This window comes from Schistocerca piceifrons, chromosome 1, assembly GCF_021461385.2.
Source record: "Schistocerca piceifrons isolate TAMUIC-IGC-003096 chromosome 1, iqSchPice1.1, whole genome shotgun sequence".
NCBI classification, from domain to species: domain Eukaryota; kingdom Metazoa; phylum Arthropoda; class Insecta; order Orthoptera; family Acrididae; genus Schistocerca; species Schistocerca piceifrons.
Window position 1 is genome coordinate 809978230 of NC_060138.1, and position 288358 is coordinate 810266587.

Sequence of the window (288358 nt, forward strand, 5' to 3'; positions counted from 1 at the left end):
CGCAGGTTCGAATCCCGCCTCGGGCATGGATGTGTGTGATGTCCTTAGGTTAGTTAGGTTTAAGTAGTTCTAAGTTCTAGGGGACTGATGACCACAGATGTTAAGTCCCATAGTGCTCAGAGCCATTTGAACCATTGGAACATGTTGGTAAGTATCTGTCAAATGCAAACCGATAACATAAACCGGTTACGATATTTTTTCATAGGAAATATAGTATGCTGAGACATGGTTAAAAAAAAAAAAAACCTATGAGATTGCAAATCTGATTTTTACAAACTTTTATTTTTCTGTCCGTGCTGTGGGCCCTTATGGTCCTCTGTGTCTCGAGCCACTCCTAAAGCATACAAACCTTCTCGGCTCATCAGGGATGTGGGTCGATGAGATTAAGCTCGGTATCATGTACGACTTACCTCGTTATCAAGAGTAATTTGAGGGCTGTGTAACTTCAAGACATGCCCCTCCTCCTCCTTCCGCTGCCATTCTTTCTAGCTGTCTGTTGGTTGGCCCTATTGCAGCCGAACGCGACCGTGTCAGAGATATCACTGGATCAGATGCCCTCCTCGACATGTAACCTGAAGAGTGTGGAGTAACGGACAGGCAAGGAACGTAAGTGGACGTTCAGTTTTACACGCCTCTTATATGGAAATGTTTCTGAGATAAGCCTGTTAGCTCTCGGGAAATGACACATGGCTTATGCAGAGTTTAACAGCACCATGTTTAGCCACAATGTGGCAACGGCCTCCTGGCTAATGTTTGTTGGCGTTTCATTGAAATCTGAGTGCTTCCCTGGCCGAAGAAGTTTTTTCCAGATTCGTATTACGGCGTACGGCTGAGTATGCCTTTATATACAGGGTGGCGCACGAAATGTGTTACCATTTCGTTTTTGAATATAAACTTTATTGTCAATACAACTGAAAGGAACATATACTACAATGAAGAGCCGTCCATGGAGATTTGTTCTAAGTCAGCACATGCTCAATATGTCCACCATTTCGTTTCCTAACTTTATTCAAACGAACACTGAAGTTAGTGATTACGCTACGGCACATGTCTTCCGTAATTTCACTGCAAGCTTGAAGAATAAGTCTTCTGAGCTCCATTAAATCACGTGGACGTTTCGGGAAAATTTTTTCCTTTAGGTACCCCCAAAGAAAAAAGTCACATGGATTGAGGTCTGGACTATTGGGGGTGCCATTTTTGTCCGTCATTGAAGCGACCTGGAAACCTGAGTGAAATGATCCGCATGTCGAAATGCTCGTGTAAAATCTCCAACACAGTGTTTACAGTATGTGGCCTTGCTCCATCTTGCATGAACCACTGCGTGTTGAAGGACAAGGCAGTAGCAAGAAGCTGTGGAATGAAGCTATTGCGAAGCATGCTCAAACAACGCTCGCTGTTCACAGTTTCTTCAAAGAAAAAGGGCCCAATAAGTCCGTGACTGGAAATTGCTGCCCACGCTGTAATCCTCGGAGCATAATGTTGTCGTTCATGAAGCACTTTTGGATTTTCAGTGGCCCAAAAGCGAACATTTTGTTCGTTAACAACGCCGTCTAAATTAAAATGCGCCTCGTCTGAAAACCAAACGTTGTTGAGAGTTTCTTCCCTATCCTCCGCCCACTGAGCAAACAGTAGTCTCTGCTGCTTGTGTTCTTCAGTAAGCTTCTGTGCACAGGTCATCTTGTATGGGTACATATGGAGGTCACTTTTAAGAATGCGTTGAACGGAGCGTCTGGATATTCCCAGTTGCACTGCTGCCTTTCTACACGATTTCCCGGCACTTCTCTGTACAGCAACTCTTACCGCTTCAATATTCTCCGGCGAACAAACAGGCTTAGGCCGAGGTCGCTTCGCTTCCATTGCTGTTTCTTCCTGTACAAATTTATCGTACAACCTGTGGATGGTCTTCTTGCAAGGGACCCATCGTTTGTTAAACTGTTGTCGAAAACGCCTCTGAGTCACAACAAGGCTTTTCGTTTCATGATAAAGTGACACAATTGTTGCTGTGTCGTCAGTCTTCCATTGTCAGCCATTGCTACTTACTAGTCTCCTAGCGGCAGTATCGTGAATTACACGTCATTTCGTAACTCATTTGTTTTTCCAAGCTCTGCTGGTACTGCTGTAGAGATCCCAGCGGGATATCTAATGTGCGTCGTAAATTGTGAAAGAAACAATTGGTAACACATTTCGTGCGCCACCCTGTTAGAACTGTGGTTTATTATTCGTATTGCTGCGACAAATCTAGAGCTGTTCAAGTACACTTTAGGGTCGTGGTTAAGGCTGATGTTTCCACTACATTTTCTGAAGCGAGATTAGAAGTGCTTTGCAAGTCTCACTGGACTTTATGAATATTTGTTGGAACTATTGCACCACACTTTAAGGGGCTGATATTTTCACTCCGGTTTTCGGGCAAAATCTGGAAAGTTACTGCTGCGGAGCAAGCGCTAATGTCAATCTCTTTCTTTGTTGCTGATGTATCGTTAGCCTAGGTCTAAAACATGTACGTTTGAGGAAACGCACTGCATTAAGAGAAAGGCCGTTTCTATGGAGTAGAATCACTTTGTAGTGAAAGCGGACGTCAGAGTCCCCACTGGGCAGTAAGAGATGGGCGGCGTATGTGGAATGTATGACTTAAAACTGATGTGATTCGACAGACCTAACTGTCCTACAGCCAGCCTGTCGTTATTGTAAGCTTTGTAATTTGTTCCACTGAATTGGTTTTAATTTATTAACATGGTTGAAGAGGCCTTACCTAACGGTTCTACGCAACGTGTTTAAAACTTGTTTGGTATTCTACTGTAACCAGCATTTGGGGAACTTCATTTAGTGTTGAGCATTATGGGAGTTTTAATGAGTTTTGATAAGGTATTCATTGTTACAGATATTGGCCAGTATCGGTGAAATATGTTGTATGTCCGGGTACACTGACACTGAGAACCTCTTGACTTGATATTTTTGACAAACGATTTTCAATATTTTGAGGAATGTATATAAGTGTGTAAAATTTTAGACTGGCGTTATTATGGAATATATTTCAATGGACGTTTTAAATAAAATGGATCCTGTGAACGAATGTCAAATACCTTTGGTTATACTCCTTTTCTAGCGCCTTAGTCATCCACGGCAATTTGGGAAGAGTGCTTAAGTTAAACTGTACATTTTGGCGACGGGTTAGTCAATCAGGACGGCCTGCTCAAGTACATCGCGCCTACGGGTGAATACCTTACACCAGGAGCCATAAATTAACCGAATGGGGTGGTCAGCGGTATCTGCTGACACTCACCCGATTAATGAAGTTCGGTACAACTGAAACTTGCAGTGCGTCGTCACATCTTTACACAGTGGATGGCCTCAGAATGACCGCCGATGAATTCGAGAACAGCTTTAACAGCAACTTCTGAAAGACTTTATATACTGAAGAGCCAAAGAAACTGGTACACCTACCTAATAACGTGTAGGGCCCGCGAGCACGCAGAAGCGCTGCAACACGACGTGGCATGGACTCCACAAATGTATGAAGTAGTGCTGCAGGGAACTGACACCATGAATCCTGCAGGGCTGTCCATAAATTCGTAAGAGGGGCCGAGATCTCGTCTGAACAGCACGCTGCAAGGCATCCCAGATACAGTCAATAATGTTCATGTCTGGGGATTCAGGTGGCCAGCGGAAGAATTTAAACTCAGAAGAGTGTTCCTGGAGCCGCTCTGTAGCAATTCTGGACGATTGGGGTGTCGCACTGTCCTGCTGGAATTGCCAAAGTCCGCCGGAATGCAAAATGGGCATGAATGGATGCAGGTGATCCGACAGGATGCTTACATACGTGTCACGTGTCAGAATCGTATGTAACCGTACCAGGGGTCACATATCACTCCAATTGCACATGCCCCACACCATTACAGAGCCTTCACCAGCTTGAAAAGTCCCCCTGCTGACATGCAGGGTCAATGAATTCATGAGGTTGTCTCCATACCCGTACACGTCCATCCGCTCGATATAATTTGAAACAAGACTCGCCCGACCAGGCAACATGTTACCAGTCATCAACAGTCGAATGTAGGTGTTGACGGCCCCAGGCGAGATGCAAAGCTTTGTGTCGACCAGTCATCAAGGGTACACGAGTGGGCCTTCAGCTCCGAAAGCCCAGATCGAAGATGTTTCGTTGAATGGTTATCACACTGACACTTGTTGATGGCCCAGCTCTGATGTCTGCCGCAATCTGCGGAAGAGTTGCACTTCTGTCAAGTTAAACGATTTCCTTTCTGTCGTCATTGATCCCGCTCTTGCAGGATCTTTTTCCGGCCGCAGTGATATCGGAGGTTTGATATTTCGCCTGATTCCTGATATTCGCGGTACCCTCGTGAAATGACCGTACGGGAATATTCCCACATCATCGCTACCTAGGAGATGACGTGTCCCATTGCTCTAGTGCCGACTTGAACATCACGTTCAAACTCACTTAAGCTTGATAACCTGCAATTGTAACAGCTTCCAACCGATCTAACAACTGCGCTAGACACTTGTCGTATATAGGCGTTGCCGACCGCAGCGCCATATTCTGCCTGTGTACATATCTCTGTAGGTGAATACGTGTGCCTGCACCAGTTTGTTTGGCGCTTCAGTGTACTACAATCATCTTCAGAAAAATTATATTTTTATAAGTGATACTACTCTGCCAAGTGATCAGTTACTGAAAGTGGTAAAAGAGTGGTAAACTTATACCCTCTGAGTGCAAGCCATGTGAACAGAAAACTACTTATTCTTGTCTGAATAATGAAACCAACAAACCGAAACTAATAAAGAAAAACAAATTCCACAGAAACTTTTCGTTTTTCAACCACATCAAAGTTAAACGCAAGCAAGCAATGCAGAAACAGTTTACCTCAAAACAATCTTCCCTTATCCAGTTAATCTTTACAAAATCATGTTTCACAATTCATCATTCTTTGCCATTTTCTCTGTGTGCTCTGCAAGCTGTTTACGTATGTTCAGTACCATAGTCAACACCCCACTCTCTCACTAGCTGCTACTATAATGCTTACTGTTACGGCAATCCTGCTAGCAACCGATGGGCGCTCTGCTTGCACTCATAACATCTGTGGCGTAACATATCGATTATTGCACAATACTGTTTAAAAAGTGTTTATCGTACAAATATAACATCCAATGAAAATATAAAGCTCACATCACTCTCATTTACTACCAAAAAATAAAACAGACCTCTTACATAATGCTGCGCCGGTCTCGAATGTCCGCCTCTGAAAATACGATACACAAATTGTTAAAATAAGACCGCACGGCACGGCCGATTTCCTTCCCTAATCCGATGGGACCGATGACCCCACTGTTTGGTCCTCCGCTCCAAACCAGCCAACCAACTAACCATGCACACATCTGTTTGATCACAATACTGAGCATTGTGCCATACGCTTACACGATATCGTGATTATCAAATCGAGCTTCATGCTATGATTTATAAATTCTATTTAGTCTTAACCCTAATGCTATGTGAATCAATGTTGTTGTATTTACGGAACTGTCATTATCCTTTAATTTACTAAAATGTTCAGTGCTTTTACTATCTCTTCACAGCTATCGCCATTGATAAACTTCATAAACGGGCTCTCGTCCATTTTGAACACCTAAAAATTAATCATCAATTGGTTTTATGTCATTTACGAGCTAACGCCAAAGCAAAAGTGGAGATGTACGTTCTCTGCTTCCCATAGCACTAAACTTCTGTGAGAAGTACGGTTTTAATGTAATTAAAATGCAAGTCATACCAGGAAAGACAGTAATAGAGTCCCACTATGTACACCTGATTACACCGATCTAGGAAGACCGCGTTGGTCTGATGCACTCAATCAAGGAATGATCTAACACAATACCATACATTCTTGTCGTATTCTACAAAATGTAAAAAATAAGCACTGATAACTGTGGTGTCACCGCCAGACACCACACTTGCTAGGTGGTAGCCTTTAAATCGGCCGCGGTCCGTTAGTATACGTCGGACCCGCGTGTCGCCACTATCAGTGATTGCAAACCGAGCGCCGCCACACGGCAGGTCTAGAGAGACTTCCTAGCACTCGCCCCAGTTGTACAGCCGACTTTGCTAGCGATGGTTCACTGACAAATTACCCTCTCATTTGCCGAGACGATAGTTAGCATAGCCTGCAGCTACGTCATTTGCTACGACCTAGCAAGGTGCCATTATCATTTGCTATTTATCTTGTGATGCATGTACCGTCAGACCGATGTTCACCAATTATGGATTAAAGTTAAGTATTCCAGAAGCTACGTACCTTTTTTGCTAGTATAATTACTTTACCTGTTCCAGACCTCACACCAGCCTGCGTGAGCTTAAACGCGTGCCTTTCGGCTACCTCCTAGTGGCTTGGCTGTCTTGCCAAGTCACAACAATAACATTTCGCAAATTTTCTTAGGTCCCTTTCGTCGTCAACTTTCAAAATGAAGCTAACTCGGAATGGCTTAATGAACATGGCCAGAAGCAGCTGAGACTGGTTGACAGTCAAGAACTGGAAGGTGGAGGATGTAGGTAGCTCGGAGTGGCAGAAGTAATACGGTAGGAAATAGTTTCAACTGCTGGCATATTCAATGGACGTTTTCCTATAGATGCGCCAGCTGCAAACCAAGCTGCTGTTGTAATAATTTTCAACCTCTCAAGCGATGTAATTTCTTCATTAATTAATACTGTCATGCTTAATGAAAAATTTTAATACTATCGAACCGTAAAGAGGTGATTCAGCCTTTCTTGGGAGCTTCTAATTAACTTCGTAGGAACGAAATCCACTGTTGTTCCATGCTGCTGTGTCACACAGCAATTAAAAAATAAAGACTGTTTCTTTCCTGATTATTTAACGGTATAAACAGCCATGTTGTTGAAGGTGCTTTAGTAGTTACAAAGGTTTCACAAAAATACAAAGCATCTTTAAATAATACGTTTTCAATAACACAAAAAGATACCACCAAGTTATTTATTAAAAAATACCATTTAATCTAATTCTCAAGGCTATCGACAATCACGTTTTTAACATTGGTAATACTTGAACACGTATCACATGAATACAGAAACATCGAAATACATAACATATATCTGCACGAGTATATGGCACATTTAAATCTCATTCAGCCAATAGTGCACACCAAATACAGGAAAACAGTACAGAAAATATACATTCAAGTTGTGTTCTGAATGTGATAGGTGGTTTTTTCTACTGTTAAGACCCCTAAATGAAGGCTATTAGTCCACACAATTTTTGGAGTTTAAGTGTTTACGTGTGACACCTCTTTCAGACTCTTCAATATTTATTGTTTCTACGCAACAGTATGCGACTAGTTTCAGTTTCTCAATTTTTTTAAACTTTGAATTGGATTTAAACAACATTTACGCTTTTTCTGGATGTCATCTCTCACACCTTTCACGTAACAGTTACTCTCCTTTCTATAATTATAAAGGGCAGTTGATCTAACACCAAAAGCTATTATATTTAGTGTTCCATGCAACAATAAATCACAAACTGTATAATTTCAGGTTTATCTTAAACCGATAAAATATTTCTAGACGCTTCGTCAGGAGAAAAAAGTAATAAAGCGAGTGAATTGTTTTACCCAGGGGAACACACAACAACAAATGCCAGATTATATGATTACAATAATAAGAGCAGTCGAACGATAACAAGTCGGTCGACAAACAGTATTTTTTCACACGATTTTCATTGTCTAACGAAAGTCTTGGATCTGTCAAGATATCCGTCCATTTTGGAGAATAATAGCGAATCAAATCACATTCTCCAGGAAGCAAGAGGAAATTGTTACGCGAAGTAACATGCTACCTCATTTCTTGTAGTGGATGTCATCGAAGAGTTTTTCCTCAGGGAACCCAGAAATGCGTACCCACGTTGTGAAATACCCGATGTTCGCATGCTATTTGTATATGGAAGTAAGTTTCCATACTTCTGAGAGAGGATCTATGAGTTCTCATCTGAAAATCGCTTTAATATCGCAGTATTTTTCCGAAGATCTTTTGCCCTCTACCGAAAAATTTTCAGTAACATTACCGGGACAATCACCGTTAACTCACCAGTGAAGTAAATGTAGCAAACAGTATGAAAATTAATTTTGAAATAATAAATGTTCAAAATATCTACTCCGATACATTTTCTTTCACGTCATGAGCAGAAGGAAATATCTAATAGTAAATAGTGTTACTTTAATTTTAAAAAATCTCTGTCCTGTAAGTCATCTCCTCGTTACTAATCTCCTGTTCTGTAAATATAATATTGTCATTATTTCAATACAGTAAATAATCGGCGAGTAAACTTTTTCGTAGATTTTCTTCAGCTTTCGTCTCTAACATACTTGGCATTACATAGTTTCTTTACATCACACAGACAAAAATAAAAACACAAATATTAGTTAAAAATTCGCATTAATAGTGGAATGCGAATCAATACATAAAATACGAATATATGAAGAGACACAACACACTTATTAATTAAACGGTACAGTGATTGGTGATGCTGTAGCTAATTACAAGCGGGCATTATGTTCTGCGCTACTGTCCTCTATGAATCACATTCGGGATAGGGTATAAAAATAAATATATGGTAAATCACATTTGTTACATTCACACACACACACAGAATTATTTACAAATCAGTCACACAAAGTTACCATGTTTTGAAGCAAGCTGCTTCTGGGTGTCTTAAAGTTACAGGTATCAGGGAAACATCAACAAAAAACAATCAGATAGTACGAAGAACAATGGTCTGCATGTCGTCGTAATGACTGCACTGAGCAATGTTTGTTCTGCACAAAAAACGACACGAAAGATCACTGTGGTGCACAAATACTTTGAAATTTCGCAGTGACACCATAACGTGCATGGGTTTGTTGTAATAAATCCCCAGTGTGGTACTGAAGCCTGCCGGCACCTCTCGGTAACCAAAAAATGAGTCTTTAACGACAAAGCCGCTCCGATGTCTCTTACAAAGAATTAGCGTCGTTTTTATATAACAGTCAGTGATTTACTACGGTGCAGAACATTTTGTATGCTTGATAACTGAATGATGTTCATTGAATTGTTTGTTGACTGGCATGTACATATGTCAGCAAAAATTGGCTTAGCCACAGTTTCGGTAAACATTATGAACTACGTATCTTCCCAAGTTTCGAGTCGTTCCCTGGTATCCTGCACGTATCTCAAAAAGGATGGGATTGGGCAAGACCGAGAAAACAGTTTCTTTCCTCTGATACGGTACTCGGGACATATACTGCAAAGCAACAAGCTCATCTTTATAGAACCAAAGCTGGATATTCTTTGACATACTTTGAATCCGCCAGAGATCAAATAGTGTGTTAGTTGGTTTCTGATGTAATATTTTGAAATTTGAGTTGTATGGGAAATTACATACTTTCAAGAAATTTTTCTACGGCTTTCTGTTAAAGTCATATTTTCTAGTAATTCTTATAACGGATGTCTCTCCTAAGAGTCATTAGGCTCATTGTCCCTGGTGTTTCAGCAGATATTTGCAATTGCGCTTTTGCATTGTGTTATTGTAGGTCGCATCTTTCATGTGACCCCCAGTGTCAACAGGAATAGTCGGCTTGTGCCCCATTGCTAACAAAATTATTTTTAAAGAATTTTACGTGTCCATCCGACAGAGCGCCCCTTAATTCTAGACGATATTCTCTTTGTCGATGCGTATTAACAGGGTCAGTAAAACAATAAGAATAAAAAGTATCCAAATGCTTGGCGGTGGCCGTCAGCGCGGACCAAAGCAGTGCTGTCGCTACCGTAATGCTGGATATTCTTCGTGTTGTACCGTTCTTGTTAATGCATATCGAAAAAACAAATATCAAACTAGACAAATTTGGGGCTATCGAATGGGTGTGTAAAATACCGCTTTAAAAGTCATTTTGTTTGTAACCGGAAACAAAACGGCGCTTTCGCTCGACACTGGATATCGCATTAAAGATGTTGGTTTGGGTTGGGTTGTTTATGGGAGGAGACCAAACAGCTAGGTCATCGGTCTCATTGGATTAGGGAAGGAAGTCGGCCCTGCCCTTTCGAAGGAACCATCCTGGCATTTGCCTGGAGTGATTTAGGGGAATCACGGAGAACCTAAATCAGGGAGACCGGACGTGGGATTGAACCGTCGTCCTCCAGAATGCGAGTCCGGTGTGCTAAATGAAAGACATGATGAGCACTTTTTGTTTGGGCTGACGTCAGTTACACAATGCGAAAACTAAATTGCATATATCTGCTGGAATACCAGGGAAAACGCGTCTGACAAATCTTAGGTGATACACCCCGTATACTTAGTGATGAATCAGTAATCGAGGAACCCGTAAGTACCATAGCTGTATATAAATGTAATGTTCTGCTTCCAATCTTTGGAAACAAAAGTTTTTCAAAAGTCTGAACCCATTTTACTTCCTTTACGAACAAGTGGTTAGTTTTCGTCGTCTTCTCCTCAAAACAGACATTACTCATGTAGCTGCAGAGTTGATTTGAAATAGACTTAAGATTGCTAACATAATACGATTACGTCATAAGTTGATATTAGCACTGGACCAGTGAATCTGGATGGCATCTGATTACGTCAAAGTCTCACTGACAATCATTCGAAATAAGCAAACTGGAAGATTTCGAAAACAGATTGTTCGTGAATTGGTTAACAAAGGTAAAACATGACGGATAAACGGTAACTACAGTGGAAACGACGCCTGTATTGATTCTGGCAACATGTGTGTAGAGTATTATTTGAAATTATAGGTAAGGAGTTAGTTACATTCTCAGACTTTGTGAAACTTTTACAGTAGGTTAAAGATGATTTGATACCTCTTTCGTGGATATCTTTCCGTTTGACTGATGGGTAAATAGGTGTATTCACCCGGGGCCAAAAGTATTTCTTGTTTTCTTAGTAAATCACGATTATACATCTAGCCAGAGATGTAGAAAAATCTATTTACTTTGAGCGAGTATCCTATAACAAAAGATGAGGTTGACTCTTATGTTTCTGAATTTTATCCAGCACCTATTGTGATTCCAATTAAAAGGACAGACACAAGTGATAGAACGCATGAAGTGTATTATTAACGGGCAAGAATACTGACTTGCAAAAATCGTATTAATTTTCCTGTTCATTGACTTGATTGCCCCTGTGTTAAAAGAAGGGTTCATAAGACGTTCCGCCTCTTGACAAAATGTTCCGACTCTTACCGGCTTTCAAAAATGTAACAAAAATACGCTTTTACGACAGTATCAGACTTCCTGCCAGAGTGATGGGACAGTAAGGTTGTTGGAGTTAGGTAGGTTGTTGGGGTGCTGGGTGTAGGAGCCGTCGATCGCAGGCGCCGGTGAGGGCTGCCACAGTGAGCAGCAGGAGGGTGCGCGGCGCCGGGTACACCGTGTGGCGCAGAGAGACGCCGCAGCCAGCAGTGAGGGGTGAGGGGTGGGGGGGGGGAGCCCCCGCTGTGCGCCGCGCGGCCCTCAGCAGCAGCCGCGGCCGGCGGGGGCGGGCACCTCTCGCGGCGCCGGCGCCAGCGCGCCGCCCCACGGCTGCCACGCATGCGAGTGCCGCCTGTCGCCCGCCGACTGGTGCCGGATGCGGCGCTCTGCAACACACACCGTGCCTACATTCTACTTGGTAAACAGAACTGTATGTCCAGCTGTAGTGACAACCTGCTCGATCACGTGACTGGCCACAACAACGCTCCAGCTAATGTGAAACCACAATGCTTATATTCATCACTGAATTATAACATACACAAACACGAAAGCTTAGAGTGAAGAAATGATAAGAAGTTTGGAAGTTAAGAAGCAGGTATCAAATACCTACGAAAATATAGAAAACTAACAAAAACAACATGGAAATGACGACTGGTATTGTGACTATTGTCGCACATCCTATCTAAATACATGATTGCGAAAATAGGCCGAAAAACCAGATTTTCGGGATCTCTGGGAAAAGAAATCAAAAGCAAAGTAGATTAGAGACATTAAAGAAAAATAAAAACACACAACTTAAAAGCGGAAGAAGCAGCAAAATGTAATATTTTTTAAGAAAAATTATAACTGTCGAACGATTCCAAGACAGTAGCAGTAAGAGAAAATGTGTGAAGTAGCGTGAAGAAAGATAGAGTCATGGTCCAATCATGAAAGAATCATGGAGGGAAAAGAAGACAGTAAACGATAAGGAACTGAAAAGCGTATGTGATTCCCAGCTGGCCAAAGAATAAGGGAAACAAAACACGCTAACTTAACGACGGAGACAGTGTGGCTCTCCTAAGAGTCGTTAGACCAATTTTCTGTAGCATTTCAGCACAGAATTGTCGTTTCACTTGTGCGGCGTGCAGGTGCAGTCACCCCAAATAAATACTGCCCACAGAGTGCTTCATGCGATGCCGAGTATTCACATTAGAAACAAAATTATTTTTGTGTGGAATTTCAAGTGTCGATTAAACACAGGATTACCCAATAAGTCTTGTGTGATAGTCCAAAGAAGTTTCCCGTGATTCATTCCATATTGCAACATGGCTGCTTTCGGCTGCGTTTTTGAACATATTCCAAATGGTGACTATGATACTGTTTGATACTGAATGGCAAGTTCCACGTACCTATAATTCATGGAACTAGTACCAATCTGAAGTGTATATGCATAGCTTCGTATCGTATTTGTTTTGCATGTTGCTATTCGAGTTGTTATGTAATTATTCACCTATTCTCGTTTTTTATTTGTAGTTCACTGCTGCTAACTGAATTTACATATTGCTATTTTGCAATATAGGGACCGTGAGTGGAGCCTTGGACGCTAGAAAATGGAGTGCCAAGTGGAGAAACCGGTACATTTCCGACATATTCTTCTGTTTTAGTTCAATAACGTGGTGACAGCAGCGGAGGCAGTCAGAAACGTTTGCGCCATGTATGAGGATAATGCCATTGGACACAGCACGGCAAGCCGGCCGGAGTGGCCGAGCGGTTCTAGGCTCTACAGTCTGGAACCGCGCGACCGCTACGGTCGCAGGTTCGAATCCTGCCTCGGGCATGGATGTGTGTGGTGTCCTAAGGTTAGTTAGGTTTAAGTAGTTCTAAGTTCTAGGGGACTAATGACCTCAGACGTTAAGTCCCATAGTGCTCAGAACCATTTGCACCATTTGAACAGCACGGCAAAAAAACGGATTTCTCGTTTTAAGGACGAACGTTTTGACGTCAGTGACTTTCCACGTTCAGGAAGACCTTCGGGGTCTGACGAAGATCGTTTAAACACATTAATTCACAATTCTCAACGTCAGTGTACTCAAGAGCTGGCAAATGTGATCAACTATGCTCATTCCACCGTCGTGGGGCATTTCCATGCAATGGGGAAGGTTCAAAAATCGGCGTACTGCATCATCACGTGGTCTAAGCCAAAAGTACAAAAATGAGCAGATGGCCATATGTGCAACTCTGCTTGCCCGACGTCCAGTAGCTGCTGAACAATATCGACCACTCCTATCCTACATCGTTACTGGTTTCGAGAAATGGGGTGTTTATACTAAAGAAAAGAAAAAGAAAAGAATGGTTGAGCCCAAACAAAGCAGCAGTTCCCCATACAATGATCTGCACTTCTCCACAAAAGATAATGTTATGTATTTCGTGGAACAGTGACGGTTTGGTGTACTACGAATTGCTTCCCAGAGGTGTAATCATCACAGCGGAAATGTATTGACAACAACTGAAACGTCTTGCAGTCAAGATCCAAGAACACCGGCCACAAAGATGGCTACTCAACAATAACACCCGCCCGCATTGTGCTAGACTGTCAAGAAGCGCTAGGCAGGAATTGGCCTGACAACTCATTCCGCACCCACTTTACTGACCTGATCGTGCACCCTCATATTTTCACCTTCTTCGGCTCTATCGAACAACATCCAAGGAACCCCCTTTCCTGATGAAGATGCGCTCCGAAAACGGCTCGACGCGTTCTTCGCCTCAAAACCACGTGATTTATTATCCCAGCGTTGGCAAACTGTTGCAAATTGTGAAGGAGATTATATTATTGATGAGCAACGTGTCTGTTATGTGTACAATTATTAAACTTACGGCAAAATGCTGCGAACTTTTGCACCAACCCAATAGTTACAGCCATGTCTGTTAGACGATATCGCCCTTCACGTTTCCTTTAAATTTGTTATAACTTAACAGGAGATAAGCCTTTGGTTTTCCTACCACGCCTCTGTTGTATTGTGCGTACTTGTTGAAGGCATTCATGCCGACAGAGGAAAGGATTATCATTGCCTCTTCTCTTTAAATAATTTTTAATGATGGTCAAGATCTCTATGTCCTTAAAATAACTGATAATTCTGTGCAACAAATTTTGCAATATTTTTATTTATGGTATCTTTTTCTCTTTCGTTACAATTACTGAAGCATCCTTTAGTTTTTTTAAGTACTTTTCATTTCCTGTCAAATAACCGTTCTGTAGGTACCTCACCTCATGCTCTCATTCCACATTGCTTACCATGTAACGAACTCTTGAGGTACAGAGGAGTTTTTCACTGCATGAGTAGCATGGCGGCTAACGAAGTCAAAAGAACCACTAACGCTTTGAAGATACACAGAAAGTCGTGCAAGTTAGTTAAGAAAAAAAAACTGCGCAGAGCTGGAAGGGGCCGTTTCATCTAAGCCAATGACACCCGGTAAAAAGAGTAACAAACTTGGACTCATTTCAACAAGACGCTATTGTCGCCACGTATATGGATATTACAAAAGAGAAGAATAACCAACCACAAAAAAACACAGTGTTTTACCCTTCGTTAGGCAGAATTATTAATTGGCAGCAAGACTTCTTAGTTTGAGGGTGTCCAGAGCCCTCGGTTTTCGGTACAAAAAAAATAATGAGTGTAAAATTATAATGGAGAGAATTGATGTCGTTGAGTCACGTTGCCGATTTTTAAGAGATATTGTTAAAGTGCCGATTAAAGACTTTGTGTCGTTCGACGATACATCGATAAACGCCGGTCATTCCTTCAGGAAAGGCAGAACTGATGATTGAATGTGTGGAAGGTGTGCTGTTCCCGCCGGAAAGGGCGCAGGAATTATTGTCTCATATCCCCAGCTTCATATGGTTTCGAATCGAACTGCCTCCTTGTTCAGAAATCGACGAAATCAAGCGTCTACCACGTGGAGATGAACCACGATAGTTTTCTACAGTGGTCCAAGGAGCGACTACCGGAAAACTTTTCAGTCGGCCCTCTGTCATTGTGTAGCACGTCTGCATGTCGCTAAAACTCTATTTTGTGTTTTGGTCACATTGAAAATCAGTACGAACGAACATGTGGCTTTTGAGTAATACTGTATTTCGATTAATTACATGCCTTCGCATTCAACATAAAAACATGGAAATGAGTCGAGCTCATTAACGGAAACGAATAAACCAAGAATAATAAAAAATCACTGACAAAATTAACGTCACGGAATTCAGCGCTGCAGCTAGAAGAGGGCACTTCACAGCGCTCCTGACAGCCTGTGTGTCAACCCCGCTAACGTCTGCGAAACGACCAGCTGATCCTCTGACGCTTACACGAATGCGTGATGTCTGTTCTGTCGGACGCATTCATACAACTGATTCGCCAATGGGTAATGGCTCTCCCTTCTTCAGTACGGATGCACAAGTAGGTCCGATCTTCTGCGGGAATGTTAGAGCAGCGAGCATGGAGGAAATGGACAGGTCTGCGGATACATGACGCTGGGTGGAAATGTGGGTTGGCCACGAGGCATGTCGAGATAATCCGGGCAATTGCTCCAACACTGTCCTGGATGGCGCAGTGCTTAAAGCAACTGCCTAGTAAGCATGAGATCACAGTTTCGAATCCCGGTCCGCGTCGCCGCTGATTTCGAGTAATGTCCCGATGCAGCCGACCTCAGTAAACCCTTCCATTTCCTTTCCTTTCTCCCCCCCCCCTCCTCACACTCCTTCAACCTACGCACGTGACGAGTGTCATGGTTCTCTCTTCGTCATCGCTACACAGCCCCCTTTGGGAAAGCGGAGCATCCTCCTCGAATGATTCACAAAGCACCGTCCATGAATCGTAACGGGAAGTCTATCCGTCGTCCATAACTAGTATGGCGTTGTATCAGAGTCGGCGAAGCTTCCGGTGGAAGCTGATTGGTGACGGGTGGAAGTTTCGTCTGGTTGTGTGGAAGATGCGTATGCAAAGATAGTTGTATAACGAACACTGGTTTCACTATCAATTGAGGCAGTTTCTTCTTGCCTTTTACGAGAATTTCACATGTTTTCTCACCAGAATAAGGCAGTGTCAGTGGCAGTTTGCATGCGCACGGTATTGCAACTCTTAATGTACGAAGGGTTACTGAGTACTATGGCGTGATGCTTGTCGCGACCAGATCTGCGTCATCCTCTCTCTGAGGTGGGCGATGAATTCTGGCGTATTAGTGTCGCCCATCGAAAACGCGCTTGAATGGACGAACCCATCGGGAAGCCGTAGGACTTCCCCATATACTTGCTCTGCTGGCGAGGCGTTCAGCTCAGGTTTGCGCATGTTGCGTAGGCTGAGCAAAACCAATGGTAAGGCAGATGTCCATTGTCGTATTGGCGCATCTTTAAGCGACCGGTCCAGCGCTCAACCATTCCATTACTGTCAGGGTGGTAATTCACTCTCCTGGGCAATTAGGTCGGTTTCGAACTGCTGCCCTCTGCTATTTACAGTGGACAGCCAAAGCGCGATATCCAGTGCGACAGAAACGCAATGGTTATCGTCTCAGGTTGAATGTTATCCACCGTAATGGCTTCTGGTCAGCGCGTGAAACAATCTATTACCACCGGAAGGAAACTTTATCCTATTGAGGGAGGCAGATGACCTATTACATCAGTTCGAACATGCACGAATCATGGTATCATGCATGGAAAATTATCTATCAGTACATGAACATGGCAAGAAATCTTGCTGTGCTAGCACTGTATGAATGCGTGAACCCCACGTTCGGCAGTTCTTTTGTATCCCAGGCCGCACAAAAAGGCTAGCTATTAGTTTAATTGTTGCCTTCACGCCTTATGCCTGAGATGTGTAAGCCTTGAAAGACTTACTTGTGTAGCGCCGAAGGGAGGACCCGACTAGTTTTCCCGTTCGAAATCTCAGTGTATTACTTGGCACCTGTTGCTGGAACGTCGACAGGCTAAAGTTGAAGACCATGTGTAGAATTTGAAATAAAATCCTGGTCATTGGAGCACAGGTTAGAATTTATGTGTGGCTACTTGGAGAATGAACCAGCTGTAAGAATGCGATCGGTCATTCACGATTGTCACAGTGAAGGAGATTTTTATCATGCCTTCCTCGCAGCATATTGGTCTCAAGCTACACAAGATCGAGTAAAGCATAGCATCATAATGCTGAATCATTTCGAACAATCTGAATTTTCCAGTCTTGTGAAATATTTTGAAGACATGTTGCACAAGAATCAGTACCTGTCAAACCCATACAGCCCCTCAGAACTCATCCGCATTTGCTTAATCAAACTGCCTGAACATTTACGACATATTATTTTAGCAGGACGTTGCAAAGAAGACATTGAAGCTTTTCAGGGACTGTTACAAGAACTGTAAATTGACACTGACAATCGGGGAACGCGAAAACGGGAGCACAACAATTACAGATCACATCCGTCACAATTCCGTGATGACAGAAATAATATACGACAAGGCTATTCTTTCAACGTAAATCGTGACCGAAACAGACACCACCCGTATGACAACCGTTGGCAGAGTAGTAATAATTACAGGGAAAGATCACCTCTCCACGGTAATGACTATCACAGAGACAATCAGAGAAACAGACAATATGGGAACCAAAATAATTATTATCAAGGGAGACAGAATAACTTCAGATGCAATGGTCCAGCGCGCAGTTACGATTCAGGGAGAAATTCTCCTCCACGTGACCGACAAGAAAGAAACTATGGAATCTACCGACATGACGACAGACGATATGATCGTAACGACAGACCTGAATTGCATCAGAACTGGCGGGATTCAAACAGAGCAGAACCCTCTCGACAAGGTGAATTTGTAGAAGTTAGGTCTCCAAATTCCAATAACGACGCGCGCCAACAAAGACACAATAGGCAATGACTCATACCGCTGGCAGCCACAAAACGTACTTATGAAACTGACGACGCAGCTGCCGTAGCTAGTAATTACGTAAAAATGGAAGACATTAGGGACATCTTACTCCAGGAACACGACGTAAAAAATAACAACATTGCATATCCTGTGATTCACATTACTGTAAATGACGTAAAATTTACGGCAGTACTTGACTCTGGCAGTCCCATTTCAGTAATTAGTGAAACAGCTTTTAGAAAATGCAACATATCGAACGATTGCCCCACACTTCCGTTACGTAAGATTAAATTACAAGGTGAAATCTTTGGAAAAAGTGTAGATGTACGCCAACAAACCAATTTAGAATTCTTTTGCCAAAGCCACAGCTTCTCTATGAACTTTCTTCTTGTTGCATTATTGTCGACGGAAATTATATTGGGAGTAGACTTTTTGAATGAATACAAAGCAATCTTAAACTTTCACGATGCTGAAATAAGTTTAGAGAAGGAGGGTAAGTGAATAGCTTTGAAATTTGAAGATTGGCTCTCAAACCATGACGAGGAAATTAATCGGCTTTACCTTCTGTTAGACAACAGTTCGGAATTTTCTACGGAACTAGACACTAACAATCACTCTGCAAGTACTGACAGGGCTGATATCGACGGCATATTTGAAAATAATGAGTTAATTCAGAATAAAATTCAAACAATTGAGAATTGTAATGACACTGATAGGCAGGACCTTTTTGAGATTTTACAAGCACATTCCACAGTTTTTACTCACAAAACAGGAACAATCAAGGGATTTCAATACCAATTTCGTGTTCGTCAGCATACTAAATTTTGTGTTAGACCATACGTAATTCCAGCACATTATAGGGACCGTGTTAGAACAGAAATACAATCTATGCTTGACGAGGGCATTATTGAGCCTGCAGTAAGCTCATACAACAATCCATTACATGTTGTTGAGAAGAAAAATGGATCGATCAGGCTTGTCTTAGATTCGAGACAAATCAATACTATCATTATTCCTGAAACAGACATGCCGTAAACGTTGGAAGAACTTCTTCAAAATTTTAATGGTGTAAAAGTGTTGTCTTCCATTGATCTCAGATTCAGCTTTTATCACATCGAACTTCATCCAGACTGTAGAAAATACACAGCTTTCCTTTGTTTCGGCGTTTGTTATCAGTTTCGGAAACTTCCTTTTGGTTTGAACATTTCTTCGGCAGCATTCATTCGTGGGCTAAATTCCATATTACCTGAGTTCTTAAAACGTCACATCACCTTATATGTGGATGATATTCTAATAGCAGAAGCTTCATGGGAACAACATAATCGCATCCTCAACAGTTTGTTACGTATTTTTGCAGAATCTGGAATTACAGTTAACTTGGCAAAGTCTGAATTCGGTAGGTGAAAGGTGAGGTTTTTGGGACATATTATTTCTTCTGAAGGCATTCAGCCGGATCCTGAAAAGTTAGAAGCAATCAGAGCCATTCCAGTTCCATCCACAAAAAAACAAGTCCGCAGTTTTCTAGGTCTCGTAAATTTTTCCCGTCGTTTTCTGAATATGCAAATTCTTGTTACACCAAAACTTTGTTCTCTCACTGGAAAAAATACTATTTGGAACTGGGACGAACAAGCACAGTTGGAATTCAATTCTTTGAAAGAATCGCTACTTAACGCGCCAATACCAGCTCATCCAGATCTGTCACAAGATTTCTGCCTTAGCACGGATTCTTCTAAAGTCGGTCTTGGTGCCCATTTATTTCAAGAAGCCATAGAAAATGACACTACCATTCAGAAAACCATTGCTTTTGCTAGCCGAGTGCTAACAAAATCTGAAAAAAATTATTCCGTTACTGAGTTAGAAGCTTTAGCTATCGTTTGGGCATTTAACAAATTCCGTTTCTTTCTTTCTGGTAAGCACGTAAAAGTACACAGTGATCATCGTGCATTACAATTTCTTATGTCTTCAAAATTAAATCATGACAGGTTAAAACGTTGGGCGTTGTTTCTGCAAGAATTCCACTTCACAATAGTCTACATTCCCGGCAAGGAGAACATTGTTGCGGACGCACTGTCACGCGCACCACATCTTTAAAGGACATTGCTCATGAACAAAATAAAGATCCGATTTGGAAAGACATCAAGAGCAAATGGCATGAAAAGACACACACACAGATTCGGCATTATTATCTGGTTAGAAACAACATACTGTTCGAACGCTGCACTGTTGATGACAAGCTATGGGTACTTTGCATTCCTGACGATTTTGTTAATAAGCTCATTTGGTACATTCATTTCAGCTATGCACATTTTGGCCCACGAAAATGTTATCATATTCTTCGAACGACTTGTTATTTTAACAATATGGAAAAGAGAATTCGAAGAGCCTTGTCTATTTGTAAACTTTGTCAAAAGGCGAAACCAACTACTATCTCCTATCGTGCTCCGCTGTTTCCTATCATTCCTTCCAAATTAAAAGAATTTGCTGCTGTTGATCTCTCGGGACTGCTTGTCAGAACATCTAATGGATTTTCGTACGTTCTAGTCGCTGTTGAACTTACTTCAAAATTTGTTTCTTTCACACCGTTACGTAAAGCCACTGGACGGTCTGTATCCAACGCCTTTGTTAAAAATTTCTTACGTGAAGTTGGACACGTTAGTAAAGTCATTTCAGATAACGGACCGCAATTCAGATCTGCTGTTTGGTCACGCATGCTTCGGAATCATAAAATCAAACCTGTTTTTATTTCATTGTACTCACCACATTGTAACCCCTCCGAACGGATTATGAAAGAAATCAATAAGCTTTGCAGACTTTATTGTCACAGAAAGCATCAGCATTGGGACAGATATTTACACTTATTTCAAAATGTGCTGAATGAAATGCCTCATGACTCCGCTGCTTTACCACCTACTCTTGTACTGAAGAATGAAGAACCACTGAACAGAATCAGAGTGCTTGTACCTTTCCCGAATACACGTAAACTTGGACACAAAGACATAATAGATCTGGCTATTAAAAATATAAAATCTGCAGCAGACAAAAGGAGAAAACTACACGGTAAAGCAAATGCAAAGAAATTATATACTGGTCAGAAAGTTCTCAGTAAAGCTCATTCATTGTCACACTAGAAGAAACACTTGAGTCACAAATTCTTTCAAGTTTACAATGGACCTTACAGAATCCGACGTATACCACATGATAATTGCGTTGAAGTTGAAACGCTGCGTACTAGGAAGAGTAAAGGTTTACACCACATTTCACATGTAAAACCGTTTATTGAAAGATAATCTGCTTTTTAACTTTGTCTTTGCCATATAACTTTTCACTTTACATTGCTAGTAGGCTTTGTCAGACTTAGAATCTGTTAATATGCAACAATGTTTGAAGTTAAATATCCAGTCAAGAACCAAGAGAACTTATTTCAACAGAAATTATGAATGCATTGTTATAGTGAACAGATGACACAATGTTGTCATTTGTACATTCTTGCTTGTTAGTTGCATGATTATGTAACAACTATAAGACTCACATACTTAGAACATTTACCAGTACTGCTAATGAGATTTTAATACAACATTTTGGTTTACTTGAAATTTGGTGTATCATGAGGTAAGTACATTGGCTTCAGCAGAACTTTGCTTACAGAGGACGATAACTACGACATTTCCACAGAGACTATCTTACACCAAGACGCACATTCAGCGCTACAGGACACGTATTTGAGTGATTAATTTTGTACTTAAATCATTTATTTTTAAAGATATTTGAAGTACAATGATACAAAGGTTTTCTGTGATACATTTCATTTCATTGCTGTAATCTGTAACACCTGAGGGTATAATTACATTAATCCTCAGGGGGGGTACAAGCCTACTTTGTGTACCATGTGTTTGGCAAGCACAAGGAGCCCTAGCTAATATGGTATTTGCCTATACAACTTTACACATCGGTACCATATTTCTCTAACACAGAATTACACAGCTATCTGATCATTTAACAGAGAAAGAAACTTTTTTTACTACATCAGTGACAGATGTTTACGTAATTACACAGTTGGATAACTTCACACTTATGAAATTGTATTTTGTCTGTACTTTGTGAAATGCTCATATTTTTCCGGAACCATTGTGATACCATGAGAGCTTTGAATGATGTATTTGGTAAGGGAGCATGATTTTTAAAGTAAGTTTGAGGTAAATGACACCACTGACATGAGCAGAGAATTTTTTTTTACGTTTTGACATTATTGCAGAAAGCTACGACGTTTTCGAGATTTGACTGAGGTGTTATGATGTTATATTTACGATGACGATGTGTATTATGCTGTTGAGGTATGTTTATGATCAATAAGCTGATGCTATATAAGGAATGTGATTACATGTTTATATGTATATGAATAATGAATAGAAGTTAGGGACTCTGGTTTGTGAAAAAGGATGTTGGAAACCGAGAATCGTACTTTAAGAGTTATGAAATGTATGTAAATGCGTGAGTGTATTACAATGCCGACGAAAATTTCTTGGACACTGTTATATCAATAGGATTTTGTTTCTACACATTTGTAACGCAAATTCTCAACCTGTGATTTTTTTTCAGTAAGAAAGGTAAGCGACCTTGACGTAATGCGTTTTGGACGCCCAGCTGAGAGGTAGTCGTCTGACAAAAGAAAGCCATTAGGTGCAAAAAAAAAAAAGAGGCCATTATCCTCGCTTTTGTCATTTCTTTGTCGAAAGCATCGCAAATACGACACGCTCAAACTTGAAAACATATGATAACACTGTGGCGCTCTTAATTTATTATATTTACTGAAATGTCTAATGAAATGACGAGAAATATTTTATGTCTATACACCTGATTATGACTACTGTCTTTCTAGTTGAGAGATTTTCTGTACTGCCTTATGAAATGCCATATGGCTAATGAATGATGTTTCATGCCTTCCTTTGTACATATTTGCTCATTTTCTTTAATATCTAGTTTCTAGCTGCACTGCTGCATTGGTTATTATAAAATTTTATAGATGTGCTAATATAAATAATTTCTGTCTACAGATCGAGTAAATAATAATTTTTTTTAAAAAATGAGGGAGCACAAAAAGACATTTACCTTCACAGGAACTGCATTCATAATTTTCTTTTCAAGTACTTGGTAATTTATTTTGTTGAATAAGTTGTGGTGCACCACTTTAATTACATAGACATTAAGATGTGATTATACATTTCCCTTATCAGCATTGTTGTCTTTACTGTAATATTTTTCTGCTTGAGCGTTGTCATGTTTAGATATAATTTATTGCTTTTGCTTCTGCTGTTTGCCAGGCATAGTGCTACTAAATTTCACTTTACATTACTCCGTTAAGCCAGTTTTACTACTGATTTATTTTTCTTGTTTGCTGCTCATTGTGTAATATTAGTTGTAATATTGCTGATTGCTTGGCCAATTTGAATATTTTGTCATTGCTGTTTGTGTTAATTGTTTTGTACTGCTGCATTGCCTTGTCCCTTAGTTTAGCATCTGAGCTCAGTAGATTTAAGTTAGCTTAAAATGGGGTAGGCTATATAAGAGAATGAGTTATGACGAATTGGAAGAAATGCATTGAGAAGCTATAAGAAAATGGTTTGGCCAAAAAAGTAGTGTACAGTGGGGAAAAACTATTTTTGAAAGAGGATATGAACAAAAAAGTAGGGTTTAGAGACAACAAGTTTAGGTCGGATTTTCTTGGAAATAAATGATGTAAGATAATGGAAAATAAATAATGAGGTAAAAAATATGTGAACATATAAATACAGAAAGCATGCTTGGATAGGATGTTTTGGTGGAAACAAATGTTGAAATAAGACGAAAGTTCTATGGAATGAAGTTTTAGGTTGGACTGCAGTACCAAATGTTACACTGAAAACAAACCCTGTCCTTTCCATTGTTTATCCCCCTATGTGTTTGTGTACTCTTGTATATTTCTGTTTTTCCTGTCTTTATGTGTTTAGCTAATAAGAGTTATGTTGTAGAATTTTTCTAATAATATGTTATTTTCTTTGTAAAGATGTTTAGACATTATTTATTCTGTTTTGTTTTAATGCTCACATGTGAAGTTGATGTTTCGAAAGTTATTCAGACCTTTTATGTATGTACTTAAAAGTCCTGTAACACTGATGTATATGTTATTTCGATTCTTTTGTAAAGTTTGTTACTACAAATGTTATCTGTATTGTTACGTTCTTTAATGATGTATTTTGTACCTTTCTTATTGTATTCTTATGTTATAAAATTTTAATTGACACCAGTTCATCAAATTAAGTAACTTGTAAGTTACATTTCACTGCACACGTTTCTGTGGTCATAGTATATGGACAATATGTGAGAAGTAGGGACTGATAGTGTTTGCACGTGTGTTAATAATTCAGCAAGGGACTGGATAACAGCATTGCTGGTTCTAAGGACAATTCCAGAAACTTTGTGAGTGCACAAGTTGTGGTTTATGGACTTGCTATATTCTCCACAAGACTCTTCGATGGTGATTGTGCACCTGCACAGTCGCAACAGATGGCTGCTAGCTATCTCTACGAGGACTACAGTGGGTCTACACCTTTGATGACTCACCAACACCATTATTTCTACAAGGACTGCGGTGGGTCTGCACCTCTGGTGGCCCACCAATACCGTAATCTCTAACAAGACTGCAGTGGTCTGTTCTGTGATGACCTACCTACCAATATTCCTCAAAACTTCGACTGACTCTGCGGTGGGTTTGCTCTGTTGTGGCCCATTACCTGTCTGCATGTCAAGAGTCAGCACTGTCTTTCCATTGGAAGGACAACACTACTTCTTCAAGACAGCATAGAAATCCACTACTTCTGTGTGTATTTTCTTTTACTGGCCAGACTTTGAGAAAAACACTGCTATTTTACTGTGATGAACGATCAGGACTGTCTTTATGGACTGTGAGAAAATTTTAGCTTTTGACCAACAATGTATCAATAAGTGTGTGCATTTGATATCTTTGTTATTGTAATTATGAAAAATTTTATCAAATCATTATTGGCCACTGCCCAAAACAATTTGTAAAATTTTTTGTGGGTAGCATGGGGGCTATGTAAGTAGGCTGTTTAGGTTTTCTTTTGGTAACGCCACGTAGCGCTCTGTGTGAGAATCACTGGCTGTGCTGTGTGCAATCTGTGGCTGGTTTGCATTGTTGTCTGCCATTGTAGTGTTGGGCAGCTGGGCTGTTAACAGCGCGTAGCGTTGCGCAGTTGGAGGTGAGCCGCCAGCAGTGGTGGATGTGGGGAGAGAGATGGCGGAGTTTGGAAATTTGTAAGACTGGATGTCATGATCTGTTATGTATATTATGATTTTCCAACACTATTAAGGTAAATACATTGTTTGTTCTCTACTAAAATCTTTAATTTCCTAACTATGCCTATCAGTAGTTAGTGCCTTCCGTAGTTTGAATCTTTTATTTAGCTGGCAGTAGTGGCGCTCGCTGTTTTGCAGTAGTTCGAGTAACGAAGATTTTTGGTGAGGTAAGTGATTTGTCAAAGGTATAGGTTAATGTTAGTCAGGGCCATTCTTTTGTAGGGATTTTTGAAAGTCAGATTGCGTTGCGCTAAAAATATTGTGTGTCAGGTTAAGCACAGTCCTGTATAATTTTTCTAAGGGGACGTTTCAATCCTCAAGTTCCCGGACAGAATCTTGCACTTGGGCTTGCTGTGAAAACTCAGCTGTCTTCATGATATCTCAACCGGGACAGGCAGTTTCAACTACATCGTCAATTCTTGATATATGCCTTACATCAGTGGTGAATTGCGCCACGTATTGCAATTGACTGTATTGTGTCAGGGAACATTTCCTATTACTTCATCGAAAGGCATAGGTTACGAGTTTATGGTATGTTTCAATTACGAAATCTCTCGCTTTCAGTTGTGTACGAAAATATTTAATGCAGTTATAAAACGCCAACAACTCGCTACCATATGCACTCCATTGTTGCCGAGCCAGAGTGAGTTTTCGTGAAAAGAATGCCAGTCTACATACTGTTACAATGCAACACCTATTGCCATTTGGTTAAAATCAGCCGTATGTACTACACTTTTCTTAGCTGCTATGAAAGCGTTTTCCACTGACGTTGTCCATTGCACTGGAGCTTAGCTTTTAACCTTAGGACCAGGTAAAGCTGTGGTAAGAACCACTTGAAATTTGCCATGTGAGGTAGATGAAGTGGGTAAAACTTAAGAACTCCCAGGAATCTTCACACTTCTTAAAACAGCTTCGATTTTCTGCAGTAATGGCAGTGATCTGGCTGATGTTATGAAGTGGCCTTTGGCAACTCTTCAGATCTCTAAAGAAATGAATATATCTTCAAGATACGCAGAGCAATACTGCAAGCCATGTAAAACTAAATCTATAAACTTTGACTTGCATGGGTAGCAATTTTCAACCCAAACATTGCAAAAAGGCTTTCGAATACGCCAAACCTCATTATGATAGCCATTTTGTGAATATCTCTTTCGGCTACAGCAGTCTGTATGTATGCATGTGTGCAATCTACACTCCTGGAAATGGAAAAAAGAACACATTGACACCGGTGTGTAAGACCCACCATACTTGCTCCGGACACTGCGAGAGGGCTGTACAAGCAATGATCACACGCACGGCACAGCGGACACACCAGGAACCGCGGTGTTGGCCGTCGAATGGCGCTAGCTGCGCAGCATTTGTGCACCACCGCCGTCAGTGTCAGCCAGTTTGCCGTGGCATACGGAGCTCCATCGCAGTCTTTAACACTAGTAGCATGCCGCGACAGCGTGGACGTGAACCGTATGTGCAGTTGACGGACTTCGAGCGAGGGCGTATAGTGGGCATGCGGGAGGCCAGGTGGACGTACCGCCGAATTGCTCAACACGTGGGGCGTGAAGTCTCCACAGTACATCGATGTTGTCGCCAGTGGTCGGCGGAAGGTGCACGTGCCCGTCGACCTGGGACCGGACCGCAGCGACGCACGGATGCATGCCAAGACCGTAGGATGCTACGCTGTGCCGTAGGGGATCCGCACCGTCACTTCCCAGCAAATTAGGGACACTGTTGCTCCTGGGGTATCGGCGAGGACCATTCGCAACCGTCTCCATGAAGCTGGGCTACGGTCCCGCACACCGTTAGGCCGTCTTCCGCTCACGCCCCAACATCGTGCAGCCCGCCTCCACTGGTGTCGCGACAGGCGTGAATGGAGGGACGAATGGAGACGTGTCGTCTTCAGCGATGAGAGTCGCTTCTGCCTTGGTGCCAATGATGGTCGTATGCGTGTTTGGCGCCGTGCAGGTGAGCGCCACAATCAGGACTGCATACGACCGAGGCACACAGGGCCAACACCCGGCATCATGGTGTGGGGAGCGATCTCCTACACTGGCCGTACACCACTGGTGATCGTCGAGGGGACACTGAATAGTGCACGGTACATCCAAACCGTCATCGAACCCATCGTTCTACCACTCCTAGACCGGCATGGGAACTTGCTGTTCTAACAGGACAATAGACGTCCGCATGTATCCCGTGCCACCAAACGTGCTCTAGAAGGTGTAAGTCAACTACCCTGGCCAGCAAGATCTCCGGATCTGTCCCCCATTGAGCATGTTTGGGACTGGATGTAGCATCGTCTCACGCGGTCTGCACGTCCAGCACGAACGCTGGTCCAACTGAGGCGCCAGGTGGAAATGGCATAGCAAGCCGTTCCACAGGACTACATCCAGCATCTCTACGATCGTCTCCATGGGAGAATAGCAGCCAGCATTGCTGCGAAAGGTGGATATACACTGTACTAGTGCCGACATTGTGCATGCTTTGTTGCCTGTGTCTATGTGCCTGTGGTTCTGTCAGTGTGATCATGTGATGTATCTGACCCCAGGAATGTGTCAATAAAGTTTCCCCTTCCTGGGACAATGAATTCACGGTGTTCTTATTTCAATTTCCAGGAGTGTAGTACGCTAAACACTGTTTTTCCAGATAACACATACACTACTGGCCATTAAAATTGCTACACCAAGAAGAAATGCAGATGATAAACGGGTATTCATTGGACAAATATATTATACTAAAACTGACATGTGATTACATTTTCACGCAATTTGGGTGCATAGATCCTGAGAAATCAGTACCCAGAACAACCACCTCTGGTCGAAATAACGGCCTTGATACGCCTGGGCATTGAGTCAAACACAGCTTGGATGGCGTGTACAGGTACAGCTGCTCATACAGCTTCAACACAATACCACAGTTCATCAAGAGTAGTGACTGGCGTATTGTCACGTCCAGTTGCTCGGCAACTATTGACCAGATGTTTTCAATTGGTGAGAGATCTGGAGAATGTGCTGGCCAGGGCAGCAGTCGAACATTTTCTGTATCCAGAAAGGCCCGTACAGGACCTGCAACATGCGGTCGTGCATTATCCTGCTGAAAAGTAGGGTTTCGCAGGGATCGAATGAAGGGTAGAGCCACAGGTCGTAACACATCTGAAATGTAACGTCCACTGTTCAAAGTGCCGTCAGTGCGAACAGGAGGTGACCGAGACGTGTAACCAATGGCACCCCATACCATCACGCCGTGTGATACGCGTTCACCGCGATGTCGCCAAACACGAATGCGACCATAATGATGCTGTAAACAGAACCTGAATTCATCAGAAAAAGTGAAGTTTTGCCATTCGTGCACCCAGGTTCGTCGTAGAGTACACTATCGCAGGCGCTCCTGTCAGTGATGCAGCGTCAAGGGCCACCGCAGCCATGTCTCCGAGCTGATAGTCCATGCTGCCGCAAACGTCGTCGAACTGTTCGTGCAGGTGGTTGTTGTCATGCAATCGTCCCCATCTGTTGACTCAGGGATCGAGACGTAGCTGCACGATCCGTTACAGCCATGCGGATAAGATGCCTGTCACCTCGACTACTAGTGATACGAGGCTTTGGGATCCAGCACGGCGTTCCGTATTACCCTCCTGAACCCTCCGAGTCCATATTCTGCTAACAGTCATTGGATCTCGACCAACGTGAGCAGCAATGTCGCGATACGATAAAGCGCAATCGGGATATGCTACAATCCGACCTTTATCAAAGTCGGAAGCGTGATGGTACGCATTTCTCCTCCTTGCACGAGGCATCACAACAACGTTTCACCAGGCAACTCCGGTCAATTGCTGTTTATGTATGAGAAATCGGTTGGAAACTTTCCTCATGTCAGCACGTTGTAGGTGTCGCCACCGGTGCCAGCCTTGTGCGAATGCTCTGAAAAGCTAATCATTTGCGTATCACACCATATTCTTCCTGTCGGTTACATTTCGCGTCTGTAGCACGTCATCTTCGTAGTGTAGCAATATTAATGGCCAGTAGTGTAATTATAATCCCTCAATAGACGAACATGGTAGAGATCCGGTATTGTCCTAGCATTCAGGGCTTATGGTCGCCATGCATCGTTCTTCATTGGTATTAAATTTAGGGATGACGCCCATGTTCCAGTAGATAGGCGAATGACGCCTCCCTTCAACATGGTATCAAATTCCATCGTGGCAACACAGTATCGACTACGGGCGAGACGTCTGGGCCTACAGGAATTCGATATGCCTGTGGTAGTGTTGATATAATGTACCGTGTTGTCACATACATTTTGTGGGGACCCAGGTAGCCTCATGACACCAGGAAACTGTTCTAGAGAATTTTTGTGTCCATCACCCTCCGACTAGATCAGTTTGGAGTCGTGTACTGTTGCGTTATGATAGAATCTATTGGCAGACTGTCTCGTGATGTCGTCTGTTACACGAGCATTGGCGACGCCCGGTACCGAACGATAATGTGCTGACGACTGGCTCGGATTATAGGTTCAGTTAAATCCGCTACGGTGAAATTCCAAGCAAAGCGCGTCATAGTCCCAGGTCCAAATCGGTGTCCTGTGTTCCACACTAGCGATCGTTGAATTATTAGCTACAGAAAGACAGAACGAGGTGGCTGGTAGGTATTTGTGTAACAGTGTCCGCGGCAAAACTCTTAGGTCGGAACCTGAGCCCACCAAAAAACTGCGTCTTTCGGTCTAGGATGAAGAGGCGCAAGTGCTCCACTGACTATCCGGGGCGATTACTTCTGCCTGTTGTTTACCACCTGAGGAAGGTACACGGCGAGACACACTTGTGTGCCTGGGCTCCAAATTTCTGTGGTATCAACTAAGGTCTGTCCAGGCTGAATCGTTGGCTGATGGAAAGTTTGTTGTGGTACGACATTTTGGTCTTCTGCGGAACTTTCCTCTAGCTCTCTGGTCAGAGACAAGTTCGTCCATGTGCTTACTCAGCACATAGACCTTATTCATGAGACTATCATAATGCGATCGTGTTATCACCGAGGTGCTATTACACACGGTCCGATCACGTCCTGAATCCGTTCCGCCGGAACCGCTGAGGCCTCGAGTGACATGTCCGTTTGCGATGTCTTCACCTGTGGTGCCAGAGGCAGACGGCTGCTCCACAATGTGTACAGTAATGCATCAGGCACTGTGCACGCTTGAAGCTTGTTTCTTAAGTGAACCTCGAGAGCCTGCCCCACTCGTTTCTGTTGTGAACACACTACAAATTTACTCGACTTTTAGCTCAGTGCAAGAGTTTCTTACCCAGAGGTGAAGTCATAATGTCTTGAACCTCAGCTTCGTAGCGGTGGTCCAACTGACTAATCACCAGCGCGACGTTACTGGATTCGGTGTTCACCTCATCGCAGAGGAAAAATCCTCGACTGGCGCGAACAACAATTGCCTGGCCGTTTGGCCCAAACGGGGGTAGCCGCACTGCAAGTGTTCATATTGCTGGTGTGTTCATAATTTCACTAATCTAAGATTCTCGAAGGCTTTCCGCGATTTTCCTGTGTTGCTGATTTATTTTCTCTCGCTGTAATCACGTCGGAGTCACGACTGTCGCAAGTCTGCTGGTTGCTGGGCTTGCGAACTCGATATTTTGTTCTGGTCACTGCGAGAATCGGATACCAACGAATGTGTGTTTCTAGAGTTACACTTTATTCCGTTAAATCGCATGCTTCACATTCAGCATAATAACAAGAGAATACGATGTACTCACTGACACAATGCGTATGCAATCACAAATCCTGGTCGGTAACGAAGCAAACGAATAAACAAGGCAAAGCAAGAGACACCGACGAAATTAAGCTCAGGGAATTCCGCGCTGCAGCAAGGAGAAGGCATTCCACAGCGCTCCAGGCAGCCAGTACGTGAACCCTGTTGACGTCTGCCAAACGTTCAGTTGATCATCTGACGTCCGCCGTGGCTGTCGCTTGTCGACACTGAAACTGTAATGTATAATGCCCACTATCTTTCAGTTATTAAAGATAAAGCCCCGACGATGGCAACGGCAAAGGCTGACATTGTTGAGTGGTGGGAACGCCAAAATGTGAAAGTTCAGATTCATCCGTGCAAGTCTGAGCTCAAGGAACTAGCTAAAGAAAAATAGCTGTAATTTCAACAGTATGCCGTTGACGAGGTGGTTAAGCAAAATGGTAACCGGGTTCTTAGTCTTCCACTATACCTCTGAAGCTTCGACACCATCGAAATTATTTAGGTGTAGATAAGACATTAGCGACAAATAACAGAAGCTTCACTACGGCAGAATGTCAAAAACTATTTGAGGAAGCAGTGGTACTAATAACGCCGGAGAACTGGCGTAATGTTGTACGCCACACAGAAACGGTCGTTAAACAACCATGGAAGAGTGAAATGAGTGTAGAGAGTAGTGTCGAAAATATAATTTATCCTTCGGTAATACCAGTGGCTCTTCCATGGACGAGAACACACGTAACGACAGTCTCGAGGAAGAAAGTGATTCCGAACCATGTGGCCGTATTTCGTCTATCCTTTAGTGTATGTATTTCATATGTTTGAACGAAATATGTCTACCGCATTTCCACGGTAAATCTCATCCTGTTATCAAGTACAGTGCACTCCCTGTTGCTTTTGTTAAGATACACAGGTAATAGCAGCACGTGCAGAACCTGTAAGTGGTGAAGATCAAAATATACAGCAAATAGATATGTACGCTGAGTCTGATGTTTCCCCGTTTCAAGTCTTTATTGAAAGCAAGTATATCCTATATCCTATGTCTTTCGGGGCACTACTACATATTGAATGAAGAGACGTACGCTACGGTCACAGGGTTGAATCCTGCCTCGGGCATGGATGTGTGTGATGTCCTTAGGTTAGTTAGGTTTAAGTAGTTCTAAGTTCTAGGGGACTGATGACCTCAGCAGTTAAGTCCCATAGTGCTCAGAGCCATTTTGTTTTGAAAAGACATAAATAAAAACATTACAAAGAAAAATTTGCGCTGGTGAAGGTGCAAACGGTTTATTTCGGAGTAAAGTTTTTAGAATAATAACATACAGTCCTACATTGCTCCAGACATTTTACAGTAGGAGGAAATATTTCAAAAAGGTCAACTCCTGTAAGTTCAATAACAAGAAAACCAGATTATATTTCTATTCGTTGAGCAAGATGCTGAGTGAATCCCTTTCTACCATGTCTGGACTGTTTGACGTTTAAAACAGAAATAATGTGTGTCGTAGTAAGACTAAATTTTTCACTGTGGGGGTACTGAATGTGACTACTATCAAAATTCCCCTCCGACAAGCATTTACTGTCGAATTCATCCCAAAAGTACATACAGGATCTGCCCAGAATCCGCAGAACAAATGGAAAGAAACAGAAAAAGAGCAGAGTTGAGTCTAGCCTATAAATAAATTACATATGAAATAACACTGTTTCAGAGACTTTATTGGTCTCATACAGACATGAGCTTATGTATACGTGAGGCTGAGAGTGAAAATTTATACCAAGGCCAGGCAATACTGTTCACGTCTAAGGGTGAATTTGAAGCAGAATGGGACGGCAAGGAGCATCTTGATCGAGGAGGGAGGCGTGGCAGTTCCACACTCCCAACATTTTTCGCACCTGTCCCAGCGCCCGCTTCGTTGTGTACACAACGGACAGCAAACACATCGTCGGCCCCTGTCGTACTGGTATCGCCTGCTGCTCGCTACCCAACTACACCCAAGGTGCGACCCAAGCCGATAAAGAGCAGCAAGAGGCCACCGGTCACAAGTGACACTATAGTTCCCAGTTAAGACAGCAAGTTCACCAATACTTCACAATTCGTATACACCTCAGTACTATCAAATGCCACACCCAACTTAGGCCCATGAGTATCTGGTGGACAGTGCATTATCATGACTGTCCTGTGAAATGTGTAAAGCACAGCACAAAGCCGCGACTGATGCAAAGTAATAAATAGAAAGCTGTTGTATATAACGACTACTGACAAATAAGAAGTAAAGGGCTATTTTACCTTAGAGTGTGATGCTGTGGGATGTACATTGTATAAGGAATAATAAAAAAGTTTACTTTCATTTATGGATCAGACGCATATAGCAATTTGTGCAGCAAGTGAGACATGAGACATCTCCACATACGGTTTTCACATCGTGCGAGGTGACAGGAGGAATGGCGCATTTAATTCAACACGGTATTCAGTGTAAAATTTTAAATTTAGAGCTTACTCGATCAGAATTTCAATAGGCTGGTGCCTTCATTCTCTCAGTTACTAGAGACATTGACATAACCTCTGTGTACAGAGCGCCAAATAGGCCTAATGATACAACGAAAGATTATCAGTGTACTCTCGTCAGTTCCTGTACTATGTCAAAATTAATAATAGGGTAACTTTACTTCATTCTGCATGGAACCCGGGTCGAGAGGACAGAGTTTGGAACTCAATCGCAGAGACTCGTTGACGAAACTAACTTAATGATACTCGGCGACGGAAGATCAATGGCAATCAGTCATTCAAACCAACGGAGAAGTGCAGCCGAGCTGCGTTTCGTGGCTCCACCCATGGCTACAACTACCGCATAGAAGATTGTGGAGGGTTCACTAGACTCGAACCATTTACCAGTCATCTCAGACGCATACGAAATTTTCTGGTAGACTTATCATTAATGGGAATAGCATCCTTAACGAACAGATTCGCAACTGCAGGAGTCCCAGTAGCGAATTACGACCAAGAACCAGCGAATATCTCCATTTCTCAGAATAACCATTCATCCAGTAGAAAAGAAGCCAACAGAGTGGTGGGAGAAGAATGTAAAATCGCTGTGGAGAACCACTGGAAAGCACTGATACTAGCCCGGCGGAGGTTCGAGTCCTCCCTCGGGGCCGGCCGGGGTGGCCGAGCGGTTCTAGGAGCTACAGTCTGGAACCGCGCGACTCCTATGGTCGCAGGTACGAATCCTGCCTCGGGCATGGATGTATGTGATGTCCTTAGGTTAGTTATGTTTAAGTAGTTCTAACTTATAGGGGACTGATGACCTCAGAAGTTAAGTCCCGTAGTGCTCAGAACCATTTGGACCATTTGAACCTTCCTCGGGCATGGGTGTGTGTGTTTGTCCTGAGGAAATTAAGTAGTGTATAAGCTTAGGGACTGATGACCTTAGCAGTCCTGTCCCATAAAATCTCACACACATTTCAACATTTCAAATGGTACTCGTATTACAAGCGACAGTCTAAAAATACATTAATTTCAAGAGAGTTTAGGCAAAACTGGAATTTTCCTTAGATGAAAAGAAAAGGAGTAACTAGAAGGACTTATACGCGAATTTAAATGCAAGGACACATATTTCCTGTGTATATCGGGGGGGGGGGGGGGGCGAAGGGGTAGGGGAGGGAATCGGACGCATCAGAAGGGTTCCGCTATAGACGTCCAGTCCAATGACTTTGCAAATTAATATGATGGAATTGTTTCTACAACGTCTTACTGTTAATAAATCTGATGGAGGTGTACAACGTTTCTTGGGCAAGCCCATAAAAGGAGGCGATCTGAATCGAGTGCTGTCTGTTGGCACAAATGGGCAAGGTGTCCTGCCAAAATGCTGTATGAGTTGACAGGAAAAGGCAAAAAAATCACGTGTGTAATATTTTAAGTAGTTATTGGTCAAGCAGGAATTAAGTGACTGAACTGAAGACAGACATGTTATCCATTTTTAAAGCATGAAAATCTCGAATTATATGTCGTCCTATTCATCTGTCACGTTCCTTGAAAGTATTAGACTAATAAAACACGGTGTTCCTTGTAGGTATTAGAAAGACTAATAATACATGGAATGATGGTTTTTCTAGACGGCAAAAATAGGTTTCCGCAGAGGATACGGAACCGATGATAAATTAGCACAACTTCTTACAGTGCTTTGCCTCAGCAAAAAGTTCCGAATAATGTTCGTCTCGAAACTTCCTGGCAGATTAAAACTGTGTTCCGGACCGAGATTCGAACTCGGGACCTTTGCCTTCCGCGGGCAAGTGCTCTACCAACTGAGCTACCCAAGCACGAATCACACCACGTCCTCACAGCTTTACTTCTGCCAGTACCTCGTCTCCTACCTTCCAAACTTTACAGAAGCTCTCCTGGGAACCTTGCAGAACTATCACTCCTGAAAGAAAGTATGTTGCGGAGACATGGCTTAGCCACAGCCTGGGGGATGTTTCCAGAACGAGATTCTCATTCTGGAGTGTTCGTCTTGGTTACTATTCAAGACGGTGTAGCAGCACACTTCCCTCCTACCTTCATTGGCAGTCCTATTTCAATACCTAACGGCATAGAACTTTGTATGAAGCTTGGCAGCAATAGCGTGGAAAAAGGAGGACGTGTAAGGGAATCCCACAAGGGTCAGTTCTCTCACCTGTACTGTGTAATATCAACATCGAAGATACGCACATCATTTTGGACAGCAACATCAACATACTGCAATACGCTGATGCTGTGTTCATTTACAAGGTGTCTATCTTAAGAGCCGGCAGGCGCCTTTTCTCTGGTGTTTCAGCAAATGTTTCCAGTTTTGGTTTTGTATTGAGTATCTGGAATCAGCCCGAAGAAATACTGCTCACTACGTCTTTCATGGGATGCCCGGTGCCGACGGAACGCGTCGGTCTGTTTCCCATTACTAACTAAATTATTCACATAATTGGAATTTTATGTGTCCATTCCATAGAGTGGTCCCAGAATAGCATAATACGATATTCGTTTTATTGGTAGGGTGTAACAGGGACAGTAAAACACGTAGAATGAACAGCAATACAGCAGCAACTCAGAAGCGCTGCATGCTTAGCGTTAGCAGTCAGTTCGGGCCAGGGCGGTGATGTCGCTGCAGGAATACTGGTTATTCTTCTAGTTTTACTGTCCCTATCAATACATACAGATAAAACAGATATCTCACTTCACTAATCTGAGATCGCTCTATCGAATGGCCTCGTAAAATTGCGCTTTAAAAATCTGCATCGCTTGAAACACGTGATGAATACTAATAACTTGGGCTGATTCTAGCTACTGAATCCACAAACTAAATTGTAAATATCTGATGAAACAGCAGAGAAAATGCGCCTGACGATTCTTTAAAGAGACACCCGGTACACAACAAGCGACACCATCAAATGAATACAGCGATGACGGCTCTCGGCTACAGGCTGAAGGAAAGTGCGTTAACTGTACATAAGAACAAATCTGCTGTGAGCATCTGTACCAGACACAAGATGCAAGAGATCGAGTCTATTACACTAGGAGGATATCTTTTCCCTTGGCTTACACGTCGAATGTGAACTTCGACACCATATGTAAATCAAGCAGTTGCAAAATCGTGTTAAGAACAGTGGCAGGCGGCACATGGTTGGCAGACTGTCACAGTTGCTTGAACGTGTATCGTGGCCTAGTGTGGTCAGATTTGGACTATGGAATAATGGTCGGTGACGGATACCACAGTACAACAATTTAAACAGGTACAACAGAAAGCGCTTAGAGTATGTCCTGGCGCCAACGTCAACAAACGCATTTGTTGTGAATTGGGAGAAGAGCCAACCCACGAAGTTTAGAGGAAGCCGAAAGGCACGCGTTTAAGCTCACGCAGGCTGGCGTGAGGTCTGGAACAGGACAAGGAAATTAGAACTTAGAAAAAGATGGTGGAATACTTAACTTTAATCCATTAATGTTGAACGTAGCTCTTGTCTGTACATTATTTACAATATCAATAGCAACTGATAATGGCGCCTTGCTAGGTCGTAGCAAATGACGTAGCTGAAGGCTATGCTAACTATCGTCTCGGCAAATGAGAGCGTATTTTGTCAGTGAACCATCGCTAGCAAAGTCGGTTGTACAACTGGGGCGAGTGCTAGGAAGTCTCTCTAGACCTGCCGTGTGGCGGCGCCCGGTCTGCAATCACTAATAGTGGCGACACGCTGGTCCGACGTATACTAACGGACCGCGGCCGATTTAAAGGCTACCACCTAGCAAGTGTGGTGTCTGGCGGTGACACCACAGCATTACTTGTGTACAGTATCGAACCACTCCTACGTTTGCGCCACTAACATTTAAGCATAAAATTCGTTAGGGGGCTCAGCTTTTTTCAAGATGCCTTGTTATACTGCATCTACAAATTTTCTGCGGATGGTACACGTTTGATTACTGGTTGCGCAAGAATCCGCCTCCACTTGCAAAGAAATGTATTAGAGGCAGCACCGAATGTTGAATTATCCATCTCTGCACAGGACTGTTTAAAGAAAGTTACTTCCGTAATATCATTGAAGCTGACCAGAGATTTTATCTGACACTGACATCAACCATTTCAAAGCTCCGATTCAATTATGCACAGTCAATGATACTCTTAGAAGGGAAGGAAACGACAAGGTTCGCGATTCGCATGGAGCTCGTGCTTCAGTGAGTGCGGCTCTTGAAATAAAGTATACAAACAGTTAAAGTGTACAAACATTATAATAATATGAAGTAAAAAAAATTAAACACACTTATATAACACCGCGTTCATCTCGGACGCGCCGCGCCGCGCTGAACGGCGCAGAGCAGTGCAGATTGCAGCACAGTGTTCGTAGGTACGCAGCAGTGTTCCAGTGAGCGCGCGCAAGCACCATTAAAAATGGAAAACGAGAAACAGCGCGCAAACAGTGCCGCACACGGACGAACCATTTCCTTTGACGTATCCACGCTGCGAGGAACTCACCCGTTGTTGCGCTAAGTCGCGCAGTTTGTACCGTACATGACGCGCGGCGCGCCTCTTTTGTCGGTTTTGCGCAATGCGGCGATGCCGCTGTTGACGCGACTTAATTCAAAAGGAGGTGCCATTTCAAAGTCACAACTGTGTAAGCTTCTTGTCGATCTGGCAATGCTACTACGCCACGCCGTGCCGAGCATGTAGCAGCACGGATCAAGGTGCGGCAGTCACATTTGCACCTAATAACGTGGTTCCTTTATGCTGGTGTCCCGATAGCTACAATAATATCTAAGAAGCGTGAATAAGAATAAAACAACAGCGTGTTTAATAAAGGTAGAGAGAGGGCTGATAGGGGGGGGGGGGGCGGGGTAGGAACGGTAAACAAATGCTTGCATCAAGTTGCATTGCCACAGTAATCTCAAATTCCATCATGACACTTACCATCGTTTCACGAAAGACTTTCCTATTGATTCTAGTTAAGGAAAGCAAATTGCCTTCATTAAAGGAAGAATTTTAAGGTCGGAGCAGGGTTGCGACAATGTTTACCCGGAAAGCAGCTGGCTTCGTCTCAGCTTTAATAGTGCAAAATCAAAGTAATCTTAAAAAAAAGCTTAATATTTGACAAGTTGTTTCTATTTTACACGCCAAAAATAAGAAACTTCAAAAACTGGTTGATCAAATGTCCCCATCTAGACATACAACAGAGGCGACTTTCTGCTGTTAGTGATGATACTGTGTCACTTGCAAAAAAATATGTGACTGGCAAGTAACGAATCTGGCTTTTGACGAGTGCAGATATCCAAGATAAACTGCACCTTGCCAGATTTTTAAGATATGTACTGACTGACTTGCAAGTGGTGGAGGAACACTCAGATTCCGTGACATTGACGTAAATCGAGGTTATGACATTAAAGAAGCCCTTGATGGTGTTTTAGTTATATAATCAGTGCCTACTGTGAAGACTGCCAGTATTGCCACCGAGGTGCCACGTCGTTACAGGTAAAATCCAAGGCCTTGCCGCCCGGTGTGGCCGAGCGGTTATAGGCGCTTCAGTCTGGAAGCGGCCGAGCGCTTATAGGCGCTTCAGTCTGGAAGCGCGCGACCTCTACGGTCGCAGGTTAGAATCCTGCCTCGGGCATGGGTGTGTGTGATGTCCTTAGGTTAGTTAGGTTTAAGTAATTCTAAGTTCTAGGGGACTGATGACCTCAGATGTTAAGTCCCATAGTGCTCACAAGGGAACCTCCCCATCACACCCCCCTCAGATTTAGTTATAAGTTGCCACAGTGGATAGTCCTTGAAAAACTGAACACAGATCAATCTAGAAAACAGGAAGAAGTTGTGTGGAACTATTAAAAAAATAAGCAAAACGTACAAACTGAGTAGTCCAAGCGCAAGATAAGCAACGTCGACAGCCAGACTTGAGGAGCGCCGTGGTCCCGTGGTTAGCGTGAGCAGCTGCGGGGCGAGAGGTCTCTAGTTCAAGTCTTCCTTCGAGCAAAAAGTTTAATTTTTTATTTTCAGACAATTATCAAAGTTCAGGCACTCACACATAATCAACTTCGCTCTCCAAAATTCCAGGCCATGTTCAGATTTGTTTGGACATATGCAGGATTTGAAGGTCTATACACGAAAATTTGAAAAAGTTAAAAACATATGTTTTGACAGAGCATAGGGAAAAGTGTGCGACTGTGAGACTTTTGGATTCATGTGTTGCAGTTTATGTGACAAACTCTTACGTTTTCATCAGTTTTTTGGGAGTAATTATCACATCCACAAGAAAACCTAAATCGCGCAAGGTAGAAGAATCTTTTTACCCATTCGCCAAGTGTACAAGTTAGGTGGGTCGACAACATATTCCTGTCATGTGACGCACATGCCGTCACCAGTGTCGTATAAAATATATCAGACGCGTTTTCCTGTGGAGGAATCGGTTGAGCTATGACCTTGCGGTCAAATGTTTTCGGTTCCCATTGGAGAGGCACGTCCTTTCGTCTACTAATCGCACGGTTTTGCGGTGCGGTCGCAAAACACAGACACTAAACTTATTACAGTGAACAGAGACGTCAATGAACGAATGGACAGATCATAACTTTGCCAAAATAAAGAAAAATTCTTTGTTCGAGGGGAGACTTGAACCAAGGACCTTTCGTTCCGCAGCTGCTCACGCTAATCACGGGACCACGGCGCTCCCAAGCTTACATTGTCCTTGTTGTTGAATATGTTTGCGTAGACTACTCAGTTTGTATATTTTGCTTATTTTTTTATAGTTCCACATAACTTCTTCCTGTTTTCTCGATTGATCTGTGTTCAGTTTTTCAAGGCCTATCCACTGTGCCGACTTATAACTAAATCTGAGGGGGGTGCGATGGGGAGGTTCCCTTGTCAGAGCCATTTGAACCAAGGCCTTATGACGGTTTTAAATGTTGACACTTCACACCTTGGACTCCTTACTATCTGTCCACTGTATTGGTCACAGATAATGTTTAGAATCTAAATAATTTCAGTACCCATTTGTTATGCATGTGGTGCTAAAATTGTAAGTTACTTGCAGCCAAATGCCAAAACACACTGGTAGTTCAAATTTTTCATAGAAGAAATCAGTAATGATGGCCTTCTTGATGATGTGTCTTGGTATTGTTTAGTGAGATGGCTAACAATAGGTAGATTTTTCCTGTTAGTGGGTCCAATAAATAGATTTCTGCAAGAGAAAGGAAAATCCTTCCCCCAGCTTGATGAGCCATAGCAATTCTTAATTATTTTATTCAGTATTCGGTAACACTAAACAAATCATTACAAGAAAGAGACAAACGTGTTTCTGTTTTAGTGCAGTCAGTGTTTAGCTTTCATATCAAATTAAGAGTCTTTCGGAAAAACCTTGAGACTAAAACATTTGCTCATTTCTTATCTTTGAAGAAAATTATTGAAAGCCTTCCTTCAGCTCACGCGGTAAATACAAGATTATTTAAGTATACTCTCTACCCTTGCTGAAGAAATAAATGTCAGGTTTACTGATTTGAAGGCACTTAAATTTGAAGCCACTTAAAACTTCATTTTCATTCTTCGATAATCCTTTCCTTGTTTATGTTGCGAAAGATGACTGTTCTGCTTCACCACCAATAATTAAGGATTCAGCAGTCACGTTATAATAATGACAGCAGAGTTAGGGCGATCTTGGAAGACCTTAAGAAGTTTTAAATGGCACCAAAGGAGAACACTTTCATCTTCTCGGACTCTTACATCTACCCTCACTCTCTTTAAATGATTTCATTGAGGGAATAAAATCACGCGACAGCCCGTGAGCTAATATCCGCAGTGTCCACACGTATTGGATTAAACAAGATCGCTGACACTCTTATTAAGGAAGTGGTGACCTCTGGTACAGCAGACTATACACATGTCCCAGCGGAGGATATATTTACAGAATATGATTCGGAATAAGTGGGACAATGAGTGGCAAGGTTCTCAGACGATTAAAGTAAATACTACATATAAATAACATCAGTGGTACCAACCAGACCTACTATGATCAAAGATGCACACGGAAATCTGCAGCTAAAAATATCGCGGTTGAAGTTTAGCCACTTAGATCTTGCACAGCACCTACACCGCATGATGTAGCACTATCCTCCATTTGTGACTGTCACGAAGTGGGAGACATAAGTCACAAACTTTTTCGATGCATCAACCGGTAGAACCCAACTTAAAAGTTGCTAAGGAAGCAAGCACAGACTTACCACTGCATAAAGAACTTAAATCCTTTACAGCGGAAGCGAAAAGAGATACACGGACTAACTTACTTAAGTTAAATAATATGGTGTAATCTAAGTCGGTTGTTTCAAATTTTTCTGTCTTTGTTTATTCTTCATCACCAATGGCGTCTGTGTCACGAACTTGGTTTCTTAACTCTACCAGATTTATGTAATTCCGATTGATTTATGGGGTAATCAGGGAATTCGGTGCCAAAGGCAAATTTGCGTACGTAATCAAAGATGCCTTAGCAGGCACAAACTCCCAGTTGAAGCTCATGTGAGAACTGTCCTGGCCCTTTCAAATCAATACAGTTGTGACACATGTCTATCATTCAACAGCATTCTAGAAAAGATTGTGGGAATCGGGAAATCAGAACTTGTTAAATAAAAGAATAAGCCCGATCAGCGTAGGGGAAAAAATCGGTAGGAACTAAAGAGTCGCTCGCCGGAGTGGCCGTGCGGTTCTGGGCTCTACAGTCTGGAGCCGAGCGACCGCTACGGTCGCAGATTCGAATCCTGCCTCGGGCATGGATGTGTGTGATGTCCTTAGGTTAGTTAGGTTTAATTAGTTCTAAGTTCTAGACGACTGATGACCTCAGAAGTTAAGTTGCATAGTGCTCAGAGCCATTAGAGCCATTTGAACTAAAGAATCACATGCCTGCGTTTGCGGATGACTTTGCGGTACTATTGGGAAGCCCAGAGAGAACGACCACCCGGATTAACCTCTTAGAAAGGATCGCCAGGAAATTCGTGATGAATGAGTGGTATAGAATGAAATTGCTTGGAAAAGTGGTGGATACGATCACGAGGGTAAAGGAAATACAATTAACTCCGAGAGACCACACACGAGAAAATTGACAAGAAAAACCGGAGATAGATGATCGAATCTTAACAATTGTAAGAGCATATGGCCTGATTAAAGTCTTTCACAACAAAAAATGCATGTACTGGAATGCCAAATTAAGGCACTATAATGCTGTTGTAAAAACAGAATGCCTGTACGCCAGTGAATGTCTGTCGAAGAACTACAAACTAGAAGGAGTTGGAGATCCTGGAAGAGAGAATCCAGCGAAGTCCTGGCTGCAGTCCAGAATGAGACCAGCAAGACAGAGGACCGCAGTGATTATAAGGAAAAGAGCTTGATAGGTCTTGGACGTCTGTACAGAATGGCCAAAAATAGACTATCCAAATAAATATTTGATTACTTCTCCAAGAAAAATACCTCTACAAAGTTCATTAAAGGAGATCGGAAAGACTTTGAGACGTCCTACATCCCAGAAGCCCTCATTTTAGAACGGGGCGTGCTTAAAAACAGAAAACAGCCGAGTTAGAAAACTGCTGCGGAAGCAAAGGGAACTTCACAGCAAACATAAACATAGCCAAAGCCTTGCAGACAAACAAAAATTACGCGGAGTGAAATGTAGTGTGAGGAGGGCTATGCGAGAGGCATTCAATGAATTCGAAAGTAAAGTTCTATGTACTGACTTCGTAGAAAATCGTAAGAAATTTTGGTCTTATTTCAAAGCGGTAGGTAGATCAAAACAAAATCTCCGGACACGCTGTGACCAAAATGGTACTGAAACAGAGGATGACAGACTAAAGGCCGGAATACTAAATGTCTTTTTCCAAAGCTGTTTCACAGAGGAAGACTGCACTGTAGTTCCTTCTCTAGATTGTCGCACAGATGACAAAATGGTAGATATCGAAATAGACGACAGAGGGATAGCGAAACAATTAAAATCGCTCAAAAGATGAAAGGCCGCTGGATCTGATAGGGTACCAGTTCGATTTTACACAGAGTACGCGAAGAAACTTTCCCCCCTTCTTGCAGCGGTGTACTTTTGGTCTCTAGAAGAGCATAGCGTCCCAAAGGATTGGAAAAGGGCACAGGTCGTCCCCGTTTTCAAGAAGGGACGTCGAAGAGATGTGCTGAACTATGTCTCTAACTTCGATCAGTTGTAGAATTTTGGAACACGTATTATGTTCGAGTATAATGACTTTTCTGGAGACTAGAAATCTACTCTGTAGGAATCAGCATGGGTTTCGAAAAAGACGGTCGTGTGAAACCCAGCTCGCGCTATTCGTCCACGAGACTCAGAGGGCCATAGACACGGGTTCACAGGTAGATGCCGTGTTTCTTGACTTCCGCAAGGCGTTCGATACAGTTCCCCACAGTCGTTCAATGGACAAAGTAAGAGGATATGGACTATCATACCAATTGTGTGATTGGATTGAAGAGTTCCTAGATAACAGAACGCAGCATGTTATTCTCAATGGAGAGAAGTCTTCCGAAGTAAGAATGACTTCAGGTTTGCCGCAGGGGAGTGTCATAGGACCGTTGCTATTCACAATTTACATAAATGACCTGGTGGATGACATCGGGAGTTCACTGAGCATTTTTTGCAGATGATGCTGTGGTGTATCGAGAGGTTGTAACAATGGAAAATTGTACTGAAATGCAGGAGTATCTGCAGTGAATTGACGCATTGTGCAGGGAATGACAATTGAATCTCAATGTAGACAAGTGTAATGTGCTGCGAATATATAGAAAGATAGATCCCTTATCATTTAGCTACAAAATAGCATGTCAGCAACTGGAAGCAGTTAATTCCATAAATTATCTGGCAGTACGCATTAGAAGTGATTTAAAATGGAATGATCATATAAAGTTGATCGTCGGTAAAGCAGATGCCAGACTGAGGTTCATTGGAAGAATCCTAAGGAAATGCAATCCGAAAACAAGGGAAGTAGGTTACATTACGCTTGTTCGCCCACTGCTTGAATACTGCTCATCAGTGTGGGATCCGTACCATATAGGGTTGATAGAAGAGATAGAGAAGATCCAACGGAGAGCAGCGCGCTTCGTTACAAGATCATTTAGTAATCGCGAAAGCGGTACGGAGATGATAGATAAACTCCAGTGGAAGACTCTGCAGGAGAGACGTTCAGTAGCTCGGTACGGGCTTTTGTTAAAGTTTCGAGAACATACCTTCACCGAGGAGTCAAGCAGTATATTGCTCCCTCCTACGTATATCTCGCGAAGAGACCATGAGGATAAAATCAGAGAGATTAGAGCCCACACAGAAGCATACCGACAATCCTTCTTTCCACGAACAATACGAGACTGGAATAGAAGGGAGAACCGATAGAGGTACTCAAGGTACCTTCCGCCACACACTGTCAGGTGGCTTTCGGAGTATGGATGTAGATGTAGATGTAGAAGATTTTAGGGGTGTCAGATCTAAAAAAGAACCACAAATATAGGAAGTATTAAAGCAAATACACAGCATAGTACGAAGGAGTACTAGAAACAGAGAAAACTCTGAATAGAGAGAACAAAATGTTGTAGCGTGATTTTGAGTGGTCAATTCCACCAATGAAAACAGAAAAAAAGCTGTAAGTCCTTCGTTACTAGAATATGAGCATTGTCCTTGAACCGACTATAAAATACACTGCCTGACAAAAAAGTGACATCTAGAAAGGACTCAGGAAACGAAATGAAGCTTCATGGACTGAGAGCCTATATGATGTTCTATCAATGATTACAAAATCAAGTCGAATGTACAAAGAACTTGACACTACGATTCCACTTACCAGTGTGACGATGAACTTCGCCTTGGCTGGATGCATGGACTGCTTCGACTGGGTGAGTGTCGGCAAGTCTTTGTTTCCTTGCCCTTCGTAAGCTGGCCCACAACTGTTGTACGTGGTTCGTGATATTCACGATACTGGGACTGGGACAGAGTTGACTTAAGAGCTGGTCCCACGCAGGTTCTACGGGGGAGAGATCTTCACAACCGCGTGATTACCTCAACATCACTCAGACAGTTCATACAGACATGAGCCGTGTGTGGACGAGCACTGACCTGTTGAAAAATGGCACCACGACTCTGTCGCATGAGAGGTAACACGTGGGGATGCAGGATGTCAGTGATGTACCATTGTTTAATCAGAGTTCTCTCAATCACTACCAGCCATGACCTGGTCATATACGATGGCTCCCCAAATCGTGACGCCAGGAGTAACACCGCTGTGCCTGACCAAAACAATGGAACTCCCTAGACCGCCACCATTCTCGCCGATGATGACCGTTGGGATAGTGCAGAACTACAATTCATAACAAAACTCAGTACGACATCATTTATTAGCAGTCCATGCTTCCCTGACACGGCACCACTCCGAACGCAGCCGTTCATGTTGTGAAGTCAACCGCAGCCCATGCAAGGTATGGTAGTTTCCTAGTCCGGCTGTTGTTAGTCTCCATCCAATGGTCCGCTACAGCATATAATTTTGCAAGGAGTCCATTACTTGTTCTCTGGTGGGAGACACAGCTGTGACTGGATTACGATGTGCTTGGTGCCCAATATCCGATATTCTATTGTGGTTGTTAGTCGGAACTTTGACGAGGAGTATGCCTGCCCTCATTTTCCAGTGGAGTATAGCATAGGGCCATTGTCATATCCGATTACCTTACAAATCTGGATACCGGACGACTGGACCAACCAGCCAAATTAACCCACACTGAGGCCTCATTCCAAGTCTGTCAGGCGCTGGTAACACTATCTGTGTCATCGTGCCGTTCGTGGAGATCACTCGACATCTGACGCTCTTCACACCCCTTATACAGCAACAGGATTGGTAACAACGCTAAACACGAACAAGGCTGTGCATTCTGGTAATCCGGCCTACCTGTCACAGAGGATTTCAGAATTGCAGCTCTAATCATTTACATACTCACCGATGGCGTCTAGGTGTCTGAAGTTATACTAACATATCTTATCTTCAAAGTGCTTCACTCTTACTGTCAGACAATGTACGAGTATTTAGTCGTTCATCACCCGCCGCCTTAGCTTAAAGACGAGCAAACTACTGCTACTCATTAAAAACTTTTGTAGAACTAATATTTTCTAGGTAAACGCCAAACAAGAGCCCTGGCGGGCAGCGCACGTACCTGTATCGTCAGAGCGGGTAGCGACGGCGGGCACCCTCGTGTGCACGGTGAACGTGCTGGCCACGACACGTGTGCGGCGCAGGAAGCAGCCGGCAGGCACCTGCCACTGTCAACAACACGAGTCACACCATCAGACAACAGACAGCTACAATGTGCAATCACTAGAACTAAATTACAAACTATTTCACTCCAGTCTCATTTCCTTTTCAGTATGAAACAATGTACCGATTTCGCGCAAGGTATGGTGGCCGATGCACCGTGAACAATTCTCGCCCAAAGCGGTGAGCGAGTTCATTCGTTTGGTCGGAAGGGGGCCCGACAGTGTTTTGCCACCTTTCGGCCTGTCGGCGAGGATAAAATCGCGGCGCACGCCCGTGAAATCTTTCTCAAACTATTTTACAGAAACTATTCGGCAAAAAAATCATTTTTGCGGAACTTAAGTTTTATTTGTCAGGTTCATGATGATGTGCCCATAATTTCGTTAATGGTCAGAGCTATGGTCATATTTACATGGAAGTAAGACACTGCCCGAAATTAGAAAAGGTTTGCAATGAACAATATGGAGCTATGATCTAGCGTTTGGTGCATATCACATAATATGTTTCTGCGTATGAAATTTGCCTAATATACCGAATTTTATCTTAGACGTGGGTGGAGGTCTCTATCTGTGACCAGTCTGGAGAAAATTGATCTGATGTACCAGACTCATTCGACATCCTGCCGCGCTAGCAATAAAATCAGAGTGGCATACCCACAACATTCCTCATATTTGATGAAAGATTTGAGATATCGAAATGAGATTTTGGAAAATGATACCATGCAAAGAGTAGAGTATTAGCCGTGTTGTTATTAGGCAAAACTTCATTAGCTATCGTGTTATTCGACTAACTACAGATTTTTCCGATAAAAGAATGTAATTTTTTGGGCTATCGATAGCTGGTGAAATGATAAATGCTATGAGTTTTCGAACAACATAAGTGATGACGTTAGACATTTAATCTGCACCGAGTATGTGTTTTTTTCGTAAGCTACTGACCTTACTTTTCCTCAGTTTCACAGTTAATAAACTTAATCAGCCAATGCTTCAGATTATGTTCGCAACTGCTTCTGCAAAACATGTTAGTCAGGTGCCACTGTGTAATCTCCGCTGTGTTTTAGCAAAAGAAGGAAATGTTAAGATGGGGACAAGAGAAATGTGTAGATTTTAATCAAAATTCGCCACTTGTGACGCTTCTCAAAAAATTGCACATGATTTGAAGGCAAGCGAAAATAAATCGCTGCATTTTCAACAGATTTCTTTTTAGATACTAACTAAAGCACAGGTGGCAGATCGTTTTGAATGGTCACCACACAAGTGCGGGCGTGGAGGGGCTCCATTTAATAGTTACGAAGAATGTGAGCATAGGCTTCAGCTTAGAATGGCACTTCCCCTGCAGTGCTCGGCATTTCCCCTACAGCGTCTGCCCGAATCCCCACCACTACTGCTCTCCTCACATGCCCTGCCGACTGCGCGTCTTAAGGCCACGATATTCTGTGTTGACTCTAATTTCGGCTTGCCTTCTTAGTAATAGCAAACGTCATACTATCTGTGGGCATGTGGTGATGTTCTGTATGTTCTCCCTACATATTTGCAAGATATTTATATTGATAAGCGTTGTGTATATATTGTACATATCTGAAAGTTCCTTATGAGAATAGCTGTACCCAAAAACACAGATGGCTTTGCTACATAATTTACCTCAACTTTTGTTGGTCGTAATCTTTGTACACCACGGAATGTAACAGCCTGTTACAAGGTCTCTCTAAAGTGTCTTGAGCATTATTTCATCTAAAACAGAATTTTTTATTTACTTTTAAAAGATTTACTGCAGAGTCTCAGGTAGAACCCCGAAATTGTAACAAGAGATTCGTGATGCCATGGTTACAAGGATATCAAATGGTTATTACTAGAGACCGGAATATGCATCATAAAAATCTTAAAATATGCATGCAACTGCTCATGAATGAAATGTGTCGAAATATACAAGATCAAATAATGAAAAAAACATGGTAGTTATTCCATGCATTATACCTCAAAGTCGAAACTGTGCATATCAGTTACGAGGAAGAGCGCTGGCCACGGGGAAAATAGGTACGTTGAGAACGCTGATATCGTTTCCTGAGTACTCTCTGCTAAAGGTTAGGAAGGGTGCCTTTTGGGATTATTATCTAAAATTTTGCCAAATGGCGATGCATACCAAATTTAAGAATTGTTTCTTCTTTTCCACTGTTGTTGGTAACAAGCAGATGCGGTGCGAGTGAGTCGCAGAGAAACAATAGCTATGTGCGAGACCAACTCTGAGATATATCGCACGCTCAAAACCTCCATAAGATTTTATTTGAAAAACATCATACAATCATGAATTTTTTTGAACAGCATTAACTTTTAGTTAATACTATTGGAACAAAGCTTAATTTACAATTTATTTTACATTTTTCTGATATTGTAAATGTAAACGGCGAAGTTTTGTTTCATATGTTCGGTAGTAAGATTGTGTCTTCGATCACTCAAAACATTTTTATAAGCAGAAAGGGACCGTTCTACACCAACTGAGGTGACTGGGCGGTATTTGAATTTGGGAGCTATGTCGGCACTTATTGTTTCTGGTAAAAATTCTCCTGTCCAATTAATAGAAGTATCAATTTGGCACAAGGGTTCAAAGCCTGGGTTATTGTTTAATATGTTCTTAAAATTTTCTTTAAGTTTTTTTAAGAATACCTCCTGCAATGAGGAGTTCACTAGAATAATTTTATTCGCTAACGGAATAGATTCACTGAACGCAAAACCTTGAGTTTCAAGCTTTTTAATACTTGCAGGTATATGCGAATAATGAGTACTAATCAGAGCAATGTCGTTTTCAATACCGGAATCATTAAAAGGTTCCTTGTACTGGCAAAATGCCAGAGTCTCTGCACTATCGAAGTTGTTTATTAATCCTCTATTGGTCTCGTAATGTTAACTGTAAAACAACTCAGTTTCGACCCACGTACCCCAACGAATTATCACTGGTTCGGGAGGTAAAGGCACATTTGATAGTTTCTCTCTGTAAGTCTTGATGCGGGTAGGAGCCTTTGGAAACACTTCCTTTGTGGATGAAATCAGTTTATTTGCAATCTCAATCGTGGAAGATACTTATTCAGCAAGACGACGTACTCCATGAGTAAAGCACGTCCTTGAATCCAATTTTGATAAAACACTCGGAAGGCTTTTCCTGCCTTGATCTTATAGGGAGCAGCATCTGATATAAACACAAACACCGTTTCAAATGCAGAAGATTCTGGAAATATTTTTCTAATACCCTCACTCACAAATCTGGCGATCGTGGAATGATTTATTTTTTCAAGTTCTTTTCAGGCCGCTAAATAGGAAGAAGAAGGCTCTTCTTTTAAAGCACCAGCAAGTACATTTCCAATGTGACGGCCACAAGTGTCTGCCGTTTCGTCAACTGAAATCCAGGTAATGCTATCCTTGAGTTCATTGCGTATTTCTACCATTTACGTAAATTGTCGGTACATAATTTTTACGGAGTATTGATATCTCTGATGCTTGCAATGAATGCTTCACATAGATCCACGTTAAACGACATTTTTGGTTACTTTTTAACAAATCCCTGATACTGCAACTTACTGTCAGAAGTTGTTGTTCTGGCCATTTCTTCTGCATTCTTGCGACTTGTCTTGACATGCTGGTCTATTTGAAAATTTCTTCTGTACGAAACGTTTTTCACTCAAATTCGTCAATATAAAGCAATTCCGTCATACGTAAATGTTCTAGGATTGTCAGCTATCCACGAAACGACGTTTCTTTCTTCAGGCGGAGAGGATTAACCGTGGGCGCGGGCGCAGGAGCATTGACTCTGTCTTCCTGTTCCTGTTCTGTAATGATTTCGCTAGGCAGTGGCCTCTCGGTTAGTGATTGCATGCAGTTCTAAGTCGCAGTCAATCCGTCAGACATCAAAACTAGATCGAGCTAGAGGCCGCCCGTATAATTTTTCAAAATATTGTGAATGTAGAGCGGAAATATGCATCGCCACTAGTTTTTAGTTAAAATATGCAATAACCGGTTAAAGGGAGACAAATATGAAAATGCACATACAACATGCAAATGCATATAATCCGGTCTCATGGAAACAAATTCAGGCTCACAGTGGCGACATAACGTCACGTAGGACGCAGGCCACCATATCGAAAATAAATGGTAGTACTGCATAAAAGCTAGACTGATCGCTAAGCAGAAAGTCGTTCTTCAAAAATCGAGTAACTTGATTGCTCGTAATATGGTGCGTTTCAGAATACGCCACCTCAAGATATCACTTAAAAAATATTGAAGATACATCGAAATTACAAAGCAGTCTCGGAATAGTGAAATACGGGACCCACTGCTCAACTGTGGACACAAGGTACTTCAGGCAGAAACATACCTAGAAGCAACATGCAGCCCGGTAACATTCATACGCAGATAGCCACAAAATCTTAGGACGAAACTTAGACGTGGACGTTCACGCATGATACCACCATACTTCCTCGTAATTGACAACATAGTCCAAAAACTTAATCCATAACAATACAACAGCCAAATTTACATTATAAAATTTTAAAAGTATGGAAGATTGCAAAATATTATCAGTTTAAACCAAGTGCAGTCAAGAATAAAGCCGCGTGGCTGCCGTCAGGTTTCAGAGTAAAGGCAAATGTGATGTCAGTTGTACAGCTGTGAGTTGCTCTTGTATTTCATTCTGATTCTGTTTTTTTAATTTACGTATACAGTAAAACCTTCTCAAAACGGAATGGCATAGGACTAAAATAATTTTCCAAATCGGACAAATTTACGGATTATACACAACACACTAGGCTACATAAAATTTGTCAAATATCATGCGCAAAAATATAATTTTGTAATTATGGAAGTAATTACTCACTTTTACTGCTGCACAGTTAACGTTCACTTACTGAGTAGTGCAGTAGAACACCAGGATATTACTCCAATTGTTACATAATATGGCAAGTCTCTATTTTTACTGTAACTTTAAATTCGTGTATTGTTGTACATACCAGGTGATCAAAAAGTCAGAATAAATTTGAAAACTGAATAAATCGCGGAATAATGTAGATAGAGAGGTATAAATATACACACATTCTTGGAATGACATGGGGTTTTATCAGAACCAAAAAATAACAAAAGTTCAAAAAATGTCCGACAGATGGCGCTTCATCTTATCAGAATAGCAATAATTAGCACAACAAAGTAAGACAAAGCCAAGATGATGTTCTTTACAGGAAATGCTCAATATGTCCACCATCATTCCTCAACAGTAGCTGTAGTCGAGGAATAATGTTGTGAACAGCACTGTGAAGCATGTCCGGAGTTATGGTGAGGCATTGGCGTCGGATGTTGTCTTTCAGCATCCCTAGAGATGTCGGTCGATCACAATACACTTGCGACTTCAGGTAACCCCAAAGCCAATAATCGCACGGACTGAGGTCTGGGGACCTGGGAGGCCAAGCATGACGAAAGTGGCTGCTGAGCACACGATCATCACCAAACGACACGCGCAAGAGGTCTTTCAGGCGTCTAGCAATAGTTTTTTTTTTTGTTCTAGTAAAACCCCATGTCATTCCAAGCATGTGTCTCAATTTTTACCTCTCTATCTACATTATTCCGTGCTTTATTAAGTTTTCAAATTTATACTGACTTTTTGATCACCCGGTATATTATTCCTGTATTCTTTTGCTTTACATTTCACTTGCTTCGCCACATATCAGAGAGGGAAACCTGTCTAAATTTGGGAGAATTTGTGTGTTTTGCAAATCGCGTAACATCGTTCATGCATGCAGGAGCTTCTTCGATAGCTTATTAATTTTTCTAGGGACACCATTTTCTTCTTGTGTTAGCTCCTCACCGTCCCCTCTGTTTCACATTTATGTTAGACCTGTTGCCAAAGTAAATGTGGATGAACTGGCAAAAAGTCATCACTTATAATGAAGTCACATGGACTATAGGAAATGTTTTTACATTTTAATTATTTCAGCAACTGCTGCTGCCTTTTCTTGAGTTTCAACGAGTACGGAAGAGTCTTGTTCATCACCTTCAAAACCCGATCTGATGAAGCTCTTGGTGAGAGTTTCGGGACTTATTTCCCTTACTGGTAAGCCAATTCAATTTACCGCAACCGGGACAGGCCATCAACTGTGCAGGAGGAGATGCACCTCTGGCTTCTTCAACGCAAAGTATTCGAGCCTGCATCAATAATCGGCTATAATGCGACTAGAATGAGAGAAACCGCTTATCCATGGGTTTTATGAGGCTGATTGAACCTGGCGTGAACCAAGCTAATTTCGCATTTGATAACTTGTCTTTACGGTGGCAGGTTGCATTATTTAGGAAAAGTTCCCTTTTCTTATTTTGACATTGAAAGAGACTACCCACTCTTCCAAAAGATCACTCATCATTCAGGCCCTTTTATTGCCTCGCCATGTGATTGGAATCTTAGTGAAAAAACGGGTTTTGCAATCACCAATGGCTTCTCCGTTTCACCTAGCATGTCTCGACATAGCAGAACAGTGAGTCTTTCCTTGCACACTTTTCCGCCGATGCACTTTCACCTTAAATTGCTAGACATTTTGAAGACAATGTGCCACGGAACAGTCCCGTTTTATTGACAATAAACACGTCTTTCCGATCGTGATTCGCAATTAGGTCATGCAGTATTGCCTTCCATTCTGCTGCTACGATTTCCTGCACATCCTTTGCTTCGCCATACACTTCATTCCATGAGACTTCGTGCCTAGCTATGAAACTGTCCCGCCATCCAATGGATGCCTTAAACTCCGTATTCCGAAGCTCTTAAGCGTATCTGGGAACTTTCATATGCAACATGGGTCAAGACAAAGGTAACTTTTTGGACCGCGAACATACGAACCCTTCCCACACAATCTCGTTGACTTATTCATTTCCAGTTCTCTTGGTCTTTCTTTTCATTTGCCCGTTCCGTTTCATTCGCTAATCTTATCCCTGTTGAAATTTTATTAATTTGTGTTTTACCGCATTTGGTACCGTAACATTATTTCGCGCACATAGAGTCCGTCTTTCTTACTCGCCTCGGTTACCTTAATGTTATGTGTTACCCTACTGACACATACTTTATGTTCGACTTCATTTTGTCACTTAAAGTGCTACAAGTCAACTGATACTGGCAGAAAATAACGCAGAAAGTGCATTTCTTTGGAATGCTTGACCTTGCCTGGAGAAACATTGTTTAACGGAACAACAATGACCTCCTTCACATAACAGCGTTGTCGAGGCTGTACAATCTTCGTTACCTTGTATAGAAATGAATAACTCAGCTATATTGTGTTAGTTTTTTCCATATTATGCAATGAATTATTAATTTTAAAATTTTCGCATATTTGTACCGTTTGGCCAAATTGCGAAGTTCTACACGTTCCGCTTTGATTAAATTTTGCTGTATATGTACCATTTTTACACATATCTGAGGATGGCTAAGTCCGAAACACGTCATATTAGAAGAAATTAGGTCATTCTATTTTTGAAGCATCACATTTTGTTTAGCGACCAGTCCAGCCTTTACGCATTACTTCTGTTCAAATTCGGTCTCCATTGCAGACTTTCCTGGTTAACTGAACACGCAATGGTCGCAGAAACCGACCTAGTACATAACACATATCTGGCTCCTACAGGGGTCTCAGTGGACATCAGAAGATGTTTTTTATCACAGAAAACATACTGAAACACGTCTGAAATACAGCACGATTGATCCATTATCTTTGCAAGTTATTTACTCTTTTTTAACTTATTTTTTATTTATTTAAGTATAGTGCATACAGCAACGCTTGAGGTTCTCGAGGAATTTAACATGCTAGGCACATACGAGCCATACATCGCAATTCACGGCCAGACCGTACATCAAGAGGCTCTACCGACGACGTTAACTGAGATTTAGCCGTGATTGTGCCCTTGGGTTTACAGAATTCATCACGCCGGTCTAACAAGATGCTGCCAGATACAGGCCGGGAGTGGTGGGCGAAATGCCAGGATAATCCTCCTTACACCCATTCTGCGTCTCCGTAACAAAAGGAGTCTAAGTGATAATCACACAAACCTGCCTCATTTCCGTGTTTATGTATCTATGTTTACTTCCTTTAATAATTCATTAAATGTTTCTACTTACGAACACCAGGTTAGTAACATACATAGGAATAATAAAATATGGAAAAGAACTCGTACTTTTACAGAGTACTTACGGGATAATGAATTGTATAAATTTTCTTAGTTGTCGTCTTCCCGGGACATATCACCGTCTTTTTGTACGGTGGACGTAATCTCTGAAGAAAATCGAAAATTCTCTCAGTGACTCATAGAAAAATATCCATGCAATAAATACATAACAGCAAAAAACTTTAATAACTTACGTGAGTTGGTTTATTGATCTCGTCACCTGGAAATGAGGGAGAACCAATTGAGAACATGGTTTTAAAAAAGGTTAATGTAGGAGCACATTTTGACCTTATAATTTAAAAGCAAATGAATCAAAAGGAAAAAAAGGATATTAGAAGAATTATAGAATTACTATCCGTTTGTAGGAACACTATAATTCTACACGTACATTTTCTATCACATATTACAGAGATGCTACATCGTATGCCTCTTGTTGATGTCGAGGCCTGTCTTTGCTGTTGAAACGGACAATCATTCTGAGTACTAAGTAAGTTTGTGTTGCGCGTCCCATATTCTTTAATCAACTTACTTTTCCTCAGATCTCTCTCGAACAGTAAAGATAGACAAGAACTATTGGTAAAAGCGCTCTGAACATTGAGCGTACGTACCTTTCACATGTATGGAGAAGTGACACTTGGCTTTGTTTCCAGCAGCATCCGTTGCCACGTAATTAATTTGATGTAAGCCCTTTGAGAACTTCTCTCCTGAACTCTGAAAATTCATCAATTAAAATGAGTCAGTCATTTCTGTGCTTCTTTCATAAATATGGATAACAGTAGATGAGAAAGCCCACGAAACTTACCTTAGACCTATATATGTTTTCAATTCCGACGTTGTCTTCAAACTCCGGTTCTACCCATGAAACAGCCCTGTATAGCTCTCCAGGCCGCAGAAATACATCGAAAGACTGGGGACAGGTCCTCACTACTGGGCTCTCCAAGTCTGCAACAGTGCATCAGCGCTAATTAGAAATTTTCTGCAGTCGGTGGTCTTTCAGATACTAGCAGTGAGGTGATCCTCTGTGATTTCTGAGAAAGTCTTGCAAGGGCGGTTAGTAGAAAGTGAAATGAAACTTCAGAACTTCATTCCTATCACTACGTATCCTTTTGTACTGGATGCTTGTCTCAAAAATCACACAAATCTTAACGAACCTGTCTTATGTCATGATTCGGGATATATTTGTATGCTACCGACCTTGTCAGCAGACAGAACCACTTTAGGGGAAATCTTCCGCTGTGCGACCACGTCTAAATATGGTTATATAGCAACTAAAATGGTCTTATGGGGTCTGTTAGTCTCGCTCAGCGAGATAGCGCAGAGGTAAGACGCTGGACTTTCGGAGGATGTCGGTTAAAAACCCCGTCATTCAGCTTCAAGTTTTGCTTGTAATTTTCCTAAATCTCTTATGGTGTTTGGTGGGATGATTCCTTTGAAATGTCACGGCTAACTTGGTTCCTCATGTTTCCATCTCGATCTTCTGCTCCGCCTCTGTAGACCTCGTCATCAAAACGACGTGGAACCCTAATCTTCCTTCCTTGCGTTTTGCATAGCTTCTAAGAATAAGATATTTCGTCATTATGCATTTTCGTTATCATATATTTCAAAATATGATGTGATTCGGATCACAAAACTGTTCCAATAAATTCAAATACCAACCGTTGTTTATAACCAGTATTACCTGCTGTTTCTGAGATGCACACCAGACTTATCACCTTCGCGTGTGTATGTGTGAGTGTGTGTTCATCATTCGTTGTTACTTAACGGTTCTCAGTGGCTCCGGAGTAAAATTCTTGAAGGAGGCGCTGTTCGATAGTGTTCAGAGACGTTATTCACCTGTTCGGGATAGTTCTTTTGCACTTAATGCTCACCCTCTCCATTATTCGCATGTAAATAACGTGATGCCTCCAGTCACATCAATACGCTGCTTCAAATCAAAGACAAAGGCAGTGGGAAAGACAGAGAGTGAGAAATTGCGTGGTGTGTGGGGAGGGTAATGGTTACGAGAGGAAAGGCCTAAGGACGAGTAGAAAAGGATGAGGAGAGAGGAGCTCTGATGTGTAGTTGGATAGGCGGAGAAGAGTTAAAGTTGGCAGGAGGGATAACTACCGGGGTAGATCTCAGTGTCTGGGAGAGGGAGCTGATTAAAACCGCATTGAGATAGGATGTGTAGTGGGTATAGATGCTGGGATCGATGGGTGTGTTTGAGAAGGTTCAGTAGCATACCAGTGTTGGTGATCAGAGGGGAGACAATGGGGTTATTGGAATCTAGTATTCAGAGTCTAGTGTGCACCCACTGAACTACTTTGGATACTATAGGATACTGTAGGAGATGTGGAGGTGTTCTATGTGGGTGAGGAGGGTGAGAATTCGCTAACATGGTAGAGAATCCATGAGGAAGAAGGTAAATGGAAGCTAAAAGTGGTATCGAGAGCATTGTTTTTGATGACTTGGAAATACTTATAGAATTTTGATGGGCCAAAGGTCCATGCTACATCGGCATAGGAGGATGGATCATATCAGGGTTTTGTAGATGTGGAGAGTAGTGGAAGGGTGTAATCCACAAGTTCCACCTCTTAGTAGTTTTTGTCTATTGACAGGTTCTGTTGGTTGGTTAGTAGGTGAGTTTTCCACATTTGTTGCTGGTTGAAGGCTAGTCCAAGATATTTCAGTGTGTTAGTTAAACGGATAGAATAGTCATAAATGGTAAGGTAGAGGCCATGGAGGTGGAAATTGTGCGTGGTTCATCCTATAAATATTGCTTGAGTTTTGGAGGGGTTGATCTAGCCATTAGTTACAGAAGGAGGTGAACTGATTGAGGTGCATTCGGAGAGATGGTTGGGATATACGGAGCATACGGAGGGCAGGGAATGCGGAGACATCAGCATACTGAATGAGGTGGACTGAGGGTTTGGTTTTGGCGTATCAATATTGTAGAGGACATAAAAGAGAGATGAGAGTTTAGAGCCAGGGGGCAATCTGCAGGAGTTGGTATTGTTAATAGTGACAAAGGAGGGGGAGTAGATCGAAAGGATTCAGTAAGGTGGACATATTTAATTGATGTGGGTTGGTCTGGAGTTTAAAGGGAGACCAGCATGTCATACATGGTTGTAGGCTTTCCTTAGGCCGAGGGAGACAAAAAAAGCTGATTTATAAGAATTTTTCTTAAAAGACATCAAAAGTTGCTGTTTACTTGAAAATGTCCATAAGGCCGAAATTGCAATAGTAACAACAAATATTTTATACAGTCAACGGCGACTATGATGTCTTTTAAGAAATATTATATGACTGTGAATCCAAACAATGAGAAGTTAATATAAGAATTTTGTCGATGGGGTAGGAGATGTGCCAGGTGCAGGGACTGGTCATCAGACGAGAAATAGAGATGGAAGCCACACTGGTTAACGTGAAGGAGGTGGTGTTCAGGAGTTGGATACCTTGGGGGAGAATGGATTCAAAGATCTTCCTAAACAATTTGATAAGGCAGATGGGGCAAGTAAGAGGAGGTGTCAATAACAGGTTCCTGGGGTTTGAGGGAAAGCGGGATTTCGGCTTTTTCCACTGTTGAAGATAGTAACCAGTGGAGAGGGTAGTGGTGTAAATGCTTGTAAGGGTGGCTCAAAATGAGAGGGGGCATGCCTTAAGATATTGATAAGTAATGCAGTCATGGCTGGGGAAACTGTTACATTTTTTGTGGAGTACTCGTTTTATGTCGTGTGCTGTCGTTGGTGTATTTAACATTGTTTGTAGTTATTGTTCAAATACTGGAAGTTGGAATCCAGGGGCAGGGCAGCGGTAGTTGCATGTTAGCAGATGGTAGGGAAAAGTGACTAATCAAAATTTGGGTCATCAGGGATGGAAACGATGTCAGAGAGGTAGAATGCACAATGGTTAGCTTTGCTCAGGTTGTCAGGTAAGGGATGGTTATTGTGGAGCAGTGGGTAGTGAACTAATAGGTTGTTAACAATGCATTGATGGATGATATCCAGTACTTGCAAGAGTTAATGAGGAGTGTGGTGTTGAGACATGTCTGGTGCCATTCCCAGCGTTTCTCCACATTTATTAAATTTCTGATATGATAATATTCGCTGCTGGCTTGTGAGTTTATCTCGGTCACAAGTCTGCAAGAAAAAGCAATACTTGCGATGAGACTCTTGGAGGAGTAGTTGGGCTTGGCCAAGGGAGGGGGGGAGGGGGTGTGGGGAGGGGGGTGAAGGGATCAGTTAGGATGTATGGTCTCGGTAGGAATGTGGATGAAAATATATCTGACAAGGTCAGCTGCAGGAATGATGTGGCATGGGGGATATCAGAAGCTGATGGACTGTCCAGTGTTGGCTTCCATTCTGGGTTTCTATGGATCCACAATAGGCATTACAGTTGGTTTGTTAGAATTCTTGGGTAATTCTGGGATGGAGATTGGAATGGGATGCATGGAGGTGGTATTGTGTGTAGAAGAATAAGAGAAATACAGGAAGGTGGTCAATTCCAATCAAATTGAGGACTTCTGCAGTGAGACATCCAAGAAGTTTCGGAGATGCTATGATGGCATCGAGGGAGGTGTTCCTTTCAGGATGTATGTGGTGTGGGATGGGTACAACGTCACTTGCTGGGGATCTGAAAATTGACGCCATCACTGAAGTTCTGTGGAGGACTTTATGGATGGTGACATCAGCAGCAATAATATAGGTGGAAAAGGTATGATCTATGTGAGCGAGGAAGTCATAAGAGATGGATGTGGATTGTTGCACAGGTAATGGTTAGGGGTTGGAAAAAGAGGGTAAGGATAAGGCGTTTGGTAGGAATTTTGTGTAGGGAGTATTGTATAGAGATGTTCTTGTGGAGGCAAATTGCAACTCCACCTCTGGATGTGGGAAGGGGGTCATCTTTGTGTTGCAGTATTAAGGGAGATGTTCAGCTAGTGTGGTAGTATTGGAGGATAAAGGTAAGGACGTTGTGTTGGGACAGGATGTCGATTAGAAAGAGTTTATTGTTGGGGAAGGAGCGGGTGTTGTGGTAAACGATTTTGTAATGCTGTCTTGCCATTATAACTGATAATATTGGTTTGTGTGGGTCAGGTCTGATGAGGTTTAGACAAGGGCGTCCAGAAAGGTGAAGATGTACCTGGTTGTGGGAATATGTAACTTCAGTGTTGAAATGGAAGATGGATTGGGCAGCAAGGGAAATTTGTTGGAGTGTGTATGGACATTTGAATAGACAGGCGCTTTGGAGGTTTGTAATAAATTTAATACTATCTTCAGGTGTCAGAACTTGATGGAGTGAATTGTTGGAGTGAGTGAGAGTCCAGTGGGGCAGATTGGGATAGTGAGTTCAGGTTTGGTAGGTTGCGGCTTAAGCTTGCACTTCACAGAACAGGTGTGACAGGAGACATTGCGAGTGTTGCAGGTAGGAAGAGATGCTAGGTTAGGGCACTGTTTAAATAAATGGGAGGCTCTGCTTTGTGTGGACATGTAGATGAGTTTTTACAATCCGCTGTCAACTGATCATTGCAACATAGACAGATTTGGCAGTGATACGACGGCAGATAGGATTTTCTACCATCTGCCTTGTGGCGGTGGTGGTAAATCAGGACTCGCTCTTAAGGAGAAGGTCTTTGGTGGCGGCAGATTCAGAGAAGACACGGACGAGACGAGTGAAGCCAAGGTCGTTATTGATCCGAATGTTTTTTCGGACTTCTAAATTCGGGTGGTTGTTCATTTCGGGTGCTACTTCCTCATCCGTGATCTCAAGGTCAACTTTGAGATCACTGCGGTGAGGGTGGGAGGACGTTGGAGAGGTTGGCATTGTTTGGCTGTGGGTGTACTGGTGAGAGGTATTAAGGAGGCCTTGGAACACAGGTAATGCGAGGAGTTTTGGGCTTCGTCTTGCACGTGGCGCTCGACGAAGATTTAGGTTCAGCGTGCGCCCTGTCAGTATTAGATTTTATTCCAGTTTTTTGGTTGAACTGTTAACCAATGTGGTCGTGATTTTCTTCTTTATTTTTCATTATACTGTCAGTTGCACCCATTTGCTCGGCTGAGTGGGCGGTAGTGTCGATCCTTGTGTGATTAACTTAGTTTATTTTAATGACGTGACACACACAGGCGGGCGACACAAGTAGCTGTCGAAAGTTGTACTTCGGCCAAATTGACAGAGCAGACACCAGTTTACTAAAAATGTGCCCCCGAATTATTATTTGTACATCTGAGGTCATAAGCCTTTACCCTGTTGGAGGGTATGTTCTCGACGTCCAGTTGGATGATTCTTCAAGTATCAATGTTTGCAATTTTAATGTGGTGAGATGGTCAAAATAAATGTTCAGTGAAAGGGCTCAGTGGCTTACTGTTCAAGGATCCCGGTATCCGAGCATCCTGTTCTATGGTTAACCGATTCCTACCCTTAACCTATGTTATTCCCTTTCCAACATCGATTCCTTGTAAAATATGAGCTTTCCCCATTTAATTTCTACTCTACTGTACATAAAGTAACCTATTGTACACAGCGCAGTATCCCAAAACAGTGTCTGCAAAAATGTTGCCAAAAGCGATCCTGTTCATATAAGGAACCATTGATGAATTTGCTCTAGAAGAGGACATTCATTTATCGACTCGTTAAAAATGTTTACGTCAATTTAAGAAACTTATATTAAGAATATTTTAAAACCGTACGCTGCTGGTAACACATTTTACCCGACATTGCATTCCTGGGGTAGACGAAGTAACATAGTCATGTGTGACAGCATGTTTATACAACTGACGAGTGACAACCAACTTGCACGGTGGAAGTAATACCGTCAAACTGCACACCTATGTGCTAGCCATGTAACATACATTTTGATCACCAACAACTATGATTTGAGGCTTCAGAATTACAGTCCGCTTCGTCCAGCAGAAATTGCACAACTGCACGGATACTATAACGATTCACAGCATAATTCATTATCAACTTTCAGCGCCGATTTATCAGGCAATGGTATCGTATACGTGGTATGCGTCACAATTAATTCCCGAAAAACAAATATTTTAAAATGTAAACCAAGTCTGTTTTCTGCCGAATCTTCGCAGGGGACTATGTAATTGTGCGAATATTGGATTCATTAGATATTCTTAGTTCAAAAATGGCTCTGGGCACAATGGGAATTAACATCTGAGGTCATCAGTCCCCTAGATTCTGAACTACTTAAACCTAACTAAGGACATCACACACATCCATGCCCGAGGCAAGATTCGAACCTGCGACCGTAGCGGTTGCACAGTTCCAGACTGGAGCACCTAGAACCGCTCGGCCACACCAGCCGGCAGATATTGATCGTGCCATGATTGTATCTGTTTCGAATGTTTATTTGGGAAGTACAGTGTATGTAGTTGTTCCAAAGAAATGGAGGACATGCAACAGAGAGATTGAAAGAGCCATTATAAAGCATCCTGAACTACAGGTTTTATTCTTTCCTAATCTGACTCGTTTAAGGAATTTATTTGCTTACCTTGTTATTTTTTCTTATTCATTTACTTACTTTATGAACCACCTTTTTCATACCAATTGCGAAGCGTAAAAAATGCAAATGAAAAATCTTCATCATCGTAAAGAAGCACATAGTTTAGCTTACTTAATACAAGTTCTACTTCTTCCTCGGTTGAGGAACTTGTTAATGGTCATTACAAACCTTTTAACTCGAATGAGAAACCGAATCAGCCTATGCAACACACAAGTAAGTAATCAATTGAAAACTAGATTATTCCTAAATTGTAGTCAACTTCGGTTTGTGATCGTGCGGTTTCAGAAAAATCTGTGTACTTGGCACAACTGCAACAAAATGTTTCGGGTAAGAAGTCCTTTCTACAACCGTCACAATCGGATCATCTAGGCTAGAAATGTGCATACGTACATGTCTGACAACAAATTAAAATCTTCCGCTTACAGGAAATGTTTCTAGGAGATTTACCCTGTTCATAAGGCAAATTCCAAATCTGGAAAATCCTCTTAATAAATGCTACCTGAAGTGATTCAAATATAGCCAGCACTATCAATTTAGGTGAGGAAATTAAGCATTTTGTGCTACCCTGTTTTATTGATTCTAAGAGATAATCCGATGATTCAATAACCGCGGGATTTAATTACTTCAGTGGTCAGATCTTGATCCCACTATCTGCTCTACAGGAACATAAAAATGTCATACTTTCGGGAGTAAGAAACTTACGTAATGAGTTCCCTTTGAATGGGAGATTTACTCTGCTGGAATGAAAACGCCACCTGACTGGCAAGAGTATTTTTGCCAAATTTTACACGTGAAATCATTAAAGACCTGCATAAAATAATTCGAAGCTGCCTTATTTATTTAACTGACCATCACAACTGTCAAGAGTACTGTTGCCAATATCTTAACGCGGGAACATATATGTAGGCGACAAATTCTTCGCCTTTGATGAGGGAATGCGTACCTGTCATTAACGTACAAGATAAAACTTATCAACTGGAAACCCACAGTGTACTCGCGGAAGCATCCTTTTTGTTATTCACTTCTGACGCATTTCTAAATTCCCTGTCATTAACGTACAAGATAAAACTTATCAACTGGAAACCCACAGTGTACTCGCGGAAGCATCCTTTTTGTTATTCACTTCTGACGCATTTCTAAATTCAATGCCTAATTCTGTCTCTCAGTTGGTATAAGCGGCTTTGGTGGAATCAGTGTCTGGTCAAAATGTCTGTCGAATGTAGCGCTTGGCGACTTTGTTCAGAAGACTCCTGCAGTGATAAACGCATCGGCCTCACACAGGCACTCACCTTGGACATGTATCTTGACGGTGCAGCTCGCTGTCGTGTTGTCCATTGGATTTCTGGCGATGAACGTTACCTCTGAGGTGCCAGGACCCAGCTGCGTCTCCAGCTGCTTGCCCCAAGGAGGCACAGAATCAATGTACCTGCAGGGAACGACATAAGAGCCTTTAATGTCCTGTGCTTTGAGAGAACTGGATTACAGTACATGCATAGTGTAAGGAAAAAAGATTCAAAACAAATTTTCGTTTTATTCTTCGTTTCCTATCGAAAACATAATTATATTACATTAAGTGAGAAGAGGCGGGACCCATAAGATATGAACACATGTTATGTCATGCTCATGAAAATGATTCAATGAAGATAGCAAAATACGAGGGCTATTTTGTTTTCAACCTCCGATGAATCTTTGTGCAGAAGTGTTGCGCACTGTCTGTATTACGAACGTCGATCGCGTCAAGTCACTCTTTCCAGTTCTGAGTGCACAGTGAACAACCAAGAATACCTAGAAAAATAGTCTTAAGCCAAGTGTAAATTGGGTGCTGTAATTCAATTTCTTCATACTGAGCTGCTCCGCCTGATTTTATCCAGCCCACGTAACATAGTTGCTGGCTGGCTCTGAGCACTATGGGACTCAACTGCTGAGGTCATTAGTCCCCTAGAACTTAGAACTAGTTAAACCTAATTAACCTAAGGACATCACAAACATCCATGCCCGAGGCAGGATTCGAACCTGCGACCGTAGCGGTCTTGCGGTTCCAGACTGCAGCGCCTTTAACCGCACGGCCACTTCGGCCGGCACATAGTTGCCCTGTGTGACATAAAACTGCGGCATTGATGCAGGAACTTTGAAGCACGACTGATGCAGGCGGTCAGGAAAGGAAGCGAGTGACAACCGATGATCTTGTTCAGCGAGTAGATAGGCTGAGTCGACAAAATCCTATCCAATGGGCTATTCAGAACAAGCGAAGAGGAATGTTGACATCATGCTTGCCCTTCTTCATGATAACGCTCGGTCCCACACAGCAGTGCAACAAAAACGTTCCTGCAGTGTTTGATCACCCACCTTAAAACTCGCAACTTGGCTCTCTCTGATTTTCAACCCTCCGCTCCCAGCTATGGAGACAGCATGTCGGCACAGACAGGGAGCTACAGAGCAGCGTAGGGAATTGGCGAAAACCATAGGCGGCAGCTGTCTGTGACGAGAGTATCTGGAAGTTGGCAAAAGGCAACGACAAATGTTGTAGTCGGAACGACGACTACGTACCTCGAATGTGTAACTAAATGTCGCAAAAATTTTTTTTCGTGTTCACTGCTGTTTTAATTTAGCGACCAATCGGACCTTGAAATAAAAATAGCCCTCATACTCCGTTTTTTACTAGCGAAAGATCGAGGTGGTGAATAAAGAAGTAATGATAATCCGAACAATGTTTTTAGTTAGCGTTGTCTACTGAACGCCTAGTAATTCAAAACATACACAAACTATCTTTATTTTTAATGACGTCAAGAAGAAAACACTAGAACATTGTCTTTATATTCATTGATGTTTACTGTGAAAAGAGATTCTGAAGTCTGGTTCTATTAAAGCTGCCGACATTTTGCTGACTGTACGTTCTAATAATTATACTTCGAAAATTATTTCACCGAATTTGTTTTATTGTCAAATATGATACGATCGTAGTAAGCTGAATGTTATGAGAGTAAGTACTTACATGCAATAAAAGATTTTTTGTTTTCATTAACTAAAGCCTGACGATTAGGATGGAGAATAGCTTGTACTTAAATTTCACCTTTTATATGTCCATGAAGTGTTTCGTGGAACGGACATATCAAAGTCAAAGTACAGAGTAAAGTTTGTACCAAGTTACTCGTATAATTTCCGCTGATTGGATAAGAGACAAAAATTAAAACAAAATCGAAACTGACATTAAATTAAACAATTTTGTCGCACGGATAGCGAAGTAAGAAAACCACTAAAGGGTACGGCCTCGATGTTCACACCATTGAAATACAAATGTATAGTAGTCATTAAAACAAAAAAAAGGATAGCGTGTGATGTTAACATCGAAAGTCTATCAAAATTATGTTTTGTTTCTATCCTCTTCCCTTCCTATAACATTGCCTTTAGTTTAATTCCCTTGAAGAACACTTCTGCATATTCCTTCCACCTTCCAGACTTCCGTTCTTTGTTTAGCACTGACTTATCATCTCAGCTCTACGTGTTCATACAATTGTTTCAGTTCCTTCCAAAGGTCTCTTTAACGTTCCTGTAAGCGATATCCATCTTTCCCTTAGTTATACATGCTTCTAGAGCCTTGGCATTTGTCATGTAGACATTTTTCACTTTCAACAAACCTCATTTTTAGACATCTGTATTCCCTTTCTCGTGTTTCATTTTCTGCATTTTTGTACTTTTTCCTGTGTTATCAAAGAACATGTACTAGGCCTTGTCGCTTTACCTGTCTGATCTTGTGCTGCCTTAACTATTTCACCTCTCAAAGCTATTTATCCGCTCAAATGGATCTGAGCACTATGGACTTAACTTCTGAGTTCATCAGTCCCCTAGAACTTAGAACTACTTAAACCTAACTAACCTAAGGATATCACAGACATCCATGCCCGAGGCAGGATTCGAACCTGCAACCATGGTGGTCGCGCGGTTACAGCTTGTAGCACCCAGAACCACTCAGCCACCCCGGCCGGCTGTTTATCCGTCTCCTACTCATCTAGTCTATTCCCCTCCCCATTTTCAAATGTTGCCTTGCTCTCCCTAAAAAAGTCTCAGTAACATCGTTTCTTTCATCCTTATCTAGTTTCCGTCTCCTTAATTTCTTACTTTGCTGCAACTTGTTAATTATTACCTTACAGTTCATAATCAATAAATTATGGTAACTGTCCACATCTGCCCCTTGGCAACGTCTTCCATTTTAAAACCTGGTCTCCAAATCACTGTCTGAAACCTTCTAGGACTCTTGCATGTATACAGCCTTCTTACATGATTTTTAGACCACTTGTCTGCTGTGATTAAACTACGCTCCGTGGGTTTGCATTCCTTTACCCTAGTCCATATACTCTTGGTACTTCTCCTTCTTTTTCCTGCCATCGAATTCCAGCCCTCAACCACAACTAAATTTTCCTCTTTGCTAACTACCTCAATGATTTCTTTTATTTCGTCATACATTCTTTCAGTCTCTTCATAAACTGCGAAGCCGTATGGCATACAAATTATACTACCGAGTTAGGCGTTGGCTTCGTGGCCGTCATGGTTACGATAGTGCGTTCAGCATGCTGTTCATAGTAGCTTACGGACATTCCTATTTCATTATTAATTATTACACCTACTTTTGGATTATCCCATTCTGGTTTTGTATTTATAATATCGGTATTTATAATAACACCAATAAATACAACTTAAATAAGTGCTACTCACTTTCAAAATGGCTGGTGTCATAAACTACTCGCAGTGCACAGACTGATACAAGTGCCAATACTGCTGAATAGTGATGTTGATGATATCCGACTTGTGGAGCTCTCAGCTGCGCGGTTATCAGCGCCCGTACATATTGCGAATCGTTTCACTGTCCAGTTTCTCCACTTTCCCTAATGATGATGAAATGATGAGGGCAACACAAACACCCAGTCTCCAAGCAGAGAAAATACCACACACGGCCGGTAATCGAAACCGAGACCCCGTGATTCAGAGGCAGCAACGCTTGCCACTAGACCAGGAAATGCGGACTGCTGAATAGAGTCCTTGCAGATTTTGGGTGTTAGATGAAATTATAACAGGTATGTCATTAAAATACACCAAACTGGGTGAAACGTGAAACCCTTTCTTACTACAAGTTCAATAAATGTAACTTCAGACAGTCTTGTACCGACCTCTGGCTTGAAATATTACGTGCTCTTATCGTTCCGTAGTTGTTGTATTACTCACGGGAGAGGTAATGATAAAAGTTTAAAGACATTTAATAGGAAGGAAATATTAATTTCATATTCAAAGTCAATAGTATGAAACACTGATGGTCAAAAAGATATTGCACAGACTGCATATTACGAATCAGTTCTCTAGCATGAATTTACGAAATAATGTTGAACTTAACGTAAAGTATTACAAATCTTACTCTCAGGATAAGACAATGATGGAAAACGTACTACAGAAAGGACTATAATCATCTAACTGACACATGAACTAAATTATAATGTTTATTTTTAAATAAATTAGAAACCGAATAAAATGTTTGACATAAACAAAAAAAGAAGAAGTACTTGTTACTTAAAGAGCCGTACTGTACTGATTACTTCTGCACAAGAATATAAAATATTGACAAGGAACATATCATACTCACCTCCACCAGTCCATGTTAGATTTCGGCTGCTGAATACGAACACGGACAGAGCTCTCATTTGGAGGTAAGTCAATTCTGACGTCATTTTGGCACTGAATGAAAGGTGCTGGTGCGTCAGAAGCTGTAGAACAAAGGTTTTCGTATTTTACTGGCAATTAATGTACACAAAAGAAAAATGTCAAAAGCTGTATGAGTCTCTATTGATAATGATAGCCACTTAAATTATTTTCTACGTATTATCTACAACAACTACGTATAAGGTGTCAACTCTAGCACAAAGAAATAAAATATCAACACAAAGACAATCTTTCATTATACCATTGCAACTTTGAACGAAACTCGGGACCTTTGCCTTTCGCGGGCAAGTGCTCTACCAACTGAGCTACCCAAGCACGACTCACGCCCCCTCCTCACAGCTTTACTTATGCCAGTACCTCGTCTCCCACCTTGCAAACTTCACAGAAGCTCTCCTGGTAGAGCACTTGCCCGCGAAAGGCAAGGGTCCCGAGTTCGAGTCTCGGTCCGGCACACAGTTTTAATCTGCCAGGAAGTTTCAAACTTTATGCTGCTAACGATGTTTTTTCAGCAGATTTTGGTTATTTCTTGTTTATCATATAAACCATTTCATGTTGTTTCCATTTCCGATAACGAGATATCAAGGGAACTATGTGTACTGGGTTCTTATTAAAAGTTTGTGCAGATTACTTTCAAAATGTCTGCCAGTCTCTCAATTCGTAGTGCTTAACGCAAATAATGTGTTAGCTACCTGAATCGTATGCTGAAACGATATTTGAGTTGGGCAGCAACCAAAACACCAGTTCTCAACTGCACCATTTTCTGTTCTGCATTTTCTTCATAGCTGTATCATTGCAGAACATATCACAATATCACCCGTTAACATCTAACGGACCGTACACCTCGATTACAAAGAACAGATTCTCATGCAAGTTGTAGCCTGTGTAAGTAAACCACTATCTGTTTGAATGAAAACTGTTTTGCTTTTCCTTTTACTGGTTATGACTTGTTTGTTCTGACGTATTTCGTAAGAGTATGAAGTGATTATTTTTTTCACAGAGCTTTTTTTTTAGACCAGCATGTGTAAGAGAAACTGTAAAGTTTCTGCAGAATAAGAAGTTCATTGCACAGTGTGTTTCCGCTGTTTTGATACTAACTCTCCGAGATGATGGTGCAGTATAAATGTGTAAACCGGAGGTTGTGGATTTCTATTAGAAAAGAGCTGAGTCGAAAGTCATAAATGAATATGTACAAAAATTCATATGAGTCGTTGAAAAGTTGATCTTAATATAGGCTAAATCCAAATACATAGTTCTCTGAAATTATTTTCGTTAGTTACATAACTTGGACATAGGCTCGTGGTCTTGCGGTAGCGTTCTCGCTTCCCGCGCACGGGGTCCCGGGTTCGATTGCCGGCGGGGTCAGGGATTTTCTCTGCCTCGTGATGACTAGGTGTTGTGTGTTCATCATCATTTCATCATCATTGACTCGCAAGTCGCCGAAGTGGCGTCAACTAAAAAGGACTTCCCCGCAAGGGGCCTCCCGGCCAACAATGCCATACGATCATTTCATTTCATTTCAGTGTTACATTAAGAGCAGTCGTTCTGAGCGACGCACGCCAGCGTCAATGAAAGCATCGCATCTTCAGAAAGACCCTGCCGCGCCCCGTGGAACCAAGAGAGCCTCTTCAGTCTCGATCGTAGTATTGTAGTTGATGGTGGCTGACCACCGACTTTTCTTTGGACACCTCTGACTGTGTTGTGGAACGCTCCCAGGCACATGAAGGAACGCTGTGAGCAATACCAAACTCCATTTTACCACTGACTCTTCCCAATGAGAAGTCACCAGCTGTTGTCCCCGGGACCTGTTGTAATGAACAACACCAACACAGTAAACCGTAAATGCTCTCTGACTGACACACGCTGTCTTTTCCCATTCCTTCAGCTGCCTCGTGTTGTAGCGCGAGCCCCATTTGGCACTGTATTCACTCTGATCACACGCCATGTTGCGTCCTGCTTCCTGGGCTCGACTGAGAGACCTCTGGCAACGTGCTACCACAGTTCCATTCACTTTCACCAAATAGTTAATTTGTTATGGTACTTCATCGTTCTGATCCTTAAGGTTCACAATGCTGTGTTTTGCACTGGAGCGTGTCTCCACCTAGATAACTTACTAATTTAGCTCCAATAAGAGCGGATACATCACGTGGATTTTTTTTAAGAATGCGTCCTCCGCATAATTTATTATTGACAAAATAACACTAGCGAGGCGGCGGTTAGTCCTCCCCCTCCGGTCTCGTCGCTGTGAGCCGTGTACGTACCCCTGAGCTCCCGCACGCAGGTGGGCTGCGCGCCTTCCCAGACGCCGGCGGGCGCGCACCGCAGCACGCTGGTGCCCAGGTGTCGGTAGCCTGGCCCGCAGCGCACGTGGCACTCGGCGCCCGCCGCGTAGCGAGCGCCCGGACCGCTGGGAAGCCCCGGACACCGCACCTCACCGCCCAGGGGCGCCGGCGGTGGGCCGCACACCGCCTCTGCCGGGCACAAACACAGCACAGTACAGTACAGGGGACGCTGTCGCCAGCTGTGGCTTCCGCGCCGGCGCACAAAAACCTTCTCTAATGAAAAGATTTGGACGTATCAGGATCAAAGGCATAGTTGTTCACTGACTGGTGTCTGCTTTTTCTTTTCGTCTATACCAAGGCGTTTCTGTGTAAAACAGTAAACCTCCCGCCCCCAATCCTTCAATCTTTTAACAGAAAAGCACATCGAAGGAGTTACACGAAATGGACGGAAATCGATGGATGTGATGTGCATGTACAAACAAACAAATTATTAGAAGTTCAGAAAAGTTGGAAGACGTATTAAAGAGAAATACTTCACAAATTGAGCAAGTAAATAACGAGTTAGTCCACCCCTGGTCCTCCTGCATTCGGCTTGGCGTTCTTTGACAGAGTCGTTGGATGTCCTCCCTAAGGACTCGTGCCAGGTTCTTTCCAACCAGCTGGCTAGACCGTCATCATCCCGACCTGGTTCTATGCTCCAAGCGTTCTCGTTTGAGGAGAGACCCGACGACCTTGCTGGCCAATACAGGGTGTTACAAAAAAGTACGGCCAAACTTTCAGGAAACGTTCCTCACACACAAATAAAGAAAAGATGTTATGTGGACATGTGTCCGGAAACGCTTAATTTCCATGTTGGGTGGCTTGCGGAGTATAAATGTAGATGTAGAGCTCATTTTAGTTTCGTCAGTATGTACTGTACTTCCTCGATTCACCGCCAGTCGGCCCAATTGAAGGAAGATAATGTTGACTTCGGTACTTGTGTTGACATGCGACTCATTGCTCTACAGTCCTAGCATCAAGCACATCAGTACCTAGCATCAACAGGTTAGTGTTCATCACGAATGTGGTTTTGCAGTCAGTGCAATGTTTACAAATGCGGAGTTGGCAGATGCCCATTTGATGTATGGATTAGCACGGGGCAATAGCCGTGGCGCGGTACGTTTGTATCGAGACAGATTCCCAGAACGAAGGTGTCCCGACAGGCAGACTTTCGAAGCAATTGATCGGCGTCTTAGGGAGCACAGAACATTCCATCCTATGACTCGCGACTGGGGAAGACCTAGAACGACGAGGACACCTGCAATGGACGAGGCAATTCTTCGTCCAGTTGACGATAACCCTAATGTCAGAGTCAGAGAAGTTGCTACTGTACAAGGTAACGTTGACCACATCACAGTATGGAGAGTGCTACGGCAGAACCAGTTGTTTCCGTACCATGTATAGCGTGTGCAGGCACTATCAGCAGCTGATTGGCCTCCAAAGGTACACTTCTGCGAATGGTTCATCCAACAATGTGTCAATCCTCATTTCAGTGAAAATGTTCTCTTTACAGATGAGGCTTCATTCCAACGTGATCAAATTCTCCAGGGCTGCATCAGCGCATCAGGGATTCCATGCGACGGAGGGTGGATGCATGTATCCTCGCTAACGGGGGACATTTTGAACATTTCCTGTAACAAAGTGTTTGAAGTCACGCTGGTGCGTTCTGTTGCTGTGTGTTTCCATTCCATGATTAATGTGATTTGAAGAGAAGTAATAAAATGAGCTCTAACATGGAAATTAAGCGTTTCCGGACACATGTCCACATGTCATCTTTTCTTTATTTGTGTGTGAGGAATGTTTCCTGAAAGTTTGGCCGTACCTTTTTGTAACACCCTCTATAGGATTTGTCAAGCACGAACACGTGGTGGAAACTCTCGCCCTGTCGGGGTGGGTAAGGACGTCGTGCCAGATTCTTTCCAACCAGCGCGCTAGACCGTCATTGTCCCGACCTGACTCGAGGACCCTGCCCACAATGCTCCAAACGTTCTCGCTTGAGGAGAGACCTGGCGACTTTGCTGGCCAAGGTAGGATTTTTCGAGCACGAACAGGAGTGGTAGAAACTCTCGTCCTATGGGGGGTGGGAATTATCTGGTGAAATGTAAGGCCACGATGACTTGCCATGAAGGGCGACAAAACGGGGGGCAGAATTCGTCCACATACTGCCGGCTGGTGTGGCCGAGCGACTCTAGGCGCTTCAGTCTGGAACCGCGCGACTGCTACGGTCGCAGGTTCAAATCCTACCTCGGGCATAGATGTGTGTGATGTCCGTAGGTTAGTTAAGTTTAAGTAGTTCTAAGTTCTAGAGGACTGATGACCTCAGATGTAAAGTCCCATAGTGCTCAGACCCATTTGAGCCATTTCGTCCACATATCGATGTGCTGTTAGGGTGCCGCGGATGACAACCAAAGGGATTCTGCTATGAAATGAAGCGGCACCCCAGACTTTCACTCCTGGTTGTTGGGCCTTATGGCGGGCGACAGTCAGTTTGGTATGACACGGCTATCGGAGGTGCCTGCTGACAAGTCTTCGCTGACAGTCGGGGTCAGTTCGAAGGAGAACTCATCACTGAAGACTATTCCACACCAGTCAATGAGACTCCAGGCCTAATGTGCCCGACACAACTACAAACGGGCTTGTTGGTATACAAAGATGAACGGCAGTAGGCGCAAGAGGTCTTTGTGACCACTGAAACACCAGTTGCACGTCGGATCGATTATAATTATGGATCCGCGGCCTTGATTGTCTCTCTCACGATATCCCCGTCCTCACGTTCTGTCGTCTCAACAGATCGACCGTTTCCTTCTTGACGCTGTATACGGCCATGGTTCTGCAAGCCGTAGTTACTGCCCAACTGACTACATGGAATGAAATTCGGGAAACGTTATACATTAGTATCGTCATGTCCCCTGTTTAGTATACTCACCAGCTGCGCGGTAGCATTACGCTGCACCGTCAGCCAGTCATCCATCGCCTGCCAAAGTTTACAGTGTTGCGTTTTCCGTCAACAGCTGCATGAGTATCAATTTGAGACCAATTAGAAAAACCCTATGTTATGCTTCCTTTTTCTTTGCGTCAGAGCGTAAATAATATAATTTGACTTACTGAAGGCATTCAGTATAGTAATGTGTAGAAAATTTAGGGGTATGCTCGGTGCCAGATTTAGTACTCACAGCAGACGGCCATCTCGGCGCATTGAAAATGGATCTATTCCAGATGGGCACCACATTGAATTGGGCGTGCGTGGCACATACTGGTATGTCGTTCCATGGTCTTTAGCTCTATCATCTACCATTCATCGTAGTGGCTGGTGTATGGTGTTATGCCAATCTGTCAGAAATCCATGAACAGATGTTTTCCACGTGTTGCAGGTATGGAGAATATGGTGGTCTATGTATGCATGTAGGTCTTGATAATACGGGCAATATGCGGTCTTACGATATCTTGTTGGAAGATGACATTATGGAGACCTGGAAGATTGGACAGAACCATCAGCCTTATCGCATAAGAAAATTAAGGCCCACCGTCCAAATTAAAGCCTCTGTGAACCGGAGATGATAGTGCTGTGTACCCGATGATATGCCGTGTCATACCGCCAGGAGCTGAGCCCATATGATCATGACAAATACAGCCTAACGACATTCGGTTCTCGGAGCCTCCACGGATGGATACGTCCATATTTACGCAGTTCTCAAAATTGGGACACATGAAAACACGATGAGGTGCCATTCCTGTACGCAGTGTAGTCGAACACCTTCTCTGTCAAGCGAGGCTGTGACAGTGGTTGCTATGCTGACAATCTGGGTACGTGTCTCGCTGCAAAAAAGCCATTTCCTGACTCACGCTATTGAAATGACTGTGTGATCATGCACGGTCTAGCGAATATTATCTCTGTCCTAGCGGGCGCTAGCCACGCGGGGACTGTGAGATCCCTCATGGCGTTGGCTATGGCCCACATAACCCATCGATTCAATATCCTCATGACAGTTGTAGGGTAACGATCATCGTGGAACGATAGCCTTTAGTCTCGGTGGGCCACATGCCTGACGCTGCCGAATTCGATACCTACAAGGGTTGGAGAGCAGTACTAAAACAGCGCGAGGAAGGCATGTTGAACATAAATGCACATGCTAACTAAGACTGCAGGTGACGCTGTTATTTTGAACACGAACGGCACCTTTCCAATGTCCTCAATACGTTACAAGTGCCACTTATGGGCAAGCAATGTTCTGCGTAATTGTGAATGCATTATATCCGAGCTGAGTGAATTCGAATGCGGGAAAATTCAAAAAATCTACACCTACATCTACATCTACATCCATACACCGCAAGCCATCTGACGGTGTGTGGCGGAGGGTAACTTGAGTACCTCTATCGGTTCTCCCTTCTATTCCAGTCTCGTATTATTCGTGGAAAGAAGGATCGTCGGTATGCCTCTGTGTGGGCTCTAATCTCTCTGATTTTATCCTCATGGTCTCTTCGCGAGATATACGCGGGAGGGAGCAATATACTGCTTGACTCCTCGGTGAAGGTATGTTCTCGAAACTTTAACAAAAGCCCGTACCGAGCTACTGAGCGTCTCTTCTGGAGAGTCTTCCACTGGAATTTATCTATCATCTCCGTAATGGTTTCGCGATTACTAAATGATCCTGTAACGACACGCGCTGCTCTCCGTTGGATCTTCTCTATCTCTTGTATCAACCCCATCTGGTAGGGATCCCACACCGCTGAGCAGCACTCAAGCAGTGGGCGAACAAGCATACTGTAACCTCCTTAATTTGTTTTCGGATTGCATTTCCTTAGGATTCTTCCAATGAATCTCGGTCTGGCATCTGCTTTACCGACGATCAACTTTATATGATCATTCCATTTTAAATCACTCCTAATGCGTACTCCCAGATAATTATGGAATTAACAGCTTCCAGTTGCTGACCTGCTATATTGTAGCTAAATGATATGGGATCTTTCTTTCTATGTATTCGCAGCACATTACACTTGTCTACATTGAGATTCAGTTGCATTCCCTGCATCATGCGTCAATTCGCAGATCCTCCTGCATTTCAGTACAATTTTCCATTGTTACAACCTCTCGATATACCACAGCATCATCCAGTTAAGGGCAAGCAATGTTCTGCATAATTGTGAATGCATTATATCCAAGCTGAGTGAATTCGAATGGTTCAAATGGCTCTGAGCACTATGGGACATAACTTCTAAGGCCATCAGTCCACTAGAACTTAGAACTACTTAAACCTACCTAACCTAAGGACATCACACACATCCATGCCCGAGGCAGGATTCGAACCTGCGACCGTAGCGGTCGCGCGATTCCGCGCTGGTGCGCCAAGAACCACTCGGCCACACTGGCCGGCGCGGGAAAATTGCTGGTGCTCTTATTATTGTAGTTGCCTCCGTAACCAAGGGGTTCGAAGTGTTTGGTGTTTCAAGAGTTATACCGTATACAGGGAAAGCAGGTGAACGTAATGCTTTAGGACACAACGCGGACAGAATTGTCTGTTGAGTAATAGTGACAGACGGTTATTAAAGGGGATTGTGACGAAAGGTATGGAAATGGCTGACGCAAAGATAACTGCAGCTCTGAATGTCGCACTAGCTAACTATCTCAGCGCCAAAACAGCTCCAAAAGCAGATAAATGCAGGGTGAACTGGAATCCCAGAACCACTCATTAGTGGTGCAAATGCCCGTAACTCAGAAATTCGGTATACCGAAGCCATAAAACCTGAATTATGGAGCAATGGAAGGAGGTTATTGGCTCGGCTGAGCTTTGTTTCACGCTGCTACCATCTTCTGACCGAGATTACGTCCCAACAGGCCGGGCGTCCGGCGATGATTTGGGAAGTCATATCATGGTATTGCATGGGCTCCGTAGTTACTCTGGAAGGTCGCATTACAACCAAGCATTATCTGACCTTTTGTGCCGATCAAATCAATTCCATGGTACAAAATTTGTTCCCCAGTGGTGCTGCTCTGTTCCAAGGCAACAGGGACACTGTTCACCCAGCTCGAATCGTCCAGGATTGATTTTGTGAGCACGAGGATAAGCTGTCGCATTTCTCGTGACCACCAGTCACCAGATCTCAATATTGTTGAGCCTCTGGGATCTATTTTGAGACAAGCGTGCGTGATTGCTATCCCCCTCCATCACCGTTACCTGAGCTTGCCACAATTTTACAGGAGCAATGGTAATCACACAGTACCTGTGTGTAACCATTACCAGACGACTGGTTGCTGTTTTGAATGCCAACTGGTTCACTGCACCGTATTGGGCATGATAATGTGTCATGTTTTTGGTGTTTCCATATTTTTGTCCACTAGCTGTACATTGGGCAGTTGCAGTGAAACGCTAATTACTTGCATATCCACTTCATTGCTATTTTAAAGACTGTTATGTGCCGTACTCATGGTCTTGCAGCTTTAACGAAAAACATTGTACGTAAACAATGCACGTTAATTCCTTGCACACACGACAAATTCATACTGTTCATACAAATGTGTTACTTTCATTGACAAACAGACTTTAGATTAAAGATGTGAGATTATTAACTCACACGTATTTATAATTCTGTCAAACTGGTTGCTTAGTTACACAAATTCAACTAATCACAACTAATGTAGTCTTCAATTTCAAAATAAAAAGAATACCACTGTCCTTGACTGAGAACGATAGTATCGTAGACAATACAGCCTGCCTTCCTGGAACTGAACTTACATTATTGTCCATTAAAATTGCTACGGCACGATGATGACGTGCTACAGACGCGAAATTTAACCGACAGGAAGAAGATGCTGTGATATGCAAATGATTAGCTTTTCAGAGCATTCACACAACGTTGGCGCCGGTGACCACACCTACAGCGTGCTGACATGAGGAAAGTTTCCAACCGATTTCCCATACATAAACAGCAGTTGGCCGGTATTGCCTGGTGAAACGTTGTTGTGATGCCTAGTGTAAGGAGGAGAAATGCGTACCATGACGTTTCCGACTTTGATAAAGGTCGGATTGTAGCCTATCGCGATTGCGGTTTATCGTATCGCGACACTGCTGCTCGCGTTGATCGAGATCCAATGGAATCGGTGGGTTCAGGAGGATAATACGGAACGCCGTTCTGGTTCCCAACGGCCTCGTATCACTAGCAGTCGAGATGACAGGCATCTTATCCGAATGGCTCTAACGGATTGTGCAGCCATTTCTCGATCCCTGAGTCAACAGATGGGAACGTTTGCAAGACAACAACCATCTGCACGAACAGTTCGACGACGTTTGCAGCAGTTTGGACTATCAACTCGGAGACCATGGCTGCGGTTACCCTTGACGCTGCATCACAGACAGGAGCGCCTGCAATGGTGTACTCAACGACGAACCTGAGTGCACGAATGGCAAAAAGTCATTTTTTCGGATGAATCCAGGTTCTGTTTACAGCATCATGATGGTCGCATCCGTGTTTGGCGATATCACGGTGAACGCACATTGGAAGCGTGTATTCGTCATACTGGCGTATCACCCGGCGTGATAGTATGGGGTGCTATCGGTTACACGCCTCGGTCACCTCTTGTTCGCATTGACGGCACTTTGAACAGTGGACGTTACATTTCAGACGTGTTCCGACCTGTGGCTCTACCCTTCATTCGATCCCTGCGAAACCCTACATTTCAGGAGGATAATGCACGACCGCATGTTGCAGGTCCTATACGGGCCTTTCCGGATACAGAAAATGTTCGACTGCTACCCTGGCCAGCACATTCTCCAGATCTCTCACCAATTGGAAACGCCTGGTCAATGGTGGGCGAGCAGCTGGCTCGTCACAATACGCCAGTCCCTACTCTTCATGAACTGTAGTATCGTGTTGGAGCTGTATGGGCAGCTGTACCTGTACACGCCATCCAAGCTCTGTTTGACTCAATGGCCAGGCGTATCAAGGCCGTTATTACGGCCAGAGGCGGTTGTTCTGGGTACTGATTTCTCAGGATCTATGCACCCAAATTGCGTGAAAATATAATCACATGTCAGTTCTAGTATAATATATTTGTCCAATGAATACCCGTTTATGATTTACATTTCTTCTTGGTGTAGCAATTTTAATGGCCAGTAGTTTAGATACTCAGCTAGTAGTAGGAGGGCCTACGGTTTAAGAAGGACTGTGGAACACGGTGGAAATCGGCTTATTTCTCATTTACAAATCACAAGCTGAATCTGAAGAAGCGGTAAGTGACACAGAAAAAACGTCCTAACCTCGACTGGGTAAAATCTGGAAATTTTAGATTTCTATCGCTGCACGTTCTCTCCGAACTGACAGGCTCTCTCAATGCCATACTAATCTCTTAAATTCATATCTTTCATTATTGAAGTGGACGGATAGGCCACTAATGTATTTAATTGAGGATATTTTAAAAGATCACTCTATATGTATTATAATTGATTAATTATTTTTTGAGATAGTTGCAGTTCAACGTCTACGCAGATGTTTTGGCAGGGGAAATGGTTGTAGACGTGGCTAAACGCTGAAGAAAGATTATAGCCTTTTCTATACAATTTCTGAAAGAAACACACTTAGGAGTACGAGACTTCTGTTTTAAAACTTCCTGGCAGATTACAGCTATGGATAGAATCGGTACAACATGATGCAGTAAAAGAAGATTGGGAACAGGTTAAATTTCGTGTACATATACAGCAGAAAAGAAAATTGGGAAAACGAGATCCAAAAATAAGGGGACATGTTTTACGTCAGATATTATTTAACTTGTCGAAAACAGAAGGCTGTGCAAAAGTGCAACTAATGAACAAGAGAAAACTGAATGCAGAAGACTAGGGAATTTAATAAATAGAAAAGTTATGAAAGTTTTTTTAAGGAGATGCGCAGAACGTTGGAAGAAAATATGCTAAATTGAAGAACTGATATAGGCTACAGAACAGCAAATAAATGCTTTTTGTCGAAGATGTGGTGAAGAGATGGAAAAAATACATTGAGGAATTGTATGACGGAACAGCTTTATCGGGGTAGTAATAAGAAAATAAGAGGAAGTAGATGAAGATGACAAAAGAGACGAATTTCTGCAAGAAGAATTTGAGAAAGCTCTTAAAGCAATGGGTACTGATAACATTCCTGCAGAACTGATCAAGAATGTTGGTAACAAAATTCAGACGAATGGAGTAATTCAGCAGTACTGCACAAAGGCTCTATTACTTGGGTAGCGATTAAACAAGCCACGGTATCCTCAACAAGTTGGTTAAATGGTAACAAGCATAGCGACATAAATGTCCTACTTGTTTGTGTTAAATCTGTATCAAATATTCACGGCATTACAATAATTATGTGAAATCTGTGTTACAGGAATTTATGCAGAGAGTGTAGAAGAAGAAAATTCTGTAATGGACGGAACTCTAATGTTTCCTTACTTTATTTTGCAATCAGAGTTAAACAGATGCACGAGTCGGTCGCGAATATCTGCTTCTCAAATGCTTAACGTGATGTTACGAAACAGACTTGGAGCCATGCGGAAGCATTATCTCCTAATATGAGAACCCACGATATTTCATTTTCCATCTGATGGACATTGTTAACCTCTCTTGTTGACACCAGACAGATTTTCATCATGAAGAGCCAAGAACTTACAGGATTACACTATTAGTACTGGAAGTGAAAAAAATGGGATGAACACATAAAATTATCATTATGGAAAGCGCATATAAGACTTAAATTTGGTCGGAGAATTCTGTGAGAGTATGGTACATCTGTAAAGAAACCGCATATGACACCGTCTGTAAAATTCTAGAATCCTTATTAAGTAGGCGTGACGGCAGACTTCTAAAGAATTGAGAAACGCGTTGTGACGCTGGTAATCAATCGATATTCCCGATACGAAAGTGTAACGTAAATTACGAGGGAACGTAAATGGAAATGTGAGTAAAGTCTTGTGAGTGATAGGCCATGTCAGTTGACTGAACAGACCGGAGCACACGATAAGACGCCAGAAGGAGAGGAGGCAAATCGTCGAGTTTCTATGACAAGAAAACGACGCTGCATAATGAAGATAAAACTTAAATTTTATTGATAAAGGGCGGGAAAGTCTACAGATTTATTTAAATGGTAGTCCTTGATGAAAGCCTCGGTTGTTTCTGAAAAATCCTATTAGTTGAATCTAGATAAGTGGGTTTCCAGGAATACTGCGCTCTAATTCTGTTGCTTCCATTGCACATCGTCGGCAGAGGTGATAAAAATGAAACTACATGGTTAGCGTGAGTGGCTGATATGGATTATGACCAATACGTCGATAATGCTGGCACGAGATGCCCTCTGGCGTGCATTGTACACTGGCTTGGAGAGTGCATAGGTGCCTGTAGCCGACCCTACATCCTTGGCGTCGCAAAATATACAACTGTACGGTATTAGTGCTAGGATTACGACAGTGTATCTGTCTCTCAATAGTTGTTTGCGAAACATGTGGATAATGCAAAGAGCATCTGGAAGTTTAGTGGGCAACAAATATTGTTCTTAGACTTACAAGAGCTTTCATTTATGCTGTGCAATTTTCAATACATACTGTATAAATTTCTGGTGTTGTGAAGTTCTCTACTCGCTCGAATGAATAGCCTTATGTTACGTAGCAGCAGTTAGTGTGAGTACTATAGAAACTCTACTATAAGCGATAAGAGTAGGTTCGCCAGAGTACATTACACTTTGCAATAAAGAAATCTCTGTGTTAATAATAAATATTTTCATTACCCGAAATCTCTCTGCAGCTATTGTCATTAGTAGTTAAAGACAATTTACTGGGTAGGAGTTAATTACCTGATCCATACCTACAATCTAATAATGAAACTTGATCTCATTTTCGTGTACAGGGTGATTCCGTAATGATGTTCCAAACTGTCAGGGACGATGGACAAATATCAATTTGAGGAACCCTGATCCGGAAACGACCGAGTCGGAAGTTAACAATCTTCCTGATACCTGTGACAGTAGACCTCTTCTACCCCAAGCTCACTGCTTTCCATATTTTGGGAGGAAGTAGTATGGATCAAAACAAGAAAAACTGTCAAGTAAATGTGGGCTCTAATGTGCATACCTTAAGAGCTACGAGCATTTTTTTCAGTGAAGAGATGTTTTTCTCAGTAGCAAAAGTGAACAAATGGTCGTATGCCCTAAGGTACGCACTTTAGAGCCCATGTTTACCCTTCATTTTTTTGTGTGTTGAACTATACCACATCTTTCCAAAACCCGGAAATCAAAGCTTGCAGTAGAAGAGATCAAATGTCAGAGGTATCAGAACGGTTTTCGCTTATACCCTCCGACTCTGCCGTTTCCGCACCAGAGCTGCTTACCTCGAATCGATACATTACCCTTCTCCTCCATCCCTGAAAGTTTGTCACATCACTATTGAATCACCGTCACAGTATTTACAGTTCGATGCCAGATGTTCGCAGGAAAGTGCCGCGACACGCTTCAGAAGTGTCGCACTGTTAGAGCAATGAGGAGGCCTGGTGGACCAACCCTGTGAATGGGCAGCGTACCACGACAGGTCCTTGCGTCGGTGTCCAGCACGAAGTCGTCGCTGCAGACACACAGGAAGCTGCCCGGCGTGTTGACGCAGTCCATGTTGCAGCCACCGTTCCTCTCCGTACACTCGTTCACGTCTTCACACACCGTCCGGTTCCTGGTCAGTAGAATGGCCACGTGTTAGACAAAAATAAAAAACAGTGTATCTACGTTAACTATCGAAAGACACTGAAAGATCTGCTCGAAATAGTGTGCCGTCCACTGGAGAATAATCATCTGCTATCGGGACACGTTTGGTGCCAGTTAGTATCACCGTTTGAATTTTCGCGACAGTAATAGCTGTCGTGATCTTTATACAGAAAACAAACCTACGGCAATAAGGTGGTGCTGGTAAAACGAATGGAACTAACATTTCTGTACCCGCAAAAGAGGACAGCTAGCAGCATCTGCCAGCGTTAGAAACGATGCTAATTGATGGAAGAGTCACAAAAGTACACATATAGAACCATTACTCCCCTTGAAATCGACTAATCTGATGAAATGTAAGAATTCAGTCGTTGACAACGTACATTTAACATTGTGTTAGGGTGTGTTGTCCTGCGCTTATAAGACATTACTGTGACCTAAAATTGTGTGCAAATTGAATGATTCTCTCCACATCGCACAGACCACCGGGCAAACTTTACATTAAACTTGTGGGAAACGCTGCTCCTCGAGTTCATCGTTATCGTTATGTTCTACGAGGGTTACCCAGAAAGTAATGCACCGCTTTTCTTTTCTTCAACAAAAATGGCTCTTAGCACTATGGGACTCAACTACTGAGGTCATTAGTCCCCTAGAACTTAGAACTAGTTAAACCTAACTAACTTAAGGACATCACAAACATCCACGCCCGAGGCAGGATTCGAACCTGCGACCGTAGCGGCCTCGCGGTTCCAGACTGCAGCGCCTTTAACCGCACGGCCACTTCGGCCGGCTTTTCTTCAACAACTATTTATTGAACATAATGAGAATTACACACACGAGAGAACACTGTTTTATCTACACACCTTATTTTTCCACGTAAGATCCATCCCGTTCTATGGTCTTCCTCCAGCGCGAAACAAGGGCGTGTATGATCTGTCGGTACCAACCCTTGTCCCGGTGGCGGAGCCAGTGCTTGACTGTGTGAATCACCTCCTCATCGTCCTCAAGATGTCTTCCACGAATGGCAGCCTTTAATGACCCAAACAAGTGGAAGCTCGCTGCAACATGTCAGGTATGACAGCCGTGGATGGTCTCCCCGGCCGGCCGGAGTGGCCCAGCGGCTCTAGGCGCTACAGTCTGGAACCGCGCGACCGCTGCGGTCGCAGGTTCGAATCCTGCCGCGGGCATGGATGTGTGTGATTTCTTAGGTTAGTTAGGTTTAAGTAGTTTCAAGTTCTGGGGGACTGATGACCTTAGCAGTTAAGTCTCATAGTGCTCAGAGCCATTCGAACAATTTAGTCTCCCCGACCCCTGCAAATAGTGGAGCTCCACCGTACCGCCTACAGATGACCTCAACCTCCGTGCCAAGCGACTGACTGTACAGGGCTATTACAAATGATTGAAGCGATTTCATAAATTCACTGTAGCTCCATCCATTGACATATGGTCACGACACACTACAGATACGTAGAAAAACTTATAAAGTTTTACTTTTGAATGCATTACGGGAACAGCAGTGATCAATGTCTTGTAAATAATTACTATTAAAAACAGTCTTGATCACGATTTATTTAACAAGGTGACCGGTTTCGACCACTACTGTGGTCATCTTCAGACCATTGAGTAGGAACCCCTTTCTGTTGGAGAATCACAACTGTGAGAATCACAACTGTGATTCTCCAACAGAAAGGGGTTCCTACTCAATGGTCTGAAGATGACCACAGTAGTGGTCGAAACCGGTCACCTTGTTAAATAAATCGTGATCAAGACTGTTTTTAATAGTAATCATAAAGTTTCGTTCGGCTGAAGCCGCACTTCAGGTTTCTGTCGCCAGAGCGCTCGAGAGCGCAGTGAGACAAAATGGCGACAGGAGCCGAGAAAGCTTCAGGACGAAGTTCAACAAAGATCCATCAACTGCTAACTCCATTCGGCGATGGTATGCGCAGTTTAAAGCTTCTGGATGCCTCTGTAAGAGGAAATCAATGGGTCGGCCTGCAGTGAGCGAAGAAAAGGTTGAACGCGTGCGGGCAAGTTTCACGCATAGTGATGGGAAAGATTCAGTGTTTAAACCTCCTCTATCAAGAAACGTGCCAGAACTGCGAGCTCGCATCAACAATGCTTTCGAACTCATTGATGGGGACATGCTGCGCCGAGTGTGGGGAGGAACTTGATTATCGGCTTGATGTCTGTCGAATCACTAAAGGGGCACATATCGAACATTTGTGAATGCCTAAAAAAACTTTTTGAGTTTTTGTATGTGTGTACAAAACATTGTGAAAATATCTCAAATAATAAAGTTATTGTAGAGCTGTGAAATCGCTTCAGTCATTTGTAATAACCCTGTACTTCTGTCGACAGCAGATGCTCCATAGACTTTGCACAAGCGTTTGTGAATATTCCCCACGTTTCTTCCTCCACAGTGAGAAATTCAGTGATGGCGTGTTGCTTGTAACGTACATCACCTACAGACGCCATTTTGAAACTGTCCTGCAGCTACGCTATCTGTCAAAAGTGACGGAAACTTGGCGCGCTCACTCAGTAGACTTCAAATAATATATGAGGAAAGTGTCGCATTCGTAGCATTGTTTTCGGCTGGGAAAAAATTCGGTGCATTACTTTGTGGGCAGCCCTCGTATGTCTGTCAAAACAAAACAGAAAATAATTTAGAGAGGAATCGCGGACTCTATGACGACGATCCGTTAGCGATGAAACAAGGCACTGCTCGCAAATATATGGAATACGTGTCAAATGAAATAGCTTCGCGTTGACTACTGCACTTCTTCCCCCCTTTTTTCCCATCTCATCTGTCCAGGTCCCCCCTCCCCCCCCCCCCCCCCCCATCTGCCCATGGCTGTGGTATGTCATCTTCGTGCCGACGTTTTAATACAGTGTTTCCGGTGATTGTTAAGTGTTCTGCGTCTTTTACGAAGTGTTGCCAACGGACATCATACTGTCGCTGGGTGTAATTTTTATATCTGTTGCGAACACAAATCAGACTGTTGCAATGTTTTTTAATTATGTTTTAACTTTCCACAATTTTCCGCCGTTTTACAATTTACGTCACCGTTTTATCGCCTGCTTTTATTGTTTCTTATCTTTCAATTCCATTCGTTTTAGCAACGCTTCCTTATTGCCTTAGTTTTGTTTCCTGTATCAAGAGTGTGACAGCTAGTACTGTCGCGAAAGGCTGAAGAGCCTGCTGCCAGCCCGCCCACTTGGGGGAGAATCGAAATTCAATACAGGAAAAAAAAAATTACTGCAGTGCGCACTTTTGAAACTAAATTACAGATGCAACCTGTATAAAAACAACGTCAGTGATGTACGATCAGATCATTCACTTAACGCAAAGACATGGCAGACCCGCATGAAAAAATCAAGGAAGAAGGGCAGAATAATATTTACTTGCCAAACCATCTGAGTGACCACTGCAGTTCGAGTCTGACCATCACATGTTACTGTATAATATAGCGACAGGACAAGACAGCAAACGGACTGTGAGAATGCAAATACGATATACAGGATGACTCAAAAGTACGTTGACATTTGCAAATGCATTAATTCACGGAACAATGCGGGTAGAGACGTAAAAATTGATTACATTCCTGAAATAACATGAGGCTTCAATGAAACCGAAAACTAGTGCAAAACAGAGTGCCAGAAGATGGCTCTGAACAGCAACACGCCAGTGACGTCGTGTGAGAGTCGTGTGTTAAAGGAACTGTAGTGAGACAGGGAGTCACGTCATCCCTAACCCGGCAGGATCTGAAGCGTACATCGTTTGGTGAGGATTGCGTGCTGAGCCGCCACGTCCCTCACGCTTGGCCTTCCTAGCCCCCAGACCTCAATCCGTGTTGTTAGTGTTATTTTATTTTTGGTTGTGGGATTACCTGAAGTAGCAAGTCTACTGCGATCGTCAGACCACATTAGGGATTCTAAAAGACAGCATCCGATGCCAGTTTCTCACCATACCTAGTGATCTGCTGTGCAGTGCTGTTCACAACCTTGTCCCTCAACTACAGCTAATGTTGACCATTCACTACATAGATCACTGCTTCGCTAAAAATCAATTGCTATGTTAATTATTGCTTTTGTATCATATGAAATTCTGTTGGTCACTTCCTGCACTATTTTTTGGTTTCAATAAAACTCCATGTCCTTTCTAGCATGTGTCAAATTTTACCTCTCTACCTACAGTATTACGTCGAAGTACTGAATTTTCAAATGTTAACGGACCTTTGGAACACCCTGTGTAAAAAACGGTTGCAGTGCTGTACTATAAAAATACAGTGATCGGGATCCGTGAGGTTGAAGCCTCCCAAACGGCTTCATTTGTGAAATATTTGAAAGTTGTACTAGTTAAGGTACTGAGTTGCAGATAGAAATAGTTACCGTCGTAGCAAACGTAAAACGTTCAAATAGTTCAGTCGCTCAGTGAGGCAGCGCAAAGCAGTGGCGGTCGTGGGTAATCATTATAACAGTAAATTTGGCAACATATCATTATTAACTATAGGCTGCTTAATATGGAAAATGTGCTCCTGCAGGAGACGTCCACTGTTTCACCCACAGTACATGCGGATACATCTGTCATCTGTCAAGTGTAACGAGCCCCCATCAACTGCATCACTGACGATTAGGAAAAAAAATTGTGGTCTGACAAATCATTTAAGTATGTGAACGAGGGTGCTTGTGTTTGGAGATATTCACTGCAATACTGTGGATCAATTGCGGCCGGTAGTACAGTTCGGAAAGCCCGTTTGAGTGTATTTTTATAAGAAATTTAGCCCCGCCATATTCCCTTAAACACAAAAATGGTTCAAATGGCTCTGAGCACTATGGGACTTAACTGCTAAGGTCATCAGTCCCCTAGAACTTAGACTACTTAAACCTAACTAACCTAAGGACATCACACACATCCATGAACGAGGCAGGATTCGAACCTACGACCGTAGCGGTCGCGCGGTTCCAGACTCTAGCGCCTAGAACCGCTCGGCCACTCCGCCCGGCACTTAAACACATTTTGTACTCAGAACCACAACGTTCTTTTTTTCCATTTCGGTGCACTTAACCAGTTATCTGCTTTTTGCGAAATAGTGACGACATCTCTCAGGGTGTTCAAACAACTTGGCATTGCGTAACCGTACAACTCAACGATACTTCGAAGGACAAAGTGGATTTTCAGGGTGTTTTACCCTTCAGAGTCAGCGAGTATATAACTGATCACTCGATGTATTTCCCACATGTCCATCGATAATGAAGGCTGCGATGTAGAGGATGAATGCTGTACCATAGGTTCACTGTCGCTACACGTAATGCCACCACAACATTGAAGCGCCGCGACGTAAAGTAGGCGGACAGGTGACAATAATTTCGTATACTTCCCTTATACGTTTACCAAACCCAGTTTGAATCTAATGATTAAAATCTGTCGAGTAATGGCAACTTATCTGACAACAGACGAGAATCTAAAATACAAAAACATTTGATACGAGGGGCGTTCAATAAATATTGCAAAGTATTTTTTTTTTTCTCGCCCAGTTTCGGTCGCAGGTTCGAACCCTGCCTCGGGCATGGATGTGTGTGATGTCCATAGGTTAGCTAAGTTTTAAGTAGTTCTAAGTTCTAGGGGACTGATGACCTCATATGTTAAATCCCATAGAGCTCAGAGCCATTTGAACCATCTTTTTTAATGAATCGTTTAGGTGTTCGTACGTGCGTATAGTTGTTTATCCCTTATATTATCAATTTATTGAGGATCACATGCCCTCGTTTTCATACATATTCTTTTGATCCTTGCAGTTTACACCAGATGATACAACTTATTTTGTTGTAAACTGGTCTTGTCAGCAATAAAAATATTGTTGATTCAGCCACTGTTGTGTTGTTCCTACAGTTAACAATTGTACAATAAGAACTCTTTGTTACATTAAATTAATTACGAGACTACCTTCGTCGTTACACATTCAATGGTTACATCAAACAAATCAGATAACTGTGATTTGTCGTCTGAGAGGATCAGAATGATTACAACATTTATTTTAGCATGGAATTTAAAATTAAGTGAATGAAAATAAATGGACTGCTACGCTACAAGTTGTTATCTTAAGCCATACACCTTATGAAGAGCACAGACCAGAACGAAAAGTAACTGTTAGCGCGAGTGGAAACTGTCTAAGATGTTACGTGTCGCCAGTCGTACCAGGAGAAAAAGAAGACTTCATACTCTGTTACTTTAATAAGTACTCTGAGGACAAGTGTTTTAGTTTCCATTTCCGGTGACTTTCTGAGTGTTTACTATTTTGTTCAACGATTTTAGAAACTCCAATTCACAAAGAGTATTGAAATTCGTTCTTCGAAACAGGCCAATCTGTAACGCTTACACCATACGCCAATACCAGAGGCATCACATAAATGTGTCCGTATGCAAGAAATGATTTATCAGTTCGTTCTTAATCTCTCTGCTGCCTGGGGGTCATTTTGAATGGATCACTATTGTCCAGTGCACCCGTACCCTGGTGTTTTATGCTGTTGTATTGTATGTTACTGATTCGTGATATGATCTATCCCGATGGGTGGGATAAAGTAATACTCATATATTTTTCAATTTGGTTCATGATATTCGCAAAATTTGACCAACATTTTCACATTTGTAAAACCATGATTATTCACCTATTTGATAATCATTTATCGTGTTAGGTAGATTTCCGCTACAAACATTATCTACGAGTCGAGCACGGTCCACATAGTAGCTTACACTTTTCATAGGTATACTGATTCATTTAGAGCTACTTATAAGTTCTCGTTTGAATAGTAACCATCAGGGACTGTCACAAAATCTTAACTTTTGAAATGTTGCCCTAGATATTTCACTGGAATCACTGGCTTCTCTATGTGGTATAGTATTACGTGTGGTTGTTAGTCTATTTTTTTATAGGCCAGTACAAATTTTTGTTTAGCTAAAGGCACATCAACTTTTGGAATGACACTATGTAGTGGCAGTGACCCACTGTTTTAAACGAAAAAAGTATTATCCACATTTAAGTCGATGTTATGGAATCAGAGAGCTGCATTTCAACACCACAACATTTCTGGCATGGAAAAATACTTTTCTCAGTGAATGAAAGCCAAAAAATATAACAGTGCAACACGAAATATATTTCAGTAGCAAGAAAGATTTGCCAGATATACAGATATTCGTTGACTCACCTAGCACTAGGTCTGAAGCCCTTAGGGCAGACGCAGTGGAAGGAACCCGGAGAATTCACACACAAGTAGCTGCACCCACCGTTGTTGATCTCGCACTCGTCCACGTCTGAAACAACAGTCAAATACGGCATAACTTTTCTAATAGAGTATCGTCCCGTCCAGCAACAAAACAAATGTGTATTACTTAGTCATATCGATGGAAAATGAACTTAGAAGGTTAAAGAGAAAAGACGCATTGCAAGATGCCAAGGAGTGCGAGTCTGACCAGCACAGGCGTCTCCACGTTGCCGGAAGCCGGTCCTGCAAGCGCAGGTGAAGGACCCCAGAGTGTTGACGCACAGCTGCTGGCACCCGTGATTCGAGGACAGGCACTCATCCACATCTTCGCAAGTGCGACCGTCAGACCTGCGAGTGATAAAAAGAAGATTGTTTCAATCTTCCAACGTTGTCCTTTTTATTTTTCATGAAGCAACTTCACACAGAATTCTAAATTTTGAAACCTTTCAGACTTAAGGCATTGCTATACCTGATGAAGATCAAAACAAAAATGAGGAAACGAATCAAAAGTCGTGTAATGAGATACTAGGAAACACTGAAAATTAGTAGAATGTAGTGCAGTCAGTGTCTCCTTTCTTTAAAGGAGAAGCCCACACACGAATAGAATATTTTCCCTAAGTTTGCCACAACAGATGTGATGTGTTACAAACATTGGTGAGAAGTTCCCACCTAAATGAAAAGTCACAAGGACCTCAAGAATTGTATTGTATTGTATGTATTGTATGTTAACCGGGTACCTAGAAACGACGGACAGGCTCCGTCCCCGCCGGAGCCGCAGTGGTCCACAACCCGACGACGACTACCACAGTCCACTTCAGACCACCGCCGCCCCACACCGAACCCAGGGTTATTGCGCGGTTCGGCCCCCGGTGGACCCCCCAGGGAACGTCTCACACCAGAGGAGTGTAACCCCTATGTTTGCGTGGTAGAGTAATGGTGGTGTACGCGTACGTCGAGAACTTCGTTTGCGCAGCAATCACCGACATAGTGTAGGTGAGGCGGAATAAGGGGAACCAGCCCGCATTCGCTGTGGCAGATGGAAAACTCCCTAAAAACCATCCACAGACTGACCGGCTCACCGGGCCTCGACACAGGTCCGCCGGGCTATTTCGTGCCAGGGACCAGGCGCTCCTTCTCACTCCGGAAAGCCGTGCGTTAGAGCGCTCGGCTAACCGGGCGGGCACCTCCTGCATTACTAGCCTGCGAAAAACTACACTGCCGGGAAAGAAATTACTACGCCTGAAGACACGACTCAATTTCGACCCGATGACGGCATATGCCACCTGGGGGATAGTACATTTACTGATAACGGTTTCAACGTCGTCCGCCAACAGACAGCGTAGTGGTATAGCTACCAGGGCGCCATCGTTGTCTACCTTTTAACAGGAAATGTTCTCAGCCAGAAAGCTCAGTGTGGTGTAAACGTGAGCGGCAACCAGGAAACCACACCACGGAGAAGCACTCGTGCCTCCTACAGCCAAATGAGCCCGACTGAAAGGGGTCATACTGTGGTCTTCCGAGTGGCGGAATGGCCCTTTGGAGGAATTGCTGCCCAAGTTGGACGTGCCGTGTCAGCTGTGCAATGATGCTGGTATCAGTGGTCACGTGAACATTCTCGCTCCCGTTGATAATTTTCTGGACGTCCACGCAGCCTAAGTCGCCCGTCAGGATAATCGTATTACACTACTGGCCATTAAAATTGCTTCACAATGAATATGACGTGGTACAGACGTGAAATTAAACCGACAGGAAGAAGATGTTGTGACATGCAAATGATTAGCTTTTCAGAGCATTCACACAAGGTTGGCGCCGGTTGCGACACCTACAACGTGCTGACATCAGGAAAGTTTCCAACCGATTTCTCATACACAAACAGCAGTTGACCGGCGTTGCCTGGTGAAACGTTGTGATGCCTCGTGTAAGAAGGAGAAATGAGTAGCATCACGTTTCCGACTTTGATAAAGGTCGGATTGTAGCCTATCACGTTTGCGGTTTATCGTATCGCGACATTGCTGCTCGTGTTGGTCGAGATCCAATGACCGTTAGCAGAATATGGAATCGGTGGGTTCAGGAAGGTAATACGGAACGCCGTGCTGGATCCCTACGGCCTCGTATCACTAGCAGTCGACATGACAGGCATCTTATCCGCTTGGCTATAACGAATCGTGCGGCCACGTCTCGATCCCTGGGTCAACAGATGGGGACGTTTGCAAGACAACAACCATCTGCGCGAACAGTTAGACGACGTTTGCAGCAGCATGGACTATCAGCTCGGAGACCATGGCTGCGGTTACCCTTGACGCTGCATCACAGACAGTAGCGCCTACAATGGTGTAGTCAACGACGAACCTGGGTGCACGAATGGCAAAAGGTCATTTTTTCGCATGAATCCAGGTTCTGTTTACAGCATCACGATGGTCGCATCCGTATTTGGAGACATCGCGGTGAACGCACATTGGAAGCGTGTATTCGTCATCGCCATACTGGCGTATCACCCGGCGTGATGGTATGGGGTGCCATTGGTTACACGTCTCGGTCACCTCTTGTTCGCACTGACGGCACTTTGAACGGTGGACGTTACATTTCAGATGTGTTACGGCCCGTGGCTCTACCCTCCAATCGATTCCTGCGAAACCCTACATTTCAGCAGGATAATGCACGACCGCATGTTGCAGGTCCTGTACGGGCGTTTCTGGATACAGAAAATGTTCGACTGCTGCCCTGGCCAGCACATTCTCCAGATCTCTCACCAATTGAAAACTTCTGGTCAATGGTGGCCGAGCAACTGGCTCGTCATAATACGCCAGTCACTACTCTTGATGAACTGTGGTATCGTGTTGAATCTGCACACGTCATTCAAGCTCTGATTGATTCAATGCCCATTGGTATCAAGGCTGTTATTACGGCCAGATGTGGTTGTTCTGGGTACTGATTTCTTAGGATCTATGCAGCCAAATTGCGTGAAAATGTAATCACATCTCAGTTCTAGCATAATATATTTGTGCAATGAATACCCGTTTATTATCCGCATTTCTTCTTGGTGTAGCAATTTTAATGGCCAGTAGTGTATTAAGGGCAGCAGTGGCAGACCGTACAACTACCACAGCACAGGTAAGAGGACTTGTGGGCCTAAACGTGTTATTAGCAGGGGGACTACAGGCACGCACATCTCTAGCCCGTCTTCCACTCACGCCATACGCCTCGACTGGTGACGTAGGAGGATCGCTTGAAAGATTGAATGGAGCGCTGTGGTATTCGGCGATGAAAGCAGATCCCGCCTGGACGCAAGTGATGGGCGTTTGCGCATACGACTTCGTCCTAGTGAGCATTGTCTCGTAGAATGCACTGATCCAACACCCACTGGCCCCACTCCAGGCCTTATGGTCTGGGGTGCGATAAACTACACGTTCCCGTTTGGTATTCCTGCAGGGAGCGCTATCCTGCACTCGGTACGTGCAGAATGTTGTTAGACGCATACATTTGCACTTCTTTCCACAAGAAACTGTTGTGCTGTTCCAAAAGTGTAATGCTCGCCCACACAATTCACGTGAAACTCAACGTGCTGTACAAGAGGTGCAAGCAACTTCCCTGGGCAGCACCATCTCCGGATTTGTCTCCAATTGAGGAGGTGTGGGATATGATGGGACGAGAAGTGACTCGTGCGACTCGTCAGCCAAGAATTTTTACAAAACTACGGGAACAGGGAGAATAGGCGTGGCTTAATATAACCCACGACTGTACTCACCATCAGTAAAATCGTCTGGCTGCCCGATTCAGCGCCTACATAGCTCACCGTGGAGGCTTCTCCAAGCACTAACATTGATGTTTCAGCATGGGTCGATATCTGGAATTACAGAGCTGTTTGTGCAACTGATCTGTAAATGTAATCATTTCAAGTCTTCCATATGCACCGTTACAACAATAAACCTTAAGTGAATCTTCTAAATGGGTATACTGTTTTCTTCTGGCAGTGTATATGCCTATGTCGGAGCGTGGAATGTCAGAAGTTTGAACGTGTTAGGGAAGGAAGAAAATCTGAGAAGGGAAATCCAAAGGCTCAGTCTAGATACAGTAGTTGTCAGTGAAGTGAAATGGAAAGAAGAAAAGGATTTTTTGTCTGACGAATATAGGGTAATATTAACAGCAGAAAAAAATTATATAACGGGAGTAGGATTCGTTATGAATAAGAAGACAGGGCACAGAGTGAGTTACTGTGAACAGTTAAGTGATAGGGTTGTTCTTAACAGAATCGACAGCAAACCAACACCGACAACGATAGATCAGGTATACATGCGAACGACGCAAGCTGGCGATGAAGAGATAGAGGAAGTATATGAGGATACTGACAGGGTAATACCGTACGTAAAGGGAGATGAAAATCTAATAGTCATGGAGGAATGGAATTCGATGGTAGGGAAGGAGTAGAAGAAGAAGTTAGAGAATAATATGGGCTTAGGACAAGGAATGAGGGAGAAGAAGGACTGAGTTCTGTAAAAAATTTCAGCTAGTGATAGTGAACACTCTGTTCAAGAATCACCAGAGGAGGAGGTGCACTTCGAAAAGACTGGGTGATACTGGAAGATTTCAGTTAGATTACGTAATGATCAGACAGAGATTTGGAAAACAGTTACTGAATTGTAAGATGTACCCAGGAGCAGATATAGATTCGGGTCACAATGTAGTAGTGATGAAAAGTGGGTTGAAGTTCGAGAGATTAGCAAGAATTAATACACAAAGAAGAGGGATACGGAAATATTAAGGAATGATGAGATACGCCTGAAGTTCTCTAAGATTGTAGATACAGCAATAAGGAATAGCTCAGTAGGCAGTACAGTTGAAGACGAATTGACATCTCTAAAAAGGGCAGTCACTGAAGTTGGAAAAAGAAACATAAATACAAAGACGGCGACTGCGCAGATACCACGCATAACAGAAGAAATACATCAATTCATCGATGAAAGTACAAAAAAGTTCAGGGAAATTCAGGAATACAGAAATACATGTCGCTGGGGAATGAAATAAATAGGAAGTGCCAGAAAGCTAAAAAGAAATGATTGCATGAAAAATGTGTAGAAATCGGAAAAGAGATGATTGTCGGAAGGCCTGACTCAGTATATGAGAAAGTCAAAACAACCTTCGGTGAAATTAAAAACAAAGGTAGTAACATTAAGAGTGCAATGGAAATTCCACTGTTAAATGCAGAGGAAAGAGCACGTATGTGGAAACATTAGCTGAAGGCCTCTATGAGGAGGAAGATTTGTCTAATATAATATAAAAGAAACAGGAGTCCATTTAGAAGAGATAGGGGATCCAGTATTAAAATCAGAATTTAAGACAGATTTGGAGGATTTAAGATCAAATAAGGCAGAAGGGATAGATAATGTTCCATCATAATTTCTAAAATCATAGGGCGAAGTGGCTACATAACTACTACTCGGGTTGGTGTTTTAGAATCTACGAATGTGTCTGGTGACATACCATCTGACTTTCCAAAGAATATCATCAACTTCGAAGACTGAAAGAGCTTACAAGTGCGAGAATTATCGGACAGTTAGCTTAACAGCTCGTGGATCCAAGTTGCTGACAAGAATAATATACAGAAGAATGGAGGAAAATTGTGGATGTGTTGGAGGACGATAATTTGGCTTAGGAAAGAAAGAGGAACTAGAAAGGCAATTCTGACGTTGCCGTTGATAATGCAAGCAAGACTAAAGAAAAATCTAGACACGTTCATAGGATCTGTAGCCTGGAAAAAGCGTTCGACAGTGTAGAATGGTGCAAGATGTTCGAAATTCTGTGAAAAATTGTAGTAAGCATTAAGAAGCCGGGGCATTAAGGAGACGGTTAATACACAATATGTAAATGAGCCATGCGAGTGGACTACCAGGAACGAAGTGCTCGGATTAAAAAGGGTGTAAGACAGCCGATGAAGTCTTTCGCCCTACTTTCCAATCTGAACATCGGAGAAGCAATGATGGAAATAAAAGAAAGGTTCAAAAGTGGAATTAAAATTCAAGGTGAAAGGGTATCGATGATACGATTCGCTAATGACATGGTTATACTAACTGAAAGAGAAGAGGATCTGCTGAATGGAATAAACAGTCTAATGAATGCAGAATATGGATTGAGAGCAAATGGAAGGAAGACAGAAGTAATGAGAACTAGCAGAAATGAGAACAGCGAGAAACTTAACATTAGGATTGATGGTCACAAAGGAGATGTAGTTAAGGAATTCTACGACGTAGGCAGCAAAATAATTAATGACGGACGGACCAAGGAGGACATCAAAAGCAGATTAGCACTGCCAAAAAGGGCATTTCTGACCAAGAGAAGTCTACTAGTATCAAACATAGGCCTTAATTTGAAGAAGAAATTCCTGATACAGTGCGTTTGGAGCACAGCGTTGTAAGGTAGTGAAACACGGACTGTGGGAAAACCGTATGACAAGAGAATCGAAGCATTTGAGATGTGCTGCTACAGATGAAAGCTGAAAATTAGGTGGACTGATACGGTCGGAATATATAGGAGTTTCTGCGCAGAATTGGAGAGAATAGAAGTATGTGGAGAACACTGACAAGGAGAAGCGACAATATGATAGGGCATCTATTAAGACATCAGGGAATGACTTCCATGGTGATAGGGGGAGCTGTAGAGGACAAAATCTGTAGCGAAATACCGAGATTGGAATATATCCAGCAAACAATTGAGGACGTTGGTTGCTTTTATACTCTGAGATGAAGAGATTTATACAGGAGAGGAATTCGTTGTGGGCCGCATCGAAACAGCAAGACGAATGATGACTGCGACAGGAAGGGTCGTCGAACACGATCTAATTCAGATACTAGGGTGGAAGCATATTAGAAATGGCTAATTTTGTAAACTATTTGCCTGACGCCGTTGTTAAAGTACACTGAGCGTGGTAAACTAGCATTATTCAAAACTGGCGCCAAGGTAACTGTGGTGCTCCACGGGCCATCGATGAGAGGGGTCAGCGACGGCAGCGGAGATGTGTACAGGAGAATAGACGTGTGACTGTTGAGAAACTGGCCGCCCAGTTGAACCAAGGGGCTGTCAACAGTGTCCCATCAATGACCGTTCAGAGAATGCCGCTGCGCATGGGTTCAAATGGTTCAAATGGCTCTAAGCACTATGGCACTTAACATCTGAGGTCATTAGTCCCCTAGAACTTAGAACTATGTAAGCCTAACTAACCTTAGGACATCACACACATCCATGCCCGAGGCAGGATTCGAACCTGCGACCGTAGCAGCAGCGCGGTTCCGGACTGAAGCGCCAAGAACCACTCGGTCATCGCGGCCGCGCTGCGCATAGGCCTCCGCAGATGCCACCTGTTTCATGCACCCTTACTGACTGTTGTTCATCGACGACGAAGGCTGGAATTTGGATGTCAGTACGGCAAGTCGGTGTCCAGTGAACGGCGATAGTCGGCCTTAACAGATTAATCACGTTTTATGCTCCATCGGACAGGTGCAAACACGATGCAACAATCGTCGGAAGCGTTCAGGCCGGAGGAGGGACCGTTATGTTCTAGAAAATGTTTATCTGGATTTTCCTAGGTGATATCGTCATTCTATAAGGCACACTGGGTCAACACATGTATGCATCTTTCGTTGGAGCTCGCGTCCACCCCTACATGCAGTTTGTTTTTTCCTCAGCATGACACTGTCTACCATCGGAACAATGCAACTTGTCGCACAGCATGCAATGTATGTGAATGGTACGAAGAACACCAGCATAAGTTTACTGCATTCACCCACCTGCCAAATTTCCAAAATTTACACCCAGTTGAGAATATGAAGGACCAACTCCATCGAGCTGTTCGCGCCATGAATTCTCAACCGACAAATTTAGATTAGCTAGCCACGGCACTGGATTTAGCATGGCTCTATATTCCTGTTAGTATCTTGTAAAATCTCATTGACTCTTTTCCTGCATGTCTGTGCCGCAAAAGGCACATGGAGTCTATTGACTGGTGATCAAACTGATGTGACTGGACATTAATTTAACTGCAGAGAGTATCATTAGAGAAAATTGTTGTTCATCTGATGAAAGAGGTGAACAACAGAATAATGGTGCACAAGTTTCAGATCTAAGAATAGAGTGAAAAAGTAGCAAACTGATGTTTTGAGGCTGATCTACATCTATCTCTACACGATTCCTCTGCAATCCACCACTATGCGCCTGCCAGAGGGTTCATCGAACCACCTTCAAGCAATTTCTCTAACATTCCACTCTCAAGTAGTGCACGGGACCTCCGTCAATCCTATCTGATGCAGATCCCACAGCGTGCAGCAACACTCCAGAAGAGGACGGATAAGCGTAGTGCAGGTGGTCTCATTAGTAGTCCTGCTGCATTTTCTAAGGATTAGGCCAATAAATTGCAGTCTTCGTTTCGCTTTGCCTCAACATTATGCATGTGACAGTTCCAATTTAATTATATTTATGGAGAATATGATTGTGGAGAACAGGCGCATTCAGATATGTAAAAGGAAGACATCAAATGCTTTTGCGTTTATCAGAATTTTTTTATGCCAGACAAAATGATAATTATTCAAATCAAATGTGTGTGAAATCTTACGGAACTTAATTGCTAAGGTTATCAGTCCCTAAGCTTACACACTACTTAACCTAAATTATCCTAAGGACAAACACACACACATCCATGCCCGAGGGAGGACTCGAACCTCCGCCGGGATCAGTGATAATTATTGCTAAGTGTAACTCTGACGTCGTATGAATCTGAATATGGTGTGCCATTTTAAGAAAACGAACAGATGAATTAAACAATTAGATATTTCGGAGGTATTTGGTGACAGTCATGGTTGTAAATGTCTGACTGCAAAACCCAAATTTCAGATGAATCTGCCTCTCAATGTGAGGGGTGGATGTATTCAAGTGGTGGAGGGCAGTATGAAGCATTCATGTGTTCTGGCACAGTCTGCATTTTTGCCAGAATGATTTATTACCTAGTCCTGCCTTCTCCCTCCACCTCTCTAGGCAAATTACGTTACACATAAATGACAGAAAATACAAAATGTGATACGGACTGTTGCCTTATTGGCAGTGGTAATGGATGCAGCCTGCATAGTTGCCAGTTTTCACCAGAATACTGACCAGTACTAATTCACAATTAAGGATGGCGATTCAGATTGCATAGACATGAGATTACAAATCAAGATGCCAGAACTAACGCATAAGTCCTCAAGGCCTAAGGGTCACGATGATAGCAGTCCAAAACACCTTATTGAAAACTTGAGCTTAGTAATTACACTAACTGGTTCCCAAAAGATCAAAATGGCACAATTCAGGATTGTGGAATTATGATGTCACAATCCAGGAAGTACGTCCTGTTACACGCCTGCACCTGGCACCATGAATTATTTTTAGTAGATGTCACAATAGCGGCAGGACGTGCAGAAAACCTGTGGGATACTGAGGGTGATTCATTATTGCACAGTGGTAGATAGCAGGTCTAGTTCACTCCTATGTGTGAAAGACATTTTAAAACAAAGTACACTCTTGCTGTGTGCAAGATACATTGTGGGGGCGCTGAAGCTCATTTTTTAAAGAAAGTACTATCTTGCTACATAGAATTCCATTATTCAGAAATCTGTCTCCATCTCATACTATCACTGACTATGCAGTCCACTATTACAAGAAGAAAGTAAAAAAATAAAACTACATACAAAGTTCACAGCCATGGGAGATTTGCTATCACGCTCCATAAACGAAACACATACATGCATGGCACGTAGGTTGGTTGCAAGAAAACTGCAAGTATGAGCTTTTTCCCATATTTCAGGGTTAACTCCGTATAAATATCTACTACAAATTTCAAAATTTCGCATGTTGATGCGCCCTGTGAGAAAGAAAAAAGGATACACCATGAAGGAAGCACCCGAATGGGACAAAAATCGGTGGTTGTGATGTACATGTACAGACAAGCAAAGATTACAGTTTCAGAACAATTGGTTAATTTATTCAAGAGGAAGAGCTTCACAAATTGGGAAAGTTGATAACACGTTGGTAACCCTCTGGCACTTATGAAAACAACTTTTGGTTTGTCAGTGACTGATAGGTTTGTGGGATATCAACCTGAGGGATACTGTGACAAATTATGTCCAATTGACGTGTTAGATCATAAAATCCCGACTGGGGGGAGTGCCCTGCCAGTTATGCTCCAAACGTTCTAAACTGGGGTAAGTTCCAGCGAACTTGCTGGCCAAGGTAGGATTGGAAAGCATGATGACAAGCAGTAGAAACACACTCTGTGTTTGGGCTCAAATGTAGGTCCAGGATGGCTTGCCGTGAAAAGCAACGAAACAAGGTATAGATTTTCATCCATGTACCGCCGTGCTGCAAGGGTGCTGCGGATGAAACCAAGCGGTCCTGCTAAGAGATGAAATAGTATCCCAGACCATCACACCCGGCTGTCAAGCTGTATGGCGGGCGACTGTCAGGTTGGTATCCCCACGCCTTCGCTGGTCGTCTGGATTTATTTCGCAATGGGACTCATCAAAGAAGATAATTCTACTCCAGTCAATGAGATTCCAGGCCGAAGACATGTCTGTAGCAGCCCCAAAGTGTGGTGGAATACCATACAGCTGGACAGACAGGAGTGATGGTCTGAGGTGCTTGTTCTTGTCATTGCTGGTCGACTTTGGTTTTCATCAGCGGCACCGTTACAGCACAGCGGTACGTCGACTATATTTTACGCCCTGTTTTGCTGCCCTTCATGGAAAGCCATGCTGGGCTTACACTACAGCAAGATAATGCCCGGCCACACAAGGCCAGCGTTTCTACACCTCATCTTCGTGCTTGAAAAACCCTACCTTGCCCAACAAGATCACCTGCCTCTCCCCAGTTGAGAACGTTCGGAGAGTAATGGACAGAGATATCCATACCTACGACACTAGAGAGAAAAATGGCCTCTATTTCGCTCTATTAAAGCTGTCAAAGGCTCAGACAGAAGTTCAGTAGGCAGCAACACAATTTTTTTTTATTATTTGCCCGATAACATTAAACGTCCGACAGGTAGTGAACTACTCCTTCTATTCCATTGACGAATTTCTACTTAAAAGCTAGTAGCCAGAAAAAACACTGTAGCAGCATGAGTAGGACTGAACAATATATTCATTGATGTTAACACTAACCATGCGTACATATCCTGTAAACTGACTCGTTATGCATCACATCGATAAAAGAAATGTTGAAATGGTCTATGGAACATATAACTAACTAACTCTGAACGGCCACTACCAAGACGTTACACCAGTATATCCGTCCTTGTTGGATATGTTGATTAAAATTTCATTCTTATGCGAGCTTATTTGCAGTACTCAGAAACGCCATTTCTGCAGATCAAGAAGGGTGTGACTGCATGACGGTTGCTAGGTGCGTCTAACGTTACTTGAATTTTTTAGGTGGGGACAGCAGCACAGCATGCGTAGAGATCGTACACGTGGCAGCTGCGGCGTCTTTCGGAGAAAGGTCGAAGCTTTGAGGGACATCATGCCGAAAGATCTCATAGACAATCGGCTGTAATGTTATAACAGCAGGGAGAATAGCGACGATATGGACCCAGCATAACAGTGCGATAAGAGGAGTGGACACGGAAAGTTCTGAAGGCACTACATAGCGTGAAGTTCGTAGAGTCACTCGACTGGCAAAGACGAACAGACGGATCAAAACAGCTAAAATTCGGACCGTCGTGAAAATATCACCGGAAGCTAGGTTGAGATTCAGAGTTGCTAAGCATTGTTTAATGCTGACACCACGCCACAAACAACAGAGACAATCGTGATGTAGACCCAGAGCTGATTTGGTCATCAAGTGGCAGCGCCGAGTCTCGCTTCTTTTTGTGGCGGTCAGATCGATGCCATCTTGTGCGTAGAATATCTGGTGAAAGGTCATAGGATGTATCGATTGTTGAGACGCTTAGATTTCCAACAGGAATCATAGTGTAGCGAGTTGTGGAATATGAGAACAGGAATGATTTGACTATTGTTGAAAGGATGCTGAATGCTCGCCAGAACGTGGCAGGGATGGTAAACCCTATTGTAATTCCCAGGATGATAAGAGTATCAAATGACACCACAGACACTTTGAGGATTGTGTGGATTCTTTACTGGCTTGGCCAGTCTCCTTGTTTGTCACAGGTAAAGAGTGTCGGGGATGCGATGGAAGGACATGTTTTCATACTGGCCGCCAGTCATCAGACTTCATGAACTGACGCACCACTTGTTTCAGAAAAGGCAATAATTTATTCAGGATTCCACATGCAAGCAGTTTACTGTGTCGATCTGGGGTCACAGTGAAATGATTGCGCTTCTAGTCTCGTTTCATTGACACATTAAAGCGAAACTGCCATGTCATATCCAAAGAAAAACGCATTTTATATATGGATGTATCGATGCTGCACTGTCTTGCGTAGCCTTTTGGCTCGACAGTCGACATGACCCACTAGAGCCTCTTTGGTTGCGGCGGCCAATCAGACAATTTGCAACAAATGTTCGCTTTTGCTGCAGTTTTGTGATTCTCATACTCTTGTTTTCGTCTTGGTTCTGGCAAGATGTCGTCTGTTGCCAGTCGCTGTGATGAGTTCACTCTATGTTGCTGAAAGTCGCTTGGTTAGGTCGTTACTTGCTTTAGTATCGCCCTGCAAGCATAGTCGGCTGTACTTATGCAGTTCGAAATTATTTTCCGATGTCGCAGTTGCTTACGGTAAATCTACAACTTCTATAACTTTTCTTTGGCACTCTAACTGGAAACGAAACTTAATTCTTTTGAATGGGTTTGAGTCATGTGCTTACCTGGAACTGGATATCTATGCTTTCTATCGGCATCCATGTTCATACTGGTTACTAAACCCACTCTCATTCGGTAACAAATCAGTCAGACCTTCAGACAGCCTTATTTATTTATTCTGTAAAGAGATCTATTTTTATTTTTTTTCAGTTTAGTTTGTATTTCGTTGTTTCTCAATGATCTTAAATGTAATTCTGCTTACGCTGTAAAAGGAGTAAACTATTGGTCAACCTAATATCCATATAACTGTTTTTCCGACACTTCCTACGTTTTAATCTACCAAATGCTCATGTAGGATCACATACATAACAGGCCATATCGTGAACCCATACCCTGTTTAGCTCGACTGACATTCGCAAATATTTTGCACATTCCCCGACACTACGAGTATTGTTATTCAGGGTTTTAAGGGTAAAAGAGCAGATATTTTTATTAGCGACAGAGGAATGTGTACTGAACAACATTACATTAATATTTACTTCATCTGCAGACAAATTTAGTGTTACGGTTCTACGGGGCCAAACTGCTGAGGTCATCGGTCCCTATACTTACTCACTACATAATCTAACTTAAACTACCTTACGCTAAGGACAACAGACACACCCCTGCCCAAGGGAGGACTCGAACCTCTGACGGGGGGAGCCGCGCGAACCGTGACAAGGCGCCCTGACCGAGCGGCTAGGCCAAGGGGCTGCAGACTAATAATTACAGCTATTAGGAGTAGTGTGTTTTCAGGTTGGTTGGAACCTCCAAGTACACGTGACAAGACTAAGCCGTTAACGGTTAATTCGCCCTGGAATCAGGTCAGGTGTTGAAGCGTGGAGGCGTGGATGCAGAACATTTAGTCTATACTGACAAGCGTAGTCCACTTAGTGGCACGGTTACGACCGTGCAGAAAACGTAAGGTAGTAATTTATGTGACGAGTTTGCGGGAAGAGTGCTAGACGCAGACAAAAAACAACTAACGCACTGAAGCGGGTACATTAAGGTACCAATGGTGACAATATTTGCACTTACACCACTAACAGCTTGTGTATTACGTGACTTCCCACGTTTTCAGGTAGCAATCATACAGGAGACTGATGCAAAATGAAGCACCTGACCCAGCACTCCCTACAGTCCACCTCGCATCAAATGCGCTTGAACAAGATCGTTTTGTATTAAACGATTATAAGTGGTATACGTAAGTAATTTTCAGAGTTCCCAGAATGAGATTTTCACTCTGCAGCGGAGTGTTCGCTGATATGAAACTTCCTGGCAGATTAAAACTGTGTGCTGAACCGAGACTCGAACCCGGGACCTTTGCCTTTCGCGGGCAAGTGCTCTACCAACTGAGCTACCAAGCACGAGTCACGCCCCGTCCTCACGGCTTTACTTCTGCCAGAACATCGTCTCCTACCTTGGATGGGGCGTGAGTCGTGCTTGGGTAGCTCAGATGGTAGAGCACTTGCCCGCGAAAGGCAAAGATGCCGAGTTCGAGTCTCGGTCTGGCACGCAGTTTTAATCTGCCAGGAAGTTTCATATCAACGCACACTCCGCTACAGAGTGAAAATCTCATTCTGGAAATATTCCCCAGGCTGTGGCTAAGCCATGTCTCCGCAATATCCTTTCTTTCAGGAGTGCTAGTTCTGCAAGGTTCGCAGGAGAGCAACTGTAAAGTTAGGAATGTAGGAGACGAGGTACTGGCAGAAGTAAAGCTGTGAGGACGGGGCGTGAGCCGTGCTTGGGTAGCTCAGTTGGTAGAGCACTTGTCCGCGAAAGGCAAAGCCCCGGGTTCGAGTCTCGATCTGACACAAAATTCTCAGAGTTGTTATAAAGTATACAGACTGTCCAAACATGCGCATGGTGCGGACCATTTCCTATAAGGTAATCTTCCATAACACTACTTGCACATCCCTATCTGATTTATTTTTTTATAGGACGAAATAATCATTGTCACTATCAATCATTTGCTCCCGTCTGTTTTCCGTTGCGCTTGTAAGGGTTACCTGTTGTCGTCACATAAATAACAGAACGATGCATATTTACGTGGGCTTGCAGGGAAATGGCTGTAAACAACTTGAAAATGATACTAGTTTAGGCTGCTAAGTTGTGAGATTTCTGAAGACAACAGTTGGCTTTTAACATCTCATTCTTATGTTCGTTTTCGAGGTTAGGTAAGATTGAAACGTAATTTTCTTTATGTAATAATCGATTGTGATGATCTTTCCACACAGCGCGAGTGGTATGAGCTGGTGTTTTATGGTGTAACACTTTCAATTTCTGTCACTATACGAAATATTAATTGCACAAGTAACACAGTAGACCTTGCTCGCAAAACAGCGGACACATGCAATACGTAACTTCATGTAAGTGGTTCGAATACTTGCCGCCTTGCCCATTCCATATAATAATTGCACGGATCCAAGTATCTACCTTGATTTATTTAATTTCTGTGTACGTAAAATACTAAATAATGAAAGCAGTAGACTATCGTCAGACTATTTTGTGTCATTGCTCTTAATGCTATTTGTGAGCTTCTTGATGTTCGTGGATTCGGTGACCCGGGCTCTTGGGGACAACGTGTTGTCGTGGTATACTTTGTTGGCCAAAATCAAGATCTGTACTGGTAGTACCTTCGTCAAATGTATAAAGACCCAACACAAACGGGGTTTGGCTGAGAATCCAGACAAACTACACAAGGTAAGTGCTCACCCTCTTTCTTGTGCTTTCTTGAAGCCTCTGGGTGGATCTATTAGATGTATGGCTGCTGCAGCTTGTTAGAAAACCATATATTTATACAAATCACAGTATCCCATTGAATCGACAGTAACGAACATTTAGTCTTGATTCAGCCCCAGTTGGGTACAGGCTCCTCGTCAAATCACTCATGATGGATCTCATTTGATATTTCCTTGCTCCTTATTCCTTGGAGTTATTGGGAGAAGGAAAGGTAAAGAAAGGCTTTATCAGCTCCTTCAGCTCCCCCATACGTTATGTGGATATCATACTGAAGTCCATCTAAAAATAATGGGGGGGGGGGGGGGGGGGGCAGAACGACCATTCAGTGTATAGATACGCATGAGACAGCACGCGTATCTAATATGTTCCAAAACGCCTTGTATAAAAAGGAAGTTTGTGGTGCTCATACCTTGTGCGCCAACGGCCTTGCCGCAATCGTAACACCGGTTCCCGTCAACCTTCAGATCACCGAAGCTAAGCTCTGTCGAGCTAGGCTGGAGCTTCGATGGGTGATCATCCAATTTGCCGAGCGCTGTTGGCAAGCAGGGTGCACTCAGCCCTTGTGAGGCAAACTGAGGAACTACTTGATTGGGAAGCAGCGGCTCCGGTCTCGTAAACTGACATACGGCCACAAGTGCGGTGTGATGAACACATGCTCCTCCAGATCTGCTTCCAGTGAAGCCTGTTGGCTGGGAATGACACTGTGGTGGGTCGGTAGCATTGGGCCTTCATGGCCTGTTCGGGGAGTTTAGTTTCATTTCGTAATTTGTGTTCTTTTGGTGATAAACAGGCATAGTGAAGAGTTTTGGATAGCTCTTGGCCTAGAGACCATTTGTATATTAAACAGAAGGATCGTCTTAGTGTTACTATCCTACAACAAAGGGTCGAAGTATGAATATTATACACTTCCCCATGATTAGGCAAATAGAGCAAATCGGTTGGTTCTTTTTACAATTGATGTGATCTGTGGTGGGCTTGATGGCACTTACGGCGGCACCATTAGCTCGTGGGCAGTTCCTCGGAAAACCCCACAAAGATTTTCTACTATTATATGTTCGTCGTCACCAGCAGACCAAAACCCGGACGCGGATTCCAAGGCGGCTATTCACAGCAAATGGCTGAATTTTTTACGATATGTTTCTAAGACCCCGGTCTCAAATAATCTTGAAACTTTTGATTGTATCTTTATCCGTTTCCAAGGTACAGAGGTTCAAATTTACCCTACCTCTTCACTTAAAATCAGGTATGAGGCGAAATCTGAATAACAAATAATCGCAGAAAATTGCTCAAATTTTAATAATCATTGTTCAGGCATTTATCTAGAAGAACCATCTCCACAGTTTAAAAAGTCTTTATCCTTTGCCGATCGTTGCGGCCGAGTGGTTCTAGGCGCATCAGTCTGGAACCATGCCTCGGACATGGATGTGTGTGATGTCCTTATGTTAATTACGTTTATGTAGTTCTAAGTTCTAGGGGACTGGTGACCTCAGATGTTAAGTCCCATAGTTCTCAGAGACTTTATCCGTTATGGAGATACACGTCAAAAATTTGTTTGATGCGGAAGGGGGGGGGGGGGGGAAGAATGAAAAGAAAATGAAAGTGTGCGAGAGCCAGTGTAATGAGAGACGGAGTATATGACAAAGACAAAGAGGAAGAGAGATATAGTGACAATGAGAAGAGACAGAGCAGCAGGATGGAAGGAATGAGGTATTAGCATTAAAGGAGTGCAAAAGGGAGACAGTGACAATGAGAGGAGAATATAGTAGTAGGACGGAAGGAAGGGGACTATGCTGTGACACAGGATAAAATGACACAGAGACACACGGAGATAATAAGTTGGGCTGAATGAGTCGTTGAGAAAGGGAAAGAGACAGTGGATGCGTATGAGTGACATACAGCGATGGACAAGAGGGCGTGATTGAGTTACAACTGGGGCAGATTGTGGGAGTTTGAGGTGAGTTGCATGTTGAAAAAAGCATAATTATGTTCGGAAGTCAAAATTTTTGAGAAAAATTTTAAAGGTGCTGGGGAAGGTTGCGTGAGGCAGCTGGTACCCCACTCTTCAGTCAGTCTTTTAAGCGCAAGCTTATTCGGCTATTTTATGCTGTGGTATGAGCCTTTTCCCTCTGGTACATGAAGTACCTGAAAGGAATGTTTATCAAATACTTGGATGGGGTTGCATGTCAGTATTGTAGGTTACAGTACGCTTGTTAGCCCACTGCTTGAATACTGCTCAGCAGTGTGGGATCCGTACCAGATAGGGTTGATAGAAGAGATAGAGAAGATCCAACGGAGAGCAGCGCGCTTCGTTGCAGGATCATTTCGTAACCGCGAAAGCGTTGCGGAGATGATAGATAAACTCCAGTGGAAGACTCTGCAGGAGAGAGGCTCAATAGCTCTGTACGGGCTTTTGTTGAAGTTTCGAGAACATACCTTCACCGAGATGTGAAGCAGTATATTGCTCCCTCCTACGTATATCTCGCGAAGAGACCATGAGGATAAAATCAGAGAGATTAGCGCCCACACAGAGGCATACCGACAATCCTTCTTTGCACGAACAATACGAGACTGGAATAGAAGGGAGGACCGATAGAGGTACTCAAGGTACCCTCCGCCACACACTGTCAGGTGGCTTGCGGAGTATGGATGTAGATGGATGTAGATGTAGAGGATTTGTATTGAAATACGTTAGAGTATACGAACCCGAGTACGAAGCCGGTGGGACACTCGCAGCGGAAGCCGCCGTCGGTGTTGATGCAGCCGTGCGAGCAGCCGGTGCGGCCCGGCGAGAGGCACTCGTTGAGGTCGCAGGAGCGGCCGTCGCCGGCGAGCACGTAGCCGTCGGGGCAGGTGCAGCGCGCTGCGCCGCCCACCACCTCGCAGGCATGCGAGCAGGGCTCGGCCAGGCTGTGGCACGGTCCCGCGCAAGTGCGCCCGTCGGCCGCAAGCTGTCCCCCGCCGGGGCACTCGCACCGGAAGCTGCCCACCGTGTTGACGCAGCGGTGCGAGCAGCCGCCGCCGACGCCGCCGGGCGCGCATTCGTCCACGTCGTTGCACTGCCGGCCTCCGTCCGAGAGCACGAAGCCCTCGGGACACTCGCAGCGCACGCCGCCGCCGATGTCCACGCAGTAGTGCGAGCAGCCGCCGTTACGCACGGCGCACGTTCTGGAAGCCCTCAGGCAGGTCTGGCCGTCCGACGAAAGAGTCCAGTCGTCGGGGCACTCGCAGCGGTAGCTGCCCGCAGTGTTGACGCAGAAGTAACTGCAGTTCCCTCTCTCGTCGCTCTCACACTCGTCGATGTCGATGCAGTTGTGTCTGCCTCCGTCGAGTTGGAATCCCTCCGGACACTCGCACCGGTAGCTGCCTTCCGTGTTGACGCATCCGTGGGAGCACGGAGGCCCTCCACCATTCGAGGAGTTCCCGTGCTCACATTCGTCGACGTCGCGGCATTCTCGTCCGTTCTGTTCCGACAGCCGGTAGCCTGGGAGACACTCGCAGCGGTAGCTGCCATCCGTATTGACACATAATTGGGAACAGCCACCGCCAACATATTCGTCGTCGTCGTCATCGTCGTCGTCGTCATCCTCCTCCTCGTCGTCCAGGGCGCACTCGTCTACGTCGTGGCACGTGGTCGGAGTCCGCAGTTCGTATCCGTCTGGACAGGAGCACTCCACTCCGGACAGGGTACTGCGGCACTCGTGAGAGCAGCCGCCGTTGTTCACCAGGCACTCGTCCACCTATGGGACAGCAGCGCACACCAAAAGAATCGAGTTTTCTCTTTGTTTTACTTTTCATCTATCCTTTAAAAAATGCTACTGTTACAGTTTACATTTTCGAAAGTGTTTTTCTGTGCTTTACGTCCACTTTTACAAAAATCCGCTCTGTTGAGAGGAGGGCTATTCGAAAAGTAAGGTTCGATCGATCGCGAAATGGAAACCACAGAGAAAATCCGACGATGCTTAACACAGATGTGTTCGACAACGTTTAGTATACTCGTAGATCACGTCATGTCGCTCTTTTCAACTCTGGGTGCAAAGTGAACACTTAAAGAAGCCCGACTTAGAACACATCTCCATGCCCGAGGCGAACCTGTGACCGTTGCAGCAGCGCGGTTCCAGACTGAAGCTCCTAGAACCGCTCGGTCACAGCGGCCGGTTGAAGCCTGGAACATAGTGTCTCCCGCCAAACGTGTGAGAGATTTCGCCTGATTTCATGCAACCCCTCACAATGTAATAATCATGCATTTCCTTCTTGCCAGTTCTCGGCCGTACACTATTGGGATAATAAGGACGCTTCTGCAGCGTTTTCGACGAAAAGTGTCTGAACACTCGTCATGCAGCCTCTGCTTGGCTCTCGCTGATTTTCATCTCAGCTCGCATAAGCCGCTGGATACGGAGACAATATTTTGCCACAGACTACAAGCTGCATATAGTAGCTCTGGCAGAGTTGGACCACTTTCTGTAACATGCAAATTGTGAATTTTTAATTTTTTTTTTTTTTACTTCTAGTAGCATGTTCGAATAGAGTGTCATGTAAACTGAAGTACGATATTCTACTGAGGCGTTGCCACTTAAAATATAAGAAATATGATAATGTGAATATTTACATGACTGTTCCATCTTACCTACAGGTACATGGGTCAGATGGAGCAGTGTACTGCGAGAGATGGGCCATATAAAAATGGTGTAGATTAAGGAAAGAGTTAATTAAAATTTCAGATTTTTATTTGGAATATATTGAGATGAATACTGAATTATACTATTAAATATTTTCTCCAAAACAATTGTATCAGTATACTATAAGTCTTGACTGAACATGGGCTTTTCTAATGAGTTGTTAGTTTTGTTCAAGCATTAGCCTGTCTTTCTCTCAAAACAGCAATTACACTTATTATCAAATGCTGAACATCACTCATGTAACCATCGTGAGGAGAAAAAATGCTTAATTCAGTCATCATTGCCGTTCATCCCATTCATCGAAGCTATTTTCTTAATCTTCTACCGGGTCTGCATCTGATGCATACATGAAATATTAGCAATATTTTTTTTGTAGCTTCTTTAATCTGTTTCTCTCTTCAAAAGTACTTCCCTTTGGTGATCTTTTTGTGCTTTTTCCCTGTTTCCTATCTTTCTTAGAACTCTTTCTCTTTATGTTTTCTATATTTTGAGCAGAGTTTAGCCCTTTGGACAGAGCTGCTGCCTTCTTCTTAAAAGTCATGGTTTCATCAGTAGCAGGAACAGATGATATTCTTCCGAAATTTGTGTGTGTGTTGGCATAAGAAAGTCAGATTTGAGGTTGTAGTCACGGAAGCTTCACGTGAAGTATGAGTGGAGTCGAAAGTTGTGTCAGGGAAGGAATTTCACTTGTGCAGTAATTCTTTTCTGTTGATGTGCTTGTGATCAGTAGGTTTTTTGATGGGCTTAGAAGTGTCTGGTTAACCTGTGTGTGAGATTCTGCTCTTCCATTTGTTGGCACAAACGTATTTTCCAACAAATAAGCATAGTCGTAGACTGCAGCCATTTTGAGTGGGATTATTTCACACACCTTGAGGCAAATTTATTTGTACCCCATCTCTCTTACATTAAAATGTGTGGTCTGTCTCTCGCGGATAACGATGGCCCGTCTCTCCCGCTTGTCTGATAGACTTCTATCCGCAGTAAGTGAAGTCGGTGGCCACTTAAGCTTACTTTCATACCTACACATTTGTCAAGCTTGCATTAGAAAAACTGCTTCAATATTGTACAAAATAATTCTTAATACTAAAATCGGTAACGGTGGAACTTTTTGGCTTACCACAACAGAGAATGTGAGTTTTCTCGAATTAACATGAAAATGGCAGCAAAACTTTTGCGCTATGTTTTTTTCACAAAATAGTTTGCTCGCAAGTAGCGGGAGCTGCTTTCCAGCGGCGCATTTGCGAAATAACGCGACTGGTTCTTCTCACCCAGCTGCCAACTCTCCTGGACTTACCCTATCACTGAAGAGAATTGGCAGGAAGCATAGACGTATGCCTTCTCCGATGATGATACTGGAAAGCTGATACAATGCTATGACAAATGTCTTAGTCAGTGCGGCGACTCTGTAGAGAAGTAAATGAAAGGTGCAGCAAGCTGATAACAATGAATCATCTTTGATGTTCACTGTGGTTTCCATTTCGCGACCGATCGGACCATATTTGCCTCAGTACTCATGTCATTACAAAAGAAACAGTGTAAGCTAAAACTATATTAAGTCATGCAGGAATGAAAGAATTACCTAAAACTGGTTATTATCGTTATGAAATCAAGTAAGTTCATTATTTGTACGAATAAATGCTCCTAATGCAGCTATCAAATTCACCTATCCGAAATCATGGAATATACAGAATTGTCTTATCGGCTTCATATGAAATGCGAGCTGCTAATGCTAAAATTTACGAGAATATCGTGGTAAATATTTCAACAAGGTCTTCAAAACCAATGTACAGTCTCTGTCAAAAAAAAAGAAAAAAGAAAAAAAAATTCCCCTGTAGCCGGCCGCCGCAGACAACACGTCCAGGTAGTACACACACGGCGTTAATAAAGCTAGCCACCTCTCAGACTTCTGCGTTAGATGAAAAAGTTTCTGGACGAATTGGCCTCTGTAATAAAAAACTGAGTAGAAGGATCAACAAACGAATTTAAACGGATGTCCTGTGACGTCCGCAACGAGTAAACACAACTATCAAGAACGGAAAAAAAGTAGTTAGCGTTGCGCGATGTAGATACAAAGCTGTGTGTTCGGGTCAACTCTTTCCTTCATTTTTTAAAACTGCATTTCCGATGTGTACTAAAGTTATCTGGCTGATGGAACGTCAAACATAATTTGCTTCAGTTTCTAACAAACCAGTTGAAGCCAAACTTTCCAGAAACACAACAAGAGATCACGGCGGCTTCAAGATCAGAGCAGTTAATGCTCTAGAGTTATCTCGTCGCCCAGTGACCACCAACCACCGGCTGCACGTCACACTCCACTTGCTGATCGACACCAGCCACAGTCCGTCCAGCGGATTCCGATGTCGCGAAAAATTAAATTGTTTATCATTTTTAGTTTGCAGGCGCCGTAACTTAGATAAACCGAACGAACAAAGTGCAAAAACACAACACGCGATGAGTGCATTCGTCAAACGTCATTTTTTATTTGTAGTTCTAGTATTTGTCGGGGAGTTACGTACTGGATTTTTCATACTTAATGTTATTCATAGAGTAGAGTCGTGAGTGGAAAAAATCCAACATTTGTGACTTACACTGACGTGAAAAAAGTCATCGCATACCTCCTAATATCGTGTCGGACCGCCTTTTGCACGATGTAGAGCAGCAAAGTGCCGTGACTCGGACTCAACAAGTCGTTGGAAATCCCCTGCAGAAGTAGTGAGCAGTGCTGCCTCTACAGCCGTCCACAGCTGTGAAAGTGTTGCCGATGTAGTATTTTATGACGAACTAACCTCTCTATTATGTCTTATAAATGTTCGATGGGATTCATCTCTGGCAACCTGGATGGCGAAATCATTCATTCGGATTGACCACAACGTTCTTCAAAGCAAACGCGAGCAATTGCGTCCCGGTGACATGGAGCATTGTCATCCATAACGATTCCATCGTTGTTTGGAATCATGAAGTCCATTGATGACTGGATATGGTCTCCATGTATTCGATCAAACCATTTCCAGTCAACGATTGATTCAGTTGGGCCAGAGGATCCAGTCCATTCTGTGTAAAGACAGCCCTTTATGTAGCCACCAGCTTGCATTAGCCCTGTTGATAGTTTGGGCCCATTGTTTAGTGGGGTATGCGCCACACTCTAACCCTACCATTACCTCTCACCAACTGAAATCCCGACTCGTCTGTCCACGCCATAGTTTTCCAGTCGAAACCAACCGATATGGTCGCGAGCCCAGAAGAGGCGCCGGCCGAAGTGGCCGTGCGGTTCTGGCGCTGCAGTCTGGAACCGCGAGACCGCTACGGTCGCAGGTTCGAATCCTGCCTAGGGCATGGATGTGTGTGATGTCCTTAGGTTAGTTAGGTTTAACTAGTTCTAAGTTCTAGGGGACTAATGACCTCAGCAGTTGAGTCCCATAGTGCTCAGAGCCATTTGAACCAGAAGAGGCGCTGCTTTCAACAAGCGCACTCGTGGTGGTCGTCTACTGCCATAGCCCATTAACGCCACATTTCGTCTCGTATTCCTAACGGACACGTACGGTTTTCCTAACGGACACGTTTGTTGAACGTCCCACTCTGATTTCTGCGGTTATTTCACGCAGTGTTGCTTGTCTGTTAGCATTGACAGCTCTACACAAACGCCGCTGAAAAAAATGGCTCTGAGCACTATGGGACTTAACTTCTGAGGTCATCAGTCCCCTAGAACTTTGAACTACTTAAACCTAACTAACCTAAGGACATCACACACATCCATGTCAGAGGCAGGATTCGAACCTGCAACCGTAGCGGTCGTGTGGTTCCAGACTGTAGCGCCTAGAACCACTCGGCCACACCGGCCGGCAAACGCCGCTCCTCTCGGGCGTTAAGTGAACACCGTTGCTAACTGTGTGGTCTGTGGAGAGAGATAAAGCCTGAAATTTGGTATTCTCGGCACACTACTGACAGTGTGGATCTCGGAATACTGAATTCCCTAACGATTTCCGAAGTGGAATGTCCGAAGAATCTAGCTCCAACTACCATTCCGCGTTCAAAGTCTGTTAATTCACGTCACGCAGCAATAAACTAGTCGGACACCTTTTCACATGTGTCATCTGAATACAAATGAGAGTTTCGCCAATGCGCTGCCCTTTTATACGCAGTATACACGATAATATAGCCATCTCGTACGTGCATATCGCTCTCTCATGACTTTTGTCACCTCATTACACCTCGGGTAAAATAGAGAGCTAAAGACAGCGGAAGAAGCTCGAAACATATCATGTGTAAGGCGACCGCTATCGGAAAAATCAAGCGAAAAAAGAATTTTTTTCCAAGATTGATCGTTCTGGCATGAATGATTTCCTAGTTCAGGAGGTCTCGATTTGCACATGTGATAAACTGTGACTTCATTCAAAGTAACGAAAATCAATTTTGTAACCACTACCGAATTTTTGTTTGAATGACGTAAGATTTTCCTATGAGAATTCCTATGCAACCTAGTTACTGGCGAGGAGTTGTGAAGACTTTATGCTATAATGAAGCAATTAACTGCTGAGTCCTAACAAAATATATCTCCTTCAGCAAAAAGGCAGTTTGTAAAGATAATATTTTGCATGTTTTATCATAAAAAGGGCAATTTGCACTACAGACTGCTACTTAGGGAGGCGTCCCTTGCATTTGTTGCCAACAACTGAGATACCCTATGGTTACAGTGTAAAAAAAAAAGCTGCCCGGTGTGGCCATGCGGTTCTAGGTGCTTCAGTCGGGAACCGCGCTGCTGCTACGCTCGCAGGTTCGAATCCTGCCTCTGACATGGATGTGTGTGATATCCCTCGTTTAGTTAGGTTTAAGTAGTTCTAAGTCTAGGAGACTGATGACCTCATGTGTTAAGTCCCATAGAGCTTACAGCCATTTGAATTTTGTAAATAAAATCGACCAACGGAACAGCAGGATGACACTGTCTGCGCTATGCTGATTTCACAAAACATCTGTCCACGTATTTCTTTGGGAAATCATCCCTCATGCACTTACACCTTTGGACTTGTGTCCTCAAATGTTTGTCTTTCTTGCTCCTTATCACAGAACCATAAAAAAAACCATTCAGAGCAAAAATGCAGTTCAAACCTGGCTTGACAACATCTTTGATTCCAAACCATTATAATCTTATAACGTAAATCGCAACGTAAGTGTGCATCAATCAACATGAATTAGTAACATATTACACACTTTGGACTTCGAAATGGGCTGTGTTTACATGTTGGCCCGTGACATGTTGAAGTAGTATGGAAATGTTTCAGGTAGCGCAGATTTGTAAAGAAACCTAGTTAATAAATTATTCAGTTTCACAGTTTCATAAATGAAACTGTATTTTCTCGTAAAAATGTCAGTTATGTCAATGGAGGCAGACAAAGGAATTATCAGATACGCAGTGTTGCAAGTTTTCCACCCTGAAACTATGAAGTACTGAATGTAGTGAGAAGACTTATGATGGAGCAGCTTCCTTAAAAAAATTTATTAACTTTCGATCTGGCTGGTTGTAGTTTTGTCACAGAACAGGTAATAAGCTGGCCTACTTCAAGATGGGAATCAAGAGTCTATGCAGCCTTAACCTTAGAGCTAAACCCCGTTACCTCAGAGCTAACGGTGAACTGCAGCATTCATCTCTCCCTAATTGCTCCTGTGGTGGATAGGACAGATAAACTGGAGTGTAAAGGATAACATTAGATGCAGTTTCTGCATGGGACAACCTTCCTAGACTCAATACCATAACCTGATATCCTAACGTACAAGCGAAATGCACTGAGTTTATTCAATAGAAACGACAAGAAAATATCTAGTGATTTTGGAACGATAATTCCTTGTCATCCTGGAGATAACTCGACGATTACGAAGTTTCCAAGCATATTCTGCACTGTTGCTAAGTTTCAGTTATACTACCAACGGGAAGAATACGTTTCAACACCCAAATTGTTTCTCTATTGGTCTTATGAGTAACTATATCTTGCACTGCAAAGACGTGACTGCCAAGAACTGCAACGAGTAGAAAAAATTGCAACATCAAAAGTAATTAATGTAAGAGTAATGAAATTGTTGGAATACATTTGTCTATGTGACATATTTACTTTTTTAATATTGCAAGCTCATAGGTTAATATAAGCCCGAGATAAGCCATCACAAATAGGAAATGGTGGTACATTAATAACTAGTGCAATTGCCAAACTGTTAAACGCAAATATTCAAACGTGCATGAACAATGTTGTACAGGTGCTGGATATAAGTTTACAGAATGGAGTTCCATGCCAGTAGCACTTGGTTAATCAATAAGGGACGGTTAATACGGTTTGTGGATGAGACTGGAGTTGACGTCTGATAATGCCTCCTGTGTGCTCGATTGGCGATAGATCTGGTGATCGAGCAGACGAAGGCAGTGTGTCGAAACTCTGTAGAGCATGTTCGGTTACATCATCAGTACGTGGGCAAGTGGTATCATTTCGGAAAACACCTCCTGGAATGTTGTTCACGAATGACAGTAAAACAGAATCACACGACTAACCTATTGTTTTGCAGTCAGGAAGCTTGGTATAACTCCTGCTGCCATATGAAATCACGTCCTGGACCGTACCTCCAGGTGTAGGTCCAGTGTGTCTAGAACACAGACAGGTTGGTTGCAGGCCTTCAATGGCCACCTTCTAATCAACACACGACCACCATTGGCACCGAAGCAGAACCAGCTCATCAGGAAACACAACAGCTCTCCACCCTGCCCTCCAATGAGCTCTCACTTGACAACAGTGAAGTCGCAAATGGCGGTAGTTTCGGGTCGGTAGAATGCAAGCTACAGGGCATCTGACTCGGAGCTATCCTCGAAGTAACCAATTTGTTAACAGTTCGTTGTGTCACTGTTGTGCCAACCGTTGCTGAAATTGCTGCTGCAGATGCAGTACGATGTGCCAGAACTACACTCTGAACGCAATGGTCTTCCTTCTCGTTGGTGCCACCAGACCATGCAGAGGCCGGTCTTCTTGCAATTGTACTTCTCATGACTGCCGCTGCCAGCAAACATGTACAGTGGCAACATTCCTGCCAAGTCTCTCTGCAGTATCACAGAGGGAACATCCAGCTTCTCATAGCCCTATTACTCGACCTCGTTCAAACTCAGTGAGGTGTGGATAATGGCGTCTTTTTCGCCTTGAAGACATTCTTGACTAACATCAACTCACCACGTCCAATGTCAAAAGTAACTATCGCTCGCGATCGTTAAAGCGTGTACTTAAAACAAACCTGATTGGCATTCTCATAGTGGCGCTACTAACGCCACTCTTGCGCGACTAGTGCGAACTGTGAATAGGCATCATCTTTCAGATGAAGAAACACGCCTACCAAATTTCGTTTAATTCGCACAACTCCTTCCTGGTGTTTCGATGTTCTTCCCGTCAGTGTATTTCTGTAACTAGCTTTAGGGAACAGAGTGTAGTTATTAATAATGCTCAGTTACACTAACTGAAAACTGAATATCATAAATCAATAACTGTTACAAGGTAAAGCAGTTGTAATCGGAACTTGGAACACAAAACGTTAACAATAATGTGCACAACATAATCACTGCGGATAAGTTGTCAAAGAAACCCAAATGCGACTATATCGAAGGGCTTAATTTCCAGTACGCTCAGAACAACGCCAAGTTCGTCTTGCTGCTTCGTATGAGAACTATCGAGATAATTAGACAGCACACACGTCCAGATGTTTCTGTAAATTCGGAGATTATCCTTACCTTGCTGATTTAAGACGCCAAATTGTCACTACTGGCCATATGAATATTATAGTAGCCTAGAGGCATTACTCATATGGAATCAACATTCTGCGCCACTCGTAACGCGCTACATAGAAAATCAGTATATGTTGTCACCAGGGGAATGGTTTACTGACGATGAACGCTTCTAAAGAGCGGAACTGGTAATGGTAAACAAAAGTTGGTGTCTGTGAGCTGTAGCTGCTTTCCACAAATGCCAGTGGTCGTTGTGTTCCTGGCAGGTGTGTCCGCAAAGGAGAGATTTTAATTACATTAGTTGTTACGTGCACGTGAGGCTACGACCAATGAGCGTAGTGGACACGGAACGTTACATATGTACTATGCAACAAGCTGGGAATTTGGGTTGAACGTTAAGCATGCTCAGAAAGCCGAAGCGGTTACGGCGACCGTTCGTGGAAAGCTGTAAATCCGGGTTCGAAATGCAGTCCGGTACAAATTTTCACTTGATGCTACTGTACTTATTTCGATGCCCGTTTGCGAATAACGTCGAAATTCCAGTTTCGTCTGTATATACATGAATGATGTCTGTTCTTTCGGACACGTCCGAAAAAAAAAAACAGGCACCAGCACCTATGGTTGTTTGGCTCTCTCCATGCCTCATTAGGTTGGCAGCTTTAATTTAGCTTCAAAGGCTCGAGAAAGATAAGGACTTCCGTCTGATTGGAGGTAGAATTCTTCAACAATAATGCAAGCTGATGTGAAACGAGACTCTATACAAGACTGTAATTGCTTTGCCGGAAAGTTGCATTTACATGTCAATACAATCTGCCTGGCAGGTGGGTTATTCTTGACAGCAGAGACTGAGTGAAGTAATGTTCTTCCCGTCAGTGTATTTCCGTAACTAGCTTTAGGGAACAGAGTGTAGTTATTAATAATGCGAAAATACCTTTTCGCACCAAGTGTGTGTGCGTTCAAGGAGTCAACATGGAAAAAGAGAGAGAGCTTTTCGGTGGTTTATATTGGATCAATAAAGGAGAAGTATTTCAAGAAACGGAGCATACGAGTTTAGCTGTTTCTAAAACTGCATTAAAAATTTCGCCATTATAATGTATTACACTAATCTGACGCCACAAGGAGACGGCATGAGTTCGAGAAAGGTAATCACACATCGTTTATTGAATGTATTAGGCAAACAGCTAGCAGACTGTTATGAGAGATTGCATGCTGGCGTAAATATGTCACGAAATACTGACATATAACCAATAATAAAAGTGGAACATAAAAATATTGTTGCGTGTGAACCCGTGATTAATTGCTCACCGTAAAATGCAAATTGAGTGGTCCAAAACTCCAGTAATAATTTCGTGAGCACGCAACTGCCGCTGGAGCGATAACACTGCTCCACGACTGTCATTAAAAGGCTGTAAATTATGTTCTTTCCTTTTCGTTTACGTTGGCGGCGGCAGCTCGAAAGTAACACTTATAACACATGTTCACATGTTACCTGCCTTTTCTGTGACAGTTGATATCGTTAGTACATTAGAAGTGGCTTGTCCGAACACAGGAAAGATTTTAATTTAGTCGGATTACGCGTCATGCAGGGTCCATGGTCTCAGCAGCCATCTTCGAAAGTTGTAGGGCGTAGATGATCACGAAAATTAGAACAATAAAAGTGGTGGAAATAGTATCTTCGTATTTGTTTCTGTGTTTCTCCACGTAATATGGAATAATTTAAATCAGTTTTTGGTAACTAAAATCACAACGACGACCTCTTTGTTTGTTTCCATCGTTACTTCCCAGGTACGAAGGGAAAAAATATACGTTTTTCCTTTTACTTAAGTGTTTCGTATGATTATAAGGAATAACGAATGATATTCAATAATTGAACGCTCTTGCTATGGTTCAAGAAAACAGGTGCGGAGCCAACTAAGTGAAGTATCATCCGCATTGTCTTATTCTCTCCGAGCCAGATGGAAGACTGGCCATGATGAGCAAAAACTAGCTGTCGATAAAAGTAGTTCCCTGTCGTCACTTCCTCGTATGATATTTCTTGAATTCTTGGAAGGCCACAATTTGACCCTTTTGAACTCCCTCATTTGTCTGTATGAAGCACGAGTGCTGTCCTGTGGCGTGGTTGCCTGCTTGCTTCACACTTTCGCACCAGACAGAGCCTTCCCATTAATAGGGTAGGCACAGATGGTGCTCTGGTAGCTGTCCCACTCAGCTATCTGTTGGCGGACGAGGTTGAAACATTATCAGAACATCTACTATCAATCAGGTGCCATATGCCGTTATCGGATCAAAATCAACATCGTCTTTCTATGTGTACTAATTTTTTCCCGGCAGTGTATATCAACTAACAAACGCTAGTTGTATGATGGCCGAGCCCAGTTCAAATTATCCTCACTTTCTCAGTCATACAAGACTGTTGAGGGTACAAGTTCTATCCAAACGCTCTGATATGTTTAAAATAAAGTAAAATAAATCTCCTGTGCCCTCACAACAGGAACTATCATTTTAAGCAAAAAATCTCCCAAAGGGCATATGTCCTGATCCGGATTGCTTCCAACTAGAAACACTTAATGTTCATTGTCATTTATTTTACGTATTATTCAGTACTCATCTTTGACCAGAGGGTGTGCCATACAATCGGATGTCCTGCGCCGACGGAATGGGAACGGCGTTCGTCACAGGAGTTTCTTCTGGGGCATGTCGGGCGTGCTTAAAGTGCAGATTAGTACCGGACCGGTCAGAGCCGGGGCGGCTGTCCAGAGCAAGCTGCCCGACGTTTGGCGCGGTGGCAATGTTTGTGTGGACAGCGGCCAGCAGGCTGGGATTCCTGCCACTGTGGGAAACGTCCGTCACACCGCTGTCAACCTGCGTTCTCTAGCAGCTTGTCGGGGTTAAGGGTAAGCACATTTCGTAACTTTCCTTGGTGTCAGTTAGCTTCGTTAGGTCGGACGTTGCAGCCTTTATGTAAGAACATTTTGTGTGCGAATTGTTCCTCCAAACTCTTCATGTGTGTTAACCAATGCATTACAGACTATCGTAGATTCTGTTTCCCAGAAACGAACAAGCTGGATTTGAAATTATCAAGCTTTGGTATCTTGCAGCTCAGCCTCTCTTAAAGTGTATTTCTAGTTTCCCTAATTACTTATAGGGTTTTAAGAATTGTTGTCCCATAAATCTTGTGGTTCATAAAAAATCTTTCTTAGAGCCCGCTGCATCGCTCACTTGGATTGCATGGTCTCACACCGATTTGTTTTTCTTTAATCGAATTGTTCGCAGATTGCAGTACCTTCTAACTTTTCATGCTAATTAAGGCCGTAGGAGCATGGTCATTTCCGAATGTACTCCTGACCAAAACGCGATTCTGGTAGCTGGGGTCCAAGGTTTTGTTAGTTACGTCTTTTGCATTCTTGTGGTGATATTTCCATAGAAACTTTATCGCCTAACAGATATTGCTTTATATCTAACGGAGAAGTGAAATATCAATTTTCTTAGAATTAGCTTCAACATTTTTTTTAATATAACGAAATATTTTCTTAACAATTTTCATCCACTGTTTCATCCCCTTTGGGGTTGAGATTCAAAAAAGAGACAAACACGTAGTTTTTTTTATTTTGATTCCTAATAGAGAATCCAAATACAAATTTTATAATGTAATAATTTCATAAAACTTTTCATTCCCTGTTTCACTCCATTTAAGGGTCGAATTTCCAAAATAATTAAAATAGTATTTTTTAGTTTCCAAATGAGAACTCAAATAGTAATTTTCACATATTCTTTAAAAATGCTTTAGTAGTTCTTTAATAATGATTTATTTTCTAAAAATTTTCACCTTTTATTTTACCTCCTTATTGGCTGAATTTCCCAAACTGCTGAAAGACTTTTTTTTAATTTCTGACTGAGAGACCAAATCTAAGTTCGCAGTTCTACCTTCAAAGTTCCCTTAATAGTGACATGTTTTTACAAAGCCTTTCATCCATTTTTCGCCTCCTTAGGAGTACAATTTCAAACAGTCCCATCTTAAATGATGCCAAGACTATAAGATCCATAACCTTTTCACATTTCAAGTTTCTATCCTTAGCGGTTTGGAATGAGCTATGATGTGTCATTGAATGGCCTGTCCTATTTCACCGCCTTAGTGTGCGAATTTCCAAAAACAGTGAAAAACACGTTTTTTCGTATTTAAAGGAGAAGTCAAATACCAATTTTCATAGATTTAGCATTAAAAATGCTTTCGTAACGAAATAATTTCATAAACATTTCACCCACATATTCCCTTTCTTAGCGGCTGAATTTCCAAAAAAAAAGTTTAAAAAATAAAATAAAATAAAATAAAAAGAAACGCGTATTGGCATCAAACGCGTATTTGCATCACGCTCTCTTCACCGATGAGTGTCGCGTATGCCTTCAACTAGACAATCATCGGAGACGTGTTTGGAGGGAATTCGGCCAGGCTGGACGCCTTAGACACACTGTCCAGCGAGTTCAGCAAGGTGCAGGTTCCCTGGTGATTTGGTGTGGCATTATGTGGGGCTCACGTACGTCGCTGGTGGCCATGGAAGGTGCCGTAACGGCTGTACGGTACGTGAACGCCATCCTCCAACCGATAGTGAAACCATATCGGCAATATATTGGCGAAGCATTCGTCTTCATGGACGACAATTCGCACCCTCATCGCGCAGATATTGTGAATGACTTCCACCAGGATGACGACATCGCTCGACTACAGTGGCCATCATGTTCTCCAGACATGAACCCTATCGAACATGCCTGGGTTAGATTGAAGAGGTCTGTTTATGGACGACGTGACCCACCAAATACTCTGAGGGATCTATACGGAATCGCCGTTGAGGAGTGGGACAATATGGACCAACAGAGCCTTGATGAGCCTGCGGGTCGTATGTCACGACGAATACAGGCATGCATCAATGCAAGAGGACGTGCTACTGGGTATTAGAGGTACCGGTGTGTACAGCAATCTGAACCACCACCTCTGAAGATCTCGTTGTATGGTGGTACAACATGCAAAGTATGGATTTCATGAGCTATAGAAAGGGCAGAAATGATGTTTGTGTTTATCTCTATTCCAATTTTCTGTACAGGTTCCGGAACTCTCGGGACCGAGGTGATGCAAAACTTTTTTTGATGTGTATATAAACACATTCCGTAATGCAGACGTTTCTTGTGCTTCGTAGCTAACTCTGGACGGAATATTTAATCCGTTAACTTGTAAAACTGAGCGAACATATTCTTCTCCCTTTCTGCCTGTGGGGAGCTGTCGCCCATACTTGGTGGAGCGACAACCGATACTATAGGGTTCAAGTGTTGTTAGCTCTGCGAAGCGAGTGTGCGTATCCATTTTATTTTTTACTGGTTGACATGCACTATATATCCTGGTTTAGTCCATTTGTTAAGGAACTTGTTTCTTATTAAATTTGAAGTGTGTATTTTGTTGTTTGAGCGCCTGCGCGTTCGTTATTTGATTGCTGTCTCTGAAACCTTTTTTTAAATGAACTCATAGTGTGCTTCCTCTTTCCTGCCCGAGAGCATATGCGCTATTTAAAATTGTTTGGGTTTTCAATTAATTTCAAATATGTGTTCAATTTGCCTTTTTACCTTGTTGATTATTCAGAAGTGAGTATTCTGTTTCCTGTTTGAGCTCATGTACTGTAGCTAATTTCCTTGTGGCTTTTGCCTTTAATTTCACGGTTATATCCAATTTGCCTTCTAAATGTGATTGTAAATTAGTTTAAAGTGTATATTCCGCTTGCCGTTTTGACACTTACGCGTTCATTAAAATTCTTTGGCGTTGATTAAATTCCTATCTTTTCCTTCCCCTCCCCCCCCCCCCTCCACCTTCAATTTACATGTAATGCATCACAGCTGCAGATTCCACGTGGTGTCTGTTCTTTTGGACATGACCGAAAGAACAGATATCAAGCATTTGTATAACTGATTCGCCTAGATGGGCAATGGATTCACCTTCTTCAGTGCGGATCTACAAGTACGTCCGACCTCCTGCGGTAATCTCAGAGTGGCGAGAATGGAGGACATAGACAGGAACTGTTATAGGTGGCGCTTGGTGGGAGTGTGGGTCGTCCGTGAGTTGTGCCGAGACAGTCCGCGCAGTTGCGATAACGTTGTGTCTAGTAAGCAGGAAATCACGGGTTCGAATCCAGGTGCGGCACACTCATTCACTCGTCGCCACTGATTCCGTGTAATGTCCCGATGCAACTCACATAAGTAATCCCTTTCCTTTCGTTTCTCCCTCCCCCCATCCACCACCCCAATTTACATAAAATGTATCACAGCTACGGATTCCGTATGATGTCCGTTCTTTTGAACATGGCCGAAAGAGCAGACATCAGGCATTCACATAAATGTATGTTTAGAGAGATATAGTGTCTTGAGTTCCTTGATCAGCTTGGTTTGTGAAGCACCCCGATTAACTGGTGGCTTCGGGTCTTAAACTCAATGCCTTGGATTTGAGCTGATATTATTCATTTTACAGTGTCAATCTTATGTTTCATCATTGAAGTCTGTGGTTGCAATAAATTGTATTTGACACTATTTTGTTCGACGAATAGTGTTAAACTCCTGTTTGCCCAGTCCCTTCCATCCCAAGGGCAACCAAATGGATGCCCGCGTCTACGCATTTACAACAGTTAATAAACATTGCAACATGCGTATTATAAAGTATCAATTGAAAAATACGTATCTTCAACACATTTAAATTTAAAAATTATCAGACAAGTCACTGTACAGGTGTTGCAGAGTTCACAATAAACGTTCGATAATCCCAACGTCACCTTCATTGCATTTGTGCATTCTTGGGGGAACTTGTTTTGTTACTTGTCTGAGTAGCTCTGCAAGTTCCAGACTGAGGCCAGCAGCGTCCATGATGCAACCAAGCAGCTTAGCTCGCTTATTCGCCTTTCGTTTGTACGCCTCGGCCTTCATCCAACCCCATACACAACGAAAAATCCAGTTGCGTAACGTCTGGCGATCCTGGTGGGCAGTTAATTGTAATGGATAGAAATCACAAAGCGTGTTCCACACGTTTGAATTTCGTTCCATTACTGTTCCTCATAAATGTGTTCGGTCCCGGAAACCACTCGGAACAGAGCATTTTTTTTTTTTTTTTTGTCATCAGTCTACTGACTGGTTTGATGCTGCCCGCCAAGAATTCCTTTCCTGTTCTAACCTCTTCATCTTGCAACCTATGTCCTCAATTATTTGCTTGACATATTCCAATCTCTGTCTTCCTCTACAGTTTTTGCCCTCTACAGCTCCCTCTAGTACCATGGAAGTCATTCCCTCATGTCTTCGCAGATGTCCTATCATCCTGTCCCTTCCCCTTATCAGTGTTTTCCACATATTCCTTTCCTCTCCGATTCTGCGTAGAACCTCCTCATTCCTAACCTTATCAGTCCACTTAATTTTCAACATTCGTCTATAGCACCACATCTCAAATGCTTCGATTCTCTTCTGTTCCCGTTTGCCCACAGCCCATGTTTCACTACGATACAATGCTGTACTCCAGACGTACATCCTCAGAAATTTCTTCCTCAAATTAAGGCCAGTATTTGATATTAGTAGACTTCTCTTGGCCAGAAATGCCTTTTTTGCCATAGCGAGTCTGCTTTTGATGTCCTCCTTGCTCCGTCCGTCATTAGTTATTTTACTGCCTAGGTAGCAGAATTCCATAACTTCATTGACTTCGTGACCATCAACCCTGATGTTAAGTTTCTCGCTGTTCTCATTTCTACTACTTCTCATTACCTTCGTCTTTCTCCGATTTACTCTAAAACCATACTGTGTACTCATTAGACTGTTCATTCCGTTCAGCAGATCATTTAATTCTTCTTCACTTTCACTCAAGATAGCAATGTCATCAGCGAATCGTATCATTGATATCCTTTCACCTTGTATTTTAGTTCCACTCCTGAACCTTTCCTTTATGTCCATCATTGCTTCCTCGATGTACAGATTGAAGAGTAGGGGCGAAAGGCTACAGCCTTGTCTTACACAAGCACTTCGTTCTTGATCGTCCACTCTTATTATTCCCTCTTGGTTGTTGGGTGGTTGGTTGTTTGGGGAAAGAGACCAGACAGCGTGGTCATCGGTCTCATCGAATTAGGGAAGGATGGGGAAGGAAGTCGGCCGTGCCCTTTCAGAGGAACCATCCCGGCATTTGCCTGGAGTGATTTAGGGAAATCACGGAAAACCTAAATCAGGATGGCCGGACGCGGGATTGAACCGTCGTCCTCCCGAATGCGAGTCCAGTGTCTAACCACTGCGCCACCTCGCTCGGTCTTGGTTGTTGTACATATTGTATATGACCCGTGTCTCCCTATAGCTTACCCCTACTTTTTTCAGAATCTTGAACAGCTTGCACCATTTTATACTGTCGAACGCTTTTTCCAGGTCGACAAATCCTATGAAAGTGTCTTTATTTTTCTTTAGCCTTGCTTCCATTATTAGCTGTAACGTCAGAATTGCCTCTCTCGTCCCTTTACTTTTCCTAAAGCCAAACTGATCGTCACCTAGTGCATTCTCAATTTTCTTTTCCATTCTTCTGTATATTATTCTTGTAAGCAGCTTCGATGCATGAGCTGTTAAGCTGATTGTGCGATAATTCTCGCACTTGTCAGCTCTTGCCGTCTTCGGAATTGTGTGGATGATGGTTTTCCGAAAGTCAGATGGTATATCGCCAGACTCATATGTTGTACACACCAACGTGAATAGTCGTTTTGTTGCCACTTCCCCCAATGATTTTAGAAATTCCGATGGAATGTTATCTATCCCTTCTGCCTTATTTGACCGTAAGTCCTCCAAAGATCTTTTAAATTCCGATTCTAATACTGGATCCCCTATCTCTTCTAAATCGACTCCTGTTTCTTCTTCTATCACATCAGACAAATCTTCACCCTCATAGAGGCTTTCAATGTATTCTTTCCACCTATCTGCTCTCTCCTCTGCATTTAACAGTGGAATTCCCGTTGTACTCTTAATGTTACCACCGTTGTTTTTAATGTCACCAAAGGTTGTTTTGACTTTCCTGTATGCTGAGTCTGTCCTTCCGACAATCATATCTTTTTCGATGTCTTCACATTTTTCCTGCAGCCATTTCGTCTTAGCTTCCCTGCACTTCCTATTGATTTCATTCCTCAGCGACTTGTATTTCTGTATTCCTGATTTTCCCGGAACATGTTTGTACTTCCTCCTTTGATCAATCAACTGAAGTATTTCTTCTGTTACCCATGGTTTCTTCGCAGCTACCTTCTTTGTGCCTATGTTTTCCTTCCCAACTTCTGTGATGGCCCTTTTTAGAGATGTCCATTCCTCTTCAACTGTACTGCCTACTGCGCTATTCCTTATTGCTGTATCTATAGCGTTAGAGAACTCCAAACGGATCTCGTCATTCCTTAGTACTTCCGTATCCCACTTCTTTGCGTATTAATTCTTCCTGACTAGTGTCTTGAACTTCAGCCTACTCTTCATCACTACTATATTGGGATCTGAGTCTATATCTGCTCCTGGGTACGCCTTACAATCCAGTATCTGATTTCGGAATCTCTGTCTTACCATGATGTAATCTAATTGAAATCTTTCCGTATCTCCCGGCCTTTTCCAAGTATACCTCCTCCTCTTGTGATTCTTGCACAGGGTATTCGCTATTACTAGCTGAAACTTGTTACAGAACTCAATTAGTCTTTCTCCTCTTTCATTACTTGTCCCAAGCCCATATTCTCCTGTAACATTTTCTTCTACTCCTTCCCCTACAACTGCATTCCAGTCGCCCATGACTATTAGATTTTCGTCCCCCTTTACATACTGCATTACCCTTTCAATATCCTCATACACTTTCTCTATCTGTTCATCTTCAGCTTGCGACGTCGGCATGTATACCTGAACTATCGTTGTCGGTGTTGGTCTGCTGTCGATTCTGATTAAATCAACCCGGTCACTGAACTGTTCACAGTAACACACCCTCTGCCCTACCTTCCTATTCTTAACGAATCCTACACCTGTTATACCATTTTCTGCTACTATTGATATTACCCGATACTCATCTGACCAGAAATCCTTGTCTTCCTTCCACTTCACTTCACTGACCCCTACTGTATCTAGATTGAGCCTTTGCATTTCCCTTTTCAGATTTTCTAGTTTCCCTACCACGTTCAAGCTTCTGACATTCCACGCTCCTACTCGTAGAACGTTATTGTTTCGTAGATTATTCAATCTTTTTCTCATGGTAACCTCCCCCTTGGCAGTCCCCTCCCGCAAATCCGAATGGGGGACTATTCCGAAATCTTTTGCCAATGGAGAGATCATCATGACACTTCTTCAATTACAGTCCACATGTCCTGTGGATACACGTTACGTGTCTTTAAAGCAGTGGTTTCCATTGCCTTCTGCATCCTCATGTCGTTGATCATTGCTGATTCTTCTGCCTTTAGGGGCGATTTCCCACCCCTAGGACAAGAGAGTGCCCTGAACCTCTATCCGCCCCTCCCCCCTCTTTCACAAGGCCGTTGGCAGAATGAGGCTGACTTCTTATGCCGGAAGTCTTCGGCCGACAATGCTGATTATTTATCAAAATTTAGGCAGTGGCGGGGATCGAACCAGGGACCGAAAACGTTTTGATTATGAAACATAGACGCTACCCCTAGACCACGGGTACAGAGAACATGCCCATACAAAGAATTTTGCTTCAAATGAGCGTTCCTGTCATATCCCTGAATATCGACCATTCTTCCTGGGTCACCTTGTATACCGCAGGCCACCGTGCAGACAGTGTGAAGGACACACCGTAATATTATTATGGATTTTCTTTCCTTTTCCATTCTCTTAATGAAAGAGGAAAAATGGCTTTAAGTGCCATAATATCTCTTACCTTATTATTATAATCACTTCGAGATGTAAACTATGAAATACATTAAAAGAATTCGTATTCGGGAATATGAACAACCGTCAGCTGTATAAGGGAATGACGACAGTGAAAATTTGTGCCGGACCGGGACTCCAACCCGGATTTCTTGCTTTACGCAGATACTCATATTATTAGCTTTTGCTATCTGTTAACGGCTGTAGGAGCAGACCCAGACTTCCATACGTCATAGTTCCCTCGTCACAAATTGTACCTGTACATACGTTATGTACACTACTGGCCATTAAAATTGCTACACCAAGAAGAAATGCAGATGATAAATGGGTATTCATTGGAGAACTGACATGTGATTACATTTTCACGCAATTTGGGTCAATAGATCCTGAGAAATCAGTACCCAGAACAACCACCTCTGGCCGTAATAACGGCCTTGATACGCCTGGGCATGGAGTCAAACAGAGCCTCGATGGCGCGTTCAGGTACAGCTGCCCATGCAGCTTCAACACGAAACCACAGTTAATCAAGAGTAGTGACTGGCGTATTGCGACGAGCCAGTTGCTCGGCCACCATTGACCAGACGTTTTCAATTGGTGAGAGATCAGGAGAATGTGCTGGCCAGGGCAGCAGTCGAACATTTTCTGTATCCAGAAAGGCCTGTACAAGACCTGCAACATGCGATCGTGCATTATCCTGCTGAAATGTAGGGTTTCGCAGGGATCGAATGAAGAGAAGAGCCACGGGTCGTAACACATCTGAAATGTAACGTCCACTGTTCAAAGTTCCGTAAATGCGAAGAAGAGGTGATGGAGACGTGTAACCAATGGCACCCCATACCATCACGCCGGGTGATACGCCAGTATGGAGATGACGAATGAACACTTCCAATGTGCGTTCACCACGATGTCGTCAAACACGGATGCGACCGTCATGATACTGTAAACAGAACCTGGATTCATCTGAAAGATGACGTTTTGCCATTCGTGCACCCAGGTTCGTCGTTGAGTACACCATCGCAGGCGCTCCTGTCTGTGATGCAGCGTCAATGGTAACCGCAGCCATGGTCTTCGTGTTGATAGTCCATGCTGCTGCAAACGTCGTCGAACTGTTGGTGCAGATGGTTGTTGTCTTGCAAACGTCCCCATCTGTTGACTCAGGGATCGAGACGTGGCTGCACGATCCGTTGCAGCCATGAGGATAAGAAGGCTGTCATCTCGACTCGATACGAGGCCGTTGGGATCCAGCACGGCGTTCCGTATTATCCTCCTGAACCCACCGATTCCATATTCTGCTAACAGTCATTGGATCTAGACCAACGCGAGCAGCAATGTCATGATACGATAAACCGCAATCGCAATAGGCCACAATCCGACCTTTATCAAAGTCGGAAATGTGATGGTACGCATTTCTCCTCCTTACACGAGGCATCACAACAACATTTCACCAGGCAACATCGGTCAACTGCTGTTTGTGTCTGAGAAATCGATTGGAAACTTTCCTCATGTCAGCACGTTGTAGGTGTCGCTACAGTCGCCAACCTTGTGTGAATGCTGTGAAAAGCTTATCATTTGCATATCACAGCATCTTCTTCCTGTCGTTTAAATTTCGCGGCTGTAGCACGTTATCTTCGTGGTGCAGAGTGTTAATGGCCAGTAGTGTAATTCCTGTACGCAAGGGGACATTTTGATTGATAATCACTGCCTGGTAATGGTGAATAAATAGGATATTTCAAAGCTTCTGTTGCTAAGAATAACGATGCAATGTCCTTTCGGGCATGGATGCATGTCAGAAGGAACTTTGCTTCGGTCTTCTTACCAACGTAGGAACTGCAATATCGTCTACATACTCTGCGCCAAATAAAAAAAATGGCTCTGAGCACTATGGGACTTAACATCTATGGTCATCAGTCCCCTAGAACTTAGAACTACTTAAACCTAACTAACCTAAGGACAGCACACAACACCCAGCCATCACGAGGCAGAGAAAATCCCTGCGCCAAATAGTTGCACAGTCTTTTTGGAATGCATGTTATCTAAATTTAGCAAGTAGGATTTTTCAAAAATCTCGTCGTCTCTCTTACAAGGACACACACTTAAATGCCCAGAGCATCTCTGTTCTTGTGCCGTACGAGATAAACCGACCTGTTGCGTACGTAACTGCAAAGTCTGGAAATATATCCTATGAGTAGATTTCCTCGCACTAGCGTCTTGTACTTTTTTTTACTTTTGGAGTTGTGTTTATTTTTCCCAGAATCTTTTTAATAAATCTTTTGCTGCTATTCGGCTTCCCCAAAGTAGGTTGTACCTGATCGTCCTTTTCCGCACCGTCAGAAATGCGACTGTTATCAGACATAGAAAAGGTCTCAGCTGTAAGCGAGGGAAGTGTACAGGTACAAGGAGAATGGTACGAGAGACGGTAAGTAAGTAATTCAACGAACTTTTTTCCCGGGAAATTTCGCGGAGTTTGTTGTGGGACATCGTGGATTATTCCCGCTTCAGGCCCTATAGTTTCATAAAGTTCCAATAGGTAACGGCGGTGTGCGTACCTTGCAAAACGACGTCTGTAACGGAGGTGCGTTCCACGCAGGGAGCTGACCTCGTGTTTCTTTTGGCAAGAAAGCCCAGAGCATCACAAATATTCATAGGAGCTTGTGAGAGGTCTACGGAGACCAAAATAAAACAAACTTAAAAGCACGGTGAGCCGTTGGGAGAGGCGTGTGTCATCAGCGCAAAAGGTCCCGCAAACCTGTCCGATCTTCCGCGTGCCGGCTGGCCGCACACGGATAATAACTGTCGTGTGACTAGGGCCTCCCGTCGGGTAGACCGTTCGCCGGGTGAAAGTCTTTCGATATGACGCCACTTCGGCGACTTCTGCGTCGATGGGGGTGAAATGATGATGATTAGCACACCACAACACCCAGTCCCTGAGCGGAGAAAATCTCCGACCCATCCGGGAATCGACCCCGGGCCCTTAGGATTCACATACTGTCGCGCTAGCCACTCGGCTACCGGGGGCGGACCGCATACAGATGTGCCTCCCGTAATGATGGAACGTGCGGACACTTTCATGCGAGGTGATCGACGGTTCACAGTCAAACACCTCGCTGCACAACTGGACGTGTCTGTTGATAGTGATGACACTCTCGTCCAACAGTTGGTGCACTCAATAGCGTATGCCTTCTGGGTAACTCGCAGTCTGACCAACACCGTACGGAGCAACGAAGGACCATCTGTGAGGAGATACTTGAGCGTTACGAGTTTGATCGTCATCATTTTTGTCACAGGTGAAGAAACATGGGTTCATCACTTCGAACGGGAAACAAAACGGCAGTCCATGAAGTGGTGCCACACCACCTCCCGTATGAAGAAAGAGTTCAAAGCCGCTGGCCGGAGTGGCCGAGCGGTTCTAGGCGCTTCAGTCTGGAACCACGCGACCGCTACGATCGCAGGTTGGAATCCTGCCCCGGGCATGGATGTGTGTGATGTCCTTAGCTTGGTTAGGTTGAAGTAGTTCTAAGTTCTAGGGGACTGATGACCTCAGCTGTTAAGTCCCATAGTGCTCAGAACCATTTGAACCATTTTTTGACGTTAAAGGCCGCACCCTCAGCCGGCAAAGTTATGGTGGTTTTCTGGATCTCTGAAGGGGTTATTCTGATTTCCTCCCTCATAGTGCGACGATAAACTCTGAAGTACATTGTGCTATCCTTCGGGTATATAAAGAAACGACGTAAGCGTGTTCATCGCCAGAAAAATGCAAATGGACTTGTCTTTCTCCATAACAATACATGGCGTCACCGAAGTCTGCGCTGTCGATATGAGCTCACAGAACTTCACTGAACTGTTCATCCTCATCCATCTTTCAACCCGGGTATCGCACGTTCCTACTTGCATCTGTTTGGCCCAATGAAGGACGCAACCCGCGGAAAGAGGTATATGGATGTTGGAGAGGTTATTGATGCGGCAAGACGGCTCCGAAGTCGACCTGTAGAGTGGTATTATGGGGCTCTTCGCGTTGAAAGAAGATTATGGTGGAAAATAGGGTTTTGTTGCCAAAAGAGTGGGGAATAGTATGGTGTATGGGAATCCTGAAAAAAAAGGAATCCGCTTTGAGAAAAAGAGTGTTGCATTTTACTGAAAAAGGCTAAATCCGCTAGGAACGAGACTAGGGGACAGCCTACTACAGAGGAAGAGAAGAGCAACTGACCTCGACGCAGGTCTTGTGGTCGTCCTCGAGCAGGCGGTAGCCCGGCGGACAGTAGCACTGCACCCCGAGGTCGGTGTCGGCGCAGAGGTGCGAGCAGCCGCCGTTGTGGTGCAGGCAGCCCGTCGGGAGGCACGCGTGACCGTCGTGCGTCAGCTGCAGGCCTGCGGGGCAGCGGCACGCGTAGCCGCCCGGCCGGTTCACGCACTCGTGGGAGCAGCGCTGCCTGCCCACGCCGCCCGGCGCGCACTCGTCCACGTCCGCGCACTGCCGCGCCTCGCCGTCCCACCGGTAGCCGTCGCTGCACTCGCAGTGCACCAGCTGGCCCTGCGTGATCCACATGAAAGGGACATGTACCGGGTGATCAAAAAGTCAGTATAAATTTGAAAACTTAAACCACGGAATAGTGAAGATAGAGAGGTAAAAATTGACACACATGCTTGGAATGACATGGAGTTTTATTAGAACAAAAAAAAAAAAAAAGTTCACAAAATGTCCGACAGATGGCGCGTTTGTTCCCCTGCGGATTTTCGATTTCACAGTTGGTAACAAATGTTTAACTGATCGTGCATGCTGACCTGAGCCCATTGTTTTGTTGAGAAAGTTCTTTGTGTCGGAAACGTGTAGCTTGTGTGTAAGAGGGAATTTAATTTTTGGTGCTGAGGTGAATTAGTGTAGCAGTCAAATTAACAACCCACGTTTGCCAGAGTGTTGAATATTCGTGTTCAAATACTGGAATATATTTCAGTCGTGTGTAGTCGCTGTAGCCAATAGTTCCGCCTATGTTGGTGTGGATTTTCGGCATTTCGTCCCCGTGCATTTTCTGTTTTCTTCCCAGAGACGAAATTTCGAACTTGTACTAGTATTATTTGCTATTTTTAAATATTACTTTATTTGTTTGGTATGGGAAACAGCAAGGGAAGAAAAATGGATTCGAAGTGCTTAGACTGTGATTGCGAAACATGCTCTTCGTCTACGCAGACATACAAATTCATATGTGACACAAAAGAAACGAACTTAAAACAGTGTTCATTCTTGGTCTTCAAGTGATTTTTAATGGTGTAAGTGCCTTGCTATGGTACTAGGTGCCTCAGTCCGGAACCGCGCTGCTGCTACTGTCACAGGTTCGAATCCTGCCTCGGGCACGGACGTGTGTGATGTCCTTAGGTTAGTTAGGTTTAAGTAGTTCTAAGTCTAGGGGACTGATGACCTCAGATGTTAAGTCTCATAGTGCTTGGAGCCATTTGAACTTTTTTTGGCTTGCTGTGTTAGAGTGGGGAAATGCATTTAAATTAATTGTACCTTTGAGAATTTTTATGAGGGACGAAATTACGAACACTTTTTTTGTATTTCTATTTTTGCCATGTCAACGTTTATGAAAAATACTTATGTTATAACAATGTAACTTTAACGTGCCTACAAGTGCAGTATAAATTCAGCTGTATATATATATAAGATTTTAACTGCTTTACATGTACCTTAAGTGTGTTGCATAACTATTGTGTGTTAGTCCATTTCGACCTCTTTGTTCGCGTATGCGATCAGTGGCTTTCTTGATTCCTCTAGAAACTGAAAGCGGTGGACCATCTAGAAACTGGGCGAGGATATATAAATGGCCAGGTAACCTGTGGAAAAGTTTCTTCCACATAGTTATCCTCCTTTCTGTTACTTAAAAATAAGCAGTATTTATAGCAAAATTGAAAAAGTCAATGTTTACCCCCAATTTTGTTCGAAAATCGTTGATTTGTAACGTGGAATAAAGGGATACTGCAGCAAATATAAAGGAAATACAAATTTGCCATACAGCGCTAGAAAATCCAGTTTCACGAAAAAACGTAAAATCAATGAAAATTAAAAACAAAAGCATATCGACATTTCTTTAATAGTTTCTTGGTACCAGAGGAACTGTAGAGGGTAAAAACTGTAGAGGAAGACAGAGACTGGAACACATCCAACAATAATCGAAGACTCAATTAGCTTCTCTCTTCCACTGCTCTCCGGGACGTCTACAGTCACATCACCGCTGGTCATCAGGGCTCAGGTCGAAGCGGATTTCATCACTGAAGACAATTCTACTCCATTCAGTGAGATTACAGGCTGATGACATGGCTGGAGACGCCCCAGACAGAGGTTGGATACTAACTTGAATGTCGCCATATGGCTCGACAGCTAGGAGCGATGGTCTGGAGTGCCATTTCTTTTCGTAGCAGGACGTCTATGGTTGTCAAACGCGGCTTCCTTACAGCACAGTTGATGCCCTTCATGGCAAGCCATCTTGATTTTAAATTTCAACAAGATAATGGCCGCCCGCACACGACGAGAGTTTTTATTGCTTATCTTCGTACTTGCCAAACCCTGTCTTGGCCACCAAACGTCGCCGGATCTATCCCCAGTTGAGAACGTTTGGAGCATTAAGGGCAGGGGCCTTCAACCAGCTCGGGATTTCGACGATCTAACACTCCATTTGCACAGAATTTTGCAGTATATCCCTCAGGACGACATCCAACAGCTATATTATTCAATACCAAGCCCAATAACTGCTTGCACATAGGCCTGAGTTGGACCAACGCATTATTGACTTGCTCAATTTGTGAAGCTCTTTCTCTTGAAGAGTTCATCCATTATTTTCGAAAATGTAATCATGTTTATCACATTTGCCGATTTCCGTTAGAGTCGGGTACACATAGTGTTTATATCTCCATGTAATAGTCAGGCAGTCAGATGTTTCAATTAAACCGGCAAAAGATTGCAGTTTAGCAAGGTAACGTTATATGTTAACACTCTCTACCAGTACTTACCTCTGAATCGCCGCACTGCCTCCAGCATCGTTCGTAGCCCTCGTCCAGTTCGTCGCCCGGCACAGCACATTCTTTCTCGTCGATGCACGTGCTTTGATCACTGTCCAAAACCATCCCTTCAGGACAAGCACACTTGTAGCTCCCGTCAAGACTTACGCATAAGTGCGAACACAAAGTCTTGTTTTCGTTGGTTCGACAAATATCAGAATCAATACACGTCCTTGAGTCGTGTTTATTAAGGACGTATCCCTCAGGGCAGCTACAAAAGAAGCTGTTTGCCAGATTGGTACAGTTATGAGAACAACCAGCATATGAATGACCTTCGTCATTCAAAGCACATTCGTCAAAATTATCGCAAGATTTTTGATCGTTTAACAGAAAGAATCCCGGAGCACAGTCACACTTGAAACTCCCAGGCAGATTCCTGCAGTCATGTGTACACCCTGAAATATTACGATGGCATTCATCGATGTCTATGCAGGTCTCTTCATCGTCATCCAATTCAAAGCCGTCTGGACACGTACAACGATATTTCCCAGGTTCATTGACGCAGCCGTGTGAACAGTCTACGAACGATGTCCCATTCTCGTCCTTCGCGATACACTCGTCTATGTCTTCGCAAGTTCTACGATCGCTTTTAAGGGTGTACCCTTCCGGACACACGCATAAGTAGCTTCCCTGCAAGTTTTCGCACTCGTGGGAACAGGGATTATTTCCGTTGTTGCATTCGTCTATGTCTTCACATGTGCGTCGATTGCGAGACAGTTTAAGTCCGGCGGGACAATCGCACTTATAGGAGCCAGGCACATTCGTACAGTCGTGGCTGCAACCATCGTCTGCTCCTATTTTCTCATACGCTGCGCATTCGTCTATATCTTCACAGGTTCCCGTGTCGCGTTGTAGGTGGTACCCGTAAGGACACGAACACATGTAACTCCCAGGTATGTTAACACACGAACTTAAGCAGTTAACTTCGCTGCTCTCTTCATTACATGTACACACTGGAAAATCATAATCGCATTCGTCGATGTCTACGCAAGTTTCTTCGTCGTCATCCAGTTCGAAACCATCTGGACATGTACAACGATACGTCCCCGGTTCGTTAACGCAGCCGTGTGAACAATCTACGAACGACGTCCCATTCTCGTCTTTCGCGATACACTCATCTATATCCTCGCATGTTATAAGATCGCTTTTAAGATTGTACCCTTCTGGACACAAGCATAAGAAACTTCCGGGCAAATTTTTGCACTCGTGGGAGCAGGGATTATTTATGAAGTTGTTGCATTCATCAATGTCTTCGCAAGTGCGTAGATTGCGAGACAGGGTAAATCCGGCTGGACATTCGCACTTATAGGACCCTGGCACATTCTTACAGTCGTGGCTGCAACCATCGTCTGCTCCTATTTTCTTGTACGCCTCGCACTCGTCTATATCTTCGCAGACTCCCGTGTCACGTTGAAGGTGGTACCCCATTGGGCACGAACACTTGTAGCTCCCAGGCAAATTAATACACGAGTGTAAGCAGACAATTTCACCGCTCTCTTCATTACATTCGTCAATATCCTCGCATGTTTTGTTGTCGTCGCCCACGTAGTACCCTGCTGGACACTTGCACTGGTAGCTCCCAGCAGTATTAGCACAAATATGAGAGCAACCGTGAGCATTGCCTTCTGCGCACTCGTCTACGTCTTCGCAACTCCGTTTGTCATCAGCAAGTGCGAATCCTTTAAAGCACGTGCACCTGAAGCTGCCGTGCTCGTTAACGCAGCCGTGTTCGCAGACAACTCCTGCCCCACTGCCCTCGAGATCCATGCATTCGTCTATGTCCTTGCAAGACAATAAGTCGCCGCCGAGTATCAGGCCCGGAGGACAAGTGCAGTGGAAGCTGCCAGGATCGTTAACACACTCGTGGGAGCATCGAGAGGCATTTTCATTGCGTTCGAACTCGGAGCACTCGTCTATGTCCTTACAGTTCAACAAATCGCTGTCCAGCACGAAACCAGCCGGACACGTGCATCGGAAACTGCCTTCGGTGTTGACACAGCCGTGAGAACAACCTAGTTCCGTTTCGTTGCTGTCACATTCATCGTCATCTACGCACGTTCTGTGGTCCTTTGACAAGATATATCCTTCTGGACAAATACACACGAAACCTCCTGGAATGTTGGTGCAGTTGTGGGAACAAACGTCTTTCGCTTCGCCCGCACACTCATCTACGTCATCACACCTGCTTTCACCGTCTGAAAGAACGTATCCAGGTGGACACTTGCAGATAATATCCCCGTCGTCCCCCACACACTCTTGCGTACACAGTCTGCCAGAGCCATCGTCCATCTTGCTGAAACAGTTTTCCTCCAGTTCGCATGTTCTACGATCCCTTCTGAGCAGCTGTCCATCGGGACATCCACATCTATAGCTACCTTCTTCGTTGATACACTCGTGGGAACAGTTGTGCTCACCGAGGCACTCGTCGAGGTCATTGCACGTTCTGGAGTCTTCTCCAAGCAAAAACCCTGCAGGGCACTGGCAGCTGAAAGAGCCTTCCGTGTTGACGCAGCGGTGGGAGCAGCGCGTCTCTCCGGGGAAGACATCCTCTTCGGCGGAGCATTCGTCGACGTCCCTGCAGGAGCGCTGGTCGTCGGCCAGCCGGAAGCCGTCGGCGCAGTCGCAGCTGAAGCTGCCGATGGTGTTGAGGCAGTCCTGCGCGCAGCGCGCCTCCCCGGACTCGCACTCGTCGACGTCACGGCAGGTGCGCTCGTCCGAGCCGAGCACGAAGCCGGCCGGGCACGAGCACGAGAAGCTGCCCTCGCTGTTGCTGCACTCGTGCGAGCACGACCCGCCGTCTACCTGTAACAACGGCAGTATATTAGCGCTCAATAAGAGTAACGCTCTTACAACAGTTACGAATAAGCATCTTCAGCAAACGCGTTAATCAGTCTGGGAGGTCTTTGCAACATTTTCGGGAGGGAACGGTCAGAGTAAACTATTCTGAGGCGAGGACTGGACACTGCCACATTCTCAGTCCTCAAAAAAGGATTAAATTTCGCCCCCGTCCCCAGAACGATCCCAAAACATGACATTATCAGCGGCGTGGAAGAAGCAATACGAAGGGCTTCCAAAGGAGGAAGCAGAAGAAATCAAACGGGAAACTTGCAGAATAATGGACAGATCTCGATTACCTAAAAATAACATATCTGCGGAAGAACGAGCAGCTCTCCTGTCGCTTAGAGATGACCCTGATATAACGATCCTACCAGCGGACAAAGGGAATGCTACAGTGCTATTAAGAACTGCCGAGTACCGGCAGAAAATAAACCTTCTGCTACAAGACGAGGCCTACAAGAGGCTGAAGAAGGATCCAACCCCGACGATGAGTAGAAAGACGATAGCTCTGCTGAAGAAATCTGACCTACCTGAGCTAATAAAGAAGCGGCTATACCCCAGAGTGCCAGCGATACCACGTCTCTATGGACTCCCCAAGATCCATAAGGAAAGGGTACCTCTGAGACCGATTGTGGACTCCATCAATTCTCACAGTTACGGTCTTGCTAAATACCTAGCGACACTGCTCAAACCCCTTGTGGACACTGCAGCCACCATGTGAGAAACTCAGTTGAATTCGTAAAAATACTCAGGGACATGCGACTACAAAGGGAGGACCTACTCGTGAGCTTCGACGTGACGTCGCTTTTCACGAAAGTGCCCCTTCAAGACTCCTTGGCATTTTGATCCACAAACAGTCAGCCTCTTCGAACACGCACTAACAACCACCTACTTTCAGTGCACTGGCGAATTCTTCGAGCAGATCGACGGTGTGGCCATGGGCTCCCCATTGGTTTCTGCGATTGCAAACCTGTATATGGAACATTTTGAGAGGGTTGCCCTTCAGGCTGCCAGACAGAAACCAAAGCACTTCTTCCGCTATGTCGACGACACTTTGGTCGTGTGGGGACATGGCAGATAGGCACTAGATGAGTTTCTTGAACACCTCAATAGCATCCATCCGAACATCAAATTTACAATGGAAATGGAGGAAAATGGATGCTTCCCCTTCCTTGATATTTTAATTAAGAGGGAGGCAGATGGTTTACTAGGCCATGCAGTACATAGGAAGAAGACACACACAGACCTATACATTCATGCAACAAGCTGCCACCATCCAGCACAACGACAAACAGTACTGACCACCCTGGTACATAGGGCGCGCACCGTCTGTGACAAAGATAGCGTACCATCCGAGCTGCAACACCTGAAGGAAGTCTTTCACCAAAATGGCTACAGTGAAACGCAGATCAACAGAGCGCTTAAAAGGAAGAAGGAAGCAGTGACAACCCCAGAAGATGATGATGAAGATAAAGAAGACAAACGACTCGCGTTCCTTCCGTACGTGGGTCCGCTCTCGGTCAAAATTGCATGACTTCTGGGCAAATAAAATATCAAAACCATTCTCCGACCACCACCGAAGACGAGGGAGCTCCTAGGTAATGCCAAAGATGCGCTGAACCTTAACACACCAGGAGTATACAGCATACCATGCGAATGTGGAAAACAAAACATTGGACAAACACAGCGCTGCATATCTAAACCCTTCGAAGAACATATCAGATGTGCGCGACTGGGTAACACAGCATAAATGAAGAACACATCTTCAACTTTGAAAACACGAAGGTACTGTGCCGAGGATCTGGCTTCTGGGAAATCGTTATCAAAGAATCCATAGAAATAAGGATTCACGACAATCTGATCAACAGAGATGAGGGATACCAACTCAGCGCAGCATGGAACCCTGCGATAGCGGCAATCTGTCGGGAGCGCGCCCGTCAACGTCCTCCGCCGCGGACGCAGACAGAATGCTTACACCGAGAACCGAACGCGGCCGCTGGGGGCCACCGCCATCCCCACCATTACGCGCACGACGCTGGTCCACCGCAGCCACCGGAGGTCCAGTGGAGGGGGGCGACCGCGCATATAAATAGCCCGCTCTCCACGAATATCGATCTTTCGCCAGAAGATGGGTAGTATGACACTTCCCGAAACGTCGCTAGATATCAACGCTATCACCCGGCTGGAGACCCGAGAAACCTTCATCAATAGTTTATGCCAGGAAAGCCTACAGTCACATATTCTGAGGCGGTCAAAAAATTATCACCCTAGCTGCAAGTACCATAAGGGATCCTTAGAAATCACCTAAGGACTTGGATTGTGGAAATTGCATGGGAACTGTAGAGCAGTGTTCAGTGTTGCCATGGAGGTGGTACCTAACGTGTACGATGCCAAAGTTGAGGAATAATAAAGTAGGTGATAGGCTTCGTGCGATCGAAACATCATCCTTGAGTCTTCTTCTTTCTTCCTTCGCTTACGCCATAGTCCCGCAGCAATCGCAGGGTCGGCGTGATTACAACGGACTTGGCAATGTTAGGTCTTAGGGATGGCCAGATGCTCCTTCTGCCGCCACCCCGTACCTCCCAAGACGGAATCAGTGAACTCCAACTGTCTGCGTCTAGTGTAAATCGTGAAAGAGTGCGGACGTGGGTCAAACGTCTGCAACGCGTGTAACTGAGGCGGAACGTGGGGATCAGCCCGGTATTCACCTAGCGGGATGTGGAAAATCGCCTAAAAACAACATCCATGCTGGCCGGCACACCGGCCCTAGTCGTTAAACCGCCAGTCGGGCGGACTCCATCCGGGGCCGCCGCTCGTACCCGGGTCCAGGGAGCAGCGCGTTAGCGCTCTCAGCTACCCTGGCGGGTGAACATCGTCCTTGAGTATAAGGATTAATTCATTCGATGCTTACACAAATTTTATTTATTGGCTATACTAATTTCGACTTCTCCGTCACTATCAACAGCGCATAATGTTTCTTGGCTTACGGCCGTGTCAGAGTATGATAGGAGTGAAAAAGTCCTAACGCTCCTGCTACACACCCAGTCCTAATAATTTTCAAATATTGTAAATATATCATTCTTTTACGTACTGACGAAAGCTGCACAATTGAGATTACATTTATTTATTTATTGCCAGACTATAAGCCAGAGTAAAAGGACGACATGCTCATCAAGAGCGGAAATTCCGAAGACAAAATATCTTTTGAAATACATTTTCTCTATTTTATATATAGGTCTACAGTGTTCCTTATTATACACTGCCGGAAAAAAATTAGTACACTCATACAGATGACTTTGATTCTGATCCGATGACGACATATGGAACGCGGAGGATGACAGAGATACTGATAATGGTTTCAGCGTCGTCCGCCAACGAATAGCGTAGTGGCTTACCTACCTACTCTGTATACCTTTCAGTAGGATACGTTCACAGACAGAAGGCTCAGCACGGTGCAGACGTGTCAAGCAAGTAGGTAACTGTGCTACGGAGACGCACTCGTGCTTCCTTCAGCCATCTGAGCAAGTTTGAAAGGGTTCAATTCGTGGCCTTCCGAGTGGCGGGATGGTCCTTTCGGAGATTTGCCACTGAAGTTGGACGTAATACGTCAGTTGTGCAACGGTGCTGGTGTGAGTGCTCACGCAAACATTCTTACACCTGTAGACGAGGTTCTCGACGTCCACGCAGCATAGGTGCCCGCCAGGTTCGTCGTCTTGTAGGAGGAGCAGTGACAGATCGTACACCCATCACATAAAATATAAAAGAACTTGTCAGCCCAGACGTGTCAAAGCGAACTGTAGCGAACCAGTTATTAGCAATGGGTCTACAGACAAACACACCTCTAGGCCGTCTTCCACTCACACCAGAGCATCGACATGCACCGCACGACTCGTGCCGCCAGAGGATCACTTGCAAGATGGAACGGCGAGCTGTGGTCTTCAGAGATGACAGCAAATTCTGCCTGTACGCAAGTGATGGTCGTTTGCGCGTGCGACGTAGACCTGACGAGGGCTGTCTCGCAGAATGCATCGATCCAATGCCCACTGGTTCCACTCCAGACCTCATGGTCTGTGGTGAGATAAGCTATAAGTATCGTTCACCTTTGGTGTTTCTGGAGGCGACGCTAACCAGCGCTCTGTACACGTAGAATGTTGTTAGATTCACTATTTCGAAGTTCTTGCAACAGGGCAGTGACGTACTATATGAGTGTTTCAGCAGGAGTCGACACCTGGAGTTTCAGAACTGCTTGTGCTGTTGACCTGTAAATGTAAGCATTTCATGTGCTCCATATTCACTGATGCAGCAATAAGTCTTGTGTGAATTGGAAATCCCTGAAAGGGTGCACTACTTTTTTTCTGGCAATGTATACAGGGTGGTCCATTGATCGTGACCGGGCCAAATATCTCACGAAATAAGTGTCAAACGAAAAAACTACAAAGAACGAAACTTGTCTAGCTTGAAGGGGGAAACCAGATGCCGCTATGGTTGGCCCGCCGGATGGCGCTGCCATAGGTCAAACGGACATCAACCGCGTTTTTTTAAATAGGAACCCCCAATTGTAATTACATATTCGTGTAGTGCGTAAAGAAATATGAATGTTTTAGTTGGTCCACTTTCTTCGCTCTGTGATAGATGGCGCTGTAATAGTCACAATGGCTCACAATTTTAGACGAACAGTTGGTAACAGGTAGGTTTTTTTAAATTAAAATACAGAACATAGGTACGTTTGAACATTTTATATCGGTTGTTCCAATGTGATGCATGTACCTTTGTGAACTTATCATTTCTGAGAACACATGCTATTACAGCGTGATTACCTGTAAACACCACATTAATGCAATAAATGCGCAAAATGATGTCCGTCAACCTCAATCCATTTGGCAATACGTGTAACGACATTCCTCTCAACAACGAGTAGTTCGCCTTCCGTAATGTTCGTACATGCATTGACAATGCGCTGACACACGTTGTCAGGCGTTATCGGTGGATCACGATGGCAAATATCCTTCAAACTTTCCCCATAGAAGGAAACCCGGGGACTTCAGATCCAGTGAACGTGCGGGCCATGGTAAGGTGCTTCGACGACCAATCCACCTGACATGAAACATCGTATTCAATACCGCTTCAACCGCACGCGATCTATGTGCCGGACATCCATCATGTTGGAAGTGCATCGCCATTCTGTCATGCAGTGAAACATCTTGTAGTAATATCGGTAGAACATTGCGCAGGAAATCAGCATACATTGCACCATTTAGACTGCCAGCGATAAAATGGGGGCAAATTATCCTTCCTTCCACAATGCCGCACCATGCATTAATCCGCCAAGGTCGCTGATATTCCACTTGTCGCAGCCATCGTGGATTTTCGGTTGCCCAACAGTGCGTATTATGCCGGTTTACGTTACCGCTGTTGATAAATGACGCTTCGTCGCTAAATAGAACGCGTACAAAAAATCTCTCATCGTCCCGTAATTTATCTTGTGCCCAGTGGCAGAACTGTACACGACGTTCAAAGTCGTCGCCATCGAATTCCTGGTGCATAGAAATATGGTACGGGTGCAATCGATGTTGATGTACCATTCTCAACACCAACGTTTTTGAGATTCCCGATTCTCGCGCAATTTGTCTGCTACTGATGTGCGGATCAGCCGCTACAGCAGCTAAAACACCTACTTGGGCATCATCATTTGTGGCTGGTTGCTGGTCGTAGCTGAACACTTCCTGTTTCCGTAAAAAGGCGAACAGTCCGGACACTTGGATGATGTCATCCAGGATACCGAGCAGCATACATAGCACATGCCCGTTGGGCATTTCGATCACAACAACCATACATCAACACGATATCGACCTTTTCCGCTATTGGTAAACGGTCCATTTTAACACGGGTAATGCATCACGAAGCAAATACCGTCCGCACTGGCGGAATGTTACGTGATACCACATACTTATACGTTTGTGAGTATTACAGCGCCATCTATCACAAAGCGAAAAAAATGGTCCAACTAAAACATTCATATTTCTTTACGTACTTCACGAATATGTAATAAAAATGGGGGTTTCTATATTTTAAAAAACGCAGTTGATTTCCGTTTGACCTGTGGCAGCGCCATCTAGCGGGCCAACCATAGCGCCATCTGATTTCCGCCTTCAAGCTAGAGGAGTTTCGTTCTTTGTAGCTGAGCCATGCTAAAAGTTGCTGTTTTGAAGAGCGCGCTGCAGCGCGTTGTGTGAAGCAGTCGCCCTCCGTTTCTGGCGGTGGCGCCGCTGTGGCAATCGCAGCTATGGTGTCTCCCTCTGGTAAAAAAGGGGAAAGGTTGCCTGTTCACTTGCATTTAATGGGTGCTATAAGGTCGCCAGAGAGGGTTGCACCCATCTACCATCCTCCACACCGACAAATCCATAATCCGTCCAATCCTCTGTTATGCCAGTCCTGTCTCGAAATCTGCCCCCCCCCCCCCCAAATTCTACAAGTCCCTCCAGATCCTTGAGCGTCATGCACTCCGCGTCGCCATCCGTATACGCCTCCCGTCCCGCACGCGGATCCTCTATGATCTCATTCCTTTCCCCCATCTGCTCCTATTTCTCGAACATATCCGCATCCTCTACACCTCCCGCCGCCTAGAACCCTCTCACCCCCTGGTTGCTCCTCTCCTCTCCCATCCCCGCCCCCTGCCACGTCTTCACTGTTGTCTCCCCCCTACCCTCCATCTCTACACCCTTCATCTTCTTTCCCAAGGTGGCTTCCATCAACTCCCCCTCCCGGATGATGCCCTCTCTCCCTCCATTTATCCCTCCTGTCAACTCTGATCCCCTCCTTTCCTCTGTCCTTTTCTCTTTTCTCAGGCTCCCTCTCCCCCCCTTCCATCCTCTTTCTTCCCCACCTCCCCTCTCTTTGTCCCCTTCTCTCCCCCGAGTCCTTTTACATTTCCCTCCTCTGCCTCCTCTCATTTCCTCTCGCATCTGCCCTTCTCCCCCTTTATTAGTCCTCTCCCTCCTTGGTCCCCCCCTCTTTTTCGTTTTTTTCCTTCCTCCCTCCTTGTTCTTCCCCCTCCTCCAGGTTCCCCCCCCCCTCTGCCTTTGGCTCGTGAGTGTCATCCTTGTGCCGCCACTTTCGCGCAGTGTTCTACTACAGTGAGTGTTCTCCAGAGCGTGTTTTACAGTGAGTGTTCCGTGTTGTGTTTTTTGGGAAGTGTTGCGAACGGCCATCATACTGTCGCTGGGTGTGCCTTTTATCTCTTGCGAACAGAAACCAGACCGTCGCCGTGTTTTTTAATTGTGTGTGTACTATGTTACTTGTCTGATTCCTGTGTCTTTTATCAACGTTGCCAGCCCCTTATTGCTGTCTGTTTTAACTTTCCGCATTTTTCCGCCATTTTACACTTGACGTCACCATTTTATCGCCTGTTTTTCTTGTTTCTTTTCTTCTTCCGTTTTTAAAATGAAAGTCTGTAGGCTGTAGCGTACTAAGCTGCTGCCAGCCCGCCTCCTTCGGGGGGAATTGAAAATCAATAAAGGAAAAAAAAAGTCGCCAGAGAGTCAGTCTGTCAGTCTCGGCGGTTGGTGAGTCGGTACTTGTCTGATTCCTGTGTCTTTTATTAACGTTGCCACCCCCTTATTGCTATCTGTTTTAACTTTCCGCATTTTTCCGCCATTTTACACTTGACGTCACCATTTTATCGCCTGTTTTTCTTGTTTCTTTTCTTCTTCCGTTTTTAAAATGAAAGTCTGTAGGCTGTAGCGTACTAAGCTGCTGCCAGCCCGCCTCCTTCGGGGGGAATTGAAAATCAATAGAGGAAAAAAAAAGTCGCCAGAGAGTCAGTCTGTCAGTCTCGGCGGTTGGTGAGTCGGGGCGAGTCTAGTCAGTTGGTCAGCGGGGCAGTATGGGGCAGTCAATGTCTGTCTTTCTTCCGGAGTGCTAGTATGTGTTAGGCCGCCAGTATGCTCGAGTTTGTTCAGGCAATGGGCATTGGCGGTTGGATCGATCTGTTGGTCGGTCGCGCACTCGGACACAAGAACACAAGATCACTTGCCCGTCTTGAGCGTCGGCGCATGTGAGATGTCAGTCCAGTCGGCCGCGCCGTATAATGAGGAGAGTGGCTTCGTGGTCGACACGAGAGCAACAGGAGTCGACCCACGACATCGGTCTGGCCGGTGTGAGCTGCGACGCCGTGAGACGGGAGATCGGCGCGCCTTCCTGCGTCCGTTGAAGCGGCTGGCAGCGGACGGTTCGGGAGAGCGTTTTGGGGGTGCTGCGCCAGGTCTACGCCAGACATCGCAGTTTATTAGAACTTAAGTGATCGTGATATGTTGTTCCCTTTACTTGTTAAATTTTACTTGTTTTCTTGGTCAGTCTCTCGTCCCCAACTTGCTCGTCTGTCTCCCGTCCGCATTTGTTAAACAATTATTGTCTGTCTGTCGGTCTGCTGTACCTTAATAGCTGCCTCTGTCATGTTTGTCGGATTCGGTGTTAACTAATTTTTTGCTTAAGGTGTGAAGGCCAAATTCCTGAAATATGTTTTTATCTTGCCTATCATCTCGCGAGGTGGTGTATGTGTAATGTAGAGCATATTTGTACATTTTACGTAAGACTGCATTTCACGGGTTTTTATTTAAATGGTCGTTTTACTGCATAAAGTTGCCACCCTTCCGCCGTAAGAATTCTTTTAAAAACAAGTTGCACATTCTGTGGCAAATAATTTTTAATGTGAGTGTTTTGTACCATTTCCATCCCTCTTACAGGGTGCATAGTTTATGTGTTTGTGTGAGTTGTTAAAATTTTTAGTTTAAAGTAATCTGGTTCAAAATGGTTCAAATGGCTCTGGGCACTATGGGATTCAACTGCTGTGGTCATCAGTCCCCTAGAACTTAGAACTACTTAAACCTAACTAACCTAAGGACATCACACACATCCATGCCCGAGGCAGGATTTGAACCTGTGACCGTAGCAGTCGCACGGTTCCGGACTGCGCGCCTAGAACCGCGAGACCACCGCGGCCGGCAGTAATCTGGTGTGTTGCAGATTTGCACCAGTGTAGTCTTTCAGAGGTTGTTGCGAGCGGTCGTGACTACGGCCATGTTAAAAGGGAGCGTCAAGGTTCTCAGCCCAAGAGCTCATACTGTCAACAAAAAAAATTTTTTTTTTGTTATTTCTGCCTCGGAATAAATTGTAACTTGATATTTACAGGGTGCTTTCTCATTATAATTTTAGATCTGTTTAAAAAGAAGGGGGGGGGGCTTTTAGGAATAAATTTCCATTTGTTGAAAAAAAATTGTTTTCATCAGTTACCCACTGGCAACTACTTGCGCGCTCACATAGTGTGATTAAATGTTTTAATGTTCTTGATGAATCGTTAGTAAATAAAGTAAATTCTTTAAGAAAATATTTTGAAAGTAAATCCGCGGTTCAGTAGTTTTTTCGTTTGATGCTTATTTCGTGAGATATTTGGCCCGGTCACTATCAATGGACCACCCTGTATTGCCTACATTATCAGTCTGGGGGCGACCTGCAATGTACGATAAGTGAAAATAATTTCACAAGTCAAGAGTGCTCAAAAAGAAACTTATTGCATGACCGTTTTTGACAGAGGTGTGCTTCCAATTTTTACAACACATTGTCCATTAGGGTTGCAAGTCGCTTCATGTAGCATATGTACTTCCCACTACCATGAAGACTATTACACATCGGTATGTCCAATGTAAAAGTATTGTGTGCAAACATAAACATAACTGTATTGCGCCGATTACAAATTTTACACGTTCACCACCAGATGACAACTGACAGAGAAGTGGTGGAAACAAACATCCACCAGGTGCCTCCTGAATTTTTGACAATGGTATCTCAATATGATGTGAAACGTTGTGGAATGGAATCAAATGTGACCTTGATATGCGTCAGTGAACTGTCCCTCCATGTAGTTCAAATGCAAATTGATAAAGCTGCTGTTCCAGGAGAACAGTGACAATGACGCCAAGAGGCAACAGTACGAGACTCAGTTTTCATGAATGGAATGTCTGGAAAACATGTGGGACTGGGAAGTAACGATACTGATTGTTCTTTGAAGAACACTTCATGTTCTTAGTCCACATAAGATTGTGTTTTCCCCAGCTGAAATATGGCATATGGAGTAACTGAGGAAGGTTTTTTTTTGCCGTTTGTTTACGCTAAACACAGAAAATGGCAGCCGTTTCTTCAAAACGTGTCGCATGGTAATTGGCGTTCCGTACAACCCTCTTCTATCCAGTTCTATCAACCATCACTGTGATAGCTATGTGACCTGCACAAAAGGAAAGATCACAGAATGACAAATGGTTCAAATGGCTCTGAGCACTATGGGACTTAACTGCTGTGGTCATCAGCCCCCTAGAACTTTACTTAAACCTAACTAACCTAAGGACATCACACACATCCATGCCCGAGGCAGGACTCGAACCTGCGACCGTAGCGGTCGCGCGGCTCCAGACTGTAGCGCCTAGAACCGCTCGGCCACATCGGCCGGCACAGAATGACAAATTCACTCTCCACCTAGTGATCGTTTTGCCCCATCTGAAGTACGTCACATGTTGAAACAGCGACCTTTGACTTTGGACTTTAGATTTGCATCATTTGATAGTGATCTCAACCACTTATAGCTGGTACACAGTCCAAAGATGACAGTTCATTTGCTTGCAAAGGGGTAAATATTTCTGGTCGTTTACGTGTTTCGATGTTCTCCTTCAGAATAATTCATGCTATTAAGTCACAGTTGTCGGTTTCGATCTTCTATTTCTTGTGTAGCTTGATATCAGTCCTTTTGAGAAAGGATTTATTCAATAGATTGTGTTTCTGTTTGTTACAGTAATGGAAAACAAATCGTGCCAAAGTGACAAAATCAAGAGAAATCTTGTAATCAGCAAACTGGAGGCCCCCAGTTGCTATCTACATTTTCATTCCTTTATCAGTATAACTTTTATCTAGTAAGAATAATGGATACTAACAGTACAAATAAAACCAACATAAGGAGCGCAGAGATAAAATTACTTGTGAGAGTGGTAGGTTGGGAGAGTGAAAGGTATTTTAGACAAGTACTTATGAAGTAATGAAACCTGTGGAACAAATAGGAGGAACATGAGATATGAATCAGTTTCTCAAGAATGTCTGCAACTCGTGATCTCGCGGTAGTGTTCTCGCTTCCCGAGCACGGTTTCCTGGGTTCGATTCCCAGCAGGGTCAGAGATTTTCACCTGACTCGAGATGACTGGGTGTTATTGAGTCGTCTTCATCATCATCATTCATCCCCATTACGGTTCGAATCCTGCCTCGGACATAGATGTGTGTGATGTCCTTAGGTTAGTTAGGTTTAAGTAGTTCTTAGTTCTAGGGGACTGATGACCTGAGAAGTTAAGTCCCATAGTGCTCAGAGCCATTTTGAACCCATTACGGTCGAGAGAAGGCAATGGTAAACCACCTCTACTAGGACCTTGCCTAGTACGGCGGCGCGGGTTTCCCGCATCGTCCCCTACGCTCTGTTACGGAGTATGGGACATCATCATCATCACCACCGTACACTGAGATGACGAAAGTCAGGAGATGGTAATATACAGAGGACGGTAGTATCACGTACGAAAGGTATAAAAGGGCAGCGCATTGGCGGTGCTGTCATTTGTACTCAGATTATTCGTGTGTAATGATATCCGGCGTGATCGTGGCTGCACGACAGGAATTAACACACTCTGAAGACGGAATAGTAGTTGGAACTAGACTCTTGGAACATCACATTTCGGAAATCGTTAGGGAATTCAGTGTTCCTAGCTCTAGAATTTCAACACTATTTCGAGAATACCAAATTTCAGCCATTTCCTCTGACCACGGACAGTGGCCGATGGCCTTCGCATAACTACCCAGAAGATCGGCGTTTTCGTACAGTGCTAACAGCCAAGCAACGATGAGTGAAATAACCGCAGCAATGAATGTGGGACGTACGAAGAACGCATTTGTTAGAACAGTGCTGCGAAATTTGTTGCTAATGGGCTACGGCAGAAGACGACGGACACGAGCGCCTTTGCTAACAGACGACATCGCTTGCAGCGCCTCTCATGAGCCCGTGGCCGTATCGCCTGGATCCTCAACGACTGAAAAGCCATGGCCTGGTCAGACGAGTCCCGCAGGCGGCAAGAGCTGATGGTAGCGTTCGAGTGTGGCGCAGACCCTGCGAGGCCATAGACCCAAGCTGTCAACAAGACGCCGTGCAAGCTGTTAATGGCTCTGTGTGCTGTGTTTACGTGGAATGGACTGGGTCTTCTGGGCCAAACGATCCGATTATTGACTCGAAATGGTTATGTTCTGCTGCTTGGAGACTATTTGCAGCCATTATTGGACTTCATGTTTCCAAACAACGATGCGCCTTTTCACCGAGCCACATCTTTTCGCGACTGGTTTAAAGAACATTTTCGACAACTGCAGCGAATGACTTGGCCATCCTGATCGCCCGTCATCGGACATAACCAAGAGGTCAGTTCGTGCACAATATTCTACACCGGCAACTCTTTCGCAATTATGGTCGAATACATAGATATCATGGCTCAATGTCCATGGAATGGACTATCACTGACTTGTGCCACGTCTAGTTACTGCATTACACCGGACAAAAGGAGGGCAAACTTGATATCAGGATGTATACCACTACTTCTATCACCTCAGTGTGAAGACTACTCAGGTATGAGCCAAAACATAAAAAAGGAAAGAGGGGCGTTTGAGCACGGGATTAGCCGAGCGGTCTAGGGCGCAGCAGTCATGGACTGTGCGGCTGGTCCCGGCGGAGGTTCGAGTCCTCCCTCGGGCATGGGTATGTGTGTTTGTCCTTAGGATAATTTAGTTTAAGTAGTGTGTAAGCTTAGGGACTGATGACCTTAGCAGTTAAATCCCATAAGATTTCACACACATTTGAACATTTTCTTTCAGGAGCGTTTGGAACAAACATACATTATTGGCTACAGATTGTTGAGGTTGAAGTAAACCGGAAATCTTTGTCGAAATAAATTAGCAGCAGTTTCACTGAAGCAAGAAAGTGATTATGAACAGGACATCAGACGTTCCTCTAAAGTACGGATGGCCAACCAGCGACCCCTTTCCGGATCCGATCCACGACTGGTTTCACTCCGCCCCGCAGGGGAAATTCGTGGGAGAGAAACGGTTTGCTGTTCTGTATTCTTAATTTTCTTTTTAATTTCTGCGTATGATAATTGTCACGCTCTGTTGAATAGTCGTATTTTGAGGTACAATTCTACTGCAGTGGCACATGGGAAAGCTTAGCTCTGGTGCTGATGCGGCCCATGAGCGTAAACACAGGGTAACTATTATTGAACTATATGACATAAAGTCTTCATAGCTTCTGAACGGTGTTACGACGTTCAAATCTGCATGGTTGGCCGTAGGTCATGATGGGAATTAGCATCTGCATACACACGAGCTTTGTTTTTGTCGGCCATTTGGACGTGAAAATGTCACATTAGCGTGCCTGAGCGTAACTGATTTTCGGTTTTTTCATGTTGTTGTTGTTGTGGTCTTCAGTCCTGAGACTGGTTTGATGCAGCTTTCCATGCTACTCTATCCTGTGCAAGCTTTTTCATCTCCCAGTACCTACTGCAACCTACATTCTTCTGAATCTGCTTAGTGTATTCATCTCTTGGTCTCCCTCTACGATTTTTACCCTCCACGCTGCCCTCCAATACTAAATTGGTGATCCCTTGATGCCTCAGAACATGTCCCTTCTTCTGGTCAAGTTGTGCCACAAACTTCTCTTCTCCCCAATCCTATTCAATACTTCCTCATTAGTTATGTGATCTACCCATCTAATCTTCAGCATTCTTCTGTAGCACCACATTCCGAAAGCTTCTATTCTCTTCTTGTCAAAACTATTTATCGTCCATGTTTAACTTCCATACATGGCTACACTCCATACGAATACTTTCAGAAATGACTTCCTGACACTTAAATCAATACTGGATGTTAACAAATTTCTCTTCTTCAGAAACGCTTTCCTTGCCATTGCCAGCCTACATTTTATATCCTCTCTACTTCGACCATCATCAGTTATTTTGCTCCCCAAATAGCAAAACTCCTTTACTACTTTAAGTGCCTCATTTCCTAATCTAATTCCCTCAGCATCACCCGACTTAATTTGATTACATTCCATTATCCTTGTTTTGCTTTTGTTGATGTTCATTTTATATCCTCCTTTCAAGACACTGTCCATTCCACTCAACTGCTCTTCCAAGTCCTTTGCTGTCTCTGACATAATTACAATTTCATCGGCGAACCTCTAAGTTTTTATTTCTTCTCCATGAATTTTAATACCTACTCCGAATTTTTCTTTTGTTTCCTTTACTGCTTGCTCAATATACAGATTGAGCAACATCGGGGAGAGACTACAACCCTGTCTTACTCCCTTCCCAACCACTGCTTCCCTTTCATGTCCCTCGACTCATAACTGCCATCTGGTTTCTGTACAAATTGTAAATAGCCTTTCGCTCCCTGCATTTTACCCCTGCCACCTTTAGAATTTGAAAGAGAGTATTCCAGTCAAGGTTTTTTCATATAGTTCAATAATTGTCACCCTGTAAGTATGGGGATCAGGTATACAGGTCACCAAAGGTAGCCCATGACTGGTCTAAAGTAAGAATATACCAGTGCAACAGTGGTATTTAAGACACTACACAGAAAAATATCTTTTCTAGGACAACTATCTTCCGCCTTCCCATTTCCTGTTCCATTCACGAGTGACACGTGGGAAAAATGCTTGTTGGTAAAGCTCTGTAGGAGTTCTATTTCTCTAATCTCCCTACCGTGGCTCTTCTGTGAGACACGTGTGGGAGGGAGTAATATGCTGTCTGCCTCTTCCCGAATCGTACTGTTCTGGAATTCCAGTCGCAAAACCTCCTTGTGTTGCACAACGTCTGTCTCTCCTGTTGCGTCCGCCACTGGAGTTTGGTGAACTTCTCTATAACGGACTTGCACCGACTTGTGGATCCCGTAAAGAGACGAGCCGTCCTATGATAGATCTTCAGTATCACTTCAGTCAACCCTAGGTTGTAAAGGTCCCAGATTGCTAAACGAGAGTCAGTTATCACTTGAACGATAACCTTTTGTGGATGAATTACACTTAGTTAAGATTCTTCCTATGACTTTCAACAATCTTCTTTCCTTACTATCTGTTTTATGTAATTACTCCACTTCAGGTCACTCCATATGTTTGCTCCTAGGTGCACTCTGAGATTTTGACGGTACAAACCCCCATTATTAGATGAATAGGTCTAGTATGCAAGGATTGCTTTGTGGAGAGCGAGCGCGCGTCATGGTGGGCGATTCGCGGAAGCGCGTGGCGTGCCCGGGCGTGATGTGAAACGGTCTGTTGGATGGTATATGCCGCCGGGCGACCACGTGGCCAGCAGCTTGGGGCATTGTTTGGTTTTTCGCGCATTACGCGAAAACTATCTAACTTATGGCGAAGAGCGAGGCGGCAGTGGATTATTGTCAGCAATATGCATATTCTGAAAGATCGATCTTTATTTCAAGTCACAAGACACAAAACTTATAGTAACCTCAAAATCGGTTAATATCACGAATACTGAAAGATTAATAAAAATAGTGAATAACAACTTACAGGGATGAGCGAGCACTCATTAACAACGTTCCGTCATAGTGCATCGAGTGCCGTAGTCATATGTTATGATTCATAAATACTTAAGCCCGTAAAGAGCAATCAACAAAGTTTGATGGAAAATTGTTTATAAAATTCAATAGGAAATTCATGACGTAAAGAACGGCACTATATAATATTTTGGGTGGCATCACACGTATTTTTTGCAATAGTTTTCATGGTTTGCAAATTATTGTTAACATTTGTCATCCATAATTAATTAATTATTATAGATATGAAGATTTTGAGCAGCGCAATGTATAGATTGCTATAGATTACGTCTAAAATGGTCCTATGTGCAGTTCTATGTTAAAACTTTGAAGCACAGATGTAAACAAACAAATTTGCGCTAAGTGGCGAAATGTTGCAAAATCTAAAACTTGATTCACGGGCGGTAGAATAATCCTAGAAGTTAATGTAACACAGTGAATAAGATGGACTTTTTAGCGCTGTTCCGATGGTGTACTTTGTGGTGTCACCGCCAGACACCACACTTGCTAGGTGGTAGCTTCAAATCAGCCGCGGTCCATTAGTACATGTCGGACCCGTGTGTCGCCACTTTCAGTGATAGCAGACCGAGCGCCACCACACGGCAGGTTTAGAGAGACGTACTAACACTCGCCCCAGTTGTACGGACGACGTAGCTAGCGATGCAACACTGACGAAGCCTCGCTCATTTGCAGAGCAGATAGTTAGAATAGCCTTCAGCTAAGTTAATGTCTACGACCTAGCAAGGCGCCATTAGCCTTACATAGCTTGTATCTAAAGATTCTAACTTGTATCGTCAAGAGCGATATACAAAGGATGGATTAAAGTTAAGTATTCCAGAAGCTACGTACTTTTCTTTATAACATTCATTACGTATCCTGTTACAGACCTATCTCTTGCCTGCGTGACCTAAACGCGTGCCTTTCGGCTGCCTCTCATTGTGTCTAGGCTGTCTTGTCTAGACACAACATACTTATTTCTGTCGAAGGACATATGTATCAAAATTTGTAACCTGAAGTGGTGCGACTGGTACTTGCATAATCAGGGGTGGGGGGGGGGGGAGGGGGGTAGACGTCCGAGCCTATATAAGCGAGCGGCCATCTTGGCCAGGGGTCAGTCGTTCAGCAGTCGGGTAGCCGGTGGGTGGCGAGCAGGCCCCAATTTTGAGTGGCCCATGTGGTCGTTTAAGTAAGATTTTTTTCGCGCCGGTTTATTTCGACAAAGAGTATTGTTTATTAGTGCAAGTGTGCATGCAAATGTTTGGTGAACTGGAGGTGCTACTATTATTTGTGTGAGTACGAATTACGAGGTATACATCGGCGTAAGTGAACATCTGGCGATCTGTGATTTCGCTCCAAAACTGCTAGAACAAAGAGGACTTGTGGTTCTGTTCGAACTGAGTGAGTAATTTTCGTTTATAGCAGCCTACATTACTGATATTGGGGGCTCGGAGTCCAATTATTATTAGAGTAAAACTGTAAACCGTCTCACCATTGCTAATTTCATTGTGTGAAAGAAAAGGACAATGCCAATAAATAGTGATTGAACTGTGTCGTGAAAAACTGATTTTGCTATAATAATCGTCTAATTTCTGTTCCCTAGCATAAACTGTTCTCATGAATATTAATTCAAAATCTATAACTAAAGCTTGTGTGTGGAGCAGTGTACTAATGCTCCAAGTGTGAAAATCATGCCCTGAGACCTACGTGAGAGCCAAAAATAGCACTAACATTTTTAACTAACATTAGCATTTGCACATTCTTGTCAACTTTTCAACCGCACTTTATTTACCGCCCCGTCGCAAGATGAAAAAAAAACCGGTGCACCACCAAAGAATGAATTATCTGAATGGTATGGGAATCGGTAGGTGGGACGTACATGTACACACGAACGAGTGATTACATTTTCGGAAAACTGGATAGTTTCTTCAAGAACAAGTGTTTCACAAATTGAGCAAGTCAACAACGCGTTGGTTCATCTATGGCTCATATGCGAGCAGTTATTCGGCTTGGCACTGACTGATTGATCGAGTCAGGCTGGTATCCAAACGCTGTCTGGGGCATCTGCAGGCACATCTTCAGTGATGAGATCCGCTTCGAACTGAGCCCTGATGACCAGCGGACACGTGTCTAGAGGCACACAACACAGCTGTGGTGTACCAGCCTGTCGCCCAGCCTAATACCCGACAACCGGGAATGCTGGTCTGCGGCGCCATTTAATTTCATAGAATTTCTTCTGCCTCAAATCTCAGGGATTGGAGCAGAATTGTCTTCAGTGATGAGTCTCAGTTCGAATTGGGCCTCGACAACTAGCGAAGTCACCCATGGCATCCCTAGAGCACAACGGTACGTCAACGATATTCTGCAATCGAATTTGTTGACACTTATGGCAGGCCATCCTCGGCTTACATTTAAGCAAGATAATGCCTACCCGCACACGGCGAGAGTGTCTACAGCCTGTTTTCGTGCTTGCGAAACCCTGCTTTGGCCAGCAAGGTCAAGGGATCTCTCGCCAACTGAGAACATTCGGAACATTATCGGCAATGCCTTCAAGAAACTACCGATTTTGACGATCTAACGCGTCAATTGCACAGAATTTGGCACAATGTCCCTCAGGAGGACGTTCAACAACTCTGTCAATCAATGCCAAGCCGAATAACAGCTTGCGTAGGGACCAGAGGTGGAACAACGCGTCATTGTCTTGCCCAGTTCGCGAAGCACTTTCTCTTGAATAAATCATCGAATTTTCTGAAAATGTACTCTTTTGTTTGTCTACACAAGTGCGTCCCCTCTACCGATTTACGCCCCACTCGGACATTTTGTTTTACGTAGAATGTGTTTTACTGTATATACCATCATCTGTGATTTGTCTCTAATGGCGTAATCGAACGGTGCTGGTACTCATCACCCATTTATCCTAGAAACTTTACGTTTAGTTAAGTTGGGATTCACAGCCAGACCCTGCAGAAATCGTAGATCTTCTGCAGGTTGTCCAGTTGCTTCGTCATCCGTCGTCATCCTCAGGATCATTAATATCAATAGAAGACTTCAACGGCCACTTAGAACTCTCTAAATTACACTACTGGCCATTAAAATTGCTACACCATGAAGATGACGTGCTACAGACGTGAAATTTAACCGACAGGAAGAAGATTCTGTGAAATGTAAATGATTAGCTTTTCAGAGCATTCACACAAGGTTGGCGCCGGTGGCGACACCTACAACGTGCTGACATGAGGAAAGTTTCCAACCGATTACTCATACACAAACAGCACTTGACAGGCGTTGCCTGGTGAAACATTGTTGTGATGCCTCGTGTAAGGAGGACAAATGCGTACCACCACGTTTCCGACTTTGATAAAGGTAGGATCGTACCCTATCGCGATTGCAGTTTAACGTATCGCGACATTGCTGGTCGCGTTGGTCGAGATCCAATGACTGTTAGCAGAATATGGAATCGATGGGTTCAGGAGGGTAATACGGAACGCCGTGCTGGATCCCTACGGCCTCGTATCACTAGCAGTCGAGAAGACAGGCAGCTTATCCGCATGGCTGTAATGGATCGTGCAGCCACATCTTGATCCCTGAGTCAACAGATGGGGACGTTTGCAAGACAACAACCATCTGCACGAACAGTTCGATCGACGACGTTTGCAGCAGCATGGACCAGCAGCTCGGAGACCATGGCTGGGGTTACCCTTGACGCTGCATCACAGACAGGAGCGCCAGCTATGGTGTACTCAACGACGAACCTGGGTGCACGAATGGCAAAACGTCATTTTTTCGGATGACTCCAGGTTCCGTTTAGAGCATCATGATGGTCGGATCAGTGTTTGGCGACATCGCGGTGAACGCACATTGGAATCGTGTATTCGTCATCGCCATACTGGCGTATCACCCGGCATGATGGTATGGGGTGCCATTGGTTACATTATGTAACGTCCCCTTCGAAAAATTTATGAATTACTGTGCTCATAAACATTTTATGTTATTTGATTTTCGAGCAGCCGAGCAAATCTGAACGTACTCAGACATTCACTAAAGTTACACACAATATTTTTAGCGCAACGCAATCTGACTTTCAGTAATCCCTACAAAAGAATGGCCCTGACTAACAATAACCTATAACTTTCATGAATTCTTACCTCACAAAAATCGTCGTTACTCGAACTACTGCAATACAGCGAGCGCCAATAGTGACAGCTAAATAAAAGATTCTAACTACTGAAGGCACTAACTACTGATAGGCAAATGAAAGATTTTGATAGAGAACAAACAATGTATTTACCTTAATATTGTTTAAAAGTCAATATATATATATATCAGTCCATGACATCCAGCGTTACAAATTTACTGTCTCTGTCCAGATCATCCGCTCTCAAAACTCCGCCATCTCACTCCCCACATCCACCACTGCTAGCGGTTCACCTCCAACTGTGCAACTCTACGCGCTGTTAACATCCAGCCCAACACTACAATAGCAAACAACAATGCAAACCAGCCATATACTGCACACAGCACAGCCAGTGATTTTCATACAGAGCGCTACGTGGCGTTACCAATAAAAAAACCTAAACAGCCTACTTACAACATGTCTCAGTCACCTCTTGTTCGCATTGACGTTACATTTCAGATGTGTTACGACCCGTGGCTCTACCCTTCATTCGATAAGAACTTTCAGCATTGCAGTGCGTCAGAAATCGTAAGTATCGAAATAATTATGAAAAATCCGCCTCGATTTCACAAACTATCTGGTGTTTACCTAGGTTTCTGCGTGGGTAACCACGCCTTCTTTAGAACAAATATAAAACAGCTTGCCTAAATAGGCATAGTCTAAGGCTGAAGTCAACAACTACAGCGGCAAAACCCCATAAACATTTTTACAAATACACGGTACATATGTACCAAGTCAATAATATTACTCATCTCAACACTGTGTGTGCTGCCTCGCCCCAGCCAACGTACGATGGTCACGGGCTCTCCACCGAACTCATTTGGCACAATGACCCTCAGGAGGAGTATGAGTTTGTAAATTTTTTTTATGGGTGTTTTGCGCTGTAGGTGTTGATTTTAGCCTTTGACTATGCCGATTTAGGCAAGCTGTTTTATATTTGTTCTGAAGAAGGCGTGGTTACCCACGCTGAAACCTAGATTAACACAAGGTCGTTTGTGCAATCGAGGCGGATTTTTCATAATTATTCCTTCATTCGATCCCTGCGAAACCCTACATTTCAGCAGGATAATGCACGACCGCGTGTTGCAGGTCCTGTACGGATCTTTCTGGATACAGAAAACGTTCGACTGCTGCCCTGACCAGCACATTCTCCAGATCTCTAACCAGCTGAAAACGTCCGGTCAATGGTGGCCGAGCAACTGGCTCGTCACAATACGCCAGTCACTACTCTTGATGAACTGTGGTATCGTGTTGAAGCTGCATGGGCAGCTGTGCCTGTACACGACATTGAAGCTCTGTTTGACTCAATGCCCGGGCGTATCTAGGCCGTTATTACGGCCAGAGGTGGTTTTTCTGGGTACTGATTTCTCAGGATCTATGCACCCAAATTGTGTGAAAATGTAATCAGATGTCAGTTCTAATATAATATATTTGTCCAATGAATACCCGATTCTCATCTGTATTTCTTCTTGGTGTAGCAATTTTAATGGTCAGTAGTGTACCTTTCCATCTGTCGATTGTGTACCGTTTAGAAGGACGTGTTGAGTTCTATTTGCAACAAGTCGATACTTGGAATGTTCGTATTTTCTTTACAAAATAAAAGTGCGGATGCCTTCCGGAAATAAAAGGCCCCAGAATCAACCTGATTGCTTCCTAGCTGCTGAGTGCGTATAAGAGTGGCCAGCAGGCGGCTCCAGCGCTGGTGGGGCGTACCTCGGCGCTGTCGGCGGCGCACTCGTCGACGTCGACGCAGCGCTGCTGGTCGTCGGCGGCGACGTCGCTGTCCTGCGGCTGCGCAGTGGCGCCCTCGGCGGGCTGGTAGCCGGTCGGGCAGGCGCAGCGGAAGCCGCCGGGGAAGTTGTGGCAGCCGTGCAGGCAGCCCGCGTCGCCGCCCTCCGCGCACTCGTCGATGTCTGCGCAGGGATACGGCTGCTGCTTACTAGACGGACACAGCTGAGCTGACAGGAGTCAATGCGATATGCACGTACAAAGCTGGGGATGGTATTGTGTACACGGGGTATGAAAGGGCAGTACTTTGGTGGAGCTGTCGGGTAATATATGTGAAAAGTTTTCGACCTGATTGTGGCCACAGAACGGCGTTTAACAGACTATAAACAAGGAATAATAGTGGCAGGCAGACGCATGGGACATTCCACTTCGCAGACCGATAGGAAATAAGCATCCCACGATCCACAGTGTCAATAGTGTGCCGAGAATATCACATATCAGGCATTACGACACACCACGGACAGTGCAGTGGTCGACGGCCTTCACGTAACGACCGAGGGCAGTGGTGGTCGCGTCGAGTTGACAGTGCTAAGAGAGAAGCTCAAAACGGTTCAAATGACTCTGAGCACTATGGGACTTAACTTCTGAGATCATCAGTCCCCTAGAACTTAGAACTACTTAAACCTATATAACCTAAGGACATCACACACGTCCATGCCCGAGGCAGGATTCGAACCTGCAACCGTACTGGTCGCGCGGTTCCAGACAGTAGCGCCTAGAACGCTCGGCCACCCCAGCCGGCTTAAGAGAGAAGCAACACAACGTGAAATAACCGCAGAAATCAATGTGGGGCGTACGACGAACGCATCCATTATTATAGTCATAATGAGCTATGGCAGCAGACGACCGACGCGACTACCTTTCTAACTGCGCGTATCGCCTGCAGCGCCTCTCCTGTGCTCGTGACCATATCAGTTGGACTGTTGTTGTTGTTGTGGTCTTCAGTTCTGAGACTGGTTTGATGGAGCTCTCCGTGTTACTCTATCCTATGCAAGCTTCATCATCTCCCAGTACCTACTGCAGCCTACATCCTTCTGAATCTGCTTAGTGTATTCATCTCTTGGTCCCTCTACGATTTTTACCCTCCACGCTGCCCTCCAGTACCAAATTGGTGATCCCTTGATGCCTCAGAACATGTCCTACCAACCGATCCCTGCTTCTAGTCAAGTTGTGCCACAAACTTCTCTTCTCCCCAATCCTATTCAATACTTCCTCATTAGTTATGTGATCTACCCATCTAATCTTCAGCATTCTTCTGTAGCACCACATTGCGAAAGCTTCTATTCTCTTCTTGTCCAAACTATTTATCGTCCATGTTTCAGTTCCATACATGGGTGTACTCCATACAAATACTTTCAGAAACGACTTCCTGACATTTAAATCTACTCTCGATGTTAACAAATTTCTCTTCTTCAGAAACGCTTTCCTTCCCATTGCCAGTCTACATTTTATATCCCCTCTACTTCGACCTTCATCAGTTATTTTGCTCCCCAAATAGCAAAACTCCTTTACTACTTTAAGCCTCTCATTTCCTAATCTAATTCCCGCAGCATCACCCGGTTTAATTCGACTACATTCCAGTATTTTGCTTTTGTTGATGTTCATCTTATACCCTCCTTTCAAGACACTGTCTATTCCGTTCAACTGCTCTTCCAAGTCCTTTGCTGTCTCTGACAGAATTACAATGTCATCGGCAAACCTCAAAGTTTTTATTTCTTCTCCATGGATTTTAATACCTACTCCAAACTTTTCTTTTGTTTCCCTTACTGTTTGCTCAATATACAGATTGAATAACGTTGGGGAGAGGCTACAACCCTGTCTCACTCCCTTCCCAACCACTGCTTCCCTTTCATGTCCCTCGACTCTTATACTGTAACTGCTATCTGGTTGCTGTACAAATTGTAAATAGCCTTTTGCTCCCTGTATTTTACCCCTGCCACCTTCAGAATTTGAAGGGACCGTAGACAACTGGAAAACCGTGGCCTGGTCACATGAGTCCCGATTTCAGTTGGCCAACACCTGATAGTAGTATTCGAGAGTGGTGCAGTCTCCGCGAAGTCATGGAACCAAGTTGTCAACAAGGCACTGTGCAAGCCGGCGGTGGCTCTATAATGGTCCTGGGTCCTGTGGTCCAACTAAACCGATAATTGCTGGAAATGGCTATACTCACCTTCTTGGAGACCGTTTGCAGCCATTCAGGGACTTCATGTCCACAAACAACAATGTGGCATTTCACCGGGGCACAACTGTTCGCGATTAGTTTGAAGAACATTCTGGGCAATTCGAGCGAATAATTTGGCCACCCAGATTGCCCGACTTGAATCTCATCAATCATTTATATGTTTATATAATCGAGAGGACAGTTTGTACACAAAATCCTGCACCGGCAATCCTTTCTCAGTTATGGACGGCTATACAGGCAGCATGACTCAATATTTCTGCAGGGAACTTCCACGACATGTTGCGGTCCTGCCACGTGTAGTTGCTTTACGACGGCGGACAAAAGGAGATCCGACACGTTATTAGGAGGCATCTTATGACTTCTGTCATCTCAGTGCATGACGTGACTGGTCACTGTCATACGTTGTAGTCAGTAGTTGCAAAAGGGAACGTCAGGAATTACCATCCAGTTTAGGTGAGACTCACAAGACCAGCTAATATAGGACAAATCCCGGTCGATGAGAATCCACATACGTATTACCGAGAGGCAAGCCACTTACATGATTGCAGTTTTCTTCATAATATTTAGCCAAGTGACATCGAAGTCTACATCTCCAGCTACATTTATACTCTACGAACCACTGTGGAGTGCATGGTGTGAGGGTACATTCCACCGTATCAGTTATTCGGGTTTCTTTCCGGTTCAATTTAGGATGGGTCACGGGAAGAACGCTTGTTTAAGTGCCTCAAAGCACACTGTAATTAATATGATCTTGTCCTCACGATACCTTCTGGAGTGATATATAGGATGTTGTAACATTTCCTAGAGTCATCATGTAGAGCCGGGTCTCGAAATTCGGTAAGCATGCATTCTTGGGATAGTTTACGTCATCTACAAAAGTTTGTGAGATTACTTCTAGACATCGTCTCTGTGACACTCTCCTGGGGAACAGACAATCCCCTGACCAGTTGTGCTGCCTTCTCTGTATATGTTCCATATCCCTTGCGGGTACTACTTGGTTCAGGTCGCCCACACTTGAGCAGTGATCTAGGACGGGACGCTCGAGTGATTTGTAAGCAATCTCCCGTGTAGACTCATTGCATTTCCCTAGTTTTTTACCACTAAATATAATCCTGGTGTCTGGTTTACCCTCAACTAAGCCTATAAGGTCATTGCACTTCATGTCCCAATTAAGTGTTACATCCATGTTTTGCATGAATTTATAGAGTCCAATTGTGAATCACTATTATCATATTCATACGATACTACGTTATATATGTTTCCTGAAGTGCTCACTTTTACATTTCTGAAAATTTAAAGCAAGCTGGCAGTTACTTCAGCACTCTGAAATCTTACGTTTGTCTGACTGAATATTTGTACAGCTCCATTCCAACCTGTACTTCATAGTAGATAACTGCATCATTTGCGAAAAGTCTTGGGTTGCTATTAATGTTCTCCGCAAGATCATTAATACACAACATGAACAGCATGGGATCTAACACAGTTGCCTAGGGTATACCCGAAATTTCTCCTACATCTCTCAATGACCCCCCAGCCAAGATAATATGCTGCATCCTCCCTACCAAAACACTCTCCACCCAGTGACAAATTTTGTCTCGTACCCCGTATGATCGTACTTTTGATGACAAGCTTGGATGTTGTACTGAGTCAAATGCTTTCCGCAAATCGAGTCACTGCATCTGCCTGACGGCCTTGATCTATGGCTTTCAGGATATCATGTGAGAAAAGTGCAAGTTGGTCTTCACACCATATATGTTTTCGAAATCCATGCTGGTTGGCACGGAGGAGGCCGTTCTGTTCGATATATGTTACCGTTCTTGTCAAATGTGGCCAACGATGGCCTTAGAGGTGCGATCTGTCAAGTCTCCACTCACCAAGACTACTGGTACCGACATCGAAATATTTTTCAGAGAACACCAGGAAATACAAAGCATATCAAATACAACACAATGTCGACACAAATAACGCTCATAAACTACATGTACGAAAACTTCTACAACATTTTAGCTTATATGAGACATTATGTTGACTGTGAGACATGAGGAATGTGAAATGGCACACTCTTTTCCGCTAAAATAATCTACGATCAAGGAATATACATGTGCAGTTTCCAAACTGACACAGAATATGTAACTACATGCAGAACGATATAAACTCTAGGTTAATACACCTGTATCTGGTTGGCATGGGAGAGGAGAGCGCTGTCGTAAGCTTCCTGATAGCCAAGGAAATAAGAAATTTTAACGTTCGGTCGACATTGCTGTCTTTAGAAGCGGCCTGATGACCAGTCTTGGCGTCAGTGTCCTGGATTAAGTGCCAAATCTCCACACAGTGTGTGGTGGAGTGAAGACATGTAACAAACACTGTTGCAGTGTATTCCCCTGTGGTATTCGAGAGCAATAGGCTATGTTCCGGCTCTGGGTTTTAATTCCTTCCACACACACACACACACACACACACACACACACACACACACACACACACATATATATATATATATATATATATATATATATATATATATATATACACGCATTACAGTACTTCCACTTAACAGAGACACTGGCGACCAACTCTCACAAATTACACGATAGAAGACATCTCTTTCCAATTAAGCGGCGGAAATAAGCCTTCGGAGTCTCCCAGACACGAATACCGAACCATTATTTCTGACATTACTGGTGACGTATTTCGCTTTGGTAGGAACAATTATCATTTGGTCATTATACAGGGTGATCAAAAAGTCAGTATAAATTTGAAAACTGAATAAATCACGGAATAATGTAGATAGAGAGGTACAAATTGACACACATGTTTGGAATGACATGGGGTTTTATTAGAACCTAAAATATACAAAAGTTCAAAAAATTTCCGACAGATGGCGGTTCATCAGATCAGAATAGCAATAATTAGCATAACAAAGTAAGACAAAGCAAAGATGATGTTCTTTACAGGAAATGCTCAATATGTCCACCATCATTCCTCAACAATAGCTATAGTCGAGGAATAATGTTGTGAACAGCACTGTAAAGCATGACCGGAGTTATGGTGAGGCATTGGCGTCGGATGTTGTATTTCAGCATAGAGATGTCGGTCGATCACGATACACTTGCTACTTCATGTAACCCCAAAGCCAATAAACGCACGGACTGAGGTCTGGGGACCTGGGAGGCCAAGCATGACGAAAGTGGCGGCTGAGCACATGATCATCACCGAACGACGCGCGCAAGAGATCTTTCACGCATCTAGCAATGTGGGGTGGAGCACCATCCGGCATGAACATCGTACGTTCCAGCAGGTGTTTATCAGCCAGGCTGGGGATGATGCGATTGTGTAACATATCGGCGTGCCTCTCACCCATCACGGTAGCAGTTACCTACTGTCCAGCGCCATCTGTTGGACATTTTGTGAACTTTGTTTTTTTTTTATTCTAATAAAACCCAATGTCATTCCAAGCATGAGTGCCAATTTTTACCTCTCTATCTACATTATTCGTGGTTTATTAAGTTTTCAATTTTATACTGACTTTTAGATCACCCGGTACTTTATGTCACTACATTCTGAGTGCACGATATGTACAGTCAGAATGGTAATTTATACGTATTTTGACTAGAATACAACATCGAAAAAATAAATAATTTGTCATTTCTTATGTTTTCCGTCGTTTCTCAGTCTTTTGTATGATCTTTAAGATGTGGTACGTCTATGCAAGTAAATGAAAGGCTGTATGGTTTATGCCTCACACAGTTGGCCCCTTTTTATTTTGACGCATATTCAGTGGCCCACAATGGATGTTTCTTTTACGTATATAATAAATTCATTATACGATTAAAGATGCGTCAGTGTTTAACAATTCACGTTATTCGCTTGTTGATAGGCGAAGAACAACCTTTGTGGCGCATATTTGGAAAGATTAAATTACTATTTGCTTCTCTTTACGATGTTCTGACCTTATTAATCTATATATGTCATCCTGGACTTGTATTTAGTTCGTCTGCGTAATCGAAGATGTCCGATTCTCACCGTTTTTCGAAGTCATTCCAGTTGAACACTTCACATTCACTGTTTACTGTGTGCTGATTGTGTGTCTTTACTGTGCATAGTCTTGTCAGCTGTCGCTGTGTGGTTTTTGTTCTTTTGTTTGTATGTGGTGTCTGTATGTATTTCCCATCCGTTCATCTGCTATATTTGTGCGTGTGTGTGTGTGTGTGTGTGTGTACGTGTGTGAGTGTGTGAGTGTGTGGGAGGGGGGTGGGTGGGTGGGGGGGGGGGGAGGGTTAGAAGGATGTTGGTGGCTGAGTGTGCAGGTGGCTAGGTTGATGTTTATCTTAAGTTTGTGGCGCAGATTATATTATTATTTGGTCTGGCTATGTTAAAATCTCTTTTCGTTATTGTTTTAGTGGGTAACATGATTGGTCAGTTCATACTTATATTGATTTGGTCATTTTTACTTTCTTGCTCATTTCAGGGACTCTTTCTACGCGCAAGCTTTCGTACAATGCTAGAAATTTTCTGCTGCAGTTGTTCGTTCTAATAATTTTCATATCCTGTTCGACGTTAGACGTTAGTCTTTTTTATTATAGGGCGGTTGTATCCATTGTTTTTGACTATGAGCTTTACTGTTTCTTATTCTTTTTTCATTCATTTTTATTCACCCTTCACACGTGTTGCAGGGCTGCTACTTTCAGTTGCTTTCAATGACTCGATGTGACGTGTATAACTGTGTCTTTTGCTGTTGCTTTTCTGTAAATGTCACATTTATTCTTGTTATTGTGACTCTTTATTGCTGTATCGAAGGTGTTTATTTGTTTTTGAGTTTATTTTTCCATGTAATGTGCTCAACCACAAAATCAAGACACAACGAATTAATATCAGTAGCATACACAAGAACCACACAACTCCTCAAGCAACATAGACAATGCAGTACATACAAACAAAAGTACATCAACACTTATAGTTAAACCAACAAAAGAAGTAGCTCAGCAGCTCATTTTAACATACAAACACAAATCAACACAAAAACAGCAAATTTACTGAAGAAATAAGGATCCCTCATATTATATATAAACAAATATTTTCCAGAAACGGTTATGAACAACAGCAATAAAAACAAACAAATACCAAGGAGCCAGTGTATAGAAGTTAAAAAGTCAAGACTGCGAATCAGTGTATCTAGGCCTGACAGGCAGATATTTCAAAACTAGATACAGAGAATACATACTGATCTGGAAGTAAGATAATAACCATTCTAACTTCGATGAATACCAAATAAAGCATGGATATAAAGAGTCCAACGTGAAACAGGATATGAAAACTATTAGAAACAAGAATTACGAAAAACAACTCCCTACATTACAGGAAAACTTTCACATACAAAGACCTCTGACAATGAACAATAAAGTAATAAACGATCAAATCAACATAAGTAACAACTCACTGATCATTTTTTAGCCATTAAAACAATAGAAAAAACAGATGTAGAATGTCACCAGACTAAATACTCACAAATAACTTCACCCCAAACACAGGCACTAACACACAAACTCTCTCTCTCTCTCTCTCTCTCTCTCTCTCTCTCTCACACACACACACACACACACACACACACACACACATAGATACACAATACACATACAAGCATTACAAATGCACGAATATCAAAGTACGTACAGATACCACAACACAGACAAACGAAATTCTTATAGCGACAGGTGGCGACACTGTACACGGTAAATAAACAACCAACACACAAGGACACCATATTGTGTTCTCGTCTTCTGCTATTTGAATAAACAAACTGTTCAACTGAAATGTGTTCGAAAAATTGCGAAAATACGGTACCCTAGCGCACTCAGGTCAACTAAATACCACTACAGGTCGACACATACGGATCAATAAGATAACAAAATAGTAAGCAGAACCAAATAATAATTTAACCTGTCGAAACATGCACCACAATAATTGTTTCTCACCTAACGACAAGAGAGTACCTAAAACTGTGATATAGCAACAAATTTGCAATCATAATATAAATTCAAAGCCACTGAAGATGCTTCACAAAAAAAAAAAGACAGCCTTTCATTTATTTGCATAGTCAAACCACATCGCAAACAATAAACAATTTGTATTTTATCGCTTGTTTCAGACATCTTGTGTTTCAGTGTAGATAAACACTTCTTCATAATTCAAATAGAGACTTCCCTTACCATAAATCTTTCTTATCCAAAGGTACAAGTGACAACTTGTGCACATAGAATGCGGTCATACCAGTCTAACTACTTTCACGCTCTTTTGTTGTATACCATCTAATATGCACTGAAGATGACACTCGGTCGATAATCCGTGATCATTAGACGTTTCGCCTTATGTGAACTTGTCTCGTTTTCATTTTCTGTTCAGACAATTAAGAGGTGTTCTGTTGTGTTGACTTTTCTGTCGCTGTCAACTATGTTCCACTGCAACTGTGTCCCTTTTCTGACACTGACACTGTCTCCTTCTCTCTTTCTAAAAGACAACCACTGGCTAGCGGTCAAAACTCATATGACACGGAGTATACTTCATGCAACTGGAGTCGTTCAAATTAGGATAAAATAAGAAGAAGACATGGCGTCGCCAAGTGTTACCGAGCATTTAGCTTAAGAGCATTTAGTGCTTATGTTGCTGGTATTTATGTCATCAAGTGCATAACTAACATGCACGGACACCTGCACGACCCTCGGTACTTATTGTATTCCTGTGTCGATCCAGTATGCCCAGTAATTATATTGTGCTAATATATGTAGCTGCAATAATTTACTATACATTCAAAGCCGATGTACGACTTTTATTGCAAAGTTCTGGTGCAGTCTAAAAATATTACTTGATTTACCTTACATGAATAAAATGGTATTTTGGTTGTACACACATAAGAATAGGGCGGCTTGTGTCCGTTAGACTGATAATGTAGAGCTCGGTGTCCCATACATAATAAACAAATAAAATGACCGGCGTTAGGAGTAGGGAGGAGTGTTGTACTATGGAACTCAATTTTCCAGACTCTCCTCTAGCCACCCTACAAACAGAAGTTTAAAATATTCTCTTACTCAGTTTTTAAAGGGTAGCACTCACTTGAAGCGTGCTGCAGTGTGTGCCATGTATGGCATTTTGATCTATATTGGCAACGACGTACTAGGTTAGCGGTAACTCTTTGTCCCTGCGCAGCGGAACATTTCCGCTTTAAATTGGTTTATGCAGGTGAACGAGTGGGCTTTGAAGGAAGAAGGAACTTATAGCAGGATGTGAAACAGTCTTGCCGACGGACAGTGGAGGACAGTACGCTGGTTGTTGCTAGTGGCGTGCAGGTTCGAAGCGCCGCTGTTTGTTTACTGGATGCTGCGCTTGACAGGGCAGTTAGCGGTTCGCTCGGTGTATATGGGATACACAGTGGCTTGCAGCAGCAGGCGGCCTGCATATAACGTGTCTCTGGAGGGCGGGTGCGTGAAGTGAAATGCAGCTGTTGTGTTGATGGAATATTGGCTGCAGGTAAGGTCGCTCAGCAACATTAGTGTCGTCGGGTTTTCACCGCTACAGTATTAGAAGGTGCATCCATTTCTTCTACGGATCATGCCGATTACAATTGGTAGTGCCTGCCGCGGTGGTCTAGCGGTTCTAGGCGCTCAGTCCGGAACCGCGCGACTGCTACGGTCGCAGGTTCGAATCCTGCCTCGTGCATGGATGTGTGTGATGTCCTTAGGTTAGTTAGGTTTAAGCAGTTCTAAGTTCTAGGGGACTGATGACCACAGATGTTAAGTCCCATAGTGCTCAGAACCATTTGAACAATTGGTAGTCTGTAATTATGTAGCTGTATTTTAGAGATCAGATAGCTGCTCAGAATATATTTGCTAAATGTGCTGTAGAATAGCAGGACCACTTGCTGAAACGGTTATTTATACGCAGGTATTACGCCACGCCAGTGGCTAGAATAATTAAAGTTGAATCAATAACTGTTCTAGTGAGTTCAAGGAGATTGTTTATGCAAATGGCAAATACTGAGATGTACTGGGTGCAAGAGCCGAGATTGTGTTCTGTTTCTGTGCTCTGATATAGACTAATACAGGATTCTACCGGATCTGTTAATATAAAGCACTGGCAGGAACACGACTAGCTGTTTATAAATAAGGGTTTTTGAATATTTATTTTTGAAAAAAAAATTTGTTTTAAGGTTTCAATGTTAAATACTTTAGAATTGAGTTGTGGACTGCTCCAAACAGAAAATTTCGTGCGGTCATCATCGAATGCAGTTTTCAAAAATGGTTCAAATGGCTCTGAGCACTATGGGACTTAACATCTTAGGTCATCAGTCCCCTAGAACTTAGAACTACTTAAACCTAACTAACCTAAGGACATCACACACATCCATGCCCGAGGCAGGATTCGAACCTGCGACCGTAGCAGTCCCGCGGTTCCGGACTGCAGCGCCTAGAACCGCACGACCACCGCGGCCGGCGACTGCAGTTTTATTCATGTTTGATCTTTAGATAAATTTTTTTAAAAATGCAAATGTAATCCAGTCTCAGTCAATCGCTGTACCCTTTTCCACTGCAGCCCAGCTACCTTCAACAAGTGTCTTCCCCCAATTGCAAAAATTACTCCGGAAAAGTATGGTTTTTGGAAATGTGAAAAACTCCTTCCAGACGCAAAAGGGCCATGTTCCTGGGAACAAATGTTCTACTCAAATTTAAAAGTGTTGCAACGGAGAAAATTGTGTCACTACTGTGTTATAGAGAAACAGATACATGTTGAAAACACTTTGAAATAGAGGCTGTTGGCGGCTAACACAAATTTCCATTTTCAAGACAGGGAAAATAGTCGTGACATTACGTAAATACATTTCATTTGCTAATCTCATTCGTCCCGTGCTAGAAGTTCCGTTTCAAGGTACAAGACGGTGCAAGAGCGGCGAAGTATGGTCCACAGAATATGGAACAATTTATAAAAATATACGGAATTTTGTTCACGACAAAGCCGTATAAGTGAAAATTTAACAATATCGTCCAAATAGCTTTAATGTATTATTCAACACTTAAATATACAGAACTCGTGATATTAAAAAAAAAAACAAAAAAAAAAACGCTGCACACAGTGCAACCTTATGTCTCGCGAGAACAAAAACACCTGAAAACTCCAGATACCGCTTGTGGCGGTTTCTAGTACGTATTCCTTCATGCGATTTTAAAACCAGTTGCTACATTGAAATACTGGTCAAGAAACGCTATGTGTCCTAAGTATATTATCCTCCAAGTACAACACTCTCTCATGCTGAATGAACGTTACCAAGAAACCCTATGTAAAGCACTCCTTGAAATCTGTGTTAACGCGGACGAACAGTTCACGACAATGCAATTATCTGAAAAATTTATAAGCTACTATTTGATCATTTGCTTGCTCGAATTCCATCAATTGTTTGCGTTCGGCAGATCGTATGTCGAAAATTGGTAGGAACAGCCTCTCCCTAAAAGTATAGCTACAGTTGAAAGGCGCTATGTATCGGTATTCATGTGACAGTATTCGTATCTATGTTCCAAAACCGCCGCAAATAACAAGGATTTTCCGGTGCTCATACCTCGGGTTCCGTTGGTGATAAAAAGGTAGGATCAAGTGTTTTTGATAGCTCTTAGGCTGCCCTTGGGCAGGGTCAAAATATAAATATTACACACCTCCTCCTTCTTAGGAAAAGGAGCAAATCTGTTGGCTCTTTTTGTGTTTGATGTGATCAATTAGTTCATGGACGGTTCCTCGGAAAAACCTTCAAAAAAGTTTTTTAATTTTTAACTATAATTTCGCCGTCACTAGCGGACCAAACCCCAGTCAAGGATTCCAAGATGTCTAAGCACAACAAATGCCTGAAATTTTTACTGTATATTTATACAGGGTGTTTCAAAAATGACCGGTATATTTGAAACGGCAATAAAAACTAAACGAGCAGCGATAGAAATACACCGTTTGTTGCAGTATGCTTGGGACAACAGTACATTTTCAGGCAGACAAACTTTCGAAATTACAGTAGTTACAATTTTCAACAACAGATGGCGCTGCGGTCTGGGAAACTCTATAGTACGATATTTTCCACATATCCACCATGCGTAGCAACAATATGGCGTAGTCTCTGTATGAATTACCCGAAACCTTTGACAACGTGTCTGGCGGAATGGCTTCACATGCAGATGAGATGTACTGCTTCAGCTGTTCAATTGTTTCTGGATTCTGGCGGTACACCTGGTCTTTCAAGTGTCCCCACAGAAAGAAGTCACAGGGGTTCATATCTGGCGAATAAGGAGGCCAATCCACGCCGCCTCCGGTATGTTTCGGATAGCCCAAAGCAATCACACGATCATCGAAATATTCATTCAGGAAATTAGAGACGTCGGCCGTGCGATGTGGCCGGGCACCATCTTGCATAAACCACGAGGTGTTCGCAGTGTCGTCTAAGGCAGTTTGTATCGCCACAAATTCACGAAGAATGTCCAGGTAGCGTGATGCAGTATTCGTTTCGGATCTGAAAAATGGGCCAATGATTCCTTTGGAAGAAATGGCGGCCCAGACCAGTACTTTTTGAGGATGCCGGGACGATGGGACTGCAACATGGGGCTTTTCGGTTCCCCATATGCGCCAGTTCTGTTTATTGACGAAGCCGTCCAGGTAAAAATAAGCTTCGGCAGTAAACCAAATGCTGCCCACATGCATATCGCCATCATCAATCCTGTACACTATATCTTTAGCGAATGTCTCTCGTGCAGCAATGGTAGCGGCGCTGAGGGGTTGCCGCGTTTGAATTTTGTATGGATAGAGGTGTAAACTCTGGCGCATGAGACGATACGTGGACGTTGGCGTCATTTGGACCGCAGCTGCAACACGGCGAACGGAAACCCGAGGCCGCTGTTGGATCACCTGCTGCACTAGCTGCGCGTTGCCCTCTGTGGTTGCTGTACGCGGTCGCCCTACCTTTCCAGCACGTTCATCCGTCACGTTCCCAGTCCGTTGAAATTTTTCAAACAGATCCTTTGTTGTATCGCTTTTCGGTCCTTTGGTTACATTAAACCTCCGTTGAAAACTTCGTCTTGTTGCAACAACACTGTGTTCTAGGCAGTGGAATTCCAACACCAGAAAAATCCTCTGTTCTAAGGAATAAACCATGTTGTCTACAGCACACTTGCACGTTGTGAACAGCACACGCTTACAGCAGACTGTGTTGTCTTCTGTATCTTTCACATCACTTGCAGCGCCATCTGTTGTTGAAAATTGTAACTACTGTAATTTCGAAAGTTTGTCCGCCTGAAAATGTACTGTTGTCCCAAGCATATTGCAACAAACGGTGTATTTCTATCGCTGCTCGTTTAGTTTTTATTGCCGTTTCAAATATACCGCTCATTTTTGAAACACCCTGTAAGATCCAGATCTTGAATAACTTTGAAAATTTACTTCATACCCTACTTCTACACTTAAAATCCGGAGTGCGGCCAAACTTAAATAATAAATAACCGAAGCGAATTGCTCAAATTTTAGCAGTATGCTTTTTAGGTATTTATTTAGAGGAACCATATCCCTGTTTTGAAAAACCTTTAGCCGTTATTGACGCGGATGCCGACACGGTTATGCACAGAAAAAGGCTGTGATTTTTACGATGTCTTTCTAAGACCCCGATCTCGAAATACCTTGACAGTTTTCTTCAAATCTTTATCCGTTTCCGAGATACAGAGGTTCAAAGTTACCCTGGTTGTACACCTAAAATACGCACGTAAAATTGGGTGAGAGAACGTAGCTTACAAAGTGACGTAGCACGGAGAAATATGCTGTAAAGTATCTTTGTATCATGTGGGAAACCTATGTTGTACTGAAGCACATCTACAACTTTTTACTCGTAAAATTCGGACTGTGGTTAAAAATAGTTTTGCATTATTTCAATTTCACATATGTAAACTACCTAAGTTTTACTGACCAGTACATTTCTTTTCATAAGAGTTATATGTACTGCTGACACAGGAAAAAGAAGGGAACAAGCGGGAAAATGCTCCTATCGGAGCACAAAGAAATAACAGCCAGTGGTTGTCTTTTAGAAAGAGAGAAGGAGACAGTGTCAGTGTCAGAAAAGGAAAGGGACACAGTTGCAGTGGAACATAGTTGACAGCGACAGAAAAGTGCTAGGAAAAGAACTGACGGTAAGAGTGCCAGAGAGGGGGGGAGGGGGGTAGGAATGAAGGGAAAGTTAACGTGGGTGAGTGCCAGTATAATGCTGACAAGGGAACCTCCCCATCGCACCCCCCTCAGATTTAGTTATAAGTTGGCACAGTGGATAGGCCTTGAAAAACTGAATACAGATCAATCGAGAAAACAGGAAGAAGTTGTGTGGAACTATGAAAAAAATAAGCAAAATATACAAACTGAGTAGTCCATGTGCAAGATAGGTAACATGGAGGATAATTTTAGCTCAGGAGCGCCGTGGTCCCGTAGTTAGCGTGAGCAGCTGCGGAATGAGAGGTCCTAGGTTCAAGTCTTCCGTCGAGTGAAAAGTTTACTTTCTTTATTTTCAAAAGTTATGATCTGTTCGTTCGTTGATTGACATCTCCGTTCACTGTAATAAGTTTAGTGTCTGTGTTTTGCGACTGCACCGCAAAACCGTGAGATTAGTAGACGAAACGACGTGCCTCTCCAATGGGAACCGAAAACATTTGATCGCAAGGTCATAGGTCAACCGATTCCTCCACAGGAAAACACGTCTGATATATTCTATTCGATACTGGTGACGGAATGTGCGTCACATGACAGGAATATGTTGATGACCCACCTAACTTCTACACTTGGCGAATGGGTATAAAGATTCTTCTATCTTGCCCGATTTAGGTCTTCTTGTGGACGTGATAATCACTCCCAAAAAAGTGATGAAAACATAAGAGTTTGTCACATAAGCTGCAACAAATGAATGTAACACTTTCACAGGCGCACAGTTTGCCCTGTGTTCTGTCAAAACATATGTTTATCGTTATCAAATTTTTCTGTGTGTAGACCGTCAAATCCTGCATATGTCCAAGCAAATCTGAACATGTCGTGGAATTTTGGAGAGCGAAGTTGATTATGTGTGAGTGCCTGAACTTTGATAATTGTCTGAGGATAAGAAATTCAACTTTTCACTCGAGGGAAGACTTGAACCAAGGACCTCTCACTCCGCAGCTGCTCACGCTAATCACGGCGCTCCGTAGCTCACATTATCCTTGATGTTGCCTATCTTGCGCATGGACTACTCAGTTTGTATATTTTGCTTATTTTTTTCATAGTTCCACACAACTTCTTCCTGTTTTCTCGATTAATCTGTGTTCAGTTTTTCATGGCCTATCCACTGTACCAACTTATAGCTAAATCTGAGGGGGGGGGGGTGTTGCGATGGGGAGGTTCTCTTGTGAGAGACGGAGTATATGAGAATGGCAACGAACAAGAAAAAGATAGTGCTAGTGAGTAGAAACAGCAGCAGTAGGAAGGAATGAGATATTAGTAGTAAGAGTAGCCAAGAGGCAGACAGTAACAGTGAGAGGAGACTGCAGTATAAGGACATAACGAAGGGGACTTTAGTTGCGACACATGAGACAATGACAGAGAGATACAAATAGATAATGACAATGAGTTGGACTGAATGAGCGAGTGATGAAGGGCAACTGGGAGTGCATGGTTGCGAGCGACTTGCAGTGATCGACTAATAGGTGTGCGTCAGTTACAGTTAAGGGACTTGTGACAGTTCGAGGTGAGGAGCACCTTAAAAAATGAGCGAGAGTGTTTTCATGCCAAATTTTTGTGGAAATTTTAAAGGTGCTTAGGGACGTAGAATATTGCAGCTGGTACCCCACCTGTCAGTCATAGTCTTTTAAATAAATGGGAACATATTCTCATTTTTTTTGATCCAATAGGAGCACTTTACCACTGGTACCAAACTTGACTAAAGTAAGAAGACAGCTGCTAATACAAGAGACAGTATTTCCATACGAATCCTTTCTAAGAGAATGAGAAAAGAAACAGTTAATTTCTATTGTCTTAATTCGAGATCCTGTGATACACACTGTATTTGGCAAAGGCGAAATTTGGAGTCAGAGACTATCCAAATGTAAACAGCAAGGTGAAATAGATTAGGCGAAAAGTGAGGAAAACTTGAGTTCAGAACGAGATTTTCACTCTGCAGCGGAGTGTGCGCTGATATGAAACTTCCTGGCAGATTAAAACTGTGTGCCGGACCGAGACTCGAACTCGAGACCTTTGCCGTTCGCGGGCAAGTGGTCGCCAACTGAGATACCCAAGCACAATTCACGCCCCGTCCTCACAGCTTTACTTCTGCCAGTACCTCGTCTCCTACCTTCCAAACTTTACAGAAGCAGGAGAGCTTTTGTAAAGTTTGGAAGGTAGGAGACGAGGTACTGGCAGAAGTAAAGCTGTGAGGACGGGGCGTGAATCGTGCTTAGGTATCTCAGTTGGCGACAACTTGCCCACGAACGGCAAAGGTCCCGAGTTCGAGTCTCGGTCCGGCACATAGTTTTAATCTGCCAGGAAGTTTCAACTTGAGTTCAGTTAGGAGGTGTGGCTGTGCATTACCCTGGCAGGTCTTCCAGTCGGAGCCGAGGATGAAGCCGGGCGGGCAGAGGCAGAAGGCGCTGCCCAGCGTGTTGAGGCAGCCGTGCGAGCAGCCGGCCGAGCCGTCGGCGCACTCGTCCACGTCCTCGCACGTGTGGCCGTCGGCGGCGAGCCGCGTGCCGGGTAGGCCCTCGCACGAGCACCGGTAGCCGCCCCACTCGTTCTCGCACCGGTCCTGGCACGGCCCGTGCCCGTTTCGCAGCAGGCACTCGTTCACGTCTGCAACAGCGCGCACGTTGCCACACAGCGCTGTCCAGCCTTCAGGGACAGACTTTCAGAGTATCCAAAACGGGCGTTAATTCGAAACAATGGTTCAAGTGGCTCTGAGCACTATGGGACTTAACAACCGAGGCCTTAGTACCCTAGAACTTAGAACTACTTAAACCTAACCTAAGGACATCACACACATCCATGCCCGAGGCAGGATTCGAACCTGCGACCGTAGCGGTCGCGCGGTTCCAGACTGTAGCGTCTAGAACCGCTCGGCCACACCGGCCGGCCGACGTTAATTCGACGAATACATCTTACATGTATTACCTGAGCTACAAGTAAGGTTCGCAGCACTGGAAGAGTATCTTAGTTATGAAATGAGCGGCCGAATACGCTTGAATTGTTTGCGTTATCAGCACAGGGTCGGTTTCTGGAGTTTGGATGGAATGTGTAGTGGATAACCCAGGCGGAAGAACAAAGGGATACTCACACGGACCAATATGTGAGCCTTCGTTTTGATACCGATGAGCACTTTTTTAACCACTGAAATCAAGTCAAGAAGTCACTGGAGTTCTGGACATGCAGACGGCCTGTGGGTTACCGTTCCAGTGGAGTTTAGAGCAAGAATGGATAAGAAATGTTATGAAGCATTAGTTCTGGTGAAAATCTGGCGCATATGTAACAATCTGTAACTGGCGATGTACAGGGTGTTTGCTTTAACTTAAGAAAACAAAATATCCCGAAAACGGCGCATTCTACGAAAGAAAAGAATATTCTACGTAGAAAATTGACATTAGTAATGCGGACAACATCTGTCCTACGATTGGCCACCTCTTAACTGCCGATCATGCATGGACGGGGTTGACATTGTATTTTCAAATTAAAATTACTATTTTCTTATTGCATATTCGGAATCAACGCCAAAAAAATATGTGCGATTTACTTAAAAGATTGTTTTGCATTCATAGTAGATCGCGCTGAAATCGACAAATACACTGTACAATCAAAGGAACTGCTACATCTGCTTAATATCGTGTAGGGCCACCGCGAGCACGCAGAAGTGCCGTAACACGACATGGCATGGACTCGACTATTATCTGAAGTAGAGTTGGAGGGAACTGACACCATGAATCCTGCAGGGCTGTCCTTAAATCCACAAGAGTACGACGGGGTGGAGACCTCCTCTGAACAGCACGTTGCAAGGCATTCCCAGATATGCTCCATAATTTTGATGTCTGGGGAGTTTTGTGCCCAGTGGAAGTGTTTAAACTCAGAAGAGTGTTCCTGGAGCCATTCTGCAGCAATTCTGCATGTGTTGGGAGTAGCATTCTCCTGCTGGAATTGCCCAAGTCCGTCGGAATGCACAATGGACATGAATGGATGCAGGTAAGGTGTAGGTAATCAGACAGGATGCTTACTTACATATCACCTGTCTGACACGTATGTAGACGTATCAGGTGTCTCATATCACTCCAACTACACACGCCCCATATCATTAGAGAGCCTCCACAAGCTTGAACAGTCCCCTGCTAACATGCAAGATCCATGGAATCACGAGATTCTGACCACACCCGTAGACGTCCAACTGCTCGATACAATGTGAAACGAGACTCGTCCGACCAGACAGCATGTTTCCAGTCATCAACAGTCCAATGTAGGTGTTAACGGGCGCAGGCGAGGCGTAAAGCTTTCTGTCGTGCAGTCATCCAGGGTAAACAAGTGGGCCTTCGGCTCCTAAAGCCCATATCGATTATGATTCCTTGAATGTTTCGCACGCTGAAACTTTTTGACGGCCCAGCATTGAAACTGCAGCAATTTGCAGAAGGGTTGTGCTTCTGTCACATTGAACGATTCTCTTCAGTAGTCGTTGGTCCCATTCTTGCAGTATCTTTTATCGGCGATGTCGGAGATTTGATTTTTTTCCGGATTCCTGATATTCACGATACACTAGTGAAATGGTCGTACGGAAAAATCCCGACATCATCGATATCTCGTAGGTGCTGTGTCGCATCGCTCGTACACCAACTATAACACCACGTTCAAATTCACTTAAATCTTGATAACCAGCCGTAGTAGCAGCAGTAACCGATCTAACAACTGCGCCAGACACTTGTTGTCTTATATAAGCGTTGCCGACTTCAACGCCGCGTTCTACATGTTTACATATCTCTATGTTTGAATACGGTTGCCTATAGCAGTGTCTTTATCGCTTTGATGTACTCAGTGTGCCCGTTTTTGCAGTTGAGAACGATGCATTTGGTTCTACATTTAACTTACATTTTAAATGTAAAACATTTTGTTCTGATGGTCAATATTTATGTTCCATATCTACTTTAGTGTTGCAAATTTGATTGCACAGGAAAATATGGTTAACCGTTTCGATCTCTGGCTATAAACGACGTTTATCGTGATCCAGGGGAAACGACGGGAATGTAATAGTTTTTCTTTTCCATCTTGATGTTTATGATATCGGTGAGTCACCTTGCCTATCACCTTTGTGGTTGTTGATTTTGGTTAGACCCTTGCCTCTCACCATTGTGGTTCTTTGTTTCTGTGAGTATCCATGGCAGGTGCGCCTATCACTGTCACCTGATGGAAATTTTACCTCCTTACAACGTTTGTGATTTGTATTCGGCCGGCAGCGTGTCGCGGCCAGTGCGATAATTACGACACTTCGATGGAAAAATACAGCGAAATCAGTGATCCTGATGGCGGGATTCGAGGGTGACCACCGAAATCTAGCATTCCGATGGTTTGGTTGGTTGGTTGTTTGGGGAAGGAGACCAGACAGCGTGGTCAACGGTCTCATCGAATTAGGGAAAGATGGGGAAGGAAGTCGGCCGTGCCCTTTCAGAGGAACCATCCCGGCATTTGCCTGGAGTGATTTAGGGAAATCACGGAAAACCTAAATCAGGATGGCCGGACGCGGGATTGAACCGTCGTCCTCCCGAATGCGAGTCCAGTGTCTAACCACTGCGCCACCTCGCTCGGTCCGATGGTTTGGGGACTCGCTACATTCAACCACGTAGGGAACAGAAAAGTATGTTACCCCAATTTTATTTGTACTGTACAATCACGTATGCAACACTCAAATAATATTTGAACATCAGTATCAACCGTTAGAAAACAAAGGTTAACATTTACATGCCAAATGAAATGTAGAACTAGATGCGTGGGTTGTCAAGTGGAAAAACGGGCTCACTTGATATATATCGATTACAGAGCCATCTGCCACGAATGGAAAACAATTGTTTGAGAAAAAAATGGGGAGAATACAATCTGAAAATAAATAGCTGACCCCTCCCACTCAGGAGGAGTGGTTAGGAGGTGGCCAATTGTAGCACAGACAGATCTTCCATTTACTAATATGAACTTTTCACGTATAACACTTTTTTCCGTACGAACCGTCTTTTTCGAGTTATTTAGTTGTCTCAAGCTAAAATAAACAAACTGTTTAAAACTACCTACGTAGTCTTGAAAGGTAAATTATCTAAGGCACGGAATTCAACCATCATATTAAACAACGTGTGTAGGTCTCCATGCACCAGGTTGTCCGCATCGCGACTCAGTACAGCCTACTCCCCGGCACAGTGAGAAAATATGAAGAAGCAATCCTTTCGACAATAGTTTCATTAGAAGCACATAAACAAAATCAGGGAGAGACCACAACCGCTTTGACGGGCCTACAGAACAACGCCAACAGACTCTTGGGACTATCCACACAAACTTGGCCGGCCGGTGTGGGAGAGCGCTTCTAGGCAGTCTGGAACCGCGCGACCGCTACGGTGATGTGTGTGATGTCCCTAGGTTAGTTGGGTTTAAGTAGTTCTAAGTTCTAGGGGACTGATGACCTCAGATGTTAAGTCCCATAGTGCTCAGAGCCATTTGAACCAATTTTTTTCATCGGTCTCTAGACTTACACACTACTTAACTAACTTACACTAACTTATGCTAAGAAAAACACACACACCCATGCCCGAAGAAGGACTCGGTCCTCCGGCGGGAGGGGTTATAATTAAATTAAGAGCTATTTCATAATTTGTTTTTGCTGAAACTCTTATTAATCAAGGTCTACCTGTTTTTATTGCTCTATTATTGAGATCTGATATGTTACTCAATCTGTATTGTATTAGCTGAATCTGTGACTGCCAAAGGCCTACCTGTTTCAGAGATATTTATGTCAATAAGGTAGTAACAGAGTATGAAACATGATGGTACATTGGCCCTAACCTTTCGCCTTACATCCCTCTATCCTTCTTTGTCAGCCAAGTTACCGTTGGAAGTATGCTACGCAGCCAGCAAGGACAGCGAAGGTGCGGTTCTCGTACAAACGGTCGTAAGACCTAAAGCGAAATGTACTCTTTCTCGGACGTCTTAGGCGTCCACCCATGGTAGTCGCTACGCCTCCCGAAGGATAATTCCGTGGATTCCGCCTCTGACCTAAGGAGACGCAGACCATGCCCACACGGCAACGCAGAATAGGTTTCGTTGAAGTAATGCCTCATTCTTTATAATTCCATATGTTGAGCATATTTCACCCCTTTTGCTCACCCTTTTTCCTCTTCCCAATCTTCTGTCTGCTAAGCAGCTTCTCTACGCTTAACAATAAATACATCTGTAGTGTTGTGCTTTGGATATGCTGTTTGCACTTCCAGACTTATCTCTTCCGATCATGCCCACTTTCGCTTCTATTCCTATGATTTCTTTCAGTTCTCCTGATCTTTAGTGGTGGTTTCTTCAACTTCCTACTCTATTTCTGAGCACGTCTCTCACTTTACTCATTATTGTACGATATAGATAATCACTGCTCTTAATCGGATCCTTTGGTTCCTCGCTGAAGGTTTTACTCTTTCTTAAAATGATTTTCTTACACATACTACCTGGGCTTTTCTGTATTGGTGCTGTGGGCACTGACAAATTTGTCTCTGTGGACTTCGGTTTGTCTGCGATACGGTGCAGCTGTTATCGTCCCGTGATAGTTAAATTTATTTCGGGTCGGTTGTTAGTCGTAGTAACCTGTTTGGTTGAACCTTTTCCGTTATGCCGCTGCACTAACCACTTACAGTAACAGTTCCTTGCTTTGATATTCTATTGATGGCATCTTGTTCGTGTCCTCACAGATACTGCAGTTAAGTCGGTGCGCTAGCTTATCGTGTGCATAATGTTATTTGTTGCCGCCAAGGCAAATGCTCATAATTATGGGAGAGATATCCTTCCACTTTTGTGTTTTAAATCATTCCAAGTGAACCTTGATTTTTAAAATTGTTGTAATGTCATAGTTCATTATTCTTAAGACGACCTTTGCTGTCTCGCGTGGTATGCATTTTGATACTGAATTCTCAATTTTAAGCAAACAGAATATGCCAGCATATTTTAAATATTTATAATATACAGAGTTTAATGTTTGACAGATCATATGAAAATGACTAAAAAAATATTTTGCGTGATCAGTCTAATTTCCCACTCCCTTTTCGTCCTCAGTCAGTTATTAACTGCTCTCATTTTTTTTTTGTATCGTTAAACGCTGCGAGAGATGCTACTACATTAGAATTGTAGTCTTCACGGTACGTATAACAAACTCCACAAGATGGGAATTCGGATAGTTGAAGTCTTACCAATCATCTGTGCGAAAATGTACGTGACATGTCTACATCACGGGCATGTGCAAGGTTCAGTTATTCTTTTCATTTTGGCGACGGAATCATTACCCCTGTAAAACGACAGCATTCCCTAATGAAGTAGTTCATCAGTCTATTTAAATAAACATTACACGTTGTAGTATCAATTACTAGTTCATAGTAAAATAATTATCTTTCTACGGTAAATATTTACAACGGTCAGGCTCTTAACATACGTAGATGCACTGTATTCCAGTACATTTTTGTGAACAACGATGGTCGTGTCATAGCACTTCCACATAATGTTCTGTGTGAGATTGACGCTTCCGTTACTGTGTGTTACTTTTCAGTCTAAAAATTGAGAGACTTGACCGCTTTCCGTTCAGTTTCAACTTACGAAAGTTAGTTACGTCCAGTTTATTTAATGAGGCGCACTCCCATCGTTTCAGAAATGGCGGCCATCAACAATGGAGACTCGAGAATGGAGATCGGCCTCTTGGAAATGAAACTGTGAAGGGCTCATTACTCTAGAGCGCTTTTTCCGGAGAGCGATAGTCGCTTCACAGTTTGAAGCACTCTTTCAAATTCTTCCAACGGACGAGGAAAATGCTCTGTTATTTGCAGCTGCTCTCTTAGCTGTGACGGATCATTTCTGGTAGGGCAAATTTTATAACTTTGTCCGTAAAAGTCGGGAATGGATACGCCTTTTATTTTAAACAATACGAAACTTCCCTTCCCATTGGAAGTTGCCTAGGATGATATTTATGTATTTTAGAATTTTATGTGTGGTATGGGTAAACCACAGTGTTTGTGCATACTGATGATAAAATGAAACTTTCTCGACACGTGCTATCACTTATTGACTAACTTTTATGCTTGATCAGATATTAACATGTTGGTTACATTTTCGATAAAGATCGAATTAATAAAGAAATTGGACATAAAATAAGGTAAATGAGTTCTTATTTAATAATGGCTTGCAATGGACGAGGAAAATACTCTATTATTTGCAGCTGTTCACTTAGCTGTGACGAATAATTTCTGGTAGAGCGAAATTTATAAAATCTTCAAATGTGTGTGAATTCCTAAGGCACCTAACTGCTTAGGTCATCGGTCCGTAGACTTACACACTGCTTAAACTAACTTACGCTAAGGGCAACACACACACCCATGGCCGAGGGAGAACTCGAACCTTCGACGGGAGGGCCCACGCAGTCCGTGACACGATGCCTCAAACCGCGCGGCCAATCCGCGTACCGAAATTTATAACTTTTAGGTAAAAGTCATAAATAGATAAGCCTTTTTCTAAACAATACAGAACTTCATTGTCAAATCGTATGTTACCTAAGATGATATGTCTATAATTTAGGATTTTATGTGTGGAAGGGGAAATCACAGCCGTCGATGATAAAGTGAAACTTCCTGGACAAGTGAGATCATACACAAGCCAATGTACAATTTCCATCATTTTTGTGGTTGATAAAATATTAACATAATTGGCCATACTTTCGACAAAGAGTAAATTAATGAAAAAATCGAGCACCAAATATATTAAATGAAGTCTTACAGGATATATGAAACTTCTGCTTTTGTGGAACCCTTACAAAAGTATCAAACAACAAGTATAAATTTCTGTTTGTAATATTGAAAAAATTGACAAAGAAGGCCTGCCATAAAAAGTGGAAAGTGATAGTTTCTGTGGATTTATCGCGACTTTTCCAATTCTCCATCGGTTCTTTACCTTTTTACTAATGAATAGCTGAGGGGGTGTCATTAATACGAAAAGATTAATTATCGGTACCACTGGAAAAGAGCAAAAAGCAGCACTTCACAGAGTTCGCATCAAACACGGTGCAGAGCGGCTGTCTTACCGAGGCAGTGCTTGCCGTCGGCGGCGAGTCGCAGACCCTCCTTGCAGGCGCAGCTGTAGGAGCCGGCAGTGTTCACACACTGCTGCTCGCACCCGCCATTGTCCACGATGCATTCGTCCACGTCTGAAATGAAAAAAAAAAGTGTCGTAGTAGAACTGCAAACGCACGAAACTGTGTTTCAAGTAGTGAAAACAGACAGGCAATAAATATTTGTCGCCAAATAAAGATGCGATCCGTATCAATAGACGTTTGCACTTCTTAACCAGTTCTGGGAGCATGATAGGGTACGGCCTTTTCCATTTTTCTCGTTGAATGCTGATACACTGACTACAGATGAAATGACAACTGCTTAACAATTGCTTTGGAAGAAGAAAATTTCTACGGCGCTGCGGTCGGCAACGCTTATATAAGACAACAAGTGTGTGGCGCAGTTGTTAGGTCGGTTACTGATACTACAATGGCAGGTTATCAAAATTTAAGTGAGTTTGAACGTGGTGCTGTAGTCGGCGCACGAGCGAGGGGACACATCATCTCCGAGGAAGTGATGAAGTGGGAATTTTCCCGTACGACCATTTCACTAGTGTACCGTGAATATCAGGAATCCGGCAAACCATAAATTCTCCGACGTCGCTCCGGCCGGATGAAGATCCTGCAAGAACGGGACCAACGACGACTGAAGAGAATCGATCAACGTGACAGAAGTGCAACCCTTCTGCAATTTGCTGCAGATTTCAATGCTGGGCCACCAATACGTCTCACCGTGCGAACAATTCAACGAATAATCGTCGATATCGTCTTGTGGAGCCAACGGTCCACTAGTGTACTCTTGTTGACTGCACGACGTAAAGCTATACGCCTCGCTTTGGCCCGTCAGCACGGACATTGGACTGTTGATGATTGGAAACATGTTGCTTGGTCGGATGAGTTTCCATTCAAATTGCATCGAGTGGATGGACGTGCACGGGTACCGAGGGCCCGCCCGGTTGGCCCGTGCGGCCTAACGCACGGTTTTTTCGGGCGGGAAGGTGTGCCTGGTCCCCGGCACGAATCCGCCTGGCGGACTGTGTCGAGGTCCGGTGAGCTGGCCAGTCTGTGGATGATTTTTAGGCGGTTTTCCATCTGCCTCGGCGAATGCGGGCTGGTTCCCCTTATTCCGCCTCAGCTACACTATGTCGGCGATTGCTGCGCGAACAAGTTCTCCACGTACGCGTACACCACCATTATTATACCATACAAACATAGGGGTTACACTCGTCTGGTGTGAGACGCTCCCTGGGGGTCCACCGGGGGCCGGTACACCACCATTATTATACCATACAAACATAGGGGTTACACTCGTCTGGTGTGAGACGCTCCCTGGGGGTCCACCGGGGGCCGAAATGCACTATAACCCTGGGTTCGGTGTGGGGCGGCGGTGGGGTGAAGTGGACTGCGGTAGTCGTCGTCGGGTTGTGGACCACTGCGGCTGTGGCGGGAACGGAGCCACTCCGTCGTTTCTAGGTCCCCGGTTAATATAACATAGCATAACATAACCGGTATGGATATCATCTCATGAATCCATAGACCCTGCATGTTAGCAGGGCACTGTTGAAGTTAGTGGAGGCTCTATAATGGTGTGGGGCATGTGCAGTTGGAGTGATGTGGGACCCCTGATACGTTTAGATACGACTCTGATAGGTGACACCTACGTAAGAATCCATTCATGTTCACTGTGCATTTCGACGGACTTGGGCAATTCCAGCACGACAACGTAACACCCCAAACGTCCAGAATTGTAGAGTGGCTACAGGCACATTCGTCTGAGTTTAAACACTTCCGCTGGCCACCAATCGCCTTAGACCTGAACATTATTGAGCATATCTGGGATGCTTTGCAACGTGGTGTTCAGAAGAGATCTCCACGACCACAAATTATAACGGATTTATGGACAGCCCTGCAGGATTCATGTTGTCAGTTGCCTCCAGCACTACTTCCCTATTTCAGACATTAGTCGAGTCCATGCCAAGTCGTGCTGTGGCTCTTCTCGCGGAACAGTTTTTTGGAATAGTCACGCAACATATCTGAATGCATATTTGTGACCCACTTTCGACCTAACTAATCAATTGCAATCAGATAAATGAATTGATGTACGAGTGACTGACAGTTTCCGTAGTAATCTAAAACAGATTTTATTAGAATGTTGGTTGGAAATATGTGAATGTTTTGAAAGCAGACTGGGCAACACGGGAACGGAGCCGAGCGCCGGAACCTTCAGAGATCCCACTGAGGACTTGCTAGAAGGCCATCGAGGGGATTGGTCATTGCTAGTGCCGCGCCCCGCATGCACGCCGTACCATGCAGATGGAACACAGTAAGGACATCGTGAGAAGACCACTTGCACAAGTGTTGTATTAGGTGGGCAGAGGAGGAATTTCAAGCGAAAAACACTACCGTCAGACGAACATAGAAAGCGGACTTTTCGGACGGACGCTGGATATTGCTATCTTGCAAGAGAAAAGAGAACCCCAAGCTCAAACTTTGAAAACCATGGAACGCAACCGAAAGCACAAAAAGCTTTGTTTAAGGACATAATACATACGGACATTGGTTCATATTAACTTCGGCCAGAATGACTGAGAACCGCGACAGTACTGGAAGAAGTCCGCCTCATCGGCTGATTGAGAGAGACAAAAGCAGCGAGAAATAATTTTTTTCTAGAGGAGAGTGGTACAAAAGAAATCGTAGATTATCCGCGTAAAACAGCCGAGAGAAAGGGACCTGCCCTCTCCAAGGAGCATTTTGAACGGTCGGAAGATTCAGTTCCCAGACTGTCAAGCTGAAAATTTACCGAAAAACACAGAATACTGGGATTTCCTTTACAGACGCTCTTGTGCAGATATCACTTCACTTCTTCTTCTTCTTCTTCTTCTTCTTCTTCTTGCTTGTTATTCAACTTCAGAGCTTGTCATCTCACCTCTTGTTTTGGAGCAGTGCTTCCGCTCCGGCGTCTTCGCCAGCTTCAGCCACCAGCTGATCTGATGCGTTTGGAGGACTTAGAACATTTTTGGGCCATACAACGCTTAGCGTCAGAAGAGTGCCGCCGCTACTGCCACTGACTCAGTTTCTCCCTGATCGTCTTGTTAGATTCATAAGATTAGCAATCGCACAGGTTACCATTATTGTATATTATTAAGAAGTTACCACAGGTCGCCATTATTGTGTATGAACCATTAATTGACAACGAGAGAAACTTAACTCCATTAATTGCTAATTATCTAACTTCTGATACACAAATAGATCCAAATAATTAGACTACGCGTATCAGTTAACATTTAATCGACCTCCCCAACAAGGAACGTTACAAATAAACAGTACGTGACACTAACGAGCGGTCTATCCGAAACATAAGCGGTGTCTGAGCTAGAGCTCAGTCAGTACGGATAAATATGCTGCCCTCTGTCTGTAGGCTGATAAAGCAGATGGCATCTCAGCTATAGGACGACATTGTTTTCTACAGTGAATGACTACAAGACATCATACGATTAAGCACGATCAGGGAAGGAATTATTTTTAGCTAGGCTACACAGAACTGGCAAAAAATACTAGAGTAAGAACATTAATGGTACCGAGACTGCCTTAGAGACGCAAAGCAACGAAACCAAATATTGTCACTCATACCGTATGTTAGACACATAGGATAACGAATATACCTTACATCGCAAATGGAATCTCTCTTGCTCAAAAAGTGGTAGACATTAGCCGGCCACGTCATCCTCGTGTCGCTAAACAAGAAGAGCGATTCCTGAGTTAACCCGAAAGAACACATAGACCGTGTTTACATTCTGAAGGTATGATTAGGCATTAGAAAAACGGCATCACAACATTCGAAAGTTCGTCAGATTCCTAGTGATGTGAAAGTTATGGTGATTCTTGTGTTCGATTTTGATGCTGACATCCTAATGCATGCCGTTCCTCAACACTGTCAACGAGCTGTGTCCAGTTTTTGGACTCAACCGGAGGAAGGCTGCCAGAAAGACTCGGAAACACTTTCTGCAGAAACTACCCGTCATTTTTCAGGACAATGCTCGGGCACATGGAGCGCCAGCTGTGACAGATCAGTTCCATCATTGTGACAGAATTGTTGCAACATTCGCCAAACTCCCCAAACGTATGCCCTCGTCGCTTCTATTTGATTTCTGAAATGAACGACGCTCTTCCTGCTATTCGCTTCAGGAGTGCTGTCAACGCAACTGGCGCTGTTAACGACATCCTACGACTTCTAAATCGCTGGCAACGTGTTACACAAAATGATCGTTACTTTTAAGTACAGTAAAACCTTCAAACATGTATCAGTTGTAAATAAATAGCTGTCACTATTAAAGTGCCAACACCCATACGAGCAAAGACTGAAGAAGGCGTCTGTTGTCGGAGTAACTACTGTTCTTGCAGACCAAGGAGGTCTTGAAATTTGTACAACACGCAGAGAAGTTAAAACTGCGGAAAGGAAAAAAAGTGCAGTAGTTTTCCACAAATTGATTTAGGATTCGCCAACGTTTCAAAATTCTCACAGAAGCGTTGACCGCGGCACGCTATAACGGAGGAAGAAGTTGCTGTGCAGCTTCATTCGCTGAACCCCAAGCAGGCTGGAGGCAGTGATGGCGTCACAAACCTCCTGCTGAAGAACCTTCCGCCGGGATTCCACAGGCAACTTGCCGATGTTTTCAGCGTGACCCTACGATCAGGTGTCTACTCCTCTGCGTGGAAACACGCGGAGGTTGTGGCCATTCGAAATCCGGTAAGGACCCAAGCTAGGCATCCAGCTACCGACCCATCAGCCTGCTTCCGTCCCTCTCGAAGGTTTTCGAGAGGCTGTGCGCGAGAAGACTGATGCAGCACCTCACCCAGGAGAGCATCATCCCGGAAGAGCAGTTCGGTTTTCGAGAAGAACATGCCACTTCCCACCAGCGGGTGGTAGAACTGGCGATGAAGGCACTGGAAACAAGGGAATACCTTGGGGCACTGTTGCTCGACGTTTCCCGCGCGTTTGACTCGGTGTGGCACGACGGTCTCAAGATCATACGTTTTGAACAAGGGATACTGACGTCCCACATGACGCTACTGCGGTCGTACCTGACTGAACGAACCTTTAACGTGACGGCCGACGACGGTACGTCCACAGACCGGCACACACGTGCAGGAGTGCCGCAGGGGTCGGTACTCGGCCCCTCGCTGTACTCCCTGCACACTACCGACGCCCCGAAAGTGGCAGGAGTTGAACTGGCGCTGTACGCGGATGATTCGACCCTAGTCACTCGCAGCATGAACGCCCAAGTGCAGAGAAACCGCCTCCAACGCGGGTGCGACGCCTTAGGCTCATGAGCAACAAAATGGCGGCTGAAATTCAACGCCACGAAGAGCCAGGCAGTTGGCTTCACCCGAAGACATCTGCCGCCAGGGCTTACACCAGTCGAAATTCTGGGAGAACCTATCCCATGGAGTGGAACGGCGAAATATCTAGAAGTCACTCTAGACAGTAGGCTCACCTGGAAGCATCACATCCGTGATGTGAAAGGGAGAGCAATAGGACGCCTTCGCACCCTGTATCCGCTGCTAAACCCGCAGGTCATTGCCACCGCAACACGGCATCACGCTATACTTAACAACGATCCGTCCACTGTCAGAGTATGCGGCTGTGGTCTGGAGGAAAGCCGCAGATGCTCACATTGTGACTCTGCAGCGGATACAGAACCCCGCTCTGAAGACTGCCATGCATCTTCCGAGGTGCTTCTCGATGCGCCAACTCCACGAGGACACCGGTTGGCTGGTTCAAATGGCTCTGAGCACTATGGGACTTAACTACTGTGGTCATCAGTCCCCTAGAACTTAGAACTACTTAAACCTAACTAACCTAAGGACATCACACACATCCATGCCCGAGGCAGGATTCGAACCTGCAACCGTAGCAGTCGCGCGGTTCCGGACTGCGCGCCTAGAACCGCTAGACCACCGCGGCCGGCGAGGACACCGGGATCCTGCCTCTCCGAGACAGGTTTCACGCCATCGCCAAGAAGTTCTACGGGAAAGCGGGACACTCCGGCAACCGGCTCATCCGAGGACTGGGCCAACAATCTCATCACAGGCCAACCATGCGTTTACTGATCCCCACCAGAGTATGTCTTTCTCTTTTTCAAGTTCCACCAGCAAGGTAAGATCTATCCTCTCCCCCCCTAGGAACCGCAGAAATGACGAATTTTGTCCAAACTGCACCATCTCGAGCCAAGGATTGGCTCGTTTTTTCAGCGTCAGCCTCAGCGTCAGCGACCGACAAGATACAACGTGTAGCTGGGAAGCTCATGTTATTCGTTCAGCCGACCAATTCCATACTAGAGACTGCATTTCTCTACCTAACGTCTACGTGGGGGACTAAGTCCTCGAATGAGTCGCAGTCGAGAGTAACGAACGGTTCTCAACATTTTCTCCTACAGAGAAAAAGGATGAACACGAAGCCATTCCCAAAACATACTGTACTCTGAGATCCAGGTACTGATGACAGCAGAGACGCGTCCTCGCATAATCTGTTTCGGCCACTGTAAGCTCTAGGGAGGCTTCCTTACCCTTGATGGCTCAACTACCGTTTACAAATATCAGGGTTTGGTCGGACTGTACTGACAAGTAACACGACTGATCAACCGAGATGACGTTCCTCCACGCACATAGTCTGTTACACTATAGCGTCAGTGAGGAGATTTAAGCGATTCTGACGTATAGGGAAAAGGATAATACAGCCGTACGCTGTTACACTACAAGAAACATAACGGCAGGATTTACGTATTATAACATCGTGTTATGAATGACGCAGTGTAATATCTCCATCGAGCACATTAAAACACAATATGAATTGCAATTCATGCTGCATAATCACTGGGCACGTACGAGAGGCCTACAGTCCAAACAAACCCGCAGTGGCCTAGAGAGTCGGACATCTTTGGCAGCTGGTAGATTGCTGTGGCGAGAAAAGACGCCGCAGCAGGTTCTTTGTGCGGGCTACCGCCTTCCGCCTCAATAGCCGGCAGAGAGGAGCGCGCGCTAAGACAGAAAGTTCATTAAGGGAACAATGGCGCTCCCTGGCTCACATATACCAACCAGTGAGCCAGCAAGGAGCGCGCCATTGTCTCTTAAGGCTGTGGGTACCTCCCTGACTCTGTCGGCAATTTGAGTTATTAGGAAACACTTTCAGCAAACCCATCACCGACCGGTGATGAAGTATAGGCAGCGTAGTGTGATGTGGCACATACGAGAAGCCTACCGTCTAAACAACTCCGCAGCGGCATAGAGAATCGAACACCTTCGGCAGCTCGTAGATTGCTGCGGTGAGAGAAGACGCCACAACGAGTTCTTTACAACACTGATGTTCCATTGCTGGTTCTGTGCGGCGAAACATTTTAAAATTTCTTCTAGTGTCGATCACTGTCCGATAGTAGCTGTTTTCAGAGGAAATTGCGCAGACGGTCTCCCTGGTTCCCAACGGTAAAATAACAGTACAGAACAGAAAACTGTAAGCAGTTAAGTCGAATGAAACTAATTGGTCTTTATAATTCACCAATATTAAAGTAATGGGCTAGTTATGTACCAAGTTCTTTTTAGGTTTGAAGGTCGGTTTGGAAAAAAATAGGAAACAAGAAAATACAAATTTTAAGAAAAACAAAAATAAGAGACATAACAGAATCAAAGAACATGAAAAATATGATGTGAAAAATCGTAAGTTAATAGAATACAGAGACGGGGGGGGGGGGGGGGGGTGGCGCTTTAAACAGTGCATTCTGCATTCGTTGTCGTAATACGATACGGAAACAGAGCGATTTATCTGACGTCCAAAAGAACTTGATTATTGACTTTCGGGCCAGGAGATGAAGCATTTCCAAAACGGATAACTGGTAAGCTGTTCGCGTACCTGTTTGTTTACAGTAAACTGTGCGTGGCAAAATGGCGCTATCCAAACATGGTTCAAATGGCTGTGAGCACTATGGGACTTAACTGCTGTGGTCATCAGTTCCCTAGAACTTAGAACTACTTAAACCTAACTAACCTAAGGACATCACACACATCCATGCCCGACACAGGATTCGAACCTGCGACCGTAGCGGTCGCGCGGTTCCAGACTGTAGCGCCTAGAACCGCTCGGCCACTCCGGCCGGCTATCCAAACATGGCGTTGAAGCAACTGTGCTGCACCACAGATGTGAGGGGTGAGGATGGCTTTTGTTGAGCAATGACCACTCAGACTAAGCGGCTACCAAGTGTCTTCTCAACAACCATTCAGCTTAACGTTCCTGCGTATAGACCTCCGCAGCAGGCGCCTGGTTCGTGCACCCATGCTGACTGCTGTCCATTGGCTGCGAAGGCTGGAATTTTTACGCCAGTACCTCACCTGGACGTGCATTCATTGCGACATCTGGCCTTTCCAGATGACTGATATCCGCTGGCGTGTACGACGTGGAACATCTAAAAGCAAACAGCCTGCAAAATCGTGGTAATGGTCCAGGCCAAAGAGGCAACTTTATGTTCTCGGGAATGTTTCTGTGGGATTCCCTCGCTGACACCATTATTCCGGAAGGCAAAATTGATCAACACAAGTATGTATTTATCCTTGGTGATCATGTCCATCCCAACATACAGTCCGTTTTTCCATTGCGCGATGGCATCTACCAGCAGGACAATGCAACGTGTCGCACAGCTCGCAGTGTACATGCGTGGTTCGAAGAGCACTAGGATGGGCTTACCGTACTCCACTGGCCACAAAATTCCACGTGTTGAAACCCGATAGACAATCTGTGGGACCTCCTCGATCGGACTGTTCGTGTCATGGATCCTCAGTCGAGAAACCTGGCGCAGCTGGCCAGGGCACTGGAGTCGGCATGGCTCCACGTCCCTGTCGGCACCTTCCAGAACCTCACTGGCTCTAATCCTGCACGGCTGCAGCGATCCTCGCCACGAAAGGAGATCATCCAGTCTTTTGACTGATGGTCACATTAATGTGGCTGGACGGTGTATAAGTGGGAAAAATATCTACAGGGGGTAGTGCTGAGAGAACCGCCTGAAACGGCAACCTAGCAATGCTCATCGCATTTCTTATGGGGCACAAAGACTGAATGCAGTAGCGCACCACTTTTTACTTGTTTTGATTACTGATCGCCTACTGTACTGGACGGAGTACCATACAGTGAACGGAAATGAAACGTAATAAATATATTTTGACGTTGAATCTTATATAAAAATAGCTTCACGAAGGAATGCCAGCATGAGAACACAAGGCAATATTTCTAAGTAATCAAAGGAATGTGTCTGTTTAAAAAAAGTACATTACCTTGTTCATATTTAGTTCGAAGTACGTGTCTGGTATAATAAAGTTAGCTGACATATATTTTTCTTCGGTTATCACTTATACAATTACATCAGCGCTTGTCTGGTCACCACAATGTGTATGTCCGTGGAAAAGTTAAAATATGGCAGTAATTTGGAGCATCTTATAGTATATAGCCAAGACTTAACATTACGTCTGTTTTGTTAGGTGTTTCCCTTTATCATTTAAGGTCAATTTCACCACGTTTCATTGAGAAAGTTCACCGCTGTCTTCTTGCTTCCTTGGCCAGACTGAGATTATGTTTCATATCTAACGTCAATACTGATAGATATTGTGGACTAATGTATCTTTCCTCTGATGGGGATAAATTCTAGTTGTGATGTGACAGTCCTTACTAGATGCTTAGCTTTATGTCTCATTAAACGTAAGGTATGGAGAGGATAGGTAAAGGAATATTACTTCACTAGATACAAGAGTTAGATTAGAAGCAATCAGTGAGTCATGAAAGTACTCCTTAAGAAAGTAGAAGTGCTCGAAGAGACTGGAGATGAAAAAGGAAAGGACTTGCAGGAACTTTTACTACTATTGATCAAATAATCCAACAGCTAAGAAAGAGAATAAATGTGAAGTCCATCAAGGCGAATTGCAGAAAATTTTATCTTAACCGGTTTTCACTGCAAAATGAAGAGACGAAGAAAACTTGCTAGCCCCACTTCTAGACTAAAACATCGATGAGTCATAAAGTAATAATTTCATTCCACTCTGCGCCGTGACAAAGTAGAATGTTTCCGCAAAGCTAGCCTCAGGTACTTGACTCTTGAGCTGCAAAATAACATACCATTAAAATATTGGAAAGTTACTACATGTAAGGGAAGTCAAATGAAAAAGAGGCAGGTGGAAAAAAGTAGGTAAACTGTTTATTATTTGAAAAGTAATCGCGGTGCTTCTTAATATATTTGTCCCAGTGTGAGACAAACGACCAGTGGCTTCATGGAAAAATATTTGTGGTTGGCTATTAAACCTTATTGTATTCAGACGTTCTAGTGAGTCGACGGCCACAAATATATTTTTTCCTCCAGAATTATGGAAATCACATGCGGATACATGGGGACTGTATGGAACATGTTTAAGGGCTTTCCAGCGACACTTATGCAAGGTACTCGAAACAACCTTGGCAACATGTAGAATTCATATTAAAGAAAATGGATGATTAACAACTAATCAAATCTCATTAAAATTGTTTGATCTTATTTATTGCCTTTACTGACTTTTGGAGCAACGTGTTATATATATCATAAAAGCGGAAGTTTGGGTGTGTGTGTGTGTGTATGTGTGTGTGTGTGTGTGTTTTACTCCTTCAGATGAAACGGCTGGATGGATTTGGATGAAATTTGGAATGGTGAACCACAATCACATTGGCTACTCTAAACATACCTACCTATCAAATGCGTAGGGATGAATAAGGACTGCAGCCGACGAGACCCGAATATCCATGCTTTATTCATCCAGTATCAGAGAATGGGAGCACTTAGTGACTTGCAGCGAACTTTACACATGACATCAGACTTTTACGAAAATTTTCCTCACTGCCAATCCTCAGAAAATGACGTAACGAAAGACGTTTGTAGCTTACAACATTTTCGCTGTTGATGCAGTAAAACTGCTGCATGAACCACGACGTTTTAATTTACTACTTCTGTATTACTGAGTGTATCCGCGACACCTTTATTTCAGACAGTGTCCACATGTACCACTGAACGTATCAACACAGGTATATTATTGGGCGGCATTTAGGTCAGGAAATATGACGTCATAAACACCGAGATGCGTGAAAAACTGCCGTATCAAGTATAACCTTTAACTGTATTACTCCTTTGCTACTAACTCTTTTCGAAGACAGTATCCACATACATGGACGTAAAAAAATAAAAAATTAAAAAAAGCGGCATCAAGAAAGAGTTCTGCGAGATAAACGAAATTTATGAAGCATGTGTCTAGATGTGAAAGCTGATGTCTATCCGAAGCGACAGTACGAGGATGCAAATCAAGTTTGCTTTAAATAGGCGCTGTGAAGGTTTTCAGTGTTAGTTACCTTCGAGATTGAACGTTGTGAGTTGATGTCGGTCAAGAATGCCTTTAAGGGGCTCCGGAAAGGCTCAAAATCATGAAAAGTTCAATTTTTACTTTTTTGCGTTTTCTGAATCTGCAGACTATTATCTTTTAATAGATATATAATTTATTCAATTCCGAAGACTACAACTATTTTTAAATTTTTTTCAAATGTGTTCTACTTGGGCGTGACCCACTGTGGCGCTGTTAAACTGCTGTCAAATGGTGTTATTATTAACGTCCGTGTTCATCAGGTACATTTTAGTGATGTGAGATAAAGTATGTGTTGTGGCTAACCTGTGATGGTTCAATATATATCGCTGGTGTGATTGTCGATTGTTTCATGTTTATTTACTCTGTCGTTATCTCGAAAATATTCGTAATTAATTCTGTTTCTTGAGTCTCTGTTTTGTTGAAGTATAATAATGAGTAAAAGTAAAGTTATTAGAAATCCTCTGAAGGCTTTTAAGAAAAGGAGAAATGTTGGAAAGCCAAAGGTATGTGTTATTACTGTAAACAATAAAGACGATAACCAAGTGAGTGAACCTAACCTCTCAAATACACCTGCCCATAGCAGTCAAAGTGGGAAAGAAAATACTTCACAGAAGAAGCTTGGTTCAATGAGTGAAAACTACGAATGTTTTATGGGCGAATCGGATGTGAATGAAATATTTGCTATGTCGGTTCTCAAAGGAATTTTTTCAAACTGTGTAAGATGTATTCATTGTAGTGAAGTTGGTCTGGAACTCTCCATAATAAAGCACGTAGGACTTGCTAGTGAAATACAACTGAAATGTGATAAGTGTTCATACATGACCACCTTTTAGAACAGTGTTGCAGTAACTGCAACTGAAGAAAATGGCAGCAAAATCTACGAACACAACATTAGATTTGTTTATTCCTTGCGTTCAGTTGGTAAGGGTGCTACTGCAGGTGCAATTTTCTGTGGCATCATGAATCTTCCAAATCCCCCAACCAAGTTTACGACCTATAATAAATTAATAGGGTCTAAAGTAGAAGATGTCTGTATAGAATCTATGAAGAACGCTGTGGAAGAGGCAGTAATGGAAAATAATGGTAACAGAGATTTGACTGCAGCGTTCGATGGTACCTGGCATAAACGGGGACACACATCTCTTCATGGTGTAGTATCTGCCACCAGTATATATACAGGGAAAGTTTTAGATGTAGCAGTAATATCAAAGTATTGTAGATGTCCACAAAAATATAAAGGTACACATGAAAATAATTGCAAAGCTAACTATAGTGGCAGTAGTGGAGGAATGGAAGTGGCTGGTGTTGCCAGTATATTCCAGCGTTCTGAGGCGTGTGATAAAGTGAGATATGTTAATTACCTTGGTGACGGTGATTCTAAAAGTTTCAAACATGTTCAAGGACTGAAGCCCTATGGTGATGATGTTGTAGTGCAGAAATTTGAGTGTATTGGACACGCACAGAAGCGAATGGGAACAAGACTTCGGCGACTGAAAGCTACGTACAAAAAACAAAAACTAAGTGATGGTAAAGGGTTGGATGGGAATGGAAGGTTAACTGACAGTGTAATTGACAAAATACAGAACTATTATGGAATGGCTATTAGGTAAAATACACAAAGTGTCGACGAAATGAAGAAGGCTGTTTGGGCTCTTTTTTTTCATACTTCTTCAACCGATGAAAATCCCCAACATAGCTTGTGTCCCAAAGAAGAAGACAGTTGGTGTAAATATAACAAAGGATTGTTAACTGGTGAAGTGTACACTCATAAGCATAGTCTGCCTCATGCAATAATGGAGGTGATAAAACCTATTTTCAGAGACTTAGCAGCACCTGAACTGTTGAAAAAGTGTATTCACGGAAAAACTCAAAACCCCAATGAAAGTGTAAATAGTGTTATATGGTCGAGAATCCCCAAAACTGTATTTGTTGAAATAGAAACACTTCACTTTGGTGTGTATGATGCTGTTGCGACTTTCAATGATGGCAACATTGTAAGGTGCAAGGTATTTAGAAATATGGGAATGAAGATAGGTTCTAACATGGTACGAGCGATGCTTGCTTTAGACAAGGAACGCCTTCGGGCTGCAGACAGGGCTGTAAAGAGTCTAGAAATACAAGCAAGAGTAAACAGGAGGAGGAACAAGAGGAAGCTGGAGGAGGAGTTTGCAGAGGATGAAGATAATCCATCCTATGGACCTGGAATGCACTAAAAAGTCAATCCAATCTTTGTCGCTCGATTCCCAAAACTTTTATTTTCTCATACTAATTACATGTTTTCTAAGGATCTTCCAAACATATTTGTTTCAAACTTTCAGTAAATGTTACACAGTACCTTCTGCATAATTTAACACAGCCTTTTTCCAAAAAACTGTATATTTTTGAATATATAAATAAAAAATTGCAAAAAAAATTTGTGAATTTTCATTACAATTGAAAAAAAATCATCTTTAATAACTGAACTAAAATTTTGTAAAATCCCTGTGTTAAGTTGTAGCCCATATTCCAATAAATAATCTGTAAAAAGTTCTATTTCCTACCTCAAATACTTTGTGAGGAAAGATGTAATTTATAAGCGTTATTTTAACATTGCAAGTATAGGGCGTTCCGGAACCACTTAAGACGACGAAGGCACGTGTCAACGGCTCACTGACTCTGAACGGGCTCGTATAAAAATGCTACAAGAATCTGAATGTTCCTTCCGCGATATTGCACAAAGATGTTGCAGAAAGACTGCGCTCCGGATGGCCACGTGGCATACATAGAGGGAAGATCGTCGTTTTCGTCGTATGGCTGTGGCGCTCTGTACTGTATCAGTAGCGGCAATCGGCACTACAGTGACACAACGGACTGTTAGAAAACGGCTACTTCAAGGACAGCCCCAAACCCTGTAGCATACATTCCACTGACCCCAAGCCTCCACCATGACCGACTTCAGTGGTGTCAAGCGAGAGCTCATTGGAGGTCAGGGTGGAGGTCTGTTGAGCTTTCAAATGAAAGCTGCTTCTGCCTCGCCGCCAGTGATAGCCGTACGTTGGTTAAAAGAAGGCCTGTTGAGGACGAGCAACAAACATGTTTGCGTGCTATCACACTGGACTTATGTTGCGGGATGAGCTATCGTATGGCAGTAAGAGCATTCTGGTTGTTACCGCACTTTCCCTGGCTGCGAAAGCGTACGTCAGTCTGGTGATTCTACCCATTGTGTTGCTATTCCTGAACAGCATTCCAGGGATGTTTTCCAACAGAATAAAACTCGCCTTTATACCACTATTGTAACCAACGTGCAACATGCTCCGCAGAGTGGCGACATGACCTGCTTCATCACCAGATCTGTCCCCAAACGAGCATCGTCGGCGTTATCTACAACCAGCATTATCCATTCCTGTTTTGACTGGCCAAGTGCGACAGGAATGGAACTCTATCTCACAAACTGACACAATGCATGCACATTTGCAAACTTGCATTCAACATTTTCGGTTACATAGGTTATTAATGTATCAGAATTTTACATTTCCAGTGATTTTTCTCGCACCTACATTAGTCTGTGATCCTGCAACGTTAATCACTGAAGTATGTTACACAGACAAATGTGTTACCGAAATTTCAGTACTATACATTATTTATTTCTTGACGTTGGGATGTTCTTCCGTTAGTGAATGTCGCTGAATGTACCCACGCATATATATAATTGTGCGACACATATTTCAGGACATATGACGTAGATACTGATATGTGTGAAAAAGTGCTACGTCTCGCATGACGTTTTAATTTATTACTTCTTTACTACTATCTATATACAACAAATTTTGCAAACGAAAGCCACATATGCCAATGGATGTACCTGCTAAATTATATCGTTGTACGACACATAGTTCAGAGGATAGGAGATCATCAACATCGAACTACGTGAAAGTACACTGAAGAGCCAAAGAAACTGGTACCGGTACACCAGCCTAATATCTTAAAGGGCCCCTGCGAGCACGCAGAAGTGCCGTAACACGACGTAGCATGGACACGACTAATGTCTGGAGTAGTACTGGAGGAAGCTGAAATCATGATTCCTGCAGGGCTGTCCATAAATCAGTAAGAGTACGGGGGCGTGGGGATCTCTTCTCAACAGCACGTTGCAAGGCATCCCAGATGTGCTCAGTAATATTCATATCTAGGGAGTTTGGTGACCATCGGAAATATTTAAGTTCACAAGAGTGTTTCTGGAGCCACACTGTAGCAATTCTGGCTAAATGGTTCAAATGGCTCTGAGCACTATGGGACTTAACATCTGAGGTCATCAGTCCCCTAGAACTTAGAACTACTTAAACCTAACTAACCTAAGGACATCACACATACATGCCCGAGGCAGGATTCGAACCTGCGACCATAGCGGTCGTGCGGTTCCAGACTGAAGCGCCTAGAAACGCTCGGCCACACCTGCCGGCTTAGCAATTCTGGACGTGTGGACTGTCGCATTATCCTGCTGGAATTGTCCAAGTCCGTTGCAATGCACAGTGGACATGAATGAATGCAGGTGATCAAAATGGCTCTGAGCACTATGCGACTCAACTGCTGAGGTCATCAGTCGCCTAGAACTTAGAACTAATTAAACCTAACTAACCTAAGGACAGCACACAACACCCAGCCATCACGAGGCAGAGAAAATCCCTGACCCCGCCGGGAATCGAACCCGGGAACCCGGGCGTGGGAAGCGAGAACGCTACCGCACGACCACGAGATGCGGGCTGCAGGCGATCAGACAGGATGTTTACGTACGTGTGACCTGTCACAGAGTCGTATCTAGACGCATCAGGGGTCCCGTATCACTCCAACTGCACACGCCACGTACCACTGCAGAGCCTCCACCAGGCTGAAGAGCTCCCTGCTGACATGCAGAATCCATGGATTCGTGAGGTTGTCTCCTTACCCGAACACGTCCATCCGCTCGATGCAATTTAAACGAGACTCGTGCCACCAGGCAACATGTTTCCAGTCATTAACAGTGCAGTGTCCGTGTCGACGGACCCAGGTGGGGCTTAAAGCTTTGTGTCGTGCAGGTTATCAAGGGTACACGTGTGGGCCTTCGCCTCCGAAAGCCCATATCGATAATGTTTCGTTGACGCACGCTGACACTTGTCGATGGCCCTGCACTGAAATCTGCAGCAATTTGCGGATGGGTTGCACTTCCGACACGTTGAACGATTCTTTACGATCGTCGTTGGTCCTGTTCTTGGAGGATTCTTTTCCAGCCCCAGCGACGTCGGTGATTTGATGTTTTACCGGATCCTGGTATTCACCGAACACTTGTGAAATGGTCATACGGGAAAATCGCCAATACATCGCTGCCTCGGATATACTGAGTCCCATCTCTTGTGCGTCAACTATAGAATCACGTTCAAACTCACTTAAATCTTGATAGCCGGCTGCTGTGGTCGAGCGGTTCTAGGCTCTTCAGTCCTGAACCACGCGGCTGCTACGCTTGCAGTTTCGAATCCTGCCTCGGGTATGGATGTGTGTGATGTCCTTACGTTAGTTAGGTTTAAGTAGTTCTAAATCTAGGGGATTGCTGACCTGAGATGTTGAGTCCCATTGTGCTTAGAGCCATTTGATTTGAAATCTTGATAACCTGCCATTGCATCAGCAGTAACCGATCTAACAAATGCGCCAGACACTTGTCTTATATAGACGTTGCCGATCGCAGCGCCTTGTTCTGCCTATGTACATATCTCTGTATTTAAACACTCATGCCTGTACAAGTTTCTTTGGAGACTTCATTGTTAAACAGCACTGCGAAATTCATTATAAATGCAGATTAAATACGCGTACAAATAAGGGTAAAACATGTTAAATACATGTGACATATATTTCACTTTGTATATGGGCAAAGTCATGGGTAGGAAGCTCATCGTAAACCCCTGGAACGATTTCAACCAAATTTGGTACACATATTAGTTACGATGTGAAAATAAATTTCAATGGAGTAAAAACCACCAGCTTCCTATTGGGGTAGAGTAGATAACTTGGAGAGAGAAGGAGGTGAACAGATAGAAAGGGCGAAGGAGGAGCTGTTCACAAGTTGGAGAGAGGTGGAGATGGAGAGAGAGGAGGGAGAAAGAGTTGGACAGAGAGAAGGGGAAGGAGGAGACATAGTAATAGAAGATTGGAATAAATTCATATCGTGGTTTCTTTTTTTTTTTAATATATGTTAAACCGGAGGCAATATCAAGGGTTGCGGCTCGTGTGTAATAAATGGTTGATATAGCTCACTTGACTTCAGTCAGCGGTTGCTACAGGAATTCATAATGCGTGGTGGAGTAGTGTGTAAGGGCCCACTGACCGGCGCAGGCGCCATCGGAGAGCAGGAAGCCGCGGTAGCAGGAGCAGACGGCGCGTCCCTCCACGTCGGTACACACGTGCTCGCAGCCGCCGCGGTCCGGGCCGCAGGCGTCCTCTGGTGGCGCTGAGGAAGGCTCGCCGCCCGCAGGAAGACCTGCACGTACGAGCACTGACTCACATCAAAGGTTACAGACAATCAACATCTTTCTTCACAAAAGGTTGTATCTCTGCATTAACTGATCTTTGCACGATATCTTTTCCGTTAAAATCATTTCGACAAATAACACACGCTTACGGAATGTAACATGTTGTACAGAATGTCTCGAAAAGATTAATTTGATTTCAAAGAATGTTTAGGGTCGTTTTATGCAGCCCCCAGGGCAATATCTTGTCTTCAAAAACCACACGCGAGATTTTCATATTCTCTCGCTCGATATGCGCATACTATTAACCCTACAGAAAAAATGAACAGAACCTTTTCGAAGGAAATTTAGGTTAGTTAAATTTTGTACCGTGATACGTTTTCGCTAGACTGCGTAGATTTGGAGTTATTCAAGAAAAATGTACACAAGTGACCTTCAAACGTACCCTCACTCCCACACTCAGCCCCATCAGTCAGGATTTTTAGTATGTTGTTCATGGCACCCTCTCCTATCAATGTACAAAAATTTGTGAGTGCACGAACTATTTCTCACATTTCACTTTCTTGGACTCCGACTGAGATACGCAAGGACGACTCATGACCCTTACTCACAGCTTCAGTTCTTCCAGTACCTCGTATCTACCTTCCAAACCCCACAGAAGCTCTCTTGCGAACCTAGAGTGAACTTGCCTGTGAACGGCAAAGGTCCCGAGTTCGAATCTCGGTCCGGCGCACAGTTTTTGGTCTGCCAGGCAGTTTCATATCAAAGCACATTCCGCTGCAGAGTGAAAAATTCATTATTGCATTAATGTGGTATTTACAGGTAATCACGCTGTAAGAGCATGCGTTCTCAGATATGATAAGTTCACACAGGTACATGTATCACATTGTAACAACCGAAATAAAATGTTCAAACGTATCTACGTTCTGTATCTTAATTTTAAAAACCTACCTGTTACCAACTGTTCGTCTAAAGTTGTGAGGCATATGTTTGTGACTATTACAGCGCCATCTATCACAAAGCGAAAAAAGTGGTCCAACTAAAACATTCATATTTCTTTACGTACTACACGAATGGGGTTTCCTATTTTAACAAACGCAGTTGATATCCGTTTGACCTATGGCAGCGCCATCTAGCGAGCCAACCATAGCGCCATCTGGTTTCCCCTTCAAGCTAGACAAGTTTCGTTCTTTGTAGTTTTTTCGTTTGTCACTTATTTCGTGAGATATTTGGCCCGGTCACGATCAATGGACCACCCTGTATAATGGAATGACGACAATGAACGAGCACGCTGACGGCCCGACCCAAATGTCATCAAGCATGCATCTACAACCTGCATCCGTATTTTCATTATGTATAGTAACTTACAGCGGATGCATTTTAATCGAAAGTCGCTTGCCCGGTGTCCCTGAATAAACACGATATTGCATTGCCTGTGTTGTTCAAAATTACGATCCATCGTAATTCTGAATAACGCAGGAACTGCAGTATCTCAATTATTTTCAGTTTAAAATTAACATTTCTCTGTGTGTGTTTTGAAAGACAGATAACCCAATATTTTGTCCATTATTTGTCAGGGATCTCAGTGTATGCTTTTATCGATCTGGCGACATTCACCGAACAATTCTGTAATACGCCTGTAGTAAATGTACACTGATCAGCCAGAACATTATGACCACCCACATAACAGTCGGTATGTCCACGGACAACAGCGGCGGCACGTCGTGGCATGTAAGTAATGAGTCGTTTGTAGGTGGCTGTAGGTAGATGGCAGCACACCTACACACACAAGTTACATAATTCTCTTAAATGGGATGGATGCCCATGTGAATATTCACCAGAGCATAATGGAGCCGCCTCCAACTTGTCTCCGTCCTGCAGTACAGGTGTTAAGGAAGACGTCGGATTCACCCCCCTCCCCCCCAAACCCACCCATCGGCATTGTGAAGATGGTATCGGGATTCAACGGACCATGCAACGCACTACCACTGCGTCAACGTCGCGTGCCGATGGTCAAGTGCTCATTTCAGTCGTAGTTGCCGATGTCTTAAGGTTAGCATTGGCGCATCCGTGGGCCGTCGGCTGCAGAGGCCCATCGTTAGGAGTGTTCGTTGCAATGAACATTTGTACTTTGCCAGCATTAACGCCTGATGTTAGTTCCGCCACAGTTCGCCGCTTGTCCTGCTTTACCAGTGGGACGTCGGACATCTGTAATGAGGGGTGGCTGCCCAACCTCACGATCTCTGGACGTGTTTCGCCAAGTGTCAAAGATACTTACCACAGCACTCCTCGCACACCCGACGACTTGTGCAGTTTCTGAAATACTCGTGCCGAGCCTCCGGGCCATCACAGTCTATCCTCCGTCAAACTCAGATAGATCACGCGCCTTCCCCGTTATATACACGGACAGTACGCTCACTGATACAATATGCACCATGCGTGTGTCTGACTAGCTGTCATTACTCACCAGGTGACACTGCTGTCGCCTCGACGTGTTTATGTCGATAAGAGGTCGAAGGACGTAATGTTCTGGGTGATCATCTGTATGTATTTTTCAAAGACAGCAGTCCAGCTGATTAAATCAAGTCTTCATTGCTTGTTATTTGATATTTTCCGATCTAGCCGCTTGAATAAACATACGTGACGCCGACTAGAGCCGGGCTTTAGTGTATGTTTAAGCAGATGTTTTGCGCGGCCATTGAGGCTGCAGAGCTCTACTTGTTTATGCCTAAGATTCTCAAAAATAGTAATTAACTTATGTAATTCTTGCCGCCGATTGTAAAGTCGTTACATGGCCCCCGTTCGTTAATTCTGTTACAACAGTGTTTTCGTAAGTGCTACTAAGGGTCCTTACTTTTGTTAGGTGTTCTTTGTAAACTGGTGTTATTGCCGAGGAAGCGTGTTTCTTAATCAACACCGTATGTGAAATTATATTACCTGAAATGGCTTCGCCATGGTTAACACTTCTCTCTGAGCTGTAAGTCATTTGTTGCAGCTGCTAAGAATTATTGTTGATTGGTCTGGACCTGTAAGTCTTAATTAAACACTTGTACTGCAGCTATTTGAAACTTTATTTTTTTCGATTCGCCACGAACGACTCTTTCTCATTAACCCTTAAGCTGTTTTCACTTAACATCCGGGCTGAGATGCCGTTGTCCATTCATAAAACTCTCCCCTGACTCGCACTCTCTTTGTAGTTCGCCGCTTATCCTCGGAGGATGCCTTCCGCAGTCGGAGGCGAGACGTCAGGGGAGAGTTTTATGTGTGGACCACGGCATCTCAGCCCGGAAAGGTTAAGTGATGACAACACCTGCCGCGGAAGCCTTCATTCTATGACCTTAAGCTGTTTGTTCAGCTGCTAAGTACTATCAATTCATGTTCTTGGATATTCTCTTAACAAACAACGCCATAAGGCGATTAACAGTTTTGTAGCAACTCTTAGTACTTGAATTATTCACTTTGGCCCTCAAACGTGGGGCGACCAATGTTGTTTTTATTTTTAATTATAATCTTACTCTTATGCCTTTCATGAGTTATATTTAAATGTATACTCCTTCACTGTAAAAATTTTAAATTTTTTGTCAATACATTTTTGTTCTAGTATACTTAATTTTGTGGTTCCTGTACCTTTCCACTCCAGAATCTGTTCCCTACAGCTTCGCCCATATCACCCAGTCTCACGATGCGTGCCTTCTTCCTTCTGTGGAATTACGGATGACGCCTGTGTGTCTCCGCTTCCAATAATAGTGGATGAACCGCAACTCTCTATAGGAAAAGCAGTGATAGCGGTAGCTCCAGAGACGCTCGCAAAAGTATTGGGCGACTTTCGTTACGGTTCGATGTTTATCGTGCAACCATTGTAAGAAACGTTGAATCTATGTGAAAGGAAAATGAAAAGTTTGATAATAACGTAATTGTAAAGAGAGCAAATAGGTTTAACGTGTGTGCACGTAGGAGGCATACCACTGCAAAATTTGTAAAATAATATCTCTGTAGATAGATCTATGGGAAGGTTAAAATATACTCCAAGTATCTATCTTCATTGTTGCAAAATTTTAAAAAATATAGTCTTCTGAAAGCAGTTGAATCTTTTTGAAACATCTTGGATGGTAACCTCTTCAGTCAAACAATGTTCATGCCCTCTGCGCAAGTTTTCGGCATAATGAAACGTAAAAGCACGTTGATTCAAAGCTTAAAAAGGAGAAACTCAATAGGATGAGCGAGGGAAAATGTTGAAGAGCTGCTGTGGTCAAAACTTTGAATACGCGTACTAACAGGTGACTTAGCACACACTTTGCGCAAGACTGCGGGTCACTTTCGCTTCAACGTACTATGTAGATGGTCCAATAATTTTGGGTGTTAAGCGATGTTACCTGATTTCCCAAACAGCGAATCAAAATGATATTCTCTGTCGCAGAAAATAATTTAGAACCTCATCAAAATATCCACGGGTATGCTGCCGGTCTATAGTGTCCAACGGGCACAATATTTCGGCGATCAAACATGTCGCCATCATCAGGTGAACTGACGGACTGAGCTCCTGTGAACGTGCCGGCACGGAGATCCGTACGCTATGGCTGCTCAGAGGGAACTGGGTTCGGTCGCGACGGCGGCCGATTTAAACACCCTCCGCCCGCGGCGCGCTCGCTCCGCCGTCCGCGCCCCGCGCCACGGTCGCGCAGTGGAACAGATTGCGACGGCGTCTGAGATGACGTCGGTGTGATGGCTCTGTCCGCCGTGGTCGTCACAACTATACGTTTGCTCGATTTACTCTTGATTAACCCGATCGCTGGTTCCCAAGCCTTGCTAAGATTATAGCCACAGTCACGGTTTATGAGGTCGTCATTGGTGCGAATTTCGATGGCCTCTCTAACAACGCTGTCCCAGTATCTCGACGTCTGTACCAGAATCCTCGTGCGGTCATACTCCATGGCGTGATTTTCCGACAAACAATGTTCAGCGACCGCCGACTTGCTCGGATACATCAGTCGAGTGTGCCTCTGGTGTTCACGGCATCGATCCTCGACGGTACGCATCGTCTGACCAATATACGACTTGCCACATTGACACGGAATCTGGTACACGCCGGCCTTCCTCAAACCGAGGTCATCTTTGGCGCTCCCCACCAGTGCACGAGTTTTATTTGGAGGACAAAACACAGTTCCGACCCGATGTTTCTTCAGATTGCGGGCGATTTTCCCCGAGAGTGCGCCTGTGTATGGAATAGATGCAGTACCTACCTCCTCCCTCGTGACTTCATCCATCTCAACAGGTTGTGCTACAGTGGTTGGGCGGAGAGCACGTTGAATCTGCCACTCTGAGTACCCATTTTTTCGAAATACAGTTCTCAGATGTTCCAATTCCTGGGGTAGACTCTCTGCGTCAGAGATAGTGCGCGCCCTGTGTACTAGAGTTTTAAGTACCCCATTCCTCTGTGAAGGGTGGTGGCAGCTGTCTGCGTGCAAATACAGATCAGTGTGCGTAGTCTTCCGATACACCCCATGACCTAGGGTGCCGTCAGCCCTTCTCTTGACCAAGACGTCAAGGAAAGGTAATTTACCCTCCGTTTCAGTCTCCATAGTGAATTTGATGTTGGGGTGTATGGAGTTTAGATGTGTAAGGAAGTCAAGAAGTTTATCCATACCATGTGGCCAGATGACGAACGTGTCGTCCACGTAACGGAAAAAGCAAGTAGGTTTCCATACGGATGACGACAGGGCTTCCTCCTCGAAGTTCTCCATGTACAAATTCGCTACCACCGGTGAGAGTGGGCTACCCATGGCGACTCCCTCCGTTTGTTCGTAGTATTCTCCATTAAAAAGGAAATACGTGGAAGTCAAGACATGCCTAAAAAGTTCAGTGGTCTTCTCGTCAAACTTCTGACTAATCAATTCTAGTGACTCCCGCAGGGGTACCCTCGTAAACAAGGAAACGACGTCAAAGCTCACCATGATATCTGACTCATCCAACCTGAAGCTATCAAGGCGTTTAACAAAATCCACGGAATTACGGATGTGATGAGGGCATTTACCCACTTAAGGACTTAATATTTCCGTCAGGTATTTGGCCAACAAATATGTAGGTGCCCCGATGTTGCTGACAATGGGGCGTAATGGTACCCCCTCTTTGTGAACCTTCGGGAGTCCATGTAGTCTAGGCGGTACCGGACTTTGGGGTAACAATTTCTTAGCGTCACCCTCCGGTAAATCTGCGTCCTTGAGAAGCGCCCTCGTCTTGTTCTCCACCTTCTTTGTAGGGTCAACGCTGATCTTTCGGTAGGAATCGTCATTTAGCAGGCTCTGCATCTTATCAGTGTAGTCCTTATGGAAGACAACAACTGTAGCATTGCCTTTGTCAGCCGGTAAGACAACAATTTCAGAGCGCTCCCTCAGATCACGAATGGCCGCCCTCTCTTTACTGCTGATATTTGACTTCATCGGCTTGGATTTCGCCAACGCACGACAAGTTTCACGACGTATTTCCTCGGCTGATTCTGGTGGAAGTCGAGCTGCAACCTGTTCAACAGCACTAACAATTTCTGCGACCGGAGTGAACTTGGGGGTGGGAGCGAAGTTGAGACCTTTCTGCAAAACCGAGACCGCATCATCACTCAACACCATGTCACTCAAATTGATGACAGTCTTGCACGGAACCTGCAGAGACGGTTTGTCAAGGAGACGTGAGCACTTAGCTGTTTGACGTCCCGTAGCCTTCTTATGGGCGGAATCAGCTGACACCCAGGTGACACCATCAATCCAATCCCAGGAACAAGAAGTGAACTTACTAGCCAGTTGCAAATGTAGTTTGAGTAATTCCTGTGAGATAAACTCAAGGCTCCGGCGGGTGAATTGCACTCTCTCACGTGCCAATGCGAGGCTGGCTCGTTTCTTGATTCTCTTAGCTGCTGCAGAATCGATGTGATGCAGAACCTTAGCAAAATTTGGAACAACATTCTCGGAACGACATCTGTTTAGAAAGGCAAGAGTACTTAGCAAACGACATCTACGGTGGCGCAACTTTTCAAATTTCTTCATGCTGCGATACATCTCCTCCCCGTATTTTGATTATCAAATACGCCGGGAGAAACTCAAGAATCACAAATTTAGAACCTCTTTTCCAGCAGAAAAGACGTATTTTCCCATTTTTGTCATTTTCACTTCCGCCATCTACTACACTTTTGTCTCAAAGAGTATTTTTCTTACAGTTCCGTAAAGACACTCGTTGCAACCATTCCAAGGCGATTTTGAAATATCCTTCTTAAAAAAATGATTTCACCACCAAATTCATGATCACCTTTTTCATACGAACAACGTTAAATATGGTATTAGTATCCCTTAATACACATAACCCGTTTAACAATCTTACGATTCTTCCATCACGATTTCATGCAGTTCACAGACAGTTCCTCCAGAGAAAGAAAATTTACGAGTGTTTTTCAGTCGGACTCCCACAACATGTTGGATCTCATATGCTTCTACTACTACTTGTACATTCATTTATGCAACAATGAAATGTCTTGACTACAGCTTCTGGGTCCCTATAAACAATTCTCATCTCAGAGTTTATTTGGAATGAAACCTACTTATTTAAACGAAAATGTTTTATTACGGCATGATAGAAGACTGAACGGTTTCAGTTTACTCAAATATTATCCTATCATTAATCATCTCAAAGTAATCGGCTGTACTTGGAGCATGACTTTGCTTGATCATAACTGAAACGTTCGCTTTCCAAATAACAGGTGCATTTGTAATACAAAACAAAGACTGCTGAAAGTCAATGCGAAACGTACGACATTGTTCAAATAAGTTTGCACGTAACATACTACCGATATTAAGACTGATTAACAAATTATATGAAAAGTAAGTGGTTTATCAATTCTCTCTCATACTGAGCGGTAATAATACCTTTATATTGTCACTAACACACAACCGTCGGCTCACGGAAAGACCAACGGAATTTTTTTAAAAAGTGACCGGAACGTGGTAGACGATACACGATACTCCGAATTTGTGGTGTCCCGATTAACACCCTAATTCAAATTTAGGAGCCGTGTCAAGCCACTCTTTGCTCACACTTTGCCCTGTGGAATCCAATTACTTCATTCTACCTTGTCCCGTCACTTTTTCTCTTATACATGTCCCAGTGATGTTTCTTAGTTGATGATTGTGTGCATAAGCCTGTTCGTCTCTCTTTCCTTGTACGCAGACTCAGCTCTGCTCAGTCAATGTAGACACATGTTTAGCTTGAACAGCACAACGCCGTCGTTACTATCCACCATTATCGATATGCAACAACTAACAGTTACTAACATGATAAAGTATATTGCAAAAATTTCCAACAGCAAACTCTCATTTTCAGAATGGTAACGACATGAAATTCAGTAAAAATACGTTTTCGTAACTAGTGCTCTTCATTGTATCACGTAAGAACACACGACAGTTCACGACGGGGCACATTGTGAACCAAAAGTTCCTGTCCAATGTGCAAGAAACGATATACACTGCTCAGCACACTTAAAGGGCCTCTTTTTCGGAACTCCATAATTGTCTCCCATTACGAGGCACATATTTTAAATTGGGTTCAAAAAAAAATGGCTCTGAGCACTATGGGACTTAACTGCTGTAGTCATCAGTCCCCTAGAACTTAGAACTACTTAAACCTAACTAACCTAAGGACATCACACACACTCATGCCCGAGGCAGCATTCGAACCTGTGACCGTAGCGGTCGCGCGGTTCCAGACTGTAGTGCCTAGAACCGCTCGACCACTCCGGCCGGCCTTAAATTGGGTTCAAAGGTGCCTACAACCTCCCTCTGTAATTGTGCAAAAATGTGGCGCCCTGCGACGTTTGCATCTGGTTCGAAAGCGCTTCAAACGGCATGTTGTCAACACATGCGAAGAAAGGCCAGAACTCAGAAGTTCGTGAGAAGTGTAAGTTTGGTCAGTGATGTCACATTGGCACCAAATTACACCACAATTCTGCCCAATGCCACCGCGGACGTGTCACACGAGGGAAAGATCATCACATACCCTCCGACCCACGTTTCAGTCCTTCTCTTCACGTCTCTGTGATGGAGATCAAATCGCGACACGCAGGATTGAAATCACGCGGATTTCTTATGGGTGGGCGAGAAAAACACTTCACACACACACACACACACACACCAATGCGTAAAATCAATACAAATGGCTTCAGGGATGTCATAAAGAGCGCCGATGAAACAACGCCTTCCTTTGGGGCGTTGATTCTCACACGCATTTCGCGATCGTAAACGACAATTTGCAATGAGATCAACAACAGTACGACGTTCTTGACATCCTTTGACACTACTGACACCCCTGGACGATTTAACCCTTGTCTAAGGACAATGTGTGCCTGCAACCACATTGAACATGATCCCATCCGTTCGGATTGCCCTGGTGTGCTGCCTGAAACCACTACGGACCGTTCAAAACGACTCTCCGAAATCTGAATGAGATGTTAAACAGTGAGAGGCGTTTATGCTTCGCCTGCCCTCCTGCTTGGCATCGCCATGTGGCTTGATCATGTGGAGTGGGGGGTGGGGAAGGGGGGGGGGACGGACAGGGGTAACTGCGATATTGATAAAACGGCAAAAGGTCCCTTCAAGTCTCCCCTGTTCGGCAGTAGCCTAAGTGCCACCCGCACACCTTCAATGAGCACTTTAAAAATGTACCTGTGCAGAGACAACTAACGATGGACTCCTTCGCGTCTGCAGGCAGGCTACCCATGACCCCCTTCTCCTGAATGGTGCTACACTTCTCCTCCAGCACCTGCTTGTGGACTTGCAGAATCACAGATGTGTCGAACGCACTGCTGATTGCAGGTGCCTATGAACCTGTCAAGTGCTGTATCTGCACAGGTTCATTTTAGAAGTGCTCAGCACAATGCGCGGCTGGCGCTAGGGGCGTTGCCGAACTGAGGGCCTTAGAGGGAACCTTTGAGATTTTATTTATGGATGTGTCAGTGTCTCGAACTCAGTGGTTACGCCACAGGAGGGCATGAGACAGGAGCGCTCGAATTTTTTTTTTATTCTCGAATCAGAAACATACAAATTTGCAGTGGCCATCAATAAATATGTACATACATATACACAAATTGTATTTATATTACATGTGCCCAGTACTTTGCAACCTCCAAGGCGCTTGGAGTGGCTTGCAGGAGATCAATCTTCGTGCAGGATGTAGGGCACAAAAGGCACTGGAGCGTGTGGCTTGTGGTTTGTTCTTGTCCACAATCACAGGACGTATCTTCTGTTATGAAGCCCCATCTCTTCAGGTTGTCTCTGGATTGTCCAACTCCTGATCGTAATCTGTTTAAAGATTTCCACACCAGCCAGCTCTCGTTGTGTCCAGGTGGTAGTTCTTCAGCTTCTGCCGTCTGCAAGTGAGGCGTCGACTTCTTCCATAACTCCAGCCTTGACTTCTCTGGTGAAATGGTGAGTTTCTCGAATGTTCTCAGTAAGCTCTTTCGCGATCTCAGCCGTTGCTGTGGTGGATTATGTCCGTGCAGTGGATGGGCACTGTTCTGTTCCACTTTCAGTCTCTCCTTGTTGGCAGCCACTGTTCTGCGTATCCATGTTGGCGCTATTCCAGCCAGGCAGTAGAGCTTATCAGTTGGGGTAGGTCTTAAACAACCTTTGATCAACCAGCTGGTTTCGTTGAGAGCAATGTCTACTTGTCTGGCATGAGATGACCTGTACCAGACTGGAGAAGCATATTCAGCAATAGAAAAACACAGTGCCATTGCAGAACAGCGAATAGTTTGTGGATGTGATCCCCACTGTGTCCCAGGTAGTTTGCAAATTATGTTGTTTCGAGCGGAGATTGTCATTTTGGTGTTCTTGCAGTGCGTTTTGAATGTCAGAGTTCTATCGAGAGTGACTCGCAAGTATTTAGGTGTGTGATGATGCTGGAGTTGGATGCCTGACCATGCAATATGCAGCTCACGATTAGCTTCCCAGTTCCTTAAATGAAAGGCACACACTTGTGTCTTCGAAGAGTTTGGTCTGAGTTGGTTCCGATTGTAGTAGCTTGACAGTGTTCTAAGTGCTGTTCTAAGGTTTCTTTCCACTCTTTCAAGGTATGAGCTCTGCGTAGCAAAGGCTAGGTCATCTGCATATAAGAATCTCCTTGTGCCTGGGGTCAATGGCTGGTCGTTGGTATAGGTGTTGAAGAGAAGTGGAGCAAGACGCTTCCCTGAGGTAGACCATTTTTCTGCGCTCTCCAGCGACTGCGTTTCCCTTAAAATTCAACAAAAAACCTGCGGTTTTGGAGGAGGGTGCTGAGTAGTCTAACGAAGTGGGCGTTGTTGATCATATTGTATAGTTTTGCATGGAGTAACCGATGATGGAGCGCTGAAAAATCATAAACATCCTTTGCTACTTTGGATAACACTTTCACATTTTGTTGAACGGTTTTGATCCGTCCATACTGGTTCTGACCTTTACACAAGAGCAAAAATTACGATCGCGCTACTCTCCAAAATGGGTGCAATCACGTACAATGCCGTTCCAGAACCCAATATCCGTATATAAAAGTCAAATCATCCAGAGAGTGACTGCACTGTTACAGGTTGTCAAGAACGTCGTCCTGTTGCTCATAGCTTGGTGAACAGTTACCGAGAGCTCAATGAATGTGGATTAACAACCCAAAGGACGGAGTGGTTTCACTGACGCCATTTACACCACGCCCGATGGTATGTGCAGATTCTGAATGGAGATGTGTCTGAAATGTTTTCCCCGGCCACCCAGGAGAAAATTGCGTGATTTCAAGCGTGCACGTCATGGTTGTGACCTGTATTGCAGACGCGTAAAGAGAAAGGGGTAAAAAGTGTGTAAGAAGGAGTGTGACGAGCCTACCTCCTAAGCTCAGACCTTCCTTCCGCATGTTCCTTGCTGTTCGAAGCGTCGCTGAGCCCGAGCCTACAACCGCAGAGGCAACCAGTGCAAGGCTATTTCGAACCATTACAGAGTATGGTTGTAGGCACTTTTGAACCAAAATTCAAACTTCTACATCGTATTGGGAGACAGTTACGGGGTTTATAAAATGTAACCCTCAAATTACCGGGTGATCTAAAAGTCAGTATTAATTTGGAAATTTAATAAACCACGGAATAATGTAGATGGAGAGGTAAAAATTGTCACACATGCTTGGAATGACATGGGGTTTTATTAGAACAAATAAAAAAAAAACAGTCTTCACAAAATGTCCGACAGATGGCGCTGGACAGCAAAACTACTACCGTGACGGGTGAGACGCACGCCGATATGTTACAGAATAGCATCATCCCCAGCCTAGCTGATAAACACCTGCTGGAACGTACGATGTTTATGCAGGATGACGCTTCACCCCATATTGCCAGACGCGTGAAAGATCTCTTGCGCGCGTCGTTTGGTGATGATCGTGTGCTCAGCCGCCACTTTCGTCATGCTTGGCCTCCCAGGTCCTCAGACCTCAGTCCGTGCGATTATTAGCTTTGGGGTTACACGAAGTCGCAAGTGTATCTTGATCAACCGACATCTCTAGGGATGCTGAAAGACTACATCCGACGCCAATGCCTCACCATAACTCCGGACATGTTTTACAGTGCTGTTCACAACATTATTCCTCGACTACAGCTATTGTTGAGGAATGATGATGGACATATTGAACATTTCCTGTAAAGAACATCATCTTTGCTTTGTCTTACTTTGTTATGCTAATTATTGCTATTCTGATCAGATGAAGCGCCATCTGTCGGACATTTTTTGAACTTTTGTATTTTTTTGGTTCTAATAAGACCCCATGTCATTCCAAGCATGTGTGTCAATTTGTACCTCTCTATCTACATTATTCCGTGATTTATTCAGTTTTCAAATTAATACTGACTTTTTGATCACCCGGTATGTTGGACAGTGTAGTTACTAGGAAAAATCTTGGTTAGTTGTCAGGATCGATAATATCGAGTTGCGGGAAGATAGATATTGCAGTAAAATTAAGTTTGACGGAAGTTAATACTTTGTTTCGGTATGAGGAACTGTATGGTGAGGAACCAAGTCCACCGGTGCGATGTGCTAATTCCGCCATATTACTGTGTGCCGTTTGCCATGAAACAATTTGAGCTTTATTACTCCATCTGTTACTTCACTCATGTTTGAGTGCCAATTTCGACGTTCAATTAAATTCAAGACGTAATCGCTGCAACGAACTGAAATAGTTATCACTAAGTTCGAAAATATTTGTTACAGCATGTTATGGAACTGTACGCAATTTGGACGTGATATTGTTGTGAACAACTGCAAGTTCCCTGAAAAACTTTCTGCTGTCCTACCCTCAAATATTTCAGGCCACTGGATATTTTCATATTTAGTAGATTCGCCAGCTGCTATTCATTCCGAATAATAACAGGGAAAAATTTGTTTGGCCCTCCATCTGTTTCGACACCTCTAATCCAGAATTCCCAGACCACAAGTTACAGGAAAACATATCGCGCATTTTCTTATACATTTCTGATTACGTGAATTTAACTAGTTGTTTATAAGTGGTATAATATTTTCGTAGAAAGACGAGCAGAAGGTAATGTAAAGATCTCCTCAAAGAGATTGCTGATATTGACAAATAACTCTCTCAAAAAGAAAAAAAAGAACCGGCTCCTTGATAGTTTTAGAAAACAGCCGGTTTCTCTGCAGATTCGTTACTTCAGGACACCTGCTGTTTGTAATATTGAACTCAAACCTGGAATGTGAAGTCTGCAGTTGTAGTAACACCTGCTACTTCCATCATCTCGCAACCGGTTGCAGAGGAATGTGGAGGAGACGGGCTAGTTGTTAGCCAGCGGCTGATCCCTTGATGAAGCTACAACGCGTCAAGAGTGTAAGGTTCCATTGTGATTCATATAACCAAAGCAGCTACTGGTTTTTCAGTTTGGTTGTAATGTCTCTTGCAACCCATGAGTCGTCTTAATGGACAAGTCGTGATGTCTTGCTATTAACCACACTCTATTTGAAAAGGTGTATTTTGAATTATGAAAGAAAATAACATACCATACGTCATGATATAGGAACCGTACGCACATATGTTGATGTGTTTTAGTATAACAATTTTGATATTTTCGTAAATTTACCACGATCAGTATTTTTTCAGTTTCAGGCTAATATCGTATTACGAATTTCTAACATTCTTGCATTGCTGTTTATCAATTATCTTACTGTTATAGATCGATAACAGCAACACTGTAGGTGCAGAGTTTGTTTCTCAGAATACGCATAAAGTTGCCAATACGCTGTGTATATCACAAAAAGCTGAATCTGGTCCTACGACATATTTACTGTATGGTTTGACATTAATCTCTTAATTCTGTTACCCTCTGCGTGGCTTCTATACATGATGTTTTGCCAAAGCTACGCTATATACTTCATTTTTTGTCGTTCACTATTACTATCTCCTCTGCTTATCCAAGACATTATAACACTGATGCTACAGATTTATCCTTCCTCTGATAACTCTTTCCCGAAAAAACTTGTTTCGCCGCCCATATCCTGTCGTACATCTCTTAACACACAAATGATGCTCAAAAGTCCAGTGAAACAAACATTACTTTTCATGGTTTTTGTGAATAATTTCGGATGTGTAACGGGGTGTCCCCATCCACAAAACAACTGACGACCTCTTGCAGCATCCAAGGTCAGTTGAAGTATAGTCCCTTCTAGGATGACTGGAATGTGTAGAGACTATAGACATTTCTTTGCTTTCTTTGTCTAATTTCAGAATTTTAAAGAGGACATAGGCTACATAGCCTCTGCAAACTTGCAATGTGGTGGAGTCTTTCACTCCAAATCTCATTATGCAATGAATATGTATGGGAGTGAGGTGACGTGCGGCAGATTAGGTTTATTCTCATAGGAGTCAATGAAGATCGGTTTGCGTATACCAGTTGAGTTTATTACAGAGGTAGCAAATCTGGTTCAGTCTTTAAGGATTTTGAATGATTCATAATTCAATCACACCTGTTACTATACGTTCCCAGCCGCAATTTTAGAATGTTATTGTGTTCATTCTGATGTTCTGCATTACGTTAGTGCCTCTGTTATGGGTTCTGAACGTGAATGGAGCGTTATGTAGACACATTATAAGGCGTAAGAAAATAAATACTCCTCAATTATCACTTCTGCAGCTCTGCTTCTTTTTCTTCACGATCAAGTAAGAGGATTACTCGATGAGATGGTGTTGCTACATTCCCGTCCGCTCCGTACACAATCGCACGCCAGTCCTTTGTAAACGCCGGCGTCTGGCATATACGACTACGATGGCTTGATGGCTGGAGTACGCCAAGCCTGCGATACGGCGAGTGTCGATGCAGTTTGGCATGGAGGTGTCTGCACGGAACCGCAATACAACAAATTTCTAATTGACTGTGCTTCGTGAACTTAAAATTCAACTAACCTGTCGGCTGTTCAGATGGATCGCAACAGGATCAAGGCTCACATAGTTGCGCTGACCCATCGCAGATTGCACGGAAAGGTCGCGAGGAGTCGCCGTCAAGATGCGGCGTGGGAAGAAGACCCCTTAACGCATCACGTCTTCTTTGGCAAGAAGCACCGCCACCAACAACTCGTGGGGGCCATCGGGCCACTATCCTGGCAGAAACCGTGGCTGGCTTTGTGGAACACTTTTGTCACATGTACCAGTGCGAGCAATATAGAGTTCATGATTTGGAGCTAGTTTTGTCCCACTTTATTCGCACCATCTCGGGCATCTGAGTGGAAACCCTGATTGAGGACATCTCCTGTGATGACGTCAAACATGCTATGGCGAAGGGTTCTTCAAACAAGTCGCTTAATGTGGATGGTCTCCCTAAGGCATTTTAGCGGGTTTTTCAGGATTTGGTGACGCCAAGATTGACTGCAATGTTCCACGAACTGTTGATGACAGCCACCACTTTCCCGCAGCTATTTGTTGAAGACATTACAATCCCAGCTTACAAGCCATTGTCCGCGTATACAGTTGTCCATTACCGCCACCTAACCCTACTCATTGCCGACTAGAAGATATATGCGCATATTATGGCGACACGATGCCGATGGATCCTTCTAATATCCACTGAACAAACGACACCGGGTGGACCCATCAGTGTCCAGATGGACGCAGGTGAATGTCGAGATGTGTTTGCTCTAGCAGCTGTGTGCAATCTCTGTGCAGCATTGATGGCCGTCGAAGTGTTTTTGATCATGTGCGACATGGTTACCTCTATCCTGTCATGGAGCAAATGGGCTTCCCGGCACCCTTCACTGGTACCCTACGACGTCTCTACGCCAGCGCCACTCCCTTGTCCAGCCTAATGGTACTGATCCGTCGTTCCTTACGTCAGGGATGCCTACTATCGAGGCTCTTCAATGCTCGCCCCTGGAGCTCCACTATAAACACGCTGGCCTCCCACGTATGTGGCCCCACAGGTATAAAAAAAATGGTTCAAATGGCTCTGAGCACTATGGGACTCAACTGCTGAGGTCATTAGTCCCCTAGAACTTAGAACTAGTTAAACCTAACTAACCTAAGGACATCACAAACATCCATGTCCGAGGCAGGATTCGAACCTGCGACCGTAGCGGTCTTGCGGTTCTAGACCGCAGCGCCTTTAACCGCACGGCCACTTCTGCCGGCTACAGGTATAAAAGATTTCTACATTCAATTAGTGTATCGTGTATCTTGCTGAACAAGTATCCATTAACGAGGTGGATAGTGTGGCGCAACTTTCATCAGCCGTACCTCCCGACTTCAGTCCGAATGACATGACACCACGTCGCTTGTGGAAAACTCGCCACTAACCAGAGTTTGGAAAAAATTTGGAAATTTTTGGTAAGGTCTTATGGGACCAAACTGCTGAGGTCATCAGTCCCTAAGTTTACGCACTACTTAATCAAACTAACTTGTCCTTTTCCCATGCTCAAGAGAGGACTAGAATTTCTGACGCCGCGCTGACCGTGACAAGACGTCCGTAGACCAGGCGGCTACCCCGCCCGGCAACCAGAGCTTACATGCTATTTGTTTAATGGACACTCCTTTATGCTCCACCTGTCACTCGGTGGACGATTTTGACCATCGCCTGACCTGCGCCAGTGTTCATGATGTCTGGACATTGGGGCGGCAATTGGTCTTCCATCCGTAGTCGAAATGTACGCTTTCATTCGCCTGGAGGACTTGTTTCCCTGCAGCCAAGACTCATGCAGTAGTCTGGTTAAAGGATGGGTAGTCGCCTACCTTTACACAGATGGGGACAAATCGCGGCTTCGTCTGTGGACCATTCTACAGGCTGAGCATGCGGTGATTTAATGACGTCCATGTCACTTCGCCTATTTCGCCAATTATCTCGGTGGGATTTTATACGACCCCCGGTCAGCTGAATTGTGTCGGGCGTGATTGGCTCGACTGCTGAGCCTAATACCACATTGTCCTTGTTTCCCATTCCAGTCTCCCCCGCCTGCCATATCTGTGTCGCATGATGAAATTTCATGATTAAGTTATCTCCTTCCGTGACTGTCCCTTCACGACGACTTCCGGTTGGTTGGTGGCGTTTGGGGGGATCCCGTGGCCAGGTCTCGTGTGGTCGGTCCCTGCCCACTCCGCCCCCGCCCTGCCACCGAGCCGGAGGCTACCTACACGTACACATCTCCCCCCATCTCTACCATCCATCTGCTTATAAGGAATGGTCAATTTCCCACACTAGTATTTTCTAACGTTATATGCTGATTTTGTGTATTATTTGTTTGGAAATTAAGTAAAAGAAAAGCCGTATGGTTTAATTGATCACACCGTAAGCAAAGGGAGTGCGGCGACAAGTGAGAAATCCAGGTTCGATTCCCGAAGCGCCGCAAATTTTCGTGAGGTATAGGCAATATCACCATACCTAATAAAGCGAATGTCAAAAATATTTCGAAACTGGGAGTAAATGTCATAAAATGCAATTATTGTTTTACATGTGGGGGCCGCTTGGGGTTAGCCGAGCGGTCTAAGGCGCTGCAGTCACGGACTGTGCGGCTGGTCCCGGCGGAGGTTCGAGTCCTTCCTCGGGCGTGGGTGTGTGTGTTTGTCCTTAGGATAATTTAGGTTAAGCGGTGTGTAAGCAAGCTTAGGGACTGATGACCTTAGCAGTTAAGTCGCATAAGATTTCACACCCATTTGAACATTTTTGAACTCGTGGCAGCTTATTGCCTGTAGAGAGGAGCTTATTGCCTTTAGAGAAGAGCACCTCGCGTACCGCAGATTCGTTAACCTTCGAGGTCGGCTCGCGAACAACGCTCGGAAAGAACTTCCGTCAGTGTCTGGAAAAAAACTAGAATTTCTCTGATTTTGGTATCTTGATCATCTCATGAGATACGAATGAAATGAAATTCTATATTGCTTGACTACTTTTAGTTCATACTTTCTCGGAGTTCTAACAGTAAGTAACTGTTCTGGTTTCTGATCATGGCATTGACCGAACGTCTCTGAAATGCAGTCCTACGCTCTAAAGCAACTGTGGAATGATGCGCAGCTTTTCTTTGGATTTTTCATATATCTTCTATTAGCCGCACTTCGTAATAGCGGAATTCGTAAGAATCGGCGTAATAGTGTTGCCTTTGTGAACGATTTACATTTCTTCAGAACTACTGCAAAAAATATAAGTTTTCAAACTGCTTTTCCTCGGGCTAGTTCCACGTGGCACTCCGTTTTAAATTACTCTCTGCTATATACGTAGGCAATGTAGGTCAAGACTTCTCTTGGAAGCTGGGATTCATTTCAGAATTTTCACACATCTCTAACAATGACAGTGTGCCATTATCCTAAACTGCAAATTTAACATTGTCGAGCTCGACAGATAGTACCAGTTGGCATAACTGCATAATAAAAAAATTGTTGTTCACGAACTACATTTTCTTGAAGTTTAACTAATTCAGAAAGCGTGAAAGAAATGCAATGAATTCATTAACGTGATCTGACATGACGTTTTGTGAGAATAGAATTATAAATGGCACTGTAGTTGCTACGGCCAGTCATGATCTAAGAGATGGTTTACGGTTTTTTAAAGTTTATGACCTGTTTCTTCACCTTAAGAGGTGTTAATGTAGCATTTTTTCCCTGGTTAATTTTATTCTAAATGCAATATCATTTTAAGCCAGTCTGATTTTTTCCTGTTTTCAGATTTTGAATTTTCATTGTCAACCTAACAGCCTTGGTACATGAATATAATATTTTTTGTCAATAACTTCTTACAAATCATGGATTTAATCGTGAGAAGGATGTAATTTGAAATCGAGAAATAAAAATGTGAGTATCGTGTTCCTACGAACAATACAAAGTCATATTCTTGCCACCTCACAATTTAGATATCAAAATAATCTGCCTTTATATCTTTATTCCTTTGGCCTAGCAATTTTTTATTCACCAGAACTGTTATGTCAAAAAAGACAATTTTAGAATCTTGGCTCTTCGTATATATATATATATATATATATATATATATATATATATATATATATATATATATATATATATATATATATGTGTGTGTGTGTGTGTGTGTGGACGCCTGTGATTAAATCCCTAGAAATATTATAGTTTATTTGGTTTCACTGTCTGATGATTAATGGTGTACTCTTACAACAATGGATCCTTCTCGCTATTTATGAACAACGAATTAAGACGGGTGCACACTCGACCAACGAAGACCAATGAACGACAACCAATCGCTTCGTTGGCAGAAATTTGCGTGGTGCGCACGGGCTGCCAGTCTCAGCCAACGAAGCGGTTGGCCTTGGCTGCGGTTCTGACTGTCTGCTGTAAAACCAAAGCATGGGCGGGGGTGGGGGGATTCGTTGGTTCAGTATCGATTTGCTGTGTTGTTGAACGAACATACATTTATTGTGTCTAAAAATATTGGAGTATTGAGTGGAATAGGGAGACAGCAGACAGCACTAAAACTGGTAGCTTTATCGTGAACGAGAATGTTTACAGGATTCTACGAACTGCGAGTATAAAATCAAATTGAAAAGATTAGGCGCTTGCAGGGAAATAAGTGAACTGTTAGAAAATAACGTGACGATGTGAAAAAGAAAACATAATCTTTATGGATATCTTTTTATTACAGGTACATCTCTACTAGAAGAGGTGTCATCTTTGGAAATTTTAGGGCCTACTCAATTCAATAAGAATTCAAAATCTATAGCTCTCATTCACAGAAATCAATGAACAGCGCATGTTCCAATTCCGCGTTCAGGTCAGAAATTAATTTTGTCCCACCACACTGCTCCCTACTTTATAAAAGAGAGGTCGTTCATCAGCGTTGTTTGTTCTTCGATTACTTTTCCTAGCGATCGGCTTCTTCTAAAGTATGTAATGGCTCGGTGTACAGTTCGTGTGGACAAGAGAAGTATCTGGCATTAAATGGACACGGTATAATTACGCAATAGGTTGCAAGTCATAATGAAGAGTACTGTGCGCGCAATTTCAGTTGTTACGGAGCTACAAGAAGAAGAACCTTCACCACAAATTGTCAACGAAAAAAGTCATGCATTGCACCGACGACATGTCAGCCTGAAGTACGATCCAACTAATTACATGATTAGAGTTGTATACGGCTGGCCAGTGTCGTAGTTCAGTTTTCGTGTTTGAGTAGTACAGAGTTATACTAAAGTGCTGATCTTCAATTTTACCTAAGACAAAACACTTAGGTAGGATCAAACCTATTCGTTATTGATGATACGAGGAGGTCGCAATGATTGAGAAATTATTGCAGTGTTTTATGAAAGAAATAATAGCAATTAAAATTTCAATAATCTGCATGGCTACAATTAATACAAGGCTCTAGTCTGGTAATCAGTAATACAGTACTTAACAGAGCAAGATGGAGTAAAAGATACTTTCTGGGTATTTTTAACGGATAAATATGTTTTCAGTTTTACACTTGTACAATCAGTAAGACACATTTTATGACGTCTTGAGCAAGTAATAGTACTAATTACAGAAAGTGGTTAGCAGCAATTGTTAATGAAAAGTAATAACAGTTGAAAGTGCATTAAACCAACAAGTCATATCCCGAAACACTGCCACTCTTTTCTGATCGAAATTTTAACTTTCCTGTGAGTTACAGTTACGTAATTTGCAAAGTTAAAATTACGTAACTGTAACTCACAGGAAAGTGATTATTGAAAGACGCTATATCATTCCGATAATTTTGAAGCTAAATGACAGCATTCAGTAATGAATAAACATAAATGACTTTCTGAGTAATATTAATGACAGTAAACATTACTATGAGTGACGTCACGTAATTTTTGAGTTTACTTCGGTGTTTACTATTGATAATATTATGTTGTTCTTTGTTTTCCATGAGGTGCTATTTAACGCAAAAGTTCTTTTTTTTTTTACGCCGTAACATGTCTATTTGGAATTACGTGAGATCGATATTTACCAGTTTTATGCTGCTTTTGCCTTGCAACAAGACAAGAGATTCTTGCGTAAGTTTCTCGATATTAACAGACAGTAATTATAGAGACAACAGTTTTGCTCACGCAGTGGCGACCGTTTTTATCATTGATTTTTTAATTAAATTTTTAACACCTTCTAAATTTAACTAACCACTGTAATTCCATTCGTCCCAATTTTACGTTGATTTAATTTAACCGAGTTTTTCTTTCTTGTCGTCACTGCTGCAGGTACACAGCAAAGCGATTCGTTTACAACTGCAACTGCATTTCACGGATGTCGTTTGTTCTTCTGAATACATGGGAACTTTAGATGCACGGTTCATTTAAGTCCTAACGAACTGGCGTCGTTATAGTGAAACTGTTATTAAAACGCTACGTTATTACAGTAACAAAATGGATGCAACCTCGGCAAGTTATCAGAGCCTACTGCGATTGCGATAGCCGAATCCCTTGGCCCAAACCTCCAGTATTGGTGAGAATGACAGGCCGAACGCCAGTGCGCTGGCGACCAATGTTCGGCCAGATCCATTGATCCAATGGCTATCGCTGGTTTGCCGTCGTTGGGACAGTGTGTACGCTCCTTTACATTTGCTTATCTTGAGGGTCAACTACCATTTCCTGCTTCTAGCGTCTGTAATTTGTAGGCTTTACTGAATTCCCGAATAAGTCGCTGCCTGTACAGGTCTGTACAACAGTATCTAGTAAGAACAGTTTTCTGTGTCTTCCATTGTTACTTGTGGAGCGAGAAGGTTTGAATGTAGCAATGAGGGAACTGTTGTTAGTGAAATCAAATGATTTCACAGTAAAATAAAATATTCGAATGAATAGAGATGAAGAAACATGAAGTTTTCTCACCGGCTGTTGTGATGGTGGCGGCGACTGTGGTGGTGGTGGTGCTGGTGGTGGTGGCGTCTGCGGCCCTGGTGGTCGCGACGGCAGCCGCAGCCTCGACGTCGGGCGGCGCGGTGGTGGGGGCCAGTGGCTGAGGTCCGCTGGCGGTGGCGGCAGCGACGGGCTGGCAGTCCGGCGGGTCGCCGAGCCAGCGCTGGCGCGAGCAGAAGAGGCGGTCGTGGCGCGGCTGGCGCAGCGCGTGGCCCTCCTCGCAGCGGTAGAGCGCCACCAGGTAGCGGTTGAACGGCGACACCGGACTGCGCACCCTGCAACCGCCGCGGCCGCGTGCACAGTATTGTCAGAACAGCGCTGCACGCGCATAGCGATGCCGCGGCTGCGGGAATCGTTCACCATCACTTGCTTTGTATTGGGTGTGAAAGAACGCGGCCGCTAGTTTCCAAATTTGCTGTCTCACGGGCGCGTAATCGTTGAGAGCGAGGAAACAGGTGTGTGGTGCTGCCCCTCGGTAAGGAAAAATGGGCTGCATACAGCAGCATTATTCAGATAGTCAAGGGAGATGAAAAATTAATAGTCATGGGTGACTGGAATTCGTCAGTAGAAGAAAGGGAGAGAAGGAAACGCACTAGGTGAATATGGATTGGTGGTAAGAAACGAAAGAGGAAGCCGCCTGGTAGAATTTTGCACAGAACACAAGTTAATCATAGCTAACACTTGGTTCAGGAATCATAAAAGAAGATTGTATACATGGAAGAAGCCTGGAGATACTGACAGATTTCAGATAGATTATATAATGGTAAGACAGAGATTTAGGAACCAGGTTTTAAAATGTAAGACATTTCCAGAGGCAGATGTGGACTCTGACCACAGTCCATTGGTTATGAACTGTAGATTAAAACTAAAGAAACTGCAAAAAGGCGAGAATTTAAGGAGATGGGACCTGGATAAACTGAAAGAACCAGAGGTTGTACAGAGTTTTAGGAAGAGCATAAGGGAACAATTAACAGGAATGGGGCAAAGAAATACAGTAGAACAAGAATCGGTATCTTTGAGGGATGAAGTGGTGAAGGCAGCAGAGGAGCAAGTAGGTAAAAAGACGAGGGCTAGTAGAAATCCTTGTGTAACAGAAGAAATATTGAATTTAATTGATGAAAGGAGAAAATATAAAAATGCAGTAAATGAAGCAGGCAAAAAGGAATACAAATTAAAGAGACCTTTGGAGAAAAGAGAGCCACTTGCATGAATATCAAGAGCTCAGATGGAAACCCAGTTCTAACCAAAGAAGGGAAAGCAGGAAGGTGGAAGGAGTATGTAGAGGGTCTATACAAGGGCGATGTACTTGAGGACAATATTATGGAAATAGAAGAGGATGTAGATGAAGACGAAATGGGAGATACGATACTGCGTGAAGAGCTTGACAGAGCACTGAAAGGCCTAAGTCGAAACAAGGCCCCGGGAGTAGACAAAATTCCATTAGAACTACTGATGGCTTTGGGAGAGCCAGTCCTGACAAAACTCTACCATCTGGTGAGCAAGATGTATGTGACAGGTGAAATGGCCTCAGACTCCAAAAAGAATATAATAATTCCAATCCCAAAGAAAGCAGGTGTTGACAGATGTGAAAATTACCGAACTATCAGTTTAATAAGTCACAGCTGCAAAATACTAACAAGAATTCTTTACAGACGAATGGAAAAACTAGTAGAGGCAATACTGACCTTACGACTTATCTTAGGAGCTAGATTAAGGAAAGGCAAACCTACGTTCCTAGCATTTGTAGACTTACAGAAAGCTTTTGACAATGTTGACTGGAATAGTATCTTTCAAATACTGAAGGTGGCAGGGGTAAAATATAGGGAGCGAAAAGCTATTTACATTTTGTACAGAAACCAGATGGCAGTTATAAGAGTCGAGGGACATGAAAGGGAAGCAGTGGTTGGAAAGGGAGTGAGACAGGGTTGTACCCTCTCCCCGATGTTATTCAATCTTTATACTGAGCAAGCAGTGAAGGAAACAAAAGAGAATTTCGGATTAGGAATTAAAATCCATGGAGAAGAAATAAAAACTTTGAGGTTCGCCGATGACATTGTAATCCTGTCAGAGACAGCAAAGGACTTGGAAGAGCAGTTGAACGGAATGGATAGTGTCTTGAAAGGAGGGTATAAGGTGAACATCAACAAAAGCAAAACAAAGATAATGGAATGTAGTCGATTTAAGTCGGGTGATGCTGAGGGAATTAGATTAGGAAATGAGACACTTAAAGTAGTAAAGGAGTTTTGCTATTTGGGGAGCAAAATAACTGATGAAGGTCGAAGTAGAGAGGATATAAAATGTAGACTGGCAATGGCAAGGAAATCGTTTCTGAAGAAGAGAAATTTGTTAACATCGAGTATAGGTTTAAGTGTCAGGAAGTCGTTTCTGAAAGTATTTGTATGGAGTGTAGCCATGTATGGAAGTGAAACATGGACGATAAATAGTTTGGACAAGAAGAGAATAGAAGCTTTCGCAATGTGGTGCTACAGAAGAACGCTGAAGATTAGATGGGTAGATCACATAACTAATGAGGAAGTATTGAATAGGATTGGGGAGAAGAGAAGTTTGAGGCACAACTTGACTAGAAGAAGGGATCGGTTGGTAGGACATGTTCTGAGGCATCGAGGGATCACCAGTGTAGTATTGGAGGGCAGCGTGGAGGGTAAAAATCGTAGAGGGAGAACAAGAGATGAATACACTAAGCAGATTCAGAAGGATGTAGGTTGCAGTAGGTACTGTGAGATGAAGAAGCTTGCACAGGATAGAGTAGCATGGAGAGCTGCATCAATCCAATCTCAGGACTGAAGACCACAACAACAACAAAGCTTCGCCAAAAAGCAGCGGCATTAACGGGAATACATTCAGAAATAAAATGAATTGATCAACAATTTTACTGATACCAGTCACTGTTTTTTATGTCCACTACGCGTTTCGAAGCTTTAAACCTCCATCATCAGGTGGATTTACATTTTTTAATGCGACATTTGTGTGTGTGTTGTGTTACGATTTTCTGGAGAAACGTGTGGCACTGTCTAGTGGAGAAACAAAACCCTACTTCAGATCATGGTTTTGGGTTTCTTTTGACAAAAAATTAAACGTGTATCTAACGTTAAACATAAAAATAAGTAAAATAAAATACCTCCAGTGGTCAGAGGATCCTTTCACTGTCGTAAAACATCACATATATACTGTCATATTTTGTAAACAAATATGGCGTCGGAAACTATTGGGTGCATGGATCGTATAGCAGAAGAGAAAGCATTATCACAAAGTACAAAGAATATACGTCCTAACAACCTTATTACAGAATAAATTTTTAAGGGATTTTGAGGTGTTGCTTGAGGTGTTAAATACATTCGTTGGAATAAATAATTCAGGCGGTATATAAATCCAACGAATTTATTCCAACGAATGTGTTCAGCACCTCAAACAACACTTCCAAATCCCTTAAAAATTTATTCTGTAATAACGTTGTTAGGACGTATAATCTTTGTACTTTGTGATAATGCTTTCTCTTCTGCTATACGATCCATGCACCCAATAGTTTCCGACGCCATATTTGTTTACAAAATATGATAGTATACATGTGATGTGTTACGACAGTGAAAGGATCCTCTGACCACTGGAGGTATTTTATTTTACTTATTTTTATGTTTACCTGTATATACATGTTTAATTTTTCGTCAAAAGACACCCAAAACCATGTTCTCAAGTAGTGTTTTGTTTCTCCACTAGACAGTGCCACAAGTTCCTCCAGAAAATCGTAACACAACACACACACACACACACAATGTCGTATTAACAAGTGTAAATCCGCCCGATGATGGAGGTTTAAACCTTTGAAACGCGTCGTGCAGATAAATAAACAGTGACTGGTAACAGTAAATTTGTTGTTTCGTTTACTGTCAACAACAGTCACGGTAAAGCCTAACCTAAAATGTTCGCATTTAAAGAAATAAAACTTCTTGTCAGCTGTCGATTTTCAATGTTTCCTCTGGAGAAAGCGTATGCTGTACATCTGACTTCCATCAAATATTACCACACAATCTATGATTATGTATGACAAATATTAATGTGATAATAGAATTCTGAAAGCTATTCAAGGTCATCGATTTACGTACTGAATTGTAAATCTGAGGGCACGCATAGCTAATGAAATACACTGAAGCGCCAAAGAAACTGGTATAGGCATGCTTATTCAAATACAGAGATATATAAACAGGTAGAATACGGCGCTGAGGTCGGCAACGCCTATATAAGACAACAAGTGTCTGGCGTAGTCGTTAGATCGGTTTCTGCTGCTACAATGGCAGCTTATCAACATTTAAGTGAATTTGAACGTGGTGTTATAGTCGGCGCACGAGCCATGGGACACAGCATCTCCGAGGTAACGATGAAGTGGGGATTTCCCCGTACGACCATTTCATAAGTGTACCGTGAATATCAGGAACCTGGTAAAACATCCAATCCCCGACATCGCTGTTGCCGGAAAAAGATACTGCAAGACCAGGACCGACGACGACTGAAGAGAATTGTTCAACGAGACAGAAGTTCAACCTTCCGCAAATTGCTGCAGATTTCAAGGCTGGGCAATCAATAAGTGTCAGTGTGCGAACCATTCAATGAAACATCATCGATATGGGCTTTCGGAGCTGAAGGCCCACTCGTGTACCATTGAGGACTGCACGTCACACCCACATTGGACTGTTGATGACTGGACGCAAGTTGGCTGATCGGACGGGTCTAGTTTCAAATTGTATCGAGCGGAAGGACGTTTAGGGTATGGAGACAACCTCATGAATCCATCGACCCTACATGTTAGTAGAGCACTCTTCAAGCTGGTGGAGGCTCTATCCTGGTGTGGGTCGGGTGCAGCTGGAGTGAAATTGGAGACCTCTAGATCCATTTAGCAACACTCTTCTAAGTTTAAACACTTCCACTGGCCACCAAACTCCCCAGACATGAATATTATTGAGAATATGTGGAATGTCTTGCAACGCGCTGTCCAGGAGAGATCTCAACCCCCTCGTACTCTTACGGATTTATGGACAGCCCTGAAAAGTTTACAGTGTCAGTTCCCTCCAGCACTACTTCAGACATTAGTCGAGTCCATGTCATGTTGTGTTGAGGCACTTCTGTGTGCTCGCGGGGGCCCTACACGATATTAGCCAAGTGTTTCAGTTTCTCTGGGTCTTCAGGACACTGAAGTACATTTTGCACAGAACAAATAAACCAGATTTGCATACAGGAACGTAACAACTGATTTCGGTTTATAATTAACAAAAAAAGCTTGAATCCAGTTACACGCTAGGCTCCCGTGAGTAAACAGATCAAGTTTACTAGTTGGGCTCATTACACTGGCGACTACCTGACATCATTAGCTGTACTGAAGGCGATCTCAGAATCTAAACATGGTTGTTCTTCTCATTACACAAGTTTTCGGCTCAGTTCGCAGAAAAATACTCACTGACTGCAAGTCTCAGCGAAATTGAATCGCTATCTTCAGATCTTGGAGATGAAGAAGCTTGCACAGGATAGAGTAGCATGTCTAGCTGCATCAAACGAGTGTCTGAACTGACAACTACAACAACTACAGCAACATCTTCAGCTCATTTGTATAGAAAGAATTGGCACTGTTAAATTTTTTGCCACACAAATGATCTGTAGATGGCGACATAGTTTTGCTGAAACTAGTAATCACCGTGTAATTTTATACGTCCTGGCGAATAAACTTCTATAACAAAAACAACAACTCAACAACCGTCTTTGGATTCGTTACAGTCGATAATTTGGACCGAAAAGAGGGAGGAAGGCAACGTGTAGCAGTAAGGAAAGTGTGTCACACATATGCAAACTGCAAATTCGCTGTCTATGTGCAAGCGTGTGCGAGCGCGAAACACCCGCGTGACTGTAGACAGCAGGTACCCCGCTGTGTCATTAGGCGAGGCAGCACTGGTCATCTTCGGTAATTTCCGGCAGTCTATACGAAGGGTGTTCATTCTCTCTCTCTCTCTCTCTCTCTCTCTCTCTCTCTCTCTCTCTCTCTCACACACACACACACACACACACCGCAGATGCGTGCACATCAGTTGGGTATGTCACGTGCCTGCGGGGCTTTAGTCGTCGTCCTCTCCAAGCCCATATCCGCTTTTATTCCGTCATTTCATCTGCTGCCTTACCCTTCTATATCTTACTGTATCCTTGACCATGCAACTTATTCTCAATATTTGATCCCTCTTGCACTGTTTATATGCATTTGAGTTAGATGTCACAACTCACATTCGAGAAAAAGAGTAGTGATGAAATCATTTAATCAGATACATTTCTGAAATGCCTTATATTCATTACTAGAGCTTTTATTATTATCTACTGCTGACTTACTATGAATTCTCACTGAAAACTGTTATTAGTACTATTATTAATATTATTATTAAAGTAAACCACTGATTATCGAGGTAAATGCGGACCCGAGACAGTTATGATAACCGAGAAACATGGATAAAACAAAAAAACTCATAGTTTTCTTACCGGAAATTTCGTTTTGTCGTATTTAAGAAACATATGTGTTTCATTTGGAAACCTGCTGAAGTATCTACTTATTACTAGCTGAAAACACACATTATTTTGTTCTGCCTGCTCTAACACCAGATGAACACGTTTCCTTGGAACGGGGTGAGTGATAACGTATTTATCTATAGCCGCATTTGCGTTGTGTCCTTCTTCGAATCAAGAACAGCCGCCAATATGAGCAACTTAGAAGTATACATCCTCGGTGTCGTGAAGCAGCTTAAACCACTTAATAAGGGAAATTCCTGTAGTCCAGTTTGTATATTAGTTAGTTTCCTTTTTGAGTATGCTGATAAAACAGCTCCAAACTTAGAAAGATCCGTACTTAAAGAATGGAAAGTTACAGATGTCACACCAATACTCCAGAAAGGAAATAGATCCGCTGAATTACAGACCCATATAACTAACTTTGATTTGCTGTAGTTTTTTAGAACATGTACTGTGTTCGAACATTAGTCATTACCTCGAAGAAAACGACTTATTGACAAATAGTCCGCAAGGTTTCAGAAAATATCGTTCCTGAGGAACACAATTAGCTCTTTATTCACACGGAGTAATGACTGGTATCGGCAGAGGATTTCAAATTGATTCCATATTTCTATATTTCAAGATGCTTTCGACACTTCCTCAACAAGCGACTTCTAATCAATTTGCTTGCTTACGGACTAACCTCCTAGTTGTGCGACTGGATTCGTGATTTCGTGTCAAAAGGGTCACAGTTTGTAATAAATGATGGAGAGTCATCGGGTATGAGAGAAGTGATACCTGGCGTCCCCAAAAGAAGTACTATTGGTCCTCTTCTGTTCCAGATCTATTCTTATAAAAGATGTGGGAGACAATCTCAGCATCCTTCTTAGATTGTTTGCAAATGAAGATGTCATTTGCCGTCCCGGCAATTCTTCTGATGAGCAGAAAAACTAGCAAAAAGATTTAGATAAGATTTGTATATGGTAGGAAAGGTTGCAATTGACTTCAAACAACTAAAAGTGTCAAGTCATCAACATAGTGATAGCAAGAATCTGCTGGATTTCGGTTACATGATAAATCACACAAACATAAAGGCTGTGAATTCAACTAAATACTTACCGATTACAGTTACCAATAAATTAATTTGGATTGATCACATAAATAATGTTGTGGAGAAAGCGAACTAAAGAGTGCAATTTATTGGCAAAACACTTAGAAGATGGAACAGGTCTACTGAAGAGACTGCCTACACTACGCTTGTCCGTCCTCTCCTGGAGTACTGCTGTGCTGTGTGGGATCCGCATCACATAGGATTAACGGAGGAGATCGAAGAAGTTCGCTAAAGGGCAGCTGGTTTTGTATTGTCAAGAAAAGGGGAAAAGTATCACGATTTGATAGTTGCGATGGCAATTACTAAAACAACGTCGTTTCCCATTGTGGCAGGATCTAAAAAAATGGTTCAAATGGCTCTGAGCACTATGGGACTCAAATGCTGTGGTCATAAGTCCTCTAGAACTTAGAACTACTTAAACCTAACTAACCTAAGGACATCACACACATCCATGCCCGAGGCAGGATTCGAACCTGCGACCGTAGCGGTCGCGCGGTTTCACACTGTAGTGCCTTTAACCGCTTGGCCACCCCTGCCGGCAGTGCGTAGAAAAATGGCATCTTTGTACAGCATAGAAGTTAATAAGAAAATCTGCAGTTGATAAAGATTCACGCATTTAATTTGGTTCCTGAAACACTCTATATTCTGCATCTTCTCAGTGCTACTTATAAGTACGATTTTAATTACATAGACCATTTCGAAACGTAATGGTAGCCGCACGGATTTCCTGTATTTCGGCTGTTAACCTGTGTTGATTAAGTAGAGGTGCCATTCAGAGTTTTGCAAGAGTTAAGACGTAACTGTTTGAGAACTGCAGTGGAGCAAGAGCAACTTTTTGGATCAGCCCTGAGCACAATAAAGTCGGAGTTCGCCCACTCATTAGAATATACCTGTATTAGGAAAAAGTTCATATCTAACAAAAGCTAGAAATGAAATAAAATTTTGTAAGGAATAGAATTTATGCAAACTCCGACCATCAAAAAAGTTGTTTTTAAATACCTAGTTTGATTTTTACATTAAATTTTTCTGATTTAATACAAAAAAAACCTAAACAATCAATTTGGGGGAGGGGCCCCAGAGCGCTTACCTGGTGCTGAAATTTCAGTTCCCCGCCCTACCATCATGTTCTATTGTTTTATTGCTTCTGTAAATTTCAGGCGAATATCGAGATTTCTTAATTCAATAGGTCAACGACCGACTTCCTCTCCAAAGTTAAGTTTCTTAACTGTTTCTAATAAGACTGGTTTAGACGATAGACTAGGTGCTAACTTTTGTTCCTTGTATCACTGCGTCTTGTAATCGGGAGATACAGCATTATTTCAGATACAACTATGGAATCGTAGGCCATACGAGTAATTTGGCCCGTTAGATACCATCTTCCGATCTTCATTGGTTAACTGCAGTATTTCTTCCTTCGATTATGAAAATATTTCCTTGGTGCCCACCTACACAGGGAGAAATGACCAGTGTAACAAAATAAAAACTAGAGCTCGTACGGAAAGGTGTACGTGTTCATTGTTTCCACGCGCTGTTAGAGAGTGGTAGGGTAGAGAACTGTGAATTGCAGAGAAGTCATATAGATTTAGTTGCAGATGCTGTTTTTCTCACTGTATTCGCTTCACTTTTGGCCCAAATTCTTGTTCATAACTATCACTATTCAATCATTCTTGATTTTTCTGAAAATGGGCTAATTATCCGTGTATAATCCCCTATCAGGATAATAGGGAACTTGCTGTATTAGTATCACCATCGTCATCATCATCATTAGTAGTAGTAGTAGTAGTAGTGAGAGATGGCAGAGCAGTTGCCCGCGAAAGGCAAAGGTCCCGAGTTCGAGTCTCGGTTCTGCACATAGTTTTAAGCTGCCAGGAAGTTTCATATCAGCGCACACTCCGCTGCAGAGTGAAAATCTCATTCTGGAAACATCCCCCTGGCTATGGCTAAGCCATATCCCCGCAATATTCTTTCTTTCGGTAGTGCTAGTTCTGCAACGTTCCCAGGAGAGCTTTTGTAAAGTTTGGTAGGTAGGAGACAAGGTAATGGCAGAAGTGAAGCTGTGACGACGGGGCGTGAGTCGTGCTTGGGTAGCTCAGATGGTAAAGCACTTGCCCGATAAAGGCAAAGGTCCCGAGTTCGAGTCTCGGTCTGCCACATAATATGTGACGTCACGACTCTTCAGGAATCACCTTGTGTCATATTATTTATTTCCAAGTCCAGCTATAGAACTGCATTTTAGCAGTATATGACTATACCAGATGTATCCGTTTCACGGTCAGATTACAACAACCTGTGCGGAAGATTATTGTCGTTAAAAAAATTATTTCGTTTGTGGATACAACTGTATATACACTGTAGAGGCAAAGAAACTGGTACACATGCCTAATATCGCCTAGGGCCTCCGCAAGTAGGCAGAAGTGTCGCAACATGACGTGGATGGACTCGACAAATGTCTGAAGAAGTGCTGGAGGGAATGAGTGCAGCAGGACTGACCATACATCCGTAAGAGTACGACGAGGGGGAGATCTCTTCTGAACAGAACATTGCAAGACTCAATAAAGTACGTGCCTGGGGAGTTTGGTGGCCAGCGGAAGTGTTTAAACTCAGAAGAGTGTATCTGGAGTCACTCTTAGGAATACTGGGCGTGTGGAGTGTTGCATTGTTCTTCTGGGATTGCCCAAGTCCGTTGATATGCACAATGGACATGAATGGATGCGGGTGATCAGACAGGATTCTTACGTGCGTGTTACCAGTCAGAGTCGTATCTAGACGTACCACGGGTCCCACGTCACTCCAATTGCACATGCCCCGCACCATTACAGAGTCTCCACCAACATAAACAGTCCTTTGCTGACATGGAGGGTCCATGGATTGATGAGGTTGTCTCCATACCCTAAACGTCCTTACGCTCAACACAATTTGAAACGAGACTCATCCGACCAGGCAACATCTTTCCAGTCATCAACAGTTCAATGTCGATGTCGACGGGCACAGGCGAGGCGTAAAGTTTGTGTTGTGACGTTATCAAGGGTACACGAGTATGCCTTCCAGCTCCGAAAGTCCACATCGATGATGATTCGTTGAATGGTTCGCATTGAAATCTGCAGCAATCTGCGGAAGGATTACACTTCTGTCACGCTGAACGATTCTTTTCAGTCGCCGTTGAATCTTTCTTCGGCAGCAGCGATGTCGGAGCTGTGATGTTTTACCGGATTCCTGATATTCACGATACACTCGTGAAATGGTCGTACGAAAAAATCCCCACTTCATCGATACCTTAGAGATGCTGTGTCCCGCCGCTCGTGCGCCGACAGTAATACCATGTTCAGTCTCACTTCAATCTTGATAGCCAGGCATTGTAGCAGCAGTAACCGATCTAACAAGTGCGCCAGACACTTGTTGTCTAATTAAGGCGTTGCCGATCGCTGCACCGTATTCTGCCGGTTTCCATATCTCTGTATTTGATACGCATCCCTATACCAGTTTCTTACGCGCTTCAGTGTATAATCAGAAGATAGGGTTGTAATAGGAGGTCGAAATATATTTTTCCAGTCGGAAAAAGTAAGCTGCGGAAACATACAATCATGACCAGTTTAGGTCATTATTAATGATGAAGTAGACATTGAAGGGCAACGAAATTGACGTGTTGTACTTCAAATAATCAGTGACGATTTGAAGAAAAGTTAGCACATAGTCGATCGTCTACACCAGCGTCATTAGAAACAGTTAAGAAACTTAACAGTGGGAATGGAGTCAGTCGTTGACATATTGAAGTAAACAATCTCGATACTCGCCTGAAATTTACAGAAGCAACAAAGAAATACATGATTTTCAGGCCTCGGGTAAGCGTTCTGAGGCTCCTCCCCCAAATTTTTTGTTTCCACTCTGGATTTTTGGATTAAATCAGAAAATTTTAATGTTAAAATCAACAACGAATTTAAAAAAAAATACTTTTTTATGCTTTCAGTTATATAAAACCGATTTTTTACAAAATTTTACTTTCTTTCTAGCTTTTGTTAGAAGTGAAATCTTTCATAATCCCGGTCCCGGTATAATCTACTGAGGGGGCGAACTCTGACTCTGTTGTGATCAGAGCTATCCAAAAAGTCAATCTTGCTCCACTGTAGTTCTTAAACAATTTCGTCTTAACTCTTGCAAATGCTCTGAATAACACATCTGCTTCAGCAATATTAGCAGGTTAACAGTCAAAATAAAGGGATCCTTGACTCTACTATTACATTTACAAATAGCCTATTTTATGAAAACAGCACTAACGAGTGGCGTTGACGAGGTGCAGAGAGGGAAGGAGTTCAGAGTCAAAACTAGCTGCATAAATTTGTTTCGAGTGCAAGACTTCTTCTTTCAGACTCTGGTTATTAACTTCTACGCTGTACAAAGATTCTATGCCTTCTACGCACTCTGGTAGTACAGATTCATCTAAGCTTATATAGTTTCATAAGAACCGGAACGCACCCATCTTGTTGTCTATGGCAGCATAACTTATAATTAAAATTGCAACAACTGTATCTAGAATAACCATGAAAATATTTAGTTTAAAGCTGCTCTCTTGGCTCAGGTTTTAGTCTTCTTCTGTTGTTTCATCTATCATGCACTTTACTTTCCCTGTACCACGAATCTTTACGTTCAAGTAGGCTGATATTCCAATAGTTTCTGCTACCTTGCAACTGTCTGCGTAAATAATATTCCCTCTGCTCCCTAATTTATTTAATTCTTCCACTGGACCCTTAATACCGCCACTTTCAACATCTATTGTGGCTTCCCTCGCTTGACACACAACGCTAGGTATTTTTGTACTTCACAGAAGACATCAGATCATATTGAAATAATTTAAGATGCTTCTGAATGGCCTGTAGTTCGTATGTGCCTCCGCATTCAAAGTTAAAAGTAAGTTCGAAATGGTCTGAAGTGCAAATAGTGACATCTCTTGTGTAGAAGTGTTCCGATTGCAATACCCACAGCCCTATACTCTGTCTTATGAGAGGTAGTCATGTGCATCTAAGTTCTATCTAGCATCTCATTGCTATTTTATACTTTCTACTTTTCATTCGACACGGACAGTTGTTGTAGTGTCCTTATTTAGCGTGAAGAGATACCGTTGTTTGAAGCGGAATGCCAATCACAGTATTGCCTAACACAAACTATTGTCAGAATGAAGAGCTCACTTGTCAAAATAAAGCAGATCCGTTCGAAAGTTTTATGGTTCTTATGGTCTTGTTACACTGCAGTACAATCTCTGTCGCATATAAAGACCCGAACCGCGGGCAACGAACACGCTTTTACAGTAGGATTCATTTCAGTCGTAATGTGTTGCAAATTGAAGGACTGTATTTTCAAACCATCTCATAGAAACGGATTTATGCAGGCCTCTTATTTTCTCGATTGGTGTAATCTTAGAAAACGAGCAGCTGGGTCTCAAATATGGAGGAAGAAACCATGACATTTACGGCGTTCCTTGAAATTTGGCATATCTTCCTTGATAGCCGGAAAGCTGTGTTGGTAGAGCGTACCTGGTGAAGGCCGAGAATCGATCTCGACTCCCACAGTAGCACACTGGAGTTATTCGGTGCGGTATAAATTTAACAGTCCATGCGTTTAATTTCTTGCGATAGGTAGGTTGATGAAATGCAAGCTGTAGCATATTCATGGTCGCTAAAATGCAGACCATAATGACTGGCGCTACAAGGTAATTGAATCACCGAGGGGTAGGTAACAGGTGGCCTGCAGCGTGTGGCTTGGCCCAACACAACGCGCTATGCTGACAGTGGCAACGCGTTTGTGTAATCGATCTGCAGCAACAAGGTAGCTATATAAGCACATCAACAGAAAATGTAAATCTTTGACATTCTTACTTAGATCACACGCGTAAATTAAAAAATATCTGCGATTCCCAGCTACTGTCAAAATGTGATTCAGCTCGTAGCCGCGACGGGTATCTCTTAAAGAAGAAAGAAACGTCATTCCACGTTTAATAGTTTCCAGTGCTAGTGTAGAGTTAATAGAATTCTCTTCCACTTCATGTTCGTATGTTCGAGTCATCAGTTTTTTCCCTACATAAATAGATGCTCTAAACACTATGCTACCAAACACTAAACAGAAGCAACAAATCTTCATACATTCTGCTTTACTTTAATATACGAAGAGTCAGAAGCTCTACAACTGTGAAATAGTATTCTGAGTAAAGTTCATGACGACTGTAGAGAAAACGTAAGACACGGGTAGTGTCTTCATTTTGTCGATTCAGTATTACTTAGGTCACGTTGTGAAACTGCGCTGTCTAGCGGGGCCAAATACATAATTAGGGTAATTATAGCATTATAGGACGAGGCCGTTAATGACGTAGAAAGTTGAATGTATTAAATTTTATTATCAATTTTATGTCTGGCGCTAAGACAGATAAGGAATACTAAAACGTTTGTGATGACACGTCCGGCTAGAAGTAATCTTTCATAATTTTTACGAGCCGTTACTCCGTTTCATTGGGAAGTACGTTTCTCCACGATGGCGTTTTCGGTTTAAAGTAAGCACTTGTGGGAACTCGAACAGTGCCTCACGCTTGGATACACCAGAGAAGCAGCCTTAACAGCCAGACTATCGTGTCTGGCAACCTTACAGTTCCGAGTAGCCTTCCAAGAGTTGTGGAAATGAACTAAGGCTGGTTGTACAAAGTAGATCTTGTACGGAAGTCGACTGGTTTCCTTGATTGCCGAGATGCGAAATAGTACCTATTGCTTGTGGTTGGTCATAGTGTGCTGGTTCATGGTCAATAGAGAAGACGCAAATTCCGCGCTTGGTACAGTCGACTTGCACTTCAGTTGTGACATGCAGCTTAAGCGCCACGTCGCAGTAGTTACCTGCGTGCTTAGAAGCTCAGAGGTTCTGGATAGACTGCCTGTTTCGTCGAGCAAGACAATTTACGTTGCTCGTTTGTTGCGACGACAATACATCGGAATTATACTCCCATTAAAATTACTTTCTGACTGACATTTCAGCGAGTCAACTGGTAGGGCCTGCTGCGGTCAAATCGTAGTTCGTTCTTGAGTGCCGCCTGTTCGCTATGTTGCCGGTTGTGTATGTACGTTCAGCACCTCGTGAAGCGTCGCTGCCTGTATTCCGGCGAAACGCGAGACCGCTACGGTCGCAGGTTCGAATCCTGCCTCGGGCATAGATGCGTGTGATGTCCTTAGGTTAGTTAGGTTTAAGTAGTTCTAAGTTCTAGGGGACTAATGACCTCAGCAGTTGAGTCCCATAGTGCTCAGAGCCATTTGAACCATTTTTGTATTCCGGCAACACTGTCTCTGACACTGCAGTGTGTCAACCCCAAAGTAATTTCAATCGAAATATATTGGGTGATTCAAAAAGAATAGGACAAATTTGAAAATCGAGAACTCTACGAAGATGAAAAGGAGAGCTACTCCTCTTCTGTGGTCGATTGAAGGAAGCTCTGAAGTATGATTTGGTTGCTCATTTGGCCACTAGGAGCTAGTAAAGAAACCTAAACGTCTAGAATTGCTTCAACCCCTTTCAGAGGCTGATAAAGTGAAAAGAATCGAGTTCTGCGAGTTTTTCCTTCATCAAATAGAAACTGATAATTTGGTTCATTTTGAAGCAAGTGTTTAGCGATGAAGCGACGTTTCACCGAACAGGAAAAGTCCGTATATGGGGCACTGAGAATCCGAGGGAAACAATTCAGCATGAAGGTGATTGCCCTGAGTTGAACATTCTCTGTGCCATTTCAGCCAATAAAATTTTTGGTCCTTTTCACTTCGAAAGTGCAACTCTAACTGGGCAAACCTATCTAACAATGTTGCAGAAGTGGCTGTTCCCTCAACTCGAAGACGAAGCACTTCAATTCATATTCCAGCATTGGCACTTATCTCTCCGAGCCTATTTTAACCAAAGGTATACACAGCAATGGATCGGCCTCCAGACAGCTCGTAACGAAGCCCTGACCAAAGTCCTTGCGATTTTTTCTATGAGATTATGTTAAAGATATGGTTTTTCGACCATCTGTACCAGCTAAAATTGAGGAACTAAAAGAAGTAAATACTGCAGTTAACCAAACTGTTACGCCGGAGATGCTACAGAGAGTGTGGAACGAGTTCGAGTATCGGGTTGATGGCGCTTGAGTATCTGGAGGGGGTCATATTGAACATTAGTGAACTATTTTTTCCACTGAAAAAAAAACTTAGTTACATACACTCCACATTAATTAATTAGTCAAGTTTCTATCATGTTTCTTTGATTAAATACAGATTTTCAAAGTTGTGGTATTTTTTAATCACCCTGTATGTCTATACTCCGCAAGCCACCTTACAAGAGGAGAGTTCTTTATCTATCACCATCCCCTTTCCTCTTCTAGTCGCGAATGATTCGCGGGACAACGACTGTCGGTAAGCCTCAGTGTGCGCTCGAACCTCTAATTTTACCTTCAAGGTCTTCTCGCGAGGTATAATAGATGGAGGCAGCATATTGGCTGACCGTTCTAGGAACGTACACTCTTGCAATTGTAACAGTAAATCACAGCATGATGGAGAAATAATCTCTTGTAGAGTCCGCCGCTGGAGTTGGCTGAGGATTTCCGTAACGGTTTCGGTCTTGCTAAGTGAACCTGTAACGAAACGTGCTGCTGTTTTTTGGATTATCTCTGTTCCCTTTATCAATCCTATCTCATACTGATTCCAGTCTGACGAGCCATATTGCTCGAAAGAGTGTTTTGTAAGTTTTGTGGGTGGAGTGCACTATCTGAGGATTCTTCCAGTCAGTATCAGCCTGGCATCTGCCTTAGCTGGGATTAGTTTTATATGATCGTTCCGCTTCAAATCATTCCGATATTTTGTGCACATAATTGCTTCCAGTGATTATTATGCAAATCATGTAATCATACAGTAATGGGTATTTCTGTCTATTTGTGCCAGATACGTTAATTTATTTATGACGAGAGTCACCTGCTAACCGCTGCACCAAGCGTCGATCCGCTGTATTTCCTGGATGCTTTTAGTTACCCTAAGTTTCTTTGAAGAATTCCTAGTGTTGCATTTAATTATCGTTGTGAAAACTGGTTTCTAAACGATATACAGACTTATGAACAAATGTGTTGAAGTGCCAGTAGGTATTGTCAACTTCACCTCAATCACTATTTCTTAAGCTTTCTCTGAAACATTAATTACTTTACGTGTAATGATCTCCATTTTCGTCTTTCAGTTTCATAGACTGTAAATGTAGATACATTAAGTAATGAATTATAATGTGACAACCATTTACTACACCATAGACGTGTGTTCGTTTATCTTTTACTTGTCTGCCATGACAGCGGCTTTGTATTTAAATGACAGACGCAGGTTTGTGGAAAACCACACAGCTTTGATGGTGTAAAACTAAGACGTTGGGAGTAATATTTGGAAACAACACATCGCCGTAATCAGATGATTGAGATATAGATAACCGTGTATAATAACCAAGGTGGGAAATGGAGTTGTCTTTTAATAAACTTGGGAATGAGACACGCTATATGAAAAATAAAAGATATCAGTACCTAGGGGGTTCGGTGGCTGCTCCTGTATTATCCTCCTCCCCCTCCTCCTCCTCCTCCTCCTCCTTCTTGTTCTTCTTCTTGTTCTAGCGCCTGTCCGTTTCGTACGTTGGTGACCATTACAGCTATATCACTTTTGATTACCCGAAAACTTCCTCGCTCGTGTGTGAAGCCCATGTCCTCAAGGTTCCAAGTAAAGGTGTTCTTATTCATTCTCGTCCCCTTTCACCAGATATCTGTTCATGAAGAATTTTCTGTAACAGTTTACACATGTTTCCATTTCTCATTAAATAACCGAGTTAATAAACTTTACTGCATTTTGCTATGTTTAGGACTTCTTTTTCCTTTTTCATTCTATGGAGAAGGTCATTGTTAGTACTTTTATCTGCGCGTGGCACACTCAGCACTCTGCTGGACAGCCACAATACAAACGCTTCAAGTCGTCGGTCAAGGTCCACATCTCAGCTCCATAGGAAAGAATGGGAAATACGCAAAACTGCAGAAATCTTAATTCTGTGTCGACTGAGAAGGGATGGCTCTTGAACACACAAGTCATTTTACAAAATATGTTTCTGGCTCTTGCTGTTTTTTTTTTCAGTTCACACCTAACACTGTATTGTACGTTTTTAGCATAGTTTTGTTCCACTGTCCTCAACTCGCCGTACTTGATACTCTTTACAAAAATCCTCACACATTTCTACTACGATGTCTATTGGAAAATAAATTTATCGGTTATCTGAATTCTGAATTTGCCAGCAAATCTTTCACCAAAGTGTCTTTGGCTTGCCACATGTTACCACCATTCTTTCTCTTCTCCACTTCAGTTATCGTAAGCATAATTTAGTATTATATTTCATTCATCATAATCGATGTTTCTCCTGCAGTTGATAACTCTAGTAAATGGCATCCGTCCATCGTCGAAGGATAATGGTGAAGCATACTTGGTACAGACTCTGGAACATATGCTATAGCTGAAAAGTCCCACTCGAGAGTAGCAGTCTCTACTGCAGTCTGGGCACCTGAAATGTGAAGCACTTCCGCCAGAAGCCGCTCTCTCGTTCCGTCTTGCCCTCTTCCTGATGTCTTCTTGCAGGCGTTCGTTCCCTGCAAGCTGAACCCCACTGCGCACAGCTTGTCGCCACTTGACACGGTCACCAGCTGTATTTTCACACTGACTTGGATAGCTGCTGGCCTTGGTCAGATCTCTCTTTCAGACATCCTTGAAGCGAAGGTGCGGTCTTCCTATTGGCCTCACGCCCTCCAGAAGTTCTCCGTACAGCACTTTTGTCGGTATTCGCTCAGAATCCATGCGCCTTACATGTCCTAGCCACCTTAGACGTCGGTGGCTCAGGACTGCATGAATGCTGGTTGTGCTTGTGAGCCGTTATACATCGGTGTTGGGTACTCTATCTTTCCAAGAGGTCTGAAGGATCCTCCGGAGACAACGGGGATGGAAGTTGTTCAGTCGGGATTCGTGTATAACAAGAGTTGTCCATGTGTCACAGCTCTACAAAAGGGTGCTAATAACATAAGCGTTATATACTTGCATTTTAGTTTTTAATGTGAGTAGTCCATTTTTCCCATGACAGCCGATGCTTTTGAAATTCTGTTGGTAATTTCAGTTTCCACAGACAAGAAGCTACGTATTGTGGATCCCAAGTAGGTAAAATCATTAACTACCTGGTAAGGATTGCCGTCAGTGCTGCTGTATGGAAGGTTGGTGGTTCCCTGCGTCATTATCTCAGTCTTTCGGAGGCTGATGGTAAGACTAAATTTTCGACATGCATGTGATAAGTTGTTGTTTAGCTACTGCAGCTTATCCTCTGAGTTTGGTACCAGAGCTGCATCGTCTGCGTATAACAACTTGCTAATAACAATTGTACCAACTTTGGTCTTGGCTTTAAGCAGGGCAATGTTGAAGAGATTCCATCAGACCTAGAATGTAAATACACTCTCTCCTCTCAGTCTTCAAAACAAATGCCAAACAGAGTAGGAGCTAACACACACTCCTGCTTTACACCTCTATTTACAGGGAATGATTCCGACGTTTTGCCTTCGAAACGACTTCTCTTCTCCACTTAGTTATCATAAGTACAATTTACTATTACATTTCGTTCATCATAATCGATGTTTCTCCTGTAGTTGATAACTCCAGTAGATTTGCTGAATTTGTTGCAATTTTCATATCGGTGTACACCTTCTTAGACATTAAAAACGTAAACGATAATGTCATATGAAAACATTGTATCACCTCTAACTGTCTAAAAACTCTTTTCTCAAATCAGTGTCGCAACATGTTTGTAGCATATTTTGAATACAAGAACAAACAGTGTAAGTGATTATGTGTCCAAATGCAAACATCACCAAAAATGTTCTCATATAAACAAATGCAAAGGAAAACGAGAAAAATTCTCGAAACATGTGTCAAGCATGAAAAAACTAGAAAAGGTCGTCCAGTTTTTTAATATTCACGTCATAATATTTAGTATGGTCTAACTCTGCTGGAAGAGCACACATGTTATTCCTCTATTTTGCTAGTTTCAACTCTTTCTGGTACATTCTAAACCTTCATCGAAAAACATGAATCACTTCATTTCCTTTCCCTGTGCACTGTCCTCAATGAAAGGATAAGTTAAAAAATTTTAAATCACTTATACCTGCAACATAAGATGACGTGACAGCTTGTCACGCGAGACTGGTCAATCTTATGAAAGTTTAATACAGATAAAAACAGTGAATGTAATAGAACAAAAAATTATGTGACGATTCACGTACGTTTCTCGCGCGTAACAGTGTAAGTCCATGTCTTTCTTCTTTGGGTTGAGACCAATGCATTGTGAGGTTTCCGTTTTTCGTCATTCCATTGTTTTTCTTCAGTTTGGAGTTTGACTGCTGTGAAAAGGAGCTTAGCTAGCTTTGGCCACTTTCAAGTACGAAGTGTTTACTCGCAGACTTATTTCTGCAGAAGCCACGATAAAGTTTGTGGTGTGTATAGATGGAATTTGCTACACATTGTGGAATATAACCAAGTAACCACTATGCACCATTCACTGGATAAGGTGAAAAACTTGGGTTCTTTGATACTAAGTGGGTTAAGCAACATCAACAAAAATTAGCGAATTACTAAATGTTCGTCTTTGAAGGAATGTTGCCGTTTTCCTTGTCATAGGCACAAGCCGTTCTTGGGGAACATTGTTGCTGATGACGAAAAATGGGGTCTGTATGTTAATTTAAAGAAGAGGAAAGAATGGATCAGCCGATGGAAAAAGCAGCACCCTATTCACCGTGCTCAAAAGACTTAGCCTCTCCGATTATCGTCTTTTTCGGTCTCTCGCTAGCAACATTCAGGGAAAATTATTTTATGATGCCTCTCTTAGGAACCAGGGAACAGACTTCTTCAGCTCGAAATCACAGCTGTTCTACAGGAAAGGCACAGAACTCCTACCTAAGCTCTAGTTGGTGGTCGTTGACGTAGATGGTGATTACATCTATGAGCAGCGTTTCTGTCTTGTTACCATGTATTGTATTGTAATAAAGCGTATTTTACACTAATATAATCACCGCATTGTAAAAGCGCCATCTAGTTATGCACCGATACGGTATGTATACATCTCACTGGCATGCATCTGATTCTTCGCTGTTTTACCACTCCAGAGAGGACTTTAACCCTTTGTTGTATAACGTCTACAAATGCAGACATGCTTTTACGTCGGCTTGGGATAGCCTACGACAGATATACAGCCTCATTTGACTATCTCTGGTCAGTGAATGCTATACATTTGATTAACTTCAGTGACTGCTGAGAGCGGCACCAACAAGTTAGTGATTGTTATAGTTTCAAAATGTAGAAAGCTCATGTAATTGGTGCCAGGAGTGTGTGTGTGACTTTAATCCTTGTAATCCTCAGTTCTCAGTATTAACACAGAATAAATCCTTCAAATATTTTGTACAATACCTGAAGTGTATATGAGAAACTTAATTTTATAAGCACTTTTGTATGTAGATGCAAATTCATGATGTAAAGTTGATGTCTATTATAACAAATGATAGACAAACAGTGTAAATGTGATATAATTCAGGTGCCACATCTGAAAGTTACATATGTAGATCTTAGGAATTTACAGTCAGTAGCAGTCAATCTTCCTCCTTATGCAGTCAGCAGGTCTGAAATTAGTTTTCTCTTGCACGGCATTTTATGGTACAAAAGCCTGGCACGTTAGTTTAACTCCAGTTCTATATCTGAAAAGTGAAAATTATTTGGAGAACTAAAATGACTCTAGCGAAGCATATATGGTAAAGCATGAATCAGAAACTATTACTCTTCCGAGATTGAAGATACTAAAGGTGGAAGTACCAATACATCATCCTCTAAGCCAGATTTAGCATCTGCATCTACATTATTACTCTACAATTGACAGTCAAGTGTCTGATAAAAGGTTCATCGAAACGCCATTAAGCTACCTCTCTATCGTTCCACTCTCGAACAGCGCGCAGGAAAAACGAGCAGTTACTAAGCGGGTGGGCACCAACAAAATATTTTCACACTCCGAGGAGAAAGCTGGTGATTGAAATGTCGTGAGTAGGTCCGGCGGCAGCGAAAAACACCATTGTTTTAATGACTGCCAGCCCATTTTATCTCCGTGCACTCACCCCCTCATTTCGCGATAATACATAACGAACTGCCCTTCTTGGAACTTTTTCGATGTCCTGCGACACCCCTATCTGATGCACATCTCACACCGCACAGTCATACTCCAGAAGACGGCGAACAAGCGTAGTGTAAGTAGTCACTTTGGTAGACCTATTGCATTTTCATTCTGCCAAGAAAACATAGTCTTTGGTTTGCTTCTCCACTACATTATCTATGTGATCCTTCCAATGTAAGTTATAAATAATTCTAATCTTAGTTGATTTCACAGCCTTTATATTGTTCAATTTTAGTTTAGAAATATGAAAACTGATTACTTATATATAATTCTGCATGTTGTAATGTACCTTTGCTCTACGAGTATCATTTAACGTATATGTTTTGTGTTCAAGACTTGTTTGTAATAAAACATGGCATAGAATGCTCAGTATGTAAATATTCATAGACCTAAAGGTCTTCTTTTGCAAACGTTACAAATTATTATGACCATCATTAAAAAATTATGAAAAATACAAATTTTTTTTAAGCAGAGAAAACCGGTATTAAAATCACCTGCATTTACTTTCGAGGCAGAGTATGCTAGTTAATAAAGAATTAGATATATTTGTGGCATTCAGCCCTGCGGCATAAACCTTAAGTCCCAAAGAACGTTGAAAAAAATAAAAAACTACTGGTCAGTTGCAGTGCTTCTTCTCGCGACCTGGTTGACGCACTGAACAACAAAAACAACAAAAACTTCACACTTTTAAGTATTCAAATTCAACCATATTCAGGAGAGAAATACCAACACGTATTTTTGGAATATTTATGCACGTCACCCACGTCACACGTCACAGCAGTTTCATACAAATAATGATTATACAAAATTTGGTCGAAAACCCCTAGGGGTTTCTGAGTTATGCTTCTGTGCCACATTCTTTTCAGCCGTATACCAACCTCTATCGGTGGAGAGTGGTTCTTACTCCCACAGCGTTGTTTTTTTTTTCAGATAGTAAGTGATATGTGCACTATGTCTGGTTGAAATCGTTCGAGTAGTTTAGGAGGAGATGTGTAAAGTACACACACACATACGTACATGCATGCATTGGTTTTTATCAACTTATACATTGTTAGTATCGTGAAATCCACAATGCTCTCACTGGTGCAGTAGTGTTGCCAACGGTTGGCCTCTATCTGCCTCCCTGGGTTGATGTCGAAACAGTGGTTGGAATTTAATGTGAGTATGGCACAGTGATCTGCAGTTATTATTAAAGACATGCGGGTGATTTGCTTACAGGGGAAAAATTAATCGTGTTTCGCGTAGTGAACTTATTGGTCAAACGCTCGAGTGGAGCGAAAACAAGACTCTATAGCAATTACGTTACGAATTTTGTCCGAATTTTCATAGTCAAACGAAGAGTGGGAAATTAACAAATGGGCTATATTCCCAAATAAAAGGCTGTACTGGGGTGATATATAATTGTCAATAATTATAACTGTCAAATAACTGTCAATACTGAAATACAAATTTTAAAATAAAGGTCAAATATTTTCTGAAAATGTTTGTCTACAAGTAAGAAACATGCAAAAATAAAGGACGCAACAGCAAGGAATTATCCAATGGGATGCAAATCATTAGATGTGATGTACTTGTATAGATAAACAAATGATAGCAAGTTTCAGAAAAATTAGAATATTTATTCAAGAGAAAGAGCTTCACAAATTAAGGAAGTTAATAACAGATTCGTCCTCCTCCCGCTCCTCTGCCCTAGACGTTTTAGTTGGTTATCGGTACCCAATTCGAAACGGGACTCATCAGTGAAGGCAATTCTAATCCATTCAATGAGATTCCATGACGAAGACGTGTCTGGAGACGCCTTGGACAGCTGTGGGGTACCAACTTCGGCCCGCCATACGGCTCGACAGCCAGGAATGATGGTCTGGGCTGTCATTTCATTTCAGAGCAGGACCCTTTTGGTTGTCATCCGCGGCACCCTTGCAGCACAGAGGTACGTCGATGCTATTCTACGCCCCTTTTATTGCCTTTATGGGAAGCAACCTTGGTTCAAATGGCTCAAATGGCTCTAAGCACTATGGGACTTAACATTGGGGGTCATCAGTCCGCTAGACTTAGAACTACTTAAACCTAACTAACCTAAAGACATCACACACACCCATGCTCGAGGCAGGATTCGAACCTGCGACCGTAGCAGCAGCGCGGTTTCGGACTGAAGCCCCTAGGACCGCTCGGCCAGAGCGGCCGGCAGCAACCCTGGGGTTACAGTTCAGCAAGATAATGCCGACCCGCACACGGCGAGAGTTTCTACTGCTGGTCCTCATGCTGGCCAAATCCTACCTTGGCCAGCAAACTCGCCGGATCTCTCCCCAATTGAGAACGTGTGGAACATTATGGGCAGGAGCTCTAACCATCTCGAGATTTTGACGATCTAAAGTGCCAACTGCACAGAATTTGGCGGGATATCTCTATGGAAGACATCCAACAATCACCACGAAGCCGAATAACTGCTTGCGTAAAGACCAAGGGTGGACCAACGCGGTATTGACTTGCTGAATTTGTGAAGCTCTTTCTCTTGGGTAAATATTCTAATTTTTCTGAAACTTGCTACCATTTGTTTATCTGTACATGGGCATCAAGTCTACCGATTTCCGTCTCATTCGGATAATTCCTTTGCGGTGCGCTGTTTTTTTTTTTTTTTTTTTTTTTTTTTTTTTTTTTTTTTTTTTAGGGAGTAAAATGCGTTACAGAAATATTTGTTGCGCCTTAGAATGATTTTACAAATAATGTACTGTAAATGAGACGCTGATTGAGCATTTAAAGTTTAATGGTTAAGTTATAATCTTAGAATATTAAGTAGTACAGTACTAGAGGATATTTGTGTGGTGGTTCGGCCGCGGTGGCCGAGCGGTTCTAGGCGCTCCAGTCCGGAACCGCGCTACTGCTACGGTCTCAGGTTCGAGTCCTGACTTGGGCATGTATGTTTGTGATGTCCTTAGGCTAGTTAGGTTTAAGTGGTTCTAAGTTCTATGGAACTGATGTCCTCAGATGTTAAGTCCCATAGTGTTCAGAGCCATTTGAACCATTTGTCTGGTGGTTTAAGTAGCCTGCGCAGTCTCATTTGCTATACATGATTCCGACCGTCATTCAATGAAGCATGAAATGGTTCTCCAATTTATTTCATTTTATTCCTCACTTTCAGACAAATCATTTCACAAGACATTTGACCAACTTTTTTCAACTATTTTATTTTGTGTTATACCATAAGAGAGACACTGAGCCCAGAATGCGCAGAGTGTTGGAGTGTAAGGCGCAGCCGGCGACCCACCTGGAGTACTTGAGCAGCGAGGCGTGGGGCAGGTCCGGCGCCCTGAGCAGCCCGTGGGCCCTGCGCGACACCAGGCAGCTGAGGTCCAGCGACGCCAGGAAGGTGGCGTTGTGCAGGCGCGCGCCTGCGCAGTGCAACACACCACCCGCCACGTCAGCGCCTCTCACATTACACATCTAAATCTGAACCAAGCCACAAGAAGACGGTCAAGAAATTATTCCTAAGCGGCTGTAACGTTTCTATACTTCAGTTAGACGAAAACAGCTTCTGCCAAAGAGTACGATTAATTTAATTTCGTGTCGTCAAATTGAGTTAATCGAGTTACAGCGACATCACAGTAACGAATTTTCATCAGGTGGAAATAACTTCAAAAGGAAAAACGTGAACCTATTTAGGCTATCCACGGTGACTAGCTTAGAAAACATTTTAAGCACAGAACGAGCTTTTAGTAGTATCAACATAATGCTGAGATCAACAAATAAATAGCACTGAATAGCTACGATAAAAAGGAAATGATGTTGAAAACGTACACCACATTGCCAAAGAAGTACATCACACGAATCATGAAGGGGTTGGGTTGGGGTATTTGGGGTAGAAGACCAGACAGCGAGGTCATCGGTCTCATCGGATTGGGGAAGGACGAGGAAGGAAATCGGCCGTGCCCATTCAAAGGAACAATCCCGGCAGTTGCCTGGAGCGATTTAGGGAAATCACGGAAAACCTAAATCGGGATGGCCGGACGCGGGATTGAACCGTCGTCCTCCCGAATGCGAGTCCAGTGTGCTATCCACTGCGCCACCTCGCTCGGTACGAATCATGAAGAGATAAGAGTGTCGATAATGTTCGCAGCTTCCTAATGTGTACGGAAAAGGAAATTTACAACTGATCAGAAGTAGAAATCCTGCGAAAAAACTGAAATTAGTAAACAGACGACCAAACTTAGTTTGCTATATAAGAAAATGTTTTTATTGTATGACGTCCGCAGCACTACTTTTGCGAACAGTATCTTCATTATGACGTCTTTTTCAACTGTAATATGTAGATGTCGTAACAAATAACTGACCGCAGTGGTGTGGCTACATTCAAGCTTCCTGGCGTTATTAGTTTTATGAAATGGAACAGTGAAACACTAATCTGCAAGAGAGGTATGTTCCTTGTGAGCTTCGATGTTCGTCGTTTACCTAACATTTTGCTTCTTCCTCAATCAGACTAAGCAAAACAGCTACGCACCACTGTCGGCCTTGTATTTTTAAGGCTTATTCGGAGACTGGCTAGCAGCAATAATGTACTGCTCGTATCCTTGTGCCCGTATGACAGTCGCCATTCGCAATCCAGAAAAGGCTGATGTACAGAGATGATGTAGCTGTTGATTCTCCAATATTAATCTCAATCATACTGCACAGGCTTTGAAAATGAATATCCGGGTTTTAAGGGTTTGGACCATTTATTACATTCAGCTTACGATTATAAATAATACATCAAATTAAACAACAACTAAAACAATTTGTATATCTGCGCGCAGAGGGAAGAGTTCGGAACGCCCAAGAGTGGCAAATAACGTGTTATTTCAAAATGTGTGACTAGGGCCTCCCGTCGGGTAGGCCGTTCGCCGGATCCAAGTCTTTGAATTTGACGCCACTTCGGCGGCTTGCGCGTCGATGGGGATGAAGTGATGATGATTTGGACAACACAACACCCACTCCTTGAGCGGAGAAAATCTCCGATCCAGCCGGGAATCGAACCTGGGCCCTTAAGATTGACATTCTGTCACGCTAACAACTTTTTTTTCCGTTGTTGATCGTTTTGTTCCGTCGTTGCGGACGTCACATGACATCCGTTCAAGTTCGTTTGTTAATCCTTCCACTCAGTTCTTTTTATTACAGATGCCAACCAGCTCTCTGACCGAACACGCTGAGCCACCGTGCCGGCCCACTCAGCCACCGGGGGCGGACTAAAGAACGTGTTGAACGAGTGAGACCCTTAAACGTGCAGCCCCAATAAATCAGCTCGGAAAGGTGGTCATGAATTAGCAGTTCTTCTGACGCCTGTGTGCATTCTTTTGAGGAGACGCTTACAAGAACATCCTTATCGCTTGTAGTTGTTACAAACTCTACAGCCTACGAACTACGATTTAGGTGCCAACTTTGCAAACGGGAAATGTTGCTGCATGACGATGAAGATATTCCGGATCGTGTCCTCTTCAGTGATGAATCGGCATTTCACCAAAGTAGGAATGCAATCACACTTAATGTGTGCATATGGGGGTCAGCAAATCCCAACGAGATGATATAGTTGCAACGAAGCTCCCGTAAACTGAATGTTTTTTGTGCCATATCCCGGCGGAAAGTTTATGGGCCTTTTTTTCGGTGAAGCAGCTGTAATGACAGTTTCTTGTCTTGTTGTGCTAGACCTAGGGCTCTTTCCTCAATTGGATGAAGCTGAATCGCAGAATTTTATTTGGCATCAAGACGGTGCGCCACCTCACTGGCATAATTCAGTATGTCATCGGTTAAACGGCGTTGCACCCGACCGCTGGATAGGCCGCATGGGCAGCGCGGTTCTAGGCGCAACAGTCTGGAGCCGCGAGACCTCTACGGTCGCAGGTTCGAATCCTGCCTCGGGCATGGCTGTGTGTGATGTCCCTAGGTTAGTTGGGTTTAAGTAGTTCTAAGTTCTAGGGACTGATGACCTCAGGAGTTGAGTCCCATAGTGCTCAGAGCCATTTGAACCATTTGGCCGCGTGGGAACGGTTGAGACAGCTTGTTTTATGTGACACACGATCTGACGCCATGCGATTTTTACCTTTGTATACTCATAAAGGAATGTTGCTATGTCGCTTGACACCTAGCTTATCTACCCGACTTTAGAAACAGCACTATCGCAACCATTACTCCATACTCACCGATAAAAGTTTGGGAATAACTGGCCTATCGATATGATGTGTGACAACTTTTGTAAGCAAAAGTTTTTGAGGTGCTCTTCTATTTGATGTACTATTTGTAATTGTCATGTGAAAGTAATAAATGCTACATAACGTTGAAAGCCTAATTTTCAGTTTGAAACACCACATTTCTTATCTAGAGACAGCTGCTTATGAAACTTAGGGCTAGTGTGGATAAAAGTGAAATACATTGTACAAAAATCTGTGAGCTGCAAACCAGCTGTCGTGTTCTGTGTCCAAGCGGCCATGGCAGCGACCTCTCAGCAATTCCACAGAGCGGTTCGTGGACGCTCGCTTGTGGGACCCAATCGAACCACACTAGGTGATTGTTTCTACGTATTCAACAAACTCCTTATTTGGTGTACCAGTTTCATCAAATACGGCTATTATGTCTCACATACGTAAATAAGTAGTGTGTTTTCACTTCCCAAATGAAGAGATGTATCATCGATGCACTCTGTGCAAATACTACAAAGACATTAGCACGAAAACAACAGCATAATTAAGTTGCCTGGACATGGTGAACGAGTATATGGTGATTGCTCATCTTCTAGGTAAGGACGAGTACAGTGCTGCTTGACACACAAGATGCTGCGCTAAAGAATCCAGCTGATATCAGTGAAATAGTACGAGTTTCATGTACGATGTTACCATTATTGTACGATTCCTAAAATTAATGGCTAAAATTTTCGACATTCCGAGTCAGACATTCTTTGGTAATTGAAATGATTTTCCTCTCTTTTTCAGAATATTCTTTAGTCAACACTAAAGTACTGAGTGGCCGACAGAGGGTAGCCTAGATTCCTCTGCATGCTCGAAATATGGCAGAATGTAACGTACCAGAAGCCATTACTCTGATCCACTTCAATATCTAACAAGTTTCCTAGCCCGGAGTCTAAAAGTTATTGCTTAAATGACTTATGCCGAGAGTTAGAAATGTAATTAAGTATATACTATTAATTATTTAGTGGTGCTGTTGAAACATCCCCAATCCCGTCTCTTACTGGTCTTTTCTGTCTTCTCGCCTCAGTGACGGTACTACCATTTCAGTTTTCAGAGCGATACGGTGGTAGACGGCGGTGTCTGTAGGCCAGCGCACTCGGCCGTGCGACTCGCTGCACTCACCGGGTCCTCTCAGCCTGAGGCCGTTCCTTCCGCCGTTGGCCCCGCTGCGACCGGCCGCCGCTCCGTCTCCACGTCCACCGTTCCCGCCAGTCGCTTCCTTTCCTTCTGTAGGAGCGTCTTAGGAACAACAGACTGTGCTGGTTAACACTCAAGAAACTCATTGCCCATGCAAAATAAAGAGACAAACAGAACACACAAGAAATCATATTGTTTTCCTCTGAAACAAGGCAAGAAGTACAGAAGTAGTTATTCTCAAAGGTTTTCTTCGTACGAGTCTACTAAAACAGGGAATACTCGAAAGCAAAAAAGGGCAAGAAGGAAGAGTGAACATATAGAAACACAACATAGGTTCCAAATTACACTACTGGCCATTAAAATTGCTACACCACGAAGATGACGTGCTACAGACCCGAAATTTAACCAATAGGAAGAAGATGCTGTGATATACAAATGATTAGCTTTTCAGAGCATTCACACAAGGTTGACGCCGGTGGCGACACCTAAAACGTGATGACATGGGGAAAGTTTCCAACCGATTTCTCATACTCAAACAGCAGTTGCCTGGTGAAACGTTGTTGTGATGCCTCGTGTAAGGAGGAGAAATGCGTACCATCACGTTCCCGACTTTGATAAAGGTCGGATTGTAGCCTATCGCGATTGCGGTTTATCGTATCGCGATATTGTTGCTCGCGTTGGTCGAGATACAATGACTGTTAGAAGAATATGGAATCGGTGGAATCAGGAGGGTAATACGGAACGCCGTGCTGGATCCCAACCGCCTCGTATCACTAACAGTCGAGATGACAGGCATCTTATCCGCATGGCTGCAACGGATCGTGCAGCCACGTCTCGATCCCTGAGTCAACAGATGGGGACGTTTGCAAGACAACAACCATCTGCACGAACAGTTTGACGACGTTTTCAGCAGCATGGACTATCAGCTCGGAGACCATGGCTGCGGTTACCCTTGACGCTGCATCACAGACAGGAGCGCCTGCGATGGTGTACTCAACGACGAACCTGGGTGCACGAATGGCAAAACGTCATTTTTTCAGATGAATCTAGGTTCTGTTGACAACATCATGATGGTCGAATCCGTGTTTGGCGACATCGCGGCGAACGCACATCGGAAGCGTGTATTCGTCATCGCCATACTGGCGTATCAGCCGGCGTGATGGTATGCAGCGACATTGGTTACACGTCTCGGTCACCTCTTGTTCGCATGACGGAACTTCGAACAGTGGACGTTACATTTAAGATCTGTTACGACCCATGGCTCTATCCTTCAATCGATCCCTGAGAAACCCCACATTTCAGCAGGATAATGCACGACCGCAGGTTGCAGGTCCTGTACGAGGCTTTCTGGATACAGAAAATGTTCGACAGCTGTCCTGGCCTGCACATTCTCCAGATCTCTCACCAATTAAAAACGTCTGGTCAATGGTGGCCAAGCAACTGGTTCGGCACAATACGCCAGTCACTACTTTTGATGAACTGTGGTATCGTGTTGAAGCTGCATGGGCAGCTGTACCTGTACACGCCATCCAAGCTCTGTTTGACTCAATGCCCAGGCGTATCAAGGCCGTTATTACGGCCAGAGGTGGTTGTTCTGGGTACTTATTTCTCAGGATCTGTGCACCAAAATCGCGTGAAAATGTAATCACATTTCATTTCTAGTATAATATATTTGTCCAATGAATACCCGTTTATCATCTGCATTTCTTTTTGGTGTAGCAATTTTAATGGCCAGTAGTGTATAAGAGACAGATGGAAAAGGAAGTAAGCTGTTTATTATATCAAAATTAATCGCCGTAATCCCACGGACGGTCCTGTCATGGAAAAATGTTTGCGGTAGCCTACAGAACCATGACTGTACACAGGCTTGCAGCTCTTCGTCCGATGCAAGTCGACAGCCACGAATGCATTTCTTGAGGGATGCACGCTCCAACGGGCCCACGTAACAGAAAGTATAACCAGATGAATGACGAACACCAACTTCACTTAACGTAGGTTTATCCAGCACTTGCACACACAAGAGCGCAGAGCAAACTGCCTCCATGCCGAACACATAGAGTATATATACGGCTACAGAACATTCCGGTACAATGATTCTTGATATTTGTGGATATTTCTAGAATATACTCGAACCGAATGTAGAAATTGAAACTGTACAGTCCAAGTGAGTTTTGAACTCACGACCCTCCGTTGCAACAGTTTAGTATGAGAAACACTACACCATGGTGCTACTTACGTTCTTCTACGACAGTCTGCAAATTACATGAGGAGAGATGGGGACTGTGTGGAGGATACGTAAGGTCTTCTCAGCGAAAGCTCTGCAGCGTACTCGAAACAACCTTCGAAATAAGCGAGTGGGTCCACCTTACAAATTCTCCGTATAGTCCTGATCTCTCCTCACGCCATTCCCACATTTTTTTCGGCCCTGAAGAAAGCCATTCATGGTCGTCGATGTGCTTCGGACGAAGAGGTGCACGCCTGAGTACAGCGATGGTTCCATAGGCAACGGCGAACGTTTTCCCATGAGAGCATCGATAATCTTGTCTCACAGTGTGATAAATATAAATATATTAACAGTTATGGCGATTACTCTTGAAATAAGGAACAGTTTACTTACTTTTTTCCAACTGTCTCGCTTTCATTTGCCTGCTTCATATACAGTGTTTAACGGGTATAAGTGGAGATATTTTAATGGTGACTGAGAAAAGAAAATTGTATCAGTATTTACCTTATTTACAAAGTAATAATTATAACTATTAGGAGTAATATGCTTTGAGGTTGGTCCGTACCTCAAAGTGCCCGTGGCAAGAGAAACCCATTAATGCTTATTCTCCGCTGGGTGGCAGGTCAGTTGTTGAAGTGTGGACGCATGGACGCAAAATAGTTACTCTATACAGTAAGTCGTAGTCCAATTAGTAGTACAATTACGGCGATGCAGAAAACATCAAAAATGCACTACGAAATTTCTCGCTTTAACACAGGGTATAGAAAAGCGCAAAAGAAAGCTTACAGCCAGATAAACGGATGGATATGTGGAAATGTTAACTAGGAGAGACTGTACGATAGATTTAAGTCTTAATTATAAATGCTATCTTCCCTTACAGAATCTGTCGTTGGGGATACGTAGTGTTGTGTCTGTTGAACTTACAACAGTCATGTTGGAGACTGCATGTAGATTCCATTGTTCAGTTGAAAATCAAGATAATCTGTTAATAAATAAACAGCACAGCAAACTCTTCTCCATAAAAACCAAGGGAACTGCCGGTCAACGGAAGTATCACCGCCGACAATGTCGTTTGTCCACACTCCATGAGACAGTGAGTAGATGTATAGGGTTTAATTGAGACTATTGGTTCACTCATAGTCATAAGGATCTGCCAAATTGCTATGATGAGAATCACGATTACTGCCTAAAAATTGAAAGAAGTACATCAAAAGGCAAACACGTTCAGGTAAACTTGAGTTACTAACCTCGGAAACAGAATAGTTTTCAGTGTGTTGATCACCAACGATTTATCGATTCTGAACGCTATTTCAAAAGATTAATTCCTTATTAAAAGAAAACTAGACAGTGTAGATTAATGCATAGAGTGTATGTAGTCTTTAGCGTGTTGTTCGTTTATCAGCTGATAAAAAAAGAGATAGGGCTAATGCTGTTGACGCATAGCCTACATATCTGCACATGTAACTGGCAATACTTGTTCTCTTCTATATAAAAAATTTTCAACCTCCACCCTTTCGTGCAAATGTCCTTATGATAATATTACAAACTAAGTAAATGTATAGCTGTGCTATGTTCTGTTTTAAGTGAAGACACCTGTACTGAAGGAAAAACCACATTTTAGAGCGTATTCTTTTGTGTAGCCAGACAAGAGAGAGGGTACTTTCTCGAGGTGGAGTTAAACCTAGAGTTTATTCTCTGTTAACGAGACATCTGTTTTGTAACAGGTGTGTCACTCGTTAGGATACACGGAGAGAATAGTATGCGCTTTCAGTTCCCTTACCTTCATTGGTTTTTGATTCTGATCCTTTTTCACCCGCCTTACGCTTCTCTGTAGATGATTCCACGTTCTCTGCATTTGTGTCTTTACTTTTGCTGTCGCTTTCACCGTTCATCGTTTTTGGAGTGGCACTCGAGTCGTGGCGAGTGAAGCCTTCGACTCCTTCAGCTGCAGAAGATCTGATATCGACAGTCGTATAAACTTGTGGTCTCTCAGTGTCAGCACTGTGAGATATCCCTCCGGAAGGGGCCGGTAGGTCATTGTTGTTTATGTCAGTCTCAGCAGACGCAGGTACCTTGCTGTTTTCGGTTGAAGCTTTCTCGCCGTTCTCCCCTCCGTTGCTACTCATCAGATCCACACGGTCCCCGCCCTTCCCAGAGTCACCTGTCACACCATCGAGTGTCCTGTCTCCGTCTCTAGTCACAACGGGCTCGTCGCCGTTCCTGTTCTTCGCCAGGTTCGTCCGCCTCACACTCTGAACCCCACTCTGGTAATCAGGCTGGCTGCTGGGCGTTAGGTTGTTGTCCACGTCGTCGCCGATGCCGGTCCCTTTGTTCACCTCCTCCACTTTGCTGCCTTCCACGATGCTGTTTTCGGAAGCGGCGGCGGGCTCTTCTGCCGCCGGAGACGCCAGAGCATCGGACGACGCCCTCGCAGCGACCGCTGCTGCCGCCTTGGCGCGCCGTGGTGATGCTACTTCTTCTCCGGCTGCGGACACCGTTCTGGGCCCCGAGCCCCTGCGGCGAGACCCCCTCTCAGCGTAGCGCAGCCGGTGTGCTGAGGAGCCTTGTGGACGCCCGTGAGGTCGCCTCCTGAATTTAAAAAAAAAAAAAAAAAAAACAACAGCTGTCACAAAAGAAAAAGAAAATATTTACTATTCAATACTTAAGGCAAATAAACGTGTTGATAATCCAGTGTGGCATCAGATTTTAAAGAATAAGTTAATTTACTATCTCGATGACGAGAAGGTGTTTACAAAGTGAGCCTAGTGAAGTACCTCCACTATATCCATGAAGATAGTAACTGTTCCCGAAATAACAGATTCCATTGATGACCGTGCAGCTTCCCTAGAATAAATGATAATTAATTGAAACCCTCAGCTGCCGACAGATGTTGTCGATGTACCTCGATGGGAACAGTTTAAAATGTGTGCCCGGGCCGGGATTCGAACCCGGGATCTCCTGCAGGAGTTCCGGTCGGGGCACTCATTTTCAGCTGTCTCCATCGAGGTATATCAACAACACCTGTCGGCAGCTGAGAGTTTCAATTAATTATCATCCGCCACATCCTTTTCAAAATATAGATAGCACTCCGTCTTTAGGCCGCAAGCGGCCTATCGGGACCATCCGACCGCCGTATAATCCTCAGGTGAGGATGCGGATAGGAGGGGCGTGTGGTCAGCACACCGCACTCCCGGTCGTTATGATGGTTTTCTTTGACCGCAGCTGCTACTCTTCGGTCTAGTAGCTCCTCAATTGGCATCACGAGGCTGAGTGCACCCCGAAAAATGGCAACAGCGCATGGCGGCTGGATGGTCACCCATCCAACGGCCGGCAACGCCCGACAGCGCTTAACTTCGGTGATCTCACGGGAACCGGTGTATCCACTGTGGTAAGGCCGTTGCCCTTTTCAAAATATGCCTTCTACCATTTTCCTCAAGCAATTTAGGGAAATCAGGAGGAACCCACTGGCGTGAAATGGAAACAAATTCATTCTGAATGTGAGTCCAACCACTTCGCTCGGTATTCTAGAAAGTAGACTTTTTAAAAAATTGTAAATACATTACAGCAACACATTTTATTTTGAAATAAACTGACGGGGGAAAAATCGCAAAACCACAAAATAATTAATGTAGAGTAATGAGATTTTGGGAATACTTTTGGCTAGGTAGCATATTTAAGTGATTAAGATTCCAAGAGCGCAGGTTAATGTAAGCGGGAAATAAGCCATTGTAAATGTGAAATGCTAGTACGTTAATATCCGATATAACAGCCACAATGTTGAATGCACGTGCCGGATGTCAGCTTGTGGGATGGAGTTCCATATCTGTTGCACTTGGTCAGTCAGGACAGGGAAGGTTAATGCTGTTCGTGGATGACACTGGACTTGCCCCATATGTACTCAATTGGAAACAGATTTAGTGATTGAGCACGCCATGATGAAGTGTGGACGCTTTGCAGAGCATGTTGGGTCACAACAGCGGCATGTGAGTGAGCGTTATCCTGTCAGAAAATACCCCCTGGAATGCTGTTCATAAATGGCTGCACAACAGGTCTACTCACGAGACTGACGCAAAAATTTAAGTCAGTGTGCGCAGGGTAACCACGGGAGTGCCCCTACTGTCATGCGAAATCGCACGCCATACCGTAACTCCAGGTGTAGGTCCAGAGTCTCTAGCATGCAGGTAGGTTGTATGGAGGAACTCACAGACGGCCATCACATGGCCATCAGTGGCACCAAGGAACAACTCTCAACACTTCTTGAGAAAAACGACTTTAAACTTTTCCGAACAGTTTTAACTCATTGTTGCCTGAGCTATCAAAAACACTAAGATTTTTAGATTTCTTAATGGAACAGAGCAGTCAAAGGTATCGTAATGACTGCGGACATTTTTCGGAATTTTTATTTTATTATTTTTACTAGTTTACAAAGGTGGTACTTTTGGATACCGTCTGGACCTCCGGTTATTTGGTGAACTACAGTTCTCAGTTTCTGCATACTGAAACTAACAAAAAAATGCGTTAGAATGCACATTGTTGGCGAATTAATGAACGATAGCAAGGTTATTACTTTGAGTTACTAAATGGACTTCAGTACGCAGCGATAACTAACGGATACTGCTGAGTAGTTACTCTTATAAACAGCATCCTAATGAGCAAATCAGTTCCCTCTTTATCTGTGGTTACTCGTACTTTCGGTACTGCGGCGATGCACGGGTCTACTTAAAAATAATAGCTAGATGTAGTCATAGGGTCGAGCCGCGAATGTCTGCTTTCATGCCACACAGCTGATTCGCTGCAAATAATAAGCTGCAGCTGTGATCCTGCGCTCGAATAGTCTATGCATTCACTAGAATTGCGAGTTAATAAAATACACAGCAATATAAAATGGGTTATATTCTAATGGCTGTGACTGATGTAGAAGACAGAGAATTATATTGAATAATTGATATTCAGGAAATGACCTCTCAAATAAATGGGGAGTGGTTGTACGATAGCCGCGCGGGATTAGCCGAACGGTCTAAACGCTGCAGTCATGGACTGTGCGGCTGGTCCCGGCGGAGGTTCGAGTCCTCCCTCGGGCACGGGTGTGTGTGTTTGTCCTTAGGATAATTTAGGTTAAGTAGTGTGTACGCTTAGGGACTGATGACCTTAGCAGTTAAGTCCCATAAGATTTCACACACATTTGAACATTTGGTTGTACGATATTCAGTTAGAGTACAGACCGAAACGAACCTTATGGCATACAGTGAGGTTACATTGACAGCTTTACAGGAATGGTAGCGAAATCTCCAAACTAAATATCCATCAAGGTCTCGCAAAGACTAAGTCCATTTCATAATCTCAGTACGCAAAAGATTCACCAGCTCAAAATAGGTCAGTGTTCAACATGATGATTCACAAATTACCACAGACGATACGAAGAATAGTATCCCATAGTCTGTCTATTCCCAGTTCCGCAAATCAAGCACAAAATGTTAGTCCTGCTCTGGAACACATTCAACCCTTTCGAAATATCAAGTCCCTACAAAAGTTAAAATGTTGTAATGGGCGTTCACAACCCAGAATTAAATATCTCCACGATCCCCGTCACGCACTTTACTGCAGGATTGTCTGCCTTCTTCAGGAATTCGACATGAAGTGCCCAGAGTAACTACCTGGAGCTCTTTGCTGGAGCAGTCCCAGCCTCCTAATGACTCCTATAGTGGAACGCTACTGTCTGCTTCTCCATTGGCTAAAGGCCATCTGCACCAAAAATACATTGTCCTTAAACTCTGAAGAAATGATTCGACACAACATGACCGCTTTTCCGTCCTAAACTAATATATTAGAACAATATTTACATAAAGGAATGTTATAAATATTCAGTCACACTCATAACATTCACAGTAAATGTAAGTAATAATTGGTTCAGAAATAAATAAGCCCGCTTTCTTGTACAAATCTGCTCATGTTAAATGACAATGAATTGTCATTAAATATTATTGGAACAATTATTTATGCCTTCTTGACAGAATGGTCTTTTGGTTCTCTTTTAAATTATGGTGTCCGTTAAGACATGTGATTGACCACTTTTAAGTTATCACACTTTTTTAATGGCACTTCGCAGTCAACATTTAAATAATGTTACTGGCAAAGTATTTGGGTGATTTGCGGGGAGGGGATGAACAGAGAGATCCTCAGTCTCTTGATATTAGGGAAGGATGGGGAAGGAAGTTGGCCACGCCCTTTCAAAGAAACCATCCTCGCATTTGCCTAAAGCGATTTAGGAAAATCACAGAAAACCTAAATCAGAATGACCAGATCCAGGTTTGAGCTGTCGTCTTTCCGAATGCAAGCCTAGTGTGCTAACCACTGAGCTACCATGCTCGGTGACAAAATAGTAAACCGTCGTCAAATGAAGACAAAAGAATGTTAATACGTGGGGTATTGATGCTGTGTTCATTTGCTGTGTAAATGTGGAGAATACGATGTTCTGACAAGTATTTGCATAATGAAAAACATATGAAACACAGAGTAAACCAATAAATGAGATGGATAAAGATATGTAGCTTTCACGGAGAAGAGCTATAGTGTAATGCTATCTTCTGAGATCTCATTTGTTGAAATCGCATGAAGCGATTATTTTTTAATTAAGGGGTTCAATGTGTAAATGATTATTCACTTCGAAAAGTTTAATTTCTGAATTTGTAGAGATAATGAAATACTGTTATGGAATTGGATGCGTCTCGTTTATCTGATGTCGCTCATCTATTCAGGTTTGCATTAATACTTAACTGTGAGTTATTTTCGAACCTCAAAGAGCTGTAAGTTAGCCATCTTTAAGATTGTCTAACACTCCACCATGACTTGGAACATTGTCTCCTGCATAAAGGCCATGCGAATAACAGACGTCCAAATTCCCAGCTTCAGGATTTTCCCCATTTCTGGCGACACAGCTAGTCTTTGTACATGGACTCACTCGTATCGGTCACCTAGCCTGGAGCTGGAACTGCCACAGCGCGCAATTAGACCTGAGCTCACTAGCCTTCAGCTGTACAACACTTGCATCTTGCCTTGTACCTGTTTTAGACAGCTATATATCTCGCCTACATATGTGTAACGTTACAAGTAAAATAATTTTTCTTTCCGAATCTTACATCCTGTGGGAGTGAGTATTCTAATTTCTTCATTGTGTTGTATGATTTCTTGCCAAAACTTACACTGCAGCTCATGAACTGATATGCTTTGCACCTGTTTGAAAAGTCAGGTGTAGAACAGCATATGCTCTAAACTCGAGGAGTAGAACCATTCGATGTAACTTACATAACAATTTAGTCCTATCGTGTCCCAAAACAAGCAATTCCACTATTTTTAGACCATCTTCACGCCCAATAAGTAAATCTTGGTCGGTCGGTATAGTCCATACTTCCCAAACAACAATAACAACTGTCATCCTTTACTACAGTTGGGTATTAAACGTTAATTTTGGTGTCATCCTTCTCCTTTCTGGACAAAAAAGTTGCATCTTTCCCACGTAATCTGGAGACATTCGCTGTTCACATCTTCTCTGTCTTTCCACAAAAATACTCCAGTTGTTCTGGAAGATGGAATCATGCAATGAGTCACCCGTTTTCATTTCCTTATAAAGCAAAAAGCCTTGATGGAAAACCTTGATGTTGATCTTCATTGTGCCATAATCCAAAGAACCTTTGAAACATTATTATGGAAGTAAGAAAGATATCCAAGTACAGTCTTCCATTTTCAACCCAAATCATCTCTGATGAACCTAAAACTACCCTTCCTCCTAACACATCAGTTTCATATTCTCTATTGGGAGATTTATTTCTCCCCTCATAAATATCACAGCCAAAAATGTAGCTTTGCTGGTTCGCAATACACCACAGTATATAACCGCCTTTCACTACCTTCATTGGGTTGTATTGTCTCATAACGAAAAATTGTACTTTTCCGTAAAAAAAATATAAAACTTACAATTGTGTTAAGACTGAAAGGAGTCTGAACTTTGTACATGCAGATCAACAGAGCTGGTAAAATAAACGAAAAACATCCAGAAAAACAAGAAACTACAGTTGTATAGCAGTATACAGTGAGGTGACAAAAGTCATCAGATAACTTTCAATATTGTGTCGAATCTCCTACTGTGCAGCAACTCAACGTAGCATGGACTCAAGTTGTTGGAAGTCCGGTGCAGAAAAATTGAGCCATGCTGTCTCTACGTTGTTGTTGTTGTTGTTGTGGCCTTCAGTCCTGAGACTGGTTTGATGCAGCTCTCCATGCTACTCTATCCTGTGCAAGCTTCTTCATCTCCCAGTACCTACTGCAACCTACATCCTTCTGTATCTGCTTAGTGTATTCATCTCTTGGTCTCCCTCTACGATTTTTACCCTCCACGGTGCCCTCCAATGCTACATTTGTGTCCCTTGATGCCTCAAAACATGTCCTACCAACCGATCCCTTCTTCTAGTCAAGTTGTGCCACAAACTTCTCTTCTCCCTAATCCTATTCAATACCTCCTCATTAGTTACGTGATCTACCCACCTTATCTTCAGCATTCTTCTGTGGCACCACATTTCGAAAGCTTCTATTCTCTTCTTGTCCAAACCAGTTATCGTCCATGTTTCACTTCCATACATGGCTACACTCCATACAAATACTTTCAGAAACGACTTCCTGACACTTAAATCTATACTCGATGTTAACAAATTTCTCTTCTTGAGGAACGCTTTCCTTGCCATTGCCAGTCTACATTTCATATTCTCTCTACTTCGACCATCATCGGTTATTTTACTCCCTAAATAGCAACTCCTTTACTACTTTAAGTGTCTCATTTCCTAATCTAATTCCCTCGGCATCACCCGACTTAATTTGACTACATTCCATTATCCTCGTTTTGCTTTTGTTGATGTTCATCTTATATTCTCCTTTCAAGACACTGTCCATTCCGTTCAACTGCTCTTCCAAGTCCTTTGCTGTCTCTGACAGAATTACAACGTCATCGGCGAACCTCAAAGTTTTTACTTCTTCTCCATGAATTTTAATACCTACTCCGAATTTTTCTTTTTGTTTTCTTTACTGCTTGCTCAATATACAGATTGAATAACATCGGGGAGAGGCTACAACCCTGTCTCACTCCTTTCCCAACCACTGCTTCCCTTTCATGCCCCTCGACTCTTATTACTGCCATCTGGTTTCTGTACAAATTGTAAATAGCCTTTCGCTCCCTGTATTTTACCCCTGCCACCTTCCGAATTTGAAAGAGAGTATTCCAGTTAACATTGCCAAAAGCTTTCTGTAAGTCTACAAATGCTAGAAACGTAGGTTTGCCTTTTCTTAATCTTTCTTCTAAGATAAGTCGTAAGGTCAGTATTGCCTCACGTGTTCCAACATTTCTACGGAATTCAAACTGATCTTCCCCGAGGTCGGCTTCTACCAGTTTTTCCATTCGTCTGTAAAGAATTCGTGTTAGTATTTTGCAGCTGTGACTTATTAAACTGATAGTTCGGTAATTTTCACATCTGTCAACACCTGCTTTCTTTGGGATTGGAATTATTATATTCTTCTTGAAGTCTGAGGGTATTTCGCCTGTCTCATACATCGTGCTCACCAGATGGTAGAGTTTTGTCATGACTGGCTCTCCCGAGGCCATCAGTAGTCCTAATGGAATGTTGTCTACTCCCGGAGCTTTGTTGCGACTCAGGTCTTTCAGTGCTCTGTCAAACTCTTCACGCAGTATCTTATCTCCCATTTCGTCTTCATCCACATCCTTTTCCATTTCCATAATATTGTCTTCAAGTACATCGCCCTTGTATAAACCCTCTATACACTCCCTCCACCTTTCAGCCTTCCCTTCTTTGCTTAGAACTGGGTTGCCATCTGAGCTCTTGATATTCATACAAGTGGTACTCTTCTCTCCAAAGGTCTCTTTAATTTTCCTGTAGGCAGTATCTATCTTACCCCTAGTGAGACAAGCCTCTACATCCTTACATTTGTCCTCTAGCTATCCCTGCTTAGCCATTTTGCACTTCCTGTCGATATCATTTTTGAGACGTTTGTATTCCTTTTTGTCTGCTTCATTTACTGCATTTTTATATTTTCTCCTTTCATCAATTAAATTCAATATTTCTTCTGTTACCCAAGGATTTCTGTTAGCCCTCGTCTTTTTACCTACTTGATCGTCTGCTGCCTTCACTACTTCATCCCTCAGAGCTACCCATGCTGTCTCTATAGCCGTCCATAATTGCAAATTGTAGCCAGTGCTGGCTTTTGTGCACGAGGCCGGCCGATGTGGCCGAACGGTTCTAGGCGCTTCAGTCTGGAACCGCGCGACCTCTACGGTCGCAGGTTCCAACCCTGCTTCGGGCATGGATGTATGTGACGTCCTTAGGTCAGTTAGGTTTAAGTAGTTCTAAGTTCTAGGGAACTGATGACCTCAGAAGTTAAGTCACATAGTGCTCAGAGCTATTTGAACCTTTTTTTTTTTTTTGGTGCACGAACTGACCTCTCGATTACATGCAATAAATGTTCTGTGGAACTCATCACCGACGAACTGCCCAGAACGCTCTTCAAACAAATGGCGAACAACTCTGAGACGGTGACATAGCGCATTTTCATCCATAAAAATTTCATCGTTGTTTGAGAACATGACGTCCACGAATGGCTCGAACGATCTTCAAGTATCCGAACATTCAGAGGACCCGGCCCATTCAATGTAAACACAGCCCACACCATTATGGAGCCCCCACCAGCTTACACAGTGCCTTCTTGACAACTCGAGCCCATGGCTTCGTAAGGTCTGCGCCACACTGGAACCCTACCATCAGTTCTTACCTAGTGAAATCGGGACTCATGTGACCAGGCCACGGTTTTCCCGTCGTCTAGGGTCGAACTGATATGGTCACGGGCCCAGGAGAGGCGCTGAAGTCGATGCCGAACTGTTAGCAAAGGCACTCGCGTCTGTCGTCAGCTGCCTCAGCCCATTAACGCCAAATTTCGCTGCACTATCCTAACGGATACGTTCGTCGTACGTCCAACATAGGTTTCTGCGGTTATTTCACATATCGTTGCTTGTCTGTTAGCACTGACATTTCTACGAAAACATTACTGCTATCGGTCGTTTTGTGAAGGCTGTTGGTCATTGCGTTGTTCGGGTGAGAGATAACGCTTGAAATTTGGTATTCTCGGCACCCTCTTCACACTGTTGATTTCGGCAAATTGAATTCCCTAAGAGTTTCCGAAAGATAACGTCCCTTGCGTCTAGCTCCATATGCCACTCAGCGTTCAAAGTCTGTTAATTCCCGCCATGCGACCATAATCACGCCGGAAACATTTTCCATAAATCACGCGAGTACAAATGACAGCTCCGCCAATTTACTGTCTTTCTGTACCTTGTCTACATGATATTAACACCAACTATATATGTGCATATCGTTATCCAATGACTTTTGTCATTTCAGTGCACGAAAAATGCGCGCAAAGCCACTTCTTACTCTACAGTACAACTCCGTTTTCTGTTTATTTCGTAAACAAAAAGAACAAATTTAACGAAAGAGGTGCACGAGAAGAAAACAGTAATCAACCTACATCATAACAACGCTGGTAAACACGAAAACCTCGTGATGGTTGGGTGTTGTGTGCTGTCCTTAGGTTAGTTGGGTTTAAGTAGTTCTAAGTTCTAGGGGACTGATGACCATCGATGTTAAGTCCCATAGTGCTCAGAGCCATTTGAAACACGAAAATTACAAACAACTGAACGGCAAGTAAACTCTCTCCAAAGATATTCTTCAGATGTCGCCAAAGATTATACAGACATATATTTTGAACGGCAAACTAGATCCAGAAGGCGATGAGATATTGCCAACTCACCGAAATCAAGTATTTACATATACCATCAGCGCAGCGTGTTGGATATATGTAAGTGATGGGAGTAAACGAGGATCAAAAGAGATGGCACATAGAAGTACTGACAGGCAACTAAGGGTTTCTCAAGGTAGCCTCTTTAGTCGGTCGTGTGGTTCAAATGGCTCTGAGCAGCGGTCGCACGTTTCCAGACTGTAGCGCCTAGAACCGCTCGGCTCGGTGGTGTGGCTCTGCAGTAATCCGCTCGCCCATCACGTGGGTGGCCTGGCCTGGGTTCGATTCCTGGTCTTTTAGTTTCTTCCAACAAAGATGCATGTGCTACGACCATTTCCGTAAAACGTAAAATATATAAACACGGAAAAAACTCTTTAGCACTCAAGACTATTAATCACTACACCAGTGATTCGAGCTACGGTCGCAGGTTCGAATCCTGCCTCGGGCATGGATGTGTGTGATGTCCTTAGGCTGGTTAGGTTTAAATAGTTCTAAGTTCTAGGGGACTGATGACATCAGAAGTTCCATAGTGCTCAGAGCCATTTGAACCATTTTTTTAACACGATACAACTCATCTCACAAAGCTGTTTGTTCCTCAGAAACACGTAATATAAATATTACATAAAGTCGATAATCGAAAATCTTGCAGAAGCCTCTTAAGGGACTTCGGCATTCTTGCATACATGAGCCATAAGCGGGACTATAACTATTGCGTAAAACCCCTTGAGGGTTTTCGGAATTTTTACATACGTGCGCCAATACATACCGTCACAAGTTGAGAATAAAGGTGAGGGTAAGTTCCGCGTTCTGGTCCTAGATGGATCAACCGACCACCGTGTCGTTCTCTGTGGAAGACGTCATCGGAGGTGGTATGGAGGGAATATGGGGTCCTCTCTCCCAATCATTGTCGGGTTTCTTGACCTTGGAACCACTATTACCAGGAATCAAACTCGGCTCCTCAATATAGCAGTCAGCCGCCCTGACTACTCAGCTACAGAATCGGACTATTTGTGAATAATAGTAGGCTAATATTTAGCTTCCGATGAACTGTTGAATTTACAGCCCAAATAGCAAAACATTAAAAAAAATTCACATAGACTATGCGTCCGTGGATGTAATTTTGTAAACCAACGAACTCCCAACCATCGGCCGAACAAGGCTTGGAGGCCTGCCGGTGCCGACCGCCCGCCGGTACCGACCACCCGCCGTGCCACCCTATGCCCTTAGGCGTCACCGGATGCGCACGTGGTCGACACACCGCTCTCCCGGAATTTCCCAGTTTTCGTGACCGGTCCCGCTACTTCTCAATCAGGCATCTCCTCAAGTAGCCCCACAGGGGCTGAATGCACCCCGCTTGTCGAGAGAACTCCGCAGACCTGGACGGTGACCTATTCAAGTGCTAGCCAATAACGACAGCGCTTAACTTAGGTGATCGGTCGGGAACCGGTGTTATCACAGCGGCAAGGTCATTGGCTTCGTAAATGAACGCATAAATCTTTAACAAGGCTGCCTTAAAACATCAGACACGAAATTATAAATCCCGAGTTATTCACGAAGAACATAACAGAGTAGCTCATTAGCCAGTCTGTATACACCGAAGCGCGAAAGAAACTGGTGTAGGCATGCGTATTCAAATACAAAAATATGTAAACAGGCAGAATACGGCTCTGTGGTCTGAATAGTCTGTATAAGAAAACAAGTTCTGGCGCAGTTTTAGATCGGTTATTGCTGCTACAATGGCAAGTTATCAAGATTTGAGTGAGTCTGAACGTGGTGCTAGTCGGCGCACGAGCGATGGAACACAGCATCTCCGAAGTAGCGATGAAGTGGGGTTTTTCCCGTATGGCCATTTCATGAATGTACCGTGAATACCAGGAGTCCGGTAAATATGAAATCTCCGACACCGATGTGGACAGAAAAAGATTCTGCAAGAATGGGACCAACAGCGATTGAAGAGTATCGTTCAACGCTACAGAAGCGCTACCTTTCCGCAATTTGCTGCAGATTTCAATGCTGGGCCATCAACAAGTGTTAACGTGTGAACCATTCAACGAAATATCAAATATATGGGCTTTCGGAGCCGAAGGCCTACTCGTGTACCCTTGATGACTGCACGACACGAGGTTTTACGCGTCGCCTGGGCCTGTCAGTACCGACACTGGACTGTTGATGACTGGAAACATGTTGCCCGGTCGGACGAGTCTCGTTTCAAATTGTGTCGAGCGGATGGACGTGTACGGGAATGGAGACAACCTCATGAAGCCATGGACCCTGCATGTCAGCAGGGGACTGACAAGCTGGTGGAGAATCTGTGATGCTGTGGGGCGGGTGCAGATGGAGTGATAAGGGACCCCTAATACGTCTGGGTACGACTCTGACAGGTGACTCGCACGTAAGCATCCTGTCTGGTCAATTGCATCCATTCATGTCCATTGTGAATTCTGACGGACTTGGGCAATTCCATCAGGACAATGCAACAGCCACACGTCCAGAATTCGTACAGAGTGGCTACAGGAACACTATTCTGAGTTTAAAGACTTCCGCTGGCTGCCAAACTCCTCGGACATGAACATAGAATATCTGGGATGCCCTGCAAGGTGCTGTTCAGAAGAGATCTCCACACACTCGTACGCTTAAGGATTTGTGGACAGCCCTGCAGGATTCATGGTGTCAATTCCCTCCAGCACCGCTTCAAACATTAGCCGAGTCCATGGCACATCGTGTTGCGGTACTTCTGCGTCCTCGTGGGGGCGCTACACGATATTATTCAGGTTCACCTGTTCGTTTGGCTCTTCAGTGCATAACTTATCAGAATAGTTGGAGTCGATTAACACGAATGTTCATATGATAAAGACTGTAACATTTCCAGTAGGTGGACAGCTTTTTGTGCTTTCTGACTTGACTAATGTAAGTTAGTATGAAGAAACAGAGCCAAAAGTAAAGGAGGCAAGGGAGGTAGCTTCATTTTTTTGTAAACGATGTGTTCGTCGGATGACAGTGCTCAACATTTTGAGATATTGAAACATATATGGTTTTCAAAATATAGTGATATATTTTTAAGGGTATTCGAAAGCTCGTGAAAAGAAGAGTACAGCGATATAATGTTTGTTAATATCGGACTTCAAACTTTTCAAAAAATTATCTGAGAAACGTGCTGAAACTGAAAGTCAAGAAGGCCACGATTGGAGGTGTGAGCACTCCAGTCGGTACTGTCTCATGCCAGCGTCCACAAGCAGCAGTAAGGTGACACCACACTGTAACGATTACAACCCAGATGCACGGTTAACTACGATTTTTGTAAACAAGACTACCCTGAAATAACTTTTCCATCACATCTCACAATCATGTTAATAGCTCTATGATACTTGGAAGATATGCCTAATTAGAAATAATTACTACACTATAGTACAGAAGGTAACTGAAACGAATACGCAATGAGACGAACAGAAATGACAGTTTTGTTTAAAGACAATAAATACACTGAAGTCACCGTGATTCATGATGCTCCCGTGGACATTGCCAAGAGCGGGACATGGTTTTTAATATGGTTTGTTATCGCCACAGAAGGCACTGCATACTTTGCAACATGCTCCCATGCTAGCCATAAGGCTGGTAGGTTGTTGTGTGGTTGGGCTTTCCATTCCTCCAACAATGCGATTGATAGCTGGCGGATGCTCGTTGGTGCACGTATACGTTCTGCAAAACACCTCCCACACGTTGGACTTAAGGTGGGGCGATAAGGCCAGTTCGTTAATCAATTAACATCTAGTTTCAGGTGCTCCTCCACCTCTGCTGTTCGATGCGGTCGCTCACTGTCATCCATTAAATGAAGTCAGGGCCCAATGCAACTCTGAAACACGCCCATTGAGAAGTAGTATAGTGTCAAAATGACGTTGACATTGAGTGCAAAGTTCTGGAGGTCAGTACGCCCATGCAACATTACGACTTCCACACCATAACACCTGGACAACCAAAACGATCATGTTCGATAGTGTTCCTGGGTGCATTACGTATTCCACTTCTCACCACAACAAGGAACTGGAGTAGTTTCACCGAGCTACGTAACTTGTGACAGTGACACGTCGTGTGAAAGGGATTTTCGTCTTTAAGTTTTACACAGTTGTGTTTGTCCTAACTTCTAGCTTATTCAGAAGGGTCGAGGGGAAACTGCTTCTCATTATTTTAAGGAAGCAGTGACTCACAGATTCTGAATGTTTGTGGAAAAATTATAATTATGCAAAAATAATTTCTACTGTGTGTACGCCCTCACGTGTAAGTGAACAGCTATTTAAGCCTACCCCTCTCTCCTTGTAGGCAACTAAGTAGATGTCACCTGTCAGACTTCACTATGAAAAAGGGCCCTTTCTCCTGAAATAAGGTACTACTGTCTTAAACTCCGAATTTAGAAAAAGTATTTCTGACCTGCCTTTGTCTGGATACGCTCGAATCTGCTTAAAGGTAGACAAATGTTGCCGTGCGACTGTAACTACAGGTACTAGTCGAAGTTGCCTTTAAGTAGAATACACACGTCAGCGACATACACTCCTGGAAATTGAAATAAGATCACCGTGAATTCATTGTCCCAGGAAGGGGAAACTTTATTGACACATTCCTGGGGTCAGATACATCACATGATCACACTGACAGAACCACAGGCACATAGACACAGGCAACAGAGCATGCACAATGTCGGCACTAGTACAGTGTATATCCACCTTTCGCAGCAATGCAGGCTGCTATTCTCCCATGGAGACAATCGTAGAGATGCTGGATGTAGTCCTGTTGAACGGCTTGCCATGCCATTTCCACCTGACGCCTCAGTTGGACCAGCGTTCGTGCTGGACGTGCAGACCGCGTGAGACGACGCTTCATCCAGTCCCAAACATGCTCAATGGGGGACAGATCCGGAGATCTTGCTGGCCAGGGTAGTTGACTTACACCTTCTAGAGCACGTTGGGTGGCACGGGATACATGCGGACGTGCATTGTCCTGTTGGAACAGCAAGTTCCCTTGCCGGTCTAGGAATGGTAGAACGGTGGGTTCGATGACGGTTTGGATGTACCGTGCACTATTCAGTGTCCCCTCGACGACCACCAGTGGTGTACGGCCAGTGTAGGAGATCGCTCCCCACACCATGATGCCGGGTGTTGGCCCTGTGTGCCTCGGTCGTATTCAGTCCTGATTGTGGCGCTCACCTGCACGGCGCCAAACACGCATACGACCATCATTGGCACCAAGGCAGAAGCGACTCTCATCGCTGAAGACGACACGTCTCCATTCGTCCCTCCATTCACGCCTGTCGCGACACCACTGGAGGCGGGCTGCACGATGTTGGGGCGTGAGCGGAAGACGGCCTAACGGTGTGCGGGACCGTAGCCCAGCTTCATGGAGACGGTTGCGAATGGTCCTCGCCGATACCCCAGGAGCAACAGTGTCCCTAATTTGCTGGGAAGTGGCGGTGCGGTCCCCTACGGCACTGCGTAGGATCCTACGGTCTTGGCGTGCATCCGTGCGTCGCTGCGGTCCGGTCCCAGGTCGACGGGCACGTGCACCTTCCGCTGACCACTGGCGACAACATCGATGTACTGTGGAGACCTCACGCCCCACGTGTTGAGCAATTCGGCGGTACGTCCACCCGGCCTCCCGCATGCCCACTATACGCCCTCGCTCAAAGTCCGTCAACTGCACATACGGTTCACGTCCACGCTGTCGCGGCATGCTACCAGTGTTAAAGACTGCGATGGAGCTCCGTATGCCACGGCAAACTGGCTGACACTGACGGCGGCGGTGCACAAATGCTGCGCAGCTAGCGCCATTCGACGGCCAACACCGCGGTTCCTGGTGTGTCCGCTGTGCCGTGCGTGTGATCATTGCTTGTACAGCCCTCTCGCAGTGTCCGGAGCAAGTATGGTGGGTCTGACACACCGGTGTCAATGTGTTCTTTTTTCCATTTCCAGGAGTGTATAAACACTTTACTTGCAGTGATTTGGGGACTACTCGTTACATATAAAATAAATAGTTTTCCCTATGCTACATTGTTTCAAACTGTACGTAAGCATGTGTTCAGACAGTTTCCCATCGATATCAAGACACATCTGCAATCGCCGTTCGATAGATGGACAGACGAGATATCTGTGAAGACTTCTGTGGCGCATGCTGCAGACATTCGACGCCAGGTATCTTAGTTGAGGCACCAGACAACACTGCACCACTTAGAACTCTCCACAGAATGAAATTAAGAGCAGTCGAATTGAGGGACCTGACAGGCCATTTTTCTGCCACATTCTGTGCAATCAAGGATCAGAAAATTTTTCATTCATTAATTGCGTTTCAGCATCGAAAGAGTGAGCTGAACACTGCCGTTCCTGATGTACCTGACAAAGCCAGCGTTGATTTTTCTGCTGCATAGTAGTAATGTTGCAACCATATACATTTACCGTTTACGCAGTAAAACGTCTTCTAGAAACATGGATAGAACGTTCGCAATAAAGTGCGCGTACGTACGACTGTTTCCATGTGACGTTCCGGGGATGATGTAAGGTTCCAAAATAAAGTTTCTAGGATGCCGCACCATGCGTTTACGCTCAACGGCCGTTAAAGTTGTACCTGACGATGACAACATGCTTGTTATTTCAAACTGACATTATCAAACTTTGATGATAGGGTAGATAGCAATGTGCGGCTGTTTGCTGATGATGCTGTGGTGTACGGGAAGGTGTCGTCGTTGAGTGACTGTAGGAGGATACAAGATGACTTAGACAGGATTTGTGATTGGTCTAAAGAATGTCAGCTAACTCTAAATATAGATAAATGTAAATTAATGCAGATGAATAGTTAAAAGAATCCCGTAATGTTTGAATACTCCATTAGCAATGTAGCGCTTGACACAGTCACGTCGATTAAATATTTGGGCGTAACATTGCAGAGCGATATGATGTGGGACAAGCATGTAATGATAGTTGTGGGGAAGGCGGATAGTCGTCTTCGGTTAATTGGTAGAATTTTGGGAAGATGTGGTTCATCTGTAAAGGAGTCGCTTATAAAACACTAATACGATCTATTCTTGAGTACTGCTCGAGCGTTTGGGATCCCTATCAGGTCGGATTGAGGGAGGACATAGAAGCAGTTCAGCGGCGGGCTGCTAGATTTGTTACTGATAGGTTTGATCATCACGTGAGTGTTACGGAAATGCTTCAGGAACTCGGGTGGGAGTCTCTGGGGGAAAGGAGGCGTTCTTTTTGTGAATCGCTAGTGAGAAAATTTAGAGAACCAGCATTTGAGGCTGGCTGCAGTACAATTTTACTGCCGCCAACTTATATTTCGCGGAAAGACCACAAGGATAAGATAAGAGAGATTAGGGCTCGTGCAGAGGTATATAGGCAATCATTTTCCCTCGTTCTGTTTGGGAGTGGAACAGGGAGAGAAGATGCTAGTTGTGATACGAAGTACCCTCCGCCATGCACCGTATGGTGGATTGCGGAGTATGTATGTAGACGTAGATGATGATCTGGCCTCATCGCTAAATAGCACACATTTCAAAAACGTAGTATCATCTAGAAGGCATCGCAGAATCAATTGACAATTAGCGACCTTCGCGTGCCTGCTGCAATGACAAATGAAAGCGGTCGAATTTATGTGGGTGTAAAAGAAGAATTACACTCATGTGGCTAAACCCACATTCCTTGGCGACATACCTCTTGCCACCATCTGGGTTGATAAACATAGTAGCCAGAAAAAACTTATCCGTGTGCTCTGTCAGTTGTAGCCATCTTCGTTGTGCCCTGACGTTCAAGTTGTGCATTCGCACTCATGTAATAATTCCTGCTGGTGTCTAGCGAATCGGACGCCGGCTATCAGGATAAACGTTTCTATACCACCGTCCAGTTCTGACACAGTTTCATAGACATTCATCAAATACGAGTGGCTTGTCAAACTTCTCCTCATGGCCTACATGTTCATGAACAAAGAACGTTGAAGTACAAATGAGGTTTCGGCTGACGACGAGTTTCCTGCTAGTTTTGCAATGAAGACGAGTAAACAGTCAAAAAACTCGATAAAACGACAGAGCCTGTCATGAGAGCACCGCTTGGCGGTCTTCAAACTGCAGTAGCCGACTCTGGGCGAGTTGCTTCTCATGTTTCCTACACCTAAGGCCAAAATATAAAGAAATAAAAAATTATGGTACTACTTGGATATTTCTGCGAAATGTCTCAACGCCAGCAAAAATACCAAATGTAATACCACCTTATCTGAAGTTTCAATAGTTTTAGCAAGCGGTTGAAAAATACATTGCTATACAACAGTTAAAAACCTCTTTTCCATATTTTGAATCGTTCACGAAATAAAATGGCGGTTGACGCAGACTTATCAGAAGCAGTCTACAATGGCCGCTTCTACCACTTGATGGCGTAATTTAATTATTTTCATTTCTCTCAAGGCTCTGCTCTATGATGATATTTACGGAACAAAATGTGTGAGTAGGAGGAGGGGGGGGGGTGTTTGGAGGAAGAGACCAAACAGCGAGGTCATCGGTTTCAAGGTTTCATCGGATTAGGGAAGGACATGGAAGGAAGTCGGCTGTGCCCTTTCAAACAAACCATTCCAACATTTGCCTGGAGCGATGTAGGGAAATCACGGGAAACCTAAATCGGGATGGCCGGACTCGGGATTGAACCGTCGTCCTCCCTAATGTGGGGAAATGAGTGAATAAATGCATGATTCAGAGATAGATAAATGGTAGACCTAACCTTTCAAACATACCCCGCCGGTCCCAGAAGTTTAGATACGGGGTTGATAAAAAATAGAGAACGGTTAAGATGATGGTATTAATGCTTCAGATGTACACAGTCCCTCCCCGACACCCAGCTCCCGCCCCCCCCTGCCCCCCCCCCCCCCCCCCCCGCCATCCCCGGGCCCCGGCGACCCACCCACATGAGTGCAGCTTACAGAACGTTCATGCAACAAGGTGAAACTATCAGAAAACATCATCCTTGCGACGTTGTTCAACTCGCCAGTCACTTTGGGTTGAGTGCTTTGATCCATAAGTGCATTTATGAACTGTCTCTTTCTGTAGTACATTTTTATTGAGACCACCATGTCCCGTCAACCATGATGATTTTTTTACTGAAAAGAACCGACCGTGTTTTGAATTTCAGTCAGGTCGTGGCAGGAGTCTAGACGTTATCTTCTTCTTTCCGGGAGTCGAGGTGTACGACACATGCTTTGTACCTACTTTTGATTTAGCAGTGTTGCTCCACTGCGGCATATGGAACAATCATGTTGACACACTACGGCCACACGTCCACTATTTAACATTGCCTGCTGCCAACTGACTGGTCTAATACATATCTGTTGTTTGCACCTATTCGTTCAAGTTCCCACCATAGTTACCGTACCGGCTTCGCCTATACGCCTGAACTTTTAGAACCACTGAATAAGAGCAGAACAACATAAAAACATTTCCAGTGTTTTCAGATTATGACTGCATACGTCCCGCTCATCAAGTGGTACCATTTAGATCATACAAGGCAGGCTGTCTTGATGGATGGATGTTGTTGAAACTGGTGTTATGGAACTTACTACGATTCACAGTTAAATTAACGAAAGATTTGAGAGATGTGATTCCTTTGTTTAAAATAATATACTATTTAAAACTGTTATAAATTAACATTAGTGCACTGCATAAAAAATTAAAGGTTAACTTTTTCGAAACTTAGTCATTTTCTCATGTTGTGACGCTGTATCTCGAAATTTGGTTCGAAGGCACCCAAGCATAGAAGTTCATGTCAGGTAATGTAGTTTAATGATTTCACATTAGCACAATTTCTCATCATAATTCCACCCAACGGCACTGTAGGCATGTTACATGACGGGAATGTTATCACAACTCACGTTACTCACGCCTCATCCCTTATCTTGACGCTTCTGTGACGGTGGTCATAACCGTGACGATCAGCGGTTCTCTTATGGACAGCCGAGAAAAACATTTCTCACACATTGCTGATCTGATTCGATACGAAAAGGCCTCAGGACGACAATGAAACCATCCCTTGCCTTGAGAGTTTAGTTTCACACATTTCGCAGTCGAAAAGGTCAGTTTGCAGCGCAACGAACAATAGGAAGACGTTCTTAACAATATTTCGTACTGCTGACACTCCGCCGGATGGTTCAGCCGTTCTCTCAGAGAATAATGAGGCTGTAAAATCACGGAACGTGATCCTACCTCTGTCGAATGTAGTGGTACCTCAATTTTTACTCGTACAGAGTGTGGAGTCACCAAGTACCGTTGAAAACCAGTCGACGAAATTGGAATGTGATCTGAAGCAGAAAAGGGTGTTTATGTTTTTCCTCTTCTCCTCTCCTTCTACGTGCCCCCGTATCACCTGCCCACAGAGGGCAGGGGGAAGGGGGGGTGGGGACACTGACATGTATGTGAATGTAATGGCACAGGGTCCCACTTAGAACCCTAGTTTGGCAGCACTCTCAATGCCACCTGCACACCTTCAATGGGCACCTTAAAAATATCCCTGTACGGAGGCACCATTGTGATAGGCATATCTTCCAACACTCCTTAGCTGACCGTCACTACGCCGCTGCATTAGCACCTGGGGGCGATATCTGAATGTTGTCAGAAGACTTGCCTATTCCACCAGCACCTAGTCATCGGTAAATGTGTCTCTCAGTACAGGGACATTTTCAAGGTGCCCTTTAGAGATGTGTGGGTGTGGGTGTAGCCAAACTCCAAACTGCGTGGTGGGGGGGGGGGGGGGGGGGGAAGAGAGGTTTAGTGGGACCCTTTGTGGTAATATTGACGTATGTGTCAATGTCATACCTCCCCATGCTCACGCTACAGGGGGCCTTGAAGAAAGAGTGAAGAAAAGAATAACAACCCATTTCCGCTTCGGACCCTAGTGGTTCCACTCTGTGTGTCAGAATAAAATTTGTTGTCCCGCTACACGTGAAAGGGATGAGATCACGTTCAATGCAGTTGCAGCCCCTCCGTGTTCTTAGAGAAGGGTTGAACCGTACGGGGGTTGTCAGCAGTGTCCAAGGTTGTCAAGAAAGTCGTCCTGTTGCACATCGTGCTGCAAACTATCGTTTTAGACTGCGAAATGTGTGAAACTAAACGTCCAGGAAAAGGGGTGGTTTCATTCACACCATTTATGACCCCTCCTGGTGTGTTTCCATGTCGATTCTGAGCGGCAGTATCTGCAAAATATTTTCCTCGGCCACGCATAACACAACCGGTTGATTTCGACGCTGCACACCACTTTTCGGATATCCATCGCATAGGCGTCAGGAGAAGGGGTGAGGAGTAGGTAATGGAGGGTGTGATGACCTTCCCACAGAGTGACACGTCCACGGAGGCGTTAGGCGGAACAGTGGTGAAATATGGTGCCAATTTTACATCATTACTCCACCTTCCACCTCACAAGAACTTCTGAGCTCTGACCTTTATTTTTTCTTTGCTCGTGTCCACACCTTTCTCTCAAGCGTAGCCATTCCCGTGTGTGACGTCGCAGGGCACCACGCTTTTGCACAACTGCACAGGGACGTTATAAGTCCCTTCGAGCCAAATGTCCAAGTTCAGCGTCGTAATGAGAGAAAATGACTGCGTTTCAAAAAAGTGACCCTTTAATTTTGTTGCACAAGTGTAGTTGCTATTCACTAACGTAATAAATAAAGTAGTTATCAGAAGGGTAGCCATTTTCCGCAGCAGCTGTACGTAACCTGCAATAGATTACAAGCAAAACGCCTTCTGATGCTCCATATTAATTTTATATTTTATTTATGCTCCTAGGTACACCTTTTTGACATGGCATCTTCCGTGCGTGTTCTACAATGTTACGTAATTTTTCCTTGTCACATATTGATTATAGATTTAAAAACTGTTCGTAGACTTTTTTGTAATAAAATGGAAGGGTGCTTAACGTAAAGCGTCTAATTCATTAGTTGACAATCATGCAGCTTTCCCTGTTGTGAAAAGTGCCATTTTTGGTGTTTAAAGGGTTATTTGTGTTTGTAAGTGTTGAAAACTTTCCCAATTTTTATTTTCACTTGATTTTTGACTGACTGTATGTGTATTGATGAACGTGTGCGTGTGTGTGTGTTAGAGTATATATTTTGTTATTTATCTATTTTTATTTTTAGTTATTGTTTTTCTTTTGGAGAGGAACTGGATTAGTGATCATCTGTTGGGATGCTTATGTATTAGTCATATTTACTGAGTCACTCAGTAGTATTCTCTTTCGTGCCCCTATTTTGTGTATATGATAATCTTCTTGTAAATGTAGCAGATATCTTTCATTAGTTATCTATTTTCCTTACTTTCTCTCTTATTTTTGGCTTATGATTTATATTTCTTACATGACCTGAAAGTCTGTGTGGCTTTTTTCCATATTTCTAACCTCTGATATGTTCAGCGTATTGGGTGTCGAATGATGTGCCCATTTTCCTACATACCTTCCGTCACTTGTACTGCATAGTAGTTGTCTGTTCTTTTGTTATTTTCGGGCTAGTTTTGGTCTGAACTATCAGTATTGAATGCTATTATTGTGTCTTGCCTTTCCAAAGTGTTTGTTATTAAATGTGTGTTTTTGCTTATACGCCATTCAGTCTTCTTTTCCCTTTTCCTTCCAAGTGTTTGTCCTCTTAACCTGTTACAGTCTTGTCAAGAAGTTCTCTTGCTATTCTTTCGTTGGAAAACCTAGCGATCTTACACCGTTGGGGCGGTAGTATGACATGGGTTTTGGGATTATCTTTGAGCTCATAAGTTGTAGGTGTTTCTCTAGTTGTTTTGGTAGTTCCGTATATATTGTGTGATGCATTCCATTCCAATGTCTTTCAATAATTAGTGTAACTAGCTGTTTGTCTCAAGAACTTCATAGCACAGGCTGTTAGTCTTTTCGCATCTTTTGCTTTTATCGGCCAGGCTTCGCTGGTAGATCACAGCACAGACCTTACTGAGGACTTACAAAAGTGTCTTTTGGCGTTCTTCTAGAATAAGGAAGGTTTCATTACATTATTAATGGCTCATTATTTTTGTATACCAGGTGGATTTTCCAGATAGGTTTGTATCTTTTTACAAACGATAGTTTATAGCCTAAGTATGTCAACTTTTTCACTCATTCCGGAATTTTGTTTTTCAAATAGATGTTATTTTTCATTGATATTTTCTACAGAAGTATTTGTTTTTTTCGGTGTTGATGTGCATGCTGTATTTCTCGGATGTAATCTATTGGTTGTGTGCAGGAATCTTCAGTTCATTCTCAAACAATCCAAAAAGGGGTAATCATTTGCGAAAAAGTAGAGCCTCTAGCTTTGTGTTTCCGTTGTTTTGAATGTAGCCGTGTAGCTTCTGTCTCTACTCGTAGGTGATTTTATTCGTATAAATAACAAAGAAGAGAGGCGAAAGGTCCTGTCGTACCCCAGCATGGATTCATTCTCATATTTCCTATAAGTTGGTGGGGAACATTATCACCCCCCAGGATCTGTAATAATTTGTTTCCCTTGATTCATCAAATTCATATTTGAACTCGATGATGACAATATGTGGATTCATTCTCGTATTTCCTATAAGTTGGTGGGGAACATTATCACCCCCCAGGATCTGTAATAATTTGTTTTCCTTGATTCATCAAATTCATATTTGAACTCGATGATGACAATATGTGTTTCTATATTAAGTTCCATATGTTTTTCTATTACCAATTTCAGTGAAAAATAGCCGTCATGGCATCATCCTTTCGAAAGCCACTTTGTTCCTTCCCCATGAGAGTTCATAGTGCTTCTACAATTTAGTTTCGACGAAATTGGCAAAAATCTGTTATGTTGACTTCAATAAGCTTATACCTCGGTATTTATCACTGTTTTATATGTCTACTTTTCTGAAGCTGGGAATAATCTCTCATGTATATCATCTCCTGTGTAGATCACATTTAAGAAGTTGATGAAAGTGTCTGCAAGTGACTTGCTTGCATATTTAAGCAGTTCTTGACTGAATGAATTTTCAAGAGCTTTATGGTTTTTTAATTTGATTCATATTTCTTTAACTTCACAGTAAAAGATGGTTCCCTGTAGAGTATCTCCCTGAGAGGCGGACTGTAAGAGGCTCAGATGTTCGACATCACAAATTCCGGTTGTACTGCAACTTTTTTGTCTCATGTTTAGCCTTTTATTAATTTTGAAATCTGTGGTTGAGGTCTGAAAATATCATGTTCTAAACAGATCACAAAATCTTCCCTACTCTGTGTTTCGTATGTATTTCTTTTTCCGTGACTGCTATTGTCCTACGATATTCTACTTTACATTCCTGTTTCCTTGTTCACAGATATTTCACAGACGCCTCTCTTTCGTCCTTAATAGCCTTCTCATCATCATCATCATCTCATTTCCTCAGTGCATTCTTCCTATGCCATTTCAGTTTTCTGCAAGGCTCTGACTGGCATTTCTCTTACGATGTGCTGGAGAGCCTCCCATTATTCCTTCGATCTCTCTTTTCATAAATGATATTTTTATTAGTTCATCAAGACGTTTTTGATATGACCAAAATACGCTGAAGCCTTTCAGAAGGCTTCAATGGAAGGCCAGATCTTTATTCATTGGGAGTTTCGTGTACTTCTTGTTATGCCGTCTTGGTTTCATTCTCACGGGGATTTCTAGAACGTAGTGATCAGATTCTGTGTTAGGACCTCGTAACACTCTTGCATCCAATATCGTACCACACACTTTGTTACTACAGAGTATAGTCTGCTACTAATCTGACGTCCCTGGCTTTCCTACTGAATTTGTGGCTCGTTTTATGTTTGAACACTGTATGATAACATTGTCTGTAGTTAGTTATATACGGCGAAACCAATTAACTTGTAACCGGTACTACTACATGTTTCACATGAGCGCCTACATATCGTTAAGCTTTGGCTACACCAAGACAAGCGTTAAAGTCGCCTAATACTATTCCCTCATCACACTTATTGATTTTGCTAATGATCCACTGTAACTTACAAGAAAATTTGTCATCGTTTTGTGTGTCCCCACCCGGTCGGTGTGGCCGGGCGGTTCTAGGCGCTACAGTCTGGAACCGCGTGACCTCTATGGTCGCAGGCTCGAATCCTGTCTCGGGCATAGATGTGTGTGATGTCCTTAGGTTATTTAGGTTTAAGTAGTTCTAGGGGACTGATGACCGCAGGTGATAAGTCCCATAGTGCTCAGAGCCATTTGAACCATTTTTTTGTGTCTCCCCTTGAACTGGAGCACAGACTTTAATAATCGGTGTGCTTGTTTGAGTGGAGTTTTGTTGTGTTATCGTTCGTGGTTGCGTAAGTGTATTGTGTTTATTGACTGGATTTTTTGTTCAATATTTTTGTTTAATTTTGTGACTAGAATACAATTGTATCCACTCTGTGCTGAGTGCTACTGCATTGCCTACGAATCATGTATCTAGGTGCTGCCTGTTTCTATGAGAGTGGATGAGTTGAAGTCTGACGTATAACTGCGTCACATGTTCTAGGCTTATAGTAAATTTGAAAGTTATACTGCTCGTTTCGTTTCTTAATTGTTATATCTGAGAACTTTATTTTGATATCGTATTCTTTTTCCATTGTGAATCTTATTTACATACCGTCGTGGTCGGGGCGGCGGTGGCGGCGGTGGCGGTGGTTGGGAAGATGCCGTCACCTCACGAGACGCACCTGAAAGCGGAGCAATACTGAATGTTACTTCATGTTAATGAGACCTAGTCCTACCCAGTGTCACTGCATTGAACTGTCACTGTAGGCTTCAACAGATAACTAGAAGACAAATACAGTAAGAAATTCGTCAGTTCACATTGAAATAGGAAACTAAAAGCAAGTTCATTTGTAGTTTATTTTGCTTACTCTTACATTTTTTTTTCCAGCTACCGACATCCTCCACAAAGGAGTGTCCTCATATTTGTAAGGTTCCAATTAAGTTCTTAATAAATAAACCAATACACAGCAGAGCTACATATTTGTTTGAGCAACAAATACTCGTGACATGTAGTGTGAACTAATTCAATCAGTACAACATTTCGGATACTAAGGGACATTCAGAGGAAAGTGCCGCACTCCGTAATATTTGTGAATTAGAATTGAACAGATGAGGTTGCTATCTAGTGGAACACGAGGAAAAATTTATATTTTGGAAGTTGTGACATTCAGAGCACCAAGAAACTTTTTAGATTTAGTAAAGGTATGCATGTCATGTGTTAATGTTTTAAAGGTACACTTCAGCACTGTTGTAACGTCGCGAGTCAATACAAAATAGTATTTTATTGCAGTAAGCTACTTTGAAGTATGCACTCGTAGCTTTGGAGCCGTTGGCGGTAGCAATATACAGCCGCTGGTATGTGCGCGTGACTCACTTGCATCTGTCGCTAGCCTAGCCATGGGGAGCGAAACCTGTGTTAGTTCGAGTGACAGAATATGCAAGCCCCTAAGAATCTAAAAAAGGAGTATTAAATATTGTTCAATTTTGTAATTAAAAGGAAGGTTGTATTAAAATCTCAGCTATCTGGCTTAGATACTTTCACATTTAGAGACAATTACCTAAAACACTAAAAACCGACACTTATAAGATTAAGTCAGTTAGGAGTCATAGCAGTTTGTCTTTTAGTATCATTTGGAATTATCAGTGAAGTTCACTACATGGCAGAACAATTTATTTAGATTTTTTTATAATTAAAAACGTTCACTACTTTTCATTTTCGTAACATAAAATTCAGAAAGGATTAATATGTATTTAATAACTATTTGTTTTGTTGTGTGAATAAATGAGAGTGAGTGAGAGTGTATATGTGAGACATACGTAAAGATTCAACATTATCTGATGTTAAACATTACATAACTATGTCATGAGAAAGTGTGAAGTAAGCAGTTGCAACGAAAGCTGTTATTTCCCTTTTCCCTACCGTGCTGATGACGTATGTCCAAGGGTATACTTGCTTTTGTAAGAAGGTAGCCAGAATAGCCATTTGCAAAGTAAATTTCATGATTAGTTTTATTTTCGTTTCGTTTTGTTAAACATTTTATTAATATTTGCATGATGAAGTGTCGTAAATGCCTCTGTGAATGTTGATTGGCGTAGGACAGTTTTAGCGCGAAAATGATCTCGAAGGAGAGATTTGATTGGCTGGTCAATCTAATCAACCAATCAGAGTGAAGCATTTCCTGCACACTGTCAAGTAGTTATAGGCTCTGAAAGGAACGGCTGAAGGTAGTCGTTGGCTAGCTATCAGATGTACAAGTCATGTTGGACGCGCCCGTCTACGTTATGAGTAAAATGAAGAAGTTACTGGTATTTCGCGTCCGGATGGTATTGCCGCAAAAGCAGTTGCATTTACGGGCAGATTGTGGATATTTGAGCTTTGTGAAGTGTTTAGTTGGAAAGATAAACGCGTGTGAACTTTCAGCCTTTGTAGAATTCCACGTGGCACGTTTCATATTCATCTATGGAATTGATTTGCCAGGCGATTTGCTATCTTTCATTGATTTTATCCTCTTTATTACGTGATATAAATGTGTCACACAAGCACTGTACCTGTCGATCATGTTCTTATGTTTTATTTCATTTATGTAGCAAGCACACACATGAACCACAGTAACAACACATACTGCCATTGACGATATGTCACTTCATTAAGGCGAACCTTATCTGGTAAAGCAATCATTATATTTAACGCACCTCGTAATACGAAAAATGCATTTACTCAGCTGCATATTAACATAGCCCAAAAATCATTTATATAATGTTTATAGCAACTGAAGATAGACAAATAACATTAACGATTCTCAAAAATTTTAGTTTCTTATCGGTAACGAGTTCCTCAGCGCACTAGCCTTTTCAGTATGAGATTCTGCAGTGCATTTTACGAGCTACGGGGTAATCACGATGTAATCATAGTATCAGCACCCCTAATGTTCGAAATATGATGCCTCTGCATAAAGACAACGGCTGAAACAACACGGCGCCAAACGAAGTTATTTCCCTTACATTTAAGGAGAGAAATCGAAAAGAAGCCGAAACTTAGACTGTTTTATGCTACTTACCGCATACGTATTGATACTTTAGCGTCATCTTCAGTTCTCCTGTTATAAGTGAAGTAGATTCTCCCGCTCACTAGTACTGCGGGGAAGGGAGGGGGTGTGGGCCTGGGGATTGGGGAGGGATGGGATGGTAGCCGGTGGTGAGTGATTGAGAGGGGGCATCTTACATATTGGAATTCTGTGATCAGGCTGGATCCTATCCTAATTTGTGGCGTCTCATACCTCACTTAGATATGTTCACTTCTGTGTCTATTTCCTCAGACTGCTGGTTCATGACGGCAGCTTCCTGTTGTGGGGATGTTCTCATCGGCTTTCTTTTAGATGTTGCGGCTAGGGAGGCCATTTCGATTTCGATCCTTACGTGCCACTTTGTCACACTTGCGAGGGTGTGTACGAATGTATGAGTAATCAGCCTAAAACTATCGCAGTGACCCCAGGATCCACTCCGACGAACTGGGGTCACGAACTGTTCAGAAATGTTGAAGGCATCAGAGCAGGATATCCGACTATCGTCTCCAGACTGATCTTCTGGATTGGTAATGTACCACTGAAGGATGTAACCAAAATTCTGCGCCCATCCCGTGAAAGTATCCAAACCCATTAGACAGACAAAGCAGTGTATTAATACTATTGGATTTCAAGGTTCACAACTTCTCCCGTTTCATTCCTTTCGTCCGAGCTTGGAGGTTCCTTTATGTAGTAATTAGTTTTATTTTGTTGCGGTAGTGTAGGATTTTGGGAAGATAGGGTGATCTGAATATTGGACGGATGATTCTAAATCAACGAGACGAATCTGAACTAAGTATTGGGTAGGATGTTGCTACGGCATTGATTACCCAATTGGAAGATGATTCTGTCTTGTCGCACAGGAAAACGCCTTTTTACAACAGCTATAGTTTTCTAACAACGCAATTGGTGTATCATATGAAGCTCTGTAACTGGGCGTCCGGATCGAATTTTCCAAAAGAAACCAACCAACCTCAATATCGAGCTTTCTTTTCTTTTTTTTTACATTAAATTCTCTGCCAATATTGACTTCCTTTCTGACATTAAATCTCAGTACTATCACAGAAGTGTGCACATCGCTTCATTTTGTTAATGATCCGTATTTTATATCAGCGCTCTGGATGCGCTGTGTTTGCTAAAAGACAGTTTAAATCACTGATTAAGCCAGGTACACTGTTGGTGTTGGTTGTACACACGTGTAGTTTGACCTATAAACTTTGTCCTATAAACGACATGCCACACTGATTCTTTAGTTTTGTTGGAGGAGTCAATACAGGTACATACGTAGCCACAATCTGCAAGCGTTAACCCAAAATTTTTATAATCGTATCATTCAGACAGAGTCGCACCTCGGAAGCTGAACAAAACTGCTGGCGCGCGTCAAGCTACCCCTGTTATAAAATGGCTTAGCTCATCTTATTCCCAAGTTGGTGTTGTAATTTCTGACTTATACACCCTATTCTCTCATCTAATTTACAGAAAGTGTGAAAAACTGACAGATGCTGCAGTCCCACAACACTCTTCATCAGGTCTCTATTTAAGTCTTGTCTTTACTACATGAACGCACAGGTGAACGGAAGGAGGAACTGCTTTCTCACACATGACACGACAAACTTTTAAAGCCTGAAAGATAAATTACAAAACCATCCGACTACAGCGCCATCTGAACGCAGTCATTCACTGATTCAGGTTTTGGATAGAGTATCTTAATCCCGAAAATTACCAAACAATCACGCTCAATATTGCTTCCATATTAATTACCTTCCATGCTTAGGAATTTTAGATTCCTTAATTTACTTTCGAACATTATTAAAATTCATATTTTCTTAAAATCGATAAACACACGAAACCCTATTTCTCATGTGAGGTTACTGAAAAATGGGAACCGGTCAGCGCAACGAAATCTTTCAACTAAATCTCTGATGGACATAAAACAAATGGAAGCCTAGCATTGAATAGTAAAATGTGCTGAAATTAGAAATGACAAGAAGTTCATTAAAGATGTGGTTCAATCCTGTGTCGGACAGCCCCGGGCAATAAAATATTATGTGGATCTTTCACGTGAACTGTCCCAGCATCTGCTTTAATTTACTTAGGTAAACCACGAAAACCTAAATGGCTGGCCGTACGGGATCCGAACCGGGTTTTGTCGACTGGAAATCAATTGTTTAAATAA

General features: G+C 43.4%; 1 protein-coding gene, 1 non-coding gene and 1 pseudogene across 2 annotated transcripts; all 3 read right to left on the minus strand.

Moving 5' to 3' along the window:
- Positions 1–11512: 11512 nt before the first annotated feature.
- Positions 11513–209946, minus strand: LOC124775332 (fibrillin-3-like). The gene is made up of 20 exons (XM_047250166.1): positions 209877–209946; positions 202309–202461; positions 184539–184661; positions 176801–177058; positions 159937–160181; positions 135501–138350; positions 132706–133029; positions 107901–108934; positions 89857–89996; positions 89592–89697; positions 82217–82359; positions 70626–70835; positions 68291–68411; positions 63951–64087; positions 55975–56114; positions 55781–55883; positions 55367–55392; positions 55199–55279; positions 46898–47003; positions 11513–11637 (listed from the first exon to the last, which is right to left on the minus strand). Exons 1-20 carry the CDS (start codon positions 209944–209946, stop codon positions 11513–11515), a joined length of 6495 nt encoding a protein of 2164 aa, XP_047106122.1.
- On the minus strand, positions 35457–35531 carry Trnap-cgg. Its single transcript has one exon. It is a non-coding gene; the product is annotated as a tRNA-Pro (tRNA).
- A 49603-nt stretch (positions 209947–259549) lies between the features above and the next one.
- Positions 259550–259666, minus strand: LOC124722994 (annotated as a pseudogene).
- Between the last annotated feature and the right edge of the window lie 28692 nt (positions 259667–288358).

What these genes read in the sequence shown, in the direction of transcription:
- LOC124775332 (XM_047250166.1), bottom strand. Translation starts at nt 209,946, where the DNA reads ATGAATGTACAAGTAGTAGTAGAAGCATATGAGATCCAACATGTTGTG. An exon ending in AAAACATATATAGGTCTAAG is followed by an intron (nt 55,884 to 55,974) that starts GTAAGTTTCGTG and finishes ATGAATTTTCAG; the next exon opens with AGTTCAGGAGAGAAGTTCTC. An exon ending in TTTATACAATTCATTATCCC is followed by an intron (nt 47,004 to 55,198) that starts GTAAGTACTCTG and finishes TGTTGTTGACAG; the next exon opens with TGGCAGGTGCCTGCCGGCTG.